The 287,697-nt window shown below is 41.3% G+C and overlaps 13 protein-coding genes across 26 annotated transcripts in view; 4 read left to right on the top strand and 9 right to left on the bottom strand.

Moving 5' to 3' along the window:
• Positions 1-4,721: 4,721 nt before the first annotated feature.
• ncf4 (neutrophil cytosolic factor 4) lies at positions 4,722-40,359 on the bottom strand. Its single transcript, XM_015943557.3, has 10 exons — positions 37,761-40,359; positions 37,487-37,571; positions 37,188-37,347; positions 30,436-30,506; positions 29,688-29,815; positions 25,451-25,502; positions 14,470-14,568; positions 10,029-10,180; positions 9,796-9,861; positions 4,722-5,945 (listed from the first exon to the last, which is right to left on the bottom strand). The coding sequence occupies exons 1-10, from the start codon at positions 37,790-37,792 to the stop codon at positions 5,738-5,740; spliced, it is 1,053 nt and encodes a 350-aa protein (XP_015799043.3). The 5' UTR covers positions 37,793-40,359; the 3' UTR covers positions 4,722-5,737.
• On the top strand, positions 14,544-58,731 carry pvalb7 (parvalbumin 7). 2 transcript variants are annotated; one of them, XM_015943558.3, is made up of 5 exons: positions 14,544-14,685; positions 57,451-57,519; positions 57,655-57,784; positions 57,861-57,970; positions 58,096-58,731. In XM_015943558.3, exons 1-5 carry the CDS (start codon positions 14,679-14,681, stop codon positions 58,119-58,121), a joined length of 342 nt encoding a protein of 113 aa, XP_015799044.1. In that variant the 5' UTR covers positions 14,544-14,678; the 3' UTR covers positions 58,122-58,731. The 2 variants fall into 2 exon arrangements, with proteins under 2 accessions (XP_015799044.1, XP_015799045.1); XM_015943559.3 differs by lacking the exon at positions 14,544-14,685 and adding an exon at positions 52,908-53,059.
• A 103-nt stretch (positions 58,732-58,834) lies between these two features.
• Positions 58,835-74,105, bottom strand: baiap2l2b (BAR/IMD domain containing adaptor protein 2 like 2b). Its single transcript, XM_015943561.3, has 14 exons — positions 74,052-74,105; positions 73,893-73,968; positions 71,110-71,196; positions 66,464-66,525; positions 66,198-66,269; positions 65,267-65,356; positions 65,062-65,193; positions 62,310-62,408; positions 61,980-62,082; positions 61,668-61,875; positions 61,424-61,483; positions 60,995-61,289; positions 60,876-60,919; positions 58,835-60,615 (listed from the first exon to the last, which is right to left on the bottom strand). The coding sequence occupies exons 1-14, from the start codon at positions 74,103-74,105 to the stop codon at positions 60,540-60,542; spliced, it is 1,458 nt and encodes a 485-aa protein (XP_015799047.1). The 3' UTR covers positions 58,835-60,539.
• A 43-nt stretch (positions 74,106-74,148) lies between these two features.
• Positions 74,149-127,940, bottom strand: LOC107375173 (extracellular serine/threonine protein kinase FAM20C). Its single transcript, XM_015943563.3, has 11 exons — positions 127,783-127,940; positions 126,998-127,507; positions 125,441-125,616; positions 120,936-121,014; positions 115,509-115,601; positions 115,279-115,394; positions 114,932-115,112; positions 114,719-114,828; positions 77,158-77,239; positions 76,971-77,030; positions 74,149-75,767 (listed from the first exon to the last, which is right to left on the bottom strand). The coding sequence occupies exons 1-11, from the start codon at positions 127,803-127,805 to the stop codon at positions 75,500-75,502; spliced, it is 1,698 nt and encodes a 565-aa protein (XP_015799049.3). The 5' UTR covers positions 127,806-127,940; the 3' UTR covers positions 74,149-75,499.
• On the bottom strand, positions 77,273-114,710 carry LOC107375035 (dynein heavy chain domain-containing protein 1). 3 transcript variants are annotated; one of them, XM_054744767.2, is made up of 44 exons: positions 112,615-114,710; positions 111,280-111,673; positions 110,868-111,056; positions 110,557-110,760; positions 110,360-110,470; positions 110,092-110,248; positions 109,644-109,895; positions 106,089-106,232; positions 105,887-105,992; positions 105,600-105,805; positions 105,243-105,486; positions 103,785-103,942; positions 101,522-101,647; positions 101,102-101,378; positions 100,834-100,961; positions 99,592-99,787; positions 99,343-99,434; positions 99,002-99,218; positions 98,739-98,864; positions 98,538-98,635; positions 93,788-96,860; positions 93,583-93,691; positions 93,310-93,469; positions 92,930-93,206; positions 91,393-92,821; positions 91,057-91,144; positions 90,263-90,377; positions 89,964-90,150; positions 88,427-88,529; positions 88,216-88,344; positions 87,530-87,721; positions 86,999-87,418; positions 86,489-86,912; positions 83,585-83,683; positions 83,316-83,504; positions 82,966-83,144; positions 81,649-82,656; positions 81,396-81,567; positions 81,194-81,268; positions 80,404-80,629; positions 80,239-80,330; positions 80,015-80,164; positions 78,063-78,682; positions 77,273-77,961 (listed from the first exon to the last, which is right to left on the bottom strand). In XM_054744767.2, the coding sequence occupies exons 2-44, from the start codon at positions 111,591-111,593 to the stop codon at positions 77,542-77,544; spliced, it is 13,281 nt and encodes a 4,426-aa protein (XP_054600742.2). In that variant the 5' UTR covers positions 111,594-111,673; positions 112,615-114,710; the 3' UTR covers positions 77,273-77,541. The 3 variants fall into 3 exon arrangements, with proteins under 3 accessions (XP_054600742.2, XP_070408679.1, XP_054600740.2); XM_070552578.1 differs by having other exon boundaries at positions 77,273-77,804; positions 77,889-77,961; positions 93,583-96,860; XM_054744765.2 differs by having other exon boundaries at positions 93,583-96,860.
• A 12,461-nt stretch (positions 127,941-140,401) lies between the features above and the next one.
• Positions 140,402-142,290, bottom strand: LOC107375175 (dynein axonemal light chain 4). Of its 3 annotated transcripts, none has more exons than XM_015943566.3 (4): positions 142,180-142,290; positions 141,663-141,765; positions 140,877-140,960; positions 140,402-140,757 (listed from the first exon to the last, which is right to left on the bottom strand). In XM_015943566.3, the coding sequence occupies exons 2-4, from the start codon at positions 141,732-141,734 to the stop codon at positions 140,593-140,595; spliced, it is 321 nt and encodes a 106-aa protein (XP_015799052.1). In that variant the 5' UTR covers positions 141,735-141,765; positions 142,180-142,290; the 3' UTR covers positions 140,402-140,592. The 3 variants fall into 3 exon arrangements, with proteins under 3 accessions (XP_015799052.1, XP_015799051.1, XP_070408924.1); XM_015943565.3 differs by having other exon boundaries at positions 141,663-141,742; positions 142,180-142,279; XM_070552823.1 differs by lacking the exon at positions 142,180-142,290 and having other exon boundaries at positions 141,586-141,721.
• Positions 142,291-154,587: 12,297 nt separating this feature from the next.
• Positions 154,588-172,781, bottom strand: nptxrb (neuronal pentraxin receptor b). Its single transcript, XM_070552579.1, has 6 exons — positions 172,644-172,781; positions 171,774-172,501; positions 163,280-163,661; positions 162,437-162,678; positions 159,014-159,193; positions 154,588-154,992 (listed from the first exon to the last, which is right to left on the bottom strand). Exons 2-6 carry the CDS (start codon positions 172,494-172,496, stop codon positions 154,747-154,749), a joined length of 1,773 nt encoding a protein of 590 aa, XP_070408680.1. The 5' UTR covers positions 172,497-172,501; positions 172,644-172,781; the 3' UTR covers positions 154,588-154,746.
• Positions 172,782-178,892: 6,111 nt separating this feature from the next.
• On the bottom strand, positions 178,893-185,965 carry cbx6a (chromobox homolog 6a). The gene is made up of 5 exons (XM_070552580.1): positions 185,763-185,965; positions 184,827-184,870; positions 184,661-184,726; positions 180,852-180,918; positions 178,893-180,314 (listed from the first exon to the last, which is right to left on the bottom strand). The coding sequence occupies exons 1-5, from the start codon at positions 185,829-185,831 to the stop codon at positions 179,067-179,069; spliced, it is 1,494 nt and encodes a 497-aa protein (XP_070408681.1). The 5' UTR covers positions 185,832-185,965; the 3' UTR covers positions 178,893-179,066.
• A 6,265-nt stretch (positions 185,966-192,230) lies between these two features.
• pla2g6 (phospholipase A2, group VI (cytosolic, calcium-independent)) lies at positions 192,231-212,061 on the top strand. 4 transcript variants are annotated; one of them, XM_054744772.2, is made up of 18 exons: positions 192,231-192,319; positions 192,913-193,136; positions 195,390-195,599; positions 197,717-197,897; positions 199,280-199,467; positions 201,910-202,006; positions 206,139-206,321; positions 206,510-206,618; positions 207,554-207,676; positions 207,995-208,085; positions 208,278-208,441; positions 208,519-208,669; positions 208,760-208,893; positions 209,602-209,756; positions 209,832-209,883; positions 209,962-210,077; positions 210,214-210,287; positions 211,218-212,061. In XM_054744772.2, the coding sequence occupies exons 2-18, from the start codon at positions 192,919-192,921 to the stop codon at positions 211,357-211,359; spliced, it is 2,388 nt and encodes a 795-aa protein (XP_054600747.2). In that variant the 5' UTR covers positions 192,231-192,319; positions 192,913-192,918; the 3' UTR covers positions 211,360-212,061. The 4 variants fall into 4 exon arrangements, with proteins under 4 accessions (XP_054600747.2, XP_054600748.2, XP_070408682.1 ...); XM_054744773.2 differs by having other exon boundaries at positions 192,244-192,319; positions 192,906-193,136; XM_070552581.1 differs by lacking the exon at positions 192,231-192,319 and having other exon boundaries at positions 192,686-193,136.
• Positions 212,062-216,125: 4,064 nt separating this feature from the next.
• LOC129164202 (sialoadhesin) lies at positions 216,126-217,034 on the bottom strand. Its single transcript, XM_070552824.1, has 2 exons — positions 216,770-217,034; positions 216,126-216,682 (listed from the first exon to the last, which is right to left on the bottom strand). Exons 1-2 carry the CDS (start codon positions 216,828-216,830, stop codon positions 216,345-216,347), a joined length of 399 nt encoding a protein of 132 aa, XP_070408925.1. The 5' UTR covers positions 216,831-217,034; the 3' UTR covers positions 216,126-216,344.
• A 2,041-nt stretch (positions 217,035-219,075) lies between these two features.
• LOC107375181 (ligand dependent nuclear receptor corepressor-like) lies at positions 219,076-246,477 on the top strand. 2 transcript variants are annotated; one of them, XM_015943571.3, is made up of 8 exons: positions 219,076-219,205; positions 219,954-220,019; positions 228,259-228,347; positions 228,439-228,565; positions 230,709-230,933; positions 233,438-233,513; positions 240,860-246,075; positions 246,158-246,477. In XM_015943571.3, exons 1-8 carry the CDS (start codon positions 219,112-219,114, stop codon positions 246,163-246,165), a joined length of 5,901 nt encoding a protein of 1,966 aa, XP_015799057.3. In that variant the 5' UTR covers positions 219,076-219,111; the 3' UTR covers positions 246,166-246,477. The 2 variants fall into 2 exon arrangements, with proteins under 2 accessions (XP_015799057.3, XP_054600743.2); XM_054744768.2 differs by lacking the exons at positions 219,076-219,205; positions 219,954-220,019; positions 228,259-228,347; ... (1 more) ...; positions 230,709-230,933; positions 233,438-233,513 and adding an exon at positions 234,548-234,832.
• A 1,770-nt stretch (positions 246,478-248,247) lies between these two features.
• ncapg (non-SMC condensin I complex, subunit G) lies at positions 248,248-268,791 on the bottom strand. The gene is made up of 22 exons (XM_054744770.2): positions 268,663-268,791; positions 268,292-268,407; positions 267,438-267,659; positions 267,036-267,264; positions 266,803-266,948; positions 266,591-266,675; positions 266,180-266,372; positions 265,949-266,098; positions 255,519-255,659; positions 255,310-255,433; positions 255,114-255,203; positions 254,444-254,632; positions 254,245-254,355; positions 252,438-252,557; positions 252,021-252,254; positions 251,110-251,291; positions 250,844-251,009; positions 249,209-249,376; positions 248,943-249,066; positions 248,824-248,871; positions 248,637-248,706; positions 248,248-248,556 (listed from the first exon to the last, which is right to left on the bottom strand). Exons 2-22 carry the CDS (start codon positions 268,397-268,399, stop codon positions 248,430-248,432), a joined length of 3,027 nt encoding a protein of 1,008 aa, XP_054600745.2. The 5' UTR covers positions 268,400-268,407; positions 268,663-268,791; the 3' UTR covers positions 248,248-248,429.
• A 4,082-nt stretch (positions 268,792-272,873) lies between these two features.
• Positions 272,874-287,697, top strand: part of fam184b (family with sequence similarity 184 member B) — a 36,790-nt gene continuing 21,966 nt past the window's right edge. For 3 of the 5 annotated variants that reach the window (XM_015943575.3, XM_015943578.3, XM_015943576.3), the window contains exons 1-2: positions 272,874-273,250; positions 279,154-279,354. In XM_015943575.3, the coding sequence (XP_015799061.3) occupies positions 273,107-273,250; positions 279,154-279,354 (345 nt within the window). In that variant the 5' untranslated portion in view covers positions 272,874-273,106. The remainder of the gene's footprint in view (positions 273,251-279,153; positions 279,355-287,697) is intronic. The other 2 variants (XM_015943577.3, XM_054744769.2) reach the window with 1 other exon arrangement.

The following is a 287,697-nucleotide window of genomic DNA, read 5'->3' on the forward strand; positions in this document are numbered from 1 at the left end:
TATTGTGCAGCCCTATCTAAACATTAAACAAGAACCAGTTTCTGAACAGAACATGTAAAAAAAAAAAGAAAAATATAACTCCTTTGATCAGTCAGTCTGATCCACTAGACAGCCCGGTTCTGGTTTTTATTTCTGCTCCGCTGCTTTGCTCCGAGTCAAGAACGAGAACGAGGCCCTCAGATGATCAGTTTGATGCAAGGATTATGGTCCAATCCCTAATAATGGGACATTCACACAGATTGGATGAAGGTTTTCCAGGATTGTATGTTTCAGAAGTTATTAAACAAATCATTTTTTGACCAAACATTTAATTTATTAGTTGCAATCTGTATACAAAGTGTACTTAAACTCCCAAGGCAGTACCGTTTTACCACACAACCGGCATGAGGACCAGGGGATCTTTACAGTAAGTAAACAAAAAAATATATATATAAAACTACAGTCAAGAGACTCTTTTATGCAATGTCAGGAATGCAGAATTGTCAAGTACACAGGTGAGATGAACGGCCAATCACACATTAGCAAGTATCAGCAGAGCCAATAGATGGGTTTATGAATGGTTCTGATAAGAAACTGCCTTCAACACAAGCGATTTGCTTGGTTTTAGTGCTCAACCAGTGACTATTTAACATGGCATCATATTGTTTTTGGATGGTAAAAAAATTAGGGGACAAAAATTTACTCTATTAAAAAGTGAAAATACGTTGATTAGATGGATCTCATGTTGTCCTGACTTTTCCTTTTTATGTGAGTCCTTTGTTTCCATGTAATTTCCATAAAATAACGTATCAAAGAAGAAAACTGGTTGTCTTTCTCAAGGGTGTCAGTTTGTTTTCAGAATTGCTGGGGACAATAACCATACACTTGAGTGGGGTTTAAAAATTGCTGGGCGCTTTCTGAGCTGCTTTCTGACCTTCCCCACCTACAAAGTTTAATTACAACAATCAAACGTGACAGAGCCTGGATTTGTATTCTGAACAGTCTAACATGTTTTAAAAAGAAACGTATGACAAAAGTGGCACCTGCTCAGTAAAACCATCAATAGGGTGAAAAATACCAAAAATTGAAGGCAGAGACGGGCTACAACTTCTGGATCCACTTTATATAAATCGTTTTATTGATTATCGTCTTATGAAAGATAACTTTGACGTACACGAGCGATCAGGCGCATTGCAAGCTTTTCAAAAGTGTGGGGGATGTTGTCTGTGCCTAAAATAAGTTCATGTTATTCATCTTGTTAGTGTAATTTCCATAATAGCGGAGCAGGTGCGAATTTTAGATGCGTCACGCACGTCTCCGCTTTAAACATGTTTAAACTGTTCAGAATACAAATCCAGGCTCTGTCTCGTTAGATTGGTGTAACTAAAGTTTGTACTGAATGAAACTTTACATTAAACCATGTTGAAGAGAAAAGGATCCGATTAAATCGTTTCCCCTCATTTACAGTCATGGAGTACAGTGCAGTGCGCACGGCTCTGGGGTTAATCAAGTTTAATTGTAACATTAATGTGTTACTGGACACGCTGGTCTGGTTGGTTAGACCAGTGTTTGAAGTGGAGAAAACACACACACACACACACACACACACACACACACACACACACACCAATTAAAATAATGCTGATAGCGTGGATTAGAAGACAGGTGATGGTTTATGTATTTAAATGATGATCAGGCTGCTGTAAAATGTAATCTTCATCCATATCCAGACACAATTATCATCTATTCTTTCTCTATTTGCTCTGCTCTTGTCTGGGCTTACATAGATGACGGAGCGCGCGGCGCGCCTAACTAGCGGCTGATGCACATTTTATGCATTTGGAGAGGTGGGCTGGATGCTTTGCTTTTACTGGACGATGGTCCACTTCACGCACGGGTGTAGACTACATATTAATGACAAATGAATGAAAATTAAATTGTGAGTTTTTACTTCATATTTTATAAATAAAAATGACGGGGAAAACATTTATGACGTCTTTTTAAACGAAATTTTCTAGTGCGACCTGCCTGCTTCACTAAGTCACTGCTTATTAAGGTCCATCCAAAATTACCGTGGCCCACCCAAAATTGAGAACCTGGCACCGCCCCTGTTATAAACCTCTGCAAATGGTTGTTCTTCACTTTATCAAACTCAGACTTTGTACAGCTAATGTCAAGATGTAAAATTATGAATTCAGTCGCGCTCTTCCGTCCCTCCCTCTCCTGCTCTCCTGGAAACCCGACATCAGCTGTCAGAAGCGGAGGTGAAGAAGGAGATGAGGCAAACAGAGTGAGTGCGACGTAAAGAAACCAGACTGGTGTGGAGGTGACCAAAACAGCTGGAAAAGTGTGGATGTTGAATCCCCCACGGGTGCGACGCCCATGCGCGACCGGTACCGGCTGCTGTCACCTGTTGTGAGCAGCTCTCTGCTGTCTGATGGTAGGCCCCGCCCACAACGCTGCGGCTGCTGCGGTGTTTTCTTTACTGTGGGAAATGGGTAATAATGGCTCTTTGATGGGAACAGGTTGCCGACCCCTGGTATAAGATCTGAGCTGGTAAAACAAAAATCATCATCAGCAGGCTTTTTTGAAAGTGGGGGGGACACAGTTGCCAATCACAAATTTTGCCAGGGATATGTCCCCGGCGTCCCCGGTTAAAATGACACCTATGGTCTTTCTCTCCAACTAGCCGTCAGCCTGACGGCTTTATTGTTTGCATGGTAAATTTTTCCCGTGGATAACAGAAGTCGCCATTGCTAAGCAATCAACTTTCCAGCTCGCGCACTCACTCTTTGTTCATATTTCTTGTAAAATAGCAGCTAAAAAGACTTTTAGAAGAACGTTCTCAGTGAAACAAGCATTAGAAATTATGCTGATTCATGCAGAGAGGAGTCGGCGGATGAAAGCTGGTCAGTAGGAAGTGACTCTGACAGCAACGTGGACGATGATCTTAAACATACCCCCGCGGAAAGAAGCTGCATCAGTGAACAGCAGTCCAGCATAGCTGGGAGATGCTCACAGGAAGCTGGAAGGGGCCTCACGCACTCACTCACTCAACGATTATGTCATTTTGTTCAAATTGGTCATTTAACTTCTGTCATCAAGTAAAACTTTGGGTGTTTTTGACCAGTCCAAGTCTCTTGAAGGCAATTCAAAAAGTCTGGTCCAAAACAGTTTTAATCATTTAAAGGTATAAAGTCAGTTTTGATGTTCTTGAGCTGCATCGCCGTTTCTATCTAGAAAAAAAATAAAATCTCAGTCACGCTTAAGTTTTTGTGTTCTCATGTTTGTTGTTAATGACATGCCATTTCATGCTAATTGTAAAGCACACTGAATGGCCCTGTGTTTGATGTGCTATACTATATAAATAAACATGCCTTGCCTTTGTGACGGTGTGAGCTTCCGGTCACTGTGACCTGACTGATCATGCGCCCTGGCTACTTGGTCAGGGGGATGTCCCTCTGCTGACTGGTTAGCGTGCATGACTCTGACCCAGGAGTCTGGGGATCGAATCCCACCCAGGTGTCACGCGAGGGTACACAGGAATAAACCCAAATGCAGGAGGCAGGATGACTCGATCCAGTTCTGAGTTCTTTTAATAACAAAAAATCACCACATAAGTGGGGAAAAAGGACTTAGGTTTTACTTGAAACAAAAACTACTAATGATCAGGGATGTGTATTGTTGAAATTCTGGCGATACGATAAATATCACGATACGGGGAGACGATACGATATATCACGATATATTGCGATACATTCAGTCAAACGTTACAAGCAATTTTTTTACTGAATTTATTGTAAGAATGTTCAATAAACAGTCCAAACTGATACGTAACATGTTTAACATGAGGTATCTGAACCATGATGGGGGGATTTACATTTCAATGGTGGAAACAAAACCGTTGCACACTGCTGCCAACTAGCGGTTGGCGATTGAATTGCACAAAACGAAAAGAAAATACACAAATGTTTGTATGTAAATTCTTTCAAAAATCAGATACACAGCTTTTGAATATCGATGTAATAATCGCAGGGAAAAAATATCACGATATATTGCCATATCAGTATTTCCGATACACGGCTTTTGAATATTGATATAATATTGCTGGAAAAAATATCACGATATATTGCCATATCGATATTTTCTTACATCCCTACTAATGATGTTCCACAGACTCGAAGCAACACTACACAACAACGCCACACCATGCACTGGGAACAGCTGCTTAAATACATGGTGTGGCAATCAGGATATTGCAGTCAGCTGTGGCACTCCCCGGTGCACCACAGAGGGGTAGGAGCTGCAGGAAGAGCCACAGCCAACGTGCACAGAGAAGAAACACAAATTAAGATCAATCAAGAGGTGTAGACCATAACACCGGGCCCTCGTTTCTCCACGTTGCCACACCTTGCTGCCTTAAGAAACCCATCAGTGATGGTGGAAGCAGAGTTAAATAAAACCAAAAAGGAATGACTTGTTTCTTCACCTTGTAGTTCTTTACTTTGATTGGAACTCACAAATAAAACGTTGAAGGTCGTGGTGTGTCCGTCTCAGAGTTGTTGGTTTTTTCTGACAGCGTGTTGCTTCTATTTTTAATTCATTCCAGATGTGTGTTAAAGCTGATCTTCATGCTGGTCCTCACAGCAACAGAACATCACAAAAACACCCATTAATGCATCATTTTCCCCTGTGTGTGGCCAGAAATCCCATTTAAGTGGTTACAAAGTAAGATTGCAAACTGATAACATTTTCCTTTAATGTGATTTATTTTTCTTTACAATTGAGCTTTTTTAACATAAAGATTTCAGAAGTAAAACACTTGCAGACGTGTTTATATTTAAGAGGAAATCTGTTTCTTCTGGTGATTTGGGCGCCTTTACCAGACAGGACAATAATGGACACATTAGGAGTGCTTATAATAAACTCAGCAAGCACAAGTAACACTTTTACTTTCCTGAGGCGAGTGTGAACGAAGACATAAACTAAATGAGACTCTAATCATAAACTGAGACGTGTCCCTGGGTTATTCCCTCAACAAATAATATTCAAAATGCATCTAGAACTTTTTTCAGAGGTTTTTTGTTTTGTTTTGTTTCCTTATTTCAGAACTTTTTTTAACACTTGAAATGTTTAATCTGAATAATATAAAATATTAGTTGATTAGATAATTAGATATAGATCTATGATTAGATAGACTGAATTTACTCTCCTGAAACTACTGAACTAAATACACGTTAGCCACATTTTAAAGAGCAAGTCACCTCCAAATCACATTTTTTTTGCTGATAAACTATATAAAGGAGTGTCTAATCATGCTACAGACACGTGTAGTCAATAATTTGGCAGTTCAGTGCATCTTGGTTAAAATTCAAATATTCTGCCTAAAACTGTCAGTGTTGCGCCGTCGTCAGGGGAAAATTCTGCACTGTATTTGAATTTAAATCTGCCACCGCTATTGGCTAAGAGGTATGCTATGATGTCATCTGGTATATTATGATGTCATAATGCCATTGTGAGCCTGTGTGTGTGTGTGTGTGTGTGTATTTGTTAGCGGCTCCGCCCTCTTGATCTGCCAAGCAACAGCATTTGTTGCATTTTTCAAACATGAAGTGGGAGTGAATTAAGTTTCTTGTAGGGGGTGACTTGCTCTTTAAATAACTTCATTTAGAATCCTAGAAGCCAAAAGCTAAGCAACACTCTTACTTCAAAATGTTCCTTTCCTTCTGAGACCGTATTTCAGCTGCTGCCTCATTTCTCAGGGCTCAGTGTTGTAAACAGAGAAGTCAGAGGACATGGTCACCTGCAGTTCCCATGGAAACTGATTGACAGGTCTATTGACTTTGCCCTGTTGACCCCTGGCCTCCTTGAGCATCAGCTGGACATCCTCGTCGTCAAGGATACGGATAAGATCACCCTCTGGGTCGCGGTAGTTCACCGCAATGTCATCCACCTTGAAGACATTTCTGAAAATAAAAATAGAAAAGTAGATCACAGGATAGAGAATTTAGAGCTGGATGGTTCGGCTGAAGAAACGTTATTTGTAATTTGTGATTAATTATGACAACAGCGTAATCAAACTTCAGTTCAACCAAAATGAAAATATTCTAAATATTTCAGATTTTTTCCAAACTTTAACCAAGATTTGACTTCTCGATCATTATGTTTTATATAATAAATACTGTATGTGTTGTAAAAATCTAAATAACAAATATTTAAGGCTGTGGGGGCTGCAGGACCCCTTGAGGGATGGAAACAGTCGAGCCTCGTCATAAAAAACAATAAAAACAGACGAGAAAGACAAATAAGTTGTAGTCTTTATCCCAATGATTCACTCTGTATTTTAGGCTTAAGCCTGATTCATGCTTCTCCGTCAGCTCCAACAGGGAGACACGCACAAACGGAGACGTTTTGCTCTCATACTCCTCCGTCTCCTGGAGAGTGTTGCAAAGCAATTCCCCACCAAGACAGCAGAGGGCGTAGCGCTGTTCTGTGGTATCCTGTCATGTGTCCGGTCCAAGATAGTGTGTTTATATTGTGTTTTTTGTATATAAGAGACTTTTTAACAGACGAATTTGTCTCTCATTCTCCTCCACCTCTTCATGAGCTCGCCACCTCTAAACCCACGTTTCCTGTCATTTCCGTCCACAAATAAAACGCTTGCTGAGCATCTTTTCACTCCTCCAGTCACGGGGGAATTAAACGTTCATGTTTTTAGTTTTTTCGCGAGGTATTCTTCAAGCTGCTCCCGTGTCTGCCGCTAGTTATCCTCGGCTCTCTTTATGTTTTTGAGGGCGCAATGGTGACGGTATAGATGACAGCGGCGTCCTGACCAATCACAAGCTTGCGTTGTCGATCTCGACTGACGGATGTTTAGAAAAGAGAGCTTGACTCCGTGCGTCCTTGCGGAGCTCTACAGCAGGCACGCAAGGACGGATAACGGCGTTGCGTGTCTCCGCACTGACGCCGACGGGGAAGCATGAATCAGGCTTAAAAGACTCAGAAACAAATGAGGTTTTCTTACAAATCCAGCAAAAAACTACCTAAAACCACCATCATCATCATGAGCTCAGAAACTAAACACCTAAGAGCTAACTACTGTTAAAGATAATTAATCTACATGTAGCTAAGCTGAGCCGCCCAGTGTCACAGATTAACTGTCCCATTCTGTTTGTAAATCTCATTTAAGGAGCGGTTCTCCATGTTCGTTTAGGTGATGGAGTTGTTGTCTGGGAACGCAGCGAAAAGTCTCAACTCTGAAGCGCGTGGGAAGAGGATCGATTCAGTTCAGAGTTGGCTCTGGACGTTTGGACCTCACCAGCGGCTCAGTCAGCCCTGTCAGCAGAGCTATTTGTTTAGTGTGTGTCACAAGCTGGTGTTAGATCATTTTCTCCAACCATCAGATTCTGTGATTCTACGTGGGAAGCATGGAGAAAGCAAAAAGACCTGATTGGACTCTTTCTTCAGCTTGACAGCATGATCTCTGACCACCGGTGTCCACCAGCGGGGTTGGGGTTGCCGACAGGCACCAACGACCCAGTGGCCATAGCTCCGGTCAGGAGACGTGGTCCACTCTGACTCAATGTCCCCCGCCTCCCCCAAGACGCGTTTGAAATTCTGTCTGAGGAGGGAACTGAAGCCGATTCTGACAGGAGACTCCACAAGACGTTCCCAGCAGACCCTCACAATACATTTAGGCATGCCAGGTCTGACCAGCATCCACGCATCTCTTCATCCAAGTATCCAAGACACACAGCCGCAGATCAGATGACATGACAACAAAGCTCATTATCGAACTGCGGCCTAAGGTCTCCTGGTGCCAGGAGCACATTTGGACACCTCCAAGACTGTTTATTTCCAAAAACATAAAACGAAATGAAAAAACGATCCCATCCGCTGAATCATCACCTTAACCTGATGGATGGGTTTGCGTGCTGCCACGATCCTGAAGGCTGGTTTGTCAGGGTGTGAGCTCCAGATGGGATCTCCTCAGGTGAGGGGTCGGACTAAGAATGACTAAAAGATGTATTTGATACATAATTGATAAATAGTAAAATTGTCTTTTTGGCACTCACACATCAATTCTGATTACTTTACAGTCGGACCAAACATGGGAAAAGGAGCCTTTTACACCAAGATCTCTCTCTTTTGGAAACTTGATTCGCTGCTGGTAGTTACTAGCCTGGCAAGCCAGACTAAATAAATGTATTATTTAGTCTGGCCACGCTCCATTGACGGCTCTCGGTTGTGGGGCGGGTTCTACCGTTGTCTTTTAAATGATCTCCGCATTCCACTGGACAATGAATGTGACATACTCTTGTTTCACTCTGTTGCATCATCCCACCCACCAGGCACATAGAGTGCCCTGATTGGCCCACAAAGCGGATAAAGCTCTGTGATTTGTTCACTAAGCAGATAGAGCACTATGATTGGCCCACCATTATGGACCAATCACAGCTCTTTATGTGTTTGAAACCCCTCTAGAGAGCTGTGATTGGCTAGCCAGAATCCTGGTAGGAGCTGCTGACGTTCCAATGGAGCATGCCTAGACCAAACTATGCAAAGCAAGAATTTGGTCTAGTTCACTAGGCTAGGTAGTTACGGCTTCTTCATTTGAAAAAGAACAAAATTGCCTGCCATCTCCTCAGTTCATCAACCACCCCTCGATCTCTATTGCCTGCTCAATCCCCCCCCCCCCCCCTCACACACACACACACACACAGACATACACACACTTTCAATTAGTGCATTGCCATATTAAAACTCACAACCAGTCTTATCCAGTTGACTGAGGCACAATAGTCCTGATCACAGAGACAATAATAAACGGAGGAAATGAGTTTATTATAGTTGTGCAACGCTCATTCAAATGAGTAAATATTGGGAGATGAAGGAAAAGTGAATGAAAACAAGAACAGATCTGGTGACAGCGCTAAAGGCAAAAAGGGATGAGGAGACAGCAGAAGATCACAGGGGAACTAATCTGGTTGATGGTTTTGGAGTTTATAGTAACTAAATCTAAAGTTCTGTCCAAACCAGCTTCACCGCTTCCTCTACAATAATTATCTCACATCAAAGAGTCACCTGAGTCACTCTCTACCTAGTCATTCATTCACCATCAAAATATTTCATCATTTGTCAGAATACCAGAGCAGCACAGCAGTCTGACATTATCTGTAACTTTTCAAATTCAGCCGTTTTAAACATGCAAAAGAACATTTGTTTCTATTATTTTAATAAGAGTAATCTGAGATTTGGTCACAGAAAACAGGTTGTTAAATAGTGTGATGCCATCAGGGAGGAATTTTTAGAAGCCAGTCTGCAAAATTCAGACTTAATTCATCTATTCATTAACATATGAAAATGCATCAAATGTACCGGATTTCTTATCTCTAGTTTCTTTCTCTCTGCCAATCTTACACATTGTTGTTGGGTGACTTTATGCCCCTCCTGCAGTGCGGTTAGCACAGCCAATAAGAAAAAGACAGACTTTTACTAAAAGCATATAAAAAGGCATGGGCGTGTGTGCGTGACATTTCCACTGTAACATTCCAGGTTTCCATCAAATATGTCATTATCACATCTTTGGAAGGTGTCATAATTTGCTCACAAGTTGTGAGGTCGCACACAACCTTTTCCCTTGTGCTCAGATAAAAAAAAATCATCAAATCTTATAGGCTTTGTTGCTTCGCATCTGGGTGTGAAGGCATTAAAACCGTGAAATCAAACACACCGTTTAATGCCTTTGCTCTGTCCCTGTAAAAATGGCACAAATGTAAAAAAAAAAAATCCAAAAACAGAAAAAAGGAAATGTACCTCATACGAAACAGCAGGTCCTTGTACGTTGGCTGGATGTTGAGGTCCTCTTGGACACACACATCCCTATAATTGAAGCATATTGATGAAATCATTGGAGATTTTCGGCCATGTTTTTATGGTTTACTTGCTTATATTTAATTCCCTTTGATATTAATCAAATAAGCGTACAGCCAGGACAAAACTTTATGTTCCATGTGACACACAGAGCAAGCCGTAAACACACATCAGACCTAGTTTCAATTCCTGAAGGGGTGAGCAGGAAGCAGCGCAGGCAGCTGTAGGTGTGGCCACCGTTTTCACCTTCTGAGTCGCTGTCTGGAAGGGGTTTAATAATCTTCACAAAGGATTCTGGGAAAATTCCCGTTTGATTGTTCACCGTACCCTGAAGAAAGCCAGACAAAAAAGAAAAAAGGATATGAAGAAGGAGGTCTCGGAGGATGGAGTGATGATATGAGTCGGAGAGGAAAGCAGCTCGGAAAAGAGACTCAGGAGAGACGTTTTCTGGTATAATTAGTCAGTTTCTAATGTGCTGCTGGAGTTGGAGGCACTCAACACAATCATACAGCCTTTTTTAACACACCCATGGTGTTTGAGAGTATGAAGCTGCGGAAACGATTCAAAAGGCTTTCACACATTTATAATAAACTCCAACAGGTTAAAGTCTACTTATATCAACACTGGTGAAACATCCAGTATAACAAGTACTGCAGGCTGGAACTGAGTCTCATTAACTTTACAAAAAAAAAAAAAAAACTAATAAACTACTGCAACTCTAAGTTATCAGCTCTCAGTCTAACAAAACATATATAATGCAGAGAAAATATTGTTTTGAAAGTTGCATCTTTGGTCCATATGAAGAAGGTTTTGGAGGCACAGGTCAGTACAAAGTTTACATATTTGCAGAGCATGTGAGAAGTCCACTGATGTCCATGAGGACTTTAGATTTTATTTCATATTTATTTACTTTAAGCTTTGGTGTTTAGTAAAGAATAGAGAATTCAAAAGGAATCCCACAAGGCTCAAATGTAGGCCATGCTTAATTTTTCACTTTTGTCAAAAACAGAGTTAGCATGTTCACAGCTAATGTATGCAGGTCACACCATACTTTATTCATTTGGCTCTACTTTGGAACCGGCTGTGGAGGAGCTTCAAACAGCAGCTCCAAGAAACACCATCCATCCATTTTCCTCCTTTTCCGTGGTCGAGTCGCGGGGCAGCAGCTTAAGCAGAGGCCCGCTTCCAACTTCCCTCTCCCTAGCCGCTTGGGTCAGCTTCTCCAGGGGAATCCCAAAGGCGTTCCCTGGCCAGCTGAATAACAAAAAGCGTGTTTCCATCGACAGAACGTCAGGGTAAATTGTGGGAGGGGGAAATTGATGGAGCTTTTGTGTCTCCATACCAATTCAGCCCTTTTAGGACTTTGCACTGTCAGCCTATCACGACTGCTTTGGCAGGGAGTGATGTCACTGATCAGCACCAAAAAGTGTCCACAGTAAAATGGTAAATGGCCTGTATTTGATATAGCGCCTTCTAGAGTCCTGGAACCCCCCAAGGCGCTTTACAACACAATCAGTCATTCACCCATTCACACACTGGTGGGGATGAGCTACGATGTAGCCACAGCTGCCCTGGGGCGCACTGACAGAGGCGAGGCTGCCGAGCACTGGCGCCACCGGTCCCTCCGACCACCACCAGCAGGCAAGGTGGGTTAAGTGTCTTGCCCAAGGACACAACGACAGCGACAGACTGAGTGGGGCTCGAACCTGCAACCTTCCGATTACGGGGCGAGAACTTAACTCCTATGCCACCATCGCCCCATAGTACCGTCAAAAGTTTTATTCTGTCAAAGTTCAGCATAATTTTATCTTTTCGGAGGAAAATGAGGTGTTCAATGACCAGAAGAAACGTAGTTTTATTACGTGTGAGACAACAAAGCCCCGTGAATTACATGATGTGGGGGGGGGGGGGGGGGTCCTCTGCGTTTTTCATTGTTAGGAGTGAACGGCAATTTTAAAGCAATCTGTGCTTATTTTCTTTTGCTTCCATTCTTCTTCACAAGCAACTCTTCTAATTTTACTAATGCTGGTTGTTCTTGAAGGAATCTGCTGATGTTGTTTCCTACTGGGTTACAACCAATCGGTTTGAGTTAAACAAAAGTTTTGCTCAGCAACTCCACCATCAGGTACTCCGAAAGTTCCTGAAAACAGTTCCTAATGGGAATAAAACCAAAGTAAGGCTATTTCCCAATAATAACCTCCAGATCAGTACAAAAGTTTCCATAAATTCTGGGTATTTGACCATTGAGCATTTCACGAAATAAGTCAAGGTTAAATGTTGCTTTAAGTGTCAAAAAAGGGCCTGTTTTAACAAATCAATCCAGTAAAAATGTTTCAGGCAACATTTTAAATGTTGTTTTGACTTTTTTGATAAATTAACTCAATCTGTGCACCATAATTTAGATTATTTTATATAAAATGTGTTAGGAGGTGCCATATAACTAACTCTAAGTGAAGAAAAAAAACTTGGAAATGTTCAGTCCTTTTTATATTTGTGGTTCTTTCAGACTTAAGATCACAGAGGACATGAATTTATTTAAATGACTAGTCTGCTATTAAATACACATTTCTGATTAAAACACCACCTTGATGCACCAGCCTGATTAGTTGCATTTCCCACCCACAGGAGCTCCCTGTCCACCAACATTACAGGAACTCAGTTAACCTTTACCAAGTATTTTACGTCTTGCATTAACCTCAGCCACCTAAAACAAAACACTCACTCCTAGAATTAATGCAGAATCACCTAAAAGATGGTGTTTCTGTTAAAAAGCGGGAGGATTAATGGACGGTTTTGTGATTTTTGGATCACTTTACAAAGCCTGGGGCAGGTGCAGAGCATCCTCCTCCTCCTCCATGTTGATTCTCATTCTCTCCCACATCAGCTTCTGCCATCTTTTTTCTCTCCCACTCACTTTTCTCAGCATCTCTCATGCACTCTCTTAAAACTTAACACGTTTTTAATAAAACACATTTTGTAACCGTATTTTACTTTTGGCTGACATGAAGCTGATTTTATTCCTTTTAAAAAGTATTTTCCAAAGTCAGAAATTCACAACAGCTTGTTTTTCTCTTTTTAGGTTGAGCAGCTAATTAAAATGTGTGATACTGGACAGCATATGCACCGATTAACCAGCTGCATTTTGTTCTTAAGCTTTTTGCAGAGTTGAAGCGCTATAAATACAATGTTGTGTTCATTTTGGAAAGACACTTGAACATTATGTTGTGGAAATGGTGGTTCCAAGAAGGCTCGCTTAGGCCTTGTTCACACCAACTACGGAGCGCATGCGGTCCAGTTTTCGTGCAGCTTCCGGACAGCCTGCCATATACTGGATACACCTTGTTAAAAAGACAATGTGTGGTTTTTACCATTAATCTCTGGAAATATCCATCGAAATGTTATTGAAAATGAATAAAAATATGTCCAGTTGTTGAAAATATTGGCAGTTTCATAACATAAAATTGGGTCTTAAATACATGGGAGCAGGTCCAAATCTCTGGGCGACACCATATTAGATGCCATGTTTCCTTCTACAGAAGCCTGTGAGGACAAAATGCATTAATGGTTAAAAAAATGTTCTCCATTCATAAACGTTGTTTTACGCATTTACCTGTTTGCTTGCTGCCAGTGATGAAAGGGAGTCTGATGTGTTTGTCATTTTGCTGGAGGTTGCACTCCCAGGGATTTTTGACCCTAATGGCCATCTGCTGGTAAGGTCTTACTTGAACACAAAAATACCGCTTGCTTGCAATAATTTAGGTATTATTGCCCCCCTATTGCCAGGGAAAATACACACAATTACTTCCTGTCTGGCTCACATAATTTCTTTAACTGATGATCCGCATGTGGCATTCAGACAAAATAAAATCCACGTAGTAACTTTCTGGAGCTCTGCGCAGCACCACCGCCAGTGTGAAGGCTCTCACTGGACTCAGTCATTTTTGGTCAAAGTTGAAGCCATACAGAAACCAGACCACATCGGTTACACACTCATAAAGGGGGCGGGAGGAGTCTTTCCTTGGGGGGGATCATGGGGTGGCCCACCATTTGCCAGAGGTGGTCATGGCCCCCTCTGGCCAGCCTTTGGGGGCGCAACTGTTCGCTATACCTAAATAATCAAGTAACTACATATTATAGAAAAAAATGGGCATCCATCATGTTTGGTCGTAATTTGAAGGTTGTTGGTATTTGTAGGTCGTTTTATAGGCATGCAGACTTGGACAGATAGCTTTCATCATTTGATTACCACTAAGCTAAGTTAGGAGAATGTTTACAAGACTGGCGCTTTAAATTTCAGCTTTGGACTCAAACATTTTTTTGGACTAGTTAGTTCCTTGCTGAATGGAGCTTCTCCCACCTGCTTCAGCCTTTCCCTATTAAAATGAAGAAATAAGCCATATTATTTCCCACTGTGTGCATTTCTATCATCACATCTGAGCGGGTTGTTCTTCCTTCTTCAGTTTTTCAGCTTCTCATCCTCATCCCCTCTGCTGTTCTACCCATCCATCCCTCTGACTTCACTCTCTCACTCCCTCTCCCTTCCTCTCCTCCTCTTCACCTTCCTCTTTTCCCCTCCTGCCTCTCTCTCACTCGTTCTGCATCCTTCTCCGTTCTTACCTCCAGCCAGTCGGCGTTGACTCTCCGCAGCAGGAAGATCACTTCTCCCCTCCTTAGGTTTAACTCTGCCTTGCCATTACCGCGAAAGTCAAACATCGCCTGAGACAACAGAGAAGAAAGAACCCAACACAAGTGAGAGAGAGAAGAAAGGAACGAGAGGAGAGAGAGAGAGAGAACGAGACAGCCGGACTAAACACAAAGAGTGAACGATGACGGGTAAGACCACAGACTTTAGTGTTGATGCAAAGTGTTTGTGCGTAAATTTAAAAGTTATTAATGCTGAAAGAAGCAAAGCTTGTGGATTAGAAAAGAAAACCTATAAAAATGAGTCTAAAATTGTAAAAGTACAGATGAATAACAGACAAAAAAGAAGAAGGGAAAAAAGGTTTGACAAAAAGATGTTATTCTAATTTTGCTGAAATTGTTTTTTTTTATGTTAAAGCTTTAGGAAATATAAAGAAGAAACACACATACACACAGATACACACACATACACACAGAGACACACACATACACACAGAGACAGACAGACAGAGACAGACAGACAGAGACAGACAGACAGAGACAGAGACAGAGACAGATAGACAGATAGATAGAGAGACAGAGAGACAGAGAGACAGATAGACAGATAGATAGCTAGATAGATAGACAGATAGACAGATAGACAGATAGACAGATAGATAGATGCATACATACAATAATGTGTAACTTAGGCTGACACAATGAATGTGCAAAATGTATTTTAGCATCAAAGAACAGTAATAAAGTTTCATTTAGAGTTTTAAAAGTCAATAACCTGAGAGGGAAAGCAAAAAGCAGGGCTTGTGTGTGTGTGTGTGCGTGTGTGTGTGTGTGTGTGTGATTCGATGCACAGCCCTCCTCGTTACATCTGTGTCCAGAATAAGAGCCAACAAGTGTGCATTTGCATTTAAAAGCAGAGCCCTCGTCTTGTTTTAGACCCATTCCTGTGCCTAGAGATTCATCTTCAGCTAAACTAGTAATCTTAATTTTTAACGCATTTACACACTCTTAACAATATTATTCATATGCATTCATCTATAGGGCCACCAGGGACGAAACAAAAAAAAAACACAATAAAAAGTGGTGTGTGAAAACACAAGTTGAGAAATTGGGGAAAGCTTTAAACCTACATGAAATCTGTGAAGAGAGACTGTGAAACTAACAAATGGTTGTAGAATCACAGTGAAACAGAAATCCAAAAAAGAACAAGGAGCGGTTAAAGCAGTGGGAAGGAGGTGAAGAAAAGGAGGAGGAGTAGGTGGGAGTGATAAGGAAAGTTAGGCAGAGGTGCAGTGCAGCATAAGGCTGCCTTCACTTTGGTCATTTCATCTCTGTATCTGTGTAAAAGATGTCAGTTGTGATCTAATGATTATTAGCATGTGAACAAACACACACACACACACACACACACACACACACACACGAATAAATGTATCAAACACCCATTTTGGAAAAAAAAAAACACAGCTTTTAAAAAAGGATAAATTATTATCTTTACATGGACTAGATTCACATCAGTAAAATGGGGGAAATACCATAGTCTTTATTACCTTCCTAGTTTAAAATCTGAGGTTTTTGTAATTTTGTAATAATCTAACCGATTTAGTCTATTAACTGCAAATTTGTGGGGAGAAAAAAAAGTTATCGCTTCTGTTAATGATTGATAATGGTCACCATGGTAACCAAACATTTAAAACTGAGCAGCAGAAGGGTTTAAATCATATGGAGCGTTGGGAAAGTTTGTTTTAAAAACAAACAAGTTTAATTCATAACCCAACCGCAGTTTTGATAACTTTAAAGTACAATTGACCTTAAAATATTAACAAAAATCATGCTTACCCATTTTTAATGAATTAGTCTCACAAAACACGACGGCAAGTCTGATCACAAAACAAGAGTCACTTCTCGCTTCCTGTTCTCAAGTCCCGCGTGATGCTGTGACTATCGCTCGACTTTCCAAGAAGCGCTCAGCGGTGTACCCTGCCAAGCTTTATGCTTTAATGTAAAATTTAAATGGTTCTTCAAAAGTTGCAGAAGAGACAAATGAACTCTGACAGAAATAAAAGAAACAATTTAAAAGACTCTTCACCCAGATTTTCTACCTGCAAAAATGAATTAGTTGGCCACCTAAAATAGCCACAAGGATAAATGCTGATAAATGTGTAAATTGACCCAAAAATGTTTTACCACTGACATGTCTGTTGGCTGTTCTGAACCAAAAGGCCAAAAAACAAATTATTCAAGTTAAATTTTAACATTTCTGTTCTTTTTGATTTGGCTCTTTTCTACGTAACAGATTTAAAGTGACAATGTGTAGTTTTTACCACTAATCTCTGGAAATATCCATCGAAATGTTGTTGTAAATTCATTAAAAGATATCCAGTTGTTGAAAAATATTGGCAGGTTCATAACATTTAACCATACAAATCTGTTCTAAAGTCAGTAAGTCTGTGGGCGACACCATGTTGGATGCCATATTTCCTTCTACGGAAGCCAGTGAGGACAAAACACATTTACTGATTTGTAACAAATGGCTAAAAACTTTCACCAGTAATAAACATTTTTGTTTTACACGTTTACCTCTTCACTCATTGCCAGTGATAAAAGGTAATCTGATGTGCTTGTCAGTTTGCTGGAGGTTGCACTCCTAGGGATTTTTGACCCTAATGGCCAGCCGTTGGTGAGGTCTTATTTGAACCCAAAAATAATGCTTGGTTGCATTGATTTAGGTATATACTGCCACCTATCACCAGGGAAAGTACACACGGTCACTTTAACTACATGTGTTCGCTTGATTGAAAGCTGAAGTCATATACAATTGTGGTGGTGCACGCACGGCCACTAGAGAGAGGGAGAGGAGCAATGCGGCGACTGTAGCTGCTGTGTGGTGCTAAGGAGTTGAATATGTGTAGGCTACACACCCGGGCTTTAAAGTAACATGAAGCAGTTTCCTGTTCCTCCATCCTACTGATTAAAAGTGGAATTACAACCCAGCAGCAGTCTGCTGTAGATAGCACTAACAGCAAGTTAGCACTTACATGAGCCAATTAATACTAAAATAAACCACAAAGTAAAAAGATCCACACTGTTGGTATTACTACTTACAAGTTCAATAGCAACAGAGACAGGTCACCATCAGTCCACTATTTTGTAGCCTCCTTCAGCTTCCTCAAACTAGTGTAGGCCGTGCCTATGTTCACTCTGGTTTTAGCTCTTTGGCCTTCAAAGACATTACTCTTTTACTTTCACTTTAAGGCTCCACCACGATGCCAAAAAAGCAAAGGAGGTGGTGTTTGCCTCACTGCCTCAGTGTTGCTCTCTCTGTCTGCCAGGTGATGCCTCCTTTAGGTGCATTTTTCAAACAGGAAGTATGCAGTAAGATCCTACCCATGGTGTGCATTGTGGGCTTGACACACGGGAGGTGACAAAGGACTGCAATCAGCGAAAAGTTTTGTTGTCATTTAGCTGACACACAGCAGGCAACATGCGGCCAGCAGCATAAGCCAGTGACACGCTTTGTTCCAGAGCAAATAGCAAGTCTTCCGTTGTTTTGATTGGCCGTCAGATCGGAGGGAATGTTTGGTTATTAAAGCAGTTCAGAGTTGAAAAAGCAGTAGATATGAAGTCTCACAAGTTTTGTTAGAGTTAAGTGAAGTCTTACTTCTGACTACTACATAAAAAAAGAAAAATACGTGAATGGGTTCATCCCAAACTGAAAAAGTAACTGTAAATATGAGACCACGTCCACAACCAACTCACCAACAATTTCCCACGCTGCTGCCTTTTTGTGAAGATCTCTATATTCTTTCTATGTTGTAAGCTCTGGGAAATCCGACACAGCAAGTATTAACTTTTCCTTCACGTTTGCCCGGAGATGTACTAAGAAGCATCCTGTCCGCTCATTGGTCAGTCGATGAAACCTCCGCTGATTGGTCCTTGTCCGAGCGACAGCGATGAAAAGTTGAACTTTTTCAACATTCTGGGATCGCGTCGCTGGCTCGCCTGTACGCAACACATGCACGACTGCAAAATTTCACATTAACGTTTTCGAGTGTCGCTTAGCAGAAGGGAGACCCATAATTATAGCTTTGTCTCATTGCATCTCCTCCTATCATTTTCAATGTCACCTCCCGTGTGCCGAGCCAATCTTTGAAGAGCGCCACGGATCTTGGAAATGTCTTTAAACAACATTTTTGGTTTATCAACCCTAGGGGGCAGCAAAAACAAGCACCCAATAAAATCTTTGAATTATGATACACAAAAATCAAATGTGACAGAAAACTGAGATGCATCATAAATTTGATTTGATGATAAAAATTTAACGATTTAAGGATTACATTTTTAAAACCATTTGTTCTATTGGTACATCTTCGAAAGTCTGTGTGTGTAAGTGTGCGTGCATGTGTGCGCACGTGTGTGTGTGTGATGCAGAAAATGAGACCCAGACCGATGGCAGATTAATGAAGTTTGGGAGAAAGGGAGCAAGCTGGATTATCAGCGCACACACACACACACACACACACACACACACACACACACACACACACACACACACACACACACACACACACACACACACACACGCACGCACACGCACACGCACACGCACGCACACACACACACACACACACAGGACTGCTATTTTTAATAAATTAGTCCACACATGGTTTTATTACAGCGTGGACCTGCAGGTTGCAGTAATTCATTGGTGATGTGAGAATGTGTTGGGGGCTGCTTTCTCTCACTCAAACACCAAATAAGATGTGACAGAACAATTGACCATCTCATGTTGCTCCTCTCATCTCTCCATCGCACTCTTTAACCTTATCATCTCCCATCTCGTTTTCCTTTTATAACATCGTTTTCTTGCATCTGTATTTCATTCTAAGATCCTTTCTTTTTTCCTTTCTCAACAAAACAAATTGTCTAAGACTTAACAAAACTCATTGCTGATTGTAAAATTGAATGGAAGAAAAGACTATAAAAATGTAAAAACAAATGTGTTTTTTCAGTGATAAATGCAAAATAAAGCTTTAAACCAACAATACATTAATATCTATCCATTGTATCAATATTTAATTTTTTTTAAATCTACTATTTGTACCGTCTTTCACTTTGAAACTCAACGTTAAACTGTGAAAATTATACACAGTAAAACCTAATTAGTTTGTTCTATGTTTTCTAAAAGGCTGACCCATTCACAGGCTTTCTTAGATTAAAAGGAAACATATGATCGACAGTTTATCAACTGAATTTGATATTGATTCAAAAGCAGTTGGATTCAATTAGATTCAAGGTAACTGGCTTTCAATAAGAACCTATCTAATTATTTTCTAAACTTGGACGAATGGCACGATGAAGAAGTATAATCAAAGATCATTAATTAATCAGCAGCCCAAACAATGAATGAGTACTCCAGCAAGACTTACAAAAAAGTTGTTTTCCAGGTCACAATCTTCTGCTTTGTGTTTGTGGATGCTGGCAGCCTGCAGCGTACCTCTTTTCCTCAGTTCTCACTAGCTTCCTTGGCTAAGAGGAGCATGTTACCTTTTGGATGCTACTTTATGAGCTATTCCAATGTATGTACAGCGCATATTAACTAGGGATGTGTATCAGTGAAATGATGGCAATAATGTAGGGGAGACGATACAATATATCACGATGTATTGCGATACATTCAGCCAGACGGTATTAGGAACTTTTTAGACTGAAATTATCAAAGGAAAATCCAAAAAACAGTCTAAACTGATACTTCCCGTGTTTAACATGAGGTGTCTGAACCATAATAGAGGGATTTACATTTCAATGGCGGAAACAGAACCCATTGCACACTGCTGCCAACTAGCAGTCGGCTTTTGAATTGCACCAAAAGAAAATAAACTACACAAATGTCTGCATGAAACTTCTTCCAAAATTTAGATACACAGCTTTTGAATATCAATATAATAATGCAGGGAAAAATATCACAATATACTGTCATATCGATATTTTCGATACATGGCTTTTGAATATCGATATAATATCGCTGCAAAAAATATCACAATATATTTTCTTCCATCCCTAGTCGTAACTTGATATAACTTTCGTTCTTTCACTTAACACTTACTCTCCATTGAGCAATACTTTCCTTTTTCGTTTCCTTTAAATGTAAGAAAAATTACTAATGCTTTGCTCAATTTCTCACCTAAAGGAGAAGTGGGCATACGTGCATGAACAACAGCAAATATGAACGCTTCATTTCTAAAGAAAAAAAATGTTGCAATATCTTACAGCCTACAAAAGGAGGTGGTAAAAGAGGAGCTGCAAAAGTCTAGTTTCCCTCAGATAATTAAAATGACTGTACACTGTGCATTACATCTTTGCTCCAAAATACACCAACATACTTTACAACCTATGTTTTATATGGATAATACACCCAACAGAGACTGGAATGAACGGCTTTGAAAGCATCAGAAAAGCATGTGAGTCGCAGAAACACGCTAACTGAGACAGTGGCAGCTCCAGAAATTTTTTTCTGCAGGTGCTATGAAGGAGCTAGTCTTTTTATTGAGGGTGCTATGAAGGAAGTGGTCATGCGTACCTATTGTTCTCTAAAACACCTTCAACACTAGCAGATACACATGCGTGCACAACACCTCAACAACACCTGAAACAATCATTAATATACAACATAAACATATGAACAATTGCTGACTTTTCCATGAAATCATGAACACATACAGCCACACAGAAAACCATCTATGGTGTTGCAAGGTTAGCTAACGTTAGTGTTAGCATTTCCAGCGGCAAAACCCTCGACTGCTGCGGTGGTTGAGGGTTGACTCTCTTCATCCAGATCCAAAGATTCATTCATTTCTGACTGAACCTGTGGAAATTTGGGCAACAAAAACCGATCCATTTTATCACTAGCTCTACCTTTCACTCGCTCGCAGGTGGAAAATGAGGTCAAAGGTTAACATAAATTTCCTGTTTTGGTTTAAGTTTTTACTATCTATATGATAATTTACCGGTCATTTTTGTTTTGTATGTTAAATATTATCACATCCACACGTTAAATTAAAATTAAATTGTATAAAAAAATCTAATATTTACTTGGGGGTGCTATGGGGGTGCAATGACTAATCCAGTGGTCGCTATAGCGCCCCCTAGCGTCCCCCTGGCGCCGCCACTGAACTGAGAGCAGCTTGTCTCACTGACCTTGTTTAAAGCTCATCGTAGCACATCTCACAACAATTACTCATGGCCCTCTTCGGAGAGAAACCTGAGCTAAAGTGTAGTTAAAGGTGGTTTTAGAGTAAACACTAGCACTAGTACAAGCTCTGCTGTCACACGCCCCTAATCCACCAGGCTCAGACCAGATCACCGTTCGGATCGAGTTTATTAACCTCTTTCCTGAGCTGAAGAAAACACACAGTGGAGTGTACTCAAACACTCAGAGCATGGCTCAATTTTTTTCAGAAGGAGCTAAAATAAATGTTGAGTAGGCTGGCAGCTTCATGAGTAGAGTACATCGGTGTTTCACTTCTGCGTGGGAGAGAGGGTAAGGAGACAAGAGAGTAGGGAGGAAAATTAAGTTTGGTGATAAAAGACCACTGAAGTGTGTACAAAAAATATGGCGGGTGTGTGTGTGTGTGTGTGTGTGTGTGTGTGTGTGTGTGTGTGTGTGTGTGTGTGTGTGTGTGTGTGTGTGTGTGTGTGTGTGTGTGTGTGTGTGTGTGCCCCACCTTTTGTGTGTAGCACAAGGTTAGGAAAGCTAAATGCTTCTGTGAGGGGATGAAGCACAGATAGTTCAAGAGCTGAAAAAGACCCTTCACATTCAGACTCCTTATGTAGGATGTAGACCAAGCAGACAAATCCACGTACACAAATCTACTGCACACACACGAACATCAGCGTACAAAAGTTTCATAAATAAAATCTATTAACTGGGCAGTGTTTCAGCCCAAGTTTCATTTAGCTCCATTTTTGTATAAGTTCTCTTCAGTTCAGTTTTCAACACAGATAATTAGTTCAGCAAAGAGCTTGTTTTGGTTGAACTCCCTTTTTCCCTTCCAAAATTTCTAAAAGTTTGTTTCAAGTGTGTTTCCATGTAACACATATCAACATCTTGCCAAGTGTAACAGGACTGATGAGCTAATGGCTAGAATGAAACAGCCAAAAACACCCAACTTCATAAAAGTTAATCTCAATGGTATAAATGTGTTTACCAGTTTAACATAAATGGTAAATGGCCTGTATTTGATATAGCGCCTTCTAGAGTCCTGGAACCCCCCAAGGCGCTTTACAACACAATCAGTCATTCACCCATTCACACACACATTCACACACTGGTGGGGATGAGCTACAATAGCTACAGCTGCCCTGGGGCGCACTGACAGAGGCGAGGCTGCCGAGCACAGGCGCCACTGGTCCCTCCAACCACCACCAGCAGGCAACGTGGGTTAAGTGTCTTGCCCAAGGACACAACGACAGCGAAAGACTGAGCGAGGCTCGAACCTGCAACCTTCCGATTACGGGGCGAGCACTTAACTCCTGTGCCACCGTCGCCCCATACATACATACATACATACATACAAACATTACACGGTTATTTACATGAAACCCTTCAATTGTTTAGAAATGTAAATATCCTCAAAGTTTTGGTGCAACTAGGGATGAAGCGTGGGGATTTCTGCTCTAGAACCCCCAGGTTTCTCAACCCTGGTCCTGGAGGGCCAGTATCCAACTGCTTTTGTGGTTTTTCTGCTCAAACACACTTGATTCAGTGGTTGAATCATCTGTGCAGCAGCTCATCAGGCTCTGCAGAAGCCTGTTTATCACCTGCTGATTGAAATCATGTGTGTTGAAACTAACACCTGCTGGATACTGGCCCTCCAGGGCCAGGATTGGGCACCCCTTCAGATGAACCAAGATGTGGCTTGTCTGAATGATCTGGATCTCAAACCAACATAGTCAGCAGAATTATACTACTGTTAGTGTTAGCATTATTTTATAATCTGTAACTCCGTTTTGCATAACAAGGTTATTTCAGAAGTAAAAATTAAAAGTGGGGGGTGGGGGATGACTCAGATACGCTTGTTTCAGGAACTAGCAGAATGCCACAGAGTTGAGCTAAACACGGCAGGATTTGGTCTTATTTTCAGATTTTTGAACATCTCACCTCGGACTGGATAACAGCAACGTGACTCTGCTACTTACTATGTTTACTCTGTGACATGGATGTTTTATCTCCACAAAACTCAAGTCTGGAGGTGTTCTGCTGTGTGGTGAGGTTGCTAATGCTAACAGTTAGCTTCTACTAGCACGAGACGTTCTCTGCTGTTTTTCTGCATGCTAAACCAACAACAGCCGTCCTCCTTACAAGCCAAGATGGGTGAATCCATCAACGTGACGGTGTGAAGTAGATCTGTCAGGATTTGAAAATCCTAGATTTTCACCATCTATTTTTTATCAGAAGCTAATGCAGGAGGTTGGTGTAGGAGACCATTTTCATGTTCATCCTGTATGAAAAACTCTGACAGACTAATTATAATCAGAAATAATTATTCAAAACTGTTTTTTCAGTATCCCACACTCTAACAGAGGCTGTTCAGGTGGCTCGCTGCAACAAGCAATATAGTGTTTATTTTGTCTGTTACACAAAAGCACACTTTTAAATTCCCAAAATGTCAACTTAAAGCAGCTTTCCGCAGTTTTCCCCTTCCAGACATTATGTATGATTTTTCAGAAATCTGTAAAAGTGATTATCTTATCATGTACGGTGATATAATGGAAGCAAAACGTCTTTTTTCTTTGCTAAGCACGCCCCCTGCCCCGCAGCACTTTGTGCAATAGAAAACGGAGCACCGACTAGAACTCACCAATGGCGTTAGAGTACCGCGTACGTGCTTCAAATTTAAGGAAGTACCTCAGCTGATGCCGAGTTGATGAACTTTTCACTGACAAGTAAGTCTCTAAAATATAAATATATGAGAACACAACATGACATGAGAATGATACTCATAAAACAACGGGTTTTAGCTCTGTTTGTCGGCTACAGAAACACATTTATAAACATGAAACATGACGTCGCCATCTTAAAAAAACAGATTGAAAGACTTTTTGTGTGATATGCTCTTCAGCCACTAGATGGTGCCATCGGATGAGAGAAATGCTCCGGAAAGACACTTTCAGTAGTTTTGTGTTTATGTATAAAGCAAAAATATTCATGGGCTTTTATGTTTCTTTTGTTTTTGTAAACTCAGGGTAGTTTAAAAAATGAATGTTTTGGATATAATTCATCATCTTCATCTATGGGCTAACTGTAAAAGAAAAGGTGAAAAGCCCTTTTTTTCTCTCTCAAGCTAATTTTTATTGGCGAGTCTACCACTCTGTTTCCCTCCAACACTAAAACCACACCAGCAAGCCAACCTCACAAACTCTCCCAGCTTCAGATTTGAGACGTTCTCTTCTCTTTTTACAACGAGACAAATAAATCCCCAAAAAGAGGAAATGGTAAAGAAGAGGAAGCAGAGAGGGCAGCTGATTGAGGCATCACAAACAAGAGAGAAAAAGGTGATAAGCTTACCGTGATGTTGAAGCTGACATGACAGCAGTGGGAGGAGTCAGTGGAAGCAGGAAGTGTCACAGGAAAGAGGAAATGGATTCAGAAATTTAAACGGGAAGTGAAGCAAGGCTGAAACACTTTGAGGCAAACAGAGACAGGAAAGCAGCTGGAGGAAAAATTATTCAAAGCAACTAATCATAATTATGAGTTTTCACATCTGCAAATATTTTCACATCAGGTCTCTTTTATGTGTTTTGTTAATTTTTATATGTGAAACACTGCAGCCGATAGGTGTGTTTTTATGAATCTCTGAACATGTGACCCTAACATGAGTCACCCTAAAAGTGCAGCTGACCATTTAATCCATGTTTTCCAGGGTTATTTGGTGCTTTTTGCGTGGTTGTAGTTAAGTACCTCGGCTCTGGGTGAAGAGAAGATGTCCTTCTTCTGTGTTATGACTGTTTTCCTAGAAAACAAAAACAAAATGCTATGTAAACATTATCTGCAGATGTGACTTGGGCATTTTTCAGCCATTTTTAGTCTTCAAAGAATGAAACAAATGATCAGCTCACTGCTGGATGTGGCTTGACAAAATCTGACTGTGCTACTTTGAATTTAAACTCTCTGTAGCCAACATCAATGTTTAAAGTCTAACAAAAACAGTTTTATACTTCTCTTTCTGGACCAAAACTCTTTTTGGATGCAAGTATGAGTACTTACACTTTTAACATGCTGTGCAACCTTATTTGTTTAACGGGGAACTAGGTCGTTTTGGCTTGCTTTTAGCACCTCTTGGTGTCCCCTTGTAGAACCAAAACCTATGTCTTCGCTGTACGTTTGTCTTTTTAACATCTTAATCTAACAGCTGGAACATCTCCCAGCCTTCCTTAGTGTCTAGAGAAGTGATTCATCACTAAATGAAGCTGTTTTCATGATCTAAAACCTGCAGGAAACGTGCTGGAAGCAGACTACAGTGCCAGGTATGTCAGCTCAATTTTTACTAAATCCCAACAGAGCGGCCCGCTACTCTGAAGTTGCAAGTGGAATATTCTGGCCACAGGGGGCGATGGGGCTGGATGGCCATTTGTTAACCCTGTAAAGGGTCATTTTAGCACAAACTAGCTCAAGAGTTTTCCCACTTCTCCCCCTTCTGGTTGAAAGTTGAATTACAACAGTTGTAAATAACCCTGCCACAGGCTTTGCAGATAAAGATGTCATGAGACAATGTGTTGTATTTTGCATGGTTTTGTTTAATAAAAAAATAATTAGGACTTTGACACGTTTTATATGGTTTGAAACTGAAACTGAGGCCTAGTCCACACGTAGCCGGGTTTTTTAAAAACGGATATCCGCCCCTCCAAAAACTTGCATCCACACCACCTCGTTTAAAAAAAAAACTGTCCACACGTACCCGGATAAATACGTTGTTAAGGACATGCCAGACCTGTAGGCGGCAGTACTTCCCCCGTTCTTAACCTCGTCCTTCGTCTGTGGTCTTCCGCAAGGAGCGGTAATTCCGCTTGCAAAAACAAACAAGCAAAAAGCGCTTGGACAATTGATAAAGCGAGCGCAGTTCTGAGGGCATCCATGCTGTCGGCTAATGTAAACACAGGTCGCACACGTGATGTCAGCATTTTTTTGTCGCGGAAAGTGACGTTGCGGACCTTAAAACTCCAGGTTTTGTCTGTCCACACGCAGACACCCAAAACGGAGAAAACGCAGATCTTGACTTTGGCCGGAGTTTCTAAAAAGATCTGTTTTCATGTGAAAAAACAGTTTTTGTGTGGATGACAGGCCAAAACGTAGAAAAATATCTACGTTTTGGCAGATCCCCGGCTACGTGTGGACAGGGCCTGAGTGTCAGCTTCACCAGTGTTCACTCTGGTTTTAGCTCTTGGCTGGCTATGCCACCTTTTCTTTTCTTTCCTCCAAAGACATCCCTCTCTTCATTTCACGTCCAGATGCCATCATGATGCCAAGAAAAAAACTTCTTCTGGTGCTAACCAAAACAAGCTACCTGCTAGCCTCTACATGAGCTAGTGGCACAGTGAAGCTGAAAGGCAAATTAGAACTAAATACTAACGGTATTTTCTGAGTACAATAAAAAAAGATGAGCTGATGAAAAAAACTGGGGAAGTAGTCAACCTTTGCATAATTTCCTTTTGAGAGGTCCTCCACCTTTTACCACATCTCCTGTAGCCTCCTGTAACCTGACCACATGAGAATGAGACAATCAGAAAGCTGAAGAACCGTTATGAACGAGGAAGTAGAATTGAAAAGGGTAATGAGTCTCCACAAATTTACCTGGCCTCGTTTCATTTGTCTATCGTTTAATAAGCTTTTCTTAGTCATGAACTGATGAAGAAATATGAGGATGCAGCCAAATCTGGGATGCCATCATTCAGGGAAGAGTTGTGTTGTTTTGACAAATATAAGATATCTTGGACCTCAGAATCACCTGGCTGTTTTCTATTTCTGCTCATGGGACATAAAAAGCATCACGAAAAGCCACAGCATAAGGCACACATCATCAAAATTGTGCAAATCGTCGTCGTAGTCGTCTTCCTCCGCTTATCCGGGTCCGGGTCGCAGGGGCAGCATCCCAACTAGGGAGCTCCAGACCGTCCTCTCCCCGACCACCTCCACCAGCTCCTCCGGCAGGACCCCAAGGCGTTTCCGAACCAGATTGGAGATGTAACCTCTCCAACGTGTCCTGGGTCGACCCGGGGGCCTCCTGCCGGCAGGACATGCCCGAAACACCTCCCCGGGGAGGCGTCCAGGAGGCATCCTGACCAGATGCCCAAACCACCTCAACTGACACCTTTCAATCCGGAGGAGCAGCGGTTCTACTCCGAGTCCCTCCCGAATGTCCGAGCTCCTCACCCTATCTCTAAGGCTGAGCCCGGCCACCCTACGGAGGAAACTCATTTTGGCCGCTTGTATCCGCGATCTCGTTCTTTCGGTCATTACCCAAAGCTCATGACCATAGGTGAGGATTGGGACGTAGATCGACCGGTAAATCGAGAGCCTAGCTTTCTGGCTCAGCTCCCTCTTCCCCACGACAGATCGGCTCAGCGTCCGCATCACTGCAAATGCTGAACCAATCCACCTGTCGATCTCCCGATCCCTCCTACCCTCACTCGTGAACAAGACCGTGAGATACTTAAACTACTCCACTTGAGGTAGGACCTCTCTCCCGACCCGGAGTTGGCAAGCCACCCTTTTCCGGTCGAGAACCATGGTCTCAGATTTGGAATTGTGCAAATCTAATACAGAACCTGGTATTTGCTGTAATTAATGACAAATTCAGACAAGACTGAAGATACTTGCTTCATGACCGGAGTTATTCCCATCATACAAACACAACTCATTAATCAGCTGTTGGGACATCAGTAGATTAAAGTAGCTTTCTGGAGTATTTCTCTTATCCGATGGCACCATCTAGTGGCTGAATAGCATATCACACAAACAGTCTCTCGATGTTTTTTAAGATGGCGGCTTCACATTTCTTGTTTATAAATGTGCTTCTGTGGCCAACAAACAGCTAAAAGACGTTGTTTTACAAGTAACATTTTCATGTCATGTGTTTTCATATATTTATATTTTAGAGACTTACTTATCTGTGAAAAAGTTGATCAACTCTGCATCATCCAGGTACTTCCTTAAATTTGAAGCATCTAAGCCAGGGGTGCCAAACTAATTTTAGTTCAGGGGCCACATTGAGGGAAATTTAGTCCCAAGTGGGCCGGATCGGTAAATAAAAAAAAACTTAAGATTGTTTTCTTTGTTTTAATTCAATCAATATAAAACGAGGCTGGAGCCTGAGGTACAACACCTGAAGTGTACTTGAAAATTTGAAAAAAAAAAAAATCAACTAATTAAAATAAACATTCCTTAGTGATTCAAAGAGCTTACAGATCACATGGCTAGATCAGTTTCATGCAGCACTTAAAGTATATTTGACTCATTTTACTTTACATCTTTTAGCTTTCACCAGCACATCAACATCAGAAGTCACATCCTGAGTGGCGGCCAACTTCAGGATGGGATTCAAGTTCTTGTGTGAGCCTTGAGCGCAGCTTTGGTTTATTTATACTCATTACAGAGAAAACTTGCTCACAATGATACGTTTATTTTCACTCTACATTGTAAAGTATGAAAATAAAGTTTACACAACCATCTCGCGGGCCGGATTTAACCCATTTGCGGGCCGGATTCGGCCCGCGGGACGCATGTTTGACACCCCTGATCTAAGCGGTAGTCTAACACTATTGGTTAGTTTTGGTTGGCGTTTAATTTCCTATTGTACGGAGCTCTGCGGGGCGGGGGTTGTGCTTAGCAAAACAAAAAAAGGCACGTTGCTTCCATTATATCACCGTACATGATTAGATAATCACTTTTACAGATTTCTGAAAAATCATACATCATTTCTGAAAGGGGAAAACTCCAGAAAGCTACTTTAACTGAAACTTTTTAAATTTGTGCTGTTTGCCGTGGTGGATTTGTAGCCTGACCTTTCTTGTTCAGCTGACATCTTCGTAGTACAACTAGAGTTTATGTTTTTCATCAGCTTCATGGGAATTTCTAAAGAGTTAATTTCGTGTAATTTCTCCTCTCTTTTACATTATTTAGCGTTAGCTGTGGGGCTTACACTTTGCGGGTTTGTGGACGGAGACGTCTGAGGGCTCGTGGTTCGTGCTGACTGTCCTGTTCTGTCTGGTAAAAAAACATCCTGAGAGTCTCATCCAGTAATATCCATGTTGGTAACCCCAGCAACCTCTAAAAGAAAGAGAGAGGATGAAGCAGAGGTACAGACATGAGTACCTACAACAAGTTTCAGTTAAAAAACATAACGGGCAAGAGATGACAGTAACATTTAGAGGGGTGAATTTTCTGTAGGAGTGATGGATGAGGGGAAGGAGAAACCAGGTAGTGGAGGAGGCAAGGTAAAGAGGTGGAAGGACAAGAAAAGACGAGATGAAGGGTTGCAAGTGTAAAGTTAAGCAAAGGCGATAGAGTGCAAGGAGAGAGAGTCATGTAGGTTGTAGGGAGGGAAAAAAAACAGAGTAATGCAGAAAAGAGAAGTGAGTGAGTGGGAGAAAGAGAACCTGATCGTGTTTTTAGTGATGGAGCAACAGAGGAACATGTCAAAAGTCCCACAACTGAAGTCAGTCAGACGTGATGTGGGCACAGGGCAGAGCAAAGAGAAGAGAGCAGCAACACCTACGTGTTGAGCTCCATCTCCAAACTATACTGCTGAAATAACCGAGTCCACCTACAGCACCGCTCAGCCCACTAGGATGTAGGCTACTGCAACGCACGCTGCAGAAAGCTGCAAACATGCCAACAAGCCTTCCCCTTTTGCTAAAAACAACATTTTGCATGAAAGAAGTGATTACCTTAATGTAGGTGTTGAGTTCAGGGATTCTGCTCTCCGCTATCTCCCTCTTGTTTCCAATGTAGATCTTTCCTGTTTTCACAATAAAAGATTAAAAATGGGTTTATTGATGAAATACAAATACAAATGTGCATCTGTAAACTGTCATTTGTCAACAGGAGTTTACCTTGACTGTGTTGGTTAGGTTTACAGTTTCCTCAGATTTGACTCAGTTTAGAGCCAAGAATGAGTTCGAAGGAAAATCAATAAATAATAAAAGTTGAAAATGTATGGTTATAAGTTTTGATGATACGATTATTTGATTTAATTCGAAATCTAATAAGGTTAAATATTTTAGAGTCTCAAGGCTAACTGCTGTTTGCACCAAATGTGGCGTTTTGTTTCCTTTTCCCTCCTTCCTGGGACCAATCTGCCTTGGGACATGTACTTGGAAATGGCCCGGTAGAGTCATTAGGCTAGACTTATGGTAAACGCATGCTGATTGGTTGTAACTGAAATTATATCAGCAGATGACACCAAACATCCGACGGTTGTACAGTTGGAAAAGTTGCCGGTGAAGCAGAATGGAAGAGAGGAATTTAAGGAGCGTCTGCGCTGCTTTGAAATCACCGTTTCAAAAACTCCCAACTGAGCTACAACCAATCAGCACGAGTCATTTCCCTAGTGCATACACGCAGGTACTCGGTTGGTCCCTCAGCGACTGTCGGCCACTGATTGGCTAGGAGGTGGAGTCGCTGGTTGTTCCAGAGTTTTCTGGCTGCAGCCACTTCCTGGTTCAGTCTGGCCCAATCCCAGTACTCACATTGTGGTCTTTGGCGACGGTGGCACAGGAGTTAAGTGCTCGCCCCGTAATCGGAAGGTTGCAGGTTCGAGCCCCGCTCAGTCTGTCGTTGTGTCCTTGGGCAAGACACTTAACCCACGTTGCCTGCTGGTGGTGGTTGGAGGGACCGGTGGTGCCAGTGCTCGGCAGCCTCGCCTCTGTCAGTGCGCCCCAGGGCAGCTGTGGCTACATTGTAGCTCATCCCCACCAGGGTGTGAATGTGTGTGTGAATGGGTGAATGACTGATTGTGTTGTAAAGCGCCTTGGGGGGTTCCAGGACTCTAGAAGGCGCCATATCAAATACAGGCAATTTACCATTTGGCAAAGTGCACTTGGAGAAATTGGCTTTGAGTGTGAAAATTGCTGAACTGAGACAGGGAGCATTGCGTATTTGATCATGATAATAATTAACAAATTTCCAACAAACAACCAATTATTTGAAATGAATTTACATTCATTGCTGCTTTGTCTAAAAGTTTCAGAACATCAACTAATCGTCCTAAAATGATCGACTTGACTCCAATTGAAAAGGCACTTGGACCTTTTCTCCTGCAGCAATGGATTGTGGGTAATACCCTTCACCCAAATCCACATCAATGCAGACTTTGGTGAAGTGTGGATCAAGGGTGCAAAAGGGAGGTTTTGCAACTTCCGAACTTGAGAATCGGGACACCCTACTCGCACCCCTGGTCGGGATAAGTGCACAAGGGTGGGAGTGCGAGGATGAGCCAGACTGAGCAGAATGTTCAACACCACGGCCGTCTTTGTGCTGTGTTGTGTTTCTGTGTAGCAAACAGATCACCTCACACTATTTTTGTCTCGAATAAACATCACACACACAAAATTACCCGAAAGTTCCAATATTAGAAAAGTGCCTTTTATGGTGTCTTTTTCTTTCTAAAATGATAAGAAGAGTCTAACCAGGAAAGAGAAGTAAACTGCACTTATCAAGAAACATTTTGGTCCTGATTCCAACCCCAACACTTACTGTAGCTACGAAAAGAAAAATCAATCAATCAAAGCTTTATTTATAAAGCGCCTTCCGCAACCCTGTCAGGAAGCCCAAAGCGCTGAACATGGTACAGTTGTAAGTAATTATACTGAATAAATCAACAATAAAAGAAATTCAAATTACAAAATAAAAAATTACAAAATACAAAATGGAAATTACAAGATAGATGAAACATTCTGGTAAAATACAAATGTGTGAAACACAATTGGATTGAGTGGATGGATTGAGTGTACCAATGAAAACTGGAATGGTACACCATATGGGGTTATATATCGCTACTCATTCATTTTATCCCCAAATTACCCTGAAAAAAGGAAACAAATGTGCACGTATCATCCTTCATGCCTGATATAAAACGAAGTTCAGTCAAAGATTATGAGGAAGACCAAATACTGCTAAGCCTGAATCTGGCAGCAGCCATTCATTCATGCCCATTAAACACTGGTGTTCAATCATATGTGGTCCTAATGACCCTCTGTTCACTCTGTGGCCTTCAGCTCATTCTCATTGAAGCCTGATAACTCACTCAGTCACACATATCCACTCATTCACTATTGATGAAACTTTTTTTTCACTCGTCTGCCTCCCCTCATGGCCTTAAGTACCTTTTGAATTTATTGTAATATTGATCATGAAGTTTCCCACTGAGCAGTAAAGGAAGGAAGAAACTAACACCAACACTGAAACTGAAATGCCACATTTAATCAGAACTGCTTCAATTGAACCAGAAAGAACCTTTCCCGTGATTCTTTTTTTGGGTTTTTTTTTTTTTTTTGCCAGTGTGTCATCGCCCGTCCCTCCCCCGCCTCCCTCCATTCTCCCCCACGTCGTTCTTGTTCCCTTTTCATCCCAATGAGATCTGGCTCTCCAATTAATCCAACAGACTCCACAGTGGCAGATGCTATATCGGAGTTTGTGGAAAAGTAGAACTTTCCCAAAAATAGCAAAAGACATCGCCGTAGGGTCGTTGAGGAACGTATCACAGTCTTCACAATAAAAGCTTCGTTTTTTCCCCACTAAATTCTTTCAAAGAACCCAATAAAGATGGTATTTAAAATGTAGGTTTTTGAGGATAGATCACAATAAAGCACAACAGTAAGGTCACAGAAAGAAATATGTTTTACTAATAAACCAAAATCAAGCCATAAAGCATTCTGACCACCTTCCTATTCTGGGGGGAAAATGTAATTTGTGCCTAAATTCATATCATGATGCTAAATTTTAGGGTTAATAGAAAACAATTAATTCTTTTGTTACAAATATTTTAGAGCCACTAGAAATCACGATAATATAACGGTAAATTGCCTGTATTTGTAAAACGCCGTCTTTCGGTTCTACAATCCCCCGAGGCGCTTTACAATGCAATCAGTCATTCACACGCCGGTGGGGATGAGCTACGATGTAGCCACAGCTGCCCTGGGATGCACTGACAGGGGCGAGGCCTGCCGAACCCCGGCCCCACCGGTCCCTCCAACCACTACCAGCAGGCAAGTTGGGTTAAGTGTCTTGCCCAAGGACACGACAGCAGCATTCTCTGGTCAAAGCCTTCCAATTACTGAACAACCCCCTCTACCTCTTGAGCTACTGCTGTCCCATATAATAAATCCAACTTGCTTTATAGAACCTTCTAATAAATGCATTAATCTCTCTAGTAGGGCTGGGCGATATGGCCTAAAATCAATATCACGATATATTGAAGATTTCACCTCAATAACGATAAATGGACGATAACTACAGGTATGCGTGGTTGTCCACTAGATGGGGCTGTCACGTGTATTACGCTGAGTCACATGTTTACGTGACTCAAGGTGGTACAGCTTCTTAAAGAGCAAGTAACTAAATTAACTTATTTTTGCTGATAACCTGTATAGATGAGTGTCCAATGGTGCTGTACACATGTAATCATTAGTGTGGCAGTTTAGTGCAACTTACTTTAAATTTAATATTTCAGCCCAAAACCATAATTATAGCTCCATCTTCAGGTTAAATCTCCGCTCCACATTTATGTAGAACCAGCTGTGGCTGGTGGCTAAACTGGGAAACGTGACGTTGTCAGCAGATTACTATGTGGCTGCACAGCGCAGGTCTCCAGGTGAGGCAGCCACACCTCCACCTGGCTCAGCCACTCACCTGCTAATATGACACGTTGGCGCTCTGAGCCATTTGCCTCCTTGAAAAAAAAAACGCCCTCCTCCCCTTTTCATCTAATGATCGCGTTTAACAGGAAATCCTCCAGAATGCTGCAGAATCTGTGTCTACCTTGCTCCCGAGTGGCACGTCTTGTCTGAGAAGTTATGTCCTTAATTCTATATTTTGCTTCAGTGGGTGTCTGTAATTCCCCTGAAGTGTTTATCGGTTCCTCATTTTATCTGATCTTCCTGGGTCATTCCCTCTCTGTCAGACTCTGCACCGTAAAGCCCTTAGAGCAGGGGTGCGCACACTTTTCAAGTTGAGGGCAAAAATCGTTAAAGGTCCTCCCAGACCACAAAAATGTGATTTTCTTTATTTGTTTATTTATTTATTTTATTTTTTACAAAATCTAATTATTTTTACTTCTCATAATAGGTTCAGACTAGACACATAAGTAAAAGTCTGAACATAGATATGATAGAAAATGTCTACCAACAGCCTGTTGCAGAGGCAAAATTAACTCATTCACTGCCATTGACGACTGAAGTCGTCATTTTAGATCCAACCGTTCACTGCCAATGACGACTAAAGTCGTCATTTGCATTTTTTTACTGTTTGAGCATTGGAACGAGCCCCCGCGCTGAGAGAACAAACATCTCAGCCCTGAAGCCGATCTTCATCCGCATACGTCACAGATCACATGATCAGGAAGCAGACCATCCATGTGTTAGGAGATCGTTTTGGGCCGTTCCTGTAAAAAAAAGTGAGGCGCGAACCGGAGAAGCATCTGCCGATCACAATTCGACAACGGATTATGAAAGAACGGATAATGCTTGAAACACACGGCTTCTTCCTGATGTAAGAGGTGAGTCTCCTCTTTGTTTTGGTTGTTTTGGCATCGACATCATGCTAGCGCGCAACGTTCTGTGACTCTTAAAAAAAACAGTAAAAACGGTGAGAAACGCTGGCAGCTAATGAGTTAATCATACCAGGAATTCAAGTGGGTGCTGCAATAACTCACCATGAAGAGACCTTGGGCTGCACTTTACGCACATCTGCCAGAGGGACTAAAACACATGGTTCTAATGCTGAATTTAAAAAAATCACTTATTTCATCCATCCTATTTCCTCCGCTCATCCGGGTTGGGATCGTGGGGCCAGCAGCCTAAGGCCCAGACTTCCCATTGGGCCGGCTTCTCCAGAGATACCCCATGGCATTCTCTGGCCAGCAGAGAAACACAGTCCCTCCAGAGTGTTTTGGGTCTTCCATCAGACGTCCTCTAGGCTGGACATACCCGAACACTTCACCATGGGGATGCCTGGGACGAATCCTAACCAGATGCCACCTCAACTGGCTCCACTAGATGTAGAGGAGCAGCAGGTCTACTCCAAGCCCCTCCCAGATGACCGAGCTTCTCACCTTCTCTAAGGGAGAGCTCAGACACCCTGCAGAGAAAACTCTTTTTGTCCACTTGTATCTGTGATCTCATTCTTTCGGTCACTACACAAAGCTCGAGATGAGGGCCCAGCTCTCTCTTCACCACGACAGATCGGTACAACGCCCGCATCACGGCAGATGGATCCCCAATCCGCCTGGCGATCTCGCGCTCCATCTTTCCCTCACTTGTGAACAAGACTCCAAGATACTTAAACGCCTCTACTTGTGGCAGGGCCTCTTGGAAACTTGGAGAAGGCATTCTACCCTTTCCCAGCTGTGATGCGTTCCTAAAACACATTTCTTTGACGATAGCAACTTTCACAAGACTTTATGGTATTTAAGCATAAAGGTAAACTCTAATTAATGTAAGAAAATGCAGCAATAGGCATCTAACATGTACCAACACTGGACTCCAGTGAAGATCAGGAGCAGTAGATGCAGATGTTTTCAAAACCATTTTCAGCTCATCCTGCTGCAGAGAGGAAGTCCAGCCAGCTGTCGCCACTAACCCAGTCTGTTCCGCTCCACATTTGAAGGTGAAACAGATGAAATCACCACAGAGGCTGAGAAAGAGCCCCGCATTTGTAAATCTAAATAAAGATAAATGTTTCTAATAAATATTACAAGTGAATTTGGTTGTTGGACGGCATGCTAGCATATAGATGCGGCTAACAGACCTTGTTATTAGCGACAGTTTACAATTTACACTTGTTCAAACATCACCGACATTGAGCACAAATATTTTCTCAAATATATATTTTCACATTCTGACTGTAAATTTGAGCGAACCGTCTCTGGCTTCCAGCTTCACATGGGTGATTAGCATACGTACGAGAGAGCAGGTGGCCTCATTACCATCTCATTACATATGTGCATGACGATATTTGAAGAAACTTCTTGTAAACCTTATTATAAAGTTTCTGTTAGTGAATTATCTATTTTTTTTTGCTTATTTTTTTTAATTATTGCTTGAAAGAATGTGATTTACAACGTTTAATCTCCACAATTTAAACAAAAATAAATGAAGAAAAATCCCTGAGAAATACAAGGTGAATACACTTTTAATTAAATATAAAATGTTCAGTTTTTCAAATGTTCTACAGTTCTTTGACTTTTATGGCTCAAATTGTAAAATCTGTATTTAGAAAACAGCCTTTTGTGGACTTTTATTGCTAAGAAGACTGTGTCTTCCTTCTCCTTGTGAGATCTGAGTCAGAGATTTCTCGCAACAATCTGTCTTCACAAGATTAAAAACCTCAGTACAGGAATTTTTGTCTCAGCTCTCTGACAGACACAAATTTTAAAAATGTGATGTCAGACACTGATGTTTATCGGTGCCACGATCACACTGACCTGGGAGAGGAGGCAGGATGCAGGTGTTGGGACTGCTTCTATCGGGGTCTTCGGGGGAGTATTTGCTCTCCAAGATTTGGTGAAGGTTGAAAAACTCTCTGTACCTCCTGTAGATCAGATACTTGCCACCTCCTTTAGTCTTCACTTCAACCACAAACCTCTGGGAGAGAAATAAAAGCCATAAATAAACTCAAACTCTTAAAACGCTGCAGAAATTTCCCAGAAAAGCTACATGTTCTAAATAAGAGACACAAATGTGTGTACTGTTGCACTGAGAGGTCCAACAGCTCAAGACTTACATAGTAGTCTATGAAGCCTTTCTTCTCTTCAATATCAGCAATGGTGGCACTGACAGGGATGTTATGTGGAAGCTGGTCAAAGTCACTAAGAATTAAAAAATCAAGTGAGACTCGCAGATTTAGGGCATGTGAGAAATGTCTCAGATTTTAACTACAACCCATGCTATTGCTGAAGCCCCAAAATGTATGCAGATATTGCCTTAAAAGAATAATCTATAGTTTAATTGTTAGGATTGTGTGTAATAAATGAGTGGATGACGCTGATTTAACTCACCTTTCGTCTCGTATCTGCTGCGGCAGCGACATTTTTACGCACAGCGTCGGCTCCAGACGCACCAGGAAATCTGATGAATTTGCCACGAGCAAATGTGCGGTTTTTGTTAGTTCTCTAAGAGAGATGCTGGTGGTGATCAAATCACCAACACGTCTCAGAATGCACTTGTTTGGAAAGTCTTTAGAGGCACAACAGCGCGGAAACAAGCAGGAAGTGAGAGCTCCGCGCCGTGCTCACGCCAGCGGTGCGTTCGGCCGCGCGGATGTTCCGCCTGTTGCTTCAGAGGGCGTGGAAATGTGGCCTACGGAAGCTGTGTTTTCTATCTGCTTTAAACAATTTGATCAACATCAAATAAAGTCAAAATGTCCCAACAATCGACTGTGTTCAGGGTTTAATCTAGAATGTTTTTATTTTATGTTTTTACTTAATTTTTTATCACTCTGGTTTTCCTCTCATCCAAGTTCGAGCGCAGTGACGTTAAAAAAGTTCAAAGATTTTTTTTGACACATATCTTTAACCTACTTAGATTGTTGGATTTCATCCACAGATGGCTTTGACAATAAGGAGTTTACAATATGACAAATATGTGTTATTTAAAGACATTACAGCTTTTAAAGGTGCATTATGTTAGCCTGGCAAGCCATTCTATAAATGTGGATATATCAGGGCTCCCAATTCTCACGCATTGAGCGTGAGACACACGCAAACCATCTTCGCACCTCAGTTTCATTCAATCTCACTAACAACCTGCCGCCAAACAGAGTGCTGTGATTAGACCGTCATCAGACAGTCTGGGGCTGTGGAGGTTCCATTGGAGCGTGGCTTGACCGACATGCAGAACAAAATCATTTTGTTTTGGCAATTCACTGAACCTCAATAGTGGCCCGCGGGCCACGTCCGGCCCGCCAGACCTTTTCAGCCAGCCTCCCAGCCCTTTGGGACACACCATCCCCCAAAAGAGGGACTTTGAATTTAGCAGCAAAATGTATTCCCCTAGTATCAATAATTGTCTAAATTCCTCAAACACGACTAAAACTACATTCAAACTGTTTGGATGGACAGCAAAACCATTTAAATATTAATAAATTAAAATATAATAATACTTGAACTTTATTTTAGAAGCGCATCTAGCCCTCACGGTATCTGCTGGAAAATACTCTGACCCTTGAGCTAATTTAGTTGAGGACCCCGGTCTAGGTTTGAGGCTAGCACAGGGGTCGGCAACCTGTTCCCATCAAAGAGCCATTATTACCTGTTTCCCACAGTAAAGAAAACACTGGGAGCCACAGCAGCCGCCGCGTTGTGGGCGGGGCCTACCCTCAGACAGCAAAGAGCTGCTTTAACCAATCACAACAAGTGACAGCAGCCAGTACTGGTCGCTCGTGTACGTCAAAATTATCTTTCATAAGACGATAATCAATAAAACGATTTATATAAAGTGGATCCAGAAGTTGTAGCCCGTCTCTGCCTACAATATTTTGATATTTTTCACCCTGTTGGTGGTTTTACTGAGCAGGTGCCACTTTTGTCATACGTTTCTTTTTAAAACATGTTTAGACTGTTCAGAATACAAATCCAGGCTTTGTCACGTTTGATTGTTGTAATTAAACTATGTAGGTGGGGAAGGTCAGAAAAGGATCCGATCAATTTGTTTTTCCCTCATTTACAGTGACGGAGATAACGGCGCAGTGTGCCTGGCTCTGGTGTTAATCAAGTTAAATTATATCTCTTTGCAACAATTTTCACAAGAAAACATAACATTTAAAAGCAGGGCTTGTGTTGTGTTGACCGGATAGTTCCCGTATTTGACCGTTTATTTTGACGGAGAAAGAATAGAAAGAATTACCCCGACGCATGCAGACGAACTGACATTTTATTCTACGCACATCGCAGATGTAGCTAAATCACTCAAGAAAAGATTCCCATCTGAACATCTGAGCTGGACACTGCTCAGCGCAGCTCACTGTCAGCGCGTACGTAAGGTCCACAGCGAGCTAAAGATGTGGAGAGGGGCTTGGAGCACATCGCAGAACCAGAGCGCATGCAGGAAGGTTCCTCCGACTGAAGCGAGACTTGTCACTTAGAAAATGTTCCCTGATTATGAAACTTTGGCTGAATAGCGCTTGTTCCTGTCTCCAATGTGGCGACACATCCAGGAGCCGTCTGAGGAGAATCCCAGAATCTCACATCCTCTTCAGCTCAGAAAGCGCCTATATGATTAAGCACAAGCGTGACCCGTCAACCTGGTCTCACAGTAAGACCGGGTTGGACCTGTTCAGGTTTACGCAGACAATCTTTACATTTAGAATTGGCATACAGACGTAAAATTAATGCAGTAAAATACAAAGCATTTTATTTAAATATCCATTCATTATTTTACAAGCACAGAGAGCCGCATCAGATGGATGGAAGAGCCGCATGCAGCTCCAGAGCCGCGGGTTGCCGACCCCCGGGCTAGCATAATGTAGTAAGAATGACACCAGTCACTTTCTCTCTAAGTTTCATGGCTGTTGCTGCAGCTACGGCTCAGCACCTGAAGATTATATGATGAGTGAAGATGAGTCATACACAGGCAGTTAAGCAGATAAATACATTTCACTGTCATATCGAGCTATTGGTAAAAATGGCTGAAAAAGCCATTTCAGACATTGGAACCGACTATTTGTTTCTAATTTACTGCTAGCATTGTTAGCTCAATGTTAACATGCAGCCTGCTTCACCCAATATTAGAGTAAAACAAAAATATGTTGTGGCTTCTTAAGGTACATGAAACAACCCCTGGGTCGCTCCTGCAGTGTTAGCTGGCACAGACTCGGCAAGCCTGTAGGCTCAGACTGTAAACAAAGACTACGCCCTTCTTTGGCCAGTCTGAAAGAAGAAAATCTGACGAACACCAATTCATTTGATTTGTGATTTCTTTTTCTGTGAAATTGTTGTTGTGTGCTGTTACTAATTTCCTTGGAGTGTCTCCGTTTAGTTCTTTCGTCTGAAGCAAAATGCAATTTTAGGAGCCTAGGGTTATGATCTAAATGAACATAATTGTGGAAAAAATCTGTTCACACTTTAAATCTGGATTCATGTGCTTCTAACACCAGATGTCAGTAAAGTTGTTCTTGTGCTGGGTTTGAATTTGCAACCAGGATTCATTACCTGATCTAAAATAGCTTCTCTAGATTGTTCTCATCACAGACCATGGTCTAGTCAAATATGTGCACTTTTAACGTAATAGAAACATAACTGTTGCCTGTTGCACAAATTATAAACCTGCTCCGCTGTGACCCGTCACCAAAGAGCCTCATAACTCCCAAAAGATCGTTTTTACCCTCCTAAACTTTATGCCTGCTTGCCTGATTTATTATTTTGCAGAGTTTAAAGTCAGTGCATTCATGCATGAGAGCTTTGTTGGAACATTAGTCAACCACACAAAGAAAAAAACAGGAGAAAGAAAGTTAGAGAACAAAAACGAACACACACACACACACAGACGTAACTATTTGCTTGAGCATTAGTGAGCATCGAGAAAAGATGGAAACAAAAAGTGCATTCAACTGCAGCAGTCCATAGACAAATGTGTGTGTGTGACTGCACCACATATTGACTCCAGATCTATTTTCAAATAGCCTGAGATGGATGCTTTGAAACGCTGCTCGTATAACAGACCATCGCCAGCCATGAATTGCAGAAACATTTTTTAAGGGTGTATTTATTTTCAAGGTCAAGCCAGCTGGTGAAGTCTGTTGTGCTTGAGCAAATGTGTGTGTGAAAGAATATGTGGGTTATGGGTGTGAGCATACAAAAGTAGGTGGTTGTGTAGTAATTCTGTACATGTGTGCGTTTTATTGTAATGTTTTGTTCGCCACCTGCACAATCATTGATATACAAGTCTAAACCAGACAGAGGAGCACTGTTATACATTTGCTGGTGAAATATAATAAGTCATTGAATTGACACACACATGCAGACAGGAATAGAAGATGCGAGAATGACAGTTTGTGTTTACCATGTTGACAGCTGGTTGCCATGGGAGACATGTAAGAGGAGCAGTGGTTATCTAAACATTTATTCTTTATGTTGTGTAGGCAGAACAATTATTAAAGGGGACATATTATGACTTTTTAAAGTTGTAATAGTTATGTGGTCGACATAACACCCTAACGCTAACAATATTTACATTTTTAGTGTAGATTTCCAGAATGAGCCGTTTCAGGGTTCTGTCTCTTTAAAAAAAACAAGCTGGAGCTGGCCAGGGCCACCCATCCCCTATTCAGGCTGCTATAAGCTGAGAAGCTCCAATATTTGGGAGGGGCTTCAGTGGAGCCACTGCTCCTCCAGCAGGTCTTTGTTGCACTGAGAGGTGGCTCTATGCTAATTTCCTCATTTGTGACATCCCAAACAGGGATGAAAGCTTTTTTCATGTTTGAGAGCGTTTACAGAAGCAGAAGAGACCTATAGCAACACAAAATGATGCAAATGATAAGTATTGCATAATATGTTCCCTTTAAAACTTTAAACTTTTTTAAAAATTGGAAATATTTAGTAATAAATGAATCCCACTGGAGCAGAAACGAATGAAATCTTTAGCTCTTTACTGTCAATTTTTTTGTTCATTTGTTTTTTTGCTTTTGGGTGAGAGGTTTGTTGCATTTGTGAGACATCAGACAGTCCACACAATCAAACGGTGATGGATTACGATCTAGAAAGGAAGGGAGAAGAGCAAAACTCAAGAAGTTTTTTTGTTGAAAAGTAAAAAAATACACAACAGTTTTTTTATTTTTTATTTTGAGGGAACAAAAATCTGTTCCCTGTTGTGATTTAGTCACTTAAGACGGTAAGTTGAATGTATTTTGATAAAAAGGAACAAAATGAAACAAGTAGCCACAACTAATTTTTAAACCGTTACCCAGAATTTCCAAAATGCAGGAAAAGTAGAGAAAATTCTAAATTTTTAATAAAGATTTAATTGTGAACGTAACTTTTTGAAGAACTAGAAATCCTGCGCCTAATCCTTCAACATTTCTGTGTTCTTTGATTTCATCTAGCTTTTAAACATAAAACCAACCTTTACTTTTGATCTATTACATTTGGGGAAATGTCCACCTCTAATGAAGGAGACGTACCTGTGTGTCGTAACTGTGAGGCACTGGAGTGAATCAGGCCAAACTGAATTGCCCAAGTGTGTAACACACAAAAGGAATTGGATTCCAGCTGTTGGTAACTCTGAAGAACAATTGTTTTTGGCTGGCATTGTGCAAATATATACAGGCAGTAAACTAGGTTAACTTCTCAGGTGATTATTGCAAAGTTCAGGTATCAAGATTATAATTCAGTCCATTGCTGTGTCATAAAAGAGGCCAGATCTAATAACAGGTCCAGGTCAGCTATTTAGAAGGATGAGGTGTGAGAAACTGTTCCTGTGGTGTCTAGTTCTGGTCTGCAGACTCTGTATCTCCTGCCCAAGAGAAGGAGCTGGAAAAGACGGTATCAAGGAAATTGTTGCAGTCCATCTCTGTCCTCTCTAATGGCCTCACCAAACCAAGAAGCACCGGTTTGAGTAGAACTGGATCAGGAGCTCCTTTCGTAGGCTGAACCTTCTCAAAGGTTGCAAAGAGTCCATCCTCTGCAGCAAATCTTTGAGGATTGATGAGATGTTGTTTGTCCACTTCAAGTGTTGAAGGTCTCCATGTGACAGCGTGTCAAAAACAAACGCTTGGTCAGCCACACCTCCGCGTCAGACCCCTGACGCCAAAAGTGCCCTTTTTCATCACTTATGTGCGAAAAGGGTTTTTTCCCTTTACTGACTGCAGATCCCAATGCAGCGTTACACTGACGCGATGGGATATCCGCTGATGCAGCACCGAACCAGCTCGTTTAACCGCATCTAAACCTTAACGTTTTACTATTTATAACCTTCCCCTCACCCTCAACCTAACCTTAACCCTCTTGCTACCTAAAACGTTACTCTCACTGTGATCAAGCGTTTGTTTCCCATGCATTCTGACTGTGAATTTTCGTATTTGCTGCCCAAGGGGAACGTTAGAACATACCATCTGGCGAGGGGGGGGTTACAAATACCCTCTACTTTTAACCTCCACCGTGGTAGTTGAAACCTCCCCCTTGCGTTGCCTCGGTCCAAACCCGACCAATGACGAGGCGGCTCCCTCCGTTCACTTCACAGAGCCGGCTTTTAGAGTGATCGACACATCACTAACGTGTTCGCTAGCAAGATGATTAAGGTTAGGATAGGGGTGAGGGGAAGGTTAAATAACAAGAGGATAAGGTTAGGGTGAGGTACAATGAGCTTGTTTGGTGCCCTGGCTGCGGACATCCCATCGCGTCAGTGTAACGCTGCATTGGGATCTGCAGTCAGAAAAGGGAAAAAAAACCTTTTCGCACATAAGTGACGAAAAAGGGCACTTTTGGCATCAGGGTTCTGACGCGGAGGGTGGCTGACCAAGCGTTTGTTTTTGAGGCGCTGGGAGTGAGAATGTGTTGCGTAAACACACGTAACACGTAAGAGGTCAGATACGCTGATGGGTCGCAATGTTGGGGGCACTCTGCAGACATCCACCTTCCTCTCCACAGTCCAGGTTGATCTATCTGCACTAAAGAGCCAGTCATTCTGCCGTCCCTTAATATGCACACTCGTCATAATCTTGGATGAGTCAGATGACCATGGTGTCATGTGGAAACTTCAAAAGGTTGACTGCTAGGTTCATGGAGATGCAGTGGATGGTGTAAAGGCACAAGAGAACTGGAGAGAGGACACACCCCTGAGGGGTGCCAGTTAAGTATCTCCTGTCTTCACCTGCTCAAAAGATGTTGCTTGATTCTCATTAATGTTTTATCTAAACCAGGGTTTCTCAACGGGGGCTGTAGCGCCCCCCAGTGGGCGTTCAGACTATATAAGGGGGCGGTGAAAGTTTTTTGCCACTGAAGGGGGCGCTGAGATGCTAATGGTGGGCGCTAGCGATACAGGACATTCATAACAGACAATGGCTCAGAATAAAAAGAAGTGTCGACAGTACAATGTGGACTACCTTCGGTATGGATTTATTCCTTCACCCACGAATCCACAAGTCCCCATGTGCCTGCTTTGTGAGCAAGTTTTTTGAAACGAAGCAATGAAACCCTCCCGGCTTAAGGAACACTTGTCCAAAATGCATCCAGACAAAGCTTCAAAGGAACTGAACTATTTTCAGGTAATTAAAGAGAGACACTCTAAAAGAGGTAGCATTAGCAGTATGTTTGCTCGAAGCTCGAATTTACTGGACCGAGGATTATTAGCTTCCTACAATATCTTGTTGCTAATAGCTAAAAACACTTTTTATGATACTTTTTTATGACATATTTGTATGAAACAGTTTCAACCTCAAGGCTGAATTGTTTATTTATTATTTTTTTTATTATGATTGTTGTGTCAAAAAACTTTCCATTTCTCTGCATGGGACATTGGTGGGCAGTAAGGGACGTCAAGCATGACTTGGGGGGGCGTTTAGCTGAAAAAGGTTCTAAACCATAATAAACACATTAAAAACACTCAGCATGACTGGGATTCTAGAAGATGTGGGATAATTTGTTGTCTCTTCTTGTGTAACCGACCAAACTCTGAAAATTTTGATTTATTCCTTTTCAGAACTATCTCCCACACACTCCCACACACACGAGTGGTCCTAATAGGACTAAATTTATCACTAATGTTAAGTTGTGCATGTTTGTAAGGCTGTCGGGCTCCCTTCTCCCACTCTTTTGTGTATTTTAGTCTGAACTCAACTCGGAAGGTTGTGAGGGCTGCTGTTTAAAAAAGAGTGAAATTCAAATTGAGCTTTATGGAATGTGTTGGAGTCTGAGGTGATGGAACCGTCCCAACTGCTCTTAAAGGCCAAGTTCTCTCATTTTGTTCTACATATTAGCAGTGGTCTCTAATACTGTATACATAAATACCTTTTGAGTCAGTCTCTGCGAGATAAAAACTCTTGTGTTCCTGTTCCAGGAAATAGAAGTGAGTAACAGTCAAGTTGAGCAGAAGACGACAGGATTAGGAGTCTTTTTCCTGATATTCTGATTTCTCACCTCTGATTGGCTAATAGGAACGTGGCTTTACCACTGACCGCTTGCTTTGCAACGTTGATGTTTTATCTCCACAAACAACACAAGCCTGAAGGAGTTCTGCCATGTTGTGGAGTTGCTAATGCTAACGGTTAGCTTCTACTAGCCAAGACGCGCTGTACTCTCTTCTGGATGCTAAACCCTATTTTCTATCAGTGGCTAATACAGGTCATAGAGGTAGAAGGTTATGTTCACGTTCATGTTAAACTCAGAGTGACCAATCGTTTTTTTAAGTGTAAACAGTCAGAGAGAACCTGAACCAAGGAACTCCTAAATCAGATGACAGTTATGTTTTTGACTCCATCAAAAAACATGCATCATCATCATCATCTGATGCATCACTGCAAAACTGCTCATCTAGAGGAATAGCGCTAAATACTTTTTGAAATACAATTGTCACTCTGAGTTCAACATGCAAGTTGAACATGAAAATAGTCTTCTATCCCTACTTCCTGCACTAGCCACTAAAAAAATAGATGAGGAAAAGCTTAGGTCAGAAAAAGACGCAGATCTACGTCACACTGTAAAATTTGAGCTCATGAACTCACCCATCTTGGCTTGCAACCGCAGAAGGCTGCAGTTGATTTAGCGTCTTGGCTAGTAGATGCTAACCATTCGCATTAGCAACTTCACAACATGGCGGAACTCAATCAGGCTTGTGTTATTTATAGAGATAACACATCAACGTAGCAGAGCGAATGGAGGCAGTGGAAAAGTCACTATACTGTTTGCCAGGCGAGATGTTGGATTGTCATGAATATTAACGAGTAAGACTCCAAATTCTTCCCCCTGCCTAACTTCTACCTCCCGAAACAGGAGCGCCAGAGCTGTTTTCCTCAGAAAACGAATAACAAGGCATTCATTCATAGAGACCAGAGCAGATACATTTAAAAAAACAGGTGCATCAATCCACTTTGGAGCTGGCCCTGCTGTGACTGGCCGTTAGCTTGTCAATCTACTCAGAACTAATCTCTGTTTTTCTAAATGAAGGTTCTCACAGAGCTGTCAACAACAGATATGCTATTACTTAATCATAACATTTTAAATATTTATTTTACATGTTGAGATTCTAAAAAAAAACACCCGACACCCGAGAAGCAGCCATCTTCACAAAATATATTTTCATGGCTCTGTCCACATGTGATTTTAAAACTGAAAGCATAAATAATCTTGAGGAATTATTTAAAAACACTTTTTGCTCACCAAGCTTATGTTTAATGATCCTCAGCTCCCCAAATCCCTCTAAGACCTCGGGTTCCCCTGTGCTTATTTTTAGCATCAATATTCCTTAATCTTTGGATCAGTAGACAAGGGATACCCCTCTAGTTACACTACCACACACACTAGTGTGTATTCACAGCTGCATACCCACAGCTAAGGCCCAGGACTCCTGCTGCCATGACCTAATGCAGCACCTGTTGCTGAATAGCACATTGGTCATTAAAACACATTTAATTCCTCTCACTCTCCTCTGTCTGCCACTGTCCCTCTCACTTTCTCTCTATTTCCAGTCCGATCTGTTCAGCCCACTGTGCATCTTCTGTCCTTACTGTATGTTATTATTGCTCCACTCGAGTTTATCTTCACTATTGGGTTTAGAATTACTTTCTCTTATTCATATCGAAATCTCTAACAAACTCTTCATTCGTTCTATTTTCAGGGTCAGACTCATTACTTCATTATCTTAGATGTCTTAAGAGTCTCTAAATGTGTTTCAATTTGGCTGATTTACTGTTCCACCCAATAAAAAAGGACCCATCTGTAGATATCTTTGGACATTGCTTGAATCTGCCCCCACAACAAATCCTTCCAGCAGGGCGTCCTCACCAGCTCACCCCTCCCATTCACATGTTCTTGCAATGCTGAAATGTGCTGAGGAGGAGTAATTCGATCGAGTAGAAACTAAGGGGCATCTCAAGACACTGACAGAACAAAAGGTCAGTGTGGGACACGGTGGGACATGGAGGGGTGATTTACTTTTTAATATCTGTAGAACTAAACAACAGAAATAATTTTTTTTATTTCACTAGAAATAGTTTGCACCGTACATTGTGTGATATCTGTAAGAAGCGAGTGGTATTGTTCTGTTTCTATATAAAAAAATTCTCATCCAAATAAACTGATTGCCCAAAATCAGCATATTTTGAAAACGCATTTAGTAACTAAAGAAATACGTATCAATGTTAAGTCATTCTGAAAATGCAAAGCTACATTGCGTGCTGCTGAACACAGTTACTGATAATAATTTAACTGTATCACAACAAAAGGCAACAGCGAGCGATCGTGTTTCTGAATGGGCTGATTTTTCTGTCCAGTTAAAGAATCTGCAAATGATTAATTTTTAAAGTTGATCAAATTTGCCTTCGCAGCTAGTTTTACCAGTTCTCTGGTTGACCAAAAAGGTTTCATGAATTTCTTTGCATAAAATCCCTCTCACATGAAGCGTTTTCAGCTGTTTTACTATTGCCACTTTCAGTACCTTCCAGAATGAGCCGTTTCAGGGCTCTGTCACTTTAAGAAAACAAGCTGGAGCTGGACATGCCCACCCCTCCGCCGCTCAGCCTGCTTTATGCTGGAGGAAGAGGTGTGATGGCGCCTGCTGTAATGGCTGCTCGTCTGCCACTCCTGTTTTTGCTTCTTATGGGCTCGACACACGGGAGGCGACAAACGACCGCGATCAGCGAAATTTGTCGCTGTCGCTTTTATTACCTGTCACACGGGAGGAAAATCTGCGGTAGCGGCCAGCGGTAAAGCCGTCTACGCGTTCTGTTCCATGGCGAAATCCAAACTTGCGTTGTTTTGCTTGGCTGTGTCAGGTTGGAGGGAATTAAGGTTATTTAAGCGGTTCAGAGTTAATAAAGTGGTAGATATGATGTTTCACAAGGTGCTGCTAGAGTTATGTGAAATCTTACTTCTGATTTTACTATATAAAACATAATAATAATCAACTTCTCCTTCATGTTTGCTCGGAGATGTGCGGAGCATCCTGTCCGCTCATTGGTCAGTGAATGAAACCTCCGTTGATTGGTCCTTGCCCGAGCGACAGCGATGAAAAGTTGAAAATGTTTCAACTTTCTGGGATCGCGTCGCTGGGTCGTCCGTGCACGACACGTGCACAAGTGCAAACTTTCACACGCACGTTTTTCGCGTTTCGCTTAGTAGGAGAGAGACCCGCGATTATCGCTTTGTCGCGCATGTCTCATTGAAAATTAATGGAGGAGAGGCGATGTCGCCTCCCGTGTGTCGAGCCCATTATTATTGTGTTTACAAACTGCTGGATTACCGAATCCAGTACTGTTATCTCATATGACCGACTTACCCTCGTCGATCTCCGGCAGACCCTCGGATCACTTCAGTTCCACAGTCGTGAGTTTGGGAGATCTTTTGGCTCGCTGTTTGCTACGGTCCCAGCATTTCTGCTCACCGCCCCGCGTCCAGTATCGTTCCGAAAGAGGCGCCACCAACGCGGCAGGCAGGGGGGATGCCGAGCGAAGCGAAGACCGTCACCAAGGTCCTCATCTTTGATATCTATCATTCCTCTGCAACTGGATCCTCAACTCTGTCACTGGCTAACTTGGCTAACCTTAGCTATCCTAAGGTGATCCATCGGCTCTGGCGTGCACTCCAAACCTGGCTCCAAGACGGCCGCTTCACTCCTCAGGATTGCTCTCATGAATGTCCGATGGATTGGGAATAAAATGACTTTTCTGAAAGACTATTTCATCAACCAGTCAATAAACCTGTTCTTTATGACTGAAACCTGGGTCCAGCCTGGTGAGTCGACCCCTCTATCAGAACTTTGTCCTCCTGAATGCCTAGTCTTAAACGAGCCCAGACCTTCTGGTCGTGGTGGGGGTTTGCTGACTTTATACAACTCCTTTCTCCCTCTGCCAACCGCTATTGAAAAAACCTGGCCTGGATCAAAATGATTATGCAAGTTTGCGTCCAATCTCCAAACTTCCTTTTTTATCAAAGGTTATTGAAAAAGTGGTACATGCTCAACTCTCACATCATTTACTGGAACATTCACTACTCGACCATTTTCAGTCTGCTTTTAGGCCAAATCATAGCACCGAGTCTGCACATATTCGTGTGTTAAATGACATTCTGACAGAAACTGATGCTGGTTCCTTTGTTCTGTTACTACTGCTAGACCGATCAGCGGCATTCAATACAGTTGACCATAACATTCTGCTAACTAGGCTGGAATCTTTTGTTGGAGTGACAGGGACTGCGCTAAGTTGGTTTCACTCCTATCTGTCTGACAGGAGCTTCAGCATCCACATAGGCAATTGCTCTTCTCCTTTTGTCCCGCTCCCCTGAGGAGTTCCCCAGGGCTCTATTCTAGGTCCACTCCTCTTTTCTATATATATTCTTCCACTGGGAAACATCATTGCTAAACGGGGCTCACCTTATCACATATACGCCGATGACTGTCAAATTTATATGGCTTTAAATCAATCAAGTTCCATTACTCAGCACTCGGAATGTCTCTCAGAAATTAAAACCTGGCTAGCTTCCAATTTTCTGAAGTTCAATGACAATAAGACTGAGGCCATTCTTTTCAAACCAAAACATAATCTGCATACTTCTGCTGCCTTTGATCTCTCCCCCTAAACCTTAATTCATGTGTGACCAGCCTTGGGGTTAAACTGGATGTTGACTTATCAATGAGTGCACATGTTAATGCCACTGTTCGATCCTGCTTCTTCCAGCTTTGTCGCCTTGCCCGACTAAAGCCCATTCTCAAGAGGCCACATTTAGAATCAGTGATTCATGCATTTATCACTTCCAGACTCGACTTTTCCAACTTAGTTCTAATTGGTGTAAATGTATCTGTCCTAAATCGTCTGCAGAAAGTCCAGAATGCTGCAGCCAGATTTCTTTCCATTGCAAATAAACACTGCCACATCACTCCCATTCTGGAGGATCTACACTGGATTCCTGTGCAATTTCAAATTCAACACAAAGTTTTAACTTTTACTTACAAAGCCCTGAATGATCTAGTCCCCTTATACCTGTCAGAGCTGCTAAACCCCCTTCTGTTTCTACTGACTTCTGTTTTTATTGGCTGTTTTAAACTTTTGTATTGATTTTAGGTGTTTCTATTTTATGACAGTTTTTATCTGTGTTTAATGTGTATGTATGTGAATTTGAATGGCTTTTTAGGTTTAACTCTGTGCAGTGCTTTGGTCAGCTGACATGCTGTTTTTAAATGTGTTATATAAATAAAATTGGATTGGACTGGATTGGATTGGATTGGTGTGACAGGGTGAGCATCCTGTCACTGTATCCCGATTGATCATGTGCCCTGGCTACCTGTCCATGGGGATGCCCCTTTAGCTGACTGGTTAATGAGCATGAGTCTCACCTGGGAGTCTGGGGATTGAATCCCACCCGGGCCCTCGTTTCTCCACCTTGCCACGCTGGGAAGCTCTGATGTGGGAGGGGCTCTGAGTAGAGCCTCTGCTCTCTCTTTCACATAAGAAGTGGTTCTATACTTTCCCAATTTGTGACATCACAAACGGGGACTTTTTGAAATGGTTTGGTTTAGCCACATAATTCCTAAAACCAACACTGACACCAAATGGATGGATTATGTTCAGGTTTAGAGTGTTTATTAGAGGAGTAGACACACATGGCAGCACAAAAAGATGCAAAAGTTGAATTTTGCATAATATGTCCCCTTTAATCTTTGCCATAAAAAGGCAAAAATGTAACAAAAGATGACCTCAGACTAAGGGTTAAACTTTAAACTTAGATTCTCAAATAAAATTTCAAAATCTAACTTCCAACTTCATGTTGCCTGCTTCCTTTTTTTCCAAAGTTTTAAACTAAAATTATCTTGGGTGTTGGTCAAATCTTAAAAATAACTTCATATGCATTCTCATACATCATTTTATAATCCTGACTAACTTTCAATACTCTACATGATCAAGCTCCTCCCTATATTACTGAACTGTTAAAGCCTTATGCTCCAACCTGATCCCTCAGGTCCACCCACCAGAACCTTCAAGAAGTTCCAAAAACCAGATATGAAAGTCGAGGTGATCGCTCCATCCAGACTGTTGCACCCCGACTCTGGAATGATCTTCCTTTATTATTACGTAGTGTTGACAGCCTGGACAAAATGCAGCCTGTTGACAGCCTTTAAAAAACAGCTAAAGACCCTTTTATTTAAAGCTGCTTTTACCTAAACATTTTATTTTCTTATTTTTAACTCAAATTTTTGTATCTTTCATCTGTTTATGAAATTTTATTGTTGTATGACTTTATTTTTTCTGATGTTATTCTAATTCTGTTTTGAGAGCATTATGATTTTATGGCTTTATGTTTTATTTTGTTTTGATCTATGTGAAGCACTTTGTGATTCTATGTCTGTGATAAGTGCTATATAAATAAAAAGTACTTACTTACTATACAAAATCACAAGAACTCTAAAATAGATGTGCATCTATTGAGTACCTCTAAGGAGTTTCATTAGGAACCAACCGGTGGTTCAACAGATATTTTTACTGATTTATACAGAACGTCACCTAACACTTCCTAACAGCAGGTAAAGGAAGGGTTTAAAACAAAATGAAGTAAAAATGTGAAAGGAAAGCCTAAAGGCGACTAATTTCAAAGGATCAAAGTTAAGACAGAATTAATGTGGTGTCTCGTGTTTTTCTGACTCGTTTTCAAACTGCTAATTGCAAAACCGTGTAAGAAACACTCCTGTATTGCTCAAATTGACCCACTTGTTACACAATGAAGGGATTTATTTTGTTTTGTTGAGGTTAGGTCCCTCTCTGAAGGTGGACACTTGGAAAGAGAAAGGGACAGATATGTTTCAGAGGAAAGAATGACCCCCCCCCCCCCCCCCCCATTGGTGAAAAGCTCCAGAGGAAGTCAGATAAAGCAATATGATGATGATTATTATTATTATTATTATTATTATTATTAGGGCAGCTGTGTTTGCGTCATGTCTTGACAAAACCTTCTTCTCAAAATAGAGACGGGGAAGAGGTCGGTGCAGGGGGGGGGGGGGGGTGTCCATGAGACAAGTGATGGGTTTGGTTACAGCTATAAAAGACTTATTGTGTCCTCTTACCCGCCTTAACTTGCTCATCTTACTTCAGTCTCCAGACCTTCTGTCTTCTCCACTCTCCCTCCATCTCCTTTCCTCCACAGTTATCCACTCATCCTCACAGGTAAGACAAACATCAGCTGGCATAGCAGAGAGTTGTACACAAACAGAAATATAGAGACTGGTGTGATTAGAGGACAAATGAACAATAACGGTCATTGTGATTAATCAGGACGAGCTGATCCTCTGCAGCTGAATTAGACGACACTCCTAGTCGGAGGAATGATGAAGGCAAAGCCAGTGATGGGATGCTTTACAGCGGTGGAGCTCTTCTGTGAATGTCTGGATGAATGTGCAGTTAGAAATAATAACAAAAAAGATTACAAATTAAAAAGAAACTAATATATTTTTAAATAGAAAACTGCTATTTTTTTTTACTTCTTAGTAAAATAAAGACCAAATCTGCTTCTGATAATACAGATCTTTTTATATCTGATGTGCCGTCTAAAACTGCATCGTATCTCCTCTTTATAATCGTTTGCCTCCGTTATCGGTTTCTACGCTCAAAGAAAGGAAATGTTGAATGTATCTAACCAGCTCATGTCATCTAGCTGCACGGTTGCTTAAATGTAAAGAGTAATATACGTTGTTATGTTAAAAATACATGTATATCACTGTATACATGTAAGCAACTAAGTTGAGTGGAACCAGTTGACATGACTTGGTTAAGTAAATTCATATTTTCTTTCTTACAGTGTACTCTGCAGCACTCAGACTCATAAGGGTAACAGTAGCAGGAGGTGTCAGCCAAATGACTCTAACAACGTCTCAAGTGTCAACAATAACAGGTGTTGATACACAGTCATACAACAGTAGCCGTGCCTTTATTACCCCAGTTCTTGTGTCAGCTAAACACTGTAAAAAATAAATATTGAATTTACTTAAAGCTGCAATGACTAATTTAGAAAACAAAGTAGCTTAAAACAATCTTTCATGCCTGTTAACAATGTTCTAACATAGAATAGCTATGTGGAGATAAAAAAATGAAACATTGTGTTGTGGTGATGTCACATTTGTCTACAAACCTTCACCAATAACATGTTTTTGGTTGTTGGTCTCGCCGAAGCACCGCACTCGTGTTTTAGAACCAGAGCACCATAAATTTAATCTTAACATATTATATATGAGAACAGTCCTTTGTCTTTATGTCTAACAGTTTTATCTTATCTTTATCTTGTATTTTTTTATCTTACCTGCTTTTCTTTGAAGTAAAGCTAACTGTCTGTTGCTGCTGCCTCTTGACCAGATCGTCGATGAGCTCTCAATCGACTCATCAGCATAAATATAGGTTAAATAAAATAAATAAATGTGAAAGGTTCTCTGCTAAGTAATATCAGAAGGTGAAACATCTGGCTGCTACCACTTCAACTTTAGGACTAACTACCCAAGTCCCAAAAAGAAAAACACCATTTGAAGTCATAGGTAACAAAAAACATATGGAGCTAGAAAATAGCAACTGGTGTTTAGCACTTTCCTGTTTCCTCCGGCATCGCGGGTTTCCAGTTCAGAAGCGTCTCAGGGAAGACACCCGAGAGGAAGGGAGTGTTCTGTGATTGTGTTTGCGTTCAAAACCTAGCTTGTTCCGTTGATTTGCTATAACAACTTTAACTAATTCAACTGGTTCCACTAGGCCAAGTTGCTTAACTGTGTACTGTTATATGTTCTGTTTAAGAGCAAGTCACCCCCGACCAGAGCCTTACTCCACTCCTACTTCCTGTTTGAAATATGGAACAAATGCTGTTGCCTGGTGGAGCGGCTAACAAATACACACACAGGCTCATAACGGCACTGTGACATCTTATGGTATCAGCTGACATCATAGGGTACCTCTTAGCCAATAGCAATGGCAGATTTAAATTCAAATGCTGTGCAGCTTTTACCTGAAGAGGGCGCAACACTGACAGTTTAAGGAAGAACATTTTTATGTTAACTAAGATGCACTAAAGTGCCAAATTGTTGAGTACACGTGTCTACAGCACGATTAGAGACTTATTTATATAGTTTATCAGCAAAATAAAGTTGATTTGGGGTGACTTGCTCTTTAAGTAAAAGTATTTTACTCTTTACTTTGAAGGAACTAGGTTTAGTGAAACCAGTTGACATAAATTGGTTGAGCAAATTCAACATTTTCTTTCTTAGAGTGTACTTTGTGTGTGTGTGGCTCTTCTATTCTTAAAATAATTTCCAATCTCCACCATGATCCAAATTAGAAAAGTGGTTATAAAGCTCGGATCACTTTACTATAAAGAAAAACACAAGTTCCCCGTCTACAGGTTATTTATAGAACCCGTACAGGCCGGAAATGGCTTTCAATCCCCAGTGAAAGTCTGTCATTTGATAAATATGGTGCTGAAACATAAAGTCACTAATCCATTGCAGAGCTCTTCTTCTTCACATGTGTGACAAACTGCAGAGTCATCCGTCTGCAGTGAAGGTAGAAGTAAAAGCGCAGTGATGATTTACACTCAGGCCTTCCCGTTACATCGGTTATCTAAAACCCTCAACGGGGAAGATGAGACAACGTTTAAAACGTGTTGTTTTCTATTTCTGGTTTAATGTAAATTTTCAGTTGTCTAGTGGCACCTCTAAACTCTAGTTGCCATATTTTAGTCAAACACACGAAGGTGACGTAGACATCCATAGGTTCTAATTTCACTTTTTGTATTTTCTGCTCTAATCCAGTTATTGTGTTCATAGCAGAACACAATCTTTTTCATCTTTCATTGTGCTTTCATTGCAAAAATGGCCTCACAGTGGAATTAATAAAGTCTTATCTGTTTCTTTTATTCTGAACATGGTTGAGTTTTAACGTGAGTTTGTGACTTCAGTAACAAACTGTGACCACTCCAGCTAACTTCAGGGTTTGTTTCAGGATGCTGGTTCTGGTCTATAGGGCCTTACATGGACAAGCACCATCATACATTGGTGATCTTCTCAGTCCCTACACCCCCAGCAGGTCCCTGAGGTCCCGTGATCAAAGCCTACTGGTTGTGCAGCGCACCAGGCTAAAGACCAAAGGTGACAGATCATTTGCTGCTGTGGCCCCCAGACTCTGGAGCTCTCTCCCCCTGAGCCTGAGATCAGTGGACTCAGTGGTCTCCTTTAAAAAGCAGCTGAAAACTCACCTGTTCAAGCTGGCGTGACCTTCGTCACCACCCTTTCCTTATTCTGCTCTTATTACGCCTTTCCTCGCGATCCACAGATTTCCCTCTTTCCTATTCGTTTTCTCTTTCCTTTTCCTTACATTATTTTTTTTATCACAGTTTGTATATTTTTTCTCTCAGTTTAAACATATTTTAATCGTTTAAAAAATCTTTTTATACTGAAATGTTTTTTGTGTGAAATAACTTGTGATTTTTAAGTTGAAAGGGGCTTTATAAAAGATAGTTTTCTTTCTTTCTTTAAATACGAATATTACTAAAATACTTTAACGGTCTTCTACTTTTTGCCTGAAGAAAAGAGTATTTTTGTTCCAGACAAGTTTTCAACTGATGATTCTGATCATTTTAGTGTTTTTTTTTTTTTACTTTTCTTCACATTGTTTTTTTTTTTTTTTTTTTTTTTTTGTCATGGGTAAAGCAGTAACTGCTTGTACTGCTGTCCAAGTATCTGTTTGAAGAAACTCCCTTTTAAACACAGAGAAGATGCAAAAAGTGTCAGTCAAACGTTCACTCAGGGTGACACTCACAAAACAAAACCTGGTGAACTGAGAGGTCTTGATCTGATGGCTTTCTATTTCCATCAAACTAACTAATAGCTGAAAAAAGCCCACCTCTAGAGATCTCCCAAAGCTCTAATTGGCGTTGGGTGCCAGAAGTCAGAGACATGATAGGTGTCAAGAAAGCTGAGAAGAAAAAATCTGTTCTTATTCTGTCTCTCTGTCCTTTGGTCATGGAGGGTAAGTTCTTCAGTTGGACTCAAGACAATGCAACTTTTAGAGGGACTATTTAGATGATCCCACATGGGGTCGTTAGGGTCCTGCAAGTGTCAGATATCATCTATAAGTGTGTGTGAGCATGCACGCTGCATATACCGGCACAAATGTGCTTGATCTCACATGGATATTCTGTTTTTATTTGAATAAAATAACAACTTAATCAAAAATGAATAAAGAAACTCCTTCAAAATAAAAAGGAGGTTCTTCAGTTCGGTTGTGACACCTAGTGGCCACTGAATGCTATTGCAATAAACAAATACTTTTTTTTTTTTTTTACAAACTTAGCTGGATTTATTAATTCTCAACATGTTCCCCTTTCTAAAGGGCACAGTGAAAAGTATTGATCCACTTATGATGTACATAAAACACAACATAATGTGGCAAATATGATGAGCATGTATTATCATCCTTTTTGCATGTTTCAGTTCACATTTGATGTCGTCGACTCAAAGATTTAGTTTGCTTGTTTCTCTCGTCTGACATTGCACATTTGAAATCCTTTCTGTCCCTCTCTGCAGCTGGCAGAATGGTAATGACAGATCTGTTGAAGGCTGAGGAGATCAAGAAAGCTCTTGATGCCTTTGCAGGTCTGTTTCTTTCTTTGTTCTCTGCAGCTCGGTTTGCCTTTCTCAGCAGGACACAAAGCAAGAAAACCTTTTCTTGTTCTGTACCTGTAGCATTACTGTAAAAGTGTCCTCTAATGTCCATTTTAACTCTTGTAGCTGCAACCTTTGAACCGAAGAAGTTCTTTGAAATGGTGGGAATGAAGGCCATGTCAGCTGACAATGTCAAGAAGGTCTTCCAGGTTCTGGATGTGGATGGTAGTGGCTTTATAGAGGAGGAGGAACTCAAGTAAGATCATGCAAAAGCAAAAACATTGACAGTAAAATAAATGCATGTAATGCTAGAATTATGCACGACTCCATAGGTTTGTACTGAAGGGGTTTTCTAAAGATGGCAGGGATCTGACTGATACGGAGACAAAAGCATTCCTCCAAGCCGCAGACAAGGACGGTGATGGCAAGATCGGCATTGATGGTGAGAGACAGGAGAGACGTCACTGTCCGACGAGACAGCTGCCGTGTTCAGGACCAAAGATAATGAAGCACCTGCAGTTTAGACTTTGTGCTCACTTTCATTTTAACTTTTCTCTTCATTTGCAGAATTTGAAGCCTTGGTGCACGAGTAAGAGCGGGGGTGAACCCCTTGTTCTTCCTCCTCTTCAACCCCACGTTCACATTTTGCAACTGCCACCTTCAAGCTCTTCCGTTTTCCTTCTGGACCCGATGATCGGAGACCGACCGGGCCTGTTCCACACGACACACTACCTAAAACGGGCCAACAGGGACGAGGAGAATCATACAGGAATAAAAGACATCAGTTTCACTTATAGTTTTTCCATTTTTTATTTATATTTACCCACACATGACGTATGGATTTCAGGATTATTGCTAATGACTAATGAGGATAGATCGTGGTCTAATAAGAGATGTACTAGAGCTTTGAACGGTGTTTCTGTTTCTCTCATCTGTTTTATGGTTTGTACAGTTGTGCATCATGTCTTTACCACATTTATCTTTGGATGTTGGCACATCAGTTCACTTTCGTTCCTCTCTTTTCCTCCTCTCTCTAACACTCATCTTCTTCTTCTCACCTCTTGACCTTCCTCCTCCTCCTCCTCCTCCTCCTCCTCACTCCCTGCCTCTGATCATGTGATGTAGTAAAAATAATTTCTAAGGAGAGCCGTGAAGAGAGAAGACATGAGTAAGAAACGATAATAAAGAAAACTTTTGAACTATTGTGTCTTTGTTTTTCACTGAGATCACAAAACACCTGAATCATCGTCGTCTTCCTCCGCTTATCCGGGTCCGGGTCGCGGGGGCATCATCCCAACTAGGGAGCTCCAGACCGTCCTCTCCCCAGGCTTCTCCACCAGCTCCTCCGGCAGGACCCCAAGGCGTTCCCGGACCAGATTGGAGATGTAACCTCTCCAACGTGTCCTGGGTCGACCAGGGGGCCTCCTGCAGCAGGACATGCCCAAAACACCTCCCCAGGGAGGCGTCCAAGAGGCATCCTGACCAGATGCCCAAACCACCTCAACTGACTCCTTTCAATCCGGAGGAGCAGCGGTTCTACTCCGAGTCCCTCCCAAATGTCCGAGCTCCTCACCCTATCTCTAAGGCTGAGCCCGGCCACCCTACGGAGGAAACTCATTTCGGCCGCTTGTATCCGCGATCTCGTTCTTCCGGTCATTACCCAAAGCTCATGACCATAGGTGAGGATTGGGACGTAGATCGACCGGTAAATCGAGAGCCTGGCTTTCCGGCTCAGCTCCCTCTTCACCACGACAGATCGGCTCAGTGTCCGCATCACTGCAGACGCCGAACCAATCTGCCTGTCGATCTCCCAATCGCTCCTACCCTCACTCGTGGACAAGACCCCGAGATACTTAAACTCCTCCACTTGAGGTAGGACCTCTCTCCCGACCCGGAGTTGGCAAGCCATCCTTTTACAGTCGAGAACCTGATCCTCATCCCAGCCGCTTCACACTCGGCCGCAAACCTACCCAGCAAGAGCTGAAGGTCAGAGTTGGATGAAGCTAGGAGGACCACATCATCCGCAAAAAGCAGAGACGAGATTCTCCTGCCACCAAACTCGACACACTCCACACCACGGCTGCGCCTAGAAATTCTGTCCATAAAGGTAATGAACAGAACCGGTGACAAGGGGCAGCTCTGGCGGAGTCCAACCCTCACCGGGAACAGGTCCGAATTACTACCGTCTATGTGAACCAAACTCACGCTCCTCTGGTAAAGGGACTGAATGGCCCTTAACAAAAGGCCACCCACCCCATACTCCTGGAGCGTCCCCCACAGGGTGCCCCTGGGGACACGGTCATAAGCCTTCTCCAGATCCACAAAACACATGTGGATTGGTTGGGCAAACTCCCATGCCCACTCCATCACCCTTGCAAGGCTATAGAGCTGGTCCACAGTTCCACGGCCAGGACGAAAACCACATTGCTCCTCCTCAATCTGAGATTCAACTATCGATCAGACCCTCCTCTCCAGTACCTTGGAGTAGACCTTTCCAGGTCTAAACCAATAACAGCCTTCCTCATCACAAGCCAAGATGGTGGGTCCATGAATGTTAAGTAATGGTGTGATGTAGATTTGTCAGACTTTTCAAATCCTAGATTTTCACCATCTGTTTTCTATGAGAAGCTAATCCAGGAGATAGGTGTAGGAGACTATTTTAATGTTTAGCCTGCATGGAAAACTCAAACTGACTGATTATAATCAGAAATAAGATTTTAAAAATGCTTTTTCAGTGTTCCACACCTTTAATGAAAGAAATGATCTTGAACATAAGATCCAAACACTCAAAAAACCTTATTTCTCTAAATATGTACAAAGGGTTTCAAAAATCAAAATTCCACTTTCATGTTTTCACTTTTTAGAGGTAATAAAGCTCACACTTTTGGATTAGGTACAAAAAGTAACCTAGCTTATTTACAAAACCTCCAGTTCTGTTCACCAGGCTAAAGGCCCTCACAGTTAAGAAAGACAAAAATAAGAGATCTCCTGCCTCCACCTCCGCCGACGGATCAATGGATCCGAGGAGCAGACCTGTCGTTAGTCGTCGTGGGGCGAAGCTTTACTGTGGCGAATGGGTTTGTGCCTCTGAAACGAGAGTATAACGGAAAATGTTACACAATACAGCACACGCTCAACACACACACACACCTGATCTAGGTTAGAAACCTGACAACACACTCTGAGGAAGGTAACATTTCACTTCAGGTGGTCAGCATGCCTCATGGTCGCTTTTTCTACAACTCAGTTTACTGTTTCAAAAAGATGAGCTCATCTTTAGTGTAAACATGGCTGGTAATATAATATATATGTAATTTAATATATAGGTAATATTTAAACAGATTCACCTGGGAAACAAAGGGTTATCGGGTGGGCCAGGCGGTGATAATGTCTAAGAAAGGAGAGGTGATGTAGAATTAGAGAAATGTTCACGTGGAAATTTTCTTCCAAATTCAAGACAAAGTACCTGGACATCTGAAACTTTGTCAGTCTGTCCTTTTGGAACTGAAGAGACTGGTCGAAAATCTGCAGATCCCCTTCTGAGATTCAAATTTTGTGAAGGAGGTGGTGGAGGAAGAAACAGAGGCTTTGTCTCCACTGCAGCTTCTGCCTTCCTCTCAGGGACCGGAGAGAATGGTCGGAAGTCTGCAGACGCTCTACGGTTGGGTGTAACCGGTGGTGGGACATCGCCATGACCCCTGGCCTCTGATGGGTCGGTATCAAGCAGATTGTTCATGCTGTGGCTTCGTACAGAACCACTACTGCAAAGGTCAGACGTTTGACAGAATGTTACAGCTTATTTTTCCGCACAGAACGATGACCTAAACGTTGCTAATATCTTTGTGAAAACATCTCTCTTCTGTAATTCTGCTAGCAGACTGACAGGAACTCCCACCTGGTTGCTATGGAGAAATTTTCAACCGGAGCCACGTATGCAGCTGGGAACCAGCCCTGACTGATGAAGATAAAACAAAACAGATTACAAAACTACAAGTTCAAAGTAACTTCCCTGGCCTCTACAGCAAAATGAATCATTTACATGAACCTAGCTCGTTGACCAACGTTTTGTGCTGAATGAATCTTTAATAAAACTGTAGCTTTACCACCTGTGCGTATGATATTACACATAATGAACCCACCGCAGGCTGGTGTCAGTGCGTCCATACAGCCAGCCGTTACGAGGCTCTTGGACCAGAACAGTGACAGTTTCTCCTCGACTGAATGGTAAAAGCTTTGGGTTGGATGAAGAGGGGTGAGACACCAGGGCTCTCATGGGTCTTCCTCCTCCCAAACCCAGAGATTCCCCCACTGAGCTGGAGCGGGAGCGGTTGGGGAGCGGGGATGGCGCTAGAGGGTCACAAAAGAAGCAGTAAGCATGAAGAGAGGAGAAAATGTTTATCATATAGTCAGCTTTTAATATACAGCTGCAAATGAGTGGATGTAGCTCTCACCTCTGGAGGGCACTCCGCCTAGCGCCAGCTGCTCCCGCCGGGCCCAGGACATATCCTCGTCTCTGGCTACGGTCTGCAGCAGAGAGCCCACTGATCCTCGAAGCTACACAGATTACAGATTATATATCATCCAGTGAAAATCATCATAGGAAATCTGAAAGTTCGTGTTTTGAAATCTTAATTGTTCTGCAGCTCTGTTCGTGCATTTTTTTAAAAAGTGTGATGGTCTTTGTTTCTTCTTAAGTCGTTTTATGTCAGCTCTGAACTTGCACCAATGCAGTAGCAGCTAAACAGTTAAGTACAGGCTGGCTAATGTGTGGGATGATATACCTGCACCTCTTGATCCAAATGATTAGGAGTTCGAGAACCTCTGGTCTCATTCACTTTCTCCTTCCACCCATCTGCCTTCTGCTGCAGGGAGGTACCAGTCTGAATGTAGATAAGAGACATGAGCAGCTAATCAGACAGAAACAAGATGAACACAAATTAAAAATGCGCATTTAGACTTCAGTTTCATAAAAATCAACATGTTCGCTCATGACTGAAGAAAAATGTCGAGAAACTTTGAATATTTTGCTAAAGGAAGATGGAAAAGGGGAGTTCTCACCTCCCCCTGCTGGTGTAAATTTGTAAATGCAAGACTATTCATAATTTAATTAAACATTATATATATATATATATATATATATATATATATATATATATATATATAGTTATTTTTATTATTATTATTATTATTATTATAAGCAAACAAATATAAGAAATGGTGTTCTTTGGAATTGCTTTTAAAATATAGCACTTCCTGGTGAATTGCCTTGTTACAAACGTTACTCACAATATGTAAATCTATTTCAGGCTGCTGAGAAGTCTTTGTGGTTTCTTCTTCATATTTTAAAGCCCAATGTGAGGTGAGAAGTAATCATTGAACTGAAATCTGAAATGCATTCCATCAAATGTTACTAAATAATCCACTCTGACCCTTATAGGTTGAGTAGTATTTTTTTTTCACCTTTTTATTTTCATTTATTGACATTAAAATAAAAATACAGAACAAAATTGCTACAAACCAAACTGAAAAAGGGGACAGAGAGAAGAAAAGCGTATGCTATCTGCCCCTTTTAACTAAAATAACATTAATTCAAATGAAACAATCATATGATTCTTAAGATATTTTAACAATATAGTTCCTGGACTGGCTGGCCGACACAACCTCAACCCATGAATTGAAAAAAGAAAGAAAACAAGTTACACGGGAGGAAGCATAAAGTTATAGACCTATATACATACATATATACACATATGAATACATAGACGTGTTTCCTTTTTTCATCCCCCCAACCCCCCTCCCCTCACGCATTTATGTAACAGATCTATATAAGTTAATCATTTCATTTTTTATCTCTTTTTTGAAAGTCAGTATTGTTTTTGCATTCTTGATTTCAGTATTTAATTTATTCCACATTTTAACTCCATATATGGACACACAATGTTCCTTTATGAGTATCCGATGTCTAGGTATGTTAAATAATTAATGTCCTTTTAAATCATATTTGCTATGTCTTTTTGTAAATCTTTTGATTAAACCTGCAGGTACGTTCCTTTTGTTTGTATTATACATAAATTTTAAAATATTGTAGTCCACCAGATCATAGAATTTTAGTGTTTTTAATTTTATAAATAATGGATTGGACGGATCTCTGTAGATGCTCCTTGTGATTATTTTTATTGCTTTTTTCTGTAAAATGTAAATGGAATTTGTGTAAGTTTTATATGTTGTTCCCCAGATTTCAGTGCAGTAGTTCAGGTATGGTATGATCAGTGAGTTATATAACAAATATAGTGAATTATTATCAAGTGACCATTTTGCTCTATGTAACAGTGCAATAGTTTTAGATATTTTAGTTTTGACACTGTTTATATGTAGTTTCCAAGATATTTTTTCATCAATGATGACTCCCAGATACTTCACTTCTTTAACTCTTTTAATATTAATCTCATCTATATTTAATAAAATTTCATCATTTGAATATGTATTACTAAACATCATAAAACATGATTTATCCCTGTTCAATGATAGTTTGTTCCCATAGTTTAATTTTTTTCATCTCTGTTTGTATCACTTCTATCATCTGCTCAACATTATCTCCTGAATAATAAAAGGTTGTGCCATCTGCAAATAAGGTGCATTTTAATATATTGGATACCTCAACAATGTCATTTGTCAAATGATAAATAGTTTAGGGCCCAGTACCGACCCTTGTGGTACACCACAAGTAATGTTATTTATATGTGATTTTGTGTTGTTTATTTGAACCAATTAATGCCTATCGGTAAGATAACTTGTTGTCCATTTTAGGGCCATCCCTGTGATGCCATATCTACTAAGTTTTTCAATAAGAATTTTATGGTCCACTGTATCGAATGCTTTTTTTAAATCAATAAAGATACTCATGAGATGAGTTTTTTTGTCAATGGCTTCCGCTATTTCGTCTGTTAATTCCATTAATGCCATGGATGTTGAATGATTTGTTCTAAAACCATACTGACTGTCATTTAATATCTCTTCTTTGATCAGGAATCGGTCCAACCTAGCAATATATAATTTATCTAATATTTTTGAGAATTGTGACAATAAAGATATTGGTCTATAGTTGGAAAAGATATGTTTGTCTCCACTTTTATGAATTGGTATGACTTTTGCAATTTTCATCCTGTTAGGAAATGTCCCTGTTGCAAAAGATAAATTACATGCGTAAGTCAATGGATGAATAATACTTTCTATTATATTTTTTATTAATGTTATGTCTAAACCATCACAGTCAGTACTTCTTTTATTGATGCATTTATTGATATTTCTTATTTCATCACTAGTTACTGGACTTAAATATATACTGTTTTTATTGCTTTTGTTTTTTGCCAAGTCAGGTCCCACATTAGTATTTTAAATTCCTGGTGCAGGATTTATTTGAAGGAAGGCACTGTGGAAAATGTCTGAAACAAAACCAGTTTAAACAAGGATATGGAGAAACAGCGAGGATAATAGAGTGGACTTGTTGTGTGGGACTAGTAGACCTGAATTTACCTTGTTTACAAGAAACAATAGAGACTGAGTGAGGCCGCAGTGCTTCTCTGCCAGGAAACGATACCTCCTCTCCTCTTCCTTCAGGATCTCCTGCTGACTCTGCCTCAGGTAAATCATGTAGTCACTGTTCTCCTAAAAGCAGGAACACATTAAACTATTTTTGCACGTACAGTGGCACAAAAGTATCACTAATCTGTGTGCGTACCAGAGAGTCTCTATAAGCTCCTCGTCTAAGTTGTTTCTCCAGAGCTTCGGCCTGGTTCCTCACCTCCAGCTCGTACACTCTGCGACTGCCCTGCAGAACATTAATTTTCAGGAATCACGACTTTGCCTGAATGTGTTTTTAAGCGGTACGCTGAGTGATGTTTGTGCAGAGGTGCTCTGCTTTACTCTTGGCCACATTTAATGCTAGCAGGGAATCATGTTGCAGGTCACCCCACTCACTCATAACCAAACCTCAAGTTCCTGCAAAAAACAGCGTGTTCTTGCTCTGGCTGTTTTACAAGGCTGGCACATCTAAAACAAATGCTGAGGGTATTTGTTTCTATTGAATGCACAACTGTAAAAAATCAGAAAGTTGCTTTTGACTGTTGATTTTATTTGTTGTGGACCAGAAAATACTGAATTTTAATCATGTGCAATCCATCTCCTGATCTTATCAGCTCTCGGACACGTGTGCATGCCTTTGATGGTGAGTTTGGTGAGTAACTAAGTTCTGTTTATAGTTGCTTGGGCTACTTTAGGATTTAACTTTTTAATAAAAAATAAATAAATACAAGATTTTACTCTGTAGCCTCAGGCAAAAATTAGGAACGGGGGACTGCTAATTCTCTGGGTTAGCCTTAATGTGTATCGTCCTGCAGCAATTAGCTGTGCAACACAAAAAATGTACGTTGACTTTCTCTAACAATGTTTTATTAGCATATCTGCTAATTAATGTAATACTATTTGCTGCTGTTGTGTAATGCTACTGTGGAGGTAAGTTGCAATAATTTAAGCCACCAAAAGGTGGCCCTGAAGTCCTATCAGCTCTAGCTGCATATTCATAATCAGTTCTGCTATATTCAATTTAAAAATTATAATATCTACTTCATATTTGCAGATCTCCAATCAACAACTTACTCATATCAGCTCACCTCAATGTACTCTTCATCTAGCTTGATATTCTTCTCCATTGCTTGCAGCACCTCAACCTGGAACCACTGAAACTGTAGCAGGAAAAAAGACACAACTTTTGTTAGGCAGCAAAAACCTTTGTGTGTTTATATTTGTTTTTCATTAGCGTTAAAATTGTAGTTATTTGAAATTTGAAATACTGCATTTAAAAATGTTTTAAACTTATTTAATCATGCTAATGCTTTGGGATGCAGTTACTTTACATTTAACAAGTAAAAATACCGACCACTCCTTCCATCTCTGCTGTGAGTCTTCTCTGAGTTTCTGATATCTGAATCAGAACATCTCCTGTTTAAAGTAGAAAGAAAATACATTGTGAGTTATTTGACTGGATCATGAAATGTCACTATAGGTTTTCTGCATCTGTATACAGTTTTTCTCAGTCGCTTTGGTGCGTTTCTCAGATCAGAATTAAAATTCTCATAACTATTAGTTCAACCTCCACAACATTTAGTCATTTGTGCACATCATAGTAGCAATTTATCCTTTCTCTGAACAAACTGCAAATGATTTTGGACATGTATCAGTTGCTTTCATACATTTCTCTGCTGTTTTCTGACATTTCCATTTGCTTATGTCATGTCAGTCAAAATGAATTATACTTATGGATGCTGAATATTCACTCTCAATAAAACTAATAGTCTTACTTTCATTGCTTGAGTCATTACACAAAATTGTTGAACTAGTTATCAAATGTCAAATATCAGTCATCTGTCAAGCAAATTCTAAACCTTTCTTTATCATTTTATTCTGGAAATGTCTCCTAAATTGAACAATTGATCACAGGTGAATTTCATCTGTCACTCATGAGGAGGTGAATCCTCCATTGGCAAGCATATATGAACTGAGCAGGAGCTAGTGTGTACCATTTCTATACTTCTGTATACTTCTCCACTCCAGGAGATACTTTCCTCGCTGCATTGCGAGGGATGACATCCATTGTGATGTAAATGAAAATATGTGGCCAGACAGACAGGAACGTCTGGATGTGCCAGAATGATTTACTGTACCTGTATGTTACAGTACTGTGCAATACTGTATGTACTGTTACATGTACTGTATATTGTTCACATTTGTGCACAGTTCTACCAAAAGGGTGATTTTTTGTTTACATGTATTCTACAGTAAACAAGTGACTGTAGCATATTTTCCTTTTGCACAATGCTGTAGAATTACAAACACTTCCATACAGTAAAAATGTAAAACGTACGTATTCAGTGTCTCAGTTACTCCCAAAACTCCCATAACATCTACAGTAACTTTACTGCACATTTCAAATGGCTGTACAAGTAGGGCATAGTGCTGTCTTGAGCATTTTCTGGTGTCACCAAATATTCTTGCAATGGAAAACACTGAAATTATAAACTGTCATAGTGAAAACATGACAAGGCCATTTGACTATCTTGTTCATAGAGATGGTGTCAAGACTTTTCATTTTGATGGCACTGACAGTTTCATTGACATGAATACTTGCTTTTGAGGAATGGATTATCAATTTTGAGCATGTGACGTGATTTTGCAGGCTATCCACTAGGTTTTGCAGTTTGCACTAATTGTTTTGAGAAATGCACTAACTGCTGTGCAAATGTTAATAGTGTTCTGAGAAACGCACCAAAGCGACTGAGAAAAACTGTAATTTAAAGGTGCATTATGTAAGAACGACATCTTGTGGTCAAACTTGGGTACTGCAGACCCTATATCAAATCTGCTCACAGCAACTGTTGCCAGTTACGGATCAGTGCCACAAGATTCTCGATGACAACCAAAGATGAGTCATACACAGTAAGTTGATAAGTATATACATACATTCCTCACCTCTCACAGGACACCTTTCACAAAACTGTCTGCTTGACCCTTACCAATCTGGGTTCAAATATGGCCACTCCATTGAAACAGGTCTGTTAGCAGTGACAGAATCCTTAAAAGATGATTGATCTATCGGCTGAATTTGACACTGTCAACCATGACTCCCTTTTGTCTATACTCTCTCTGGGCATCACAGGGAAAGCACACACTTGGCTTGAATCGTACCTGACAGGACGATCTTTCAGTGTATCTTGGCTTGGACAATCTTCTGCTGTTCACGATCTTGCCTCAGAAGTCCCCCAGGGCTCTGTACTAGGACCTCTTTTCGTTACCATATAAACCACCTCACTGGGTGAGATCATTCGATCGCATGGCTTCTCCTACCACTGCTATGCCGACGACACCCAGCTCTATCTGTCATTCCCACCGGATAACCGCACAGTCTTTGCACGAATCTCGGACAGTCTTTCTGACATATCAAGATGGATGAAATCCCACCATCTCTAACTCAACCTTTCTAAAACTAAAACTGCACCCCTTCAACTACTGCAATGCCCTCTTACCTAGTCTTCCAGCCTGTACTGTGAGACCTCTTCAAATGGTCTAGAATACAGAGGCGCGTCTGGTCTTCAATCAGCCTAATAGAGCATATGTCACCCCTCTCTTGAGCTCCAGTGGCAACCGCTAGCTGCACGCATCAAATTCAAATCCCTAGCACTACAAAGTCCTGGATGGTACGGCTCCCATCTACCCGAATCCTCTTGCAAAGGCTTACGTCACGGCTCAGCCACTCCGGTCATCAAAGGATCATTGGCTAGCAGTGCCTACCAGACTCTTTTCATGTATCATTCCACAGATGTGGAATGACCTACCAAGCACTACAAGAATAGGGGCTTCCTTGTCGATTTTCAAGAAACACCTGAAGACCTGACTCTTCAGAAAGCATCTTCTAAACTAGCACCCTCCCAGCATTCATCCCCCACTCTACTACACACTCCATGTTCACTTCTCTTGTTTGTTGTTAGCCTCAAGGGCAACCTAAGTCGCTTTGGACAAAAGCGTCTTTTAAATATATAAACATAAACATTTCATTTGTTGGTGATTGATTAAAGTAGCTTAATATATTTTTTGCGCAGAGTATTCATTTTCTGATTCATTGTTAGCATTTTTAGCTGAAGGTTAGCTCAACGTTAGCCTTTGTCAACCAATATTGGAGTAAAACAAAAATATGCCGTGGCTTCTTAAGGGTACTAGAAATAACTTCTGGGTCACTCCTTTTACTGGCTAAGATTCCTTCCACAACGCTGCTGACGTCTGGCGGCCAGTGTCGAATTACAAATGCAGTTGCAGACTTGGCAACCTCTGCGGCATCAAATTTGATTGGCTCTGGAAGCAGGAAGTACAGAGGTAGGACAGATTGTAAACAAGGCCTATGATGGAAATCTGTTTCAGAGTAACCTTCCTTCCAACATGACTGAGACTTAGGTCATTTTGTGATTATATCACTGTGAAACTCTTACTTATTGTACCGTTAAAAGGTGTGGTTCACTCGTTTAATCAATACATTTGCGGGGGTTTCTGGTAGGAATGAATGCTTGCAAGATGTACTCAGGACAAAAAAAGCCCAGAAATACTTGGATCAGCAGGGACTAGACTGCTGCAGCAGAGTGTCACAATACAACAGGTTTTGGAGTCTTATTTCCTGATATTTGGACATCTCACTTTGGATTGGATAACAGCAACGGCTTGCCTACCACGGACTTGCAATGTGGATGTTTTATCTCCGCAAACAACACAAGCCTGGAGGGTGATGTTGCTAATATTAACAGTTAGGTTCTACTTGTCAGGACGTTCTCTACTGTTTCCTGGACGTTAAAACAATAACAATATTCCCCGTCTTCAGTCAAGATGGGTGAGTCCATGAATGTTAGGTGACAGCGTGAAGTAGATCTGTCAGGCATTTCTAATCGGAGATTTTCACCATCTATTTTTTATCAGAAGCTATCGCAGGAGATAGGTGTAGGAGACTATTTTCATGTTCAGCCTGCATGAAAAACTAACAGTGACTGATTAAAAGAGGAAATAATATTTAAAAGATGTTTTTTTCATAGTTCCACACCTTTAAATAACTACCGGTTTCTAATAGAGTGTTTACATTAAAAAAGAAATAAATCTCAATTTCATAATAAAGCAACTCTTTGTGTTGATTCAAGCCTACCTCTGCTGTAGCAGTCTGGGTTATCTGATATATGACTTTCACACTATGACTCAGGTCATTAAGGCTCATTTAATCCAACCATCCAAACTGCTAAGAAGGTTGAAGGTTATCAACAACTTTACATTATGAGTGCCTCTGGGCTTATTTCTTGAGAGTAAATTAATGAACTGAGTGCAGTTAAATGACTGTCTTCATCTATAATTCAGATGTCATCACTTTAGAGGGCCTGTGGTCACGCTGTGGTTCCCTTCTCAGGCAGAACAACCTAGATTAGTATTTGTCATGTTGTTGTTGTTGAGGCTTTACACTCTTAAAAAGGAACTCAGTACCATAATGTTTACAGTTTTTAATTAAAGCTAGCACTCTTCTCAAGAGACATGGTATACATGATACTGTTAACAACAAATGTGTACCTATAAGACAGAATATAAGAGATATTCTACTTCATAATTAGTGTGTGGAGAACCACCTTGATAAAGATTGACCAAAACAAAAAAAGTATATATATATATATATATATATAAATACACATACATATATACCTATACATATATACATATATATATATATATATACATATATATATATATATATATATATATATATATGTGTGTATATATATACATACGTACATACATACGTACATACATACATACGTAGATACAGTACATACATACATACATACGTATATATATATATATATATATATATATATATATATATATATATATATATATACATGCCATTTTTTATCAGGGAAATTTATGCTTCTTTTTCTTGAATGTGAGAAATTAAGTTTAATACTTGCTGACTAACATAAACACACATTCACAGGGACACACTCTTACCAAGAGAATGAGACGAAAGTGTGTGAAGGGCCTGATCACCCATCTTAGCCACAGCACTGAAGTAGGCCTCACTGCAAACAGCTAAGGCTGCAGAACACACACACACACACACACACACACACACACACACACACACACACACACACACACACACACAGACGACATCAGGAACTGCTGTTATCACACATTTTCAAAAATGCTCTTAATTGTGTCGCTAGAAAATCCTTTTATTTAGGAAGATAAGCCCGGCAGCGCTGACAGCTGATACGTGATTCTGGTCCAGGAATAAACCTCGTGCCAGAGGGTTTAGTGTTACCACGCTGCACTGTGAGTGACGGCTTATTCGTATTTCACGAGAAAGAGTGACGCATTAATGATGCATGCTGCTCATCCCACTCACTAGTGTGATGATGACTTAGAAAATATCAATATGTTAATTTGTTGTGATTTTGCTTTCTTGTAACATGAACTCAAAATTTATTTTAGCTGAGAATTTATTGCAGTGCTGTTTTTTTAAATCTCACGTTTAACCACGCAAATTTTATTGAACACTCCAGTCTTGAAGCTCTATAGAAAACAACATTAAAAATTAAAGGGCTCACACTCCTTGAAATATTGCAATGATATATGACATGTGAACATCTATCAAATCAGGTTCGAGCTCAGTGTCTGTTAAATGTTCAGGCTTATAGCCAAGTTGGCTCCTTATACATCCAGTTATTACTTTCTGGAAGTTTATTCAAATGCATCCAGCGGTACTTGGGATACTTTACTAAAAGAGTTGGCCACAATTCTTATAAAAAATGTATTGAAAGTTATCGATAGAATTTCCCCGCGTCTTGTCCAGCTGTAAAGCAATCAGAATTTATGTTTAAGTGTCGAAGACAAGCCTGTGACAGCAGTAGCTCGGGAGGTAAAGCAGGTCGTCCAGTAATTGGAAGGTTGCAGGTTCGATCCTGGCTCTGATTGCTGCTACTGTGTCCTTAGGCAAGAGACTTAACCTGCCTTGCCTGCTGGTGGTGGCGCCAGTGTTCGACAGGCCTCGCCTCTGTCAGTGAGCCCCAGGGCAGCTGTGGCTACATTGTAGCTCATCCCCACCAGCATGTGAATGTGTGTGTGAGTAACTGATCGTGTTGCAAAGTGCCTTGGGGGGCTGTAGAACCCTAACCCTGGTTTCACACTGGAAGCATCAGCAGCGTGAAACGGCAGCAGAACGGTTTACTCGCAGACTTCAAAGCGGTCTTTTTCACACCGGGAGAGTCTTGGCAAAGGCACGGCTTCCTCTCTGTGCTCTTTGCAGGACTCACGAAATTACAAGATCCCTCGAGACTTCAGGTCACGGTTTGTTTATACAATTCACCATTAAACCCAAAAGAAGGAATTCACGTTTGATATCGCTTTTTGATGTCATATACATATATGATGTTGTTCCTCTCCAGTGCCTGGATTAAAGCCATGAAAAACACACCGCTGCACTTCTGGAATGATGTTGTAAGTAAATAATCAGCTGGGTCACACGTGAGCTTCATATATATGAAATTGCATTGCTGCAGTACTTTTATTTTGAAATTTACCAGTGATTTTACACTGAAGCTGTGTATGATTTCCTGTCAAGCTCTATGTTAACTGTGGAAATTGATGCATCCCAGAAGCGGCACGCGGCAAAAATAGACCCCGACCATATCTTTAGCGGTGTGGCGCGACATTTCTAGGACGTGCTGGTTTGAAACACTCCATAGACTATAATGGATTCCATCTGAAGCAGTGATGTTCCGCTTCTGTTCCGCACCGCCGATGCTTTCAGTGTGAAACCGGGGTAAGAAGGTGCTATACAAATACAGGCTATTTACCATTACAGTTTTACTCTCACAGGTGGAGCGTTATAGACTCAGCTATAATGCCTTGCCTGATATTAAAAATTTTATAGAAATATTTTGGTTGTTTTAAATTCCAATGGACACGGAGATGGAAATGAAAGAGAATGGGGGAGGAAAGGAAGAGGTGGGGGAGCGGATGTACAAGAATCCACTTCTAGACCTGCAGAAAGAGGGGAAAAATTGTGGCACAAAAAAATACCACAGAAACAAAATATCACTGTGCCGCCAACATGAGGATGTATAACAACAGTAACAATTTTTGCTGAAAAACACACAGTAATAATTCACAGTGTATTTAGTGCCAACCACAGCCTTAGGTAGGTGTCAAAATCACCCAAATGTGCACCTGTGTGTGTACATGTCCAACAGTGAGTGTGAGGGGCCATAGACCTGCGGAAGATGGGGGAGATCCAAGCCCCAGAGATCTAGGGGTCTACAGGGAGAGATTGCCACCGGAGCAACCCCAACCCCCTCCCAAGAGGGCCAGCGGCCTAGGAGATAATAACGGCAAGCCCACAGGCCCACCTGCAGCCGCCCACTCCAGGGCAGGCCGAGTTTGGAACTCAGTGGCCCGGGGACTGACCAGCCAGTCATTTTTCTGTTTGCTAATGTCAATTAGCTGTGGTGGCCATCTTGAAGTGGGTTGACTGTAGAATTTATTCACTTGTATTTGTCCACCCGATGAATATTTGCTGAAAGATTCATTAAATGATTCTTGAAGCAGTTTAGAAAGCTGTACTTTTGTACTTTAACCCATTTAAAAAGCTGAAATTGAATCTACAGAAGTCATTTTAAAACCTTGTATACTTCCACCTGAGTAATGAACGAAAATTCTTTTGACTCCTCTCAATATACAAAATCCACCCCGACATTAGAATGACCTTTTGTAAAGTCAGTCTTACTCACCTTGGAAAGCTTTAACGTAGCTGTTTCCAAGTGCAACAAGCTTCTCGAGACCTGGGTTGAATTGCTCCATGAGGTGCTGCAGTCACACAGTTAAAAAAAGAGTCAACGGGGGAAAGTCAGCTCCATGTAATGAACTCAAATAAAATAACTTAAGCTCACCGAGTAGACGCTTAAAGTTGATTTATGTAGATTCTCACTGCTGACTTTTGACATGGTGACCAATTTCCAAAGACAAAATTAAGTTCAGAGAAAAAAAACTGTCAGACTCAATGAAGTTTTGTTAAATTGAAGGTCTGTATTTCCATTCAAATTTATGAAAAAGTTTCTTCCAGTTGCCTTTCCTCGGTCCACAGAGAGTCCCACTCTTTCTGCTGCTGATCCAAAACCAATAACACCTTTCCCTCCCTCCCTCTTTTTTTGTTGTCCATTAACAAGCTCCTTTGCAGGCTTGTCATCACCTTTTTGTGTGGAGAGAGAGAGCAAGCATGTGCAAAGAAGAGAAAAGGGAGTAGGTGGCATTGATATGACTGGATGAATTATTGATTCATGACCTGAAAGAAAAGGAGGACAGCCAGACATCCCTATGACGTGTGGACTCACACCCGAAGAAGCATTGTAACCCAGGTGAAACCAGCAACTGTCCTAAAATCGGGCAGATGTTAAGCAATAATTTTAAATAAATTAAAAATGTATTTTCTAGTTGCAATTCTTGTTTTTTATGTACCTTTTTTAAAATTAAATTTAAGTTATCTTATGGTCAGCTAAATAAAAAATAACAACAGGGATATCATTTCGGTTTTGATTGTAGTGTATTTTTGTAAAACTGTATTTATAACATTTGTTTTTAATTACCATTTTGACCTTTAATGATTCAAGTCACAGTTTACAACTTTCAGACACAAAACAACCATTGGTAAAGAAGAATCTTTTATAAACAATAACAATTAAGCTCAATAAGATGCATAAGAAGCAGACTGGTTCAGATTTTGCTTGGTTGAGACAAAAAGACAAAAAAAAGAAAAAAGATAAATAGTGATATCCCTCTTAGGTTCTTTCCACAACCCAATTAGTGATGCACTGATATGAAATTTTTAGGCCGATATCAATATCCGATATTAAGATCATTATGGCCGATAACCGATATTTGCCAATACCGATATACTGACATTAATGCTTCTAAAACCAGCAGATTTTGTTTATAATGAAAATTATTAAAGCAGAACTTACATTATTATGTACACACAACACACACACATTTACAGATCGGAGATGATTTCATTCACTGTTCACATGACTAAACAATCCCCCCCCCCCACACACACACACACACACACACACCCCACACACACACAGAAAAGAAATGTGATCTTACCCTGAAATGTGATCGAATAATGAAAATATGCGTCTAATGCAGTCAAAATAAAAAATCTCGGTAATGTTTGTGGCTGGCATTCATGCTAAAAGTTACCTCCATTATTTTGTTTCTCAGTGATGTACTGGAAATTTCCCCCAAAACCATGTTTATGCTCTGATTGTGAGCTACTAAAAGATTTCTTGCAGGACATGTTTTATATAACAGATGATACAAGAGAGAGGTGGGATGCTGCTCACTCTTTAGTGCTCCATTTCAAATGTGCAAGGTCATCATAGATGACATTCTGGCCACTGCCATCATTTCTCCGTTGCTCCTGGCAATGACTTACAGTCTCCAGGACAGTTTTCAAACGTCTACTGAGAGCGGTGAGGTGAGGCTCAGAGAGCAGTGGGGCCACCTTGTGAAGAGGATCCTGGGACAGCGAGGCTCTCATCACGTCACTAATATGATACTGAGGCAAAGAGAGGAGCCGAAGACGCAGCCAGGTGGAGTGACGGATTCTGAGGAGACAATTAATGGAAAAAGAAAAAAGAGTGACAATGGACTAGGGTGGAGCAAAATAATGTAGCAAAGAGAAAAAAATAAGTGAAAACAATACAAATGATTGACTGCTCCCATGCAAAAGCAAAAAAAAAGTATTATTTTTAAAGAAGGCACTGCAAGAGGATCGCAAGCCTGTGATTGGTCAGCATGCCACTTCCTTTAAATTCATCAGCAGGACTGACATTCCCCCTTCAAAAAAAATAACGAGAACTAAAGATATCTAGCGGCTGAAATGGAGCAAAACGGAGAATGGTTCATGGTAAAAGTCTAATGATGTGAACATTTATACATGCGTGACTGAAGAACAATATGCAGCAAACTTTTAACTTGTGGAGGGAAACCGCATTTTTAGTTTGGTAGTGGCGACTGCATGAAGAGGTGGAGGAGAAAAAGGGGAAAATTGTCCGCATTAAAAAGTTGAATTACATAAACACAATATTAATATATATATATATATATATATATATATATATATATATATATATATATATATATATATATATATATATATACATACATACATACAATAGTTGCCGGCTCACGCTGGGCAAGCAGCACACTTGGGTAAGCAGCCAGAATCCCAGATAAGCCAGTAACGGTAAATGGCCTGTATTTGTATAGCGCCTTCTTAGGGTTCTACAACCCCCCAAGGCACTTCACAACATGATCGGTCCTCCACCCATTCATACACACATTCACACGCTGGTGGTGATGAGCTGCATTGTAGCCACAGTTGCTCTAGGGTGCACTGACCTATAAAAATAACACAAGCCTGAAGTTCTGCCATGTTGTGAAGCTGCTAATGCTAATGGTTAGCTTCCACTAGCCCAGACTCGCTCTGCTCTCTCCTGGATGCAAAAATCAATATAGCCTTCTGCAGTTTGAGCCAAATGGGTGACTCTGTTAATGCTAATTTACAGTATGATGTAGATCTGTGTGTTTTCTGACCAAAGTGTTTTTCTGTCTATTTTCTATTCGTGGCTAATGGGTTAGAAGACTTTCTTCACATTCTGCATGCATGAGAAACTTAGCAAAAAATAAACATCTGTCACTAAATCTCAATAATGCTAAAATGTTTTCTCGCTAAGTCCTTTCAAAATCACAAAAGAGGTCATAAAAAAAGAATATTTTTTCACAGATTTCATCATGCCCATTTGTACCTGCAGCACTGTGTCAGTGGGGCTAAAATAGAAGGTTCGTCTTTTGAGTGACGCCCAAATCTGCAGTGACAAAAAAAAACTCAGGCTGAGTCACAAAAAGAAGTCATAACAAATGTATAACAAAAAAATTTTGTTAGCAAAAATAATGTCTTGAACATTAAACATCAAAATCTGCTCCGATACTCACCCCCTCCCATTGTCAAGGTGCAGCAGAAAGGTATCATTGCCAAACTTCTCAAAGGTTTCATAGTGATGTCTGTCCATGTTACCTATGAAAATATATGTTTATAACTCGACTTTTCAATACTTAAATTTCTGTATGTAAACATGAGATTACGAACATGAGGTTATGAATAATGATTTTCAGTGCTTACTGAGTTTGTATGTGAAAACATGTTATTTGGGAACATTTTAAAGGAAGCTAAATTTTAAAGTATTGAAAGAAAAGAATCAAACAAAATGTATCTTCAAACAAAAACTTTATTTCACATTTTATATGAATTTGTGAGCATCAATCCTGCAATTTCTCACAGACGTCTGATGTGATGTCACATCATCCATGTCCAAACCGTCAGAGTGCACAAACTAATCTCACTCTTCTCAAGCTACACAGAACAGGACTTATCTGAGTATACAGAGGAACCTTTGTGATAATGTTAATGTCACTGAGTCCTGAGTTTCCGATCTCCTCCTCTTGGTTTACATAAAGAGGACAGTAATAGGCCGGTAAGGCTGTCTGTTGAGAGACGCTTTCAACCTGGAGATTTCCTGAATCCATTAAATAGGAACAGGAAGACAACGGCTCTGCTGCGCTGTCTCTGCTCCTGACTCCAGCTTTGACACAAAGAAGAGGCATTAAAACCGGCTGAGGAAATACAGCCTCCTGCAGGACTCCTTGCTCTGTATCCCATGATGCACCTCTGAGCTCCAGTCCACACAAATACACAGCATCAGGAGGAAGCACAGCTGGGTTTGTGTCTTTACTCAGAACCTGGAAGGGAAAGCACTTTAAACGTTATCACCGGAAATCATCCAAAGATGTTTAAGAGTGTGGCGTTAGATTTAATTGTTATATGATTTTGTCTATAATACCTGAAACTGCAGTATTATATCACTTGAATATTTGTAGTATTTATGAGCACCTTCTCTTATCAGTGCCACCAGAAAGCCTCTTGGATTCTTAAAGGCGGATAGTCGATAGGCACCGGGTGGATCTGAAGAACTGTCGCTCCAACAATAAGCACTGAGCAGCTTTGCCCTCTTCTCTAACCAAGACAAGTCACAGGAATTCAGGGGCGAGCTGAAGGACGAGGCGTACTGAACAGGACGTTGAAGTTGTAAAAGGAGCGAAGACACTAAATCAATTAGATCATTCCATTCTGCCTCAAGGAAGTTGCGAAGGGGACTGCGAGAAAGCGTTCCCACATTTCTAATTGTGCTGTCTTCCCTTAAAGAGAGATACTTCTTCAGGGCCTGCAGTCTCTCTGCTGCGTGATTGTAGTCTGGTGGTTTGACAAGCTGATTCTGCTCGGTGCTGAAACTCCTCATTGCTCCTAGAGGACTTTGTGATGCCTGCAGAAGTAGGTTCAGGTGGTGGCTGTTGATCCTGGTTATCTCAGGGGCCACATCCACACTCAAACCCAGCAATACAGGGTCAGAGACTGCTGGATCTTGAAAATGTTTCTCCAAGACCTGTAATGATCTGGATAAATCTAAAAAATAAAATAAAATGTACAAAGCATCAGAGCCAAACAGATGTACAGCAAACAGAATGTGAGATAGACTTTCAATTTTCAGCAGTGCTTAAAATAACAACACATAGTTTTTGAAATTGAAGCTAAAGCTTTAACATTGATTGCAGTGATTGTTGGGTTAGAAACTTGACCTGTTTCAGATTTGGCACCACTCTGCAGCCCTCTGCTGGCCAAAAACCTGCACTGCACAGTTTTGTGGAGCGGGTGGGCATCCTAGGGGGCGCTCTTTACCTGTTTTACGGCTGTTAGCCGTAATGCTAGCGGTTAGAATTTTCAGTTTGTCGATCATCAATAAAAAGCACAAGAAGAAGAAACAGAAGTTTGCTTTTTCTGTTAGCATTATGGTGGAGCCTGGAAGTAAAAGTAAGAGAGTAATGTCTTTGGAGGCGAAGCAAAGAGCTAAAATCAAAGTGAATATTGAGGTGGCCTACACTAGTTTAGAGAGCTAAAGGAGGCAACAAAATCACAAACTGATGGTGACCTGGCTTTGCTGCCACTGGACTACTGTAATAATATTTTGTGCAACAGTGTGGATCTTTTTTACTTCGTGGTGTATTAGTTGGCTCACGTTAGCTTGTTGTTAGCGCTAGCTACAGCAGGGTTGTTATTCCACTTTCATCCAATAACACTATAAAGTAACACTTAATAAGCCTCCCACTTCTCCCCCTATTGGGTGAAAGCAGCATCAGCATCTGTCATAAACATAAACAACACTGCAGTTGCTTGCATTGGTTTTGTAGATAACAATGTCTTGAGACAAGGTGTTGTGTTTTGCACATTTTTATGAATGCATGTCTACTGGCAGTTCAGAAACAAAATAAGGACTTTGCTTGCTACTTTTTCTGATAGTTTGAAACTGAAATCAACGAGTGTAAGCCACTCTGGTAAGTTCACTCTGGTTTTAGTTCTTTGTCTAGTCCATGAATAATTTCCTTCGCCTCCAAAAACATTGCTCTCTTCCTTTTACTTCCAAGTTCAGCCATGACGGCAACAAAGAAGAAAACTTCCTCTTCTTCTTGTGCTTGTATTGGAGGTAGACAAACTGAAAAAGCTAACTGCAAGCCTTTACATGAGCTACCTGCAAAGCCACAAAGCAGGTATAGACCTACCAATAGTCCTTTCCTCAACCCCCAAAGTTGTTTAGAGCAGTTTCCAAAGTTTCTGGCTGAAGAATCAGTGAAACCAGTTTGAAAGAAACGGCTTAAAGTATTAAAAACCCTTTAGTGTTATTTTAAGCAGCTATTTTGCGTTAAACTTTACAATACATTTTCAGAAAAGGTGTCTGGTTACCTAAACGGCCACAACTGCTGATAAGATCTGATATCATGTGTGGCCCACTTCCTGAAAGAGATGACTCTGTAGTAAATAAAGTCTTGGCGATTTTCTCCACCACCTCTGAATCTGCAGAGTCCGTAACGTAGCTACCATGCAGAAGATTTACTAGGAAAAGGAACAAAAATTATTCTCAAAGTGTGCAGTGGCTAAATCACGGTTTTATTGTTTTATGCTCTTACCTGCTATAAATTGCAAAACATTAGTTTTGTCATGGCAGAGACTGGCAATACAAATGTATGCATCTATTAAACCTAGAAGATCCTCCTGACTCCTTTAAGAGAGTGGAAAATGCCAAATTAAGAAGAAAAGAAAAGTGTTTGGGGTTGACTCATCCCTTTCCTCACCAGTGATAGATTCTTCCAAAACCTAAAGATCTATAATTCTGTCTCTGCATCAGAACAGAGTGGAAGATGGCACAGCGAACAAGCATCTCCATGTTGTCATCTGAGACACGTGGCGATGACTGAGGTTGACTGACCCAATCCACGTGCTGCAAAGAACAGCTCAGCTCTTCTCTCAGATCCCAGGGAGAGTCACATACCAGCAGCTGGGCACACATTCGCACAGCAGCTGTAAATAATGTAATAATTAGCATTAAAATCACAATTTGATAAGGTTTTCTGTAGTTTTTATTGTGAAAAAAATCACAATGATTACAACACTAAATTAAAGCAGAACTTCAGATTTATAGTCAAAGAGCACCATCCAGAGGTGGATAAATGTATTGCACCTTAAGCCCATTTCTATACTTCCGTGATTAAAGTGGGAAGCAACGCCTCTCGCACGTCAGCACTCTAGCCGTCCAACAGAGCTAACAAACATTGTTGTAGTTATTATTCCCACGTTGTGCTGTTTCTTTATGTATATTTTTCAAAGCCTTCATTTTTCATAAAAATGTTGCTAACTCTGCATCTGCCTAGGACTTCTGCAAATGTTCACACAAGGTCTGTGTTTGACATCTGTGCCTAAGCGGATGTCTAATGCTATCGGCTAATGCTGAATTATGATCAATTCAAACTCTGGATGCTGCTGTAACTGACTTGCTTTGCCAAATAGTACATTTAGCTAATTATCAGTCCATGATAAAAAAATAAGAGAGGATGATGGTGAAGCATTTTAGAACTCATGAGCTACCTGGCAAAAAGTGTGAAGCATTTTCTTGGGTTACAAACCACAACTTGAAGTCTGGATGGATCTCAGGGTTCTCCTCTGAGTACGATTAAGGAAGTAATTAAATCACAAGAAAAAGCAGCAAAATATGTCATTACTCAGATTTAAAATATCAAATTTTTCTACATTTACGTGAATTTGTTTGTTGTTGTATGACTTCCTGTACCTGTGAAGGAGATCAGCTGACTGAGGTGAGCCACCACATTATCAGTCCAATGATCCAACAAATGACAGTTGTTAAAGACCAACCAGTGGCCTTCACTGATGGCTTCATCCATCGTTGACAGAATGATCTCTGTGTCACACTGTTCTCCAAAACAAATGACTTTCACGTAAACCTAAATGGTTTAATAAAGAACAAAATACATCAAACTCAGATTTTAATCTGTCGTTCTTAAGAGTGAGATTTATGTGATCACCTCGTGTTCGTTTCCTACACAGCACGCCATTTGGTTTATTATATGGAGAGGCTGAATGCCTATCCACGTGTCTTCGTCTGGATTAGGGAATGCAAGAATGATGGGTCCCTTGTTTTTGGTTAGATATCTCGAGAGGGCTTTGAGGTTCCCACTGTGAGGTGATTCTGCGGTCTTTTCAGGCAGGCAGAGCGAGCAGACAGCAATAGCATCTGCTACTTTCTCTAAGGAGCTTGGAAGGATTGTTTTCCAGAGCAGAGCCCGCTGCAGCAAAAAGAGGTGGGAGTGAGAGCAACAGGGAACAGGTCCGGTCACCGTGGAGGAGGTGAACTGGATGTATTCCTGCCACTGGATGGGAGAGGTGTGCAGCGATGCAATCAGGCCTCGGAAAGATGGAATGTTTTCCAAGGTGAAAAGCTCAGAGTGGATGTCAGGGGGAATCCAGCTGGGAAGGTTAGAGGAAAAGGTTTGAGTTTGAACTTCAGCTACAGGCTGTTCCACGTCTCCGAGGCCCCTGAGGAAGGCTAACTTCTCCGCCTCGGAGCAAAGCTGATTGTGCTGGAGCACAGCCAGTGACACCAACAGCTTCAGAACTGCAAAGTGCTTCTTGAAGAGACAAGGTCTGTATTGCACCAACAGCTGGAGCACCATTGAGTTCATCAGCTCTGGTAACATGCTTTCTGCTGCTTTCCCAGGTTTATACGGTACTAATGGTCGGTACTTTACACTGAAGGCATCTTGCATCACATTTATGAACTCATGTAGGGAAAAGATATATCCAGGAGAAAGACGAGCCACTGCCTGCAGCGCCTGGTAGAGGGCAGCAGCCAGCTTCATTAACTGCCTCGGAGCAGCCAGCAGGGACTCGTGGTGCTTCAGCTCCTCGCTCAGGAGCTTTATCTCAGCCTGCACCTCCTTCATCTCTTCTTGACAAACAGCCACACAGGAAAGAAAATTTGAATCTTTCTGCAGCGAGGTGTCAGACTGCAGGGTGCAGTCTATCAGAGCATCCTAAGATGAACAGATAATTAATGTCCAGCAGCTATAAACACAAAATAATGTTATAGTTTACAGCCAAATTTTGTCCTGATCTACTTTAATGTCAGGGGTCAGCTTAAATTTTCATAATCAGCTGAATTTATAATCAGATTTCTGTAAAATTTAACATGAGACGTATTTAAAGGTGAAGTTCACACAAAGACTGAAATCGAGAAAATCAAGAATTAAAGTTTAGTCAGTAATATCTGAACTCTTACAATAATTAAACAAAAATAACCAAACCCTCTGAAACTGAGTGCTGCTAAAGGCCAGCTTTGTCACCTCTTTTGAGACCAGTTTCTTTTGCAGAAACTGATTGTAATTCTGGTATCGCCTGTGTTGAATCAGCAGCTCTCTATGCTCTGACTGCAGCAGCTGTGTCAGCATCAGCTCCTGGATCTCTTCTGAGCTCAGAGAGAGGTCAACCACAAACAGCTGAGCCAAGATGGACGGGTGGATCCCTGGGGAACAGGAAGAATTAACAAAACCTTTAAATACTCAGTTAGAGGTCAACTCAACAGGAGAATTCAGTTGGATTATTTTTTTATTCTATGTTAAGGTCTATAGATGACAATAAAAAAAATGCAGAATTGACTGTACCGGAATCAGGCGGGTATAATAATGACTCTCACCACTGCTGAGCAGTCTAACAGGCAGATTAGTGCTGAGGAAGAGGCAGAACTCTGGATTCACCGTCTGAGGAGAATCTGAGGAGATCTGCTGTAATCCAGGAAGCCTACAATCAACAGGGCGTGTTAATCTGGCCATGAACTCAGGACTAGGTGTTGCACGTTCCAAGTGAGTAATTAGTACTCTCCATCCTGAAAAACAAAACAAGATTTAATTAGGTATAAGGGTGAAAAATTGCCTTTAGTATTTAAATAATATTTTTCTGAATCACCTTCCTCAGACGCGTGATCCAGCTTGTCCAGCAGCTTTGAATCATCTGCACAAACCACCAGCCTGCACCTTAACTCCTCCTCGAGCGTTACCTTCACTCCTGTACAGCAGGAATGCAGCAGTTAGTGTTGTAGATAAATAAAGATTATGCAAAAGCACAGTATGCATTTTTCCCCCGTTGTACTACTGAGGATATATACAACCAGACAAATTACAATAAAGTGCGCACATCATCGTCGTCGTCGTCTTCCTCCGCTTATCCGGGTCCGGGTCGCAGGGACAGCATCCCAACTAGGGAGCTCCAGACCGTCCTCTTCCCGGCCATCTCCACCAGCTCCTCCGGCAGGACCCCAAGGCGTTCCCGGATCAGATAGGAGATGTAACCTCTCCAACGTGTCCTGGGTCGACCCGGGGGCTTCCTGCCGGCAGGACATGCCCGAAACACCTCCCCAGGGAGGCGTCCAAGAGGCATCCTGACCGGATGCCAAAACCACCTCAACTGGCTCCTTTCGATCCGGAGGAGCAGCGGTTCTACTCCGAGCCCCTCCCGAATGTCCGAGCTCCTCACCCTATCTCTAAGGCTGAGCCCGGCCACCCTACGGAGGAAACTCATTTCGGCCGCTTGTATCCGTGATCTCGTTCTTTCGGTCATTACCCAAAGCTCATGACCATAGGTGAGGATTGGGACGTAGATCGACCGGAAAATCGAGAGCCTGGCTTTCTGGCTCAGCTCCCTCTTCACCACGACAGATCGGCTCAGCGTCCACATCACTGCAGACGCTGAACCAATCCGCCTGTCGATCTCCCGATCCCTCCTACCCTCACTTGTGAACAAGACCCCGAGATACTTAAACTCCTCCACTTGAGGTAGGTCCTCTCTCCCGACCCGGAGTTGGCGAGCCACCCTTTTCCGGTCGAGAACCATGGTCTCAGATTTGGAGGTGCTGATCCTCATCCCAGCCACTTCACACTCGGCCGCAAACCTACCCAGCAAGAACTTAAAGTCAGAGCTGGATGAAGCTAGGAGGACCAGATCATCCGCAAAAAGCAGAGACGAGATTCTCCTGCCACCAAACTCGACACACTCCACACCACGGCTGCGTCTAGAAATTCTGTCCATAAAAGTGATGAACAGAACCGGTGACAAAGGGCAGCCCTGGCGGAGTCCAACCCTCACCGGGAACAGGTCCGACTTACTACCGGCTATGCGGACCAAACTCACGCTCCTCTGGTAAAGGGATTGAATGGCCCTTAACAGAAAGCCACTCAACCCATACTCCTGGAGCGTCCCCCACAGGGTGCCCCTGGGGACATGGTCATAAGCCTTCTCCAAATCCACAAAACACATGTGGATTGGTTGGGCAAACTCCCATGCCCCCTCCATCACCCTTGCAAGGGTATAGAGCTGGTCCACAGTTCCACGGCCAGGACGAAAACCACATTGCTCCTCCTCAATCTGAGATTCAACAATCGATCAGACCCTCCTCTCCAGTACCTTGGAGTAGACCTTTCCAGGGAGGCTGAGGAGTGTGATCCCCCTATAGTTGGAACACACCCTCAGGTCACCCTTCTTAAAAATGGGGACCACCACCCCGGTCTGCCACTCCCTAGGAACTGCCCCCGATGACCACACAATGTTGCAGAGACGTGTCAACCACGACAACCCTACAACATCCATAGCCTTGAGATACCCAGGACGAATCTCATCCGCCCCCGGTGCTCTGCCACTGTGTAGTTGTTTGACTACCTCAGCAACTTCTGTCCCCGAGATTGGACAGTCCACCCCCAGGACTCCTGGCTCTGGTTCCTCCTCGGAATGCGCGTAGGTGGGATTGAGGAATTGCGTACATATGTTCTTTAAATAAATGTGCTGGGGTCTCAAGCATAAATTGTGAGTAATTTTCTGTGGATAAAAAGCACTGGCACTCTTGTTTCGGCAAGTAGAAGTTATTCAGAGGAGTGGCGGTCAGAAAACAACAGAATTTGGAATCTTACTCTTTGAAAATAATATGCTAATTTCTCACCTCTGATTGGCTAACAGCAATATGACTCTTCCAGCATTTGCTTTGCTTTCTTGGGTAAAAAATGCAATGTTGATGTCTTATCTCCACAAATAACACAAGCCTGAATTTGTTCTGCTATGTTGTTGAATTGCTAATGCTAACAGTTACAGTTAATGTCTTTTGAGCCAAGACCTGCTCTGCTCTCTTCTGGCTACTAAATCAACACAGCCTTCTGTGGTTGCAACCATGATGGGTGACTCCATCCATCCATCCATCCATCCATCCATTTTCTTTACCCGCTTATCCTCGCAGGGTTGCGGGGGGGCTGGTGCCTCCTCTCCAGCTGTCTCCAGGCATTCAGGCGGGGTACACCCTGGACAGATTGCCAGTCCATCGCAGGGCAACATAGAGACACACAAGACAAACAACCAAGCACACACACACACACACACCTAAGGGCAATTTAGAGGGACCAATGAACCTAACAGTCGTGTTTTTGAACTGCGGGAGAAAGCCGGAGCACCCGGAGAGAACCCACGCATGCACAAGGAGAACATGCAAACTCCATGCAGAAAGACCCCAGGTCGGGATTTGAACCCAAGACCTTATTGCTGCAAGGCAACAGCGCTAACCACTGTGCAGCCCCATGATGGGTGACTCCACAAATGAAAATATTTTCCTGTGACATAGATCTCTGTGGCATTTTCTGACTCAAGTACTTCCTCACAATTTCTTACGACGGCTAATGCAGGAAACAAATGTAAGTTTGACAATTTTCTTGTTGAAAACAGACAATTATACTTCAAAGCCATTATATTTTTCCCAGCGAAGCTAAGATTTACATCTGTTTGTTTTACTTCATTGTTTGACAGTAATGTTGTGTTTGATGTATTAGGACATACCTGTGATGGACCAGTTGAGAGAGCTTATCTGTAAATGCTGCTCCGTATCTGCCAGCAGAGGCCAACGCTGCATACAAGCATTTGTGAGGCCCCACAGCATCAGCTTAACCATGAGCCTGGCAGGTAGAACGTCCTCAAGCTGCCAGTCGGTTATCCCTAATGTCTGATCAACAGGCAGCTGCAGCCTCTCAGTCACAGCTATGGGAAAGCCCAGAGAAGGGACAGCTGATTCAGAGTCTACAGGTGTAAACAGGGAGGTTCTGAGATCCTTTGGGTTCATGTCGATGCTTCCCGTCCAGCACAGTTCTTTCCACTTGCTCACTAGTTCTGTGCGTAAATGAGGTTCAAATGGGCCAAAGTAGGAGACAACTGCTGCAAGAAGAAGGGCGTCACCGGGTGTGTTTTGAAAACGTGTCTCTGCCACCTTAGGGGAAAAAATCAGAAGCTTTTAACACAAAAACAACTAAATCTGTGGGCCAGTTTAAATTAACAGTACTTTGTTTGCATCACCTGAAAAGCACCCCTCCAATTTTTGACATGCATCTCTAGCTTTGCAGCGCATAAAGTAGCTTCTTCTTCTTCTGCTTCGGTTTCATACAGCTGAAGCATGAGGTCCTCCAGCTCAGATTCCATGGACTGAAGCTGGAACTCAGCATGTTCTAAAAGCTGGCGGACCTCCTTTTTGTGCTTCTCGGCCGAAAGCAGTTGATTTTGAGCTTCTCTAGCCTGCACCTCCAGCTGCTGCTTGACCACCAGGTGGTGCTGCATGGAGCAGAACTCACACACAGCCTGGACCCATCTGCACAGGGACTCGCAGGCTTTACTGACCTCCTGCACCGATTCTGGCACAAACAGAGGGCTGTGAGCTATCTGTCCAAGCTGCTGCAGTTGTGCCTTTGTCAGGCTTTGGTAGTCATAAAACTCCATCTCCTGGACAAAGAAATGCATAGAGGAGAGGATTGATTCAAAAGAAGCCTGTTGTCCACTAATTTATCCTCACACTACAATATTTGCGATATTAAAGGTTTAATGCTAGAAGACCTGAAAAAAGTCAGGTTGCATGATAAGCTGCTTGGCACTTTCCCAGCCTGGTGGACGATTAAACAACAAACAGACAGCATCCATGATCTTCACCACTCCATCAGGTGGATCTCTATAGTGGCGCACCTCCTCAAAGTCAGAAGGTTTCAAACACTGAAGGATCTTCAGACCTGACAGGAGGACTGGTTTAATCTGGGGAAGTTAAAAAGGACATGTCAACATAAACATCTGCAAAGCTCTTTACATAGAATCACAGATGTTTCATCAGTAGGTGATAAACAGATTTGATTATCAAAGGCATCGCGTGCCGACAAGCAGGGATGGAAGTTGTTTTGAGCCGAACAACCTTTAACTAAGATGGGATTGCAACGGGGGTGAGGCAGTAAAAAGCTCACTTCCTGCTGGGCCCTCTCCCTCCTTCCCGACCGCTTATCCAGAGACGGCCACACACTTCCACATTGCACAGACCCCCCACCCCAATAAACAATGTTGTTTGTGTCCGCACCACAATAATCTAAATGGCTGCACACTTCCTTGTCAGCAATGGACAACAGGTCGTTTTGCTTGGGGTCCCATGAAAACCTTGCGGCTTCACTGTTGATTACATCGATCTGGCGTTCTCCATCTTTACTAAATGGTGTATTACCTCTGGGATTTTTTAAGGTGGCATTAAAACAAAACATTACCAGTTTCTGAACTTGGTGGATTTTTTCTTCCAGCTGATTTAGTTTGTTCTTCTTTGCTTCACATGTTTTTGATGCTAGTTGAAGCAGATTCTTCTTATCGTCTACAGCTTTAAGGTGCATTTTATGGAGCTGCAGAACAGAGACAAAAGGAGTGAAAACAGCTTACCTGAACATTTAAATTCAAATCTTCTGTATGTATTTGCATAAAAACCTGCTGTTTATTTTCAGTCTCCTTCTGCAACCTCAGTATTTGCTCTTTCCATTTCCCAACTTCATTGTTGAGGACATCCATGCGAGCCAACGCAGAAGAAACTCTGAAAAAAGAGAAAACTCATCAAGGTTTTTTTTTCTTTATTGGATATGATTTTTTTATTTTAATGGGACCATTCACATTAAGGAATGTGCTGTAAAGGCATTGGATTTATCAAGATGCTAGTTTCCATCTGTAGTCCTATAAAACAAACACACAAATATAAATAATGTAACTGACTGACTCTCCTGCTCTCAGACATGAAGGTGTTGGCGTGATTTTATCTTTCAAAGCTTAGCACATTGTAAATATCATAACATTGATCAAAAGAAAACAAAAGTTGAAAGTTGAACCTGTCAGAGGGGTTTTACTTCTGACTTATAGAATTGACTAACGTGACAAAAATTTGGCTTTTCAGTTGACATGGATTAGCTCTGACATGAACAGAATTTCAGGTTTATTTTAGAATAAAATATAAATAAATAGTATTGAGGGGAAAGAACATTTACATCTGTACTATTTACTGCATCTGCATGTGTTGCAGCAGTCATGTCAATACTGTTTAAAACTAGCTAGGAGAAATGTGTGGTTGCTGCTTTAATCCACATAATCACAAAAATAAAGGTATGACAGCCCAGTAAATGCCAAATAACACACACAGTAAAATACCCAGTTTAATTTTAACTCTAGGAGAGTTGTATTTAACTCTGTTTTTGGTAGCATTTGCTCCCACTCAAATTGAGTAAAATGTACTATTTAGCCAGTGTTAATTTCAATCAAACTAGTGTGAAAATTAACACTTAAATTTATTAAAGACATACTAAGCAACTTTTTCATATTTTAAATTATTTTCTTGAGCCAGTATGTGCTTAAATGACCCTTTACAGGGTTAAAGAAATGTCTCTCAGCCCCCTCCGCCCCTTGTGTGCAGGATATCCCGTTTGCAACTTCAGCCTCAGAAAAGACAAAGAAAACATTTATCTGACGAAGCTATAAAAAAAGAATGTTCAATCACAAAAGGAGTCAAACAAGAGCCAACATTGGTAGTTTTCTGACTTGTGAGAGCTCCAAGTCGTTTCCTGCATGATTTAGATCGTGAACACAACTGAATTGTTTGATTTAGTGATGAGCTGCTTCTGTAGAATCTAATGAAGGCTGAGGAGACCTCTTAACAGTTAGATTAACGTGTTAAAAATAGAAAAGCACCAAAAGGAGGACAACTTCTATTTGTCTTCTTGACAATGAACTAAAACAGACACTGGGGGGAGCTAAAAGCAAACCTAAACTGCAAGATCTCCCTTTAAAATAGTTGGATAAGTGAAAAGACCTCCTATGTTGAGTGTAAATTAACACTGCATGTCTGCAGTATTTAACGCGGACTTGACTGAGCTGGTTTACTCTTCAAATTGTTGTAAATATCTGAGTTAAAACTGCAATATTAACACTCCGTGTTTTACAGTGCATACATATTAAAGCATCAATCATGATAAACAGTTACCTGTTGTTTTTGTTAACCCATTGCTTCGGAAGTTGGTTGCAAAAGTAGCTAAAGAAGGCAATAAACTCTGTGTAGGTACGAGGGCTGAAAGGCTGCGTTTCTAAAAATATAGAAGCATACTGATGTGCAGACTGATAGATTGCTGCCATGGCCACTGACAAGCTGTCCTCAGAGCATCCTCTGAACACTTTGTAAAAATAAAATATAAAAGATCATTATTTTGTGACATTTTTAGAAATGTGCTTCAAATTAATGTTGAAAAGAAAACGTGAATAAGTAACTTCAGTCTTGTGACTCACTTTCACTGGAACAGAGTTTGAGATTTTGAACAGCTATTTCCACCCAAGACTGGTTGGACCATGGCTGGTACACCTCCACACAGCAGCTGAGTTTAACGGCCTTGGCCATTTGTGTCTGGATTATTAAAAAACAACAAGAAAACAAACAAAAACAGAACAAATCAAGCCTTGGCTCCCTTTATGTTGTCTTCTTAAAGAAATGTTTGCATGTACAGTAAACTGATCTCACAGTTGACAAGTCGATTTACAATTAGCCTGTGATACTGTAAAAAAGTTATCAGCTGGTTGCTTCTTTGAAAAAATAAAAATATATTTCTGTTACGATAAATGAGCAGCACTCGTATAGCACTTTTCAGTGTCAGAGGACTTCAAAGTGCTTGGCACTATAGTGTATCACTCAGCCATACACTGGTGCCACTGGTTCTTCTGATCACCACCAGCAGGCAAGGCTGGTTAAGTGTCTTGCCCAAGGACACAACAGCAGAATTCTCTGTCCGGAGCTGGGTTAGAGCCTGCAGCCTTCCGATTACTGGACAACCCGCTCTACCTCCTGAGATATTGCAGTAATGTGTTAGAAGGGGCCATCTAATGGAATATCCACCTTTTGAAGCTTTTTACCATGTGTGATATTGTTATTTCCTCATGAAAAGTACACAAACCCGTTTTTGGCTGCATTTGTGCATTCTCCTGTCTTAGTGTGTTCATCCACATTTACCCTGGGGCAAAGGACAGAGGAAGAGTGCTACAGGAAAAGCACAACATAAGTGATGTGAGCCCACCTTTAAATCACTTACATTGAAGCTTTGGGTGTTTTCGTCACTGGACATGTTGAAAGGCATCAACAAGAACACGTGGACATTTTTGTGGATTTGACTCAAAACCCTTTGGGGGTAAAAAACAAAAAACGACTTACATAGAGTTTATGGTTACACACACCCTACTACAATATCATATTTGTAAACATAAGACCTTATTGTGAACTGTTTTATACTACTATCAACATCCTATTTACAGGTACTGGACAGTTTAAAATGTGACACTCAATATATCTGCCAACAGTGCCAGCTGGACTCTAAATTCAGCAGATGAATCTCTTAGACTAAGTGATAACAGTCAGATTTTCCACTTACTTCTCAGATATCCATCTGCCCATATGGTATCTTTCTACACATTCCATTGCTGTCACTCTGGAAACAAGGCTGCTCAGCTCATCCTCTGTGCAATGCCCTGGGAAGACTTTCTGAGCCATTGCTATCAGTATTTCTTCTCTGACAGGTGAACTGATATCTTCATGGACCAGTATGATGACATTGACTCCATTCTTATCAGTTTGATTGCCGGCCTCTTTCAAGGTTTCATGCACCTTGTTTTCATTGTTAGAACGTACTTCCATTAGCTGACAGCCTGTGAGGTAGGCAGCTAAACGCACTGTGGTTTTACGGCCTGTTCCTCTGCCTGAGCCGATCAGTACACCGTGCCCCCCAGGTATGAGCAAAGTCCTGAAGATGTGTAACAGCTGACTCACACCCTGCCTGTGCACACTGTATCTGGTCACTGTGTTGTGAATATTATCAACATGATTTGCTTCCTCTTTGCTGTCTATTAGTCTAAGTAGCTCCGGCCATATTACATCAAGGTCTTGCTTTACATACAAACGTTTATCTTTAAAATTGTGTTCCGGATTCAGAAACATTAGGGTCTCTGAGAAGTCCGGTCCATACACAAGGCTCGTCTCTATGGCCTTGTAATGCTTTAAATGCAGAGGTGTAACAGGTTGTGGTTTAAAGTTGGTCTCTCTTGAAGAAATGTTTGTAGATTTGGTCGGTGTGTGGTCACTTTTAAACTTTTGGCTAGCTTCCTTTGCCTCTGATGTGTCAGGCTGGCTGTTATCAAGCAAGTTAAATCCAAAGTGAGCGTCTGCTGTCTCAACTAAAACTGACAGGAACGTTTTCCTTTCATCCTCGGAACAAAGCCTATCGCTGAACGTACGCATGCACTCATGTATCCAGAGGTGTACTATTTTAAGATCTGAAGCAGGAAGACCTGGCAGGACTGGAAGGGAGGGTGATGGTATACTTTTGTTTTTCTCGGTGAACGCAGTGTTTGACATGTCATCTTGCCACAGGTACATTCCAGAGAACACTTTTTGGATGTCATGATGAGAAAATGTGAGTTGAGGTCTCTCTGAAGTGGGATGGAACTGGGCGCATACAGACTCATACACGTTTTTAGTAGCAGTGATTATACGGTTAGACATTTTTTCACCACTGTGGCTTGGGGACATTTCTTTGAGCCAAATCTTCATCCATGGAGAATGAATGGACAGAAGAACATCTTTTGATAGACTAGGGAGGACAAAGATGGAAAATAAACGTGAGAGCCGTGAGGATACAGCATTTCTGACAGGATCACTCAGGGTGAAGACACAGCTTGTAGCCATGTAGCTGACAGTTTTAGAACTGAGGGCTTTAAAAAAGTAGGTGTCGAACATCCCAATCTGTTCCTGTGATATGCTCTGACGTAGAGTCTCCAATGCAGCTGACACTTTCCCAAAGACATCTTTGAAACGAAAAAAACAAAACACTCATACTAAATTTTAAAGACTTTTCACTTTCAAACGGATTTCAATGTATAAAAATATCATTTGCTATTTTTTTATGAACTTACCACGAGGGGCTTCATGCAAATCATCCACGAATAAAAGCAGGCCTGGCTCTTTTTTTACAGAACCCACATTGTTGTTCCAGTTCTTATGGCAGCAGTTCTTCAATATAATTCTAAACTCTCTGGAGCTCAGGAGTGGACTTGCTGGAAGGTTAATGTGTGGCCTTTCAAAACTTAAAGTGTTGCACAAAGTTGTTTTTCCAGAACTTGGCTCTCCAGCGAGCAGCACTGGCTGCTTTGCCTCCAACATGATGTTCAGAAGGTGCTTATACAACCCGAACTGTGTAAAGATATTTGAGACTCTTTTATCTTGAGAGTTTGAGAATCAATTAAATTGATGGCAAACATACTTTAAGCATTTTAGAAAAAACTGAGTAGAATACCTTTGGAATGATGGAATTTGTCAACTGTGAATCATTGGCATGGATCTGACTCTTGAATCCTAGAAATTGCTCAAATACACTTTCTTTATCTGGAACCAGAATTTTATACCTAGAAGAAAACAGCAGCTGGCGGACTAACAAGTCAAACTGTGGCCAGTGGCTGAAAGAAAAATAAAATTAAACGAAGAATAATACTATTATTAGTATAATGTAGTACAACAGTAAACACACACATTACATAAAACATCTAAATGTTCCATAAAGGACTTTTACCGAGAATGCAGGTGTCCACCAAATCCCCAAATGTAAGCCACCAAAAAAAGGTTTCTGGTGAGCAGGTCTTGTTTATTTTGGGAATCTAGTCCAGGACAGTTACTTCCATCTGAATGCACATAAAACATGACAAAAGGTGTTACAAATGTAATTACAATATGAGGAAAATAGATACATAACAGCTCATTAGTGATGGTTTTCATACCTCTTTTACCTTTTTGTGATGCTGTTTTGGAGTTTTCTATTTGCTTTTCAAAATGCTGCACAAGGGCTTCCAGAATCCTGACAAATGACATGATTGCTTGTAGGCCATTGTTGTTGCAAGATCCGTAAGCAGAGGTTAAATTGTATCGCCCAAGCAAAATAAAAGTGCTTGAAAAAAGGTCATCTGCCAAATTCTTCCACAAATCCAAGACTTCTTGGTCCAGTTTGTGTTCAAACAAGAGAACGTCCATTTCACTTTTCCATACAGCCTTCCACAGATCAACACCTGTGAAGTAAACAAGGCTGCAGCGAGTCACCGCAAAAGGACTTGCATCTTGCAGGTGAGTGACTTCCATTAGTAGCTTGAGATGTGATTGAGATGGTAATGTTTCACCAGACGACAAATGCAGACATGGGTGCTGAGAACTGCACAGCGTGGTTAAGTTATCTAACCAGCATGGTTGCCCTACAGGCTCCCCATCCATTATCAACCATTTCATTACCAATGCCTCTTTAATTTCATTCCTATTGTTGAAGACTTCAAAACGTCCTAAATCGCTTAGTAGGGTTGAAATGGCTCCATCTTTCCATCCTTTCTTTTCACAGAAGCAGCCGAACAGCTCGTCGTGGGACATGGAATTGGGAAATAAGACCAAAGTGTCAACAAAGCACCAGGTGGATGTGTTTTTTTTAATCGTGTTTTCATTGTCAAACACATTGTCATCTTTTATATAGGCCAGCCTATTGAGAGCTCCAGCCAGAACTGTGTGACAGGCTGATTTTCCACTACCTGGGGGGCCTATGAGAATGACTGCTGGAGAGAGCTTCAGAGCCTGGTAGAGCCTAAGAGCTTTGCTGACTATTTCCATGTCAGAGTAGAGGTGTTCTTGTTTTAGCTCTTCTGTGACTGCATGCTGAAGTTGAGTCATTTCTCTTTCTTCAATATGGTGTTGAAAATGAGGAAACTGACACACAATGGGAAATGTGTCCTTGAAAATCATATGAAACTGTGAGGTTATCTCAGGCTCCGGTACCAAAACAGTAAGAACTGCTTTGACAATGGCTGCTTCCTCCTTTAGAGACTGTATAATTGACAGTCGAGAACTACATAACTTCGGAAGATTTGTAGTTTCTTCTCTATTCTTCTCAAAATGTTTTGCAGACATATTTTGTGAAGAGGAAAGATCGGTGTGTTCTGCAGTTGAAACTTTTGTCTCATTTGAACTTTCATCTTGACTCATAGCTTGTTGTAAGAACATTTCTGAAGTAGATATGATCTTTTGCAAGACATCAAAAAAACAGCTATCGCCTGTGAAAGAATCAGGCAGACAGTTGGAATCTTTGGCTAAGCGGATCAGGGACACCAAACGATGACTTAAAGATGAGGCTTCTGAGAAACCAATGGAAGTCAGTGTTACTTCAGTGGTTATCCTGTAATCTGGATGCGTTAATCCAATAGGTCTGGTAGAAAATCGCAGACTTTCTGGAATTTTGGATTCATACTCCTTTGATGGGATGAGAACACATCCATAGCTTGGGTTTGGTAAGATGTTTTTCCCTAGAAGAACAATATTGCATTGTGGACTGGAAAAGTCTGTGACCCTTTCAGCGGATTTGTGGTCTGGCACCTCATTTGGTCTGTGAGTCTCCTTTCTTTGTATCTTGAAGAATGACTGATGTATGTCTTCTAGAAACTGCCCCAATAAAGACAGAACTCCTGGAGTTAGTAACTCAACAGATTCCAGTAGAAGCCATGCTCCTGTCTGAAGGGCACCCAACAACATCTGCTGAACAACACCAGATGCCATGCTCGAAAAACACTGTTTAACAACATACTGTCGTCCCAGAGCTTTCCCCAGCTGGGCTACAGTGTTTGTTTTTGCAGTCATGGAAGGTCCACTCACCAACCCACATCTGTATCTTGTCAGGGCTAGGACAATCCCCAGTACTGCCTTCTCTGTGGAAGGAGCATGCACCATCAGTAAGTCTTCTGGTCCATAATACTCAAAACCATATTGAAATTGGTGGCCTAAAACATCCACATAGCACGGCAGATTATCGGTTTCTGGACTCTGATTTTCTGAGTTGATATGATATTTCATCAAGCATAGCCACTCAAAGGATGACTCCAGGTCACATTGCACCTCCATGAGTTGTGACAGCTGCTGTGCATGATTCATAGTGAGTTGCACTAAAGCACGCAAACACATATTTGTGTACTTGGAAACCAGAGATTTGCTCTTTGAGCCAAAGGCTGTTTTTCTTAAGAAATTGCCTAGGTTTTTCAGTTTCAAAGAGTTGTATGTTTTAATCTTACTCAGTTGTAAAGGGCTTTTTTCCTGTAATGCACCCAGAACAACCTTGCACCAAACTGCCTCTTCAACCACCAGCAGAGACTGAAGAGGAAAATCGGAAAGCAGATCTAGCACAAGTTGTGGACCAATCATTTCAGCACAGCACAGCTGTGTGTTTCTGTCTATCGTGTCACATGCTGAATCTTGAGAGGATGGTTCCAGTTGGTTTCGCAGCACTGCACATTGTTTCATGAGCCTTATCATGGTGAGCTTCAACTGCTTCTCAAAGACACATAGCCATACCAGGGCATTGGGATTTGGTTCCAAAGGAGGCTCAAAAGCAATGTGTTCCCGGAGGTTGCCAAAAATACCTCGAACTTTCATTTGCTTGTAGTTTTCAGATGACGCACCATAACTCTCCACATTGTTTTCATCACAACGTGTTTCAAATTCCACTTCAAGCCAACTAATCCCTTTGTAGCATTTGCTTAAAACTGTCTGAAGTGCAAAGGACAGTGGTTTATAAGAGAGTAGTTGTGTCAGCTCTCTATCACTCAAGAACCACAGTCTTGGAAACTGGTCACGGAAGTTATGGAGGAGATCCATCATCTGATTGGAAATGGAGTCCATCATCGACAAACCATCTGTGAGAGTCTGATAAAGGTTGTTACCATGAAATCTTTCTGCTTCACTAGACACAAAGTTCAGCACATGAAGATCTGCTGAAATTGTGCTCATTAATTCCTTAAATGCTTCATCAACTTGCTGAAAATGCTTCAGCTACAAGAGAGAGAAAGAGAGAGAGGGGGGGGTTGAATAAGACAAGTAAAAATCAAATAATATTGTAAATAGTGTATTCTACATTGCTAAAAATAGATCAAGACATAACATTGCAATGCACTGATGTAGCCCTAGACATGGTTCTGAGTCGCTCTGCTCAACTCAAAGTTGTAGTTTTGTCTCCTAAAGATGTTCAAACACGATGGAAGTAAGCACCGCTGCTGGGGGTGATGACTCTAGATACCCAGATCGCATGTCAGAGGGGACATTTTTTTAACCACTGTCCAATTAAAACAGCTGGAAAAGGAAATGGGCCATGCTAAAGACAGAGAAAGCAAAGTGATGGCAGTGTTTATGTAAATAAGCATATTTTCAGTTATCTAGGGAGCAGTGGTGTATCTGAATCCCTCAGCCAAACAGCATCCAAACATGGACGAAAAAGAGGTGGTTGGTATGCAAAAAGTAGTGACACAAATAAAAATGTGAGAGTGAAAAAAGTAATTTAGAGAAAATGTTACTTGAGCACTGTGAGTAATGATTAACATTTGAACATGGTGTCTGTCAGGTTGTTTTTATTGATAGCGCTAGCACCCATAAGCATAGCGTACCACTGTTAATTGAATTAGAGTTTCACAAAACACGTCTGATCACGTAATAAACAATACAGTCACTTTCCGCTTCCATTTCTCAAGTCCCACGTGATGTTGTGACTATCACATGACTTTCCTAGAAGCGCTCAGCGGCGTGGCGCGGCATGTCCTATGACCACTTGACTTCTCAAAATCGCAGGCACGATGCAGCACTTCCACCTCCAGTGTGTCCCAGGTTTTATTTACTTTGTTGACTGGGTGTAAAAATGCTCAAATTCTGTGTGATCGGGGCAAAAACAAACGCTTTTTTTTATCGTATCTCGAAAGTAGTGCGCTACAAAGGACTTACTGAACGAAGACGAAATTGTGGATCATAATCTCCGGCTGCAAGATGAGCAGAAACAGAACAGAAAATGCTACAGTTTGCAGTGATCACTTCATCACAGGTAAGGGTTTATTAAAGGTTTTTTATGGCGTTTTACTGAACAGCTTAGAAACGCAGCTACAAAAACAGCAGTTAAATTGTTTCATACTGTTTTCACGTGTTCTCCACAAATAGCCTGTAGAGTGCTAATGTTTTTAGCAGTTAGCTCAGTGTTGTAACGTGGAACTGTAGAGGATGACGATTAAACAGTTGGAGGATTTTTTTTTTTACTTCAAACCAAACGGGACACGAACAGTTAAACTTTGGAGCGGTAAAGTGTCTGTTGCCTTTTGTTGTGAATCAATAACCTAATTATCACCAAGTGTTTAGAATGCGCTACGTTTGTTACCATACTTGGACTTAGTTTGAAACAATGTTTGTTGTAAATGTTCTATATGCATACATACATACAATGTTAACTGTACACTTTCAATAAAATAACCTAGTGTTGTATACGTTCAAATAGACACAAAATCTTGTCTTTATTCCTTCTACTGGTTGTTTACTTTGCTCAAATTGAAATTGAGGCCTGCCTCTAATTCTGGCCTCCTTCCAATAAAGGCCCAAGCCAGGAAGCACTTGGGTAAATAAAGGCACGGGCCTGTATTAGAGGATTTGCGGTATGCTATTTAACTAAAACCTTGAGATGATGTTGAGACATACCAGATTCACTTCTTGATCATAGAAGGATGTTTCTCCAAATGTCTTTGACAGGAATGCCCACAGTTGCTGATATGATTCAAATAACTTTAGCAGCTTTGCTTTTAACGATTTGGAAGGGAAATCAAAAATACATTTTTAGTTTTAAAGTGTTTCTCAAGTGTATTAAGCCTTCATCAAATACTTGTCTAATTATAGCTTTACCGAGTTCTTGTAGTGACTGATCACACTCCTCCAACTGCAGTCTGAACTCTACGCTTTGAGGGGACTTCAACATGATGGACAGAGTTATCAGATCATTGTCTACCTCAGCAGAAAGTGTTTCAAGACCTAAGTGAGAAGACATTCAGCAAATTGAAGCAACTTGTAAGCAGAATACCGCAGCTGTTCAATACATCAACAATACTTACAGTGACATCTAAGATCAGATCTGTGTTATTAATGTACTCAATTCAATGTATTCTTACCGGTAATAGTGAATCGAGCATCATCACAAGAGCAGTGACTGGCACATGGAAAGGTGTTTTTGTTAGGCTTCTCTTCTGTTAAACCTTTCTGTTTCTCACAGTGCTGACAAGCAGGATGAATGACTTCATCGAGCTGAAAGAGTTTGTCTTTCCATCGAAGAGAAATTCTTTGAAACCTCTGCTCCATATTCCATTCGGATTGTGCATCCCTGCAAATCTGACAACGTATAAGGTTTGTTAGTATTTGATGTTACTGCTTATATTTACAAAGAATGAATTTTTGTTTTGTTTGTATAAAATCACAGCATGTTCTGGATATAATCTCTGCGCTTCTTATCTACCTTGTCAATTAGTCTTTGGTGCGTTTCAGGGTGCTGAGACAAGACTTCAGCTACAGAAAATGTATTCTCTGGCACAAACAAAAGACCCAAACCTGTAGAGCAGAGCAGATGTGAATTAAATGAGATAGAACCAGATATATTTTACAAAGCTCGCTGATAAAGTGCTTGGCTATGTAATTTTATGTTTCTCTATAAGTAAATATGCAATTATGTGATTTTAAAAAGAAGTATACATAAATATAATCAGACCTTGAAAAATCATTTTCATGTGTTTTTCTCTGAGTGTGGTATTGGTCAGCTTTTCCATGACTTCAGCCTGATGACTTAGGCTCTCCAGGATCTTTAAAACCTCCTCCAACACTGGATCATTCATGGGTATGCCTATCAAAGACTGAGTTTGCACTTTCCACAGGACGATTTTCTCCTGAGCTTGTGAGATTACAAGCTAAAGACAAAAAGAGCAGCAGATAAACGGATGAATGAGGTTGATATATCGTCTCACATTTGACGTGGAGCTCTGAGGGTGGACACTGCTGGTATTACATGTGTTTTCCATCCATCCATTTTCTGTACCTGCTTTTCTACACATGGTCACACGGGGGCCAGTGCCTATCTCCAACACCATGGACAGGTTACCCAGTCCATCGCAGGGCAACACAGAGACACACAGGACAAACAACCAGGAATACACACACACACACACACACCTGAGGACAATTTAGAAATGCCAATAAACCTAACAGTCATGTTTTTTTGGACTGCGAGAGGAAGCCAAAGTACCCTGAGAGAACCCACGCATGCAGAGAGAACATGCAAACTCCTTCCAGAAAGACCCCATACCTGGATTTGAGCCCAGGACCTTCTTGCTGCAAGGCAACAGCGCTAACCACTGCACCACTGTGTAGCCCATGATGTGTTTTCATTAAAGAAAAACTTTTTCTTAATTTTGTAATATTACAGGTATTACAGTATTTGCAATAGTACATTTGGAAAATAAATTTGATTAAACCCTTCTTTACAGGCCTCACAACGTTTTTACATAGTTTAGCTAGAAATATATTGTGGAGATGAAAAACAAATGTATGAAATGGTTCTCTCGCATTTGTCTAAAAACCTCCACCAATAACAAAAGCAACCATTGGACCACCAGGTTGTCAGTCTCACTGAACCGTCGCACTTCTGCACTTCCCTGGGTCCTCCATTCATTACACACTCGCGTATTTAGCAACGGAACACCACTGGTGTGAGTTTTGTGGCTCAGTAATATTAGAGAAGGAGAAACAGCTGACTGCTATTACTTCAACTTTAGAACAAACTACCAAAGTCCCAAAATGAAAATCACCACTTCGGGGCAATATAAATGTTGCACGATTACCTTTTTATATCATAGAAAAGAGTTAGATAGTCAAATGTAAGCATTTTTAAATCACTTCAAAATTTTTAACTACATACCCCATCTTTAAGCAAAGAAAAGATGATTTAATTAATTACCTGACTCAGTTGTAACTGTTTCCACTCTTCCAACCAAGTAGTATATGCAGCTTTGATTCGCCACAGCTCTTTACGTTCTATGACTTTCTTAACATCTGTTTTCAAAACGGTTAAATCCAGTGGTTGTTCTACAGAACAGAATACAGACAGAACTGCAGCAATTACCTAAGATTTTTCATTTCTGATTTATTCTTATCCTTATTGATAATCTATAACTTATCATAACTCAATCCAGAAATAAGTTACATAATAAATGATAATGCCTCACCTTGCATGTTTTGACTGCTCCTGTTATATTCTTCCAACTTTGCACTGAGCGTCTGCACATGTGCACACATGTAATTTAGCTCAGAGGCCATCTGTTTGGCATCCTGGCTTGGGTCGAGGAAAGGTCCAGATGAAGCCTTCAAGACTGTATTTTTAAGGTCACAGACCAAAAATGAAACCATTGTGTTCAGCGCGTTTGTCATTGAAGGAAGACTGTTGCACACATGACTATCTGCTTGCTTCAATATGGGAATAAAACTTTCCCACAAGCACAACATCTAAATGTAAGACACAAACAGAAAGGGGAAAAAAGGGTATTTTCAATGATTACATGAAATAGCTGCAATGTTTCAAAGATATGCACATAAATAATCAGCACAGCTATAAAGTGTTTTTTATTTTCACATCTGTGTCAGCAAACCTTTTCTTTTAAAGCCAACTCCTGTTCAGTCATCTTCCTACAGTTCATGCAAATCGTGTTGTGGAGAGAGAGAATGCATTCCAAACGTTTCTGCATGTCAGCCCACATTCTCTCTGATTCCCTCACCTGCACAGGAAGGAAACATTTGCTTGTTTTTAAATATCAGGGATCAAAACAATATATACTCTGATGCTAGTTACGAGAAAGTGCTTAAAGACATTTGTCTTCTAAACCCATTTTTGCCTGAGAGGTCTCTGAGTAGCTCTAATGCTTAAAATGTGCATGAACCTCCATAGCAACCATTCTTAACGTTAGAAATAGAATGTTTACTACTAGCAACTAGTTTAGAAATCTAGACAAACTAAAGCAGTAGCAAAAGATTTTGCTCTGCAAGTTGGTCTAGCCACCCTCCTTTGTAGCATCAGCAGGTCTATATCGGCTCGGCGTAGTTTAGGCCTGGTTAATCACGGCGCTCTTTATTTGTAGAGAGGTGTTGTTTCGGCCTCTTTCACGGTGATGGCACAACTGTGACGGTGCAAAACAACAAAGATATCAGTGGCTCAGGAATGGCGCTCTTTTCAAACAGCTTTGGTATCAACTTTATACTATTTAGACTTGGACGTTTCTGTGAGCAGATAGAGGTACTTAAGTTCTTCTTCTTCTTTTAATGGTGTATGGTGAACTGTTCCATTGAATTATTTGCAGTCTCGTTGTTCGTCACTCTGATTGGTCCCAATTTCATGGGACAGTTTGAAAGACAACCATAGATTCTGCCTCTACAACTGAGCTCTTTCTATGGGTCTTTACCAGACTACATATTTACATATATAGGCCTGCCAGGCTAACCAGTTACAACACTCTAGAGTCTAGACCAGGGTTTCTCAACGGGGGCTGTAGCGCCCCCCAGTGGGCGTTCAGACTACATAAGGGGGCGGTGAAAGTTTTTTGCCACTGAAGGGGGCGCTGAGATGCTAATGGTGGGCGCTAGCAATACAGAACATTCATAACAGACAATGGCTCAGAATAAAAAGAAGTGTCGACAGTACAATGTGCACTACCTTCGGTATGGACGTATTCCTTCACCCACGAATCCACAACTCCCCATGTGCCTGCTTTGTGAAAAGTTTTTTGAAACGAAACGATGAAATCCTCCCGGCTTAAGGAGTCCAAAATGCATCCAGACAAAGCTTTAAAGGAACTGAACTATTTTCAGGTAATTAAAGAGAGACACTCTAAAAGAGGTAGCATTAGCAGTATGTTTGCTCGAAGCTCAAATTTACTGGACCGAGGATTATTAGCTTCCTACAATATCTTGTTGCTAATAGCTAAAAACACTTTTTATGATACTTTTTTATGACATATTTGTATGAAACAGTTTCAAACTCAAGGCTGAATTGTTTATTTATTTATTTTTTTATTATGATTTTTATTTAAAAAAAACTTTCCATTTCTCTGCATGGGACATTGGTAGGCAGTAAGGGATTTCAGCATGACTTGGGGGGGCGTTTAGCTGAAAAAGGTTGAGAAACCATGGTCTAGACTAAACGCAAGCCTTGGTCACAGTCACACTTATAAAGCAGGAATCAGAACCTGATTTTCTCACATTAAGCCATTTAACAAGACGCGTTTCCTTAGCGGGCAGTGTCTACCAAATAAATTACTTGGTTTATTTGTGACCAAAAGTAGCCCTAAAATAGCCAGAATATTATACCAACGTTATCCTTGAACAACAAACAAATGTCCTTTGTACGTTCGTTTTGTGTGTAACTGCATAATCCAGTAATTTGTTCTTTTTTTACACAGCTTAGTAAAAAAAAATAGTGTTTCACCTCACGTTTTGGCTGGTACCTCTAGCCATCACAAGATTTATTCGGTGTTGTTGGCATCACTTCTGATGATGGCTAGAGTTTTTAACCGAAACATGTAAGGTAATAAACTAGTTTTTTACTAAACTGTGTGAAAAAGGAACAAAGTAATGAACAATCACGTTTTCTTTCTATGTTAAGAAATATTATTGTGAAATAAGCAAAAGCCCATGTGCATGTGTACATTTTCCTTTTTTTTTTTTGTAAAACATCACAACCACAACTGATTAGTTTTTGGAATGGATCAAATTCAAAGTCATCGTCACAGCTAATTGGTAAAACTCGGCCATAAAGGGCAGCAGGTTATATTTGTTCATTCAAGACATAAAAAAACACTTATTTCCTATTTTACATTAATTAAAACTTTACCCAAGTGTAAATTTAAATTCATTTTATACCCTTAAAGCATATGCTGCGAACTCCTGCACATCCTGTGGTTCTGTTTGGAGTTCAGCAGTCATCCTCTCTAAGTCAAAAACAAGGTTTTCGGAGTTCAACCTCGTCTGCTCAACCAGCTGCTCTACAACTTGCTTCTCAATGCGGCTCAGCTGGAGTCCTAAAGGAACAGCAGCAAAGAGTGAAAGAGGATTATCATCGAGAACAGAGACTTCAAAAGCCATTTTGTTAATAAGTGGATTGGATACATGTTTTTTCAAAAGAAGTACAACTTTTGAATTGAGTTCTTTATAAAATGTAAGGATAAAAATTTGTGGAAATCTTTATAAAAATATAACTTTTTTCTACGTATATTTATATGTACATCTGAATGGCTGATATTAACATTACAATAAACAATTATATAGGTTTTTACTCTTTTAATGACACAACTTTTACCATGAACATCAAACTCTTCAGCTATACGTCTCTTCACCCGACAGATCTGCGTTCTAGTTTTAGAGGTATTTTTTGCCACAACTGGCCTTACTTAAATCATAGAACTTGTCATATTTTGCACTGATTAACGGACATCAGTAAAAAAATATATATATATGTATATACATATATATATATTCCCTACTTTTTATAGCAAAATCCAGAACCTTAATTTAAAATACAAGTTTTCTAGGTGATGGTCCTAAAGGTTTTGTTTTCTCTCAATTTTCTTTCATATTTGTTTTAATGATTTTCTCGTCACTGTGAACAGTTAGCAGAGGTGTGGACTCGAGTCACATGACTTGGACTCGAGTCAGACTTGAGTCATTATTTTAATAACTTCTGACTTGACTTGATAAAATCTATAAAGACTTACGACTTGACTCGGACTTGAATGCCAATGACTTGCAACTTGAATCAACTTGCGTCTGTTGACTTGATGATGACTTGAGCATATTTGATATTTTAGCACAAAAGTGACACAACATGGATAAAAATCATGAATCATTCTTCGTTCTGGGTTTGATCTTGTACTGCAAAATCCAGCAGCACTTTGTTTATAATCAGTTTCAGTTGTAGTTTCTACTTGTTTGAGCAAAATTTTGAAGCTTTAAGAAGCTTTATTTCTGGAATTTATTTATTATCATTGTCATTAAATTGAAGTTGGACAGATGACTTGATTATGACTTGAAAATCCAAAGTTAAGGACTTGAACTTGACTTGGACTTCCAGATCATTGACTTTGGACTCGACTTGGACTTGACTCGAGACTTGACTGAAAAGACTTGTGACTTGCAAAGCAATGACTTAGTCACACCTCTGACAGTTAGTTGGATGTTAGAATATGTAATATGAACTTTTATCTCCCAACAGTCAGTTTTTCTGTTACATCTTCTTAAGCTGTAACAGGTTTGCTAACTTACAATTAGCAGTTTAAGGTCACATTAAAAGAAAAGTTTTACCTTCACACAGTGAATACCTACGTAGAGTTTCCTTTGTGTGGGTACAGCTGATGAAGAACAGCTGATTGGAGGTATTAACTGATGAGACAATAGCGTCAACCTTTTGGGCCCAGTAGCTCAGTTTTTTGATGTTCTCCTCATACACCGAAGCAGGCTGATCCTTCATGGACTCTAAAGAACCTGGACTCCACTGGCGAACAAACGAATGGATCTCCTTCAGCCAAGCAAAGCTGTCACACACCTGCTGGATTTCTAACTCTGTATCCTGTGCAAACAGCAATGGCAATCAACAGCAACACACATAAACTGCTGATTATGTGTCATATTTCGGAATTCTGCTTCAGACTCAGATCTTATTGGACTCAGAAACAGCCTTGCCTGCATGATCTTGGCCTGCTCAGTTTCAGCTTTTCTAAAAACATCCTCAATATTGACGTGCCACTCCAGCTGTGCCTTGGAGAACGGACGGTAACAGCCTTGAACCCTGATGCCTTGAACCTTCAGAGAATTAGCTTCTGGCTGCATCATCTGGTGAGCTAACATGCATCTGAGCGACTGAAACTTCACCTCCTCTTTCTTTACTCCTAGAAATAAAAGGTAAATCAGCACTGTAAACAAATCACAATAAATCGGAAGTTATCTGAGAGTGAGACACGTCATCATACCTGTGGTTGCTGAATGTTTAACACATTTAGAGTCAGAGATTAAACCCTGATCTTCGTTACATAATTTACTGCTGATCTCCTGGAAAAATCCCAAATTTTCACACATCTGCCATTGATGAAAAAATTCATGTTATCACAAATCACATTTCCTAAGATCTGACGTGACTTGTACATTTAAGAGTGGCGCTTTAATGCAAAATACCTGAACAATGGTGTTGTCAGAAGTCAGGAGTGATTCATTTGCTGCTTTATGAAACTCGTGAACGGCTGAGTCAACAGTCGGCCGACTGTTAGCAGTGAAACACAGCTCAACGTAGAAGAGGCAGCACTGCTGCGATCGATCCCTCTGGGGGGGGGGCACATTTTATTCAGGTAAACCAAAACTTTAAGTATTGTTGCTTGTTAAATAAAAAGTAGTACTTCATACTAAATGTGGATCCAGTTCTGTGTTTACTGTCATACTTTAAAGCTGGGGTCCTTAGTGTGACGTCAACAAGAAGCAGAAGAGATTTAGAAATTTGAACATCTTTGCTCCCCCTCCTCTTCTAATAGGAGTTGAAAGCCACCCCTCATACCTTTCACATGCACATTGCCTTTTAGTGCTAACAGAGGCCCACTGAGGCTGTATGTTTTTGATATGTTCCTGCTCAGACACACACGATTCTAACTGCTGAATTTTTTTCTCAGCCCTCATCAGGTTCTGCAGGAGCAGCTAATCATCCGTTTGAATCAAATAATCAGTGTTCAAGCAGGAAAACATCTAAAACTAACAGAAATTCAGCACTAATAATACTAGCATACCCCTGCCAATGCTATAACAGGCTACACCATCAATAGTGTGGTGTAGCGTACGTTATTCACTTAGCTCCAATACACAAAAGATGAATCTCTTTGTGTTCCCCTCCCTACAGACAGCAGTAGCTCAGGAGGGAGAGCGGGTTGTCCAGTAATCAAAGGGTTGTAGGTTCAATCCCAGGTACCGGCAAAGAATCCTCCTGTTGTGTCTTTGGACAAGACACTTAACCCACCTTTCCTTCTGGTGGTGGTCGGAGGGACCGGTGTCACCTGTACATGGTAGCCTCGCCTCTGTCAGTGTGCCCCAGGGCAGCTGTGGCTACAGTGTAGCTCATCACCACCAGGGTATGAATGTGTGTGTGCATGGGTGAATGACTGTTTGTGTTGTAAAGTGGCTTGGGGGGGGGGGGGGGGGGGGGGTTCTAGGACTCTAGAAAGTGCTATATAGAATATAGGCCATTCATCATTTACATTAAGTGAACGCAGGTTGAGTTAGCATTCAAGCTAGGTTGGTGTGCTAAACTGACTAATCCCACAGTGCTAGCATTCTCTTGTGGCTAACTCTATTGGCCTAACCCTAACCCTAACCCAAAGGATCACCATGTACCCCAATCAGAAGCCTTGGATGAACCGGGATGTTTGTCTCCTACTGAAGGCCCGCATCACCGCTTTTAGGACAGGAGATGCACACGCCTACAGTACAGCCAGGGCTAATCTAAAGAAGGGCATCAAAAAAGCCAAACACCATTACAAAAAGAAGATAGAAGAACACTTCTCCAACTCCAACCCCCGGCGCATGTGGCAAGGACTCCAGACCATTACAGACTACAGGATCACCAAACCCTCCCCCGCATCCTCTGATCTTTCCTTCCTCAACGAGCTCAACAACTTTTAATGCTCGTTTTGAGCGAGGGAACCTCACAACCACAACCATAACAGACATGATGCCAGACCACCAACCTCTGACTCTCTCCCCCACCGATGTACGAGCGGTGCTGAGCAGGATCAATGTCCACAAGGCTGCAGGCCCTGATGGCATCCCTGGGCGTGTTCTCAGAGCGTGTCCTGGGGAGCTCGCAGGAGTGCTCACAGACATATTCAATCTGTCCTTGGCCCATGCTGTGGTACCGGCCTGCTTCAAATCCACCTCCATCGTCCCGATACCCAAAAACTCCAACCCATCTAGCCTCAATGATTACCGCCCGGTAGCACTCACCCCCATCATCACTAAATGCTTAGAGCAGCTGGTCTTAGCACACTTCAAATCCTGTCTCCCCCCCCACCCTGGACCCCCACCAATTTGCATACCGCCAGAACAGGAGCACAGACGATGCAGTCTCCATTGCACTGCACTCTGTCCTCTCACACCTGGACAACACCAACACCTACGCCAGAATGCTGTTTATAGACTTCAGTTCAGCATTCAATACAATCCACCCTGACCCCTCACAACTCATCAGGAAACTGACAGACCTGGGGATCAGTTCCCTCACCTGCAAATGGTTACTGGACTTCCTGACCAACCGCCCTCAACATGTCCGACTGAATAACCGCTGCTCATCAACAATCACAATGAACACTGGTGTACCACAAGGCTGTGTGATGAGCCCTTTCCTCTACTCCCTTTTCACCCACGACTGCAGACCTTCTGATGGTTCCAACACCATCATTAAGTTTGCAGATGACACCACGGTGATTGGCCTCATCAGTGACAACGATGAGACCGCCTACAGGGAGGAGGTGGACCGTCTGACTGAGTGGTGCGACACAAACAACCTGCTGCTCAACACTGAGAAGACTAAGGAGCTCTACAGGAGGAATGCTGACCCACATCCACCCATCCACATTAAGGGGACGGCAGTGGAGCGTGTGAGCGGCTTCAAGTTCCTGGGAGTCCACATCTCCGAGGATCTCACCTGGACTACCAACTGCTCCAAGCTGGTCAAGAAGGCTCACCAGCACCTCTTCTTCTTGAGGACTCTGAGGAAGAACAACCTGTCCTCAGACATCCTGGTGAACTTCTATCGCTGCACCATCGAAAGCATCCTGACCAACTGTATAACAGTCTGGTATGGGGACTGCTCCGCCTCGGACCGGAAGGCGTTGCAGAGGGTCGGGAAAACTGCCCAGCGCATCGCCGGAGCACCACTTCCTGCCATAAAGGACATCTACAGGAAGCGGTGTCTGAAAAGGGCTAGGAAAATCATCAGAGGCCACAGTCACCCATCACATGCACTGATCACCCTGCTGCCCTCTGGGAGGCGCTACAGGAGCCTCCGGACTAAGACCACCAGGTACCGGAACAGTTTCTTACCAACAGCTGTCAGACTCCTGAACTCTGCCTCCTGACATATGACCCACGTTAAACTCATGGACTGCTTGTATTAACTACAGCCTGTACATACTTATAGTCATAGAATATTCATAACATACTTCATACCGTGTACATTATAACATACATAATAGATCCATTTCTGTAATATACTTACACATCTATATTATTGCTAACATATATTGTAATACATCTATATCACGGCTAAAGCACTTTCTGGATGGATGCAAACTGCATTTCGTTGCCCTGTACCTGTACATGTGCAATGACAATAAAGTTGAATTCTATTCTATTCTATTCTATTGGTTAAGGCTCAAGGCTCATGTGAATGATTTGCTGTAGAGGCCAGGCGAGGAACTTTGGGGAGATATAAATGGTAAAAGATTGCCTATTTTATGTCCATGAATGGGGTCAGATTATTTAATTTAACCATTTTTGACGTTACTTTAAAATAATTTTAAACTGTAGTCCCCAGCTTAAAGTTCAAACTCTGTTTGAGCATACTGTCCATTTTAAGACCAAAGCCATAAAGCATCAATGATTTAAATATGTTTTCTTTAACAGAGTGGTCCTCATTAGTGTTGAAGAATCCTGCGGCATCGGTGGAGCTCATGAATGTTCTCGTAGTACCTTTAACAAACTGAGAAAGGAAACAGCATCTTGTTTGGTGATGGTGATGAGACCCTGAGTAATCATCTGATGGACAAGTGCTGCAAAATTTCCCAGTTTCCTCAGGATGACTTCAGACTGGCACAGCTCTTTCTTCAGCTGATGTCGGTACGCCAGAAGCAGGTGAATGGGTTCAGAACAGCTGGTTTGCTGTTTTGCTCGTTTTAGTTGCATCTGGAGCTCCTTGTGCCTCCTGTAGGTCTCCTCTTTCACCTTAATGTGAAACAAATTTATAAGAACTGATTGGAAAGAATACATTTCTTGGAATTAAAAAAAAGATCAATACATTTTCTGTGGAATTTTTCTAGAAATACTCTTATGAAAACGCAATGATATGACCTTAGTAGGTAAATAGTCACTGTTTGCTCTAAAGACTGAAGGACATTAATGTAAGAAAATAAATAAATACCACGTTCAGGATACCCAGATGGTACTGAGATAACTTCTTCAGTTTCAGACGGTACTCTTCATTTTTATTCATCAGCACTTTCTTGAATTCCTGAATTGTGTAGGTTTTACAGTCATCCAATGGCATCCAGTGTGTGTCCTTCAGCTCCCCGATCACTCTGTCAATGAGTTCTAGTTTTATTTGAGGCACACGTTCTCTAAAACACACTTAAAAGTAATTCTCACTCTGATTTTCTGACTCTTCCTGACTCTCGTAACCATTAACTTACCTGGTGAACAGATGAAGAGCTTCTCGGAACTGAGGGACAGCTACAAGAAGGAGATCCTGTAGATTCTTACACTTCCTCTGAAAAGAGACCATGCGCTTGTTCTCCTTCCACCTGCCACATTCACCCGCAGAGTAGAAAACATAGTCAATATTTTATTCAAGTGCTGAGCAAGACAAAAAGCAAGTAGGAGACTCTACCTGGCAAAGGCTTTCTTGATTCTGAAGTTCCTAATAAAAGGAATCTCCTGCAAAGCTGTCCACAACACGCACTCTCTGTACCACTCTGAGAGACTGAGGGTGCCACCAAAACCAGTCTCGGTCACATGAATCACCGTGTTGGGTGAGAAGATATAGTGATCAGAACCAGCCTCACTATAATGGACCACCTTCAGATCATACGGTCTGTGTACAAGAAAAAAGGTCAAATAAATAAGACTGTGCATCCATGTCTGAACTTTCAGAGTAAATTAAAAATATAACACAGGAAGAGGAGCCCTTTCCCATTCTACCTGCAGGCATCCTCATCCACTTCTTTCAGGTAGAAAAACTCTGGTTCCTCTGGGTCTCGTCTCTGACCAAACACGTGAGCAACTTCTAAGCCCGTATGGGGATATTTATCTAGTTGGGTCGCTTGTTTATAAGTTTTTCTTTTTATTCTACATGCGGAAACTTTTATTGGTTCATCTTTTTCTGCAGGACTGAAACAAAAACAACAACATAGATGAAACAAGACTTTCTTTAAGATTCTGAAGGCTTGAGAGGTAAAAGATGATGGCTAAAATTGCCAGCTTGGTTATTGCATCTGTAAAATTCTTGCTCATAGTTTTTCTCTTTTTTCTACCGAAAAGTGACAGTTTTAAGTAAATTAGAAATGATATTCATATACAAAATAATTCACATTTTCTGAGAGAATTTGTTCACCTTTCTGCTTCCAGCTGGGTGCGTCTGATGGGGATGGCGGCCCCTAAAGCTGCAGCCATTAGAGGTCCTTCTTTCTGTTTTGTCTCTGGCTCTGCCTGAGGTACAAGTTGAGGCAGTTCCAGCAGTGACAGAGTTTTATCAGATGGAGTATTTTTATGGATATATGAGCAACTCAACAGAGGCCTAACAGCAAGAGGCGGTAAAGTCACTTTAGGAGAATCCGTCTTTTTCTTGACTTTGATCTTTGTAACGTCTTTGCTGCGGGTCGGTGAAGATTCATCTGGGAATCTGTCCTCTGGAGGGGCAGCGAACATGCTGCTGACCTCTCTGGGAGTACCATCCGCTAATATGAGCGAAGTGAAACTGGCCTTGTTGGTCACTCACACTGGGATTTCTGAGGTGAAAGAGAACACACAAACACATTGTTCATAATTTAAAAATATTGAAATTACTGCAGTATTTATGTACAAAGTACCTATTAATTTCATGCAAGATGAACAATTAAAGCTATTAAAAACTATTAAATATACAATTACATAGATAACTAAGCTTCCAGCACTCATATGCACAAACAACATTCACATTATTTCTGCTTCTGGTGTTAAACTGTTTAAGTTATTTGTTAACCTCAAGCAAGGCTAGCACTGAGGAAGATTAATGCAGATTATAAAAATACGAAATTAGAGAAGTATATAGGAAGAGAGCTCTTGATTGGTGGTGTATAAATATTCTACTCATTTTTGGGAAGCCTATGTATCTATGCGTGTTCCGTATAACTGTATAAAAATGATATAAAAATATTTTCTAGGAGATAAAAACTGTTTGGCAAATGCAAAATTTCATATTATCGCCTCAGATTAAATGGATGAATGGAAGCAAAAATATATTACTGTAACTTATTTCTGACTTACAAGTGAACACCGGCCTGCTTTTAAGTAACTTTACACACAAAACAAATGGGAACATGGGGAAAATATAAGCTAGGTCAATGAAATTGCATATAAGTCATTTAAAAATGCACTGGTGTGGAGAGTTTTGATTTCAAAAGTTTTCAAGTTCCTCATAGTTTTCATAATTCCCTGCACTCTCTCAAACAAACAACAACGTGCTAAGATAAAACGAAGATGAGCACGGACGTTTAGTTAGCTAACCTCGCTAACATCTTTCACAACTGCTGACGTCTCAAAGCCAAAAAGTATTCCACTAGTTTAACTTTTAGTCATTAACCCGACGTCATGGCGTCATACAATTAAACAAGAGGCGATTCTGATTCTAAACACGGAGTTTATAAAACGCGCTATTTGATAAAAGTAGAAAAGAAACAGATTTTCTCACCTGCGAGTTTGTGAACGCAACCACGGCGACTGCTCGTCTCCATGGTAACGCAGAGCGAGACAGGGCTTTGGTCCTGGTGAAAAGTGTGAGCGACTTTTACTTTGTGCGCATTAAATCACGCAGTTAGCACTTCTGTTGCTGTAAACCAAACCACAGATGGATGATGATAGATAGATAGATAGATAGATAGATAGATAGATAGATAGATAGATAGATAGATAGATAGATAGATAGATAGATAGATAGATAGATAGATAGATAGATAGATAGATAGATAGATAGATAGATAGATAGATAGATAGATAGATAGATAGATAGATAGATAGATAGATAGATAGATGGATGGATGGATGGATGGATGGATGGATGGATGGATGGATGGATGGATGGATGGATGGATGGATGGATGGATGGATGGATGGATGGATAGATAGATAGATAGATAGATAGATAGATAGATAGATAGATAGATAGATAGATAGATAGATAGATAGATAGATAGATAGATAGATAGATAGATAGATAGATAGATAGATAGATAGATAGATAGATAGATAGACTACCTCTATTGCTTAGGATTTAAATATTTTCGAGAACATTTTGGACATAATCAGTTATGTCCACTCCAGCTTCTCAAATACGACAATCCTGCATGTTTTAGTTGTTTTCCTTCTCCAGCACACCTGATTCAGTGGTTAAATTACTTGATAATTTTAATCCATCAATAATTCAAAGCAGTTGTGATTGAGAGATGTCAAACTCCAGCCCACATCCAGCGTGTTTAAGTTGTTTATTCAGTGGCTGAATGACCTGTTCAGCCTATAAATCACCTGCTGATTAAAACCAGTTGTTTTAAACAACTAAACAGGGAAACGAGTAAAACATGCTAGTAGACATCAGGGACCGGAGTTGGTGACCCCAGATAAAAAGCATGCAGGATGGTGGCCCTTGAATACAGAGTTGGACATCAGTGGCTAATGATTGTTGTAATAGTAGACTCTTTTTTTTTTCAAGTAGCATCTGATTAGGGTTTGGGTTAGGCATAGTGGACTCACTAAAATGAATGGAAGTCAATGCAAAGTCCTAACATGGGTACAAATACAAGAATGTGTGTGTGTGTGTGTGCGTGCGTGCGTGCGTGCGTGCGTGCGTGCGTGCGTGCGTGCGTGTGTGTGTGTGTGTGTGTGTGTGTGTGTGTGTGTGTGTGTGTGTGTGTGTGTGTGTGTGTGTGTGTGTGTGTGTGTGTGTGTGTATTTGTTAGCGGCTCCGCCCTTTCGGTCTGCTAGGCAACAGCTTTGGTTGCATTTTTCAGACAGTAAGTGGGAGTGGAGTAATACTCTGGTAGGGGGTGACTTGCTCTTTAACCCTTTCTTTCCACCGGCTGAGTAAGTGGTGTTTAACAATATATAGATGTTTTATACACAAGCTCCCTTCCGACCGGAAGCAATACTGATGCTAAACGGGAGTGAAAGTGTTCCACACAGCTGATCCCATGAGGTCACAAAATGAGAATTGCAACACCACGTGTGATTTCCACACGTGGAGTTGCAATTCACACAAGCAGGGAGAAAGACAGCTGCTTGTACCCAAGGTCTGTGGTTTACTTTCTGTTCTGTTTACATCAACTACGGGGTTCACCGGAAATACATGCTGCATATAACTTTTAATTTGAATGTTTTTGGATGTTTTACACTGCCTTCATGTTTGACTTCCTGTCTGGCTCGATCTGAACTGCAGAGTTTGGCGTGTTTTGAAAGTGTAGCGCGAAAAAAGTAGACTCAAAACGTAATGATAGGATCCCTTCACTCATGGGACACGTCCAGAACGCTGCACTTAGCTACCAGTGGAAAGGACCCTGTCCGCTATAACGGAGGCTAATTGCAGCGTGGTAAGTTTCGCGGCCGTTTCACAATGCTTTCACGTCTGGAGGAAAGACGAGCTCAAAAGGGCTGCATTCTATTTTTGCACCTCTGCTTGCTGATTGTGCTCTAAAACTGCTAACAAGCAGAGCTTCTAAATAGAATGCAGCCTTCGTTAACACACCTCTGCTTTATTTAAACCCAAAGTCTGCCGTAAAGGCAACCTATTGAATTAGCAGACATACTCATCAAGAAGTCCAGTATGACCATATCCATGAAGTCCACCAGTCTTGTCCCTTTGTCATATGGTGGGGTCTTTTTTATTGTTTCACAATAATCAGGGTCTGTTTCCCAACTGAAATACAAAAATGCATTAGTGTCTTCTTAGGATTAGTGGGATTTTTGTTTTTGCTTGCTGGATGACAAATAAACACACTGGTTCTTTTCTGTGCACTAACCTTGCCAGCTTGCTGCGGCTGTAGGAGCGCCTCCACGGGGATCTCCAGCTCCTGCGGGTGGCCAGAGACAGATCTGGCAGCATAACAGCCAAGGAGGCCTCAAGGTCCCGAGGATGGCCACACACAGCATGCTCAGTGGAGCAGTAATAAGAGCACTGGCCATAGAAGCACACATTGCCCACTAGAGGGAGAAAGAGGCGCACACAGTAAGTAAAAATTACAGGAAGGAAATGAGAACAATGACAAAGTAAAAATGTCATTAGAGAGGGAGAAAGAAAGAGTATAAAGGTGTTTATGATCAGGATTTCAAAAGCATTTTAAACAGGCTGTGTGTAAGTTAAGGGTACCAGGGGAAGTAAAGAAGGTTCTGGCCAACTTGCGGTCAGTAGTGACATCTTTGATCTCCTTTATCACATTCACCAGCCTCCCGACCACGGGGGGGATCCTCCTGTAACCCAAAATCCTGCAGAAGTACAGAGAAAAAGCCACAAACAAAGGAATGAGCTTTGTGATTCATTTTCTGCTCGCCCACATTCTGTGTTTGTTGTCTCTGTTTTACTGACCCTTACTGACTCACCTGTCCAGGTGAAAAGCTGCAATTTCTGCATTGTGTCTCTCAAAGTCTGAGAAATAGTAGAGGTTATAGTTGGACTCTTCATCTCTTTCCTGCCTGTCAGAGAAAAGATAAATTCACTGATGCATTAAATTAAATTAAATTCCATATAATTATTCCATCAAATGGTCACAGAGGACTAATCCACAAAACTAGTGTTCAGTGATTCCAGCTGTAGGAGCCTGTTGCACTTCTGCTCTGTTGGATCTTTTCTTGTATTTTCATGAGTTTTCTTTTTTAATCAGTAAAATAAAATCTGTGTTTTAAAAAACGTTTATTTTGGTGTTGCACAATGTGATTTTGCTACACCATCTGAAATGTAAATTAGTGGTAGTAAAGTTTATTTATATGGCGGTTATCACCAGAGACGTTACAACATAATTAGAAGACAAAAACAGATGAATAAAGATCATTAGAAACTAAAATGTTCATAAAACAAATCACACAAAAGGTTTAAGCAAAAGTGATTTTTTTGTAGGATTTCTGCAGTCAAGGTGTTGAGGGGATTCGTTTTGGTGACCTAATGATCAGGTCTCTGCTCTTTGCAGATGATGTCCTGTTGGCTTCTGACTGTGATCTCCAGCTTTTGCTTGAGCGGTTAACAGGTGAGTGAAGAATCAGCTCCCCTAAATCCGAAACCACGGTCTTAAACTGGAAAAAGGTAGAATGCCTTCTTCAGGTCAGGGACGAGGTCCTGCCCCGAGTGGAGGACTCTAAGTGTCTCAGGGTTTTGTTCACAAGTGAGGGAAAGGCGGATCGGGAGATCGGTGTTGTGTCTGCAGTGATGCGGGCATTGTACCGGTCTGTCGTGGGGAAAAGACTGCTGAGCCAGAAGGCGAAGCTTTCTATTTACTGGTTGATCTATGGAAATTAGTTGTCTCTGCAGGGGTTCTGGGCTCTTTCTTACAGATAGGGTGATAAGTTTGATCATCTGGGAACTCAGAGTAGATCTGTTGTTCTCCAACGTCAAGAGGAGCCAGTTGAGATGGCTCAGGCATCTGAGTAGGACACCTGGACACCTCCCTGAGGTTTTCTGGGCACATCCAACTGGGAAGAGACCAAAGGGAAGGCCCAGGACACGCTGGAGGGACTTTCTTGTCTGGCCAGGGAACACCTTGAGATTCCTCTGGAGGAGCTGGCCCAAGTGGCTAAGGAGAGGGAAGTCTGGGCCTCCCTGCTTAGGTGGCTGCTTCCACGACCTGACCCTGGATTGGATGAAAATGGATGGATAAATTTTAAATATGGGGTATTTCGCTGCTCTTTAAAGGTTTACAGACTGCCAGTGCTACACAAGCCCCCACAATGTGGGTGAAAAATTTAGTCCAACGCGGAAGTGACAAAAATTGCAGTTCCACCCTCATCCGCTGGGGGCTGGTGTCAGAAGCGAGCAAATCATTGACTCCCAAGTTAAAAATACCAATTTCACAGCAGAAATAAACATGTTTACAGCCTGGTTCCAAAATATGTTTTTGGTTTAAATGATCTAGTTTACACTCATGACAACTCTGAGGGGGGTGAATGTTTTTTTCACGCTTCTGTTTAAGTATATTAAAAGCCTAAAATTCTGTATAATTAATGAGCATCAGACCCACGTGACCACAGAGCTAGCTCCGTGGAAAGGCCTCAGTAGATCATCGGTCTGGCCTGGAAACTGTTCTGGGATTTTGAGTCTCCGTGTTTGTGTATTCTTTTTTGGATATTATTTGTGCAATTGTTGGACAAAATGACTTGCTGTGGCATTAATTGCACTAATAGAGCGTCCAAGGAGTCTCCACTTCATTTTTTTTGGTAAGTAAAATTATATTTATGTATTTTAGGTCACTGCCGAGCTGAGCTTAGATTTTAACATGTACTGTTTAACCATGAAATTTAAATGTAATAGGGTAAAACCCAGTGCATTTAACATAATGTTGCACTTTAGAAAATGGGTTGAAATATAACATATTGGTGGAGCTGGGTTCCGACTATCAGCTTGTGGAGCTCTCGGGAGACCGATGTTTTCCACCCGTTCTCCCCTCCCCGCAGCTCGGCACATCTCTGTCTGATCACGGCTTCTGTCTGCTGCGCGGGCTGCCGGCTTGTGGAGCTCTGGGATGGAAACCTTTCCACCCGGTTCTCCCAGCGGCAGCTCTGCGCATCTCAGATCGCAGCAGCGCTTGTCTGCTGCGCGGCTGCCGGCTTGTGGAGCTCTCGGGAGACCTCTGTGTTCCACCCGGTTTTACCCAGCGGTCAGCCCGGCGTATCTCTGATTCAGAAGTTCTAGTGTTGTGCACAGTTAACTCCGCTTGTAGCTAGGTTGCTACCTCCGTTAGCTTAGCTCCCACCTCCGCGTTAGCTTTGGGTTAGCTTCAGGTTAGCTTGTAGCTAGTTCGACCGAGTGTCGTCAGTTGATCCCAGCCTTACAGCCCCACCCTCAGCTCCACCTCTCTTCCCTTTTGTGGAATTGTCTGGGCTTGACGGAACCTGTGACACGGTCAAAATGGTGGTGGTGGCCACCTCCCATTTTAGCTCAATAACTTATTATAGGAGACTATGGAAACCCATTGTCCAATATTTATATGTCGATGGTGCTACGTAAGAATAAAAGAAGTTCCCAGCCAAAGGTTAAACTTCTATATATAAGAACAGCTGATTGAGTTTTAGCAACGCCTAGAATAAAACTCAGTTTCATGGATGTAGGGCAGGAGCAAAAAGGGAGGGGAAGGAGGCGGAAGTTTCAATTATTTTTTCCATGGTAACCATAAGGAATATACGATCACTGGCAAATGAGTGAAGAAGATTGGCACGTTAAAGAGGAAACAGCATGTCCACTAGGGATGCAGTATTTAGTACAGATTTGTAATATAATGCAGTAATGCAGTAACACAGTAATGCAGATTTAATCATGCCTCACTCTCTGCTACATTTCCAACATTTCAACAGTTTGTCAGCTGCTCCACCAGAGAAAACAAGACATTGGATTTGTGTTATGCAAATGTAAAGAATGCAAACATGTCCAACACAAGACCTCCTCTGGAACATTCAGATCACAATCTTGTTTTTCTCTGCTCAGAACACAAACCACTTGATCACAGGCAACCTGTGACAAGAAGAACTGTGAGAAAATGGTCACAGGATGCTGAAGAAGCCCTGCAGGGTTGTTTTGAGACCACAGATTGGATGACTCTCTGCCAAGGATATGAAGAGGACATCAATGCCATGACTGGATGTGTCACTGACTATATAAACTTCTGTGTGGACAACATCATACCCACCAGAACAGTGAGATGCTTCACTAATAACAAACCCTGGATCACCAGTGAACTGAAGAAATCTGCTAAATGAGAAAAAAGAGCCTTCAAGGAGGGAGACAGGGAATTATTGAGGAGTATACAGACGCAACTGAAGATCAAGATCAGAGACAGCAAGGAGGCATACAGGAAGAAGCTTGAGAACAAACTAGAGGAACAATATCAGAGATGTCTGATCAGGGATGAAGATCACAGGCTTCAAGCAGAGGAAGGATTGCACAGATGGCAGCCTGGAAACAGCCAATGAACTGAACAAGTTCTGCAATAGGTTCAGTTCGGGAACAAACCCAGCATCCTCCTCACCTGTCCCCAGCAAATCAAACATCCCATCCTCCTCCCATCAGTAACATTGGAGCACCACAGGGGACTGTACTGCCACCATTCCTTTTCACCCTGTACACCTCAGACTTCCAGTAAAAATCAGAGACCTGTCATCTACAGAAATACTCAGATGACTCTGCAGTTGTCGGGTGTATCAGAGATGGACAGGAAGCTGAGTACAGAGAACTGGTGGAGCGCTTTGTGGCATGGTGTGGAAACAATCATCTGACATTGAACGTGATAAAACAAAGGAGATGATTTCAGACTTCAGAAGAAACAGGGTGGAGTCAAACACTGTTTCCATCATAGGAGAAGAAGTGGAGGTGGTTGAGGAATACAAATACCTTGGAGTTCACCTGAACAACAGACTGGACTGGAGAAAGGACAGCGAAGCCGTTTACAAGAAGGGACACAGCAGACTGCACTTCTTGAGGATGCTTAGGTCCTTCATGTCTGTAGCAAGATGCTGCAGATCTTCTTCAAGTCTGTTGTTGAGAGTGTAATCTCTTCAGCCATCGTCTGTTGGGGTAGCAGCATCAGAAGCAGGGACCTGAAAAGGCTCAACAGCCTAAGAAAGGCTGGTTCTGTTCTGGGGACGACTGTGGAACCACTGGAGGAGGTAATGCAAAGAAGGATTCTCCAGAGAATCAAGAAAATTATGGACAACCCTGAGCATTCTCTTCACAAGACTGTCCGACAACGGAAGAGTGTCTTCAGTCAGAGGCTTCTTCAGTTTCACTGCAACACTGACCACTACTGGAGATCCTTCCTGCCAACAGCCATTGTAATATACAATAACTCTTTGACGACTTGATGATATTATTATTATTATTATTATTATTATTATTATTATTATTATTATTATTATTAGCTACTACAGCGATCAATTTCCCTCTGGGATTAATAAAGTATTTTTGAATTGAATTGTATCACGTGCCTCATCCATCCTTGGCTCCAGGATAATTTTCCAGGTACTTAACTCAAATTCAATAACACAGAGTTGAGAATGAGGAAAGATTGTACTGCTTCTTAGCAACAAATATTAGAACACTTACATGAGCATTGTGAGTTTTTAAAGAGCAAGTCAACCCCTACCAGAGTCTAACTCCACTCCCACTTCATGTTTGAAAAATGCAACACATGCTGTTGCCTGGCAGACCGAGAGGGCGGAGCCGCTAACAAATACACACACACTCAGGCTCACGACAGCATTGTGACATCATAATGTACCAGTTTACATCATAGCATACTTCTTAGCCAATAGCGGTGGCAGATTTAAATTAGAATACAGTGCAGAGTTTTTACCTGACAACGGCACAACACTGCCAGTTTTAGGCAGAATATTTAAATTTTAACTAAGATGCACTGAAATGCCAAATTATTGACAACACGTGTCTGCAGCATGATTAGACACTCGTTTATTTAGTTTATCAGCAAAAAAAATGTTTATTTGGGGGTGACTTGCTCTTTAAACATGCTGATTACTTATTTTCCTGTTAATGCTGAATGTGATGTTGTTGCCAGGTTACCAACTTAGCAACCCAGCACATTCATAATGATCTCTAAAGATCCCAACCACATCTTTCTCTGCTGTATTACAACATCCCTGCTGTTTGTGCTGAGATTTAAATATAATTATTACAACAAATTCACTTTTTTACATTTTTCTAATAAATTTACACCGTGCTGAAACAAATTCTCTAATGATGTTGATGTTGTTTTAAGTTCTTTAATTTGAAAGTTCCTGTTAGGTGTGTTGGTAGTTCAACTTGCAGCTCACTTCTTAGGTTTGAACAAGGCTTGTCCATAGTTGGGAAATGACATCACCAGTTTCAATTGTGTCCCTCCGGATTTCTGCACTGAAAAACATTGAGAAGAATGTTACCATAGCAACAAAGCACACACACACACACACACACACACACACACACACACATCCCGCTGTGACCAAATGCCCTGGCCTTTTAATGGAGCCACATGCAAGCAAACACACCGAATCTGTGCGTCATCGTGGAGGTACAGTATGGTACGTTTCAATCAGCTCTGTGTTGACACAATGCTGAGTTCATCCCTGTTTTTCTCTCACACGTCTTTATTTGGCAGGAGTTTGCATCATATGAATCAATTCCTGTCAAAGTGGCACCCTTTCTACAGAGTGGAGTCATACATCACTCATATGAGACAAATTTATTGCAAATGTGTGTTTGAGCAATTGCTTCTGAATTGTTGTAACTTTATTTTTATATGATGAAAAGATCAATCGGTAGCCTCTGGATCGATAAACATGGTTTCCTTTAAATTTGGCCATCATTTCAGCCTACAGTGCATAATTACACGGTGTTAACTACAAGGATGTAAACAGGTTGAATACGCTTTTAGATAAAGTGGACAACTTGTCCAAGGTTGGATCAAAACTGGAAGCATCCTTCCTGAAAGATTGTAGTCATGTTTTATATGCAACACATATCCTGGTCAGAGCTGCTAAAACATATCTCCCCCCCCCCCCCCCCCCCACAAGATTTCTTTTGTCTCAGCTTTTTTCTACTCTTAAAAGTTACAGAATATAAAATAAAAGTCAGTATCAGACAATGATGACCTGGTTAAAATACTATTTAGTTTTCAAGCAATGATTTTACTTATTGAGAGAACAAACTCTCCTAACCAATTTGTGTTAAAACTTAATTAAACCTGAAACTCAATAACTGGCTGAAACACCCTCCACTGATTTCCCTCTTTCCTGTTCACTCTCTCTCTTTCTTAACATTTTTTAATCACAATTGCCTGTTTTTGCTCATTTTAATATATTTTTAAACATTTTCTAAATGCTTTTTAATATTTTTACAATTTTTGTTTTTGTGAAGCGCCTCGTGATTTTTATCTTGAGAGGCGCTATAGAAATGATATTTTCTTCTTCTTCTTCTTGGTGGGAACAACTGAAACAAAGCATATGTGAGAACTGGTGTTAAGTTTCTTATGTTGCCATGGAGGAATTTTGTCCTATTTATTTTTATTCAGCTCAATTCAGTTTATTTATACACTCACCAGCCACTTTATTCAGTAAAGCTGTCCAACTACTCGTTAAAGCAAATTACTAATCAGGCAATCACATGGTGGCAACTCAATGCTTTTAGACATGTTGACATGGTTGAGACGATCCACTGTAGTTCAAACCGAGTTTCAGAATGGGGAAGAAAGGTGATTTAAGTGACTTTGAACATGGCATGGTTGTTGGTGCCAGACAGGCTGGTCTGAGTATTTCAGAAACAGCTAAACTTCTGGGGTTGTCATGCACAAACATCTCGAGGGTTTACAGACAATGGTCTGAAAAAAGGAAAACATCCAGTGAGCGGCAGTTCTGTGGGCAAAAATGCCTTGTTGATGCCAGAGGTCAGAGGAGAATGACCAGATTGGTTCTAGCTGATAGAAAGGCAACAGTAACTCAAATAACCACTCTTTACAACCAAGCTATGCAGAAAACCATTTCCAAATGCACAACACGTCGAACCTTGAGGCAGATGGGCTACAGCAGCAGAAGACCACACCGGATGCAACTCCTGTCAGCTAAGAACAAGAAGCTGAGACTCCAATTCACACAGGCTCACCAAAATTGGACAATAGAAGATTGGAAAAATGTTATCTGGTCTGATGAGTCTCAGTTTCTGCTGCAACATCTGGATGGTAGGATCAGAATTTACCATCAACAACATGAAAGCATGGATCCATCATGCCTTGTATCAACGGATCAGGCTGCTGGTGGTGTAATGGTGTGGGGACATTTTCTTGGCACACTTTGGATTTCTTAGTACTAATCGATCATCACTGCAACGCCACAGCTTACCTGAGTATTTTTGCTGATCATGTCCATCCCTTTATGACCACAGTGTACCCATCTACTTCCAGCGGGATAATGCCCCATGTCATAAAGCTTGAATAATCTCAGACTGGTTTCTTGAACATGACAATAAGTTCATTGTACTCAAATGGCCTCCACAGTCACCAGATCTCAATCCAATAGAGCACAATTGGGATGTGGTGGAACGAGAGAGTTGCATCATGGAAGTGCGGCTGACAAATCTGCAGCAACTGGATGATGCTATCGTGTCAATATGGACCAAAATCTCTGAGAAATGTTTCCAGTACCTTGTTGAAACTGTGTCACGAAGGATTACGGCAGTTCTGAAAGCTAAAGGGGGTCCACCCCGGGTTTTGCAAGGTGTGCCCAATAAAGTGGCCAGTGAGCGTATAGCGCCAGTTCAAAACGAGCATTATTTCGAAACACTTTACTAAAGTAAATGTAAACTGAGCATTGCATTTGATTTATCAATTAATTAAAAGTGTTCTACCTAATGAAACAGCAGATTGGATCAAGTCACTGATTTGTGGTGTCAGAGACTTAACAGCAACCCTCATGCTAAACAAGCATGTGGCAACAGTGAAGAGGAAAATGCCCCTTTAACAGGAAGAAATATCCAACAGAACCTGGCCCAGTATGAGCAACTATCTGCCACGATACAAATGAAACTGATGACTTCAAATAAGATTTTATCAGAATTGTTTTATTTCAGCCATGTGGAAGAAGTTTAAAGGTATAGTTCATTTAATCAATACATTTGTAGTGGTCTCTAGTAGGAATGAATGCCTTGAAAGTCATTCTCGAGGAAAAATAATGCACTGGTGCTAGGGCTGGGCGATATGACGATTTTAGACCGTTTTACGATCTACACATCTGACGGTCTGTCATTTTTGAGAGACCGTTTTATCACGATTTACAGCTCTGACTGGTGCACCATTCCTAGGAACTAAACTAACCCGCATTAAGACGGCAGGTTTTGGAGTCTTATTTTCTGATATTTGGATGTCTCGCCTCAGATTGGATAACAACAACATGACTCTACTACTGACTTGCAATGTGGAGGTTTTATCTTTCACAAATAACACAAGCCTGAAAGAGTTCTGCCATGTGGTGAATTTGCTAATGTGAACTGTTAGCGTCTACTAGCTGAGACATTCTCTGCTGTTTCCTGGATGCTAAACCAACAACAGCCTTCCCCGTTGCAAGCCAAGTCTCCATGAATGTTAAGTGACAGTGTGACGGTCTGTCAGGCTTTTCAAATCCAGGATTTTACCGTCTATTTTCTATCTGAAGCTAATGCAGGAGATAGATGTAGGAGACTATTTTCATGTTTGGCCGGCATGAAAAACTCAGATTGACCGATTCTAATCAGACATAATTTTAAAAAAATGGCTTTTCAGTGATTTGCATCTTTCAGGTCAAAGGTCAAACCTTCTAGATTTGCAGACGGAGAGCCTAACTGATGGATTTATCAATTACAGCAAGTGTTCCAAGTGCTAAAGTTGCAAAGGAGCACCGGACCATCACACTACCACCACCGTGTCTGACTGTTTTTCTGAAATACAGTGTTTTTGTTTTACACTAGATGGAATGGTACACACACTTTTCAAAAGGTACCATAGAGAATCTACAAATATTTATCTGAAGCATTAATAACTGGAGTAATCTGGTATTTTTGTGCAAAATTTCTAGCTGATATTAACATTTTTTCGCTATTATCAAATATTTAAGTGTATTTAAGGGGACAAATACTTGTTCACAGCAGTGCATGACAAGCAGCTAATAGTTGCTGAGTCTGACTAAATAAAAATTGTGAGTGAACAAATCAACAGTATTAGGCCCACATCTCATTACAGGTAAAATTTTAGTGTGAAAAGAGTCGAAGAGAATGTCCCCAAACTTCTTAGAAACTCTCGTGATTGACTGACGCTGTGAGCATGCTGCCTGATCAGCGGTTTGTGTATTCCTGTCCATCCTCCTCTGAGCCCACTGATTCTATGGTTGAAGCTCCCAGGTCCCTTGGAGCTCGACAGCGATCTCATTACAGGAAAACTTCAAAGTAAATCTGTGTTTGAAAGTCTAGCCTCAAACCTCAGGTGTCACAGGGTTACAAGAATCATCCTCTTTGCACTGCTTTAAGTCGCTGTAGCTCACGTAGGGCTGAGAATGTTAATGCCACTGGTTATCCTTCCCTCATAAGCCTGTGTAGTTTTATGATGATAATTTTAAATTTAATGAGGCAGGCGCTCCTCTAATTAAAAACATCTTGCCTTTGCCAGTCCGACACGATGCCTGATCAGCGTGCCACTTAACAGACTCTGTGATTTGCTGAGATTACTCTGTGGAGGAGTGAAACAGCTATATAAATATGCAATGCCAGTGTTGTGTAAAAGTTTATAAGAAAAACGCAACCCAGAATTTAGGTGTCTAACCTGCACTGACAATGCGGTGGGTGGCGAGGTGCTGCACCAACAGCTCCATGTTGGGGTCCTGATGGGGGTAGAGCTCCCAGCGTGTGATTCCCAGATGGAAGCGCAGCCAAGGAGGGTGGCTCTCACTGCTTCTGTTCCATTGGATGTCCTCATATCCATCTTGGGTGTCGCTTTTCCTGTAAAACAATAAATAAATTGATGAGTCAGAGATCAAATTACGAGACAATACTCCCTTGCAAACATACTGATAGGAAAAAAAGACATAGGAAAAACGCACAATCTAATGTGATATCACAAGGTTTTGTTTGACTTTTTATTAATCTCACTCAGGGATGTAAATGACTAAGTTAAACCAAATCTTTACTTAGTATCTGTAAAATTGACCAGGCCATAGTCTTTTTGTATATGCTAACATTGATTAGCTGATGTGGCCGGTCACCTTGAATCAGTTTGAGTCCCAAAGTGAATTAGTACTGGATGAACATGCAATCGTTACTTTGAGAAAGTCTTATTAAAGCCTCCTGCGGTTCATGGGACATTTTACTACAGCTACAGAACGCATGCATCTTTGACCATTTTATAGTTTTGCTGTGTTTGCGATGGGTTCAAACAGTTGATTGTTAGACTGCTGAGCTACAGCAGACGTTGCCTGTGCACTAAACTAAAGCGAGACAACAGGAAGACATGGCAGCAGCACTACTTTCAGTATTATTCATCTAAGGCAGCAGAAAACTGTGTCGCCTCCCTGCAGTCCGACCCATCTGGGGACATTCAGCAGCTTTCTGTATTTCTTTTCTTCGAAAATTGGCTCTATATATTTCCTTGTAGAATATACCTTCTATATACCTTTTCTTGTAGAATTTGCCCTCTGTATTTATTTTCTTGTAGAATATACCCATTACATAGTTTTCATGTAGAAGATGTCCTCTATAGCTTTTCCTGTAGAATATACCTTTTCTTGTGGAATATACCCTTTGTATTTCTTTTCATGTAGAAGATATCCTCTATAATTTTTCCTGTATATACCGTCTATGTACACCTTTTCTTGTGGAATATACCCTCAATATATATTTTCTTGTAGAATTTTCCTTTTATATACCTTTTCTTGTAGAATATGCCTTCTCTGTATATTTCCTTATAGAATATACCTTCTATATACCTTTTTTGTGTAGAATATACCCACTATATAGCTTTTCTAATATAGCTTTTCCTGTAGAATATATTGTCTATATACCTTTTCTTGTAGAATATACTTTTTATGTACCTTTTCTGGTAGAATATTCCCTCACATGAAGTGTATTTTTGCAGAGATGTTTATGATTTTCTGTATTCATTTCCTTCATCTTATTTTAAAGTCTTTTTCTGGTACTTCATCAATTTAATTAGCATTTTGCAGGGATCAGTTCCCCAGTTTTTCTAGATGGTGATTTGGATAATTTCCTTTCTTGCGTGGAAATAATGAATTAGCTCATCAGAGGTTTAATCTCACACACACTTAGTCATACAAAAATAAACAAACACACACACACACCTATTGTCCAGCTGTGTTGTACTGACCACATCAGAGAGCTCTTTTCACTTGCTTTGACCTTCGGTTTCACTTTCAGAAGCCAGTCATCCTCAGGAACTGCAGGTCGGGGTGTGCTGTAAAGTGGATGGTCAAACAGCGCTTTCATCTTCAGCAGGTCAGACTCCCAAGATCCTGATCTGTCAGCTCCAGAGGGGCCTGTGCTCCCAGGCCCACTCATTTGGGTCTTTCTGCCTCCTGTTGTTGTTAAACCTTTATTATAAGGTCCTTTAACATGACTGTTTGTGTCCATTTTGCCATCTTCACTGGAAATGTGTCTTTGATGGTTTCCAGATGGATCACTTCTGATCCCCGTGGACGTGTAGTTGGTGCGAGCCAAGTCTCTGAGGACGTGTGTCCTGGGTGGATGAGGGGTGTCACAGGGCAAGTGGTGAATGGAAAGAGACACAAGCACCAGGAGGAGGTGGAGGGAAATTGTTATGAAGGCCAAGGATAAGCAGATTGTCCTGGCGCGACGGCGTGCACACCAAGTCGTCCAACTGCAAAGAAAGAAGGTCAGAGGAAATGAGAGGAAGGATTAGAAATACAAAACAAATGTGGAGAAAAGCAGTTTGAGAGTTTGTTTAGAGAAAAATGTAAGCCAAAAAAATAACAAAAGCATCAATTATGGTTGCTATTGTATGAATAAATACGCTCATAAACAATATTAGCATCAATATTCCTATTTTTCTGAATTCCCATTTGACTTTGCAACAGCTGTACTACAGTCTGTGTTTAAATCTTTTACAAATAAACCGATAAAAGTTCTACTTACAAACACAATCCTTTGTGTTGCATTTTTCCTCAGACCTTCCTGCTCTTCCTGCTGCTTTTCTGAGTGGAGAACATTCAGCATTCGAGCCGAATTTACCCAAACGCTTGTACTTTCGTCTGCTTTCCACGTAGTGTAGACATGGCGTGGTGCCAGGTTAACGTGATCAGGACTCAAATCAATATGTTTACTCACGGCTCTTTTTAAACCTGGCCTTTTGTGCAACCTGACTCATTTGGTCTCTTCCCTGCAGAAGTAAACCTTGTGGTTCAGGGCTATGCAACACATTTTTTAAAGATCTGAGGCAGACATGAAGACATATTTTACTCTGTGCTGCTGTTTAAGATGGAAACGTAGCTATTGCAGCTCCCTCTGATGCCGCTGTAAAAATGAAGACTACCGAACAAACTTGCTCAGTTATTTATGAAGCAGGAACACTTTTGTTTATGAACTGTCAGAGTTCATAAACTCTGTCGGGACAGAGATGATGAGAGACTTTTGAAATAAATCTTGATAATAGCTTCCAAATCTTTGTTTTTGTCTTCTTTCTAAGTGGCATTCAAGACAGTGGTTGGTTCGAAATAAATTTGGGTTCACTTAAACATGTTTGATTTTGGCTTAAAGGGAAAACTGAGAGAAGCAGAAGTTAAAAGAAAAACACTAATGTGTGTCTTTTTCACACATCCATGAGCTGTAATGGAGGTAGACGTTAACCAGGGAGTTTTAAAAAATAGTTTTTGCACGTGAGCTTACTCTAACACCCTGATCAGGCCTTGTGGAAGATCCCTAAGGATAGCTACTCTTTTCCTGTGTGTGTTTGTGTGTGTGTGTACGTGCGTGCATGTCCATGTTGTGTAAATATGTGCGCATGTCAATTCACACGATGTGTGTCAGATCCACGTGACAAGAAAATCACAGAAGGACTCATTTAAATCAGCTAAGCGAAGCAAACAGTGTTGAACTGTTTGTGTTTTCTCACAGGTGGTCACATTCATTCATTATTTACCAGAACTCAAAACATTTACATGTTTGGTATCAGCTTGAGCTAAATGTAAATTAGGGAGGAAATGCACCTTGCACAAACCTCTGCAAACATAGCATGAGCTCCTGCATAAAACAAAGGCTTCAGGATTTACTCTCTAACAGCTCTGATAAAAAATAAAACAATGTGCTTCTATAAACAACAGAGAAAGTGGAATTTACAACTGAAGTGAAAAGTGAGACGATGTTTGCAAAAGGGTTTTCAAAAGGTCTCAACAAGTTTGTTGCAGCATCTTGTTGTTGTGTTGCTGTGAGCATGCTTGAAAGAACTTACGGATCATCAAAGGCTCAAAAAAGTATTGTGCTTGTTTTGAATTTGTCTAGAACTAGTTTCACTTTAGTCCAAGCAAGACAAAAATGGAAGAAATGTACAACAACTTTGAGAGGAGGTGGTGACCAAATTGCACATAAAATGGCAAAATAAAGATAGTAAAAATTATTTTTTATAAAATACTAAATATGTCAGCCAAATCTTCAAGTGTTACGTAGTAAAACTACTAAAAGCACACAGAGTAATAAAATCTAAAATAAAAACACATTTAAAGCACCTTGAAAGTCCAAACATATTCAAAACAATGGAAAGCCATTGAAATGTTTTTGAGCATAAAATGTCTTTAAAAATTGATATAATTAACCCCTAAATGCTAAATGTACAATATTAGCTCCACATCTGTTCCATTAAAGGTATACTCTACTCATATTTTGTATCTGAAGTGATCTCTAGTAGGAATGAATGTCTTGTAAATTGTACTCTGGGGAAAAAAAGCTCCGGTGCAGCTGTTTGACACTGGAGAATTCACGGAGAGAATGTGGACTCTTATTTAACTGTTATTTGGGCTTCTTTCCTTAGATTGGCTAACAGCAAGCCTCATAAAATAGCACATGCCTGAATGAATTCTGCTGTCCTGTGGAGTTGCTAATGCTAACGTTTAGCTTATACCAGTCGAGACATTCTCTGCTGTTTCCTGGATGCTAAACCAACAACAACCTTCCCCGTCGTGGGTCAAGATGGGTGAGTTCATGAATGTTAGGGGACAGCATGACAGATCTGTCAGGATTTTCCAGTTCCAGAGTTTCTCTGTCTTCTATCAGAAGCTGATGCAGGAGATGGAGGCAGAAGACTATTTTCATGTTCAGCCTGCATGACAATTTCAGTGACCGATTATATGGTATTCAGAAATAATAATAAAAATTGTTTTTCAGTGAATTAGACCTTTAACTACTTCTGCCGTCTTGTGGAGATTTTAAGTACTGCAGGAGATAAGTGTCAATTATATTTTGCTATTAGTGTTGTGATATTGTCCATTGTTTTGTTGAAATTAGCTAGAAATACATTAGCCTTTAGAAAAAAAAATTTTAAATATATAATTAAGACACTATTTGACTTTGTTGTGACAAGAAAATGTGCTTGACGGTCACACGACTGTCACAGTTTGTTCACAATTATGTCACATGACCCACAATCTGAACAAAACATGGCGCCAAAGTGTACAGATACTGTTTCCCTCTTCTGCTACTGGATTAAAATTCTTTCTATTTACAGCATATTTAATCCCATCATTACCTGAAAGGCGTATGATGTAAGAATGTTATCCTGTGGTCAGATTTGGGTACTGCAGCCCATTTTCAAAACAAGTAACTTCTTCACTACCTTCTAGAGCCAGAAAGTTCTAGATGACAAGCGTGGACGACTCATACACCTATCATAAGTTGATAAGAAGATAAATACATTTTACTGGAATATCGAGTTGTTGACATTTGAAAAGTAGCTTGAGATAAGCAATTTTTAGAGCCGATTACTTGCTTCTAATTCATCGTTAGCATTGTTAGCTCAACGTTAGTCTCTAGCCTTTTGTACCCAATGTTCAGAGTAAATCTAAAGGATGTTGATGATTCTTAGGAGTACAGGAAATAACCTCTGGGTCACTCCTGTTTATTGGTTAAGAAGGATCTTTTTTTTAAAGTTGCTGCATTTTGCCGACCAGTATTACAAGTGTTGTTGCTTCAGCGTTTGCTAGAAGAGACTCTACGACCCTGCAGGCTCACAGAGGGTAAATGAAGACTACGTCCCTCTTTAGCTTTTTCAAAAGGCTAAAAACTGGCAACCCCCCAGCTAGCTGACAAAGATATCTGTTTTTAATGTTTGAGGCATTAGACCCTTACGTGATTATTTCACTTTAAAATTCTTACATATTGTATAAATAAACTATTTATTCACTTTTCTAAATGTAAGATGTTGAAACATCAAAACAAAAACTTGGAATGTTTGAAACGCATGTTGTTGTAATGGGAATTTAACAGGTTGTTTAAGTGTGTTTAATTAGAAACAAACTCATCTGTATTCAGCAGTGGAAGCCTTCATGTGTAGCATCTCATGCTTCTCTCAACTGAAATGATGTTCAAGGTCAGAGCAGCCTCTAAAATTGAAAAGCATCTAGTTTCATAGTTACATGTAAAAAAAACTTACTGATTTTTTTTTACTTGTTAATTTTGAATTGGCACAGCTAAAAGATTGCTACAGCCAAGAAGAGAATCTACCATAAAAAAGATGAAAGCATCATCAAAATGTCTTTTCCTCCAGTGTTTTACACATCTTCTGGCTCTTCTACATATTGCAGACTACTTTTTGTCTAAAGGCACTGAGACTCTCCGCATTGATGTATTATAAACAAGCTATTTCAAAGTTAATTCACACTTTCTCAGCCATCTTTTATGTCTTTCATCCCGATACTCACTTTATATTCCCACCCCTTTTCTTTTTCACAAAGCTTTTGCCGTTCTACTTTTTTTCTCTGTCTGGATTTGAGCCAGTGATGCTCACAGATTCAGCTACTGATGGTTGAAATGGGGTCTCATACACACATACACACACACACACACATTAATATTGGATTGTGTTTCCCATTTCTCAATAACAAGAAGCACACAAGAGATATTCAGATGAAAGATTCAGCCCTCCCTCTCATATCTGCTGTCGTCTGATGCCTCTCGTCTCACTCGGTTGTCTAACATGATCTTCTCTTAGTCATCCACCACCAAATTCCCTGACTCACTCTTGAAATCTTTGATTTTTTTGAGTCACAGAACTCCAAAAAGAAGCAACAACCTTAACAATTATGTATCATTTTTGACCGAATCCTGTGAGTTGTCTGTCATATTAGAACCGACCACCAACTGATTGCTTCTCTTTTTTCCCTCCTTGGTGAGTCAGTAACGCACACGTGCACACGCTCTGGGATGCTCCAAGCCTCCACTTGTCATCACAGGTGGTAAGGGGGTTGCTAAGATACAGCACTGATCTTTTTAACACTGAGAGACGCCTTTAATGAGAGCGCAGAGGATGGCTCAGAAGTCTTTGAAGTCAACCATCAACTGTTACCAAAAGGACTGCTTTAACTGTTCTGGGGAAATAAAATTAATTTCTAATGACTGATGATGTAACAATAAAGGCTCTGACAGTCTCAGATTTTTATCCTATTATGTATTCATCATTTTAAATATTTCATATATTTTTAAATGAATTGTTGCCCAGCTGCACTTTTTGGTTCAGATTTCATTAGCTTTTCTTCCAGTGTCTCCAAGTTGCTGTTTTCATTTAAAGAAGTGCAGAAGACACACATGCAGAAGCTTTACAAGGTTAGTTGGTGAATGCAGTGAGTTTTTTAGTTCATGAGGAACCAGTAATCAAAGAGAAGCTGGTGTTGAAAGAAGCCTAATGACTGTCCAAACAGCTACCAGCTAACTAATGCACTGATACGAATTTTAAATGCGCTGCCCATTTTAAATCTAAGCATTAGCTGTATTACACACATATAAACATGTAGCATTTTAATATTCTGAATTTAAATCAAAGTTATAAACATATTTGGCACAAGTATAAAAACATTAAAAGATATAGCTGATACCAATGGTAAAAAAAAGCTAATGCTAAATAGATAGAAAGGTTTTTATGCGAACATGTGCAGTAAAAACCGTAAGTACGCTGAGATTAACATATAGCAGAATAATAAAGACATTAAAAGAGAAAATAACAACCAAAAGTTCAAGAAGTCTTTATGATTTTTCTTATTACCATTAAAGGATGTTAATAAATACATAATCAAAGGAAATTCAAACCATGTTAGTGAATAATTACAGTTGACTTGAAAATGTAGTACTGTGAAGGAAAATGTGCTAAAATGCTATCACTAATATAAATTTGGAGTTTTAATGACTAATATCCACGACATGTGTACAAAACTCCAATTAAATTATTCCTGTAACTGTTGATGAGACTTCTGCATCTCTCAGCAGGTATTTTGGCCCACTCCTCATGAGCAAACTGCTTTAATTGTCTCAGGTTGAAGGACGCCTTTTCCAGACGGCATGTTTCTGCTCCTTCCAAAGATGCTCATCAGGATTGAGGTCAGGGCTCATAGAAGGCCACTTTAGAATTGTCCAATGTTAAACTCTCAGCCATTCTGGGTGTTTTTAGCTGTGTGCTCTGGGTCATTGTTCTGTTGCAAGACCCATGACTGGCGAATCCCTTGATAGTCTTGGGATTTCACCCTGCACAGATTCAAGGCACCCTGTGCCCGATGCAGCAAAGCAGCCCCAGAACATAACAGAGCCTCCTCCATGTTTCACAGTAGGAACAGTGTTCTTTTCTTGATTTACTTCATTTTTCTGTCTGTGAACATTGAGCTGATGTGCCTTGGCAAAAAGTTCCATTTTTGTCTCATCTGTCCATAGGACTTTCTCCCAGAAGCTTTGTGGCTTGTCAACATGTAGTTTGGCATGTTCCAGTCTGGCTGTTTTAGAATTAGTTTTCAACAATGGTCTCCTCTTTGGTCGTCTCCCATGTAGCCCACTTTGGCCCAAACGACAAATGGTCCGATCTGACACTGATGTTCCTTGAGCTTGAAGTTCACCTTGGATCTCATTAGAAGCTGTTCTGCACTCTTTTGTTACCATTCAGATTATCCAGCTCTTTGATTTGTCATCTAATTTCCTCCTGCGGTCACGTCCAGGAGGTTGGCTGCAGCCCCATGGATCTTAAATTTCTGAATAATTTGTGCAACTGTAGTCAGAAGCAGATCTAGCTGCTTTGAGACGGTCTTATAGATTTTACCTTGAACATGCTTATCTATACATTTATTTTTGATCTTCTGAGACAACTCTTTCCTTTGCTTTGCTTTCTCTGGTCCATGTTGAGTGTGGTACACACCTGAGATGGGAATTGTGGCATCAACAAGTATGCCGTGTTTTTGCTCTGCTCAGCAACTGAACCTGTTTCATTCACTGTGCTGATTCAAATCACCTGGTTTTGTTGCTGAGCTGAAGAAAAACATGGCATGGAAATGACTTCTTGATGCCACAATACCCATCTCTGGTACACGCCATGTCACCAAGCAACAAAGTGAGTACTTGCCCTATATATATATATATATATATATATATATATATATATATATATATATATATATATACCCACTGACTGATTACAAGATTGTAGACCTGTGATACCAATTAGTGGACAAAACTTAACATGTTATTTGGTCACATTCAATCTTTTCTAGGAGTACCATCATTTTTGTCCAGGCCTCTTCAATGAGTTTATTTTTTAAATAATTCTGTTGAAGCATGGTTGAAAAGCAATGTCTGTCTTTCATTGGATGAATTTTGTAGAATTTTTATTTATTATTACTTTTGCAAGATTCCAATTATTTCTGTGACCACTGAGAGTTTGTCATTCATTGACCAAAGGGTACCAACAAGTTTATCCACGTCTGTAAATATGGTAATGTTAGTTTTTCTCATTTATAATCAAAGCATCAACCAGAATGAAAGTTTATACATGCTTACTGGTTCTGGTGACATAAATTTAAAATCTCTTAGAAAACACACGAAGCACCATGAAAAATAAAAGAAAACCCAAAAATAAAGAGGCTCTGAGTGTCAGCAGAGGTAAAAATAGCACCGTGCAGTTTTTTCCAGAGACAGCGTAGCTGCTTGGTGGATCTTTTAAGGTTTTCCTTGACTAGAAATGTCAGTAACTTCAATAAAAAAAACCTAGAGAGCCTTTTCAGAATATGTCCTTTTTCTGACACTGAGGAAGCTTTGTAATGTTCACACTAAACAAACTAGCAGAATGTTTTGCGTGACTTTGCGTCTCCATGCATAAATATTTAACATTGTGGAGGAGACACAAGACGAGGAGGGAGATACATAAAAAGGGTCTGAGGTTAATAATGGATGAGGCAGAAGCTGGTGGCAGAAGCATGTTTACCGACATACTTTTTACAGGATTAGCTTCAGTGCTGTTACGGTATTTGCTGATTGTAAAGGCTTCTTCACATGAAATGGGTCACCCTGGTAAATCCAGGTGAAAGCTATCAGTGTATTACGCTGGCATCAGTCCCAGCACATCCAGTTGATCCCTGTCAAAACCCTCACCTGTGGATGTTTACATGCAAAATTAGGTCAGTAAATCTCAGACAACAACATTAGAAATGTGGAGAGCAGATTTGGGTTGTTTTCACGCAAAAACCTGAATAAAAACGCTTTTCACGTCTTGCACAATAACTTTAAAATCATTCTTTTGTCAGTGTTACATGCCCACCTGCTAAATTTGGACCCCAGATGTCCAAACTTCCCAAGGCAAAAGCAAAAGTTATTAAGTTAAAATTCCCCGCAAAAAAACAACCTCTAACGTTATTTTACAGTGTACTTTTTAATCAAAACACATTCCTTGTATTAGTAAAAAAAAAAATCTCTGCATAATTTTTTTTTACCATCTACAGCAACAGTCTGCTAGAGAGACAAAAATATTACTCTTAGATAATCCAATTGGGGGCTGTATGAAATCATTCCAATGGTGACAAACAGCCCCTGGGCCACACTTTTGACACGCCTGCACTAAGGGGTAATACTATGCAAAACTCACCTCATGTGTCCTTCTGTGCTGACATGTGGGTCTCTGTTGCCTCTATAAACACTCCAAATGTGTCTTTAGTCAGTGTTTGGTTTTAGTATCTTTGTGCCAAAAACGAGTCATTTCAAAAAGTCCCTGTTTGTGATGTCACAAACGGAGAAATTAGAATAGATGCTCTCATATGTAAGAGAGAGTTGCTGTTGAAGGAGCAACAACTATACTCTGAGTTGCTCTTGGATATTGGAGCTTCTCAGCTTATAGCAGCCTGAGGCCTAGTCCACACGTAGCCGGGTTTTTTTTAAACGAATATCCGCCCCTCCAAAAACTTGCATCCACACCACCTCGTTTAAAAAAAAAAAACTCTGTCCACACGTACCCGGATAAATACGTTGTTAAGGACATGCCAGACCTGTAGGTGGCAGTACTTCGCCGTTCTTAACCTCGTCCTTCGTCTGTGGTCTTCCGCAAGGAGCAGTAATTCCGCTTGCAAAAACAAACAAGCAAAAAGCGCTTGGACAATTGATAAAGCGAGCACAGCTCTGAGGGCATCCATGCTGTCGGCTAGTGTAAACACAGGTCGCAAACGTGATGTCAGCATTTTTTTGTCGCGGAACGTGACGTTGCGGACCTTAAAACTCCGGTTTTGTCTGTCCACACGCAGACACCCAAAACGGAGAAAATGCAGATCTTCACTTTGGCCGGAATTTTTAAAAAGATCCTTTTTCGTGTGAAAAAACTCCGTTTTCGTGTGGATGACAGGCCAAAATGTAGAAAAATATCTACGTTTTGGCAGATCCCCGGCTACGTGTGGACAGGGCCTGAGTGTGGGATGGGTGGACATGGCCAGATGCAGCTTGTTTTTCTTAAAGTGACCTGAAACTGCTCATTCTAGAACAGGGGTGTCAAACTCATTTTAGCTCAGGGGCCACATTGAGGGAAATCTAGTCCCAAGTGGGCCGGACCGGTAAATAAAATTAAAACAAACTTCAGATTGTTTTCTTTGTTTTAATACAATCAATATAAAACAAGGCTGGAGCCTGAGGACAGTGTAGTACAAGTACAACACCTGAAGCGTAATTGAAAATAAAATAAAAAAAATCAATAAATAAATAAAAATTCCTTAGTGATTCAAAGAGCTTACAGATCACATGGCAAGATCAGTTCCATGCAGCACTTAAAGTATATTTGACTCATTTTACTTTACATCGTTTAGCTTTCACCAGAACATCAATATCAGAAGTCACATCCTGAGTGGCGGCCAACTTCAGGATGGGATTCAAGTTCTTGTGTGAGCCTTGAGCGCAGCTTTGTTTTATTTATACTCGTTACAGAGAAAACTTGCTCACAATGATAAGTTTATTTTCACTCTACATTGTAAAGTATGAAAATAAAGTTTTCACAACCATCTGGCGGGCCGGATTCAACCCGCTTGCGGGCCGCGTATTTGACACCCCTGTTCTAGAAGGTACTGAAAGTGAAGAATCAAACAGCTGAAATTGATTTATGAGAGAGGGATTTAGTGCAAATAACTTCACAAATATATTTTATATCGACCACAGAACTATTATGTCTCAATAAAAAAAGTCCTAATATAACTCCTTTATGCTCCCCTAAAAATATTGGCTGAAATCAGTCCTGTGCAGTCCTGAATTAGTCAACCTATATGTATGTATGTATATATATATATATATATATATATATATATATATATATATATATATATATATATATGTATATATGTATTTTATTTTTCATTCACAACTAAAAACGTATTTTATTTCCATGGAAAAACGACTCCGGAGTTTTAATTTGTAACTGCGTATGGCTTATCTGGGATCAACGGATGAATAAATTAACTTTAAACTGACTGAAATTATTATTGGTGTTGCACCCAACAAAAGCAACCTGACGTATGACTTAAGGTAAACACTCGATCTATGGTATAACCATTTGCTGAATAACACTTTTTGGTTTTTTTATACGGGTAAAAATCAGGACTTATTCTGTTTTTGTACCCATGGAACAGTGTGACCTGATGTGAGGTCACTCTGTGTTTTTGATGGTCCTGCTGCTTTGTCAACACTGGCAACCTCAACTACTGGGTCACGATGAACTGTGACCTCCGAAGGGACAAGTCAATACTGTCATGTCACATTTGATCGCATTTCTGTCACCTCCTAAAAACAGATCACTTTTCAGATTTTGTTTTGCCGACACAAAGTTGAATATTAGTTCAATGTTTTCCTGATTAATACTTAAGGTTCATCAAGAATGCATTTTAGTTTTAATTTTACTAATAAACTAATGCAATTTTAAAGAGATTCTATCTATCTTCTAAAAATCCCTCAACAAAACAAGCTGAGTTCTTACCTTCAGTGAAGAACTCTACAGACGTTTGAGCTACACTGAGCGTTTAACAACAGAAGCTCATTTCCAAAATGGCCTCGGGAGGAAAAATTGCATCTAAATTGTGACTCTGCAGCTTTAAAAGCACAAAGTTCTTTTAGAAACCCAGATTTATTCACAATGACTGGCCAAACACTAAACCCCTAAACTCTTGTTATTTTTGGATGGGTTCTTTGAGTCTGCTCTCCTTTGAAAAAGCTGCTTCAAAGCAACTGTTGGTATGTAGCATCTCTGTGTGAAGCACATATTTTCACTAAAGAAAGCAAAGCAATGCCAATTAAAAGGAAGTAAGGGAAAGATATGTAAAGGGGGTGCCAAGCCAGAAAAATGGAGGTGGAGAAAGACAGAGGAATTCAAAATTTGGGCTTGTGGTTACTGACAACTGGGTGGAAAGGGACAGCCGTCAGCCACGGAAGCCCCCTCGATGGACAGTGCATTTAGGAGGGTCACCACCTTCGGGGGTGACCTTTCTTCATTTCATAGCCTAACCCTAACCCTAACCAGATATTCAAAATGAATTATTTACAATTAAATGCATTTATTCTTAAAGATGCAGCACATATTCTGTGTAAAACTGTTGTTTTTATTTAGATGAAACCTGCAGTATGTTTATGTTCACACCTGCCTCAGCTTTTTTATTCTCCAGCAACAAAATTCTGATTTCATTACCTAAATGGCCATGCTTAAAGGTGTGGATGACTGAAAAACAAATATTTTATTATTTCTAATTATAATCAGTCACTGAGTTTTTCATGCAGGCTGAACATGAAAATTGTCTCCCACACCATCCTGCATTAGCTTCTGATAGAAAATAGACGGTGGAACTCTAGGATTTGAAAATCCTGACAAATCTATATATCACTCTGTCACCAATTAACATTCATGGACTCACCCATTTTGACTAATGACGTGGAAGGCTGTTGTCGTTTTAGCGTCCAGGAAACTGCAGTGTCTCTCAGCTAGTAGAAGCTAACCGTTAGCATTAGCCACTTCACCGCAAGGCAGCTCCTCCAGGCTTGTGGAGATAAAACATGAATGTTGCAAGTCAGTGGTAGAGTCGCGTTGCTGTTATCCAGTCCAAGGCAAAATGTCCAAATATAAGGAAATAAGAGTCTACGAAGCTCCGCTGTGATGTGGCGGATTTTTTGTTCCTGGAAATGGTGATTCAGTGTTTTGCCACCCCGAGTTGACTTACAAGGTATTCAACCCTACTGGAGACCACTGCAAATGTATTGATTCAACCAGTATTCCACAGCAGTCCAGAGTATTTTCAGGAATATCGTATGCAATTTGAGTGCAGTGCCGCTCATTATTAGCAATTAGTGTTCAACATCCACTTAACTACAGAGTATACATGCTAATTTTCAGAACTACTTAGACTGATGCAGTTGACAGCATGCCTTATGAACAAGTTAGTCTTTAAAAATGTTTTTTAGCTGTTGCCTAGCTAGAGGTGCACGTTCACGAACAAGAGGCATTGCTTCCAGCCATAATCATGGAAGCTGTGAGAAAGGCTTAAAGGCACAATACATTTTTCCACTTCCAGATGGTTTCCCTCTGAGAAAAAAACTCTAGATTTCAGCTTTAAGACATAACAAATCTAACTTTGATTCTCAAGGACTAAAGAAAACCAGACTGAGTTTCAATTTCACCACATTTCAAGTTTATTTTACAATCAGGTAAGTTCCCATGGTCCAGTGCGCTGGATCATTAAAACCAGCATCAGCATGACACAATCACATTGCTATTGTCACCTATAGGGGTGATTATTACAAATACCTTTACAAGGAGAAAAGTTTTGATCAAGTTTTAGTGTTTGGCTTCTTGTAAGAAGGTGACACTGGTTTTCCTGCATCAAAATATGTACACATAAAAAACATTACAAAAGTTATTGAAAGAGTAGTGCCATTGGAGAGAGAGAAAGACACGTGTGAGATCATTTCAGATGACATGGACAGAGGAAAAAGTAGTTAAAAGGAATTCTGCTCAGAAAGGTGTGTAGGTATTAAAAAAAATGTGTGTGTCCAGCACACACAAACATGTAATCAACACACACACACACACATGCACACATGCACTACCTGAAGAGAAATGAGGATAAAGGACTTTGGAGACCCTGGCTGGCTGTCATTTTTGTAAAAGTTGAGTTTACTTCCAACAATACAAACACAAACATTCTGGAAGATGCTTAGAAGTGTGTGTGTGTGGGGGGGGGGAGGGGGGGGGGGACTTTGATTAAAATAAAACTAGAAAAATAACAACATAAAACAGATAGGTGAATTTTTCATACCACCAGACAAAGGTGACAATCCGACTTTGAAACTCTGACCAAATGACTAAATCCCTGGTGGCAAACTAAAAACGCCATGACAAAAAAACGGAACCAGCGTCTGGTTGGAAGCTGGTGTTCATTCCCAGTTTTTGAGCACATCTGAAGGGAGGTGGGGGAGGTGCTATGAGCACTTCCAAACACAGACTGCCAGGCTCCCACCAAAAAACATATAGAGTAGATTCTTCACTTCGTGTGTGACTTCAAAGCCAAAGCCCTCGCCAATCACCACGTGCCACGAGCTGCCGAACTTCTTGTCCATGGACTCCTTAATCATCTTTGCAGCACTCTGGGAAGCACGGCAAAAAATTTTGAGTACATAATGTATTTAGGTCATTTTATAACACCGTCAGTACACCGTAAGGTTTATAAGGCACACAGTAAAACAAAAAATAGCTAACTACACACCTCATTGTTGGTGGCAAACCTCTCGCAGGCTGTTACACACAGCTCCATGGTCTCCACCCTCATTTCCTCTGGCATGTCTGTGTGCTGAGGACAAATGAACAGTGAGGAACTGCATTTTCCCTCTTATGTGTTGTTTTGCATGTGGATCATCTACAATCAAAATCTAAATGCACTTGCATATTAAATGACCTTTACATGCAATTTAAAAGGGAGTAAAGCCCTTCTCTTTCTATTAATTTATGTATTTGGGAAACTTCATCCATAAAGACAGATTAAACAGAGACAAACAGATTCATTTTAATTTCTTAAACTGCAAACAGGGCCTACATTAGTTTAAAAATCCATTAATACTATATGTAGAAGACAATGATGGATTATATGAATATTAGTAGTAAACAAGTGGTTGGAAATATGTTTTAGGTTTTATAGTTATTGTGAAATGTGGCATAAAATACTAAAAAGCATCTATCCAATTTGAAGAAATATGTTATCTGGGAAAAGTTTACATTGTTTTTACACCTCTGGTTTAATGCTACAGCTTAACTGTATAATTCAATAGTTATACAATGTTGTAGGTTTCTTAAATAGTCAAAGGGTTGAATAGTTAGAGAATAACACCAAGAATATTAAGCTTTAACCTAAACTCGTAACAGTTATAATAAAGAAGCCATTACTACGTAGATTCAACGCTCATCAAACTATTATTAACCTCAGTGAGCCAGCCTTTTTTAGATGGAGTCATTCTAAAATCAGCGGTTTTTCTCTTGAAGCCTGATCCAGCCTTACTCTGATGAGGGGAAAGCTGTTAAGTCTCTTGTAGTCGGCCTCTTCTTTTTTTGCCTCGCCGGTCCCAGCCATTCCGACTCCTGCAGCACATTAAATCCCCCACCTTAGTTTATTAAACCCAGCTAGTAACAAAGTCAGAAAGAGCACAGACAGTAAAATTATGCCTACTCCAGTGTCAGTGTAGCTAGTGACCTAACTGGAGAGAGGTTAGCTTACAACACTGAGCCTCTACAGCGTGATAAAACTATAGTTTATAACAACGAGCACGTTTTAAGTTTTACATAATGTTGACACAATGGATAATTCGTATACGTGACCAAACTACTGCGAATTAGCAACACGAACAAGCGAGTCTTCACTAGCTAGCTAATTAGCTTAGCCTGTTTTAAAGCAAACAGCTGAAAGAAGCTATCCACTACAAAGACGTCATTTTTAACTCCTCCGTTGTAAAATAACGAACTGCAGTGTGTTTTCGGGAGAATACAAATGCAAAACACCACAGAGAGGTGTTACTTACGACGCGTTTGTCCAGCTAAAACTTCTGTTGTTTGACTCTGGCATCGGTTGTTAAGGAGACATGTTACATTGCTAAGTGCGCTTTCCGCAAAGTCCCTCCCCTTTGTATCCTAGTTTTGTTCTTATTGGCTAAAACAACCTGTCACTCAACTCTCGGAAAAACGTCAACCCTCTCCAGGTGCTGTAAATTTCCTTCTATGTATCTAATAAATTAGGCCAAATAAATTTAAAAAAAAATCTCAGTTTCACGAAACAAATAAAATAGCAATAGAAACATCCATACCTGTATCAAAATATTATATTATAATTTTATTTGTTATTAATGTTTTGTAGTTTTCTGTAAAATATTCTCCCATTAGTGTAGTTTATATGTCCCTCTCTGTCATGACCTTGTATCTCTTACTGCAGATTAACATAAATCTACGTAAGCGTAGAGCTGCCACCTATGTAAAAGAAAATTAGAGTGATGTCATATTACAGTGGTGTGAAAAAACTCTTTGCCCCCTTCCTGATTTCTTATTCTTTTGCATGTTTGTCACACAAAATGTTTCTGATCATCAAACACATTTAACCATTAGTCAAAGATAACACAAGTAAACACAAAATGCAGTTTTGAAATGACGGTTTTTATTATTTAGGGAGAAAAATATCCAAAACTACATTGCCCTGTGTGAAAAAGTAATTGCCCCCTAGCTAAAAAAAAATAACCTAACTGTGGTGTATCACACCTGCGTGCAATTTCTGTAGCCACGCCCAGGCCTGATTACTGCCACACCTGTTTCAATCAAGAATCACTTAAATATGAGCTGCCTGACACAAAGAAGTGGACCAAAAGCACCTCAAAAGCTAGACATCATGCCAATTCAAGAACAAATGAGAACAAAAGTAATTGAGATCTATCAGTCTGGTAAAGGTTATAAAACCATTTCTAAAGCTGTGGGACTCTAGCGAACCACAGTGAGAGCCATTATCCACAAATGGCGACAATGTGGAACAGTGGTGAACCTTCCCAGGAGTGGCCGGCCAACCAAAGTTACCCCAAGAGCGCAGAGACAACTCATCCGAGAGGTCACAAAAGACCCCAGGACAACTTCTAAAGAACTGCAGGCCTCACTTGCCTCAATTAAGGTCAGTGTTCACAACTCCACCATAAGAAAGAGACTGGGCAAAAATGGCCTGCATGACAGATTTCCAAGACGCAAACCACTGTTAAGCATAAACCACATTAGGGCTCATCTTAGTTTTGCTAAGAAACATCTCGATGATTGTCAAAACTTTTGGGAAAATACCTTATGGACTGATGAGAAAATAGTTGAACTTTTTGGAAGACAAATGTCCCGTTGCATCTGACGTAGAAGTAACACAGCATTTCAGACAAAGAACATCATACCAACAGTAAAATGTGGTGGTGGTAGTGTGATGGTCTGGGGTTGTTTTGCTGCTTCAGGACCTGGAAAGTTTGCTGTGATAAATGGAACCATGAATTCTACTGTCTACCAAAACATCCTGAAGGAGAATGTCCAGCCATCTGTTCGTCAACTAAAGCTGAAGCCGTCTTGGGTGCTGCAGCAGGACAATGACCCAAAACACACCAGCAAATCCACCTCTGAATGGCTGAAGAACAACAAAATGAAGACTCTGGAGTAGCCTAGTAAAAGTCCTGACCTGAATCCTATCGAGATGCTATGGCATGACCTTAAAAAGGCGGTTCATGCTAGAAAACCCTCAAATAAAGCTGAATTACAACAATTCTGCAAGGATGAGTGGGCCAAAATTCCTCCAGAGCGCTGTAAAAGACTCGTAGCAAGTTATTGCAAACGCTTCATTGCAGTCATTGCTGCTAAGGGAGGCCCAACCAGTTATTAGGTTCAGGGGGCAATTACTTTTACACACAGGGCAATGTAGGTTTGGATGTTTTTCCTCCCTGAATGATAAAAACCATCATTTAAAAACTGCATTTTGTGTTTACTAGTGTTATTTTTGAATAATGGTTAAATGTGTTTGATGATCAGATGAGCAGAAACATGCAAAAGAACAAGAAATCAAGAAGGGGCAAATAGTTTTTCACACCACTGTATAACATCATGACTTAATTTTTCCAACAATGTTTGTACGATATATATTATCATGTTCTTACAATATTATATTTTTTTACAATACATCTTCACGTTCGTACAATGTGCATATTAAGCACGGTTGTACAAAATATCACTTTCTATGTCGTATGAATGTGATATTATATTGTAAAAACGTGAAAATGATCTTGTTAGAACATTATGCTGTTTTGTAATAACATGCTAATATATTGTGCAACCGTGAAAAGAAACAGTAAAAAAAATTACATTGTTAGAACAGTAAAGTTAAGATGTGATATTGCTCTAATTTTGTTTTGTGTGGGTGGCAGCTCTGTAAAAATCAGAGTTAACAGAGGAAAATGATTTTTATAACAAACTAAATGCACATGAAAACTATACAAATAAATCCACAATGATAACAAACGGGGATTTTTTTCTTTCTTTTTTCATTTCTGTAAGCTTACAGGTGACAGAAGGCACATGATAAAATTTTGTATTCAATAGCTTTCACACAAAATGTAGAATATATTTATAAAATGTTTTAATGACTTCCTCTGTCCACGTATTTACAAGAGAGCCACAAACTCATCTCATCTGGTTAAATAAAAATAAATAAATAAAATTAAACTAACTCAGAATTTAAGAGAATTACAAGTTAAGAGAATTGAGATGCTTTAAGAGTTGCAGTGAAAATCAATAATTGAGAAGCTGCAGGCAGATTGAAGGCCACTGAAGAACTTTATATTAAAATGCCTCCCTCTGAAAGTGGTAATGAAGGTAGAAGTATCAATTAAAGCTGCAAGCAGCGTCGTTCGGCCCTCGCAGTGAAGCTGCTCGCCCTCCGTCCGCAACCCCCCCTCTCCATCCCCGACGCTTTCCAAACCCATCGCCCTGCGACCGGTGGCGCACGAGCGCCCATGCGCACCAGACACCCCGACGTGCATTTTTCTTTTCTTTCTTCTTCCTTTCTTTTCTTTTTTTTGGCGGGGGCATGGGTATGACGGTATGTGTATATATATATCTGTAGGTTGTGTATACTATGAAGTGTTCCTGGGGATACTGAAATTGTGAATGGGTGTGTATGTGCATGTATGTAGATGGAAACATATATGTATGTGTATATGTAGGTATATCTATTTATTACTAGATAATGGAAAAGGGGTGGGATTAAATAAGCTTATGCTTCTTCCTGCTCCTTTTTGAACATGAAGGTTATTAGTTGTGACTGCTCGTTTTCTTTTTCTGTTTGTTTTGAGGTAATTATTTGTCTCTTTGAATTCTACGTTGTTGTACTTTTTAAAAAAAAAATTGTGTTCAAAATAAAGATTTCAATCAATCAATCAACTGCGAACACTGTGAGCTGTCACCTCAATCCGACTCAGCCTCTCCTCCTAGCCTGCCAGCCGTCCCCACTAAAAATGTTTTACAGTAGCAGAATATTCCAGCTTTGAAAGAGAATCTGAAACGTAATTGGAACAAAATGGCCGACTTCCTGTGGGATATGGAGCATGGCTCCATGAGACTTCTTTGTAGGCCCAAGCACACTACATCAGTGTGCAACATTTCACAATCCTCAGTCAAAGCATGACTGGGGGCTAAGGAGTTTTAATGGTCTTAGGGGGTGCTATTTTAGAAAAAAGGCCACGCCCACCAGCTTATGACATCGATTTATATTCGGGGTCAGACTAAGATCACTCACCAGAAATCTTTTGATGATATCATGGGAATTGAGGAAATGAGAAGCAAACGTATTTCCATGGTGGGAATTTCGCCATGCTCCCAGGGCCCTGCCCTTTTTTGAAACCTGCCAGTACTAGAGACCAAGTGACCTCAACTTGTCTGCTGCTATTTGCCAGAGATTGCTGGTGATTGGGTAAAAGGAGTCCAATAGGGAGCTGTTAAAAAAAGAGTGGCGTGGCGACTGGTCAAAGTTTGAGGCTTAGCCACGCCCACACCTTTAAACTTATTTAAAATCCAACGGTTAAATATTTTACCCTTTGTCTTAAGAGTACATAACAGAAGTTTGAAGGTGATCAGTGAAAAGGGCGACAGGGCATCAATGTCCAAACAACATGTGCGAAAACCACTAAATCGAGTACTTGGACCAAAATGGCCGACCTCCTGTGCGACATTGTGCTTGGCTCCAAGAGACTTTTTTGTAGGTCCTGAGACACCACATTAGTATACCAAATTTGGTGATCCTCAGTCAAAGCATGGCTTGGGGCTGACAGTTTTAATGGTCCTAGGGGGCGCTATTTCAGAAAATAGGCCACGCCCACAAACTTCAGCTGTCTAATTCTATTGGGGGTCAGACTAGGATCCCTCACCAGAAATTTCGTGGCGATGTCACGATAATTGAAGAAATGAGAGGCAAACGTATTTCCACGGCCTGATGGCGAATTTCGCCATGCTCCCAAAGCCCCGCCTTTTTTCGAAACCTGCCAGTACTGGAGACCAAGTGACCTCAACTGATCTGCTGCTATTTGCCAGAGATTGCTGGTGATTGGGTAAAAGGAGTCCAATAGGGAGCTGTGAAAAAAAGAGTGGCGTGGCGACAGGTCAAAGTTTGAGGCTTAGCCACGCCCACACCTTTATACTTATTTAAAATCCGACGGTTGAATTTGGTAAAGTTATAAAAATGACCGATATTTTTTTTCTCACTTCATTGAAGATGCTTCACTTCCACTCCAAGGAGCAACACCCTTAAACCAAAATAGGTTCATCCAAAGGACAGGACTCAAAGAACTGAGTCTGTGAGATGTTGTCTTTGCAGTCCACACACTGATGACAACACACACACACACACACACTGAAGAGTCAACTCTTCAGGTCAAGAATCAGCAGTCCTTCTACATTTCAAAGGCAAATTACATCATTTTCAAGACAGTGATGTTCAACTGCCAAACAAAGTGAAGTGATGCTCCTAACCTGATTCCCATGGCAACAGAACTCAGCAGAAATGTTCTCAAAACATCCTGCATGTGGACGAGGAGATCAAAGAGGGAGGATTGAAGGTTTGATTTGCAAACTAGCTCACCTCAGTGAAGGGTATGCTAGATGAAAGCTTGTAAGAAGGTGCGTGGACAGATAAATTATCAATGTCTTAAAATGGGCATACATTTTTTATTTCAGTACATTTTCTGTGGTCTAAATGAATGACTTGTGAGTTGATCTCTGTGGGAAAACAAAGCTCTGGTGCTCCTGTTTCAGGAAGTAGAAGTTAGCTGGAGAAGTAGAGGTGGCAAACAGCCGGAGTTAGATTTGTACTCATTATTATTCATGATGTTTTGGATATCTCAACTCTGATTGGCTAAAAGCAATGTGACTCTTTGACTGCCTCCATTCGCTCTGCAAAATTGACATTTTATCTCCGCAAATAACACAAGCCTGAAGGAGTCCTGTCATGTTGTGGAGTTTGCTTATCTGAACCAAGACATGCTCTGCAATCACCTGAACACTACATTAACAACAGCTTTCCCCTGTGGCGAGCCAAGATGGGTGAGTCCATGAATGCAAATTTACAGTGTGATGTAGATCTGACCGGCTTTTTCTGACCTGAGCTTTCATGTCTACTTTTTATCAACGGCTAATGCAGGACACGGGGGTAGAAGGCCATTTTCACGTTTAGACTACATGTGAAACTCTGTGTGACCAATGCTATTTCAAAAATAACAAGTCATATAACTCACAGTGAATTATGAGAAACAAGATTGTGAGCACAGTATTCGATAAACCTTTTGACCTCTCAGAGATCAGAAAGACCATTAAAAGCAAACTGACCATTAGATTTGTAATTATTGCCAGTTTATCATTAATTTCTCATTATTCAAATCAGTTCTAGCACTCAAAGACATCAAGAATGAGTGGAATCTAATTAGAAAAATCATTTAAAGCTTTATCGATGAAGACTGCCAGGAGCTTAGTCTTAATTTGTCTGTTTAAAGGGATTAAAAATAATTACAAAGGGAAACTGAGGAAATCAAGCTAAAGTGATACCCATAATGCTATGAAATATTGTAGGAGGTTACACACCATCTTACAGCTCAGCTGAGACACCAAGAAATGAGGTGTGTGGGCAGACCGGCAGTCACGAATCAGCATGGTCTCAGTTAAATTTATGAGTAATATGTTATGTCTACATGAAAGATCAGCCTTTCTGGGGTGTCTTGGGTGAATATTGTCTCCACCGAGCACACGGACAGGTCCTATAACTCCGACCTGACCACAACTAAATTAAATCAAACCAAAGACGTGTGTGGGTTAATAATTACAACTGCAAAAAAAATGTCACAATGGTTTTATTAATCCATTAATTATAACAACGTAGCCTTTTAGACAATTCAAGAGGCTTTCAAAAAAAAGGACAAATAGTCGATGAGAGATAAATAGAGAAGAAAAAAAGAGGTGATGTGGAGGAAAAACATGAGAATGTCGGATATTATTAAAACATGAGAATCCTGCAGGCACACCGCAGCGGGGTGCAAAAATCACCCTGCATGGCTTGTCTAGAGGAGAAGCAATGACAGCTTTGTTACCACAGTTTTTGTTGCAGCACAGAGTTGTGATGCTTTGTCGGTCGGATCAAAGTGAGATTCAGAACCTTAATCTGCACGGTGTCAGGCTAATTCTGATTCCTGTGATGTTCACAGCGATGCGTCAGTACCCTCAAAATTGGATGTAAATGAGATCCCATAAGTACTGTGTTGAATATAGATTTTATTTACAGCTAAATATTTATAAGAGTAATTTCACTAGAAAAATATATCTAATAAAACGAGTGTGTTGTGCAGACATCAGCTAACTGAACTTCTTGTTTTCATTTTAATAACATCAGATTACGTTTGGTGGATGATAATCCAAGTTTTGCTCCCCTTTTCTGCAGCAAGTCTCAAGTAGATGCAGAACTCAGTTTGGTGGTTAGGTTTTTTTTCTCAGCTCATGGAGAGAATTTATCCCAAGTGCTTAGTATGAAACACTTAAATTTTTATCAGAACTTGTAGCAACAAAAGTCATTTTCAAAAATGGATTTGGATGTTTCGCAAAGAATCAAATAAAAGTAATTTTAACCAAATAGATGTTTATTTGTATTTGTATTTGATCAACTAATTTCCATTAAATGAGGGGAGGGTGCCAATTGTCTGAAAGCTTAAAAACTTTCCATTAAGTATTTTTGAAAACATAGCTTAAAAATTCATATAATGTCTTAAAAAGGAAACATGGATAATTTTCTTTGGAATACTTTTATTTTTTTATGAGAACTTTCAGCGACACTCAGCAAGAGGAATGCCTTTTTAATCCAGAACTACTCTCGTGACCAAAGTGTTCCACCTTGTCACTTTCAAGTGAGTTATTTAGTTAATAATGTTTTTCCTCTTAATACTAAGTGCTGTTGAAACTCTGGTTTTCCTCTGTGTGCACAATGGGAGTGAAAATGTCCAGAACAGCTACTAATAAATTGCCATACTAAATATTTAAAAGCGTCATCACTTCTGGTTCAAAATGGAGAAAATGCTACAATTTTTGTTTTATATATATATATATATATATATATATATATATATATATATTATATATATATATATTATATATGTATAGATAGATAGATAGATAGATAGATAGATAGATAGATAGATAGATAGATAGATAGAGATATATGTATGTATATTGCAAGCAAACTAAAATGTATTTTCTTCCCAAACGTAAGAATGTGTTTATTATTCTTAATGCTAATGGAAATTGAAAAAGTTTACAAGGAATACCAAAATACAAAAGTGACTTCACACTGGAGGCATCAGTGGCGCGGTACAGCAGTACCGCAGTGGAACATCGCAGGTTCAAATGGAATCCATTATAGTCAATAGGGTTGAAACTGGCTGTGGCGCATAACATTTCAGATGCATCCCACTGCGCCACCCAAGATAGGATTGGGTTCTATTGATGCAGTGAGCCGCTTCAGCTCCTGGAGCTTGTCAGTTTTTGCAGTTAACACAGACAGAAAATCACACACGGTTTTGGTGTAAAATGTTTGGTAATTTTCCAAATAAAAGACTATTTCAGTGATGTGATTTCACTTCTAGATTACATCTATCATGTGACCTCACAGCTTTATTTGCTACAATGTGTTTTTAATGGCTTTGATCCTGGCAATCCCTCATGGGTTTTGTGATCTCGCGAGTCCGATGAGGAGGATGACAGAGAAGCCTCTCCGTGGCTGAGACTCTAACCCCTTCTTTCCGCTGCACATCGAAGTGTTGCAAAACACAGTTTAGATTGAGCCCAACAGGAAGTCAAACACAAAAGCAGCATAGAACATCCGGAAACTTTCAAAATACAGGTCACGTGCAGTACACATTTCCTGTGAACTTATGTGGCCGACATGCTACGCAGACATTTTTTTGTGCATGCAGCTGTCTTTCTTCTTGTTTATTATTGTGTGTGAACGTCTGAAGTCACGTGTGGTGTTGCAATTCCCCCGTGATTTAGTGATGTCACAGGATCAGCTGTGTGGAACGCTTTCACTTCCGTTTCGCATCAGAATTGTTCCCGTTTGGGAACAAGCTTGCGGATAGAACGGCGCTATCACGCTACGTAACCGCTTTCATGGCCGGTGGAAAGCCGAGGTAACAGTATGGTGCACAGCGAAGCTCGCGAGTAATCCGTTCTGCGTCGCTAATGCCTTGGAATGAGAATGGGTTAAAAACCTGGTGTCTTGGGTCGAAGCACATAATTCAACACCTACAGAAGAAAGTCACAAATGATGATTGGTGAAAAATAGAGCGCCATTCTGTTCAATTACAACGTATAGGCTTACACTAAATATATTTTTGAGTCTTTAAGACCTAGTTCACCTTTTTTTTCCAACACATTTGCAGTGGTCTCTTGATTCTCAGTGGCCTAGTAGTATGAGTGTAAATCCTGAGATTGGGAGATCGGGGTTCAAATCCTGGTCGGGTCATATCAAAGACCTTACAAACAGGGCCCAGTGCTTCCCTGCTTGACACTCAGCTTTAAGGGGTTGGATTGGGGGGTTAAACCACCAAGTAGTTCCTGAGCGTGGCCAGGTCTGCAGCTCACCACTCCCCATGGAGATGGGTCAAATCTGGAGGACAATTTTCACCACATACCAGTGTGTTTGACAACTGATGGGTCTTTAAATGATTGCTTTGAGTCAACCTCTGTGGGGGAAAAAAACTCTTGTGCTCCTGTTTCAGGAAGTAGAGCAAAGGAGACCAGGAAAAAGCAAGCTTACTCATTGTTTTCATAATATTCTCACATCTTGCCTCTGATTGGCTAATAGCAATGTAACTTTACCACTGACTCTGTTTGCTCTGCAAAGCTGATATTTATCTCCACAAATAACACAAGCCTGAAGGAGTTCTTCCATGTTGTGGAGGTGCAGATGCTAACCGTTAGCTTCTGCTACCTGAGATGTGCTCCTCTCCATCCTGGATGCTAAATCAACAACAGCCTTTCCCGTCATGAGTCAAAGTGGGTGACTCCATGAATGACAATTTTAGATGTCATGTAGATCTGTTTTTTCTTCCCTGCCTATTTTCTATCAGCGGCTAATGCAGGAAGTAGTGTAGAAAACTAGTTAAGCCTGGACGTGAAACTCAAAGTGACTGATTGGATTTCAAACATAAAGAGTATTATCCGTTTCTCAGCAAACTTGCCCTTTAATGCTAGAACTCAAATATACAGACCAGTGAAAACACAACAAGCTTCTAGTTAAATGATTAATTTAACATGAATAACCAGCTGAGTTCAGTTTCGCTAGCCACACCCAGGCCTGATTACTGCTAGCTCTTCAGAATTAAGAATTTACTTTCGTAGAACCTGACTTATAACATGAATTAAGCTAAAAGACCTCAAAATGCAAAATGCCCCTTTCTTAAGAAAAATGAGAACAAAAGAACCCAAAATATCATTGGAATTGCATGCCTGAGTTGAAGTGCTTCAAGACCAAAACCTCTGCTGGCCAAAATAACACAAAGAGCATTTGCCAGTAAAAATCTTGTTGATTCCCAAAACTTTTGAGAAATTTCCTGTGGAAAGACGAGTCAAACGTCGAACTTATTTATTATATTGGATGGTGTCTCATTACATCTGGTGTAAAGCAGCGAAGCACCAATATGAAATTTTAGGGCCGACACCAATATTAATATCACTGTTATGGCCGATAACCGATATTTGCTGATACCGATATACTGACACTAATGCTTCTAAAATCAGCAGATTTTGAATAGAAGGAAAATTATTAAAGCTGAATTTACATTATTATGAACACACACCACATACATTTACGCTTCTGAGATGATGAAAATAATTGTCTAAACAAATACACATCACCACCCTCACCCTCTGAAACAGATAAACAAATGGAACCAAGATGGAAAAAAAATTGTTTGTTAATATTGGCCTACTTTTATTTATCGGACCGATAAAGATATGCTAAAAAATGACTAACGCCGGCCGATACCAATACTGATGCCGATGTATTGTGCCTCCTTAGGCTAACATTGCAACAGTCAGGCATGTTGGTGGTAGTGTGATGGTCTGGGGCGGCTTCAGGACCCAGATGAATTGTTGTAAAGGTTGGTTTATGCTTGATGCGTCCGCGAGGTCCGCACGGCTCCGCACAGCCAAATTGCGTCATTTTAACAACCACGCCCCTCCACCGCGACTCCGCACGACCCAAAATTTCCGCGCACCTAGGAAATTTTCTAACCACTCGGACGGTCAGACGCGGAAAAACATGGCGGACTGGCAAGAACTAGTATGGCAGAGGTTCGTAAATACAGACATTTATATGATTCAGCTCTCAAAGATCACCGTGATCAACATGTTAATAATTCTTGGAGAGAAATAGCTCGCACTGTCGGAAAAGACGAGGACGCTGTTAAAAAATGCTGGAATGCCATGTTGTAAACAGTAATTTCTACTTCTACTATGGTGTAGTGTTGGATGCATGCTGTAGAGCTCCATGCTGCCCCGTTAAGTTTGGGAGAATATTGGCTCACTTCAGAGACAAGTCGCATGAACCATAAACGCTGCAAGTTGTGAAGCGCGTTCCATCCGCGAGCCGCATCACTAAGCGGAAAGTGAATGCGTCAAGCATAAACCAAGCTTACCTCGTGGACCCATGAAGGCTGCTCTCTACCTAAAGGAGAATGCCTGACCTATGACCTTAATCAAACTGTAAACATTGATATGAAACAGTTTAGTAAACAGAAGCTATATGTTATCACACCACCGGATAGATGCAATAAAATCTTTGCTGCAGAAAACTGCGCCATCTAAATTTGGCAATGAAATTAATGGAAATCAGACGAGACGAGCTGATGTAGCATTTCAAATGCATTTTTGACATTTATTTCTTGTTTTTTTTTTTTGGATAAAACATGTTTTTTTAACCTGTTGAACGTAAATCCTCTCCATGTTCCAGCTCTAAACTGAAACAGGCCATGTGTGTGTGTGAGGTGAATGAACGCTCACCAACCCACATGTACAGCACTATCTTGAATAATTGTTTTATTTCCCACAAAGATATCTGCATGTTGCGGTGGCATCTGTGAACACTAACACTGTCAATAACAAGTTGTTTTTTTTAGTAGCAGAAAATATGGCTTTGCAGAAGACACTCGTGCAAACATACTCACATTCCATCTGGATTACATTCAAGGGTACCACGGTTTTATCAACACACATCATGATGCCAGCATCTGATTAGCAGTCAGAGAGACATGAAGTGTTTATTTCTGAAGCAAGCGCTGCATTGTAGCTAAAAACCAAACGGTTGCAGCTTTTCTGCAGCACCGTGAGGTGTGTGGCAGGATTACAGCAAGGGCAGCAGACAAGACACGAGCAACATTAGCAGGAATACATTCAGCTTTACAACATTTACAAGAAAAACTCTTCTCACTAGGTTGTGTTATGCAATAGAGAGAAATTAAAATCACACAGACGTTACTCAACAGTCAGAACAGCTAAGAAAAAACAGAACATTTTCTTTCTGATTGAATGATAAAGTCAGCACTCCCAGAAATCACATGTAGCATTTAACACAACCACGTTGACATGAGAACAACACACGTCTTTGTGTAGGCCTACGTGATTTTTTTTAAGTTGAGATGGTCCAAAGCATGAGTAATAAAGAGATATTTGATCAGATCCAATCTTTCCTCCATTATGCCACATGTCCATTAAAGCTGTTGATGCCAGAAGCTGATCTACCAAGCTGACTTCAAAGGAGTGAGTCTATGACCGAGTCACTCGCTGCAGAAGTAAACACATGAGCGTGTACACCAACACAAAGAACAAAACAGATACGCCACCCTTTACAGCTTAATCATAAATATCTCTTGGTCCTTCCCGCCTCCCAAAAGGCAACTACGCTCTAAAATCCTGTTTATTACACCTCTAAACATCTGGTCTGACTCTGAAGTTGGCTGATCAAATAGGACCATGACTGGCTGATTTCCACTGGTCACCCTTCACTGTTTGGGGCCTGAGAGGCTGGACCTCTGCGCAGCGTGGCATGGGTCCAGGGACTCCTTGGTGGCACCACCATAGACATCGACATCCTGGTCCGTCCAGGGGGCGATGTTTCCCAAAGCCGATGAGCTGCATTCGGCCAAGGCGGCCACCTCTGCAGGCTTCAGCACCCGGTCCCACAGGTTGAACTGGGATAATTCTCCAACGAGAGCCTGGGAGGCATCGAAACGCCCGCCGAGTGTATCCTGAAAAGCAAAGTGGTTTGTTGTAAAAATGTTAAGTTGATTCAAGATTTTTTATTATTCTTTCAAGACATAAAAACACAAAAATAAACAATCAATGATGAACAAGAGTCTGCTTCTAGACCTGCAGAAAGAGAAAAAAAATTTTTTTAAAGGGACACACAACAACGCAACTGGAGCGAGCTATCACTGCTTCAACTTGATGAAGAAATATAAAATCAACATTGTTTTACTGAACAATCACGATAATAAATCACAGTGCATGTAGTGCCAACAGCAGCCTTAAGACATGTTGAAAATGCCCAAGTTCATACTTATGAGAGCACCATGTGAGCACCTGTGTGTGTACACGCGCTTGTATATATAAGGTTTCTCTATAGGAGCGTCCAATGGAGAGTGTGAGGGGCCACAGATCTGCCCCCCAAAGATGTGTAGGAGATGGAGGGAGCTCCAAGTCCCAGAGATCCAGGAGCTGCCCCAGAGCGCAGGGACCCCAGGGAGACTGCAACCAGAAAAGCCCCAGCCCCTCTCGAGAGGCGCAGAGGATCGCCCCAGAGGGTCACAACCAGCAGCCGGCAGAGTCCCGGGGGATATCAGCGGCAAGCCCACAGAACCGCCCGCAGCCTCCCACCCCAAGCCGGCCGAGCCCGGAACCCAGCGATCCGGGACCCAGGGGCGGTCAGCCCCGCCGGGGACCCAACAGAGACCAGGGACTCAGATACCTCCAGGCAGCCACTGGGACCGATCAGGCAGACTCCAAAAATCTTAAACCCCCTGACCTGGGAGCACGCACATTTTCAACCAAACATTTGTTCTGATGTCTATGTATGGTGATGCACTAAAGTGAAATTCTGGAAATCCAGTGTTAAAAACAATAAATGTGCATTTCACTAAGTAGCTATATTTCCACTCTCTTTCTAACTATCTATAGATTTTATACTAATTATATTAATTATTGTGTATCAAGACACCTTCGTTATAATTTTTCACCTACAAAAAGAAAATCTTAATGCACCAAAAAGACAATTTAAAAACCTGTTACAATCCAAAAGCATATTCATTTGCATTGAAAATTATAAATTAAATCTAAATGCGCCACTGTTTAAGGGTAGGGTCGTCTCGACTAAACCAGAAAACTCTAGATAAATAGCAATAACATCTATTGGTTGATCTTATCCAATTTATGAAAGGTCAATGGTATTCAAAAAGCTGAATGTTGGTCTTTATTGATGCTAAAATATCATATCTGTGCACCAGGGCAACAATTATTTATAATACCGAAACACTGGTTTGAAACTCTGCTCTGCTTTCCTGGTTAAATAATCATGAAAATGGACCAACAGCTTACTTCACACATAAAAATACTGAGTTCTAGTGAACCTACAAAAATCAGATTAAAATGGTCTCTTCTGCATCAGAGTACCCATGGCAAGGGGATATCCTGGGATTTTCCTCTATAAAATCTCTTCAACACATCTACACAACAGCATTTCATCAGCCATCTGCAGCAGAGATTAATAAAGCCCCATCTTTTCCCTAAATCATCCATTAAATCAAGTCTTTATGTATCAGAGCATCACCTTTGTGAACTAGAGCCCCAGCTCTCTGCTCCTAATCTTCATTGTGAGGATGATGAGCTGCTGAATGAGTATGGGGTTGTTTCTTTGACAACAGGCATGAGGGATAACACAAGATTTGACCATGGTTATATAATGTAGCTGACTCACTAATGGAGAGGAGAAGAAACCCAGAGCAAAGATAAACACCATTAGGTTTCTGTGTTCATGAATGGAAGCTAATGAAATACTGAAAGAGTTCTCCTGGTCCACATCTACAGTTCATTTATCCATCGATCCATTCATCACCGCATCATCATCCATCTGCTGGTCATAAATGCTTCTATTGGCTGTTATCAATCCGCCCAGATATTTATACATTCATCTTTCATTAGTCAATCTTTCCATTAGGATGAACGTTTGTCCATCCGTCAGTCAGTGTGTACATTAACCTATCCATTAATCCATCCATCTACACAACTATCTATCAATGTGTGCATTCATCCATCCATGTATAGAACTATTTATATTTCCATCAATTGATGTGTACATCCATCCATCAAGCCATTCATCCATCTATACAACCATCCATCAATGTGTACATTCATCCATCCATCTACACAACCACCCATCAGTGTGTGCATTCATCCATCTATCCATCTAAAGAACTATTTATATTTCCATCAATGAATGTGTACATCAATCCATCCATCAATATATACAACCATCCTTCCTTTCATCAATCATTGTCCATCCATCCATCCATAAGATTTTACATCTATACATACATCTATACATACATCTATACATACATCTATACATACATCTATACATACATCTATACATACATACATATATACATACATCTATACATACATCTATACATACATCTATACATCTATACATACATCTATACATCTATACATCTATACATACATCTATACATACATACATCTATACATACATACATCTATACATACATCTATACATACATACATCTATACATACATCTATACATACATACATACATACATACATACATCTATACATACATACATCTATACATCTATACATCTATACATCTATACATACATACATACATACATACATACATACATACATCTATACATACATACATACATACATACATACATCTATACATACATACATCTATACATACATACATACATACATCTATACATACATACATCTATACATACATACATACATACATACATACATACATACATACATACATACATACATACATACATCTATACATCTATACATACATACATAAATACATACATACATACATACATACATACATACATACATACATCTATACATACATACATACATACATACATACATACATACATACATACATACATACATACATACATACATACATACATACATCTATACATCTATACATACATACATACATACATACATACATCTATACATACATACATCTATACATCTATACATACATACATACATACATACATCTATACATACATACATACATACATACATACATACATACATACATACATACATACATACATACATTTATTTTAGAGGTGGGAAAAATGATCGATTCTAAGATGCATCGCGATTCAGCCGTGCATGATTCCGCATCGATGCAGCAACGTGACATAATGAGATTTTCTCCCTATGTCTATGTTCTGGACACGTGAGGACAATAACGTTTGAGGTTGTACAACTACTTCCGGGGCCAGAGTTGCAATGACATGCGCACTGCGTTGCCCTAGCGCCAATTTAAAACCGAAATGGCGCACAGGGACACAATGCGAACATTACCAGTAATCAAAGATGTACCCGTTACATTTAAATCGGATGTTTGGGCTAATTTCGGTTTTGGGATCCTGGATGTGAAAGAATCACTTAACACAGCATTTGTTTACTATTTTTAAGTTCAGTAGTATTCTATCTTAAAGCTGTACTATAGAAAACATTATTTATTATATTATTTAAGTAATTATAGGCAGCACACTTTAAAAAATGTTGCTCACTATAGTATATGTTCTGTTTTTCAGGGATATCGAAATAAAAAAGAAATTGAAAACTATTCTACTGCTTTTATTAAGTAATGAAACATTTTGTGAAGAATCGTGATGCATTTCAGACTCAAATCGAATCTTTAGGCAGATAATCGGAATCGGATCGAATCGTGAGGCAGATAGAGATGCACACCACTAATACATTTACCCATTTTTCTATAGAACAATTCATCCTTCAATGTGTACATCCATTCATCTATCAATGTGTACTTAGCCCATCATCACCAGGGTGTGAATGGGTGAATGACTGACTGTGCTGTAAAGCGCCTTGGGGGGATCAAGGACTCTACATGGCACGACATCAAATACAGGCCATTTACCATTTAAATCCATCCATCCATCCATAAAAGTGTACATCTATCCATCCATCCATCTCACCTGTTCCTGTCCCAGTATGAGGACTCCCCCGGGTTTGATGGGATGCCAGGCAGCCAGCCCCTCCCCCCTTCCTTTCATCTTTCCTCCCTGGTAAGCCTTCCACACTCCGTCCCTCAGAGTCCAGCTGACACAGATGTGCTGCCACTCGTTCTGCGGTAGGGACAGAGGCAGCTGTGCCACCTGAAGGTAAGAGGAGAGTCTGAGTAACATCTCTATGTGACTGAACTGGAACAGACCACACGCTTGGTTTTTCTACCACAGCAAACACTCACCTGCTTGCCTCCTTGGAAAGTTGTTTTTTTAACTCATTAAAAAGAAATAGATTTTTCTGGATCTTTTTAATCTACTTTCCGTTTGTAGCTAACATTTTTCAAGTTTTATTGTGTATTTTATTTCAAGGACATCCTGCTTTATATTTTTCCTGCAGCAAATAAGCGCCTGTGAACGACCTAGACTCCATAAAAGTCTGCAGCTAATGACTGCGATTCATATCCTGCTAACAAAAATGGATGGCTGTGACATTTTCAATATCAACATTTTTTTTTTCATTTTTCCATCCAACCACTCATTTAAAAGGCAAAGGAAACTATTCCGTCACAAGATTTTTTTTCTATTCACTTTCACCACTGGATTACTTTGCAACATCAACTAGTTTCTGCTGTTAAATTAATTTATTTATAAAGCGTCAAATGACAACAAGTCATCTCAAGGCACTTTACAAAACAAACATTCCAACTGAACCTACTTGTCAGTGCACTGATTTCCGTTCATTATGCCATTTAGTTCAATGTGTCCTATGTAAGAAATCCCAGCAGATTGCAATTATCATCGATTCTTGTGTAAGTGACTTTAAAGCAATCCCTCACATTAAGCAAGCATGTAGCGACAGTGGAGAGAAAAACTCCCCTTTAGTAAAATATTAAATCAGTCCCCAAACAGCATTCTTGACAGGCTTTTGTTACTCAAACTAACATTTTAAGTGACGAAGTGTATTTTCCCTGGTGATAGAGGGCAGTCCATACCTAAATTGTTGCAAGCAAGCAGTATTTTTGCGTTCGAGTAAGACATTACCAACGGATGGCCGTTTATTTGGGGTCAGGTCGTGGGGGCAACAGCCTAAGCAGAGAGGCCCAGACTTCCCACTCTCTAGCACCTTGGGCCAGCTCCTCCGGGGGAATCCTAACCCCAAAATTCCACTACCTCCGCCCCTGCCTTTCGCAGCCGCTCGCTTCCGAACTCAATTTTTACTGGTACCCGCTCTACAACGGCTCCGCTCCGGTGCGGAGACCTGAGAAGCGTAAACAGGCATGCACGGGATTTTCGAGATCTTGTGATACAGTCCGATCAATAAACGCGGACGTTAGATCCAAACACCCGTTGTGTGGGAGAAGCATCGAAATGAACTGTTTAATCTGCCCATCATTTGTGTTGAGAGATCAGCAGTGTTTGGATCAACAAAGTGTGACTACTTTGATAGTAGAAACTGTATTTATGGCTTACTTTTGTGCATTTAAAGTTCAGCCGCCATTGATAGTTGTTAAAAGTTGTTAAACATGTGCATATGAAACAAAAAACGCCTTTTGTTTACCGATTTATTGTGAAAAACGGAAGTTGTGCTTGCTCCTTTTCCTGTTGGGCGGTTGTGATTTCTGTCCATTGACTGCGGAAGTGCTCCAGCGTCCGGCAAAAATAGAATCGATCCTATTTTTGCCAGATGGCGGAACGGCAGGCAGCGCACTGCGCCGCACGGCCACAGTAGTGGAACAGCTCAGATTGACTACAATGGGACCGATTTTGCTGCGGAGTTTGTGCCAGAGCGGAGGGGAGCGGAGCGGAGGGGAGCGGAGCGGAGGTAGTGGAATTTTGGGGTTAGGTGTTCCCTTGCCAGCCGAGAAACATAGTCCTTCCAGCGTGTCCTGGGTCTTCCTTTAGGTCTTCTCCCAGTTGGATGTGCCCAGGAAACATCACCAGGGAGGCATCCAGGAGGCATCCTAACTAGATGCCCGAGCCAAGTCAACTGGCTCCTCTCGATGTGGAGGACCAGCGGGTCTACTCCAAGCCCCTGCCAGTTGACCGAGCTTCTCACCCTATCTCTAAGGGAGAGCCCAGATACCCTGCGGAGAAAACTCATTTCAGCCGCTTGTATTTGTGATCTCATTCTTTCGGTCATATCCAAACCTCGTAACCATAGATGAGGGTTGGATCATAGATCAACTGGTAAATCAAGAGCTTTGCCTTCCTCCTCAGCTCTCTCTTCACCAAGACAGATCAGTATAACGCCCGCATCACTGCAGATGCAACACCAGTCCACCTATCAATCTCGAACTCCATCTTCCCTTTTCTTGTGAACAAGACTCCGAGATACTTAAACTCCTCCACTTGAGGCAGGACATCATCCCTGACCTGGAGAAGGCATTCTACCCTTGTTTGACTAAAGAATTTCCTTTAGGGTCAAAAATACCTGGGAGCGCAATTTTCTAATGAGTACTTTGTCAGATCGTTCAACCTCCAGCAAAATGACAAGCAAATCAGAGTCCCTTTCATGAATGGCAATGAGCAAAGCGATAAATGTGTAAAACAACGTTTGTGAATGGAGATGGTTTTGTAACCACTTGTTACAAATCAGTAAATACATTTTGACCTCTCGGGCTCCTGTAGAAGGAAACATTGCGTCTAATATGGCATTGCCCAGAGACTAAATCCTGGGGCATACCTGAGGCGGACGCGCCACTCAACGTCGCACTCGAGATTTAGAGAAGTCAAGTGGTCACACAGGATGCGCCACTGAGTGCTTCTTGGAAAGTCGCGCGACAGTCACAACATCACGCCGGATTTGAGAACAGAAAGTGGGAAGCGACTCTATTGTTTATACGTGATCAGACTCGCCGTCGTGTTTTGTGAGACTCAAATTCATAAAAAATGGGTAAGTACATTGTTTATTAGATAATTTTAAGAACAATAGTACTTTAAAGTAGTCAAAACTGTGGCTGGGTTTGTGCCGGCGGTTGAGTTTGTGCTGTAAAGCCGTTGATGTAAAGTACTCCACGATGTCGTAAACAACCGCGACGCCGCCGTGCCACTTGAGATAGAACCGGCACCTATCTTCAGAGCTTAGGTGCTCCCCGTGTGCACACTCTCATCAATTACCACCGTTATTTTAAAATGACAGCGCAGGGGCGCGTCCGCCTCCAGTGTGCAGGCTTTAGACTTGCTACCATGTATTTTAGACCCAATTCTTTTGGTTATATGTTACAAAGCCACCAATATTTTTCAACAACTAGGCATCATTTAATTCATTTTCAACAACAAGTTGATGGATATTGTCTCTTTAAAACACTAATGACCCAAGCAAAACTCATTCATTTGTACATATTTGAACACCAAACACCAGTACAGGAATCTCATGGCGGCCCCTAACTGTACCTTGTCATTGATAAGCAGCTCCACAGGATTGTGGACACCCTGCAGCAGAACCAGCTCATTGGGCTGCCCCGCCACAGAGTAGGAGAAGGGAGTCCCGATGCCCCCCTCCGTGGCCTTGAGCCATACGCAGGCAGTGAAGGCATACATCTCAGTGATCTCCTTTCTCACCAGGCCATACATGTAGCTGGTCCGCATGGGGAAGGAGAGGACGAAGCCATCGGGAAACGGAGGTTCTGTCATTGCTTTGGGCACACAGATCAGCGGGATCAAAGAAACTGTTCATCAACATTTCAGTTAACCATAAATTAAGAATCATGACAGAAAACTACATTAGTTGGGATGAATCAATATTCTTTTTTTTTTTCATCAGTCTGGCAGGGAGGGTCCATTTGCTTGGACTAATATATTACTATGTATGGAAGACACTTGGAAGATAATAACCCGTGATTTATTACTGTCCAATCATTTCTTGTCATTTTAATATTGCACATACTGATTCTGGCATCATAGGTTTTTGATAGATTGTGCAGCACAATAATAACCCAAATAAAGAGGATAGTTCAAGTTTGAAAAGCAAAATAAATCTAAATAATTCAGATATAATTAAATGTATTCTTAGCTATTCACCCCCTATCCGTGTTTGACATTTCACAACCCACAGCACTCATTAATCATCTTATTTTCATTTCCATTGTATCCTCTACTACTGCGATGACCTAGTTCACCCGCAGCGTTTCGTTTGACTTTCATTTCAGGCTTCTCTTTCCATGCTTTTATGTGTGTTAGCTCCATGATGATATTATCTTTCTCCAGTATCAGTTTACCCTCCCCCTGCAGACTCACTGTGTTCCAGCTCCGTGACTCGATGAGTGACGGTATCAATGCCCTTGTTGATCTTCTCATGTTGGCCCTGGGTCTCCTTCCTCATGGCCTGCCGTTCCATCTCCAGCATTTTTATCTTCCTCTCTAATTCCCCCTCCAGGTCCTCAACCCTCCACGTGGTCTTTCCTCGCCCAGGGGAAACCTTTGAAGACGGTCTAGGGCCAGGGGGACCTGGGGGAGCTGGACGACGGCCCCCTGAGGCACCCCCCGCCGTTGGGGAGGAAGCACCGCTTGCGGATGGAGCTGGAGCTTTGCTACCAGTTTGGCTGCTGCCACTGTTGCTACTGCTACCTGCGCCTGCGGATGTGTCGGTTAGGTTCAAAGCCCCAGGCCCAATTTCTGCCTGCAAAATAGAAGCAAGAATAAAATAAGTATAAATATGAATACGTCTGTAACAGTGCTGAGACAAGCAGGTGATTTTTAAAGGCTTACAGAGCAACAAAGACCAAGTTAATGAATCGAATCAGCAGCAATAAAAATATGAGTTGTTTCTTCATTTTTCTCCTGAATAAAACATTTTTTTCACAGGAAAGGTGTGGAGAGGAGATTTAAAGGATGATTTAGTCCATGGCTGCCCCTTATTCATCTGGTAATTTCATGGAAATTATCCAATTTGAACCCTTTGAATTTTCACACCAAAAAAGGAGATAAAAAATGTTTCCTTTTGCATTTTTTATTCAATCGGGGCTATTAAGTTGTGACTAGGGATGCACACTATATCAGCATCAATATCGGTATTGGCCGATGTTAGTCATTTTTTAACATATCGGAATTGGTCTTATAAATAAAACTGGGCCGATATTAACAACCGATATTTTTTCCATTTGGTTTCCATTTGTTTTATCTGTTGAGGGTGAGGGGGCTGACGTGGATTTGTTTCATCATGTGACAGAAATTGTAATAAACTCGTCGTCGTCTTCCTGCGCTTATCCGGGTCTGGGTCACGGGGGCAGCATCCCAACTAGGGAGCTCCAGACTGTCCTCTCCCCGGCCACCTCCACCAGCTCTTCCGGCAGGACCCCAAGGCGTTCCCGGACCAGACTGGAGATGTAACCTCTCCAAAGTGTCCTGGGTCGACCCGGGGGCCTCCTGCCGGCAGGACATGCCCAAAACACTTCCCCAGGGAAGCCTCCAGGAGGCATCCTGACCAGATGCCCAAACCACCTCAACTGACTCCTGTCGATCTGGAGGAGCAGCGGTTCTACTCCGAGTCCCTCCCGAATGTCCGAGCTCCTCACCCTATCTCTAAGGCTGAGCACGGCCACCCTACGGAGGAAACTCATTTCGGCCGCTTGTGTCCGCGATCTCGTTATTTCGGTCATTATCCAAAGCTCATGACCATAGGTGAGGATTGGGACGTAGATCGACTGGTAAATCGAGAGCCTGGCTTTCTGGCTCCACAGGAACTGCCCCCGATGACCACGCAATGTTGCACAGACGTGTCAAGCACGACAGCCCTACAACATCCATAGCCTTGAGATACCCAGGATGAATCTCATCCACCCCCGGGGCTCCGCCGCTGTGTAGTTGTTTGACTACCTCAGCAACTTCTGCCCCCGAGATTGGACAGTCCATCCCCAGGTCTCCCGGCTCTGGTTCCTCCTCGGAATGCGCGTAGGTGGGATTGAGGAGCTCCTCAAAGTATTCCTTCCACCGTCCGACTATGGCCCCAGTTGACGCCAGCAGCTCCCCATCCCCACTGTAAACAGTGTGAGCGAGTTGCTGCCTTCCTCTCCTGAGGCGCCGGACAGTTTGCCAGAACCTCTTTGGAGCCGATCAATAGTCTTTCTCCATGGCCTCACCAAACTCCTCCCACGCCCGAGATTTTACCTAGGCAACTGCCACTGCTGCACCCCGCTTGGCTATCTGGTACCTGTCTGCTGCCTCCGGAGACCCACAGACCAGCCACGCCCTGTAGGCCTCCTTCTTCAGCCTGATAGCTCCCCGAACCTCTGGTGTCCACCAGCCGGTACGGGGGTTGCCACCACGACTGGCACCAGCCACCTTGCGACCACAGCTAGCAACAGCTGCCTCAACAATCGCAGAGTGGAACAAGGCCCACTCAGAGTCAATGTCCCCCACTGCTCACGGGACGCGGTCAAAGCTCTGCCGGAGGTGGGAGTTGAAGACCGTCTTAACAGGTTCTTCTGCCAGGCGTTCCCAGCAGACCCTCACTATGCGTTTGGGTCTGCCAGGTCTACGCGGCATCTTCCCCTGCCATCTGATCCAACTCACCACCAGGTGGTGATCAGTTGACAGCTCCGCCCCTCTCTTCACTCGGATGTCCAAAACATACGGCCACAGGTCAGATGATACGACTATAAAGTCTATCATCGACCTGCGACCTAGGCTGCCCTGGTACCAAGTGTACCGATGGGCATCCTTATGTTCGAACATGGTGTTTGTTATGGCCAAACTGCGACTTGCACAGAAGTCCAATAACGAAACACCACTCGAGTTCAGATCAGGTGGGCCGTTCCTCCCAATCACACCCCTCCAGGTCATGCTGTCATTGCCCACGTGAGCACTGAAGTCCCCCAGCAGGACAATGGAGTCCCCTGATGGAGCACTATCTAGCACTCTTCCCAGGGACTCCAAAAAGGGTGGGTACTCTGAACTGATATTTGGCCCATAAGCACAAACAACAGTCAGGACCCGTTCCCTGACCCGAAGGCGCAGAGAAGCTACCCTCTCGTCCCCCGGGGTAAACCCCAGCACACAGACAGAGAGTCTTGGGGCTAACAAAAAGCCAATTCCAGCCCTCCGCCTCTCACCCGGAGCAACTCCAGCAAAGGAGAGTGTCCAACCCCTCTCAAGGACTTGGGTTCCAGAGCCAATGCAATGTGTCGAGGTGAGTCAGACTATATCTAGCCGGTACCGCTCAACCTCTGCCACAAGCTCCTGCTCCTTCCCCGCCAGCGAGGTGACGTTCCATGTCCCAAAATCCAGTTTCGTTGTCCGGGGATTGGACCGCCAAGGCTCCCGCCTCGGTCTGCCACCCGATCCACACTGCACCGGACCCTTCATGTTCCTCCTGCGGGTGGCGGGTCCACAGTTGGATGAGCCTATGTATCCGGTTCGGGCTGGGCGAAAGCCCGGCCACCAGGCGCTCGCTCACGGGCCCCAACCCCAGGCCTGGCTCCAGGGTGGGACCCCGGTAACCCTCCGGGCCGGGTACTCCGACTCTTTGTTTGCATATTCATGAAAGATCCTATGAACCGTTCTTTGTCTCACCCTTCACCTAAGACCAATTTGTCATGGGAGACCCTACCAGGGGCACAAAGTGCCCCAGACAACATAGCTCCTAGGATCATTAGGGCACTCAAACTCCTCCACCGCGATAAGGTGAGGGAGGTGGGAGTAATCAAGGAGGAGTAATAATAACTGTAATGTAATAAACTCAAAAGTGTAAATGTGTGTGATGTGTGTACATATAACATAAATTCTGCTTTAATAATTTTCATTCTATACAAAATCTTTATTTTAGAAGCATCAATGTCAGTATATCGGTATCACTAAATATCGGTTATCGGCCACAACAATGACTTTTATATCCGTATCGGCCCAAACATTTCATATCTTTGCATCACTAGTTGAGACATAATGTCAGGTAGGAAAAATGTTTTAAAAATTAATAATATTATAATCACAATAAATTAATTGAGGTTATAATTTGGGATGATCAGCTTTTTTAATAAATATCTATACTCTCTTAATTTTCTATACCAATATATGCCCCCCTAAAATAAAGATAATTTAAGGTAATGGAAGTTACAGATCTCCCATCATGCATCCTTAAACTTTAAATATTATCTGTGCAAAATTTGATCATTATTTAAGTCAGACCAAACGTGCCAAACAAACGCCAAACCTCAGATTTGTTATATTTTAACATTTTGAGTGAGATGAGGAAAAAAAAGAAAGACTTTGATGTCTAATATGTGCACGGTATGTGGATATTGTGTCATTATGAGTAAAAACCAATACAGATAAGTTCCAATATTACTCTTTAATGCTGATATCGGCCAATAATAACTGTAGGCCAATAATATCGGACATCCTTATTTAATCATTTTTCAACGTGCCCATATTTTCTTAAGATTTCTTGGGGGTTTATTAGTTGTTGTTTTTCCAGTTAAGTTCCTTTCTTCTTCTCATTTAATAAAAACTAATTACGCTTTACCAAATGAACAAATTGATATATTCCTGCCCCTGATCAAGTTTCCTAAATGGCTACAAATGTCATTTGCATAAAAGTCAAATGGTCTTTATTGGCACCTTTCGTGTGAGATGTTTTACTTTAAAATAATATATAGATTTAAAGAATTTGGAGCATCTTAAACCGTTTCTGTATTTGCATGGTTTAGCGTTTTTATGAGGCATAAATTATAAACAGACGAAAATCTTGTCAGTTTCAGAGCAAACTGACACAATCAGGACACCTCTGAATAATACGGGCCGTGCCACTGCATGTTCCCCTAAAGGCTGATGACAGTAAACACACACAGCTGTGCCTCTTTAGTTTTTGTAATGGATGTTTTGGGCAAATCGAAATAGAAACAGAAGGTTTAATTTTCTATCTTAAGCATTTATTGTAAAAACAAAACAAACAAAAAAAAAACAAGTCATCCAAAGGAAATTGTGTTTTTTCAGGTTCAAATGTTATTCAGGGATGAGGTTTAAATATCATACCAATTTATTTCTAAGGCGCATTTAAAAGCAGCATGGGAGCTGACCAACAACAACATAACATACAGATAAAGCAGATGAAACAGGCAGTCAAAGCACAGAATAAAAATGTTACAAGAAATTAAAAAAGGCTCACAATCTAAAAGCCAAATCATAGAAATGTGTCTTCAAAGGTGACTTGAAGTCACCGATGAAGGATGACCATTGAATAGTGGTTGGCAGTGCGTTGCAGAGAGGGGGAGCAACAAACAAACATGAAGGACCCCTCCGCCCTGTAATTCATAGTGAGGGTGCAAAGTAGCAGGCGGTCAGCTGACCATAGCGAGCACATAGGGTTTGAGTAGTAGGGGATGGACGATATAGAAAAAAAGTATATCGATAACAGTTTTTTTATATTGATCGTTATCGATAATAATTGGAAAAAAAAATTAAATTTGTAGAAAATATATTTTACGTGCAGCCCTGGCCATTTTGTTTTTGGTATTTTTATTTTTTCTTCACCTCCTCTCGCTGAGACTTCTTGCTGCTTCATGCTCTGTTTTGGCTTGAGAATGGGAGGGCCTGGTGAAGTAGCGTGACCGAGTCTGTAGTTTTGATTGGTTAGGAGTAAGTAGAGTCGAGTATGCTGCAACCTGATAGGTTATAATGAAAAAAGGAAACTTTTTTACTGAAGTTTTATTGACCCATTTTTTGTCTATCGATAAATATATTGAACTACTGAATTATCGTCCAGCCCTAGTGAGTAGGTCCCACAGATATGAAGGTGCCAGACTGTTCAATGCTTTATACATAAAGCAGGATTATACTCTAAAAGCCACAGGTAGCCAATGGAGATGCGCCAAAACCGGGGTCACGTGGCTACGTCTGTGTTTGTTATTTATCCTAATAAATAAATAATAAATGGCAGAGAATCATTCATCCATTCACATACCTGCGGAGTTTGGGGTCACCGAGCACAGGTGATCCACGGTCTCTCTGACCACCACCAGCAGGCAAGGAGAGTAAAGTGTCTTGCTCAAGGACACACTGACTAACATGACTGTGGAAGCCTGAGTTTGAACCTCCAACCTAAGTCCCAAAAGTCTCCAAATGTAATTATGGTCTTGTTTTTATAATTATTTTCTCTCTCTCTCATCTTAATGCCTAACCTTGGGTCAGGCTAGTAAATAACTCTTGCAGTCATCAAGAGAGTGTTAGCGTTGGCAGGTTCCCAGTCCATCACAAGGTCACACAAAGACAAACAACCAGTCACACACACACCTTAGACCAGGGGTGGGCAATCCTGGTCCTCCAGGGCCGCTATTCAGCAGGTTTTAGCTGTTTACCTGCCCCAACACACCTGATTCCTGGATGAATCACCTGTTCAGCAGCTCATCAGGCTCTGCAGCAGCCTGTTAATCACTAGTAGATTCAAACCAGGTGTGTTTAAGCAGAGAAACAAGTAAAACCTGCTAGACAGTGGCCCTCGAGGACTGGGATTGCCCACCCCTGCCTTAGACACTGCAGCCAACCAGACATGCATGTTTTTGGTCTGTGGGAGGAAACCAGAGAGCCCAGAGAAAACCCACATGTGCATGGGAAGAACAGGCTAACTCTGCACTGAAACTGCTGCCAGGATTCAAACTTCCAACCTTCATACTGCAAGAAAGCAGTGCTACCAGCTGCACCACCATGCAGCCTAAGCTGTAAATCTGTGGATATTTTTTTCCAATTCACTTTAACAGTTTAAGATATTTATCACTGTTATGAGAAGAGGCTCAGATGTCCATTGTTCTTTTATTTTGTACATTTCTGTAATGACACTTTCTCAGTATTGATTGAAGCTTTTGCACAATAATCTGCATTGACATTTTCCTGCAAACCGGATTTTTAAGACCTGACGTTCCTTGATTCAAATTTCCTGAGCAAATGTTTGTTTTAAACCACGTAAAACGGCCATTATTCTGCATGTGTGCAGAGCATTTCTTTCTTTTTAAAAAAAATTGTCCACAGCAACGGGATTTACAAAACTTAAAACCCTTTACTGTTTTCATCTTGTGTCCATGACAACTAACCTTATCATGAATTCAATTTTAATTATTTTTTTTTATTGGTATAGCTTACAGTGTCCATGTGAGCTCATGAAGGGATTCTTATGCCTTGTTGTTAGGCTGATGAAAATGATGGCCTGGTTTTTACCAAAGCCTATATTATGGTTCCTCTTATTTAACTCACTGTGGTTTGTAAATGATCTCTCTATCGATAATCACTTTGGTGGTATTATTATGCAGAGGGTAGGTTGAAGAAAAAAGGTGTATCGGAAGCAGAAGTAAACAATGGTGAAGCTGTTGGATGAGACATCTGTGAGGGTGAGATCAAATATCAAGAGGAGTTGCTGAGCCAAGTCCGCATCTGGACATCCAGGATATAAATTCACACGGATGGAGACAACCTTGTTGGCACTGACTGTGCTTATTGATATCTGACAGTGATGCAGCAGGGTGTAGACACACACACACACACACACACACACACACACACACACACACACAGAAACACAAACCTGACCACCACTCCACCACCCTCAGCAACCCTTCTTCCTGTCCAGCCAGCTTCATGTTTTATTGATGTCCCCATCCTGCTGCTGGATGCTGAAGAGGCGGCTGACATAATGGGAGGGGGGAGCGGTAGGGTTTGAGGGCTAGTAGATTTCCCCTGAGTCTGTGGGAACGTGGGCAGGACACGAGGGGCCTTTGTAGTGTGAGTTACTTTTCTGAGTGAGGGATTATGTGCAGAAAGGAAAATAAAAAAGAATATACTGCAAACAGGTTTTTTTATATACACATTTAATCCAAATCCCAGTAATAGAATTTATAAGCCCAACACTAGGAATTCTGTCAACTAAATGAACCAGAAGCTGGCCTAATTTAGACAGGAATTGGGTTGTTGTTGTTTTTTTGGTAACACTTTACAATAAGGGTCCCTTTATTAACTTAGTGCATTATTAAGCATTAATAAGCCCTTAAATAAAGTGTTAACAACTGCTTTTATGCAGTACATATTTACTAAGCATATTATTTAATGCATTATTACTCTGTTACATCTATTACTGAACCTAATGGTCCAAAATTCATTCAGTAATGATTAATTATGGTTAGGTAATTCTAGCAGCAGTCTAGATTAGAGATACAAAAGTTGTCTGATGTAAAGGCCCATTATTTACTTTTTTATATATATATCGACATCAGCCGACATACCTCTGTAGTAGAGCTGATTTAAAGTCAGGTAGCACATCCAGTCAGAAGCTGCAACCAAATTTTTGTTCAATGTATGTTGATCCTTAAAGCTCAGTAAATGCTTTAACAGGCTTTTCTTTTTGTTTACTTGTTTTGCATATTTAAGGCTTGGTCTGTTTATTGGTTTATTCCATTTTTATGTTTATTTATATGTATTATTATATTAGGTATATTATATTATTATGGTATATATAATTAAGATTTTAAATTCAGTGTTCAAAAACATATTAGGTTCAGAAATGCCTCAACTGTTCTCATTAGTGACATTTTCGACATCTAGGTATGACCAGCTTATGACGTCAACAAATCAGTATCGGCAACAGAATCATCGATATCGGTTGATTAGTCTAGGTGTTGTAGTTTTACATTAAAGCAGGTTACATATGAGAAGAATTGGTGCATTTCTCCTGTAGGGAGAACCAAGTTCCGCTTCATTTTGCATCAGAACACCAACAAGTTTGTCTCAATTTGCTTAAATACTATCGACCTACCTCCAGTTTCTCTATGCGGTCCTTGAGGTCCATGATGGCCCTGGCCAGCTCCTCCACGGCCCGCGCCGTCTGCAGCTGCGCAGCGGCGGAGGAACTCACATCGTCCCCGGCCATGACGCGGCGGTTCCCGCTCCACACTCCGACGCTCCGCGCCGGGGCGGGCCTCTCGTCTTCCAGGCCACTCTCACACTCACTCAGCTTCCCCGTCAGCTCCCGGATGGTCCTCTTGTCCATAAGGATCTGGTCGTTCTGCCGCAGGACCATCTGCCGGAGCCCCTCCGCGGTTGTCCGTAGGTCTTCGTCTCCGGTTCCATAAAGCGGGTCATCCTGCTGCTCCTGCTCCCGCTGCTGCCTCAGATCTTTGGGCTTGCAGTCTCCCACAGGCACGGGAGTGCAGATGAGTCGGCTGAAGCTGAACTGTTTCGCCGAGCCGCCACTTGTCTCCTTCCCCACGTTCAGCTCGTTCAAAGTGGGAACTTCCAAGTCGATCCCGCCGAGTCCGTTTCCTCCGTCGTGGGAGCCAGCGCCGTGGAGGGCGCCCAGCGGTCCGGCGTGAGCCACCGATGCGGGCTCCAGAGGCTGGAGCAGCGCTTCTGATGTCAGAGTGTCGTTGTCGCTGGGAAGCGCGCCGCGTTTCCGGGGGTAGACGCTGGCGATGATGCAGATAACCGCTCCGAGGAAGGCTAGAGCGCCCGCTCCCACCAGCATCACCAGGAACTTCATCGTGTCTGGAGATCAATGCAATAAATTACATTTGATAAGATACGAGCGTAACCTGCAGCGTCAGCAGAGCATCTTTACGCCGCCGTAATAAACTCAAGTAACTAACAAATACAAGAGCTGCTATCTGGGAAGAAATGTGACACTTACGTGTCTATTCACGTTTCCAATGGCGCTGCTGTCTTCTTGCCACTCTCTGAGTGGGATATCGATGGCACCGTGCTGTCTGGACCAAAGATGCTCACTCTCTCCCCCTCTGTGTTGCCAAGCTGCTCTCTCCTCCTTGCGTTACCATGGAGACCGCTTTTGGAGGAGGGGCGTGCGTAAAGTCAGAGCAGAGGTGAGCCTTCAGCAGCTGCGTCAACAAACAGGGCCGTGATGGATGGAGCTGTGTGATTGTTTCAAGAACGATGAAACCAGAAAATGTTGTCGATCATGTCCAATTCAAAACTCCTTTGACAGAAAAGTTGTTAGGTTTTGTTGAAAATTCATCAAAAACTCAAAGCTCTTGATCATTGATTTGCTTGATCTTTGATTTGATCGCATGGGAAATCCTTTTCAAAGTCTTTTTTTTTTGTGGGCAGCTTCATTGTATCCAGAATACAAGTAAAGGAGTTTTCAAAAATTAACAATCACAAGAAAAACCTTCTCTTTTAACATGACAGTTTTGTGTTAAGGATCATAGGCTTCGGCTGAAAACCTCTGGACAAAAAAAAATCACACTCTGATCAATAATCATGCACTCATAAGCACCTTGGAAAATTCCGTACAGCTAAGAACCTGATGCCCAAAGAGGAAGGTTTAATAACGGAATACATCCCTGATCTGTTTGAAAGTCCATGTTTCAGCTTGTGTTTAGTCACACACTCTAATATTTCATTGGACCACCTTTAGCATTGATTACGACATGCATTGTTGTTTCAATAAGCTTCTGTGATGTCACAGATTTATTGCCATCTATTGCTGTATTAATTTTTCACCAAGATCTTGCTTTGTTGATGGTAGAGTCTGACTGCTGCACAAAGCTTTCTCTAGCATGTCCAAAAGATTCTCAATGGGGTTAAGGTCTGGACTCTGTGGTGGCCAATCCATGTGTGAACATGATGTCTCATGCTCCTTCTATCACTTATTGAACCTGATGAATCCTGGCATCCTGGAATATGCCCATGCCGTCAGGGAAGATGGAATAACCTGGTCATTCAGTATATTCAGGTAGTCAGCTGACCTCATTCTTGGAGCACATCCTGTTGCTGAACCTAGACTTGACCAACTGCAGCAAGCCCAGATCATTGCACTGCCCCCACAGGCTTGTACAGACACACATGATGGGAGCGTCATCTTCTTACCCTGATGCACCATCACTCTGGAACAGGGTCCATCTGGACTCAGACCAGTTTTTAATAATGCATTGGACAGTTTTAGTAGCTTCTGCAACCTCCTTAGATGTTTTCTTCGTATGATGCACGCTAATGATCTGATCCTTCTCAAACAAACTAACATCTTTTCCACGACCAGCAGATGTCGTTCCACATGGTTGTTTAAGAAATGAGAAGCAACTCATTGCACCAGTTGGGGTTGAATAACTTGCTGCCAGCTGAAAGATAATCACCCATGCAGTAATTATCCAATAAGAGGCTCGTACCTATTTCCCTATAGTTAAATCCAGGTGAAGACTTTTTTTGGCAAGGCAGTGTATGCATTCAATTTTTTCTATTGTATGTGTTTAAGAAATGTGTACACAAGATGATCCAAACATCAAAAGTATCTAAAGCATTTTGTTACAGGGATGAATACACCTCTGAAGGCAGATAGACTTCTTTATTTGAGTAGCTTTCTCAATTCAAACCGAAAATGATTGAATTTCAAACTTCATTTGACCAGGGTTACCACTCCCTGCCCTGACTGGTGGAAATGTGACACTTGTGTTTACTTGACTGGAGTTTTAGCTTTTTGAGCGTTTGTAACATTTGTGGAAAACATTTAAGCGAACATTCTGCAGTGAAACATCAAATAATGAAAACGTTTTCACAAAGCAGAGCAATATTGTGTTTTTCAACATTTGCTTTGATTGCAACTGTTCACAGAAAAGGAACGGTGCATAAACAAAAAACTTGAGAAGAAACAGCACACAAACTGCGTGTGATGTTCAAATGGGCTCAAAACTAAGATAAAATCCACCACCCATAGAGGTTCAAACATCAGTAATGTGTGAGTAATAACTCAGAACCAACACAAGAACTTTGGTCTTGGAGGGGTCCAATTATTAATGTGATGCATGTTAAAACCACTTACAGCAACCCTATTCACCACAGCTGCATGACTAATTCTGAGCCCTGCTGTAAAAACGAGCGCCAACCCACAGAGAGACGTTCGGGTTCAGCGTTTTCCTTAAAAAGCTACAAAAGGTGCAGTTCACCAGATACCACAAATGTATTTGAATAAATGTGCAAACACTGAGGGATGTGAGACTCTAATCAAACTAAAATGACTATTTTGGTTTCATCTGGGTCACAGACCTGAAACAAGGCTAACACTATCTCTACAATACCGCCCATGCAAAGTCATAGAGCTGCTTGAACTATGCGTCAGAGCATCAAAACACACAGACATGATGGCCTTTGTCATGGAAAACCTTTAGAGTGATGCTGAAAACACACAGGAGGATCTGCTCTGCTATGGTGGTTCAACAGCACCTCTCTGAGGGATGCTTGGGTATTACACATGGATCAAATTTGCCTAAAAACACCGCAGATAATTCAGGAATGATTAAACTGGGACCTAAGGGGTAAACGTGTGAAAGCTTTATCCTCTTTAATATAAATTTACAACTTTCAGCACCAATTAAACTCCTGAATGATTTGAACCAGCCCCTTTGAATTTCAGTTTTATTGGGAGTTTTTCTGTCAGAGCAAAACTTTTAGGCATGGACGCATTTAAATGGATCCATCGGAGTCATCAACTCAGCTGTTTGGCATGTATCCTGATGTCAATAGTTTGAAAAATTACAAGTAAACAGAAACATGTCTAGACATTTGTGACTGAAGAAACAGTGCTTGCAACCGTATTCAAGCAAAGGTGTGACCAAGTCACTGCTTTGCAAGTCACAAGTCTTTCCAGTCAAGTCTCAAGTCAAGTCCAAGTCAAAGACTACCAAGTCCATGTCGAGTCCAAAGTCAATGATGTGGAAGTCCAAGTCAAGTCCAAGTCCTTAACTTTGAATTTTCAAGTCAACTGTCCAACTTCAATTTAACGACAATGATAATAAATTCCAGAAACAAAGAATGATTTATGATTTTTGTCCATGTCGTGCCACTTTTGTGCTAAAATATAAAATCTGCATCATCAAGTCAACAGATGCAACTCGACTCAAGTCGCAAGTCATTGGCGTTCAAATCCGAGTCAAGTCGTAAGTCTTTATAGATTTTATCAAGTCAAGTCAGAAGTCATTAGAATAATGACTCAAGTCTGACTCGAGTCCAAGCCATTTGTCTCGAGTCCACACCTCTGTATTAGAGTACAAAAGTTTAGAATGATAAAAGCTAGACAGTTCACAAAGCAGGCTAGGATCTTTTATTGATTGAAGATAATCAAAATATCCTGGGATGTTTGAAAGATGCAATACAATAAATATTCTGCAGCTGTTTAATTAGGCAAACTCTAATTAGCTGCATTGTGAAATTTTGAAATGCACCAACTTTTGTTTATTAATTTTGAAGTTTTCACTTATAAAAAGAGAATTTATGTGCACTAATTTTAAAATGTAAGGGCTGAAGCTAATAAAACAGCCGAAGAACTCCAAACCTTTCCAAGCACTTTTAATTAAAAGCCTTGTACAAGAAACACAAAACCCAACGTGACACTGAATACATTATCTGTACAGCAAGGGTTTGCAAAACATGCTTCAGAGGTTCACATACATTACAATGTCATTATCATTATTATCCCCCGTCCTGTCATCACTTTCAGTACAATGTAAATAATTCATATCATAAACCAGACAAAAACTGTTTGCTTGACACACACACAAAACATGATCAAACCCATTGAGGATTATTAAAAATGGCATTCAAATAAACTGCCTTACATTAACATATTTATGCATATTTCAAACAAGTATTAAAATACAGTACAGTGAGGAACAAAAACAATGCTTCAAAAGAACAATTCATAAATGAGCATCATTATTCCATAACAATAATCCTTCGTTTAATTAATTTGTGCCAGATAATCAGCACTTACAAATTACGCCACGTAACAAAGCAAGACAATTTCCAAAAAGGGTAATAATAAAAAGAAACACTAATCCAGTAAAAATATGAGCCCTATTTGGTTACAAGACAGGCCACTATGTTGAGTCGCGCTACCCCGAATGACGACAAAAAGCATTGATTTTCAGTCGAATACCATAAACATCCACCGACTGTTACCACCACCACCGCCTAAAGATAACAAAAACACAGAACACGAAAAGAAATCCATTCCAAATAATAATATATCCATTTTGAGAAGATATCATTTACTTCATGAAAATTTAAAAAAACAGCATGGATTAAAAAACTGAAGGTCTTTTTTAAAAAATACAACTTTCATTCAAATTTGATCTCATATGATGGATATACCATTGCTGGAATAAGTCTTTCCATGTACAAGCTGTTGGAGGAATAAAACAGTATAGTGAACAACTACGACCATCCAGAACTTAACAGGTGAGGATGTATGTCTTCCTCGTCTGTAAAGAGTTCCTTCTGAAACTTCGGCAAAACCAAACATCGGAAACAGCGAAACATTCTTACAGTAAAGAGATCCTTACAGTCGCCAAGCTAACGCCACGGCTAAGTTTATTCCTTGTTTTAGGCGCCAAGCAAAAGACCGGGGTGCACGGAGCAGATGTAAGGCAACACATGCGGAAGATTTCTTTTAATACATAAAACAGAGACAAGTCGAGGTCTGAACAGAAAAGGAAACACCAGAAAGAAAGAAATTCTGGGCGTAGACGAATGTTTCCTTCAACTACTTCAAAAGTTCACTTGGGTGAAAACGTTGATCACTCAGGATTTATTAGACTGCGATGGAAACGACTCGCTCTCACTAAGCTCAGACATGATAATGGATCGAACCACCTTGATAACAAGCAGAATTTCTAACATCTGCCCTTAAATTTACCCAAGAACTGCACCTGTGATGGCAACGGCTAGCAGACATACTTTCAAGAACTAATTAAATTGACAACGTCAAATTGTAAAACAGATATGTATTTTAGCAGCTACAGTGAGATTAAATCTAACTAAACTAGCTGTACATGTCAGAACTAGAGGTGTAAATCTCTGATATTGATATAATGGACTGCAATTATACTTGTCGATATCTCAAATTCGGTAACAAACCATTTTGATTTTTACTCAATTTAGGATCCAACTATCGATACGAAACGATCATTTTCTAGACAACTTCGATTTCTGTTTTCTCACTGCTCGTCAAGACGCTTCTATTTTCTTCCTTTAACACATCTGATGATGTGCAGTACCAGTCAGTTTGATACACTATTCTATCAATTACTGCCTTATGGACCATTGACCATATAACCAATGTATTGATGTTGACCATGTAATTAATGTATCAGTGTAGACAAGTGTACTGTTACCTGCTAGTCAGAGCTTCACGCATTCATGTCTAAAGGTCAAGATACCTTTTCTCATTTGACCGGCAGCTCCTAAACTTTCTAGACCTTTATGAGATGAGAAGTTAAATGGTGCAATTCTGGATTTTGTTTTTAATCAACTGCAGCTCAGTTCAGGATCCCAACGTACATGAAACAGTTGAAGTTGTTGTGTTTGAGAGAAGTCAAAGGTAGTAAAAATTGCAAGGCCAGAAATAAACCTAGAAATGTATTGTTTGTTTTAGCTTTTAAAGTTGTGTGCACATTCGAGGCGGAAGAGGCTTTGAAAAATTAATGAAATACACCAAACAGGTTGTTTTCGATGCAGTGCATTGGGTTTACCTTCCTGTACTGATGCAATATACTAAGAGTCCAAATGTTTTAAGTGCAAAAACACATTTCCTCATTTAACATAAACAAATTAGACTTCCACTGACACTAAGTCAGGAAACTGACCAAACACCTGAAAGGTGTTGATAGCTGCCCAATTAGCAGAGAGCAAAACTTTTTTTTTTCTCATGACGAGTGTAATTGATGAGAGCCCACACCAGATGGGCGAGGACCGCTCTGCTAGGACAACTGGTATCGCAAACAGACAAAACTCAGTTTTGTTTCAAGTGAGAGAAAACAAATATTGTTTCCTGCCAAATCTGCTTCACAGAGTCAATGTTGTGCATGTGGACAAAATATGACAATATAAATGGCAAGCGGGCCTATCAGCTGCCCCCATTTTGAATTTTTACTTTTTTTTTTTGGAAAAATATGTTCTTTTACCATTTCGTGGCAGGGCGGTGTTTAGTTATACATTTCAATGACTGCTTCACAAATCTCAACAATAGCACCAAAGTGGCAACATTGGCTTGTTATGTTTCGTTTTTTCATCTTCAATGGCAATCGAGTTCCTAATATCTGATCTCCTATGGCTTTGCAGAAGACGGCTCCTCGGGCACTGTGACAGGAGCAGGAGAAGAAGCGTTTTCCAGACCAGCTGAAGGTGAGGAGGGCCCGGAAGCGGGAGTGGGGAACTCTTTTATGGTGACCGTGACAAGGTTGGTAGTCACGTCTGTCACAACCACATCCTTGCAGCTTGGTGCCATTTCAGGGTGCCAGTCGGGGTCTCCCTCAGCAGGTACTCTTTGGGGTTCAACGGAGGTAGGGGTTTGTTCTGCTGGAGTAACGGGGGAAAGAACAGAGGGCGACTGATGTTTAGCTTTGTGTTGGCGAGGATTTTTCTTGCCAGTATCTGAGGGTGCTGAATGGTCCATGGAACTCTGTTCTTCATCTTCTAAAGAAGAAGATGGAGATGAAGGGAGGAAGGAAGATGCTAAGACTCCAGGGTTTACATCTGAGGATGAGACCCGAGCAGGTGAATTTTTCTGGGTTTCTGCGAGAGCTTTATTGGACTTGCTGAAAGGTGAGGCCTCAGCAGGGGGCGGAGACAGTTTAGCTGTGGTATTGGTGCAAGACTTTCCTTCAGAACCACTGGAGCTGGAAGGAGAAGGAGGTGCCTGGTACTGTGAGGAAGTGCTGTGGCTGTTCCTAGCTCCTGTGCTGGTGCATGACCCCATATGGGAGTAAAATGACATGGGACCTCCACACTGCAGCCCAAACGGCTTACCATACATTGGGAATCCCAACATCTTCAGAGGAGGCTGGAAGGGTCTGTAAGGTGCCTCTCCCTTCCTACCAATGATGCGATTGCGTGAAGGGATGTTTTGGCGTCCGGTTGTAATATTCTTTGCACCTGTGCTACCCCTGCTTGGCTTGATGACTTTCAGGTTGAGGATTATCCGACCCCTCTTGACTTCACGAGGTTTGACTCGACGGTTCAGGATGCGGACGGTCTCAGAAAATGGGGAGACGTGCATGCGGGAGGGGAAGCCACCCGAAGTAGAATAGGACGATGCCATGGGGTCTGAACGAGGAAGAGGGCGCCTGGACATCCGGTGGCAGCGGTGAATGTCTTTCTTCAACTTGTGCGTTGCTGCGAGAGAGTTGAGTTTAGGAGTGGGGCCCATATTTGAAGAGGAAGAAGAGGATGATGGTAAATTAGGAGCAGGGGCAGAAGAGAAAGCTGCCCTGCTAGAGGTGGACAGAGACAAACGAGGCGTGTTCTGACGGCTACTTGACGCTCGACTGCTGGTCTCTCCTTTTGGAGTTTGAGTCTGAAGGAAATAAAACATTAAAAAATCAAAATTATCCTAACACATCGTGTTTAACTAATACCAGCATGGTTTAGGTAAATGTTCTGTATGGTGGACAAACCTTTCATAGCTTTGCCAACCAACAATCTGTATCTAACAGCAGTTTTGCATGGATTTGACTGCACTGTGGCTCGTGATTTGTAAGAGAAAATGCCAGCATGAAATGGAAAGTAGGTCATTACAAACATGTTGTTGTAGCACAGCCTCATTTTGACTTGATTTAATAAAAATGGAGCACAAAGAGATATTGAAAGAGGAAGAATATGGTTTTTAAAAAGGGAGCATTGTCACAAATAAGAGATTCAGTTTCTTTGAAGGGACCGCAAAGGCAAGAAATAGTATATGGCCCAAGAGGATTCCATCAATATTTTAGGACTTTTGCAATCAGGCAGTTTTATTTTTATCTTTGCAACTCTGTCACAGTCCAATAAACACTGTTTCTGGTTCAGTAGCCGAGTCTTATGCAGAAACATAGAAGTAAAAAATGCAAAAATTTACCTTCATGGCTAGGTTTTTTGGTTTTGGACCCCGCTTTTTTGGTCCGCTCATTTCCCTTTCGCGTTCCCTTTAAAAGAGAAGATGAAATATAAGGAATGCGGTCCCAAAACATGAAAAAGACACATAAGCCAATGGGAGTAAACATAATGAGTTAAGAGAGATGATAGCTGTGTGTGAAAGTAGAGTAAAAAGCTCATCTAGCCAGCAGAGCTTCGTTGTCGTGTCCATTTCTGTTTCTTTTTGATGTGTCCGTTTGCAGTACAAATTTTTGACGGTTTGTGTTTCCTGTAAACATCTCTAAAGCAGCAAGAGCCTTTCAAGTGGCTTGGCAGGAGACAAAAAAAGAAGTTCAGTTCAGATGAGCTTCTTAGAATCAAAGATGAAGAAGGAATGTGAAGACAAACAGAATAAGAAGTCAAACACGATTCCTGGAAGTTAAAGATATATAACTTTTAAAAAATATAGTCTGAATACATGAGATAAGCATCCGTTTGATAAGTAAAATGTCACAGTGACTTTAGCAGTGATGCACTTTCACAACACCCACACGATGCACACCATGTGGCTGCTTCATCCTGCTCTGCTTTATTCAGTGTGAAGACCAAAGGTTGCAAAATCAGGATGTCTTACGAACAGAATTGTAGAGTGACTTCTGTATGATCAGAGTTCTAACTAAAATCTCGGTGCAGTGATCTCATTTTGCTTTAGGCTATGTACGTTTTTTAGGTGAAGATTTGTTCTATCATAAAGATGAACTATCTTTTGGTGTTGATTATCTTGAAAGTACATTGATGCTACGTCTGCAGTGATGCAGGCGTTGTACCAGTTTGTCGTGGTGAAGAGAGAGCTGAGCCGGAAGGCAAAGCACTCGATTTACCGTTCTATGTTTCTACCCTCCCCTATGGTCACGAGCTTTGGGTAGTAGCCGAAAGAACGAGATCACTAATACAAGCGGTCAGAATGAGTTTTTTTCACAGGGTGTCAGAGATAGATAGAGATAGGGCGAGAAGCTCGCCATCCTGGAGGGGCTTGGAGTAGATCCGCTGCACCTCAACATCAAGAGGAAACAATTGAGGTGGCTCTGGAATCTGGTTGTTTCAATTAGTGATCACAAATCAAAGCTGATCACCGTGACATGTGGGGTCCCCCAAGGCTCAGTTCTTAGACCACTGCTCATCAATCTCTACATGCTCCCCCTGAGTCAGCTCTGTCACCTAGTGACTGTGGTCCCCTTGACTCACTCAATCAGTGTATGGGGGAGGTTGCTGCTGGTTCATTACACCAACCTGCTATATGAGAGGGGTACGCCTATTGAGTACCGCTGAGATAGGCCATTGTATGTAATGTTTTGGAGGGGGAGGGTCTATTTCATTGTTTTTGGTACAGTATTTTCTAACAGAGTGAAAGTCCTTTTTTGTTTTTATTTTTTTGTTTGTTTGTTTTATTTATTTATTTAGAATTTCTGGTTCTGGAAATTCCAATGTTAAATAAAGGTATAACTGTTGCATTTTAAAGGGTGTACTTGCATTATTATGATATATTAACATTACATAAGTAGTTATTTTGGTCTCAATAATGTTGACAGTAATGTTGTTTATCGTCAATAATTTGTTGGACATCGTCCAGCAAAATTTGTTATCATCCCAGGCCTATTTACAACAGAGAAGTGGGTCCTCGTCTCCTTGAAGAATAGGCTCCAAATGGTAGGCTAATATTTCTGCTCCGACTTGCTTCTCTGCTGAGCCACTGGGATCTCCATCTCTCGCGGTTGTTTGCACAGTTTACAAATAGCCTCATCAGTGTTTACCGGCTCTATTTTATTGTTTGCCTAAAACCCAAAATACTCCCAAACTACAGAAGTTTTGTTCTTTCACCAAGTCGGTTGGAACGCGACCTGCCATCTTTCTCCCCGTCTCTCTCTCTCTCTTCTGCACTGTCATGTGATGATGACAACACGTTTGTAAACTTTATGGAACGTCTCTAAAGGTCTACTATATTAAACTATTTAAGTAAAAATAAAAATTCCACCACACATCAATTTTACACAATAAATGACTTTCATTTAATATCTAATAATTATCTCCTGCATTTTCACGACGGTACTGACACCAATATTGTGTATTTTTAAATGGTGGCTGTGTGCGGTATTATCATAATACTGCCCAAAACTAATTGGGTTCATACTACCTTGTTTTCAGCAAAAACTCCAGTGCATTATGAAGCACATTCATATGCATGCCTGAAGGTGGCAGTAGTTCCCCAAATTGTCAGCTTCTTCGCCATAAAAATCTTCCCTGGACATGGAATAGTTAGGTGGCGGGCAATAACGGTCTTAGACCTCATCCTTTCCCTGTGATCTTCTACACAGAGCAGTAATTGAGCTTGTAAAAACAAACGAGTGTAAACACAGGTAGCATTTTTGTTGCGGACAGTGACGTGAAATCTAAAATCCTGGTTATTTACTTGTACAAGTAAATGCTGACGATGGAGAATTCACAAATCTCCACCTTGGTCAGAGTTTTTGAAAGAATTGTTTGTGTGGCATTCATCTTTACTTTGGTGTGGATGACTAATATTTTTGTTGAGTGCATTACCCAGATATGTGTGCACAGGGTCTAAAATGTGGAAGAGGTCATCAAATTTGGTAAAATGGTAAATTGCCTGTGTTTGTATAGCACCTTCTTAGGGTTCTACAACCCTCCAAGGCGCTTTGCAACACAATCATCCACCCATTCACACACTTTTACACCCTGGTGGTAAATGAGCTGCAATGTAGCCACAGCTGCCCTGGAGCACAGTGACAGAGGCGAGGCCTGGCGAACACTGGCCCCACCAGTCCCTTTGACCACCACCAGCAGGCAAGGCGGGCTAAGTGTCTTGCCCAAGGACACAACAGCAGCATTCTCTGGTTGGAGCCAGGATCCAACCTGCAGCCTTCCAATTACTGGACCACCCACTCTACCTCCTGAGCCAATGCTGTCCCTAATACCTGGACATGGATGACTCATTAAAAGTTAAACAGGTCATTTACAAGAAAGGACAGAGCTGACTCTAGTTTTTGAGGTTGTTCTAGTGTTTTCTCAAGAACTCTGTTTATTTTGTAAAAGTTTTGTTGAATAATATTTACAGACTTAAAACTAAATTGCTGGTTCTGTGCTTGCAGCTTACTGAATTATGGAAAAGTGCTGCAAACACTACTTAACACTGAACAGGACTATTGGAGGCTGTTTGAGCTCTGCTGCAACAATTGGATCATCAGAAAGTCATTTCTGCCCACTGCCGTAACCTTTCACGACTGCTAAAAACGGGTTTAGACGTGAAATAAATGTGCATTTTATTTGAATGTGATGACAGATAGTTAAACTGATTGTTTTTCTTTCAAAGTAATAACCCAACAGCACAACAGCTCTTGCTCAGGGTTTAACATAGTTCGTTTTTCTACCCGTTGCAACATTTTTTATGTTTTCAATTCACATCTCTGGTCGCTTCTGTAAAGTGCCTCGCAAAATGTGATTCAAATTAATACAATTCTCTATAAACAGAATCCAGAGCTTGATTTGACTCATTTGAAAATGAATGTATTTAGGTTCAATTAATCAGAAAAGGATCTTTAGATGTTAGTAAAGTCTTGATTAAGTTCAAATGAAATGTTTTGCAAAAGCAAATAATGTAATAATGTCATAATAATGACATTTGTGTTTATTCAGTCCAGATTGGTGTATTGCATTATGACTTTTATGTAATGTCACGAATTTTGGCCGAAAAGCTGTCAAAAACCCAACGTGTATGCAAACACATGATTTACTCACTTTTGCTCAAAGCCCAAAATCAGCCTGTCATCCAGAATATTCTCCTCAGGCTCCCAAGTGCTGTGCCTAAAGAACACAGAAAATAACACAAGCACAAATTATATTTTTCAAAATTGATTTACTTTGTTTATTTATACTTTAAATCTGCTTTTGGGGTGGTACATACTTCATTGCCCATCCCTTCCAGTTCACCAGATATTCAAGTCTTCCCTGCAAGTGGAGAAAAGATGGTGGGTTTAAAAAATTAGAACATATGTGAGTTGATTGCTTTTGGGGAAAGCATCAATAAAAATCTCAATTTTGAAGGGATTTGTCTTATTCTTTACTATTTTCATATCTATGCACAAAAGGTAAATCTAACATGCTCATTTCACCCATTTTTATGTATTTACATCTCACTTTGGTAATTTCTTTGCGTGTTCTGTTTAAGTCCAGTAACAAATTTTTTTAATTAAACTCGAACAGAGATGCATTTTCAGGGAAGCAGAATTTGCTTTTAATGTAAAAAACATTTTAGGAGCTTGAGGCCTGGTGGGTCAGACAGATGGGAGCCTATAGGGAGATCTGTAGACTATAGGGGACCTTCCAGGGTGTAAAAGTCTTCAGTTTTTCTGCACTGAGGAAACTTCTAAAAGTCCTAATCATCAGTGGCTGGAAGACTCCTGATCAGATCTTAACGCGAGTGGAGCAAATGTTTTGGCACTTTAAATCAGAACCCGCTGGCAGCCTTTAATGTGGGTCATTCACTTCTTCCACTGCCAGCAAACTGTGACCATATAGCTCCAGCTAAAATTAGCTGGTGAAGAAATCATTCCCCTGTGTGCTAGAACTGCCCATATCCTCTGGCCGCCTTGTTATTTTGCCGCTAGTCGCTTCTTTGTGTCGCTGCTTTTATTGCTCTGCTATTGTCTGAACATAAAGACCGAGAGCCTAGCGTTAGCTCCTAGCTAGCACAGGCTATCAAACTATAGGCATTCGTCAACCGCAAGGCCTCCATAGCGTTGTATGGGCATAGAGCCTATGCACCGTAGCGGTGCTGACCGCGGCCAACATCTGCAGTCGGTCACACCTCTGAAGGACGGCGGCAGCGGCGTCGGCTCACCTTACGGACGCGCCGTTTCAGTATAGCTTCTGCGGCGAAAATGCGATCTCCCGCCGCCGAGAGCTCCATGTTTTACTGCTCGAGCTAAGCTGCCTTTCTCTATGTGTCTATGAAGTCGGCAAGCAGCTCCTCGGTGCGCCTCAGTCAACCACAGTTAGGCAGTGTGTGAGAAGCAACATACACACATGCAGACACGCAGCAGAAGCGGCGCCCAGGCTGTCTGCGGGTCACGTGACCGAGGTCATCTCTGGTCGCTTCTGCAAAGGGGCTGAAACCACCGCACAGCGCTCACTTTTAATTACAATTAGGGACATTATTTGATTTATGAAGACCAAGGAGCCTTGGACATTATTATTATTATTATTATTATTATTGCTGTTATTATTGTTGTTGTTGTTGTTGTTGCTGCTGTTGTTACAAGAGACAGCACCATTTGGGCAGGCACACTTCAACGGAGCTTCTGAAACGGCCCATCAGCTGAGTTTCTTCATGAACTATATGTACAAGTAATACATTACATTAAAACAAATACTGGTTTGGTTAAGTTATCTGGTATTTGTTCATTTAGCAAAAATAATGAATAAAAACACATTTGGAAATTCACTTGTGAAAAATACTTTACATAAGTCCTCCAGTGCCTATCTATCTATCTATCTATCTATCTATCTATCTATCTATCTATCTATCTATCTCAGTTCAGTTCAGTTCAGTTTTAGTTTATTTGTCATATGCAAGTTAGCACAGGGTCAACATTGCAATGAAACGTGTATGACGAGCAGCGGTCTCTCAGCAACATGATACAGGAGAAAATATAATAAAATATAATAAAAATATAATAAAATAAAGCAAAAAAATATAGTAAGGAGCAAAATATTAGAGAGACATGGTAAAAGGGAAAAGATGACTAAATATATATGTGTCAATAAAGAAAATCCTGAAAAGAAATATGACGGGAGGGCAGATGGGATATTGCACAGGAATGAGCTGCAGAAAATTACAGTATTGCACTTTAGATATAAATTACAGTATTGCAGGATATAAATTATGCAGGATATAGATTACAGTGTTGCACTTTGGATATAAATTACAATAACAATAAAGTGAAGTGACCAGTACGGATTAAATATAGTACTTGTGAAGCTGCAGGGTAGCTTCTGAGGACATTCTGAGCTATCTATCTATCCACCCCCCTCTCTCTCTCTCTCTCTCTCTCTCTATATATATATATATATATATATATATATATATATATATATATATATATATATATATATATATATCTAATGGGTAGGTTGTGAAATCCATTGAAATCATGGTGAGAAAATGCGACTCTTTAGCACCATGCAGTTCAGAGAAATTATTGCAGCTACGGTGGCCTACTCATGAGTTTGATTGTACAGAATAGTCAATTTCCAACCTGTCTCGCCTAAGCCTAACCCACACAAAGCTTAAAACAAGCTACTCAACCACTTAAAAAACCATGTATAATTATGACTGTTTATCAACCTACAGTTCTGAAGGAAGCAAGCTTGTTCTGTTTGATCTTGAAGCTGTCACGATTCACACACGGAGGAGGAGTGACGTCAGCTGGTAGGTCAGGTGTTGTGAGAAATTGTGTTCCCCTGAAAGATTCTGTCCCCCAGTGTCGGAAAGTCGCCCTTCAGGCTATTTTCACAACATTTGATAAACTTTTACAGGAAAATGATGTAATGTAATGTAATAATGTTATGCTTATGATTTTTTATCTATGTCGTCCTAAAAACAATTAAAAAGGTACAGTAAAACTTTCTTGTTCACTCTTTACAAGATTATTTATCATTTTTCTGGGCAGTGACTCGATGCAATCTGCTGGGTTCCTTATATAGGAAACTTTTTTCTGATTGGCTTAATGAACTGACCTGTATTTGAAAGTTTACCATGTGAAGTATGGGGTGCCATTTGTAAAGTCAAACAGTCATAATCTAACAGCAATATTTTTGGTTATTTAGCAAATCATAAGAGAAAAAAAATTGGGAGTTCACTTTTTTGAAGTCAAATTTTCATGATGTTATTCATACATTTATAAATGTTAAAGTTTCCAAATAAATATTTAGTTAGCAAGTTAAATATTTAATTTGTAGTTAAATATTTCTTTTGAAAACTAAATATTTAGGTATGATCTAAATATTTAGTTTGTAAAATAAATATTTTATTCACTAATTAAATATTTAATTTACTAATTAAATATTTATTTTGGAAATAAATATTTAATTTGTAAATTAAATATTTATTTTCCGAAATAAATATTTAGATACCAGCTAAATATTTATTTTGGAGCTAAACATTTAGCAAAATCAGTATTTGGGAAATACATATTTAAGTCTGACCCAAAAATATAAAATATAGTGTGGAGCTAAATAACATTGTGGAAAAAAAATATTTAGCTGGTACTTAAACATTTAGCTAATATGCAAATTCGTTTGCCAATAAGCAGAAGTTGGTTACCAAAATAAAAACTGGATCTCTCTAACTTCTTTATAAACTCTTGCTCCGAACCAGAACTTGTTTTATCCCCGGTTCTATTCTTCTGAACATGTCCGACGTGTTGGCTGAAGATCACTTGATCACTGCTGTAATCATTCATTTTATTCCAGGTTGAAAATTGTTACAGCTGCTTTAATTTTGTTACAGGTTGTTACTTTTTTTTCAGCCTTTTATGAAGGTCACTACTTCCTTTGTGGTCTTCTGTGTGTTAGAGGTTGATTCTTTGCAGCTGCGACCATTGCCTGCTATCACAGACTAGTTGTTGTTGTTTATATTGTTTTATATTGTTTCCAAGTTAGTTAGGATGAACTTCGTTTGAACAGGGGGAATTGTTGGATAAAAGCAGTATTAGATGCATGGAAAATGATTTTGTCTGGGTATCATCTGGTGTTTTTAATTCAAACGAAGGTTCATTCCTTGTTCATATTTTGTTATTTTTCTGTGGCTCCGGCAGGGAAGTTCGACCTTGTAAGTCTGAAGTTCTGTCATCACAAAAAGCTCCCTAGTGAAGTCCAGACGGAGCGTTTCTCTGTTATACCAAGAACCTGGGAAAGTTTGCTTTCTGTGAGGGGGGGGGTGTAACTTTAGTGTGCGTAAATGTGTGTGCATTTTACCATTTTGTGTGACCTTAATAAATGCTTTCTGAGGGTTCTGTCTGATGAGAGCGAATAGACTACCCACTCGTGTGTATCATTTCATCTCTACTTTGCAGTCTAAATTGTTTGTTGTTAATAAAGATTGGTATGGGTTAATCGATCAGCTTATTAATATAACCCCTGCGTGTTGAACTTTCCCTAAGGTAACCCTGGATTTTATGTCTTTTGATTTAATGGTTTATTATTCAAACTAACAAGTACAGCAACTATGTAATTATTCTTTTCAATTTCTTAGTAGAATTAGCAGACTCCATGCTTCCAGGGTACACTGCTGCCCTCTGCTGGTTCTTACAGGTTACAGTCATAGTGCAAACGCATAACGTGGAGCTCGAATGTCCCTAAACAGCTACTGTATTTTAAGATGGTGGATGACCATGGAGCATCGACCATAGTTTATTACGGTGCCCGTCTGGTGACATTAAGCGGGAAAAAAGTAACTCGAGGCCATGAGATACTTAATGCGTGGGAACGAATTGTTAACTCGTGGCCACGAAATATTAATGCGTGGCCACCATCGACATATATACTGGACAATTCATTTCCATAGGCTCCAATGACACGTTTTTGAGGGGGAATGGGAGGTGGCCACCACCGCCATTTTGACCGTGCCTCAGGTTCCGTCAAGCCCAGACAATTCCACAAAAAGAAAGAGAGGTGGAGCTGAGGGTGGGGCTGTAAGGCTGGGATCAACTGACGACACCCGGTCAAACTAGCTGCAAACTAACCTGAAGCCAACCCAAAGCTAACGCAGAGGTGGGAGCTAAGCTTTTTGCACTTTTTAAAACACTGCCCAGCAAACATTCGGACGTTTAATGACAGTTGAACGGTCACAACTGTAAAATAATATCACAGGAATTAGGAAAGATTACCATGACATCTACTCTACTTTCCTTGCCCGGACTCGAACCTGGATCTTCCAGGGAGAGAGCCACCTGCTCTCCCAGCTGAGCTATGCCAGCAACTACTGAATATCAGACTTTTTTATATAGATAGGTAGAGGGTAAAGTGCGGGGTAAACTAACCAATCAGAGGACAGAGAAGATCTGCCACAGGCCGCGCCTCCAGAGTGCCAAAACCCCTTACAACCGAGCGAGCAGGAGTCAGAAACCGAGCGCGCAGAGAGGCTGCCGAGCGCGCAGAGAGGCTGCCGCGCGCGCACGTTTTCCTCTGCCGTGTGCTCGTTGACAACGCGCGCACGCAGGTTTGTCACCTGTGCACATCCTTGTGCGCTCACAGACACAGTTTGCTCCCTCTCAGTGCACAAATGACCTCTCGCCATGTATATTTTCGCTCGCGAGTCCCGTTCACACGCGCGCTGCCATGTATATTTTCGCTCGCGAGTCCCGTTCACACGCGCGCTGTGGACCCAATCCGCGTGCACGGGTTGTGGCACGGGTCTGGCGCCATAGAAAACAGGTCTCCCGAGAGCTCCACAAGCCGATAGTCGGAACCCAGCTCCACCAACATGTTATATTTCAACCCATTTTCTAAAGTGCAGCATTATGTTAAATGCACTGGGTTTTACCCTATAACATTTAAATTTCATGGTTAAACAGTACATGGTAAAATCTAAGCTCAGCTCGGCAGTGACCTAAAATACATAAATATAATTTTACTTTCCAAAAAAAATGAAGTGGAGACTCCTTGGTTGCTCTATTAGTGCAATTAATACCACAGCCAGTCATTTTGACCAATAATTGCACAAATAATATCCAAAAAAGAATGCACAAACGCTACAACTAATGGTCTAAGTTGAGAGACTGAAAATGGCGGAAGTTTTCAGGCGAGACCGAGGCTCAGACTGAGGCCTTTCCCCGGTGCTAGCTTTGCGTCACGTGGGTCTGATGCTCATTAATTATACAGAATTTTAGGCTTTTAATACACTTAAACAGAAGAGTGAGAAAAAAATTCATCCCCCTCAGAGTTGTCATGAGTGTAAACTAGATCATTTAAACCAAAAACATGTTTTGGTACCAGGCTGTAAACATGTTTATTTCTGCTGTGAAATTGGTAATTTTAACATGGGAGTCAATGAGGATTTGCTCGCTTCTGACGCCAGCCCCCAGCGGATGAGGGTGGAACTGCAATTTATTTCACTTCCGCATTGGCCTCAATTTCTGTCCCGCATTGTGGGGGCTTGGTAGCCACGAGTAATTTTTCTTCCCTCAATGTCACCAGACAGCACCGTAGTTTATGTATTTAAAAATGTATAATTTCAAGTTGAAAGGAATATTTAGAATTGAAGTTGGTCGGAAATATTAGTGAAAAGGGACAAGTTTGTGAACTAGAAATACAGGATTTCATAGTAAACAGCAGTGGCAGCTCCAGAAATTTTTTTTCTGCAGGTGCTATGAAGGAGCTAGTCTTTTTATTGAGGGTGCTATGAAGGAAGTGGTCATGCGTACCTATTGTTCTCTAAAACACCTTCAACACTAGCAGATACACATGCGTGCACAAAACCTCAACAACACCTGAAATAATCATTAATATACATCACAAACATATGAACAATTGCTGACTTTTCCATGAAATCATGAACACATACAGCCACACAGAAAACCATCTATGGTGTTGCAAGGTTAGCTAACGTTAGTGTTAGCATTTCCAGCGGCAAAACCCTCGACTGCTGCGGTGGTTGAGGGTTGACTCTCTTCATCCAGATCCAAAGATTCATTCATTTCTGACTGAACCTGTGGAAATTTGGGCAACAAAAACCGATCCATTTTATCACTAGCTCTACCTTTCACTCGTTCGCAGGTGGAAAATGAGGTCAAAGGTTAACATAAATTTCCTGTTTTGGTTTAAGTTTTTACTATCTATATGATAATTTACCGGTCATTTTTGTTTTGTATGTTAAATATTATCACATCCACACGTTAAATTAAAATTTAATTGTAAAAAAAAATCTAATATTTACTTGGGGGTGCTATGGGGGTGCAATGACTAATCCAGGGGTCGCTATAGCGCCCCCTAGCGTCCCCCTGGCGCCGCCACTGGTTAACAGGTAATATCACACACTGGGGCTTTAAAACGATCTTTTTAAGACTCATATTATGAATTATAAGAATAGGTATTTAAATGGCTGGACATGAGGTAGGTACTGACCATTTCCAAATTGGAAATTCCAACCCAGACCCTGCGGTAAAGTGACGTTTTCTGTATGCAATTTACATGGAAACTCCCCACCCCCCACCCCGGGGGGAAAAAATGTCCCACAGCATCTTTTTTTTCCTGTTACGCCCCGCCTTCTCCACAGAGTGTGTCTGAAACGAGTGCTGTGATTGGACGAACACACGTCAATCATGATTAGCATCAGGCTTGGTTGAGGTGGTGGCTGCTGGTTGATGCAGCGGTCAGAAGTCATACAGCAGCTAGCAGGTAAACCAACCGATTCTATTCAATTTAACGCGATTAGTTCCAGTTGACAGCGATCTGATTAGAACATCTTATGTTTCTAGAAATATTTCACATCGATAAATCGAAAACATTTAAAGAGGAGAGTTCTGTACGCTATTTGTTGTAGGTTTTTAGCTTTTGTATCATTTGTGGACTTTCTGAAATTTGTGAACAGCGAGAATGAGTGCTCTTGTTCATCACCGTACCTAAACATGAAACTAAATTAACAGGTCTTGGTTGACAGCTAACAATTAACTGGGCGAGTTACGTTACTATTACAGCTTTGATAATAATTGCCTGCAAGTGCAGCTCGTTAGTACTCTTACTAAAATAGTAATTTATACCAACAAGAGTCATTACAGTTAAATAAATGTTAGAAAGTACTTGTTTCTCCTTGACTGTGACATCCTGCACTGGAGATGAAATAAATCATTCATTAATGCTGACAACAATCCCACAGGAAGTGGTAGAGGAGGTGGAGAAGTCAAAGATGCAGATCTAGACTTTATTTTGTGTGTAGATGGGCTGACGTCATCAACAGTAATGTATATTTTATTATCTCTGTGAGTTATCAGAAAACGATGCAGTTCCTGGGTCGGCTGTTGGACACCGTCTCCTCTGTGTCGACTCTCTTCTCAAACCCATATCGTGTCAGAGATGTCCCGCAGTCTGATTATGGTGGAGGAGGAGGCAAAATCATCTTAAAACAGGAAGGCCGCGTGGTCCTGTACAAAAACACACAGTGTCAGTCATGGGACTGTTTGCTACTGTTGCCCGAGACACCGGCGATGGCTCTGAGGTCAGTATTGATCTTATTGTGTGGTCAGTCTAAAACCATCAGGCATGTGGGGGTTGAAGGTTCACATCAGATGTAGATTTGGTGAGGTCTGATTGTATTTAGATCACCGCTGACTTGTGATGTTTTCATAAAAACCTGCTCAACTAAATCCATGATTGAATCAGTGTTGACTCATTCAGGCGGAGACTGATGAACCAGTTTTGAAAAAGCCGTTGTGATGTTTTTATCAAAACTGAATTCAAACAAGCCAAACCCGTTAAATAATCTGAATTGTCCAGATAATAATCTGGTCTGTGTTGTTTTTAAATGGGGTCTATAAATAAAGTTGGAGTTCAGTGTTAAGGTTTCCAAGAACTCGTGGTGTGGTACTTACAGTACCACACACTGTGCAGCAGTCATACTTGTTTATCTGATTTTCAAAGCAACATTCCTACAGGAGAGATAATCAGAAGTAGGGCTGCACGATATTAGGAAAACCTGCGATATTCGATAACAGTGCTTAATATTGCGAGATCGATATTACTCACGATAAATGAACAAATACATGCACTGCAAGTATGCAGGGTTGATGTCGTCTGGCGTGTGACGTCTGCTCTGGGCTCAAATCAAACAAAAACTAGTGCATGAATTCCATTACAACATAACATTTTTATTGCAAAAATATGCAGCTGCACCTGCTACTGTATTAGCAGCAAAACAACAAACTGCATGCATGCAGTTTCTCAGTGATTTTAAAACATCATCTCCACCATAAAGCTTTCTGATGCTCCAAATACAGAAAAACATCCCTTACCAGGGTTTTTGAATAAATAAAATCTGAAAATTACTTTAAATGTTAAATAATAGTTAACATCACTTAAATGCAACAGCAAATTCTCTCATTGCTACTGAACATTTTCTCCACTTATGTGGTTATGATATAAGGCTGTTGCTGCTATTGGAAAGTGAACTGTGCTGGGCCAAACTAGGAGAATATTAAGATTTTCTGAGGGAAAGAGAAAAACAATTGTCTACCTTTCAGAAGAGGAACTGGCAAAAAACTACATGGAAAATATGTGAAAACGTTTGTTTTTAACCCCAAATTGAACAAGTTTACCTAGATCTTAAAAAGCAGCTCAGATGATGAAACTGCAGCTATGATTCTGATAACAAGCTAACAAATTGAACTAGCTCCTCTAAGACAACCTTCTAGCAGAGCTTCTGACTGACAGTTTGTGTGCAGCAGCAAATCAACTATCCTGATTAACAAGGTTATAAAAGCTCATAAATGAAAAATCACTTTGATGTGTGGGGGAACTTTTCCAGGCCCTCTTTAGCAGGGTGGGACTGGGAGGAGAGTGCTGTGGCCTTTCAGCTGGAAGCTAACCGGAGCCTGGGGCTAACACTAGCGACATGAAGGTGGGTTGGTTCACCGGCACGTGTCAGAGTCAGCCCGGTAAAAATGATTACTGACACCGAGCAGAGCCACGTTCACGTTTGAAAGCAGCGCTGATTCCAGAAACATCAGCACAAAGTGCGTTCGTTGCTCTGAGCCAGCATGATGAACAAGGGAACGGCGCCGCAAACTCTGTTCGCGGGCCCACTGCCACATTATATAACCTTACAGTTTCTCGCGAGAGTAGGCCCTATCGATGTGATTGGGCTACTTATTGTACAGATCCAGAGTCAGTTTTTGTAGTAGACACAATAGCATAAACCTGTAAGCACTGAGGTGAAATCTGACTTCAGAACAGTTTAAAATTATGTAATAGGCATGGGAAAGTCACAGCAAAAGATAGTGTTACTAGATGCAATGTGAAATTATCGTACATTTGAGGATTTTTGAAACTATTGATCGTACATCGTACAGAGCCCAAAATTATGGTACAAATACGATAATTATCGTACATCTGACAACACTGGTTCGTGTGTTGCTTTCCAAAAGGGTCTACGTAGGGGGCGGGCGTATTACGTGAACGGAACCATCTGATTGGCCGCATATCAGAAGGACTACATTTGATTGGTCAAATAATACTTCTGCGTAAAAAACAGAGCTGGTTTACAAAAAGTTGATGTATGACACGGATGGAAATGTTTGAACCAAACATTTATTGCTGTCTTTGCCGTGTTTAGCGATGGGCCTATCGCACGTCCTGTTATCGCGATGACGATAATTTTTCGATATATTGTGCAGCCCTAATCAGAAGTTTCACTTCTGAAAGTATCACCCACAGTTACATGTTACAAATGCTAATACAACATTACTGTCTGCAGGCTGTTTCAGGTGGTGTCAGAGGAAGATGCCATGGAGTGGTTCCAGCAGTATGGCCTCAAACTTAAACCTTTCTATGAGACTCTCCCTCTGAAGGTCGAGATGGTGCAAACGATTGTTGACTGCATCCGGAGCCACCCGGACTGGAGTTCCGCTCACATTGCTGTGGAGACCGGCCTGAGAGACTGTCTCAAACATAACCTTGTCCAAAGGTGAAACCGATACAAGCAGGTTCATTTCTATGATGTCTATCAAGGTTGAATCAGAGAGCAGGTTCACATGGAGAGGATGATACTGGTATAAATGAATAAAGTATCATAGAGGTTTTATCATGCAAAACCCTTTATAATATTGTTTTAATCAAATTCATGATGTCTCTGTAATTCTGATAACAATGAGAATTTCACGGAAGAAGCCAAAACTATCAGTTAGGTAAAGGAAATGTCTCTTTGTGTTTTCTACCGTACACCATTACCTGTTTAAGAGGAAATTCCCATCCTTAATAATAGAATAGAATAGACTTAATTGATCCCACAGTGGGGAAATTCACTTGTTACAGCGCCACAAACGCTTAAGAAAGTAACCTGAAGAGAAATACTAAAAGTACATGTGTACACACAGAGGCAGTGAGCTAGGATTGTAACCTTTGACCGATATTTGCACCTTTCGATAATATTAAAATTATTTAGACTGAGGGAGTTAGACATCCTTAATTTGCAGTTTTTAGTCCATTAGTCACAAACCAATTTACTCCAGTTCAATTCCAAAATGGTCATTCTAACTCAAAATCATCCCACTAGTTTTGAAGTCAGCCTTTGTTTTTTTCTCTTTCGTTGGGAAAAGTTTTGTAAAGTCTGTTATAATCCAGCTGAACAAAGTTTTGGAGGCCTCCATGATGGTTTTCAGTCAGGCTTTAAGACACAGCGCTGAGACTGCACTGATTAAGGTATTAAATGATATTCTGGTCTATAAATACTCCGGCACAATATCTGTCCTAATGATGCTCACAACATCTTTTGATACTGTGGACCACAACATCCTTCTTGATAGGCTCCTAAACTGGGTGCGACTATCAGACACGGTTCATCGTTGCTTCAGATTACATCACAAAGACAGGGGTTATGTTGTTTCTGTTGGTGATCACAAAACAGATCACGATGACATGTGGGGTCCCCCAAGGTTAAATTCTTGGATCACTGCACTTTAATATCTACATGCTCCTCCTGGGTCAGATCATACACAATAACATTAGCTATCATAGTCATAGTGCAGATGACACCCAGATCTACCGAGCTCTATCACCTAGTGACTCTGGTGCCCTAGACTCAGTGTTTGGTGCAAATTAATGACAGGATGCAGTCAAACTTTCTTCAGTTAAACAAAGACAAGACTGAAGTTATTGTCTTCAGAAAAAAGGATAGGATGGAGGTTATTGCTCAACTTGGCTCCAGAGAAATACAAATACCCAGTTCAGAAGTCTTGGTGTTTTTGTATTGGATTCATCCCTGAGCTCCACTGGTCACAAAGGCTATAACTAGATCAGCGTTTTATTATCTTCATCAAATAGAATGACAGAGGTCTCATATCCACACAAGATCTAGAGAAACTCATTCATGGGTTTCATCTCCAGCAGGGCTATTGCAATGGTCTTTTGGCTGGTCTTCCCAAAAATACCTTGTTCAGAATGCTGCTGCTAGACTCTTAACAAGAACCAAAAGAACAAAGCACATCACTCATGTTCTTAAATCTCTACATTGGTTACCAGTAAACTACAGAATTGATTTCCAAATACTTTTACTGGTTCATAAATCACTCAGTGGCATGGGGCCAGAATACATGCCGGATCTCCTTCCTGTGCATATGCCCAGCAGGGCTCTGAGATCCTTAGTAAGCGGTCAGTTGGTAGAACCCCGTGTCAGAACCAAACGGGGTGAAGCTGCTTTTCGCTACTATGCCGCGCACAGATGGAATCCGCTTCCTTTTTATCTCAAATCTGCTTCAACCTTAGGAACTTTTACATTGAAATTAAAAACTTTCAGTTCTGCTGCTAAATCCAAGATCTGGATGACTAAAATCTTCAAAATAGTCAAACCAGGAAAGAGTTTTGTGTTTGTTTTTGCTTATTTACATCACGATACATCAAACTAGACAAACAACCCAGCTTTTATACTAATATATTCATATAACTGGAACTTTAGGACTGCCCCTAAACAATGTCTTATATCTTGATTTTTTGATGAAGCTGTTCATTGAACAAAACCAAAAAAACACTCTTATTTAAATTATTATTTTTTTTTTGATTAAAGGTTATACATATTTCTGTGTTCAGTCAGATTAATTGTCAGGATGCAACAGGCCAGACACCTCTTCACCTGGCATGTGAGAAAAGTGACTTGGCGAGTTTGAAGGCGCTCCTGGAGGAGAGCCAGGCTCGCACTGACATCAAAGACCACAACGGGGACACACCCATGCACTGTGCCTCCAAGCAGGACTCACCTGTCTTCATCCAGGTGAGACTCTTAACACCAGGCTGCAGCCATGTTGCTGTTTGTTTTCTGAGATTAAATCCAAGTTGTTACTGTCCACCTGGAGAAAATGCTAATAAAATATATGACTTTGAATTGAATTAAGTTGTTGACAAATTCTTTTCAAAGTAATCTTGAGTGATTTCTAGCCTCAAAGACACAAAATACTTGTTTACCTTCATCAGAAGAACACAAACTGTTTCATCTTGTGAGATGTTGATCTCAGACAAAACAGTTTAATTTTTTTTTATTTTTGTTTCTACATAGCAGCCATCAGCAGCCCCTTGTTGTATCTATGAAAACAAAAACCTGCAGCAGGTTGTCACATCACACCTGCCATCTTATCTCTGCACAAACATGTGCTGCTCAAGTTGCCCAAAGACAATGATTCTGAAATTACATTGCATTACTTTGGGCAGTTCCCCCCACCACTATCTTGGTCTCGTCTCGTTACTCCCGGAAAATACTGTGGCGCTGAGAGTGAGACTGAGGGTGGGGACAAATGATTGGCACCCATCAAACTCTGAGCTGATAAAGAAAGAAAACAATCTTTTATATGGCGCCTCTCACGATAAAAATCACGAGATGCTTCAAAAGAAAACAATAAATTAAAAAATATATATTTTTTAATGATTAAAAATAATAAAAATGAGAAAAATATGTTTTGAAAAATGTATGGAGAGAGAAAATAAATAGGAGGTAATCAGTGGATCCTGGGAAAGGCGGAATTGGTTGAAAGAGCTGAATAAGGAGAGAGTAATGATAAAGGTCATGCAAAAGCCAGCTTGAACAGGTGAGTTCTCAGCTCCTTTTTGAAGGAGACCACCGAGTCCACTGATCTCAGGGGGAGAGAGGTGTAGCTACCGGCTAACTGAGCTTACAGAGGTTGGCTGGCTCCGACGGTTCTGTGGGGTTTGACATGAGAGATCTTCCACTCTCGTCTGAGATAGACGCTGATCAGTGACGTCACTCACTGCCAAGCAGCTGCAGTAGGCTGATGTCTGTGCAAAGTCCTGAAAGAGCTGAATTTGAATGGAGACACAACAGCTGAGAGGACCAAGCCAAATTTCCCTCTTACACAAATTACCCTGAAGTTCCGACAATGGAAACACTTCTAATGGGAACTTGCTTCTTTCTGGAGCCAGCCCCTAGTGGATGAGGGAGGAAATACATTTTTGTCACTTCCTTGTTGGCGTCACCTCTGGCAGGTGGAGTTTGCCCCTTGGTTTGAATGCACACACAGGCCTGGAATATTTTTGTGGAAAAATAGGAAGAGGCGTGTGAAGCACAGTGTTGGATTCTTATTAACATGATCTTCCATTTCTGCTCAATTTTTCATGCTTTGCTATCACCCTCTTCTCCTATAGGCCTTGTGTTCACAGTTGTGTTCGGGGGTGAATACGCTAAATAACGGCGGGGAAACTCCGCTCCATGTAGCCTGTCGTCAGGGACGCGTGGAGTCCATCAAAGCCTTGCTGGAGGGTGGGGCGAAGTGTGACGTTGATGGAAATGCTGGTTATCCTATCCACACGGCTGTGAAGTACAGCCAGAAGGGGTGAGTGGGAGGAAGAGTGAGAACACTCACTATTGTTATCACTAAACACAGGTACAGCTGAAATTGTGTCTGAAGTTCTTTTAAGAATAAGAGATTATGTGTTACTTTAAAGAGGGGTCATTATTTATTAATTCCGTTAGTGTGAACAGCTGGGTGTGAACTCCATATGCCAGTAAAATTATTTTAATAAAAAAAAATCCTACGAAGATTAAAGTTTGCAAAAAAAAAAACTAAAAGAACCGTAAGGCTCGTAAACCACTGTAAAGTAAATGAATAATTTCTATTAAAGTTAGAAACTTCAACGTAAGGGAAATGACAAGTGCATAAAGTAAGAATGACACCTTGTGGTGAAATATGGGTACTGCAGTTCATGCATCAAAACAAACAAGTCCTCCCTGAGAAACTGTTGCCAGTTACGTATAATACGCTCATCATATTTCAATATAGATGTGTTACGAGTCTTTTACGGTTTTAGAATAGAATAGCATTGACTTTATTGATCCCACAGTGGGGAAATTCACATCTTTAATTGTGTATATATTGATTAAATCAAATATACTGTACAAGAGAGTTAGTACCTGCTAGTCACTGAAGCTGTAACTACTAAGCAGCTAACCAACCATAGATAACTGCTTTGGGTCTAAAGAAACCATTTAGATAATCCTGATAGCTACAATTAGTCAATTAGTTTATTTACATTTAAACTGGAAATTTGTCCCTGAAATAACTGCTGCTGGCTCCTGATCCAACATCTTTTTGAAAACACTGTGCTGTATTCTGATAAATTTTTGACTGAGGGAAGGCAACAAGGCACCTCCCATGTATCCTTGGTCAGTTAGCTAAACAGCAAATGTAGGATCTTGGTCATTCCTGATTATGCATCTCCTAAGCAACTGGGGTGGGATCAAGGCGAGGTACCTTGACATTGAGAAACACCCAGTAATTGGATAAGTAGATAAAAACATTTCACCGTTAACCGTGTTAACTCAGCGTTAGCCTCGAGCTATCTTTGCCCAAAATAAAACAAAAAGGATGCTATGACTAAGAGGTACAAGAAATAACTTCTGGGTTGCTCTTGTTACTGGCTTAGGTTTTTTTAAAGAACACTGCAGCCTTTTGTCCACTTGTGTGGAATTACAATTTTCTGTGTGGTGTTTGGGTTGAAGACTTGACCACCAGGCAGTCTCACATATGATTGGCTCTGCAACCAGGAAGTATGGAGGCAGGACAGATTTTAAAGAATGACTAAGGGTGTTTCTCAATGTCAAGGCGCTTGGCCTTGCTTACGAGGTCACTGTCCTTCCTTGGTCAAAGGAAACGGTTAAATGGAACAGACTTGCATCACGTGACACGAGAGATAATGTTATATTTTATACGTATTAGTTTCAATATAAATATACAACGAGCCTTTCACTTTTTTAATTGTGTATATATTTGTTAAATTGAATATATAAAAGTGAGTTACTACCCGCTAGCCAACGAAGCTGCAAGTACTAAGCAACTAACCAAACAGAGTTAACTTCTTTGGATCTAAAAAAAACTATTTTAAATTAGTTGACTTACTTTTAAACTTGAAATTTGCCCCCGAAGTAGCTGCCGGTTTCTGATCCGCCATCCTTTTGAAAATACTGCAGTGTATTCTGGGTAATTTTTGACCAAGGCCAGGCTACAAGACACCTCCCGTGTACCCTTGCTCAGCTAGCTAAACGGCTAACAAACGGAGAACACACGCCTCAGTAGAACATGAACATTGGAACATGGTGGTTCCTGATGACGTATCTCCTAGGCAACCGGGTCGGAGCAAAGACATCAAGGCAAGGTTCCTTGACATTGAGAAACATCCTATGTCCCGCTTTTGCTATTTTAAAAGGAGAAAAATTGACAACCCTCCCAGCTAGTTGAGAAGGAAAGCTATTTTTATGTAATATAATACTCTCAACATGCTTGAGACATTAAACCGGTGTGAATATTTCACTGTAAAATTCTTACATATTGCTCCTTTAAGATCTTTAATATTAGGAACTTTAATTGCCCAAAAATCAATATCATGTTGAAAGATTCTTCAGCCGCAAAACGTATGTTTCTCAACCTACTCAGGATAAGCCAAAGAAAAAAAAAACACAAATCTTTGATCATTTTATCTTTAATGTTTTGTGTTCAAAAAAATTATTGAATAATTTCTAAAAATACTAACTGGTTTGCAGCAACACACAAACAGCTGTTAAAACATCAGAATGTTTTTTAATTAATAACACAGATAATAACGATTAACTTCAGTAAATTATACGAATGAATATAATGAATGGTATAACAGTTATCATTTGTGTGTGTGTGTGTGTGTGTGTGTGTGTGTGTGTGTGTGTGTGTGTGTGTGTGTGTGTGTGTGTGTGTGTGTGTGTGTGTGTGTGTGTGTGTGTGTGTGTGTGTGTGTGTGTGTTTCAGTTGTGTAGAGGAGATTCTCAGAGCAGATCCTAGCCAGCTCCAAGCTGAAGACTCCATGCATGGAGGGACACCACTGCACTGGTCTAAGACAGCCGAGGTTAAACACACGACATGACATTTTTAGCTGTTAGACGTAAACGTTGAGCTCTCCAAAGAAGAATGTTTAGATGTTAACTAGGGATGTGTACTGGTGAAATTCTGGCGTTACGATACGCGTCACCATACAGGGGAGATGTTACAATATATCACGATCTATTGCGATACATTCAGTCAGACGATATTAGGGATTTTTTTATACTGAATTTATTGTAAGACAATGCAATAAACACTCCGAACTGATACTTAACATGTTTAAAGTTATGTATCTGAACCATAATAGAGGGATTTACATTTCATGTTGGTGCATCCCATTTGGTTAGAAGAAGAAGAAGAAGAAAGAAGAAAATATCATTTCTATAGCGCCTCTCAAGATAAAAATCACGAGGCGCTTCACAAAAACAAAAACAAAAAATATAAAAAATTGTAAAAATATAAAAAAGCACTTAGAAAATGTTTAAAAATATATTAAAATGAGCAAAAATAAGCAATTGCGGTTTAAAAGATAAAATGTTAAGAAAGAGAGAGAGTGAATAGGAAAGAGGGAAATCAGTGGATCCTGAGGAAGGTGGAATAGGTGGGGAGAGCAGAATAAAGAGAGAGTGGTGAAGAAGGTCATACAAAAGCCAGCTTGAACAAGTGAGTCTTCAGCTGCTTTTTGAAGGAGACCACTGAGTCCACTGATCTCAGGCTCAGGGAGAGAGAGTTCCAGAGTCTGGGGGCCACAGCAGCAAATGATCTGTCACCTTTGGTCTTTAGCCTGGTGCTGCACAACCAGTAGGCTTTGATCACTGGACCTCAGGGACCTGCTGGGGGTGTAGTGACTAAAAAGATCACCAATGTAAGATGGTGCTTGTCCATGTAAGGCCCTATAGACCAGAACCAGGATCTTGAAATGAACCCTGAAGTTGACTGGTAGCCAGTGAAGCTGGAGGAGAAGCGGGGTGATGTGGGTGTGTTTGGAGGACTTGGTCAGAAGCCGAGCACAGGCGTTCTGAACCACCTGTAGACGGTTCAGGGAGGTTCTGCTCAGACACGTGAAAAGAGAGTTACAGTAGTCTAAGCGTGAGGAGATGAAGGTGTAGATAACTGTCTCAAGTTCAGAGCGAGACAGAATGGGACTCAGCTTAGCAATGTTCCTGAGATGGAAGAAGGAAGAGCGAACAAGAGAACTGACATGAGAATCCAGGGTGGGAGCTGGGTCAAAGGTCATGCCAAGATTCCTGACGGAAGGTTTGGTGTGAGAAGCAAGCTGACCAAGAGAGTCTCTGACTTTGGGAACCAGCTTGTCTGGGGCACAGATGTGGATCTCAGTCTTATCTTCATTCAGCTGTAGAAAGCTCCCAGCCATCCCGGTTTTGATAGTGTCTAAGCAGGTGTGTAACATCTGCAGCTTAGACATCTCATGGGGCTTAAAGGAGATGTACAGTTGGATGTCATCTGCATAAAGATGGTAGGAGATTCCTTTGAAGGAGCTCAGGATGTGCTGAAGAGGAAGCAGATAGAGGAGGAAGAGCAGAGGCCCCAGCACAGAACCTTGTGGGACACCATGGGTAAGAGAGGTGGTGGAGGACCTAAACTTGGAGACGGCCACAGAAAAGGAGCGCTCAGAGAGATAAGAGGAGAACCACTCCAGAGCAGTTCCTGATAGGCCTACCCAGTCTCTCAGCCTCTCCAGTAGCAGGTGATGGTCAACAGTGTCAAAGGCTGCAGTCAGGTCCAGCAGGACCAGAACAGAACAGTCCCCTGCATCACTGTGAGTCAGAAGGTCATTATAGACTCTAAGAAGAGCTGTTTCAGTAGAATGAGCTCTACGAAAACCTGACTGGAAGCTATCATAGATGTTATGTTCATCAAGAGCAGCTGTGAGTTGTTTAGCCACAGCCTTTTCCAAGATCTTGGAGATGAACAGAAGTTTAGAGATGGGTCTGAAGCTGCTATGGAGAGAGGGGTCAAGACTCAGTTTTTTAAGAAGCGGGTGGATTACAGCGTTCTTAAAGTAAGCAGGGACCTGACCAGAAACCAGAGAAGCATTAATTATAGAGAGCACGCTGGGACCGATGGACAGAAAAGCACTTTTAAACAAAGATGAGGGTAAGATGTGGAGGGGGCATGCAGAGGTCTTCATAGAGTTAACTAGTTTGGTTAACTCAGGCAAAGAAACAGGAGCAAAACTATCTAGGATGATGGGCCTGGTTGGAGTCGGGAGAGGCAGCGATAAGGCTGAAGGAGAGATGCTAGATCTAACCTTATTGACTTTGTCCACAAAGAAAGACAGAAAGTTCTCACAGTCTGCAACAGAGTGGAAGGGGGCTGTAGGAGTGGCAGGGGAGACGATGCTGCTGATGGTGTTAAACAGAACCTTGGGGTTCCCTTTTCTCTGGAACACCAGGTTGGAGAAATAGGAAACCCTAGTGTCTCTGACTGCAGAGTTAAAGCATGACAGAAGATCCTTTAGGTGCAGCAGATGGACGTGGAGATGGGTTTTCTTTCACAAGTGCTCAATTTTTCTGCATTGGCGCTTCAGGCTGCGAAGGCTGTCATTAAACCAGGGAGTAGGGTTCACTGCAGGAACTGATCTGGTTCTGACAGGACAGATGTTGTCCAGAATGGAGAGGCAGTGCTCGTTAAACTGAGAAGTTAAGGAATCTGGGTCGTTATCAGAAGAACAGGGTGGATCAAAAGCAGCAGAAAAATTGCTAGCTGTGCTCTCATTAAGAAAACGAGAAGTAACCATACGGCGAGCAGGAGGTGGGGATGCAGAAACTGACAAGTTAAAGAAAATGCAATGGTGATCTGAAATATAAACGTCCTCAGGACAAACACTGTCAGCATTTAGACCCAGGCTAAAAACAAGGTCTAGAGTGGGCCCCCTGGTGTGAGTGGGGCCAGAAACATGCTGGGTAAAGCTGAAGGAGTCCATAAGGCTGGAGAAATTCATGGCAAAGTGATCAGAGGGATCATCAACGTGGATGTTAAAGTCACTCACAATAACCAGTCTAGACAGCTTCACAGTGGAGGATAGAAAGTCACTAAACTCCTGAAGGAAAGAACCGTTTGGACCAGGTGGACGATAAACCACAGCACAGTAGAACGGGTCCTTACGCCCAACTTTAATCAGCTGCAGTTCAAAGGAAGCAAAGTGACCAGAGGTTGTAGAGCAACATGAAAGATGGTCTCTGAAAACAACTGCTAGGCCTCCACCATGACCAGAACCCCGGGGCTGGCTAAGAAAAGAATAACCACTCGGGCAGTGTTCCGTCAGACCAGAATAATCAGATGTTTGCTGCCAAACTTCAGTAAGAAACAGAAAATCCAGGTTTTTAGTGAGGATTAGATCATTGAGCAGGAAGGTCTTATTGTTAACAGAGTGGGTATTTAATAGAGCCATGCTGAGTGAGGTGAAGGAATCAGAAACTACAGAAACAGCTGGAGTTAGTGGACGTAAATTAGCAGGGTTACATCCACTGTGTTTATGAAAACCTCTTATGGAAGGAACAGGAGGAGAAACCGCTGAGGAATGAGGATAAACCGACCTTAAAAAACTTGGACGGATGAACCGCGTTGCAACGCGGCCTGGCAGGAATGCGGAAGTGGCGCTCAGGTCACCAAACAAAGGACAAGAAGCTAGAAGATCGCTCCGATGTTTACTAGATAAACCACGCTTTAAGAGAAGTCTTATTCTCACCTGGATTCCTGCTCGTTTACCTCTTTTCCTCCGACGTTTTCCCGAGACCGGACAAACATAGCTGGAGGTGGGCAGTTCGGGACCGTAGGTTGGCTCCGGGCCAGTGCGCCACTCAGGTAAACAAACAGGATGGAACGTCCTTGGTGCGTCTTGGGCGATCGTGAACGAACGGAAGGACAAAATAGTCTGGCAATCATAGGAGATGGTAGCAGGGACACTACTGAAGAGGATCGCAGACAGGAGCAAGGTGGAAAAGAGGAGGTTAGTGGAGAAAAGTTTGAAAAAGTGGCCGGTGACTGCAGCTTAGCCAAGCACAGGCGCCATCTTGTTGCCAACCGGAAATGTTGATTTAAACTCCAAACTGTGTAAATCTGCAAAGTTGGACTGATAAAAAAGAGTTAACGCCAACTTAATATCTATATATTTTTTGTTGTTTCTGTGGCAGATGTGTCGGTTGCTGCTGAATCATGGCTCTGATGTGAACTATCTGAGTAGGACAGGAGAGAGCGCCCTCCACATTCTAACTGAAAGGGGGCGTTTCGAGGCAGCCATGGTGTTGCTCACCCACGGGGCACATGCTAACCTGAAGGGTCGGGATGGAAACACAGCTTTGCACTTGGCCATGAAGGTGTGTGTGAGAATAAACTCACAGCGATACTCCAGATGTCCTCGAATAAGATTTCATTTTCACAACTTGTTGGCAAAAATGAAATTACCTTTCAATAATTGCAAGCAGTAAAAGAAATAGTTAATTTTTAGGTTTTAAATTTACAGGCAATTCCCATCCAGGGAATTAATTTAACCTCTGTTCTGCAGGCGGATAACATAGAGATGATCAAAGCTCTGATTGTGTTTGGAGCTGATGTTGAGATCCATAACGATCTTGGAGAAACACCTGGACTCATTGCTGCACGCACAAGCAAAGGTACGATTTGGTTAGTGAAACAATAAAACAAAAAATGAATGTGCCTGAATAAAAAAAATAAACACAATAAATATTGGATGTTGTGGAGCGTAATTAAAAAAGCATGTGCTCCAGTGGGGGTGGCAGAGAGAGACCACTGCAAATGCATTGATTGAATGAGTGTTCAACACCTTTAAAGGGAGACTAGGCAGTTTTGGCTTGCTTTTAGCACCCCCTAGTGGAAAAAGGAAAGTGAAACCTATCTCCATGCTAACAGCTGATATGTCTCCTTAGCCTTCATTAGTGTCTACAGGAGCGGCTCATCACTAAATCAAACAAATAAGCTGTGTTCATGATCTAAAACACACAAGAAAATCCCTGGAAGCAGACTCCAGTGCTGGCATGTCAGGTCCATGTCCAAGTCCAACCGGAGGCGGCCCACCACTCTGAAGTTGCAAGTTCGGTATTCTGGCAACAGAGGCCAGTAGAGGGGGCCGGGTGACATTTCATTAACCCTGTAAAGAGTCATTTTAGTACACACTAGCTCAAGAAAATTATTTAAACATGTGAAAAAGTTGCAAAGTATCCCTTTAAAGTGACAGAGCCCTGAAACGGCTCATTCTGGAAGGTACTGAAAATGTCTAGAATGAAACAGCTGAAATTGGGAGTTTTTTTAATAGACAGACTTATTATAACTTACATAAAAAAACTTCATCATACATGTCATGCATTAAATATGAATGTAATTTTAAAATTCTCTCACTAGTAAAAGGGGTTTGCTCTTTTTTATTTCTTTCTAAAACATGTTGATTGCTCTCTGCTCGCTTTCTCTTCTTGCTGCCTTCTAGGCATCTGATCTAAACATGTCTCCTCTCTGGTCTGTTTGAGGCATGTGTGTGTTTGTGTTTGTGTGTGTGTGCATGCCTAACACGCTTGTGTTTGTATTAACATAAAAGGTCCTAATAGAAAGATACTGCTGGACATGCTGCGTAGTGTAGGAGTCCATCGCTGCCTGCCCCCCTCCCCTGGCAGTCCTCCTCCTCTTCCAATCTCCAACAAGATCAAGCCTCAAGGCATAGGTAACACCATCCTCCTCCTTGAGCTGTGCCTCCCTGTTGCTGCATCATTTTATTTTTTTCTCCAAACAGCAGTTTTGTGCATTGCATTTTGAGCATTTTGGACTTAAAGCTATTTTATGCCTTCATGCTAAAATGATGAAATTGTCTTAAACTGTTCTGTTTGAATGTTTTAAGGTTTTATTAAATAAAGGGCAACATTTAACATTATAATAATGTTAAGTGTCTTTTTTTCCAGTAGGTAAAACTCGGATAATCTTTTCCTTCCTCTTCCTTTCATGTATACATTTGATGACATGTTTACATGTGAACACCTTGCAGGGTTTGAGCATGTTATGTTTGTTGGAGCTGCAATTCGGGCCATGGATAGAGGGTCATGTGCACTCGATGGTGCCAAAAAGGATAAACAGAGGTAAGTATCAGCATGTTGTTAAAAGGAGCTCTGCTTAAATAAAGATTGGAGTTAGGATTGTGTAATACTACGTAGAAGGTAAAGTGCCTTGTTCAGGGATTGTGGATATTACCTTTGTTGATCTCTCAAGAGGAAGGTCACATCAGATGTCTGCCTTTATTTGTTAAATGTTGTACATTCTGTCCCCGTCAGGATGGACCGGCTCCTGTGTCTAGATGGTGGTGGTATCAAAGGTCTAGTGCTGATCCAGATGCTGATTGCTCTGGAGAGAGAAGCAGGAAGACCCATCAGAGAGCTCTTTGACTGGATTGCTGGCACGAGCACAGGGGGCATCCTTGCCCTTGCTATAATTCATGGTGTGTCTTTTTTTTTTACTTTCTATATTGTAATGCGCTATCAGAGCTGTAATAGTTTTTTTTATGTCCCTGGGCAGGTAAGAATATGGAGTACTTGCGCTGCCTGTACTTCCGGATGAAGGAGCAGGTATTTAAAGGGTCCAGACCCTACGAATCGGCACCGCTGGAGGAATTCCTGAAGACGGAATTTGGAGAAAACACCAAGATGACAGATGTTCAGTATCCCAGGTAACCGCACATGTCAGGGTGTAACATTAGACCTAGTACCTACAATAAAAATACTCGTTTCCCTCTCCAACTTTTGCCTTCTTTACTCAGGGTCATGGTCACCAGCGTTTTAGCTGACAGACATCCAGGTGAGCTGCATATCTTCAGGAACTATGACCTCCCAGATCCAAGAGAGCCTCCATATGCCTCCACTGCCACATTCCAGCCTCTAATCACACCACAAGGTACAAAAATACCCAGTTAAGTGGATGGCCTACTGCACTAGTAGTGTCATTTGTGCACCACTAGATGGCACCAAAGTGCTCGACTTTTCTCCCATATGATGGCTAACCCTACTATGTTCTCAAATCTCTGGTGAACAGAGCAAACAGGGATGCCCTGAGTGAACCTAAACAGACTGATGGAGATGTCCTGTTGCTCTGTGCAGTTTGAGTGTCAGCCATGTTGTTGCAGGATGGGAGGATGAGGATGTGTTGATAGTAGGATACACTGAGGAGCCACCCAGAAAGCGTAGGAAGGTGGCAGACGAAGGTGTGTGTGTGTGTGTGTGTTTGTGTGTGTGTGTGTGTGTGTGTGTGTGTGTGTGTGTGTGTGTGTGTGTGTGTGTGTGTGTGTGTGTGTGTGTGTGTGTGTGTGTGTGTGTGTGTGTGTGTGCGTGTGTGCTTGTGTGCGTGCGTGCGTGCGTGGGGCCAGGTGAAAGTCATAAAGTCAGTTTTTGCCTTAAACACCCTGAACATTTTACAGTCTTTAATGTTTTCTTATGATGCATCCAGTTTAGTACCAGACGCCTCTAAGATAATTATATTTTTAACCTTTTTTTAAATCTGTAAACAAATATTTTAACAATAAAACTTTATTGTTCACTGGGATAAAATCTAACCCTATGAATGCAAATGAAAAATAATAACTGTAGAGCTTTGTGTTTCCATCAGAACAGCTCGTGTGGAGAGCGGCTCGCTGCAGTGGTGCCGCTCCCACCTATTTCCGACCAATGGGGCGTTTTCTGGATGGTGGGCTGCTGGCTAACAACCCCACACTGGACGCCATTACAGAAATCCATCAACACAACAAGACTCTGAATGCCAAGGTGGGCACTTCTTCTCACAGTATTCAGCTGCGAGCACGACAGTATCTTTAAAACAAGTTTTCTTGTTTTTCTCAGGGCCTCCAGCAGGATGTGAAGAAGCTGGGTGTAGTTGTGTCTTTAGGGACAGGTTAGCCATTCGTGTCTTTAACAAAACTAATGGTTTATCTGAAGGATCGGTATTTAGATACTGGTGATGTGTCTCCAGGTAAACCGCCCCAGGAAGTGGTTACTTCTGTGGATGTTTTCCGGCCCACCAATCCTCTGCAGCTGGCCAAGACTTTTGTTGGGGTGAAGGAGCTGGGCAAGATGCTGGTGGACTGTGTGAGTTCCCCAGTTTAATATCAGGAAATTCTCAAGTCGAGAGTTGTTGTTCTTCCTTTATTTTATGGTCCTCATGATTAAATCTAAACATTCTAACAAATATTTGTCTTTCTGGGTCTGATGTCTTTTTGAACAGTGTACAGACTCTGATGGCTGTACAGTGGACCGAGCCAGGGCCTGGTGTGAAATGGTCGACACCATCTATCACAGGTTGCTCACTGGTTCCCTCTTATCTCTTTTCTTCATTCTTTCTAAGTGTTACTTTAATTGGGCTGTAGAATTTAAAACCACATTTACCTTGTTGTTGAATATAGGCAGCTTGGGGTGTCTAATGTAGACAAAACGTCTGCGCTGTCTCCAACCTGCTTTCCTATGTAAATTAGCAATACTGTAAGTTTGTAATGGTTGCTGGGAGGAGTGGTTCACTCATGGAAAAGTTAGTTTAACACATGATAAGCTTAGACACGGCAGCTTACATTAGCATGTCTCAACCCTCTTCAACGTTAGCAATGCATCAGTCACGGTAATGCTAACCGTAGACCAATGCTAGCCCAAGCTACTGCTAATATCAGCCTCAGTTACTGCTAATGAGGTTTCATATACTATAGAGCAGTGGTTCTCAATAGGCGGCCCGCGAGCTGGACCCGGACCATCAGTACACACACACACACACACACGCGTATGCTGGAGCGGCCAACATCATAGGAACTTTTTAAACGTTTTAGTAACCCTGCTGTAGACGCTCAAAGGACATTTTCCAGTTATAAATAAACCTTTTCTACTGACACTTTAAACCATTAAACAATGTGAAATATCTGCTGTTGTGGTTAATTTTAGAAGTGATTTCTTCCTTCATGATGCTCCCAACTGTTTACTATAAAAAAAACTGTATTGCATTTCAGCTATGTTGGAAGCTAAAATCTAAAAGATTCAGGAGCTAAAGTATGAATTTAAAAATAACTTTTCTGCTCCATGTGATCTAGAAAACAGCTTTTTTTTTAGTATTTGTAAATACTGTAAAACTGTGTGTGTGTGTGTGTGTGTGTGTGTGTGTGTGTGTGTGTGTGTGTGTGTGTGTGTGTGTGTGTGTGTGTGTGTGTGTGTGTGTGTGTGTGTGTGTGTGTGTGTGTGTGTGTACAGACTGAGTCCACAGCTGTCTCAAGAGGTGATGCTGGATGAGGTGAGCGACACGGTCCTCGTCAACATGCTGTGGGAAACTCAGATGTACCTGTTTCAGAAGAGGGACATCCTCCAGTCTCTGGCACAGCTTTTGCTACAATAACAGAGAGAGGACATCACAAGCAGAGGCTACCAGAAATCAGGGGCGCTAAGAACACCAAGTTACTGACTAATGTGAAAAATGACTTATTTTTTCAGCTGAAGTATTTCAAAGATGTATGAAATATAAATAACCAGAAAGTAATAATATATTATTGGTAGAAGAGTTATGTAGCATTATGGGACCTTACCACTGCTGTTAATCAGGTTTAATGTTTTTATACAAACCAAAGAAGAATTGATAGTCCTTCCCTCCTTGTGTGAATCAACAAGCCCACCCTCTCAATGTTGCTGCTAAACCTGTTATTTTTAACTATAAGCATCTTCTAAACCAATCAAGTGATTATTTTGTTTATGTAATATGATCAAAGGGACCACTAGTTATTATAAAAACCTTTTGAAAAAAGTGATGATGGTACTGATTCTGATGTTTTCTTACCACTTTCCACAGTCATCAGGCTTTTATATCGGTCATTCACACCAACCTTTGAGGCACTGTTTATCTTTTGACTAATAACTTTCACACTTGAGTCGTTCAAATGTTGTTTTGAGCTCACATTTTAACTAGAAGTGAAGTGAAAACTGCAGCAAGTTGTCAGCTATCTGAAAACGTGCTGCTATAATAAACAGGAAGCAACTAATTGCTTGTTTTTCTATAATTTACAGGAGTGTAAAAAATGAGGTAATAAATCATATTACTGTTGAACTTGTGTATGAGTGATTGAATACCTTTGTACTTAATTCAGGAGAAACTAGACACACACAAAGCACGTTATGGATGAACCATTTCCAGGGATTAAAATATTTGACTTTGATAATAAGATAAACCAGTCATGCTTTACATGACAGAAGTCTACTCCCAGTCCCTCTTACAACAGCTTTGACACGTCAAACCCTCTAATCTTCAGTGCCACCTTAAAGTGGTGTGGGTCAAGGCTTCTGTGAAAGCTGCCTCTTCTCTCATATGGTCAGCATTAAAGGTGCATCATGTAAGAATTAGTTAGAATGGCACCATGTGGTCAGATTTGGGTACTGCAGCCCATTTTCCAAACTCATTTTGTGACTCAAGGCTGTTATCAGCTACAGATTCGCGCCAGAAGAATAGATGACAAGACGAGTCGGACACGGTAAGTTGAAAAGTAGATAAATACACCTCATTGTAAAATTAAGTTGTTGGTTATTGGAAAAAATAGCTTGAGACATTTTTAGAGCCAACCATTTGTTTCTAATTCACCGTTAGCAATGGAGTAAAACAGCATGACCGCCCGGGGTGATGCTTCGTCCAGAGTCACTGGGGGAAACAACGAGATTTTGGGTATTGTTTTATATTTTAATGATGGACTCATTTGATCTGCAATAATACAAGTCTTAAACGTTACGAGTCTCCTCTGCACGGTCAGTGTCTCCCTCCTCTATGCACGCTTGCCGGTCCGAATATTGCTGAGACCCAAACGGCGAGCGGTGGGAGATCAGAAGTGCCATACACTCTGGCGGTGGCAATTGGACTGACTCTGATGGAATGGGCGGGGCTGACTCTGGTGGAGCCCCACCTTCTGGTGCAGCTCCGCCTTTGTGGTTCTGCAGCGAGCACCACTTGTTTTTTTTTTTTTTTTGCCTCCAACTTCAGATTGGACCGTTTTTTTTTTTTACATTCGCCACAGATATCTCTGAAGAACTCACAGCAATCACGGCTTCAGCAATGCTGTGCCACTCCAAGGGTTTTTCTCTCTTTTTTTTGCAAAAGCACTTCCTTTCATTTTTCCGCCTCACCCACAAGTACCTCAATTTCTGCTTCGGTGAAATTTTGCTTCCTTGATCCGCGGTCAACATCGTTAATGGTGGAATGCTGCAATGAGCCAGCTTATGTATATGCATGAGATCCACAAGGCACTTTGCATTGACCATTTATGGCAGAAAGTGGGCGTGTTGAGGCCGGAATGTGATTCAGAAACACCTGAGAACAGTCCTAGATAGTTTGTGATTTATAAAGCGGAGATGACGTGAAGCTGTGCATACTCCATGTTTTATAGGTCACAAAACTACTTGGCGTAAGTACATTTATTTTTGCTGAGCTTAAAGCTTCTTTCTGGAGTATTTGTCTTATCTAATGGCACCATCTAGTGGCTGAAAAGCGTATCACACAAAAAAGCTGTTCCTTTGTTTTTTTAAGATGGCGACTTCACGTTTCTGTTTATAAATGTTTATGTTTATTTATTTGGCAGATGCTTTTATCCAAAGCGACTTACAATTTATAACCTATAGGGCATGTTGTGATGTGCTTCTGTAGCCGACAAACAGAGCTAAAACACGTTTTACGAGTATTATTCTCATGTCATGTTGTGTTCTCATATATTTATATTTTAGAGACTTTCTTGTCCGTGAAAAGTTCATCAACTCTACATCAGCCGAGGCATTCCTTAAATTTGAAGCGTCTAAGTGGCAGTCTAATGTTATTGGTTTGTTCTGGTCGGCGCTCAGTTTTCTATTGCCATGCAGGGGGCATGCTTAGCAAAAAAAAAAAAAGAAAAAAAAAGACGTATTGCTTATATTATATCACAGGACATGATAAGATAATCACTTTTACAGATTTCTGACAAGTCACACATTATTTCTGAAAGAGGAAAGCTCCGGAAAGCAGCTTTAAGTACGATTTTAGTAAGGATTCTACGCAAATTTTCTTAAATGAGACCCCAGGTTTTTAGACCTGAAAAAGGATTGAACATTTCATTTTTAGTTTCCTGCAGCAAAGTTAAGCTTCTTTTCTTTTACAGGGACGGTGCGTTTTGTGTGAAAGTGTGAAAAACACATCTCCACCCAGCAGTTTTCATGGCCGAGGCTATATAAAAACATGTTAGTTTAAAATTATCAATGCAAACATAAAGGAATGCAATGAGGGTTTTAGAAATGAAAAACTTTACCACAGATGACACAGGACATTTATTTGTCTATTTTATTTATTACAAACTAAAAAAATTACAATTCGCTAACTAAAAGGGCTGTAGAGGTGGTTAACTATGTCCAAAAAGGTAATTTAAGAATAAATGAGAAACTTTGTCGAACCACCAAACAAGACCTGAACATGGACGTAATTTTGGGGGGGGACAGGGGGGACATGTCCCCCCCACATTTTCCAAGGTCAAGTTTTGACCCCTGCACTTTTTACCATCCAAAAACAATATTACACTATATTAAATTGACACTGGTTGAGCTCTAGGACCAAGCAGAAAACAACCGTTTGTGTTGAAGCCGGTTTCCCATTAGAACATACTGTAAAGATACCCCCCCACCCCCGTGTCCCCCCCCCCCCCCCCCCACTTCTAAAGTGAAAATTATGTCCTGAACCTCTCATGTATCTTCTTGGGAATTGGAATATTTATCACCGGACATTTTTTTTCTTTCTCATTAAAAGGCACACTTGGCAGTTTTGCTTGCTTTTAGCACCCCCTAGTGTCTGTTATTAATTCTCTGTGGTCAAACTGAAAGTGAAATCCATCTCCTCGCTTTACGTTTGTCTTTTTATCACCTTAATCTAACAGCTTAAATCTCCCCAGCCTTCATTAGCTTCTAGATGAGCGATTCATCACTAAATTAAACAAATCAGCTGCATTCATTATCTAAAACATCAAGTTTGGTTTCACCTAATTCAGATTATTTTGGTTTCACACGTCTAAGCACACAAAATAAAAAGCCCCCCTCCCCATAAGTGGGTATTTGATTCAAATGATGGTAAAGATATTTGGTTTTGTGACTCACAGTAAACTAGAACCCTACTGTGTGCTTCCCTTCTGCAAGCTTATGTGGTTCATATAAATTCAAAACTAACTGAAATGCCAAATTCTCTACAAAATGATGTCTTATGTTTTCAAAGCCGTATGGATTTAATATTATACACTGTGTAGTGCCTGGTCATTGTGGCTGAATATCAAAAATGTTTTTTTAATGTTTGTAATTGCTTTTTATCTGAAGTCTCTTAAACATGCTGAACAAAGTTTATAATAAATCACCCACACAGAAAATCCCTCATTAGTTGGATCATTTGTTTACTCTAAAGCCGTTTTTGTTCTAAATTGAACTTCAGCGTAGTGAATTTCTTCTTCTTCCTGGTGCTGGAGTTGTTCCCTGTCTTTGAGACCGTTTGTTTTCCTTCCCATCACCTGGTTGTAAATAAGCCCCCCCTCTGCTGGTTGAGCCGGTGTCTCGTCATGCATGGAGCCAGAGTCAAACTGAAGAAAACAAAACTAATTTAGTCATTTTTAATATTTTAACTCTGCAAAAGTACCAGATATTTGTGAATGACTTTCATACCTGCTCTTGGGTGTTCACCATTGCATTTCCAGACCTTTGCCTAAAAATCATGTTTTTTCTGTTTAAGAATGAAAGAAAATATAAAATAAAGTCATCGTCGTCGTCTTCCTCCGCTTATCCGGGTCCGGGTCGCGGGGACAGCATCCCAACTAGGGAGCTCCAGACCGTCCTCTCCCCGGCCTTGTCCACCAGCTCCTCCGGCAGGACCCCAAGGCGTTCCCGGACCAGATTGGAGATGTAACCTCTCCAACGTGTCCTGGGTCGACCCGGGGGCCTTCTGCCGGCAGGACATGCCCGAAACACCTCCCCGGGGAGGCGTCCAGGAGGCATCCTGACCAGATGCCCAAACCACCTCAACTGGCTCCTTTCGATCCGGAGGAGCAGCGGTTCTACTCCGAGTCCCTCCCGAATGTCCGAGCTCCTCACCCTATCTCTAAGGCTGAGCCCGGCCACCCTACGGAGGAGACTCATTTCGGCCGCTTGTATCCGCAATCTCGTTCTTTCGGTCATTACCCAAAGCTCATGACCATAGGTGAGGATTGGGACGTAGATCGACCGGTAAATCGAGAGCCTGGCTTTCTGGCTCAGCTCCCTCTTCCCCACGACAGATCGGCTCAGCGTCCGATAAAGTCAATTATCTAATTCAGGTTCACAGTCAGGTTACTGATCAGGAACAGATTTGCGTTACCTTAGCAGGAAGAAAATGACAATTAAAACAACCAACAGAACAGCAGAAACTCCTCCAGCTACGAGTCTCCATGGTTTTCTGTAGACAGTCAGAGTCTTCTGAGCTGAGATGGTTTCCTCTGCTCCAGCAGCACAGGAGTAGCTTCCTGCATCCTGACTGCTAACTGCATCTAGAACCAGCTGTTTGTTTTGTGGTTCTGTTTGCTTCAGAGGCCGACTGTTCAAGAACCAAATGTAGTTTGTGTTTTCAGGGAGAGGACCGCTGCTTCTGCAGGTTAATGTGACTCTCTGACCATCAGTCACCTCTGCTGCAGGAACAACCTCCACCCTGACCCCTGCAGGAAGAACACGTTGGTCAGGAGATGTTCAAGAGACATTTATGATGTAGTTCTCACAGATCCATGTTAGAAGCAGATGTTTACCTGTAACAATCAGAGTAACTCCAGGAGAAGCAGACTGGATCTGCTCATCAGCTGTTGTCATGGTGAACCTGCTCTGCTGTGTCCTCCATCTTCAGGTTGTTTAATCTAACCATGTGTTGGTTCTTCATGTCATCAAACTCCACATTTCCTCCAGTTGTAACCAGTGTTCATCTTCTCCTTTAGCTTCTGCTTTTATTGTATACCAAAGTTTAGACTTTGGCCGCTGGTGTTCAGGATGTGAGTATTTACTGGAGATGTTCACTGATGAACCTTTAACGGCACACACTCCCCTCCTGACATAATTTATGCTCCAGCAGCTGTTTCTGTCAACACCTGGAATGGGATAAATAGACATTTTGAAAGTGTCAGCACATTGAAACAGATGTTCCAGATGTTTTCAGACCATGAACTGGTTCATACTCACAGACTTCATTAGATCGAAGATTATCAGGATCTTTTACAGAACAATAGAAATGGTCTGAACTGGAAACAGCAATCTGTAGTTTGTTTTTAGATCTGCCTACTATTCTGTTTTTGTACCACTTGATGTTGTTCAGGTCAGTCACAGAACAGCTGGAGCTACAGGTCAGACTGACTATTAAAACTTTCTTCTCATCTTTAAGTTCTGTTGGGGGAAAAAAGAACATTTTTAGTTTTGTATTCAAATTTCATATGTTAGATACAAAAAGGCTCAACAATAAAACTGTTTAAAAACCAGAAAATCAGCTGATTTGAGTTAAATCATCACCTGTGGGAAGAGTGATGGAGCAGGTCTGCTTCACTGAAGTTTGATGGTTAGAACACGTTTCCTCCAGCGTAGGTCACTCTGATGCAGGTCGATGAGACTGAATCTGAACAGGACCAGAACATTTCTGCTTTAACCCGTTTAGCCCCACTGGCAACTATTGTTGCCAAAGTGTATCACTGCCATTTTTGACTCACAATAAAAAATTACAATGTTACTAATCCAACATTTTCCACTTATTTGCTAGTCAACAACTTAGACGAAAGTTTTGTTTAAATAAATTTTGCTTCCAAGTGCTTCCTATCGTATGACATCATCTGCTTCCTTCTCCTTCCCGCTGAAGACATGGTGACTGCAAATCATCCTGGAAACAGGTAATTTTTAGACATTTCTGATGAATTGCCCCAAAATATATTTGTAATAATTTACTCATTCAAGTCTCTAGAGTAACCCTCCATCCAAAAGTTATACCAAAGATAAATATTTTTTTCTTAAGAAGCTTATTTCTGTGAGTGGCAACAATAGTTGCCAGTGGGCACAAAGCATGTCGCTAACTAAAGGAAAACTCTGCAGGATCGCTCCTAGTTGACTTATTTAAAATATTAGAATGATGTACAGAGAGGTATCTGCGAGTATTCAGATCCAAGTATCGGTATCGTATCGGTTTGGAAAAAAAGTGGTATCGTTGCATCCCTAGTAAATCTGTAAGGCTTGTCACCAGCATTCAGACATCAATTCTGTTTGCTTCACAGCCAGACAGGTCACGGAAAAAGAAAAAAGAAAAAAAGAATGACATTTTAGTTTGGTTTATTATGTAGTTCTCATTGGTCCATGTTAGAAGCAGATGTTAACCTGTGACTAGAGTAACTCCAGCTGTGCACACCTGAAAGGTTAAGAGAAAAAAACTAATGATTTCTAAAATAATCCAGACATAGCAATCTGTCAAAATGACTGACAGCCTTCAGATTTTTCTGTCACCGCTAAAAAAAAGGTAAAATATAAAAAAGTCAGGTTAACGCAACCACTGAAACACACATACAAATTATTATTTTTGAAAAGGTACACATTTTTGTGTTAAACAGGAAAAGTATTCATGTGTTCAGATTTCACAATGAACATATAAACGACTGAAATAATTAAAAATTAAACCAAATACAACAAAAGCTAAATCTCTTCCATATGCTTTGACAGAAGCATAGTATATTCAGGAGATGACAGAGGAAGAGGAGGAGAAGAGGGAACTACATTTATGAAGTATATATATATATATATATATATATATGTGTGTGTGTGTGTGTGTGTGTGTGTGTGTGTGTGTGTGTGTGTGTGTGTGTGTGTGTGTGTGTGTGTGTTTGTGTGTGTGTGTGTGTGTACAAAGAAACTAATTATATATAAACTTTATTGAATATTACAAAGAAACAAATTTTATACAAAATTGGATAACAACATGCCAAGGGGTGCGAGACTGATGGATTTCAATAGGCCAAACAAGGGTAACGAGCTCCCCCTGGTGTTGTGCTGTGGAATAACATCATTAAGCTGTTAGCCTCTGAGGGGTGAGAGAAGGTGGTGGAGAGAGAGGGGGGAAGGAGTAAGAATGGCGGCCGTGCAGTGCACCAGATGCACGGCAGAAAGGAAAGGGTTTCGGCGGGAACTTGATACTTGGCGGCACCGCTTGATACACTGCGTTGGTATGAACCATTTGCAGCTTCACATTTCATTTGAATAAAACAGCTAACTAGACAGGTTTGATCGGAGAGCAGAGATCGCTGTCCCGAGCTAGCTAGCTAGTAGCTAGCTGGTAGCCCACAGCGCCGTAGGAGGTTATCTAGCTACTAGCCGGCGACTCCCGTTTCTTTGTCCCCTCTGGGCAAACTATCGCTTCATCGGTGTTCGCTTATTACACGTTTCTTTGTTGCTCAGACTTTGTTGGTCTGTCCCTAATCTGTATCACGTTATTTCTAAGGTGTTATTTCGACAATAACTGAATGTTTATTGACAGGGCTCTTTTTTGGTCATGCTAAAACTATGCTATGCTAAGGTAAAATAAATATTTAGGTGAGGGGACTGTTGATGTTGACAATGCTAATGTCTGTATTTCGATAATAACAGTAATTGTAGCGTTCTCTGTTGACGCTTTTGTGCAAAATTTGTTGTTCAACATTATTCTACAGAAAAAACAGGCACGTTTAAATATGTCTTGCTCAATTTAAGTGAACTGTAAGTAAAGATGGATCATACCAATATTTATAATTAAAATGCCTTCAGTCCACTCATCTAGGCATTCATGACTAGATTATTTCGGTATAGAGTGATATGTGTTGCCTTTTTGAAGATTGCAGTAAACTAATATATGTTTCTATATACAGTTGTAGTAAACTGGAGCATGGATGAAGCAGTATATAAGTATAAATACTGACATGTCATTTTATCTTGCAGGGTTAGAAAGTATCCTAGAGGGAATCTATGGCCCGCTGCTGTTGAGAGACCTCCATTTATTTAATGGTGAGATATTGATTGCCTTCATTTATTATAGTGGTCATTTAGTTTTATAGATTTAGTCCAGTCTTACATTATCCAGTCTCTAAGTCCCTGTTACCTTTTTATAAAGCTTTTACCTAACATCTTAATTCTCACCAGGGAAAGTGTCATTTTAGATAATTGTCGCACTAACATGTTTGGCAGAGAAATGGAGTCTTTAGCAGTTTTCATGATGCAATTGCATCTCATTGTTACAGATGATTTAGTATTTTCTGTTCAAGGCATGCACTGGAATGGAATGCATATCAATATTTAAATCTGGATTTATAAACAACTCTTCTTCGTGGCTATTTTAAGTTGATCAGCTGTCCTTTTGGTGGAATTCATTCAAGCTGAATTAAGTTGGGGTAAAAGCAGTTGATTTGTCTTAACACCAGACCTCTTGACTTGCTGATGCATGAAAAGCAAATGTGTTTTAAAGAATCAGTTAAGAATTGACTGGAAACCAGCGAAGAACAGCAGAAAATGGCACAAAACCAAATCTGTTTACCATGATTGTGAAGAAGAAGAAGAAGAAAATATCATTTCTATAGCGCCTCTCGAGATAAAAATCACGAGGCGCTTCACAAAAACAAAAAATGTAAAAATATAAAAAATAATTTAGAAAATGGTTAAAAATATATTTAAAATGAGCAAAAAATAGACAATTGTGATTAAAAAATGTTAAGAAAGAGAGAGAGTGACTAGGGAAGAGGGAAATCAGTGGATCCTGAGGAAGGTGGAATAGGTGGGGAGAGCAGAATAAAGAGAGTGGTGAAGAAGGTCATACAAAAGCCAGCTTGAACAAGTGAGTTTTCAGCTGTTTTTTAAAAGGAGACCACTGAGTCCACTGATCTCAGGCTCAGGGGGAGAGAGTTCCAGAGTCTGGTGGCCACAGCAGCAAATGATCTGTCACCTTTGGTCTTTAGCCTGGTGCTGCCCAACCAGTAGGCTTTGGTCACTGGACCTCAGGGACCTGCTGGGGGTGTAGGGACTAAGAAGATCACCAATGTAAGATGGTGCTTGTCCATGTAAGGCCCTAAAGACCAGAACCAGGATCTTGAAATGAACCCTGAAGTTGACTGGCAGCCAATGAAGCTGGAGGAGAAGCGGGGTGATGTGGGTGTGTTTGGAGGACTTGGTCAGAAGCCGAGCACAGGCATTCTGAACCACCTGTAGACGGTTCAGGGAGGTTCTGCTCAGACACGTGAAAAGAGAGTTACAGTAGTCTAAGCGTGAGGAGATGAAGGTGTGGAGAACTGTCTCAAGTTCAGAGCGGGACAGAATGGGACTCAGCTTTGCAATGATCCTGAGATGGAAGAAGGAAGAGTGAACAAGAGAACTGACATGAGAATCCAGGGTGAGAGCTGGGTCAAAGGTCATGCCAAGATTCCTGACGGAAGGTTTGGTGTGAGAAGCAAGCTGACTAAGAGAGTCTCTGACTTTGGGAACCAGCTTGTCTGGGGCACAGAGGAGGATCTCAGTCTTATCTTCATTCAGCTGTAGAAAGCTCCCAGCCATCCAAGTTTTGATAGTCTAAGCAGGTGTGTAACAGCTGCAGCTTAGACATCTCATGGGGCTTAAAGGAGATGTACAGCTGGATGTCATCTGCATAAAGATGGTAGGAGATTCCTTTGAAGGAGCTCAGGATGTGCTGAAGAGGAAGCAGATAGAGGAGGAAGAGCAGAGGCCACATCACAGAACCTTGTGGGACACCATGGGTAAGAGAGGTGGTGGAGGACCTAAACTTGGAGACGGCCACAGAAAAGGAGCGCTCAGAGAGATAAGAGGAGAACCACTCCAGAGCAGTTCCTGATAGGCCTACCCAGTCTCTCAGCCTCTCCAGTAGCAGGTGATGGTCAACAGTGTTAAAGGCTGCAGTCAGGTCCAGCAGGACCAGAACAGAACAATCCCCTGCATCACTGTGAGTCAGAAGGTCATTAGAGACCCTAAGAAGAGCTGTTTCAGTAGAATGAGCTCTACGAAGACCTGACTGGAAGCAACCATAGATGTTATTAGGGCTGCAGCTATCGAATATTTTTGTAATCGAGTACTCTATCGAATCTTTTATCGATGAATCGAGTAATCGGCCCAAACAGCACCAGAACCGCTCACGGTGCATGCGCAAACATGGCTCGCCAGCCATTTCCCTATTAAGACATATCCGTTTTAATTTCTACACTTTTTTTTTCACATGCAATTACAAGGATTGTCAAGAAAGCATGTTTGCCGTGGTTATGTCAAATTATACTGATCACAAAACATTTATTTACTTTCTTTCATTTTCCTCCGCCACTCTCATAAATACCTGTGTCCTGCAACAATCCCGGGGGACAACAGACATCAATAACAACACAACAAAAAGTCCAACGCGTTGTGTAAAAACTGCTATTTTTAGCACACTTTTAGGTAAGACGTGTTGCTACCAGACGCACAGTGTGAGCTGAAACTGAGTGCTACAAATGAAAAAGTCGCACAGTGTCCGCAGAATATTTAGCTGACCTCCGAGTCCGCTTGCAGGAGTGACATTGACATGTGGATGTTTCCTGGTCAGATGCTGCAGCATCGAGGATGTGGTGTTGTGGTAGGCTAAATCCATTTTACAGTATTTACACTGGACTACGTTTTCCACCTTACAGAGTGAAAAATGGTCCCACACCTTTGACATTTTCTGTCTTTTTCGCACTCCACCGGTGTCCACGTTGTCCGCCATGGCTTCAGAGAAAGTTAAGTTATATTCGCTACTGGCGTGTGCATTCAGTGCAGTGTGTATGTGCGTCACTTATTTCAGTCCGGGTGAAACGTGACCCCGGGCGATTGCAAAGCCATGAATTAATTAAACATGAATTAAACAAAGCCTCGAGACAGAGAATTTGACTCGAGGCTTTTTTGTACTCGAATTATTCGAGGTACTCGAGGAATCGTTTCAGCCCTAGATGTTATGTTCATCAAGAGCAGCTGTGAGTTGTTTAGCCACAACCTTTTCCAAGATCTTGGAGATGAACGGAAGTTTAGAGATGGGTCTGAAGCTGCTTTGGAGAGAGGGGTCGAGACTCGGTTTTTTAAGAAGCGGGTGGATTACAGCGTTCTTAAAGTAAGCAGGGACCTGACCAGAAACCAGAGAAGCATTAATTATAGAGAGCACGCTGGGAACGATGGACTGAAAAACACTTTCAAAGACGAGGGTAAGATGTCGAGGGGGCATGCAGAGGTCTTCATAGAGTTAACTAGTTTGGTTAACTCAGGCAAAGAAACAGGAGCAAAGCTATCTAGGATGACGGGCCTGGTTGGAGTCGGGAGAGGCAGCGATAAGGCTGAAGGAGAGATGCTAGATCTAACCTTATTGACTTTGTCCACAAAGAAAAGACAGAAAGTTCTCACAGTCTGCAACAGAGTGGAAGGGGGCTGTAGGAGAGGCAGGAGAGACGATGCTGCTGATGGTGTTAAACAGCACCTTGGGGTTCGCTTTGCTCTGGGACACCAGGTTGGAAAAATAGGAAACCCTAGTGTCTCTGACTGCAGAGTTAAAGGATGACAGAATATTCTTTAGGTGCAGCAGATGGACGTGGAGATGGGTTTTCTTTCACAAGCGCTCAATTTTTCTGCATTGGCGCTTCAGGCTGCAAAGGCAGTCTGTAAACCAGGGAGTAGGGTTCACTGCAGGAACTGATCTGGTTCTGACAGGACAGATGTTGTCCAGATTGGAGAGACAGTGCTCGTTAAACTGAGAAGTTAAGGAATCTGGGTCGTTATCAGAAGAACAGGGTGGATCAAAAGCAGCAGAAAAATTGTTAGCTGTGCTCTCATTAAGAAAACGAGAACTAACCACACAGCGAGCAGGAGGTGGGGACGCAGAAACTGACAAGTTAAAGAAAATGCAATGGTGATCTGAAATATAAACTTCCTCAGGACTAACACTGTCAGCATTTTAGACTCAGGCTAAAAACAAGGTCCAGAGTGTGCCCCCTGGTGTGTGTGGGGCCAGAAACATGCTGGGTAAAGCTGAACCAGAACCCCGGGGCTGGCTAAGAAAAGAATAACCACTCGGGCAGTGTTCAATCGTGTTTCTGTGTCTGTTTGCTTTCTGGTTTTGACAGGTTAAAGGGAGTAATCTGATCATTTTTGTTAAGATTTAGGGTCACTGGGCCTCATATTAATAAGTCATAGTAATGGTTTAGTTTTGTGCAAAATACTACACATTTTCACCTGAAGGTCCTTGTCACTGGGGCATCATTGTGCTGCAAAAACAGTCAATTCCATATGTAAACTCAGGCACGACAAGGATATGATCAACTCCAAACTACCAACATTTTCAATCTTCAACTCTAGAACTGGTAAAATGAATGTTTCTACATCTTGTTATCTAACCCTTACTACCTAAATGCTTCCACCACTAAAGAAAATACTCCACTGCAGTGTTGTTTTTGGCGATCATCTTAGTCTTAGTCTTAGTCTTGACGACAAAATGCATTTTGATCTTGGTCAGTTTTAGCCTACTAAAATTCAAAAAGGTTTTAGTCGACAAAGATTTTTGTTTTAAATTTTACTCAACATTAAACAAAGTACTATTCTCAAATTAATTTATAGGTCAGACATGTATTCTGAGCTACTGGAGTGAGTTTCATACCAACAAGATTTATTTTACGGCTATGGGACAAAATCTCAGCTGCCCCAAATTTTGTAAAACAATAATCCCCAGACTGGTATCTTTTTTATTTTTTATTTTTACCTTATTGTTAATCACTAATGATGTATGTAATTTATTGATGTAGATATTTGCATCATTTTGTAGATTTCCACTAAAGAAAGTTATGATTTTCTTTCCTTAACAGAATGGACTTTAAGGAATTATACAGAGTATTCTACACAATATTTATACAGAAATAAAGAAATATGTTTGTTTAATTTATTATTGGAGTTATTAGACCTCCATCTTGAATGCATATTGTGAAGTCCACCTACTTAAATGCAGTCATGTTTTTCCACAGACTGCAGTGTTGTGAACTTTCACAGAATTAATATAAGTAACCCAGTTCTGCTCTTGAGCATCAGCAGAGATGCTCATAAACATTTAGATGGGCTTAAACTGTTATGCTGTTGGGTTAAAAAGCAGGAATGTGACCCGTTATTAGGAACCAGTGAGCAGAGACAATAATCCTGACACATTGACGTTAAAAACCTTAAACCTGTTCAGATCAAACCTGTTAAAAACTGTTGTTGTTTTTTTTTCTTCATTTATCTGCCCAAAAGCATGACAATTTCAGGAAGCACACTGATAAGAAACGTGTTAATACTACGGAAATGTTTTAAAGTAGCAACGTCGTCGCTCATAGTAGCGTCAATGAGCGGCTAAGCGCTGTGCATTCCCGCAGCAGGGAAGCACTGAGCCGAACTGAAGTTGGCGTTCAACCACATCAGAAATCCACGCAAATAGAGTGGTTAGTGCTTTCTGATCTGAGTGGGGAGCCAGCTTCACTCAAAACTGCTGGGGCTCAGTGAGCAAAGTTTTCGTCTAGTCTCGGCTCGTTAACGAAAAGTCCTGTTCGGCTCGTCCTGTTTTAGTCACCAAAGAGCTATTTTTAGCTCGTCAGCGTCTCGTTTCTGTTATGAAAAAAAAGGGCGTCAACGAAATCAATTCGTCATCGTTTTCGTTAACAAAAACAACATTGCTCCACCGAGTTGGATGTGCTCTTGGTGTTTACGTATCCATTTAATTTCACCAGTGACGGCACGTTAGTTTTTCCTGCTGTCACTAGTTAAGTTGATGCAGAAGCTTATTCTTTATAAATTTACATGTTTGTAAATCACCATTTGCATTGGATTTTAGAAAACGGCAACATTTGCGAGTATCCTGTAGAATATGAAGGAAGTTCGACTGTAACTTGAACAGATAATGTTGTAGAGATCTGGCAGTCGTGAGTAATTTCTCAGACAAAATACAGTTTTAGAGATAGATTTATATGCCCCTTATCTAGTCATTTGCTTGTTTCCCCAACAGCTGGTTTACAGTCCTCTGTACCTCAAGTCATTTTAATTTAAAGTATCACATCAGATCCTAACTTCTCCCTCTGGTGTTTAATAATTAATTAACTTTTTAAAACGTGCAGATCCATCAAAAGAGATGGCTTATATATCTTTAGTTAGAATACCTAACAGACGAGTAAGGCAAGTAAGCAAGGCCGCTTTATTTTTATAGCACATTTCATACACAGAGGCAATTCAGTGTGCTTCCCTGTAGTGAGAATAGCGCAAACTTTAAATTAATGTGACAGCACCATTAAAATACACAAATTAAATTCAGATTTAAGAATCAGATACAAGACGAAGTTAAACAGTGAGCAATTACAGTGCAAAAAGTGCAGCATAAGAAACATTCATTCAAAGGCTGATGAACACATGAAAGTTTTAATTTTGATTTAAAAGTTACTAGAGTCAGGGCAGACTTGAAGTCATAGGGAAGCTGATTCCATCTGTGGGCAGCAAATTAGCTAAAAGCAGCTGGCAACCAGTGTAGAGATTTAAGAGCAGGAGTGATGTGCTCGGTTCTCTTGGTTCTTGTTAAGACTCTAGCAGCAGCATTCTGAATAAGCTGCAGTTGCTGATATTTTATATGCTTTTACTTTGTAATTTTCACTACATTGGTTTTATTTGTTTAATTTTATTGCTGTACAGCACCTTGGTGGCATGCTTGTGCCTGTAAGGTGCTTTATTAATAAAGGTTGACTTGAGGTTTTGGGAAGACCAGACAGAAGACCATTGCAATAATCCAGCCTGCTGTAATGACCATTTTAATCTCGTCGTGTGTACAGAACAGAACTTTGATGTTATTGTAGGGCCGCTCAATTAATCGAATTTTAATCCCAATTACGGTCTGAGTTTTGAATGATTATAAAAACAAAACAAGCCGATTATTTGCTCCTCCCACTTGCGCTGCCCTGAGTTACAAATGAAGCGCTCCTCCCACAGTGTTGCCAACTTTGCGACTTTGACGCTATTTCTAACAGCTTTTCAGACCCCCTTCTTGACTTTTGAAATCGTAAAAGTACCTAGCGAACACCTCAGAAACATCTCTGGTAGCCCTTAGCTACTTTCTGGATAACTGTCGACATTTCCTGCAGGTTAGCTAAACACTCCGCCTGCGCTCCGGACGTTCTTCAGAACATTAGGAAAGGGAATGATGTAGTGATGTGTCAGTCGCTAAAGAAACGGCTCTCAGAGCCGGCTCCATGTTGGAGTAACCAGAGTGAGTGACACACACCGTAACTGTGGGCTCCTGAGCCGCTAAAAACAGCTAAATGTGCGCGTGCTAAACACGTACAGCTTGCCCATGATTGCTGTGAAACCGGGTTGGGGGTGCAGCTGTGGTTGGGACAATTATTACATTAACTGATGGACTTGTAAATAAATAGTTTATAAATAAGGTAAAAAGTTCCTCACGCTGATAAATAACTAATCTCTCTGAGGACATGGTGCTAGTGTACTCTCCTACAGCACCTTGACATGACTAAATAAATGTAATACAACATTTTATGAACATCAATTTAGTAGCATTTATTTGTTATGAATGCCACTGTATAATTCTTGCTGTCAGTATTTGCAAGATATTGGTATTTTTGTCTGTACTGGTTAGACTTAAATGAGTTAAACCAAGGTCTGTAGCCCTTAGGTCATAAACTATGAACTATAAGTATATTGGTCTTTTTATACTGGGAATCAGGAGTTATTTTAGTGATCATCTTGTTTCTTATTTAATTTTGTCCTGATTGTGCCCTGAGCAGTTTTATGACTGAATAAAAACAAATAAAATCAACATAAATTGAAAAATCGTCTTAAATAATCGAGATCTCAATTTCAGTCACCATAATTGTGATTATTATTTTTGCCATAATCGAGCAGCCCTATGTTATAGTAAAACTAAAACAAAGCTAAAACATAAAAATATGTTAGAAGTGATTGCTCAGGATGTGGAAATAGATTTTGTCAGTCATTCACAATGTAGTGGGGATCCATCCACACCGTGGGATCAGTTTTGTACTCAGTCTAGATGAGGCGTACGGGTGAGCCAGCATAGCAATACTGATTGCTAACTGAATGTATGGAGAAATAGGTGTTATGATGTAGTTTAACTATTGTTTGTATTTATCATACTTTAGCTCATGAGAGAGCTCCTGCTGTGGACCCTTTGATCATCGATTACCTGAATTATTGATTTCCTTTGTTTCAGACTGTGAACCTGAAGAGGTGGACGACTGGTCCCCAGAATCAAGCCGCTCCTTTTGTTCGTTCTGTAATCTTTCACTGGACAAACTTACTGTAAGGATGAACGAGTTCTTAAGAGCTAACTGTAATTTTTTGTAAAAGACATTTTTGGAGAAACTGATTTTTAAATAATTTTTTCATGTAGGATCAAGCACCTGCCGCCACGTCGCCTCTCTCCTCCCCCTCCGATTACTCTCCATGTCAGACCTCAACCATCTCTGAGAGCAACCAGTCAGCGCACAAATTCCTTCAAGCTGTCTTTCACAAGAAAGGTCAGACAGTTGAGAGATCCTTTCTGCTTTAACCATGAGATGATTTCAGAAACTGGTTACAGTGTAGATGGTGAACATTTTTGCCTATTTGCCTTGAAGACATGAAGAGTTGAAGCTTACAACTCGGTGGTAGATGAAGGTATTCTCAAGGCAACACTAAACCTTAATGCTACGTGAATGCAACAACATAACTTCAAAGATGAGTCATGTTCCTTGTGTTTAGGACAAGGTTAATTTAAACTCTTATTTTTGTGTCTTGTGGGTGTTTAAGGAGTTGGGACACTTAAACATGGCTGAGGGAGAGAAAAATGCTGTTTACCCAAACAACAGTAAAATTAATTATTTGAAGTTGGACTGTTTCGTCCATATACAGGTGCTGGCCAGTAAATTAGAATATCATCAAAAGGTTGAAAATATTTCAGTAATTCCATTCAAAACGTGAAACTTGTACATTATATTCATGCAATGCACACAGACCAATGTATTTCCGATGTTTATTACGTTTAATTTTGATATTTATAGGTGACAACCAATGAAAACATCAAATCTGGTATCTCAGAAAATTAGAATATTCTAAAGGCCAATGAAAAAATGTTTGTTTCTCTAATGTTGGCCAACTGAAAAGAATGAACATGAAAAGAATGTGCATGTATAGCACTCAATACTTAGTCGGGGCTCCTTTTGCCTCAATAACTGCAGTAATGCGGCGTGGCATGGACTCGATCAGTCTGTGGCACTGCTCAGGTGTTATGAGAGCCCAGGTTGCTCTGATAGTCGTCTTCAGCTCCTCTGCATTGTTGGGTCTAGCGTATTGCATCCTCCGCTTCACAATACCCCATAGATTTTCTATGGGGTTAAGGTCAGGCGAGTTTGCTGGCCAATCAAGGACAGGGATACCATGGTCCTTGAACCAGGTGCTGGTGGTTTTGGCACTGTGTGCAGGTGCCAAGTCCTGTTGAAAGGTGAAGTCTGCATCCCCATAAAGTTGGTCAGCAGCAGGAAGCATGAAGTGCTCTAAAACTTCCTGGTAGACGGCTGCATTGACCCTGGACCTCAGGAAACAGAGTGGGCCAACACCGGCAGATGACATGGCACCCCACACCATCACTGACGGTGGAAACTTTACACTGGACCTCATGCAACGTGGATTCTGTGCTTCTCCGCTCTTCCTCCAGACTCTGGGTCCTTGATTTCCAAAGGAAATGCAGAACTTGCTTTCATCAGAAAACATAACTTTGGACCACTCAGCATCAGTCCAGTCCTTTTTGTCCTTGGCCCAGGCGAGACGCTTCTTGCGCTGTTTCTTGTTCAAGAGTGGCTTGACACACGGAATGCGACACCTGAATCCCATGTCTTTCATGAGTCTCCTCGTGGTGGTTCTTGAAGCGCTGACTCCAGCTGCAGTCCACTCTTTGTGGATCTCCCCCACATTTTTGAATGGGTTTGTCGTCACAATTCTCTGCAGGGTGCGGTTATCCCTAGAGCTTGTACACTTTTTTCTACCACATTTTTTCCGTCCCTTCGCCTGTCTGTTAATGTGCTTGGACACAGAGCTCTGCGAACAGCCAGCTTCTTTAGCAATCACCTTTTGTGTCTTGCCCTCCTTGTGCAAGGTGTCAATGATTGTCTTTTGGACAGCTGTTAAGTCAGAAGTCTTCCCCATGATTGTGGTGCCTTCAAAACAAGACTGAGGGACCTTTTAAAGGCCTTTGCAGGTGTTTTGAGTAAATCAGCTGATTAGAGTGGCAGCAGGTGTCTTATATTCAGCCTTTTCAGAATATTCTAATTTTTTGAGATACCAAATTTGGAGTTTTCATTAGTTGTCACTTATGAATATCAAATTTAAATGTAATGAACATTGGAAATACATTGGTCTGTGTGCATTGCATGAATATAATGTACAAGTTTCACGTTTTGAATGGAATTACTGAAATATTTTCAACCTTTTGATGATATTCTAATTTACTGGCCAGCACCTGTAAATGTTTACTCACAACCTGCTGACGTGTGTTTGTAGGCCATTGGCTCATCAGTTAAATCCAATTCCCTTCAAGGTTTAGCTGAGCGACATCTTAATTAAAACTAGAGTCATTGATGAAGATTATGTAATTTAATCTGCACCTACCTTCTTTCTGGTTTTCAGATGTGACCCTGGACTGTGATTCGAACATCCCTCTGGTTGCTCAGGAGCTGATGAAGAAGATGATACGTCAATTTGCTGTGGAGTATGCGTCCAAGTGCCTACTCCGCACCGGCACAAATGGTACAAACGGTGTCACAAGCCCCTCATCGCCAGTTTCTGAGACATCCGATGGCCCTTTGGACCTCACAGTGAGCCGAGCGGTGGAGGAGATACAATCTGAACCAGGTAGGAAAAGCTAGCAATTCAAAACCTTCACAGAGGTGCTTCAAGTTTACAGATTTTTTTTTCTAACAGCAGCAAAGACAGGCCTTAAAGGCATAATAAGTAAGAATTGTACATTGAAGGAAAGTCACAAAATGGTCTATGATATAATAAAGATTTTTCATATATTATCCATCCATCCATTGTCTGGTGCCTATCTCCAGCAGTCTATGGGTTATCAGGCGGGGTACACCCTGGACAGAGAGCCAGTCCATCGCAGGGCAACACAGAGACACACACGACAAACAATCACACACACACACTTAAGGACAATTTAGACAGACCAATCAACCTTTGAACTGTGGGAGGAAGCCGGAGTACCCGGAGAGAATCCACGCATGAACAGGGAGAACATGCAAACTCCATGCAGAAAGATCCCAGGCCGGGAAGCGAACCCAGGACCTTCTCGCTGCAAGGCAACAGCTCTAACCACTGCGCAGCCCTATGTTAATTATATTATATTATGTTTCAGTTATTCATTGTTTAGTAAATCTGCATGCATTTCAAAAATTCTGTTTCTGTCAATATGCGGTGCTATGTGTACATTAATGAGGGGGAAAATTTTTTAATTGGTTTTAGCCAATAGCTGCAATATAATGGATGAAAAGTTGACAGGGGCCTGAATGCTTTCTGTACCCACTGTATTTGAGTAAGGGTGCAAAGTCTTCAATGCAACGCTGCACTGGCATTTGTAATTCGACACTGGCTGGAAAACAGTTGTGGAAAGTATGTTGGCCAGTAAAAGGAGCAGCCCAGGAGTTATTGTACCCCTAAGAAGCCATGGCATCCTTTTGTTTTACTCTATCGGGAAAAGAAAGCTAGAGGCTAATGTTGAGCTAGCAATGCTAATGCGGTGAATTAAAGAAAAAACCTCAAGCTACTTTTTCAATTACCAGTAACTCAAGATTATTGTGGAATGTTTTAATTACTAATCAATTTACTGTGAATGACTCATCATCTGGAATCTCCTGGCGCTGATCCGGTGTCGGTACAGGATCTGCTCGGGTGCAAGATCGGCTCGGGGTCCTTCGACTGCCGATGACGTCGAAGTACGGCAAACCGACTTGGACAAAATACACTACACCTCTATACTGTTGGAAAGAATTTAGCACTTTCGTTATTAAAATAACGTTTCTTAATTTGTGTTTATAATGGTATTAGTAAAATAAAACACTATATCTTATTCATAATGTTGAACTCCTCTTTGAGCACATCCCTTGAAGAATCATAGGTATTAGCAACACCTGTGAAATTGTATTTGCAGGAAAGAAGTGTGTCCCGTTTATTTAAGTATTTTGTGTTTAGAGTTTTTGACGTCTTGTCATAGACTGTAGCTGCTAGCCAAAACTCTGGAGTTAAAAGTTTTCTGGCTTTACTAAAAAACCTGTCTGTATTTATTTGATTGATGGTATTTTTACTTTCTATTAGACTCCAAATGTAATCATTTGGCACGTTTGTAATTCATTATTTGCAATAATGTAATCGGCGATATTAGCAATAGCATTCCTATGGGTTTTTCCATGTATATTAGCATTGCGCTAACCACTCGCTGCCAAATTGCAGCCTTTGAGATTAGAACATCTCCTGGCTTTAGTAAAATACCTGTCTGTACTTATTTGATTGATGGTATTTTTACTTTCTATTAGACTCCAAATGTAATCATTTGGCACGTTTGTAATTCATTATTTGCAATAATGTAATCGGCGATATTAGCATTAGCATTCCTATGGGTTTTTCCATGTATATTAGCATTGCGCTAACCACTCGCTGCCAAATTGCAGCCTTTGAGATTAGAAAATCTCCTGGCTTTACTAAAATACCTGTCTGTACTTATTTGATTGATGGTATTTTTACTTTCTATAAGACTCCAAATGTAATCATTTGGCACGTTTCTAAATCATAATTTGTAATAATGTAATCGGCGATATTAGCATTAGCATTCCTATGGGTTTTTCCATGTATATTAGCATTGCGCTAACCACTCGCTGCCAAATTGAAGCCTTTGAGATTAGAAAATCTCCTTTTGTCACATCGCAATTTAATTGCACATGCAGTTAATCGTTCAGCCCTAATATACATGCAGCTCTATGCTACAAGTGTATTTTCAAAGAGGTAATGATGGATTTCTTTGTAAAAGTTGTCCATCTTTCCAATAGAAAGATTTGCCTGGACCAACGTAACATGATAACAACGTAACGTGATTACGTAATTCCGTAAGGTTCATATTCAGCCAATCAACTACTTAGACGTCATCGGCAGTCGACGGACCCCGAGCCGATCTTGCACCCGAGCAGATCCTGTACCGACACCGTAACTGGCAACAGTTGCTCAGAGTGGACTCATTTGTTTTGATACATGGACTGCAGTATCCAAATTTGACCACTGGATGTCATTCTTACTTGATGCACCTTTAAAGTAAGTGAGTATCAGTGTCTATATTCTAACTGTAGTTTTGTTTTTTGTAACAGATGGCGTACTGGATCTCTCAAACCGTAACTCTTCAAGCTCCTCAACTTTATCATCCTCCAGTCAGAAAGCTACAGGGTAAGAGTTTTTTTTATTATTTAACTTGTAGGCTTTCAGATCAGCCAAATTGCAGATGGGAAATAAAAGTACCATTACTTTGTGAGTTTAAAATAAATTAATGGTTTGATTTGTTTGGCAAAGATTTCTCGGGACTGAAACCTTATGTTAGGAGTTTTTATTTACAAATTATCACTGCTGACAAAGATACTCTGACTAGCATCAGCACAGCTGTTTTTACTGGTACTGCTGGATTTAACCAGCTGGTATCTCTTCTGGGGAATGAAACTCCTACTGCTGTTTTTCTTGCTTTAGTAACCGTATGAAACTTCATGGAGCTATTTTTTGTCTGATGCTTTGGTTATATGGGGTTGACTCTTTTATCTCTTGAGCGGTAACGTCACAGCAAAGGTTGAATTCAATTTACCAACAGCTCAGGACTGTACGATGAGGACAACATTGTACTATCTCACCTTTTTACTGATCTCTTTATGATGAGCTTGATTATTCAGCCGTGTTGTATGTGAGCTTCAAAGTAACTCCAGCCATTCACAGACTGTCCCACCTGGACGTGAAGAGGCTTTGCCACACACAGTGAGTGAGTGAGTGAGTGAGTGAGTGAGTGTGCGCGTGTGTGTGTGAGAGGGAGAGAGACAGATTGTAGCAGTGTGTGTTTGAAGGTCTGAGAACATACAGACATGAAACTAACAGAGGCAGTGATGTTACCAACACAAGGCATAAAGGAGTGGACCCCTCAGTCTTCACCCCTCCCCTATGCCAAAATAAAAACCACCATCACCTCCATCCTGACCCTGCTCTTTGGTCCTCCCATTCCTAGGAGGCAGCACAGGCAGAAGGAGTACATTGAGAGGAGCTTGGAGCTGTCAGAGTGGTTACTGTCCAAGGCTTTGAAGGATATTCGTTCAGGGAGACTTCAAGAGCAACGGGCTGCGTTGCTCTATGGGATACCGCTGCAAACCTTGCGGCAAGGTTTGGATGGCCTGGCTGAAGGAAGGCTGGGGGTGCTGCATCAGTTTACACGGGGAAGCAGAGATACCAGGGATGAAGTGACCTCTTACAGCGTGACATCGTTGACATTAGGCGGCAAAGCTCGTCTCGTTCTGCAGAAGGTGGCGGCGTGGGCGGAGCAAGCAGAAATTGGTGAAGGTGCCAAGGAGAATGGAGACTTGAGTTTCCCATCTTCTGGTCTTGCCTTCAGTCCACCAAGTGACCAACAGAAGACCCTCCCTCACTGTATCCCCCAGCTCAGGGATGCTCTCCAGCGCCCACCAAGCCCAGCCTCCAGTTTGGGATCATCCACAATTCTGCGCATTCCTCAGGTTCGTTTCATGACTGACCACAACAAGTTAATTTCAGCTAAAAATTGCAAAATGGCCGAAAATCCTCATCACCGTTACTCGTTAAATAAGAGTACTGCCAGTTTATCCACAGCAACTGCCAGACCTTTATCCTTCTTGAAACTCAGACCTCCATTCTTGGCACACGGCTGTTCAGGCGGTACCAACCAGTTACCTCATCACCTGGGACCACGCGGATCCTCGCTGGATGGATCAGAAGAAGGGCTTGGTTGTCGGGATAAAGACAAGCAACCTAGGAAAAAACGTGGGCGATATCGCCAGTACGACCATGAACTGATGGAGGAAGCAATCACTATGGTGATGGCTGGTCGCATGAGTGTTTCCAAGGCTCAAGGGGTGTATGGGGTTCCTCATAGCACACTGGAATACAAAGTCAAAGAACGCACGGGAACACTAAAGAACCCTCCCAAAAAAAGGTCTACTACCTTTTACTCATCGAGTTCCAACTCTGGATCTGGTACCATGACCAGTTCGACTAACTCAGGAAGTCTTGCCTCAGCTGCAGATGTGAAGAGGTCCTAGACCACAGAATGCCTCAAAGTCCTCAACACTTGAAAACGTCACCTCCTAAAAAGATGAATATTTTCTGGAGAATTTGTGAACTTCAACCCAGGCCTTTATGGAAAACACAAATAATATTCAGGTTTTTAATTGTGTGTAATGTGATAGTCACACTTTGAGCTGTATTTTTCTAGTGAGGTCCTTGGCTGTGCTTAAAGCATTTTTTCAGTGATGCTCAGTATGTTTTTGTTCACCGTTGCTTCTAAACTCAGCAAACCCTTTATTGCTTTTAGCATTGATGCTAAAACAAGCATGTGGCTCGCCTTATTTTATCAGTTTACTTTGTCTACAAATTTCAAACACTTGAAAAGGAACAGATTCAGACTAGGACCTTGTATAAGACTGAAAACGTTTAACATTTCAAATTTGTCATTTGTACATTATTAGTCGTTTTTGCAAATTTATTTATATATATTATATATCTCATAATTTCCTCTTGTGAAAGCAAATTATGACATGGTTTTATTTTTATTTTCAGAGTTATTTTGTCTGTAAAAATGTTAAAACGCAGTCGTTGTCGACCTGTGTTAGACTGGTCTCCATACTGCTTTTATCCTTAAGATTTCTTTTAATGGCGCACCTGGCTATATATGGTTGGAAGGAATGCCGAGGAACAACTATGAAATACAGTCCTAGACCTCTTAAAATCTATAAAACAAAGTGTGACTCTAATTTTAATAATTTTTGTATAATAAGTTATTCAGGTTTGAATCGGTTCTTGAAACTCCACGATAATGGAGTATTAATGATTGTTATTTGCAGCTTTCTATCTCTAGGTTTTACCTGGGCTATTGAAGTGACTTAGAGCCATTATAACAAATTAAGAACTTGTTTCTATCTAAACCTCTTTAAACGGACAATTTGTATAGTAACAAGTGCTGTGGTGGCTACATCTTAACATTTTTGTTGAAGAGATTGGTTTGAAGCCATCTTGTATTTGTATTGTTTCCCTCTTGTTTTGTGCAAGCTAGTCAGAACAATGTATTGCGTGTAGTTGGAATGCAAATGTGCAGCATGTTTCAAAATGTGCACTGATACGCTTGAGAACTGTCTGTTGTTGTGTATGTGTACTGCTTGTTCTTTATTGCATATTTATTACGAACTCTGCTACTGTAGCTGTATTACTGCTAACCTCATACACGACTGCTGCTTAACTTCACTGGACTGTTCCCTTGACAAACTGTCGTGTAGCTTTGTCAAAACCTCATCTATAGAGTCAAAGATGCAGTAACATGCATGAGCCTAAAAGACAGATTAGCGCTTGTTGCATGTTGGGGGTTCATTGTTGTTGATGGTTGATCGTGTCAGTTTCTGAAGGCTGCAGTGGTTTAAGGTTTCTGTGAAAACTAGTCGTGTTTTCGTGTGATCGTTACGCTATTTAGTGCAAGGCTTGCCGACTGCTTCTTTTGCGTTTTTTGAAAGTACTAGATGTTGCGTCTACACTCATGTCTGCCTCTCGGATGGGCCTCTTTATTTATAGTGCTATTACCAAAGCAGCATTTCAGGGTTAGCCACATAAAGCTGCTTCTGCTGGTTTTGCTGCTATGCCAGCCCATCTAGTTCTCGTGCTCTTACACTCTCTAACCTCATTGTCACATATACCTCTGAACTTTATTTGCCCAGTGTCTGGTCACACACCAAGTTCTCATTCTTAGTAAACAATCTGCTCATGTAAGAGCTCTTAAGATTTTTGTTTGTCAAGGATCAGCACCCAAGTGTAAATTAATAGCCATCAGCAACACTTAAACTCCTAAACTATTAGTATAAAATAAGCCATTTATTGGAGGATTTAGATTTTTTTTTATTTTTTAATGTTTCCCTCAGTGGTCTTTGATAATTTGAGGGTGATTTTTAAGCTGTTGTATTTTCAGCTTTCTTCAGTCACAGGATTATGTGACTTTTCAATCTCTTTGTAACTGTGGGAGCTCTACGGACACACCTGAATGTCTCTGTTTATACAGGTGCATGGTTCCTGTGTCTCAGGCAGCAGCTTAGTGCATTGATATTTCTACTCTGGGAGATATTGCCATGTGTCTCATACGCCCTTTTCACACATCACATTCATAACACGAATGGTTTATTAATCTTTTAAAATGACGACATTCCCTCAGTTATTACTTTTCCACGAGTGTTTTATGCGAAACACATTGGAAGTGAAAGAGTGAAATCTAATAGTTTATAATCATCTGTCATAGTCTCGGTCTTTTTACAACTTGATGCCATAATAAATCATAATGACTTGTCAGTTGTTCAATGAAAGCAGAGATTGCTCATTCTACCAGGTAAAAGCCATCGAGATTAGCATCTCTTACTCGGACAGGAAGTGGATCTGAGCAGTTTAAAATACTGATTTATGGTGGCACATAAGATCAAGCCAAAGATTTGCTATCTTAGCTTGGAAATCTAGACAGACCTTAGAAGTAGCAGATGTTTTTGTCTGCAGGTCATTCTAGTCGCTCTCCATTGTAGCTTCAGCGGGTCCACCATCGGCCTGAGCAATTTTAGGTCAGACCAATCACAGCTCTCTGTTTGTAGCGAGACATAGGGTGGGGTTAGCACCAGGGCTGCGACAGGGAAAAACTACAAAGATGGCGTCAGCTCAGGAAGGACATTCATTTGAAATAGTTTTGGCATCAACTTTAGACTATTTAGACTTAGGTTATTCTTTGAGACATGAGCAGATGGAGGTACTTGAGTCCCTTATTTCAAAAAGAGGATGTATTTGCTTCTAGTTTAACGGTGTATGGTAGACTGCCCCACTGACTGAGTTCTGTAGCGAGAAAGACGGTTTGAAAGCCAACCTTCGAATCCGCCCCCACAACTGAGCTCTGTCCATGGGTCTTGGCTGGACGTATGCTGACATTCATCGCATGGCTTGCAGGCTATAGTTTTCTTGTTTTTCATCTGAAAACTGCCTGCACTACTGCTAAATTTCAGGCAAAATCCTGGCTGGAGCTCTTTAATTCACGTAAAACTGCTAACAGAAACGACAGTTACCTTACTGCTGGTCTTATTAACCGGCCAAATTTGACCTAATCATGTTTCTGTCACAAAGAGCTACCAGATTTTATTTATTTATTTATTTATTTATTTTGCTGATTGAACGATAAGTGCATGTGTGAAAAGGGCTAACAGGTTCAGTTGTAAATATGCCAAATACCCCTTGGGATATAGCACCAGATTACTGTTTTATTGAATAAGCTTAGTTACAATATGTTCTGGTAACATACCTAGGCTTTCAGTTCCTGATTTTGTTTTCTCGTTGTTTATTTTTTAGTAGGCAGACTGAACTGCAGGCAAATCAGTTGAGCAGCTTAATATAAATCTTATATTTATGCATAAATCGATTATTGCACTATGATTTCCTTTTTAAATGTAGATCTCCATTTTGTGTTGTTAATGCATACCTATTTATTGACTGTGAAACAGGACCATAATTTTAGTTTCATCCTAGTGATTTATTTATTATTTATTGGAGCACTTTGATTCAATGTGATGTGTATTTGCTACAATTGCATGAATGCTTTATTATTGTTTATTTAATTTTAGTCCAGAAATGACACTTCTGACTGTTGTGCTTACGTTTCTATGAAATTATTTAAACAATATTTGTAACTCAAACATGATACTTCAGAATGTAAAGTTACATTCAAGCAAGTTTAAAATATCCAATGTTACACACTTTGGTTGTTTTTAATGCTGTAAACTGACTTTATTGCAAACTACTATAATTTATTGGCTGTTGAATATTAAGGGGTGTTTTTTGAACTGTTACTTTGTTGGCAAACTGTCGCCGTACAATGTGGCAGTGCCTTCGAGCGTTTCTGCAATCATACCTCCTGCTTTCAGCAGAATGTCATTTGTTTTCAGCAGCTTGTCAATAAACAGTTCCCTGATTTCATCAGTTGCCTGGTCTGTTTTGACTTTGCTGACAAAGATGTTTTCTGAACGTGTGTCGAGAAGAATAGAGCAGGAGCGCACTGGTTAGTGCACGATTTTAACCAATGGAAGTGGAAAAAATTAGCACTGACCACTGGGCTCCATCGCCATTCTTCTCTACACAGTTTCACGTCCCTCAGCTGGGTAGCACCTCTCCTCGGAGTGCCTTTACTTTAGTAATACGTTTCCTGAATGGTCTTGCACAATAGTACTTTGAACAGTTGTGCTTTTAACTGTTGCCATTTTCAAGAAGCTGCTGATTGATGCTGGCATTTCAAGAAAATCGTAAAAGTAGGTGGCCTTCTTTATCAAAGAAAACTTTAGTGTTTGGTTCAAGTTTCTCTCTGATCTCCAGAGTTTCTTTGCTTAAGTCAGCTTGATTTTGTATTCTACAGCTTTTGGAAATTAATGTGATTAAAAAAATGTACTTGTAAAAATAGTTGAGTCCAAAACATTAGTATGGTAAGAATTGTTCATGGTAAGGTAGGAATGTGCCACTTTATTGTGTTTAGCTCTAAGAATTAGTAATGATTTCACACACAGTTTTCATTAATAGGTGCTATCAAGCCAGCCTGAAGGATCTGTACCTTGGAAATGGCAACAAACAACTGTTCTTGTCAAAAGTTACTCAGTTTTACTTCATTACAATTTTATTTACAAACTGAACATGTGTTGAAACAAAATAGTGAACCCTAACTTGTCTTTTGTATGATTTAAGCTCCTGGTAAATACACTTTTACAGTCAGACAGGCGGGTTCTTAAATGTCTGAACATTGTTACGTTTATTTCTTAAAAAGATTTCATATTTTCCTCCTGCAACATTTTTGAATGAGTCCATTATGTGGAATTGGAATTGTTACACATCAATACACCACTGAAATGCCATTTTGAGGGTTAAAACAAAGGTGAATATGGTAGTTTTTAGCTGTCCTTGTGCAGACATGAACTTTAAAACATATACCATTATAAACCTTTGTTGTCCAGTAATTTTGCCCTCTACATTCTAGTCCATTTTTATTGCTGTTTTGCAGAAAAAACAAGAAAGTTTTCAGTGTTTGATTTCAGCTGTATGTGGATTTCTCTGGGTCCTCTGTATTTTTCAGTGACAGTATACAATGGATGGTGAATTTCCATAATTCTTTTAATTGTTTTTATTTTGTGTGTTTCTTAATCGAAGTTTTGTCCTACCTTGCCATACACTTTCAGTTATCTGGGAGGGAATATTGAGTAATGTTTTCAGTTTTTATATTGGATTATGAATGCAGTAAAGGTGGTTAGGTGCAGTTAGTTCTCTATGTATTTTAGTTTATAAGACTGGTGAAACTGAGAGGAAGTAGGTATAATTGAAACATCAGGATTACTAGAAGCTAATATGTCTAAGACATTGTTAAAATTGTATTGTTACTGGAGTTGTTTATCCTCTCTTTTTAGCAATTGGCTAAGTTTTGAGTAAACTCCTTAATCCCAATTTTGCATTTTTATCTTTAGTTTCAGGCTGCCATTGGTTACAGAAGAACAAGGAGGAGTAGGACAGCGAGGGACTAAGACTTCTGCATTGGATGCTGTTCTACATTCTCTTTGTCCAGCACACCGATCTTTACTCTACCAAATTCTGAAACTTGCCCAACAGGAAAACTTGCTTTTGTTTCTCAATCGTAAGCCTGTTGATTCGACAGAATCCCTCTGCAGTCACTGTAGTGCAAACTCACAGGAACACATTACATGCCATTCAGTCCTTTTTGTTGAATGTAAGGCCCATAACCGCAGTATCTGCTGCCCTTCAGCTGACTGTAATCATCGAAGCCATTGCAATCTCAGTTATCATCCGGTGGACTCAAATTCTAGCTGTAGCATCCAGCAACGACCTTTCAAAGACTCTAACATTGATGATCAACGAGGCCCAAATTGCGGCTGTGTGGAGAGTTGCAGGTTGGACACTTGTTCTCCTCTATGCTCCAAGAGGCTACACTGCAATGCCTGCCAGAATCTGGCAGCAGGATGCATAAATAACACAGTGAGTTCATTTAAATCCTGTCCTATGTTCTCACAGACTTCACTATGTCCTTCCTCTTCTAGATTGTGCTCTGTGTGTTATGAGAAAACCAGCTCTGGCTCCTGTTGTTCGCAACATGCATATTCAACACAAGTCGGAAATATTGGAGATGAGGATCATTTTACCACACAGAACAGGGGGCTGAGTCCTTCTCCTCCTCGACTTTCTCCTATACCGTCAGATATCGGCAAGAAACCCAATGAAAAGCCACCGTCTCTGTTTCACCACAGACATGGAGAGGAAACTGACCTAGGAAATAAAAATAGACTTGTGAGTTCAAATCACGCGACAGCAGGTGTGGATACAGAAAATAAGCTCCCGTGTAAGATGCCAGACACCAAAATGGAACAGAACACAAATGGGACTTTACTGCAAGACGTTATGAGTCGTTTCAGTCAGAAATTGGATAACATCACACCTGTGGAAAATGACCCTACTCTGGTTTCAACCGCTATCTATGTTTCTGAGAAGGAACAACAATTTCCCTCCACCAGTCAGAACCTGCCGTTTCATGCCGACTCCCATTTGACTGAAATCATCACTACAGTGCTCCACACAGGCAACGCTAGTGACTACAATCTTAGTGAGCTGTTTACACGCCATGATGACAGAGAGCCTAAGTCACCTAATACCCGTGCCCGGTGTCGCCAAAAAATTCAGATTGCTATAGCAACCCCCACTGACAATGCTTCTGCCAGAAGGCATACCTTGGAAATAAAACGGAAGCTTGCCATGCTCGATCCATCCTACAAAAGGAGAAAGGTGCCTCAAGCGAAGAAAGCAAGACTGAAAGATGGAGGGAGTTCTATAACTGCATCAGGAACTTCAACAGATCCAAATATAACTAAAGAGATGTCTAAAAAAGAGGCACAAGTAGTCTTAGAACCTGCAGAGGATATGATCACGGAAGTAATATTAAGTACGCTCTCCGCAGAAAGTCAAAGGGAAGGTGATCAGGAAAAGGTAGAGGCGGTTGTAGTTACAGAAGAGTTACTTGTAAATGGGGAGCAGGGGGGACTATCGCATAAGCATAACAATGTTGCTAATGTTCAGCACACATCTGAGCAGCAAAAAACAACTAGAAAGCGAGGTCCAAAAGGAGACTATGTTGAACTAGAAATGGCTGCCTGTTCTGCCAAGACAGCCCCAGGTCCCTGTAAAGAGGGTTGTACGGGTAACAGTGTGTCAACTAATGGGAGTCATGGAGCATCCCCATTAGGTCAAAACTCTGGCACAGAAAACATACCAGAAAAGGCGTCCCTTAGTACTGTTAAAGATGGCTGTAGATATCAGTCTAACCAGTCCATTGAAAAAAGGAGATCAATGAGAAATATAGTCCCTCCGCAGCGGTTTAACTCCTATGTCACGTGGCATGCACCAATACTTAATGTCTTCAATAAAGATGGAGACACTGATGACACTCAATCTGAATGTGAACCTGCAGGAAAACTTGCCTTTCAAATAACACAAAGAGAACCATCTAACACAGAACCTAAAGATCAGACACATTCCTTTGTTCCAACTATGGTTACGAAAGACGAGAGTTCTGATGAGCACCGTAAAAAAATAGGTACAAATGGTAGTGACAGTGGTACACATAGAAGGTTACGATCAACAACAACAAAACTACAGGAGTCAGAATTTTCCCAAAGCCCATTAAATAATGGCACCAAAATTCAACCTGCCTATCCTGCTAGCTTTCCAGCCCCCCAAGGTGAATACATTAGTCCAATCAAGCTGATGTTTGTATCACAAGTGAAGGACAAAGAAGGAGTTAAATATAGTCTAAAGTCCGCAAGGTCTGGGTTTAGTACAGCAGAAGTATCTTTTGACCCCTGTGAAGAGTCTTCATGGTCGGGAATGCCTCAGAAACATAAAAACCGGAGAAAAGAGGGTGCAGTATCACTAGTAAAGCCAGTTCTAACATCTTTAAAATATGTTGGCTCATCTACATTGCCTTCTTCATCGCCTCCAAAATCTGCATCCTTATCCACAAAACCTCTAAAGTCTACATCTTCAAAGTCAGCAACTTCACATTCTAAGTCTGCATCTCCATTGGCATCTTCATCAAGAAAGTCTGCATGTTCACCTGCAAAGTCCACATCTCCATCATCAAAATCCGCATCTTCATCGAAAAAGTCCATATCTTCACCTTCAGAGTCTGCATCTCCACTGGCATCTTCATCAAGAAAGTCCACTTGGTCACCTGCAAAGTGCACATCTCCATCACCAAAATCCGCATCTTCATCAAAGTCCATTTCTTCACCTGCAAAGTCAGCATCTTCACCGAGGTCGGTCTCTTTGTCACCTAAAAATAGCTCAAGAAGATCAAGCATCAGTACTCCAACAAAGCGCTTATCTGAACCCGAAAGCCATCGATCACCTGGTGACTTGCCATGTGAAACAACCCCTCCAAAAAGACGCCCAGGTCGACCTAAGAAGTTGGGACCTCAGCCAGAGCAAAAAGTGAAGAGGCCCATTGGTCGTCCACCTAAACAGAAAACTGAAGGAGCTGTAGGAGAGTCCAAGTCACTGAATGGAAATGGGATTCCTGAACAAAATGACGACAGTATTGTCAAGAATCTCAAAATAACAGTTTTGTATGGCCGTTCCAGGAAAAACAAAAGAGTGGTGTCAGAAGGGTGCAACCTGATTTCCACCAATTTTGGTGGTGATTGCCATGCAGTGGAAGTCAGAAGGAACTTGGCCACTTTATTACATAGTTCTAGTCAAATTAAAACAGCCTTAGAAGAATTAAATTTTGTTGGCCCTGCTAAAGAGTTTGCGTCTCAGTCTGGCAGCAACATCAAATGTCAGAAGAAGGCTAAAGCTGCACCCATGAGAAAACCAGGAAGACCTGCAAAAGTTAAAATCTCTGGGATCTCAGTCACTGTTAAAACAGCATCACCTTGGCAACGCAAAATTATGATGAATAAAGATACTACTCCACACTCGTCTGAAACGCAGCTTTCTAAGAAATCACTTCTACCAGATTTCAAATCTTCTGGAGAGCCTTGTACCATCAGCTATCAGACAACAACCAGAAGTAATCAAACTAAGGAGGTAATGGAAACGACGACTAACAATAGAAGTGAACTACCTAGTCAGCCAATTGCAGTGCGACACTCAATAAGGGACAGAAAACCCTCAGTACACTTTCTCCATGCTGTTGCCACCTCCAGTTCTAGATCATATAGTTGCAGTAGCGCTTTGCTACGGCGCTCCAAAAAGCTTCTGCTGAATAAGGCGAGCAGTGAACGGAAACAGGAACAACTAGGTAGTGTTGGGATTTTAGGGGAGAAAAGACAGCTTTGTGGACAAAAAAAAGAAAGTGTCGCTCAAGATTTGAGCCGAGTAGCAAAGGTATCGTTAGATTCAATATTTCACCCAAAAGAAACTGTACGTTGGTGGATATCATCAGCTGAAGAGGAGACTGTGAACCAGGAGCTTGCCAGGAGAATCCGAGTCATCTCTGACACCTGGGTCTCAGACATGGCCAACAACCAAGGCAAAGAAACTTCCTTTAGCAAGAAAATCGATACTAAAGGGAACAACTCTCTAACCAGAAAAGCAAAACAATCATCTGCTGTCCAAACATTGTTTGAATGTTCGCCTAATAAACCAAGGTCTTGTAGCATGCAGCAGATATGCTCCTGGTTCATGCAGACCACGGAGACACAATCTCTGGCTATTGTCAAAAAGGCGAGCTCCCGTAATCCCTACGAAGTTATGCACTTCTCTCGTTCTGCCATTAAACAAAGCATTGGCTACAGTCCTCAGGCAGAGCGACTTCGCAAACACATGAAGAAGTTTGCCAAGACTGTGCCAAAAAGTCCTCTGCAGCATCGGCAGGCTCAGATGCGGCTGAGGAAGAAAAATGCTTGTAAGGTTAGGCGACACCTTTTTGTTTCTAGATTTTCAGTGAGAAGGCGCAATCACCGAGTCATGTGGTGGAGGTGCACCTTGTCGGGTAGATTTTGGGCCACCCTGATTAGAGCAAGAACACGATTCCTAACCAGGAAACAAAGGGAGAGTCGGCAAAAGAAGCAGAAACTCAAGATCAACAACAGAGGACACAAAGGTTACTCAAATTGGCCTTTAGCAACTGGATTAAAATCAAACCGTAAAGCATTGCACAGATCAGCAAAGGCTCCGTTTTCAAACTGTGTTAGTAACTTTCCCAGCACTCCTGGCAACCAAACTCAGGAGCACGGGGATGAACAGAAAGAGCAGAACCTCTGTTCCAAAGCTTGGAGTCCTGAGACCCTGAAGGAATGCCGCGTGTTTCTCAGGAAGATTAACTCTCCAAGCAACAAGTTGACTGGGGAATGGGACTCCTGTACTGTGACACTGGATGATGGGTTGCGTTCTACATGCCTCTTTGCTGGAGAAAAGAGGGAACTGGAAGGAGTTGTTAAAGCTGTGAAAAGAAAAAGAAGTATGAACAAAAAGACTGCTGCAAGAGTGCCGTCAAGTCCTGGACCTAAATCAGCCCACAACCAGAATGTGGCTGAAGTGGAGAGGCAGAGGCGTAAACACAAACACCCTGGAGTTGTGTCCCCTGAGTTACCACAAGAACCACCAGCAAAAATGTTGAGACAATCGCGAATGAGGGGCCTGAGTGGGCCGAGGTGGCGCGACTTTGTGTTTGGTACGTACCGTGGCTCACTCACTTAATTCTGGATAACATTTTTAAATGCTTAAAACATGTATATTTTTATTTTTTCCTGCAGATAACTGAATCAAATGACCTCCTCTCCATTGGTAAGGGACTGTGGTTTAATGTGGGGCCTTTGGATATTAAGCTTACCACACAGGCGGACCGTCCCACAGCGGTCCAGTCTAACACTCAGCAGTTATGTAGCAGTCTAATTTAAGAGCTTGATGTTGCACTATTTTTACCCATGTTCTTTGTTTTAGTCATCTTGCCTTTTTTTGTCTTTCTATGAATAGAGAAACAATTCATTACGTCAAGGAGTTTTGTTAAAATTTCCACATTAGAAGGAAAGATGAAGCATTAATACTTTTTCCATCTCTCCCAGAAAACACCTCCTTCAGCACGTCTGAAAAAGAAAACTATCTGTAAATTTGACTATTTGAGATCCCTCCTGCTCCACACCTAACGTAGATTTTATATTTATCTCATTTTAGCACTCTTTATTTCGTAATTTATTTATATTAAAGTTAATGTTAGGAACTCTGAAATTGTTTTTAGGCCTTCGCCCAAACGGACCCCTTTAGTTTTCGTTCATTGCTACCAAGCTGCCAAAAACACATTTTAATGAAGGAATCAAGTATATCTCTGCCACCTTAACTCAAATTTATCACCCTAGTTTTGCCAGTGTGTCTTAACGGCAGTGATTTTACAGCTTTTTTGGTTTGGATTTAAATATAAACATTTATCAATTCTTAAAGCCAAATTCCATGTTTTTATCCAGCACCCCAAATGAGAGGGTTGTAATGTAAAGTGACAAAGTATTGTGTTGTAGAGGATAGATTTTGTTGTTCGTTTGAGGGAATCTGTTAGGTTTTCCATGTGAATGTTTCATTCTCGCACACAGAATTAACGTTGCCGCTTTCAGATGCTTCTTGCACTATTCCATGTGAGATTATTACCCCACTACAGATTACCCCTCCAGTATTTGCACATCCCATGTCCCACTACTTCTCCTGGTGCAATACAAACTCTGATGATTTACCATTACGTAGACATTATTTTATTGACTGACAAATGGATGTACCAGTGGCCTTGGATGTTGCTTTGCCTGTTTCCATCCCTATGCTGGGATTTTAATCCATTAAGACCCAAGCGCACTCTTGTATTCCATCAACGGACTGAAGCAACACTTCTCAAAGAAACATAAATAATCCCAACTTAATCATAGCATTAGTATTGTTTTTTATTCCATTAGCATTATTTACATCACACACACACAGGTGGGCGACATGTTGCAGTTTTTATTTTATATATACATATATAAGTTGCAGCAAAATACCTACCTCCACCAGGAATCCGCTAAGCTTACTGCTGATCATCAGCTTATCTGCCATGGACCAGGCCAGAGTTAATCCAATAAACACTAATCTTTCATCGGTAGGTTTTCATTTTGTTTGTACAAGCAGATTCAATTCATGATTCTTTAGGTCAAACTAGTGTTTGTTACATATTCATGTTCGGAGATGGAAAGTTCAAACTTGTGTTAAACATCCATCAACCCCGTTTGTTGAAGAACTTTATGCTCTGTTGGATAGTTTTTTTTTTAATGGTGTTTTTATACTGTCCATTACAGAACCAACAAACCCATGTCTGTACCTGGATCAATAAAATCTTTTCAAATAACTTGAGTGTTTGCTTTCAACTATTAAATAAGGATTTTGAATAATTAACATGGAAAAATGACTGTTGGTCTTGTGCTTCTTTGTGTAGTGGTCACATTTAATAATAACCTTCTCAGTGGTCTAGTGGTGTCCGCTCTGAAACTGGGAGATCATGATTCAAGTCTGTCGGGTCGTATCAAAAACTTAAAAAATGGGACCCAATGCCTCCCTGCTTGACATTCAGGCATTGGATTGGGGGGTTAAACAACCAAATAGTGGCTTCAGGAGGGTCAAGGTGTTTTATTTGTATTATTTTCAGTTTTTTCTATATAAACAAATTTAAAATCTACCTACTGAATAAGTCTTTTTTGAGAGTACCAGGATCTGTGTTACTCATCTTCCTTTCCTAGAAGTAAAAAACCAGTCAGGAAGGTCCGACAGCTGGAGATGGTCCAGACAGGAAAGGAGCTTTTAGGACCATAACAATAACGTGACCAAGTACATCTGAACAATTAAATCAAGTTTATTTTAATTGATATGAACACATTTTGTACATACATCTCACTTTACTGCTTTAAAGACGCTTGGTATTAAAAACGGAACAAAACAAACATGACAGTTAATGAGTAAACAAGTTCTGAAAAAAGTTTTTTTTTTTTTTACATATGAAACTTTCTGACCAGACATTTATGACACATTGGCCTCCTGATTGATAAGAGGGTTGAGGTCTAGTTTAGTTTTCTCCAAAGCTGCAGTCTTGGCTCTCCGTGATGGACGAACCACAGAAACGGTCTCTGGAACGTTTTCTCCATCACTGCAGCCAAAACAGAAGTATCAATATATTAATAAAACATCTAAATCTAATTATTTGTAGTCAAACACTCCTGAGCTCACCTCTCCTCTGACGACTCGGCCTTCCTGCTCGGTTTTCTGCCTCCCTTGGCAGTGGAGGCTTTTCTTTGACCTGTGCAGACAAACACTCCGGTTACCTCCCAGTGCCGAGTCATTTCCACTCAGCCATCTGAGAGAGCTCGAAAAGTTAATCTGCTCTTAATAACCGAATGTATAGAACCTGCTTTACCTCTTTTGGCTCTTTTGACAGACTTTGATAGATCATCTGCTGCAGCTTCTGAAAAACACGGTACACAACTCTTACATTGACAAACACCAACTATGGAGAAGCCAGGAGTAGTTTTGTACCATCAGCATTGACATCCAGTGGTTGTGGTGGACTCGCACTGAGGAGCTCAGTCTGTTCTTTGGAGTCCGTCAGCTGTTGCAGCATCTTCTCCAGAGCTCGAAGGCAAATGTGATCCTTCACCACCTGGTAGACAGACAAAAGAGCCATTAAAGCAGATATGAATCCTTTTTCGGTAACACTGGTTTGTCTTTGAAGTAGTTCAGCTTATTGTTTTAAGTAGGACACCAACAGAGCTACTAAATGCTTGTGTCCTTGTGCATCGTACCTGCACCAGCTGCTGCAGCAGCGACTGCAGGTCCTCCTTGACGGCATCGTCCCTGCTGAACTCCAGGTTGCTAAGAGCCTTGGCATAGAGACGAACTTCAGGGGCTGTGGGGTCTTTGAGCATTTCCCCACACATACGCACTGCCAGGAAGTCGTGCACACTTGTCTCCTGAGGATACAACCAGTGACAAAAACGTTATTCATCATTATTTACTTAAGCAGGGTTCATACACTTTTTTTAGCTATGGTTTTCCATAACTTTTCTATGACTTTTCCATAACCATTCACTGAATTTCCAAGACCAAAAATGAACACATTTCAGCCGGACCATCGTAGTCGGTGCCTCTAAATCAAACCCACAGTCTAACATGAATGTCCATTTGTTTCGACTGCAAATGTTTGTCGACTTTCATCGAATAAAACAACATATGCCGTTTGTTGAGACATGTCCTTCAGTATCAGCTTCTTAAAATACGGGGCTAGTCCATATGTGCACACATAGCTGCAGTTTTTGCAAATCTAGCAATCTGACAGTCAGGAAACATTGCCTGGAAAAGAGGAGCTACGTCTTCTGATGATTTGTAAGAGTAGTGAGAGTTCATTACTTTTAATGCCCACAATACTTCAGCTTTGAGTACTTCTGTTGTTGTAGATGCATCCATGACTGTCTGCCTTGCCGTGGAAATCGCAGCCGCTGCATCAACAACCGCCTGTGTCGGTGCGGAGGAAACTGCACTAACACCATCTTTGCCTGTTTTAAAAAACTCGCCGACTGATGGGCTTCTGCAGCGTTCGACAGCTGCAGTGTGTTTTTCCCTTTCATGTGGCTTACCAGCCCCGCCTCTCCCATGCCGCTTATATCGAAGGACTTGGAGCAAAGTCTGCATTTTGCGCGTTTCTTGTCAGGGTCTTTCAGTACCCACAGTTGATACTTCTCCATGAAAAGCCAATCGTTAAAACTGCCCCGGCATTTCGTAGCATTTTAAAATCCACGTGGGATAACAAGTTGAGACACCGACAAACAGTGAACCAATGAACACTCGGCCTACTTTACGGTAACGTAAAACTCATCATCATAGGCCATCAGGTGAACCCCATTTTCGTTTCATCTCCTTCCGTGCTCTTGTGGCCACCTGCCATTTGCTTCATAAAAGTACATTCATACGTTTTTCAAAAGTAAACTCCTCCTTTTGGTAAAGCCGTTTGATTACGATCGTTGTTTTAATTTGGGACTAGTTTGTTTTGAGAGTAATGATACATTGGTAAAGTGGCGCACACGCGCTCGTTTTATCCGCACGCATTTAGTAAACAGAAATCGAACGTGGCGGTGCACACCGAGTCGGACAGTAGCAGCGAGAGCGTCACGTTGCACTTCTGTGGCAATGTAAATTTTAATCATAGTACGCCATTGTATTTTTTAGATTTTACACATCCAAAATATTATCCAAACAATATTTCAATGACTTTTCCAAAACTTTACAGAGGATATTATTTTTCATGAACTTTTCAAGGACCTAGAAATTGCATTTTCCATTTCTATAACTTTTCCAGGTTTTTCATGACCGTACGAACCCTGCTTCAGCTGTAAGCTCAATAATGTCACTCCAGCAAAAGAACAAAATGGCTGCATTCTTACCTCTATGTTGGTAGAAGGTTTAATGAGTGCACTTGGGCGGGTCAACTCAACAAGAAGTTCGACAACGTTGTTGACGTCCACCTCAGCCAGAGGAGAGGTGGCTGGAGCTTCCAGTAGAGTCCGAATGGTCGGCAGGAAGCTCTCCTCCACAACCTCCTGGTGAGATCTGAAACAGGCAGACGAAATGTCAAAGCACATAAACATTAACATGATCCGGGCAAGTGCCGTCACTAAAGCTAGAGCTGTTCTAACAAAACATGGCAGACCTGCTCTCACGCGCGTAGAGCTGAAAGAAGACACCGAGGCAGTGCCGCAGGTGTGTGTCATCCTCTGTGATGGGATTGTACCACAGCAGCACCAGACGTGAAAGCATCTTGGCACTGGAAATACGGCCCGTGTACATTAGCTTGGCCAGGCCCTCTGCTGTCTCCGTCCGCAGGTCAGACACCTAAAGATGTTTCACACGAAGATGTTTACTGTTTTCTCAACCCGTTCTGACAGTTGAAGCAGACAAAGTGTTGTCTCTGGACAGAACAAGTGTAAGCCCACCACCACACCCCCAAGTGACCAAGAGGAAAAGCCACGGTGGTAGAGCAGTTTCCCATCTGGGCCAGCTCGTCTGGGCTGGGTGGCGTCGGTCCTGCTCCAGCACCGGTAGGGTTTCTTCACACACACTTCTCAGGAACGGGGAAATCTCCGAGCACATGGGCAGGCCAAAGGATGCGTGAAAACGTTTGTGGTGCCTCCCTTAAACAAAGGCAGCCATGTGCGTCTGTGTGCTCCTCACAGCAGTGAGAAAGAGACAGAGAGCTGCCGTAGCTTCAGTCAGAGGCGACGTTTACGTCTCAGCATCCAGAATGATAATGAATTGTGCATGTGGGAAGCTCCTGCTGGTTAATTTTATCCGCCTAACGGTAGGCGTGTATTTGAGCCGGCCAATCAGTCGTAGCGGGCGTGTTGGCCCGGACCACCAGAGGATAATAGGCTGAAAAACCGCCTGGTAGGCCACCCAGGGATGAACTCAATATATGCAATGTGGATGTGAAGCCCCTAGTAGACAGTTCCAGATATCTCAATTTAACCTGAGGCTGGACTGAGACCCCACACCCCCTCCCCGTGTATCAAAATTCCTTTTTTTTTTTATACAGTTCAGAAACACAAACATGATCAGCCTCACCTCACTGTCCAGGAACTCTGAAAGCATCACCAGAATACTCTGGGCGGTATCTTCTGGGACATCTCCCTTGTCCTCAGCCGCTGCGTCGTCCTCCTGCCTCTCAGGTGATTGGTTGGGTTGGGCTGTCGGACTGGAAGCAGTTTCTGAGAGCAGCTGGAAGCCAAACAGCAGCAGCAGGTCGATGATGGACCGCAGAGCGCTGATGCGGATCTTTACCTCATCCAGCTGGGCAATCTGGACAAACAACCACAGAGTTTACCACCGACACTACAAGCCTCTAGCCACAACTACCGCATCACCCATGATGTACCGTGTGTTAACAGGTGAAACAAGTATAATAGCATAATCCAGGCCAATAACTTCTGTACACACACACGCGAGCATTAGTGTATGATATGGCTGGTTGTGTGAACCCACCTGCAGCAGAAGAACCATGTGAGTTTTGGCCAGCTCCTTACTGTGAAGAGTACATGTTCCCAAGCACACCACAGCCATGTTGCGGACGGCAGGATAAGGATTAGCTATGCTCGGCAGAATCTAACAAAAAGAGAGACACTTTAAGTTTAGTTTTGATTCAATTTAAACACGTTGTTGATTTGGTATTAATGTCTAAAGTCTGATCCAAATTAAAACACCAATGTAAATAAAGGATGAGAAACATTTGTCAACACAGACGTTGTTGAAGTTGAATTTTTAATGAAGTTTTCAAGCTAAAAACACTTTTCTAGCTGATGTTTTTCAGCTTTCTGCTGCTTCGTAGGTAAGGATGTTCCGATTCAACGTTTTCACTTCCGATACGATACCGATATTGCCGCCTTCAGCATTGACCGATACAGATATCAATCCGATACGATATCAGTACAATCATACATACTTTTACTTATTTTGTAGGGATGCAACGATACCACTTTTTTTCCTAACCGATACGATACAGATACTTGGATCTGAGTGCTCGTCGATACCGATACAGATACTTCTACCACACAAAAAAATGCAATGAATTGGAATACAGGTTTTATTTTCTTCTGTTTTCAATAGGAAAAGACTGTGAGGTAGATAAAAAGTAATATAAGTGATCACAAAACTAAAATATTAGGTGAACAGAAATGACAACTTACAGTGAAGTCACTTTCAAGCAACTGCATTGGTATCAGTTACTGGTATCTGTTAACTTTTACCGATGCCGATACCGGTATCAGTATCTGTATCGGCACCGATACCAATACCAGTATTGTATCGGTGCATCCCTGTTATTTTGTAGTGTGGAATGTATGAAAGGCTTGATCAAGTGATATTACTCAATCGGAGAACAAGAGCAGATAACAGTAAGTATGAAAAAAATTACAATATATATATTTTTTTTAACCATTGGTTGTAAAATGTGAACCTTAGCTTTTATCTGAGATTTTTGAAGCAGTCCAATATAATCTGATACAGTGTTTTTGGGCCGATATCAAATTACTTCCGTTATCGATATCGGAACGTGACATCCCTAGTTGTAGGCATCGATATCAGATCTTGTTCTGAGTTTAGAGGAGCCTGTGATGGTTAAAGCAGGGTTAGACTTTAGCATCAGTGAACATTTGCTGGAAAGGTCTGTTATCAAAGGAGAGGTCAAACCAATGCCCATCATCGATTTGAGGTCGTATTGGATGACTTCAGTGATTATTGCCATTTTCCTCTTTGCCTCCATCTGACCACTTTTATGTTTTTATTTTATGTCTGCAGTGATCGCTCTGCGGCTCAACACCTCACTGCTGCAACAACTTGGTGCTGCTCAAAAGCAACAAAACTATTTTTTGTGCCTCTACCTCACTCACCTTGATTTCAATCAGTGAAACCAAATTTCCTAGACCACTCTGTTGCCATGGCAGTGAAATGCCACCGATCATCCGGTTTATTTATATGCAGAGTATTAAGTGCTTTGCACTCGCCGTTTATGGCAGAAAGTTCGTGTGTTGAGGTAGGGGTGTGATTTTAAAGTGATTTATAGAGCAGAAACTGCGTGCAGCTGTGTGTAAGCAGTGTTTTATAGGTCGGAAAATGATTTTGCTATATGCATAGATACAGAATTTTTGTAAGGATTCTATACAGTCTTAATAATGAGGCCCCCGCTCATAACTCAGATGTGAACTTGTGGCCATTTTAAATGTGAGTTACTTCTTTTTCTCTAGACGTCCTACATAAAGCGTTAACAAAATTAGCAAAAATTCAACTTTTATACCAGCGAGGACATCAAGGCACTGATGGTTGGACCGATCGGAGTCTTGATGTTCATCTTCTTCAGCAACTCCGCACACATGGTCAGACACCTCAGAAGAGTCTCTGGGTCATTCTGGAAAAAACAATTAATGACAAGAATTCATTTAGCCGCTAGCAGCAAATTATATTACAAAGGCGGAGCTTCCCGTGTCGCTATGTACCTTCTCGGTTCGGACCTCCTTGATGACCGGCTGGTTGCTCTCAGAGATTTCCTGCAGGATTTGGTTCCTGCTGTCCTCAAGTTTGGTGATGGATTCTTTCAGTTCTGCTGCTTGACTGAAGTCCTGGGCAGCGATGCAGTTCTCTAAAGCTTCTTTAGCCTCCATGATGCGGACCTTCACCTCCGCTAACTGGATAGAAATCAAAAAAGGTGAAATAGAGACAAAAGAAGAGTTGGTCTTTTATTGGATAATGCTGGACCAGATTAAACGCTGAGACAGGAATCTGTGACTACAGCAGCCGAGACCCTGGAGACTCGCTTGTGGGTTTTGGACTCACATGGATTTAAACACCTGTGCAAAAGACCAACTTGTTTAGTAGTTACAGCCTCCCAAATCACTGCAGCTGTCTATGAAATCCAAAACTTATAATCTACAAGTTAAAAACCTCCTCTCAACTAGTTGGAATGTGCGCCATCTACAAATATAAAGCATTAGGCTGGAGGAAGAGCAAAATCACTGAAATTTTGTAGATAGAAGGAAATATAACTAATGGAGAGATTAGAAGGAGCAAAACGAAGTCTCAGCTAAAAATTAAGTAAAATAAATAAGATATTGTATCCAGATCTTTTTCTGGATGCTTGAGGAGATCACGTTGTCCAGCGTTACCCACCTGGACCTGCTGTCGGCGGCTCTTGTTCTCATCCACTGGCTGGCTGACCTCCGTGATGGGCTCCATCACATCTGAAATTATCTCTGCCACCTGTTGACAACATGTGCCTCTGTGAAAAACTGGGAGTTGTGTGTTTTCTGACATTTCTACCCTATTAGCAGAGTCCATGAAAATGGAAGTTAAAGGAGAAACTAACAGTTTGGACCCGTCTTTGGTCATCGAGGATGATGAGGAGGAGTTTCTCAGTGAGCAGGCAGACCAGGGATGAGGGCGTCTGAGGGAGAGTCAACATCTCCTGCAGAACAGCCAGAACTCGCTTCCTGAAAACACAAAACATTTGATCCAGATCAACACGACGTTCATACCATCACTTTTTTTTCCCCTCTGCATCTCTCTCCATCTCACCTGCCACCTTCCTCGTTGGTGTCGAGACTTTCGATGAGATGAATGAGCTGCTGCGAGATGAATTCTTTGGTCATGCCCATCTCCAGCTGGGTATAGTCGGCCCTCTGCTCCTCAGACATATCAGTAACCGTTTTCAGGTAGCTAGAATAGAGTAAAGAGTCAGAACGGCCCAGTCCACCAAGATAAACCACATATTTATGTTAGGTGCACACAGGTTTTAGAATGCTGCAGGTAAGAACATAAAACCATAAATGCAATGGTAGGCAGCAAGACACAAACACTTTTCGTCTGTCCACAAGCCAACAGGCAGCAACTCGGCTTCTGTAAAGCTTTTTTTTTTTTTTTTGCTTGGCAGCAGTTAAACTCTCGTCGTCTCGTCTCTCGTCTTCCTCCGCTTATCCGGGTCCGGGTCGCGGGGGCAGCATCCCAACTAGGGAGCTCCAGGCCGTCCTCTCCCCGGCCTTGTCCACCAGCTCCTCCGGCAGGACCCCAAGGCGTTCCCGGACCAGATTGGAGATGTAACTTCTCCAACGTGTCCTGGGTCGACCCGGGGGCCTTCTGCCGGCAGGACATGCCCGAAACACCTCCCCAGGGAGGCGTCCAGGAGGCATCCTGACCAGATGCCCAAACCACCTCAACTGGCTCCTTTCGATCCGGAGGAGCAGCGGTTCTACTCCGAGTCCCTCCCGAATGTCCGAGCTCCTCACCCTATCTCTAAGGCTGAGCCCGGCCACCCTACGGAGGAAACTCATTTCGGCCGCTTGTATCCGCGATCTCGTTCTTTCGGTCATTACCCAAAGCTCATGACCATAGGTGAGGATTGGGACGTAGATCGACCGGTAAATCGAGAGCCTGGCTTTCTGGCTCAGCTCCCTCTTCCCCACGACCGATCGGCTCAGCGTCCGCATCACTGCAGACGCCGAACCAATCCGCCTGTCGATCTCCCGATCCCTCCTACCCTCACTCGTGAACAAGACCCCGAGATACTTAAACTCCTCCACTTGAGGTAGGACCTCTCCCCCGACCCGGAGGTGGCAAGCCACCCTTTTCCGGTCGAGAACCATGGTCTCAGATTTGGAGGTGCTGATCCTCATCCCAGCCGCTTCACATTCGGCCGCGAACCTACCCAGCAAGAGCTGAAGGTCAGAGCTGGATGAAGCTAGGAGGACCACATCATCTGCAAAAAGCAGAGACGAGATTCTCCTGCCACCAAACTCGACACACTCCACACCACGGCTGCGTCTAGAAATTCTGTCCATAAATGTGATGAACAGAACCGGTGACAAAGGGCAGCCCTGGCGGAGTCCAACCCTCACTGGGAACAGGTCCGACTTACTACCGGCTATGCGGACCAAACTCACGCTCCTCTGGTAAAGGGACTGAATGGCCCTTAACAGAAAGCCACCCACCCCATACTCCTGGAGCGTCCCCCACAGGGTGCCCCTGGGGACACGGTCATAAGCCTTCTCCAAATCCACAAAGCACATGTGGATTGGTTGGGCAAACTCCCATGCCCCCTCCATCACCCTTGCAAGGGTATAGAGCTGGTCCACAGTTCCACGGCCAGGACGAAAACCACATTGCTCCTCCTCTATCTGAGATTCAACTATCGATCGGACCCTCCTCTCCAGTACCTTGGAGTAGACCTTTCCAGGGAGGCTGAGGATTGTGATCCCCCTATAGTTGGAACACACCCTCAGGTCACCCTTCTTAAAGATGGGGACCACCACCCCGGTCTGCCACTCCCTAGGAACTGCCCCCGATGACCACGCAATGTTGTAGAGACGTGTCAACCATGACAGCCCTACAACATCCATAGCCTTGAGATACCCAGGACGAACCTCATCCGCCCCCGGGGCTCCGCCGCTGTGTAGTTGTTTGACTACCTCAGCAACTTCTGCCCCCGAGATCGGACAGTCCATCCCCAGGCCTCCCAGCTCTGGTTCCTCCTCGGAATGCGCATTGGTGGGATTGAGGAGCTCCTCAAAGTATTCCTTCCACCGTCCGACTATAGCCTCAGTTGACGTCAGCAGCTCCCCATCCCCACTGTAAACAGTGTGAGCGAGTTGCTGCCTTCCTCTCCTGAGGCGCCGGACAGTTTGCCAGAACCTCTTTGGAGCCGATCGATAGTCTTTCTCCATGGCCTCACCAAACTCCTCCCACGCCCGAGATTTTGCCTCGGCAACTGCCACTGCTGCACCCCGCTTGGCTATCCGGTACCTGTCTGCTGCCTCCGGAGACCCACAGACCAGCCACGCCCTGTAGGCCTCCTTCTTCAGCCTGACGGCTCCCCGAACCTCTGGTGTCCACCAGCGGGTACGGGGGTTGCCACCACGACTGGCACCGGCCACCTTACGACCACAGCTAGCAACAGCCGCCTCGACAATCGCAGAGTGGAACAAGGCCCACTCGGACTCAATGTCCCCCACTGCTCTCGGGACGTGGTCAAAGCTCTGCCGGAGGTGGGAGTTGAAGACCGTCTTGACAGGTTCTTCTGCCAGGCGTTCCCAGCAGACCCTCACTATGCGTTTGGGTCTGCCAGGTCTACGCGGCATGTTCCCTTGCCATCTGATCCAACTCACCACCAGGTGGTGATCAGTTGACAGCTCCGCCCCTCTCTTCACTCGGGTGTCCAAAACATACGGTCGCAGGTCAGATGATACGACTACAAAATCTATCATCGACCTGTGACCTAGGCTGCCCTGGTACCAAGTGTACCGGTGGGCATCCTTATGTTCGAACATGGTGTTCGTTATGGCCAAACTGCGGCTTGCACAGAAGTCCAATAACAAAACACCGCTCGAGTTCTGATCAGGTGGGCCGTTCCTCCCAATCACACCCCTCCAGGTCAAGCTGTCATTGCCCACGTGAGCATTGAAGTCCCCCAGCAGGACAATGGAGTCCCCTGATGGAGCACTATCTAGCACTCGTCCCAGGGACTCCAAAAAGGGTGGGTACTCTGAACAGATATTTGGCCCATACGCACAAACAACAGTCAGGACCCGTTCCCCGACCCGAAGGCGCAAGGAAGCTACCCTCTTGTCCCCCGGGGTAAACCCCAACACACAGGCAGAGAGTCTCGGGGCTAACAAAAAGCCAACCCCAGCCCTCCGCCTCTCACCCGGAGCAACTCCAGCAAAGTAGAGTGTCCAACCCCTCTCCAGGTCTCGGGTTCCAGAGCCAATGCAATGTGTCGAGGTGAGTCCGACTATATCTAGCCGGTACCGCTCAACCTCTGCCAACCTCAGTTAAACTGTTAAATGTAAAGTGCCAGGTTACTCAAAGCAGTTATATAATAAGGGTTTACTCTCCACACAGTTACATACAGAAAAAGTTCTTCTGAAAACTCTGGAGCTGCTTTCAGATGCCTAAAAAGCAACAAGATGCCGTTACGGAAACCCTGGTAAACAGGTTATTACAAAATAACAAATAATAAATGTGAAGAGTGGTAAAAATGTGTGGGGGATGACTTGTGTTAGCAATGCTAAGCTAGCAAACTTGATACAGTTAACTGAGAGTTTAGCCTGTTAGCCCAACAAGCTACAAATGATGGTTTATGCTAGTTAGGCCCGAATGTGTCCACAGGGTTTCTGCAGAAATCAGCTAAACAAATTTAATGCTTTTTAATGCCATTTTTAACCTTTTTAATGCCATAAACAAACACACGTGAGAATCCACAGATATATATGTACATAAAAAAATCCTCTGAGAACTCAATGTATTATAATGTACCCTGAGATAAACAAAAAAAAAAAAAAAAAAAAAAAAACGTATGCCTGGAACATAGCACATACATAGTTGCATGGAATGTTACATGTTATTGAACATGCTACAGCATTTTTTTTCACACACAACAGGATTAATGCATGTGCCTTAGCTCACTAGTTTTTGATTCCAGCTGACTCAACATCTGTCAGTTCACTGCATTTGTCCCTGTATCTCTTCCTTAGAGTATTAGATTTTGTTATCATTTGAGCCATGAGCGTGCTCGGTTTGTTTTCTGCCTGTTCAGCTAGTTGATCAGCATCTTTCTGAAGGCTGACACACACCACCCTTAATATCTCCTTTTTCTTTTTCAGCTGTTCTAGCTCATCTTCTAATGCTTTTCTCTTAAGTCCACGCCTGGCACCCTCTCTCTTTAACATACTCTCTTTAAGTTTTGGCCATACTTCAATAGCTCTCTCTCCAACAGGAAGATTTTCCACCCATTTGTGTCCACAGAATGGGAGTGGAAAAAGAGATGAGCCTGTAAGTTTTGTAAAATCTTCTCTTCTTGCAGGGACATTGTGAAAAAGAAAGTGCATTGCTCTTAACAGTTTCTCAATATTCCATGTGGAGAAGCCAGTCTTGAATGAATTGTGCAGAGTGTGCAGTCCACAGCTTCCAACATTAATTAATTGGCGGCCTCCATGTAGTTCAGCATGCTCTTGCTGGAAATCATTTAAAAACTTCAAGTTCACATTTGGCCCATCCATACTGATGGAAAGGAGGTTCCTCATGTCTAGCAGACACACACAATCCTATGAATACAATACAATAAATTTTATTATTTGATATGAAAAAGAAAACCTGAAAACATTACACCAACATATTTGATTTGAAATGTGCTTATAGAAATTTCAAAATAAGCTTATTAAAATTATCTAAAAGCAAAAAACCTCAACAAAATGAACACATCTTGTCTCTTTAATTCACTGGAATACCACTTCATAAACAAAAAGTACAAATATACTCACTTTGAAATGGTGCAGCAAATCTTTAGCCTTTGAATGGCCCACAAACTGTGATCCAAGATAACGTGACTGGACAGCACCAGCCTCCCAAAATCGAATATGGACGTCTAGTTGTTTATTTTTTGTGGACTGGTTGAAGCTTTCATCAAACATCAGCACAAATGGTCCAGCGTTGTTAGCTGCAGAAATCAGTTCTTTTTTTATATGTGGGGCGAGTCCAAACTTTAAAACGTAGCTTGTCTTGTCCTTTCCACAGGTGAAAGATTTAGCCATTTCAGAATCCGAAAACATTGCCTGGAACAACTCCGAAACACCTTCATTGGATGCATAGGAGTGGTGCTGCACGGCAGTGTACAGACACCAGAGCACCTCTGCCTGAAGCGCCGCAGGTGATCCAAACAATTTTTGAAGCGTGCTTGATGTTCCGACGGCAGGGTTCGCAGCTGCAGTTGTGCTGCTTGTTGTGGTCGTGGTAGTTGCAGAAGATGTCGCGTTGCTAGTTACAGAAAAGTAACTAGTCACGGTTAGCTGCTGTCTGCCTTTGTGGTTGTCCGACTGCATGTGCGATTTCACAGCGTTCACACCCATTGTACCAAGTTTAATACAACCAGCTCAGTGGCCTAGTGGTAGAGTGTTCGTCCTGAGACTGGGAGATTAGGGTTCGATTCCTGGTCGGGTCATACCAAAGACTTTGAAAAAATGGGACCCAATGCCTCCCTGCTTGACACTCAGCATTAAGGGGTTGGATTGGGGGGTTAAACCACCAAAAACCCGAGCGCGGCTGTGTCTGCAGCTCACCGCTCCCCCAGGGGATGGGTCAAATGCGGAGAACAAATTTCGCACACACATCAGTATGTGTGACAACTAATGGAACTTTAACTTTAAATTTTTTTTCTCTTACAAACAGTACAAAATCCTTCTCCATCTTGACCATTAACGGGCTGCAGCCATACCTTGAATTTATCGTTTTCCAACCACTTTTGCTGGAATTTGCATTTCCCTATTTTCCAAACGTTTACTCCTCACGATCCAGCTTCTTGTCGAACATCCGGTTTTACGACAATTCAACAAGAAACCGGTCGGAACAGAAGTAATAATCGAAATGGTTCTGCCAGCGTATTGACTCAAACATACGTTTCATACAATTTCACAACAAATCACAATAAAGACAAAAAAATTAAAATTATTTAAGAATATTTCTTGAAAAAATTTAATGCCACTGACAATCTAATTTAATGCTTTTTAATGCCATTTAAGGCCTTAATTTTAGAAAATTTCATTGAATGACTTTTAATGCTTTTTAATGCCCCGCATAAACCCTGGTCCAGTGAGTTATGCTCAAAGAGCTTCTGCACTGCCTGATTTCTAGATGTAATTACCGTAAATCCTCTAATATTGGCGTGTATTCAATTAACGGCCGGGTATCATATTTTGGCCGGTGTCTGAGTCGGCGGAGGTGAATAATGGCCGGTATTTTATTGTGGTCGGGTGGAATGTGGTAACAAGCAAGTACCACAGGGGAGTGGTTGTGTCATCCGTCTCACTTTTGATTTGCCAGTGACAGACCGTGATTTGGCAGGTGCGGAGACGAAGAGGAGGCGAAAATTTAATATCAAGTTCAAAGAGAACGTGCTGATTATGCTGCAGAACACTCTGGGGAGCAGTAGCAGGGGTTGTATGAACTAGTCAACTTCACTATAGTGACTTTTTATGACTGTCATCGACTAGTCGCTGTCACGGGATAATGAGCGGCAAGATGCAGTCCACGGAAAAGACAGCAGCCTGCTGTCAGCAGGTGACAAGCTCCTGCGCGTCGGGAGGCTACGCGCTGTGCCAGAGCGTCGGTACTGACACCCGCCGTAAAACGGGCATTTAACCAAATTGTGACGTTTACCCTCTTGCAATTTAACATTCCCCTCACCCCATCCTAACATTAACCAGCTTGCACATGCAAAGCTCTGATTGTTGACGCGCTCCAGACATCTGCGTCCTGAGCACGGCCACAGTAACATTATCAAATCAGGTGTCGCCACCTCAAAAACTAATTTAACACACGATCGTTCATGTCGGCTCATTTCCTTTTATGTTTTCTGTCTTTTATTCTTTTATTTGCGCCTGATGCGTTTCGCTGCTGCGGAGCGGGGCGCACCACCTGTTTTGTCCTCTGGTGACGCACCGATCACTGATGCGGCCGCCAAGCAGTAAGCACTTCACTGTTTTTGCAGTCGGTAGATCTTTTAGAACTGCAGTTCAAAGGTAACTCATGAGGTGAATATATATGAACCCAGGTAGCAGTTTCTCTTTAGGATTGAGAGGAGATGCAGGAAGATAATAAACAGACAGGGCAGAAAAATAGTCAAATAAAAACAAGTTAGTTTTTGTACCTGCTGGTTGCAACAAACAAACACCACTGAGGGTAATCAGAAGTGAGGAACAGAAAATGAAATAATTATTTTAATGTTTAGAGCAGCAGAAACTCAGAGGCTGCAGGCGCATCAGTGAGTTTGCGGCTGCTGCGCAGGGGGAGGGGGGAGAGGGCTGAAGCAGAAACTACCGTCGTTAAAAGAAATGTGTTTAACTTTGAAAATGTGGGTGCAATTTTAATTGTCAAAAACTCCAGCGAACCATTAGTTCATTTAGCTCAAATAGAAATAGAAGCCTGCCTCTAATTCTGGCCCTCCTTCCAATAAAGGCCTGTAGCTTGATGAGCTTGAGTCAAATACAGGCCTGGGGCTGTATTAGAGGATTTACGGTAAGTATATGTGCTTATTGTTGGAACATGGGACGCTCCGATCTGATCATGTGATTTTCAAGCCATCAGAATCCGGTGGAAAAGACCTGATTTAACTCAATATAAAACAAGCATGACCTTTAAAAGTCACCCTGAGAGATTTTCAAACGTAACAAGTTTTAATTTCACCACGTTCCACTACATCAATATTCATTGCTTCATAGGCAACACCCTAACATCACACAATTTACAGCAGGCAGGAACTCAGACACAACATGTAGCTGCTATCTAGCATGCTAAAGCAGAACTAACGTGTTTGGATATATTTTAAACCGGGCTGAGAAGTTACTGGGTATTTTACATGGTGGAAAAGAGAGCTGTATTCAACACTACGACTCTGCTACCGCCTGAAATTTTTATTTCCGCCTAAAAAAAAAAAGTCTTTCTTTTTTGGCTTTTCCCCTTCAGGGATTGCCACAGTAAATCTCCCGTCTCCAATTAGTTTGTGTCAGCTACCTTGAAAACAGACACCCTGCAGCAACTCGGACAGAAACACAGAGCCAGCCGACACTTAAGGACACGCTAAAGAAAACGTGCTGACAGACGGTAAAAAGGTCACAGCCAAGAGAGCAGTATATCTATCACACTAGAGGACTGTCTGCGGTTGCCAACATCAGATTTAGTGGCCTCCTGGAGCCAAGGTATAAGCTTCCTTTTTTGTCACGCAGCTGTACACAAGCCTGTCGGACACGACGTACCCACCCTGTCTCAGAAGCACGGCCATTACAATCACAAGATGTTTAAACCTGCAGTGTCCAAACTTGTCAAGACAAGGGCCAGAATCACCAAGTTGATGATTGTGGTCGGGCCACAAATATGTGTTTACTTTAAAAAATGCAAAAACTCTTGCATGGTCAATATTTTATTTGTACTCCTCAGAATAAGCCTAAAGTGTGAAAATAAGCTAAAACCTGAACATAACATGTAACAGAATCAGAATGGTTTTAATGCCACATGTGTGAGAAACACGCAACATTACAAAATCACTGTGATACCTGCGGTGCAAGGAAAAATAAATGATAAGCAAAAAATAGAATTAATTAATAAACACAATGAAATAATAATACTATAGCTAATACTATAATAACAAATTGCTTTGATCGGGAGCAAAAAAGTAGTATCAAATACTTACAGGAAATGAGCGTTTACATGGACCATACGTACGCTTGTATATTGTTAAAATGCAACGAATCAACTGATTGGCTTACGGAGAAAAAAACCCACCAAAGTTACCAATGTGACATTAGGATGTAAAGGTGTGTGTGTTCTCTTAACTCCCACAATATCCACCATACTTTTAACAAATAATAACTTTTTTTTTTTTACTTGTCCCATTCTCAGATGTGTTGACAACCCTTTTAGTCGATTATATTTTTTGCAGGAGACTTACAGAATAAATGCTAAATAAGACATTAGAGAAGATCTAATCAAATTTATCCTTTCATTTAAGTAACTCCAACATTCTCAGATATTCTTCCGGCTCTTGGAGAGTACAGACGCTTTTTTCCTCCTCTCCTCCCTATCTTATCCCCAAGGCACTTTGTCTGTCTTTGGGTGTACGAAGCTTCTACATTTTTTCTGGAAACTGGAAATTATTAAAAATGGACCTGGTCAGCTGGTCACTCAACGCGACTGATAAAATTTTCTCAACGATGAGAATGGGAGAAGGGGCTCCCGGGTGCCCCTCTGGGACAGATCCAGTTGGGCATATCATGGACTCCTGGAAACAGTGGAACCTGATTTGACTCTCTCAGATGTCTGTAGAGGATACTCAAGATGTCTGGATATTTGTGGTGTTGGCGTCAGGTTTCCTGCTCTTTGGCCTTGGAGGTTACCTGACTTACCGGAAAATTAACGAGCTGTTGAGGAATATTGGCTCACTGCCGGAGTTCAGAGATGGATTGCACCGTGCTGTGAATTCACATACTCATGTAATTGTCGAGATGAGGCGTAAGCTTGGAACTTTGGCTGAGATTCATGCGTTGGCAAAAAAGATGGATGCCATCAAGGAGCGAGTGGACGAATCAGCACGGATTGGGATAAATTAATTTACGCCATTATTGGATTTTGAGAGGTTGAGGACCAACGGAACTTTTAGACAGAGAAGAAATTATCTCCGTCTGGCTCCAAAACAATTTCTTATCTGAATCTGGTGCCCTTGAGCCTGTGAGGCTGAAACGAATACCCCCTCTGAAGAAATGTGGAATGCTGCGGTCGCCATGGCAACTCTGTCTCCCTATCCCGGCCTGGACGGGACTGCAAGCTGTGAAGGCCGCCGAATCGTTCCAGGAGTCACTGTGCTCTGTAAACCCAACGACCTCCCACCCCTTTCCAGACTGAGGTGAAGAGCGCTGCTTATCGTGGCTGCATTCATTGACGTGTGGAGAGTCCCAAACCCTACCACCCCACCTAGTGGACACTTATGTTGTGTTATGTCTGAAGTCTGTTGCATTTCTGTTTGAGGTGTTTTTTGCATAGCAAAGCTGCCCTCCCTGTGGAGGGTAACTCTGAAGTGCCTTTTTTTCCTCCACCTGAACCAATCCTCATGTAACCCCTCTGATCTCTATTAAGGTAGCGCGACTCAGGTTGCGAATGACCACAGTCACCAATTCTTGTCATGTGTCTATGCCCATGTATGTCTGATCTCTGAATTGTGTGTACTGAAACTCTAATTTCCCTCTGGGATTAATAAAGTATCTTTGATTTGAATTGAATGTGGATCAACTACTGGAATTTATGATTTTCCAATTGATGATTATTTTACATATCGGGATTTGTTTGAATTTTACTGGCATCCATATTTGTTTTAAATTGAAAACATAAGTGCAGAGCAGGAATTGATTTTAAATACTCCTTTTAGAAATCTAATTATTGCTAATAAGTAGCCTGACCAAAAACTTTCTTACCTACGAAGGTACTCAGCATACGTCGCAGCATCCGGTAACACTTGCTCCAGCATTTCATCACCATCGTTTCCTTTCCCCTTGATGAACTCACACAGAACTCTCCAATAAACAACATTTTCACAAGTCAGAGAGTCCACTGGAATCAGCTTCCTGTTGAGAAACACACACTTATTCTCCAACTTTAGAATTTTTTATTGGTCACATGTGAAGAGGAGAGGTGCGAGAGTAGACCTGTTGTCAAGCTGCGCTCTGTTCTGCAGCAGCTCTTCAGTAGACATGCCTTTGAAGAGAGCTTTGAGAGTTTCCATGGCAGTTTCTGCACAGTTCTCCACATCCAGACGGTGAAGCAGCTCAATGATGTTCCCATCCAGCAGCAGCAGCCAGGCTGGTAACAGACGACTACAGACCACCTCTCTGATGGCTTCTACCAACGGGAGAAACAAAGCTTTAACACAAACCAATGTTCTTCAGTGTGAGGACGGATCTCTTTTTCTCTAAAAATATCTGGTTTAATCAAACAAATCTGACAAAAACTGCTTAAACAGGCAGTAGAAATAATATTTAGACTTTCAAACAGCATTTTCATATGTTTTAAGCTTCAAATGTATCATGGGAATAATTCCTGTTTCCTTTGAACATTACCTGAAGTGTCATGAAGACCATGTTGCAGTAGTCCAACTCTCTGAGCAATGGTTAGCGCCTTGATGTGAACCTTATCAGCTAGAACCTTAAACATAGAACACAAATGTTAAAAAAAAACTATCAACTTGTTTATTGTGCTAACAAATAAGAGCTGTTACATATTTTAGCCTCTACTTGCATTTCTAGAATAATTAATTTTGTTTCATGGCTACCTGATAAGCTAGTTTGCGAACGTTTTCTTTGATGTCTCGAGTGCGTTTGAACACTTTAGGAAGGGTCTGAGGCGACATCGCAATGCAGGACAGAACAGCACGTCGCACCTCCGCGTTTGTATCATTTTCCAGAATTAATATATAAGCTGGAAAGAGGAAAAAGGCAAAGCGTGAGAGAAGTCGGGCCAATAAAAAAAAAAACAAGCTTGTTTGTAAAATCAAAGAAAACAAACCACTGATGGTGGGACAGTCTGGGTCGCTTGGCTGCTGAAGGCGAGCCATGGCCAGAGCCGCCTGAATCCTCACGTTGGGGAACTTATCAGTGACACGAACCAGCATGGCTTGATGAATCCGATCAAAGAGATCATCATCGATCTGGGCGTTCTCTGCCATGCTGCCCAGCAACTTGTTGATCAGCTGGCACACCCGGAAACGCACGGCATGACTGTTAGCTTTATGAGACTAAAAAGACAAAAGGAGCAAAATCTAAATGGGTTGTGATCTGGAACAGAAGATGTATTAATAAAAAATGTGCAGAACTACTCGATTAAAAGAAACTTGCCACGACTTTCAAGCATCAACATAAGTTGATATTTTGTCTAAATGGTCACAAAGACAACAATAGATGTTTATACCTCTAACAGGAAGTTGAAGATGAAGCTCAGAAATGGGTGATCGTCCTCATCATCTTCTTCCTCCTCCTCTTCCTCCTCTGTTTTAGGTGGAGACTGGAAACTTGTGGAAAACTTTGCAACAAACTCAATCACATTTTCCACAGCTGGCTCACGTTTGTAGACAATCATGGCATACTTCAGGTAGTGGACAAACTCCTCGTGGAACATCGTCTTGTCCTCAAGCTGCAAGAGTATGGGATTAGTGATGGATGGTGAAATTAGAGGTATACACTGCCTGACCTACTGCCACAGCTCCAGATCATAAATCCAGGTGACATTTTTTTATTTCCCTACAGGAGCCAGCATTGTCTGATTCTCCTGAATTTAGTTCATGCTTGGTTCACATCCACACTTGAGCTCACAAACCTAAATTTAATAGAGTTAAAGTGGCATTTCCTATTGTTTCTGTCCAGACTGAAAAGCATGACGGAACTTCTTTGGGTTTCAGGTTCTCGTGGAAGAATTAGAAAGGTTTTCTTCTAGTGTGCCTTTAAAGGTAAAAATTACAAGGTGCTTCACAAGCTCAGTGAAAATGTTCAAAATGAGAAAAATAATAAAATGGGAAATAAATTAAAATAAACAATGTGAATAAAAAAACAGAACAAAGAATGCATGAAATGCAGTAAATTTGATTCACATTTTCTTCATAGAGCTCTTTTGCATCATGTTTATGAAATAGCTTAACATAAAATAGTCATTTGTAGAAGTAATGCTATTTACAAATATATAACAGCTGCGGTTTTAATCATTTGCGCAATAAATACGACAAGAAGTGTCTAAGGAACATTGCAGAAGGAAAGTAGCTGCATATTAACCTTGTTGTAGCGGCTCTTCAGACTCGCCACTAGCTTAGCCTTGTTGTTGTGGCTCTTCTGAGCGCGCTGAAACGCCTCCTTAATGCTCATTTCGTTGTCCGCAGTCATCTTAAACTCTTAAAAAAGGAACAAACACAAAATATTCCAACATAAGTCAGTTGCGTTGTCCAGACTTTTTTCAGCATAAACAGTGTCTCCAGTGGCTCGTGAGCTAAACAACTCTCTCCCATCGGAATAAGCAAAGAAAGAAAACTACGTGGATAATCACTCACAACTGGACATTTTTATGTTTTAACTTACACTCTACATAATTTAAAACCGAAAGTTGTTTTCATCTTGTTTTAAATTATCCAGTTTGTTGTTAAATGTACCTTTTCATAAGTTTCCAAACCCAAAGAAGCTGCCGCCTGTTTTTAAATTTAACGGCAAACAGCAATTTCTTCTTCTGTGGATTCTTTTTGCGTCCGACAAGCAGCTCCTTAAATAATCATCGCCCCCTGTTGGAAAGAGAAATGAACAGTAGATGGGAAATACACAACTGGTATCTTTTAGTAATTTTTCTTTTCTTTTCTTTTCTTTTCTTTTCACTACTTAAATGCATTTCTGACTAATCATCATTATTTTGTTTTTGTATACACTTTTGGTTTTGCCATTGCTAGTTAAATCTCTCCAGGTTCAGATTTTTGCTTCAACTGTATAAAACGTTTGTTATCAGATTTCCCCCCCAACAACTCCTTGGTAACTGCACAATGATTTCCCAGGAATAAAAAAGCAATATCACACTCGAGGTCGTGCATTGTTGCTGAATATCAGCACTGGTGTGATTATCTATGGCACTTGGCCTGCGGCCTTGTGCCCACGACTGAATCACACCAGTGCTGATATTCAGCAGAGAGAATTTCTATTTTTATTTTTGTTGTTGGCCTCTGAAGAAAGATTTAACCTCCTTTAAAACAGGAACTGGAAAGATTACAGTGTGTGTGTGTGTGTGTGTGTGTGTGTGTGTGTGTGTGTGTGTGTGTGTGTGTGTGTGTGTGTGTGTGTGTGTGTGTGTGTGTGTGTGTGTGTGTGTGTGTGTGTTCTGACCATACGTGTGTCTGTGTGTGTGTTCTGACCATGTGTGTGTGTGTGTGTGTGTGTTTTCTGACCATGTGTGTGTGTGTGTGTTTTCTGACCATGTGTGTGTGTGTGTGTTTTCTGACCATGTATGTGTGTGTGTGTGTGTGCGTGTGTGTGTTTTCTGACGGTGTGTGTGTGTGTGTGTGTGTGTGTGTGTGTGTGTGTGTGTGTGTGTGTGTGTGTGTGTGTTCTGATCGTGTGTGTTCCCCAAGGCTGGAGACTGAACAGTGAGGGCTAGCCTCTAGAGAAGACCACAGCAAGCTCCTTGAGCAGAACCCAGCATCCATCACTGTCGTAGGCATCCAACAAAGAGCCTCAGGTCTGAAGGACTGGACAGCTCCAGGACCTGACATGATCCACACCTACTGGCTTAAGAAGCTCACTGCACTCCATGAGTGTCTGGCAGCACAAATGAAGCAGCTAAGGATGGGACTCACCCTGAATGGCTAAATGACTTGGCTAATACCAATGTGGCAGTGTGAGCGTCTTGTCACAGTGTCCCGATTGATCATGTACCCTGGCTACTTGGCTGACTGGGTAGTGTGTGGGACTCTCACCCAGGAGACTGGGTATCAAATCCCGCCCGGGCCCTCGTTTCTCCACCTTGCCATACCAAGGAGACGCCCTGTCCCCACCGCTGTTCTGCAGAGGTCAGATCCTCGTCTACCAGATAATCAACAAGACTGGCCATGGATAGAGCCTCCTCTACATGGAAGACCTTGATCTCGCCATCCATATAGAGGCGGTCTAATCTTTAGGTGTTTGAATCGTGCTTAGTCCGACCGCCTACCTGAGACCATGTTGTCATGGAGACCCTAACAGGGGCTAATGAACCAGACTACACAGCTTCCAGGAATATGGAGGTCCTCAAACCCTCCCACCACAATAAGGTGGCAATTCTGGGGGAGGGGTGGGTTTTTTTGGCCTTTTTTGTGTAATTTTATTGGTTTTTTTGTGTGTGTGTGTATTTCATATTTTTTATTCTATTTTATTTGATAGAAAAACATAAATTTTACAAAAACATTTTTTTGTTGTTGTTCTTCTATTTTTTCTACTTGCTTGTGAAATCTAAACAGCTCGGTTCTAAGTCACCAAGTGGGCCTGAACTTATAGACGTATAGAATATGTGTACATCTATTTTCTACTAGAGGTTTTATCGTTTTTACTTCCTAAGTGAAAAAAAGTTCATTTTTTTCTTAGCTATGGCAGTGCTCCAAGGCTGCATCTCAAAGCACAATACTCAGCTCTACCAGCAGGTGGCACTAACAGAGGGCATAAAAGGAGAACAAATAAACACATTTTACGGCAACAGTTACAGGTATGAGTTCAGCTCACGTGTGTGTGTGTGTGTGTGTGTGTGTGTGTGTGTGTGTGTGTGTGTGTGTGTGTGTGTGAAGGGGAGGAACCATTAGATTTAGCAAAAGTTAGTCTGGCATAGAGAAAACAAAACAAAGTTTAAAAAGCACAGTGTTATTAATTATGAGCAAAACAATTTAAATAGACAAAATGTGGAAAACATTTATTTTTCATGTACTTAAATTTTACATTCATTTTCACTGCAGAGCTGTCACATTGTCACATTATTGCTAACAGCATACAGGTGGCCAATAAAGAAAATATATTTTGCCATTAAATTCAGGGTTAAATACAGTCCTTATTTATGTTAGACTGCTCTAACAAATATATGTGATCTATTGGGAGGTCACTAAAGCTTTATTGTGAATAAGAGTGATATGGAAATGTGTTTCTTCTACATTCATTTGTTTTTTTAAATATAGTTTTAAAATTTCCTTGTCTTCATTTTTGCCATTTACACCATATAATTATAATATAATGCAAATAATAAACATTTCTCATTTATCTGATGAAACAAGTTTCTCAAATTAAGTCGGCTGCTGTGATCAAACATTTTACAGTTTCTCATTAGCTTTTTTGCCAACTATTTTTTATTTGGATTTTATTTCTGTTTTGAGTAGTTTATACATTCATTGTGAAATCCAAACACAATAATGCTTTTCCTTTTTAAAACTAAATATTGAGCATTTTTAATTCTATCAGTGTCAATATTGTGTGTTTATTAGATTCAGTTGGATATATATTGGTCTTGAACTAATAACTAACAGTTTTATAACTGACATATGCTGATAAAAATTTGTAACCAAATATATTTATTTTATATTACTTATCAATTACTTAATTACATTTATTAAGAGTAAAATCTCAAAATTGGCCGCGGATTTTTAGTTTCACCCTGTGGCCGCCAGAGGGCGTATGATCTGATGTGCTTGTAGTTGTTGCTAACTGCTGGCTGCCAGCACATCTTATTAGAACTTTCATTATGGTTAGTGTCACAATCCACAGTGTCCTGGGTTAGTTTAACATGTGCCAGACAATTATCTGAAGGTTCTGAATCCCTGCAGATTCTTATTAAACATGCATAAAATAGCCTATTTCATACGATATGCAGTCAGTCAACACATTTTTATAACGCTTACATTTTTTAACAGACAAGAGATGCCACCAAATTATGGATTGGCATAAACGGTGAATTGCATAGTTTGCTAAATCTGCAGGTGAAACTACTGTAATATATGAGATAGACTCTCTACGTGAAGGGAAGATATTTAAAGCCTTTATTTGTTAAATTTGTGATGATTATGGTTTGCATCTTATGAAAACCCCTAATTCAGAATCTCAGAAATTTGTATTTTACGTGAAATCAACCAAAGATTTTAAATAGAGAGATATCAGACCTATGAAAAGGTATAATTGTGCATATTGGTTTGGGCCCATTTTACTTCACTGAAATACACTAACTTATGCACAGTATTCTATTTTTAGTGTAACCTGCATATATTTTATATGCAGGTTACACTAATATATATATATATATATATGTATATATTATATATATATACATATACACACATATATATATATATATATATATATATATATATATATATATATATATATATATATATATATATATATAATATTTATATGTGAATAATCTTGTAATGGGGTTTTTGTTGCATCATTTTTCCTGCTTTTAGTGTGTTTTCCTCTCCTCTCGGTTCCTTTGTGGATTTCTAATGTATCTGATAGATAATCCGCTCCGGCGTTCCTGCCCGGTACCGGATCCCCGGACCCCTCCCCTGCGCCGCGCGGCGCTCTGCCGCCAGGGGCGGGGCAGCACTGCAGCAGTGCGCCTCTCCAGCTGTCTCTCTCCAGTAATGGTCCACAGATATGCACGCCTCTCTCCGCCCCTGCCGCCAGACAGGTGGTCGGAATATCTGCGTTCATCCTCCAGCGCTCCGACCGCGTTAGAACAGGAAAATAAATAAATATCTGTTGACAGCAGGAGCGGCTTGGCTGGCGCAAGCGCGTCCCCGATGGACTTCCAGCGTTTGACATCCGCGATCACCGGGCGGACAGCGGGAGAGGGGGGCAGCAACCGGAACGCACCAGGAGAGGAGCCCCGCCGATCTTTGCAGCGAATTCCTCCAGATGTCGCTCAGCGGAGCGGGAGAGGGTCTGCCCACCGAGGGGTGTGATGCTCGAGTGAAAAATTAACGCGATTGAGGTGGGAATCTTCATCTGTGCGGCGAAAGGATAATCTGTGACGGTCCTCCGATCTTCGGGAAGTTCCCCTGGGAAGGAAGCAGGGAAAAGGGGAAAAAGAGGGATTCCATCATGGCTTCAGGCGCCGGTAAGGCTGCACAGTCCCCTGGCTCCACCGTGAACGGGACTGCGGCAGAGTTCACCAACATCGAGCAGGAGCTGTATGATTACCAGATGCACAGCAAGATGTGCAAGAAGATTGCCCAGCTGACTAAGGTAAGCTGCCCATCCATCAGCTGGGCTGCCAGGGGAGGGAGGAGGGGGTCTGATCTGATGGCTGCATCAGTGTGGAGATTAAAAAATACAACATATGATTTGGATCTGAAATAAAATGCAAAGTGATCACTATATCAGCTGGAAGGTGTCAGTAGATGGACATGTTGGGTCGCATTATCTGGTGGGGAAATGATTAGTTGGATCAGGTCTTCGTGACTGACGGTGATCTGACAGGAGAGCTGTAGGTGAAGGCTGCAGATATCCAGCCAGCTGCACGGAGACTGATGTGATAATCAGTTCGTTTATAGATTATCCTCATGCACTTGCGCAGATTCATGCAGGCTTGGCCCCTCTTATAGCCAAAATGTATGAAAAACGAAATCTGTGATTCTAAAATAAATGGATTTATTACATGTGTCAGTGTGCAGCAGGAAGGCTATCAGCTCTAAATCTGCAGCAGGAGAACATATGTGTTGGTTTCTTCTCCAGAAATACTCCTATGTGGGGATTCTCCCTCCCTGCACCTCACAGTAATGCTTATAGAGGCAGTGCATGACCCACTGCTTGTTAAGCGATGACAATTACTGATGACTGTGCACTTTGCTTACTGGTGCACCTCTGCGTGTGTTTGCAGAGCGTCTTCCACACACACGCAAGCAAAGATGACACCGACGATAGGTCAGCACTTGTGTCTTTGCCTGTTAAAAGCATTTATTGTTGTCCCCATTTTTCCTTCATCGTAACCTTCCTGCTCAGAACATGTTCGCCTTGCAACTTTATGCACACCGCACCAAGCCCACTTTAGCTCCAAAGGCCCCCCGTGGATAAACCCGAAACCAGCCGAGCACTGCTGAAATCTAAGAATCATCAAATCCGATATTTGATGGCGAGCGTTTCCTCGGAGCTCCAGGACGCGTGCCATGTGACACGTGGTTTATTTGAGTGTTTTGGGGTGCTGAGTGGAGAAAAAAGCAGGAAGTGGTAACTTTATATGTTTAATAACCTCTGTTCTGTGCAAGATCACGGAGGGAGAAAACACAGCTCCTCCCCAACACCCACCTTACCCTCTCCTTCTCCCAACTCCATCCCTGGCCTCCTTCTTGCGGCCCGCCTGAATGAGCGCTGCTAAACATAAACCATTCGGAGTGTGTTTACGTGGCGGCATGAGGAGAAAGCTGAAGCTGACCGTGACGGACCAGCTGTTGGGAATGTTCACACAACTTTGCATGTGCAACGGCGCACACACACAGAAACAAAAAGCGGAGCCGTTTCCCTGACATGGCTCCCAGAGATCAACAGCAGAGTGTTGAAGTGTGTACACACCCTCGGGTTTGACTGGCAGCTTTAAATCTATCTTTGGATTTCCTGTTCTCATTGTCAGTGTTCTCTGCTTTGTAATCCTGCACAACCAGTGCCCTCTTTGATATGTGACGAGGTGTGTGAGCATGTTTGCTTGTCTTCTTCCTCTCCTGCAGAATCTCAGCGCTCCTTCTTTACCCTGAAGACAATATTTTTTAGTCCATGTCTTGCTGACTATGAAGTTATTGTGAAAAAGCAAGGGCACTGCCGGTTGTGAGGCTACATGAATAACAGCATCGACTGGCGAGATCGATATGAGGTTCTAGAGTGTGGCGTTACAGTGGAGGGAGGGCAGAGCTGCAGTGCCCAGAACCTTCGTGGTTTCACTTAAACTAGATGAATAAAGGAAAACTTTATTTAAAGCAGAAATCAGGAGTTTTGTCTCAGAGGGCACCATCTACTCCGTCTACTTCCACGATTACAGCTGGAAGCAACTCCTCTTGTTCGTGATTGTGAGGTAAAACACGCTAGCTAAATCAAACACACACACATATTTATATACATAAATATCCGTCCGTCCATTTTCTATACCTGCTTGTCCATGCAGGGTCGTGGGGGGCTGGTGCCTGTCTCCAGCAATCTCTGGGTAAGCAAGCGGGGCAGACCCTGGACAGGTTGCAAGTCCATCGCAGGGCGACGCAGAGACACATAAGACAAACAACCAAGCGCGCACACACACACACACACACCTAAGGACAATTTTAGAGAAAACAACCAGTCAGCCGTTGTGATTGATGGCAACATCAGGAAAACGGAACACGAGAAACTAGAGAAGTACCAGAGCCTCAAAGAAGAACTTGACAATACCTGGAGAGTGAAGACATCGGTGGTGCTCGTGGTCATCGGGGCATTCTGGGCAGTAACCCCCAGACTGGAGGAGTGGCTAAAGCAAATCCCAGAAAAAACGTCAGACATCTCAGTCCAGAAAAGTGCAGTTCTAGGAACAGCTAAGATACTGCGTTGAACCCTCAAGCTCCCAGGCCTCTGGAAGCGGACCCGAGCTTGGAAGGATGAGACCATCTGCAGAGGGTGAAATGGGAATTTAAAATTATATATATGTACATATATATATATATATATATATATATATATATATATATATATATATATATATATATATATATATATATTTCACCAATTTCTGTCTTGTTCCAGTAGCCCACTTTTCATCAGGGTGCTCTGGTTTCCCAGCACCTGACTCAGACCCTGTTTGGCCGGGAGCACCAAGGGTCTTGCCAAACCAGAGGAACACCAGGGGCTCAAAGAAGAAATTGAGCAGACGACTGAACCAGTTATATAAGGGATGCTTAATTCAAATTCCATGGAGCTGTTTGGGATGGGGTTTGGGCTTAGCAAAGAAATTGATGTATTGCCTACATCACCCTGCTGACATAAACAGCATAGACCAGCAAAAGGTCTTACCTGCATATGTTGTGTTTTGGTGCTTGCATGCTGGTCCAGCATGTTTTAGTTTTGGTTCAGCAGCTCATCAGGCTCTGCAGATGCATGTTAATCACCAGCTGGTTAAAATCTGGTGTGTTGAAGCAGGGAAAACATTAAAACATGCTGGACACCGGCCCTCGGGAGAAGGGAGTTGATCACCTTCATTATACCACAATACAGGGTAAGACTATCACTTTTACAGATTCAAATGAAAACGACATGAAAAAAATTGTCTTTAATCTGTTTAAATGACTTGTTATGTCTGAATACTTTGATTATTAGCATTACGTAGCCTTTTTAACCAATTCCTCTGAAGATGCTCAGCTACTACACTGAAAATAAAAAAAAAAGTATCCAAACCCCAAAGATAAACTATGGAAGATTAATTAAAAGCTAGTTAAAATATTAAATAATCAAAGAAACTTTAGAAGCTAGACCAAATTAGTTTTGTGTGCAGAAGTCTTTATCTGAAAGGTGTGGTTTAAAACATTTTGGAGTTCATCCTTCCACAGTGAGATTATTCACAAGTCAGAAACATTCAAAGCATCTTGGCAGGAGTTGGATTATGAAATGACAATAAAAAAAACCCACAACCAACTACATGGATGTAATTTGGGGGGGGGGGGGGGGGGGGGGGACATGTCCCCCCACTTTTTCCAAAGTCAAGTTTTGACCCCTGCATTTTTTACCATCCAAAAACAATATTACGCTATATTAAATTGACACTGGTTGAGCTCTAGGACCAAGCAGAAAACAACCATTTGTGTTGAAGCCTGTTTCCCATTAGAGCATACTGTAAAGATCCCCCCCCCGTGCCCCCCCCCCCCACTTCTAAAGTGAAATTACGTCCATGACCAACTCAAAATCAGGGTACAAAGTAGTCTTTAGAAGATTCTCACGCCTTTCAAATGATAATGGCAGGATCTAGCACATCTGCGTAGTCTAAGCATCATCCGGCACCTTCAGGACTAGTTATTGTGGCAGACTGTGAGCCAGCCTCCATCAGTGCCTGAACTCACTGATGCGTTTGCAGCTGAATAAGAAGAAAAACATGTGGAGGCTGTTTGAGCAGCAGAATTGGACTGACATGATCAGCAATCACGGATGATGTTTCCATTCCTACATCAGAATTCATTGGTTCACATCGTTAGGGAGTCTTACAATAAACTTTATTAAACAGCCTTGAATTTCAAACCAGAGGTCGACCATAACCAACACACAAACTCCCTGAAAGCCTGTCCTTGTCTCAGAGCGCTCCTAATTCCTATGACTCACAGTTTGAAGCTAAGTTCATTCTCTGTGGTGTTGTGGAAAAGACAGTGTGTCGAACTGTACTTGGGCTTGACTGACATGATTGTAAGTGACAATCCAAATCAAGAGAGGGATGATGGAACTCGTTTATGTGTTGGATTGTGTGTGTGTGTGTGTGTGTGTGTGTGTGTGTGTGTGTATTGGAGAAGGTAGTGGCATTTCGTCCCTCACACACAGAGGGAATGTCCAGCAGTGCTGCCCAAGCTGCATGCTGCAGACAGAGAGGCGTCTGGTTAAAATATGAGCCTGTGTGTCTCTTGCATACACCCGTGCGTGTGCGCACAAGCATACACACACACCCCTATGTAAGTGTGTAAGTGAGACGTCAGGGTCACCGAGAGACTATGATGACACTGTCGGCATGGCGTGGAGGTTAAAGCGAAGGGTGTGTGGGGGCATAAGTCATTCTGTACGTTGGTCATGTTCTATATAGGGAAATGGGAGAGAGACACCGTGCATGTGTCAGTTTATACAACTGGACTGTATCTGTGGTTAGATGATACATGGTTTGTCAGGGTGACTTTAGTTTTTTTTAATATCATAAAACCACCTGCTAAAGACTTTCATGATTGTGGTTCAACCGGAGAGTAAAACAGCGTAAACCAGCAGGGTAGAATCAGAGCAACGACTAGAGAAGAAAAGACCGGCCAAGAGGACATGTTAAACCAAGGTGTGTCCAATGATTGGCATCACCTGTCTCAGATATCGTAAGTCTGCCTTTTTAAAGGGGTAGTCACAGTGCTGTTTGGTATCAGGGTGTGTACTTCAGCACTTTGTGATTTATATCTGTGAAAGGCGCTATATAAATAAACTTTTCCTTACTTACTTACTTATTTACTTACTTACTTACTTACTTACTTACTTACTTACTTACTTACTTACTTACTTACATGAACATGGACCACAGGACGATCAGGACAGAGTTGTCTGAGATGATTAGAAAGACAAGCATGGTAAAGGTTAGGGTTAAGGGCATGCACACACAGCTGGGTTTTTGTAAAACCAAATATCCTTCCCCATCCATCCATCCATCCATCCATCCATCCATCCATCCATCCATCCATCCATCCATCCATCCGTCCGTCCGTCCGTCGTCCAACACCTCGTATTCAGAAAAGACATCCTGTGCCTTGTGAAGCACATTCATAGGCATGCCAAGCCTGTAGGTGGCAGTAGTTCCTCAAATATTTGCTGTCTTTGTCCAAAAACATTTCTTGGATGTAGACTAACTAGGCAAAACCGTCCTTAACGTCGTCCTTCGCCTGTGGTCCTCTCTATACTGAGAAGTAATTGAGCTCGTGAAAAAGTGAGCGTAAACTCCGGTTGTACATGTGACATCAAAGCATCTTTGTCCCCAGCAGTGATTTTGCGAAAACTGAACCTCCAGTGATTTTATGTCCACAAGCAAATTCTGACAAAGGAGAATTTGCAAATCTCCACTTTGGTTGGAGTTTTCGAAATAATTAGTTGTGGTGCCATTTATCTTCCGATGTGTGTGGATGACAGACCAAACCATAGAAAAATACCTTCATTTTGTGGGATACCATGCTACGTGTGTGCAGGGTACACACTAGGGATCCTTTTTGTCCAGTCCAGCTTCATATATTAGTTTGTTTAAACGATACTGCTGAATTACAATACAAAAGCAACATTTGATTAAAGCTCATTTCAGTGACCACTGTGTGTACTAGCAATTTTTCCAGTAACTATAAACTTAAACGTCTGAACACTGAACAAGGAGAGTACACCACAAGGTAATACGCCATGTTTGTTTCGCCCTGATTTTTCAGGTGATTTACTCCTTGAACATGAGGAACGAGGAGCAAGAAGCAGCCCTACAGGCCCTAAGCCACGCCCACCACGAGGAGCTGCATCGCATCCTGATGGAGATGTGCCACGAAGGGGAGGGGTCAGCGCTGAGGACACGCCTCCTCGAACTCCAGGAGTCTTTGGATGAGCAGCAGCGAGTTGGGGCCCAGGTGTGTGCATTTGTGAGTCTGCTGTTTAATTTAAATTTTCATTTAAGATGTCTTTAAAATGACTAGATGTATATAACATATTAGCATAATAACACATCACACATGCATCTACATGTAAAAGGACACCAAGTGTACGTACGTGACCCAGCATGCTTAGGGTGGCTCAAGTCTCTTGGTCATGTTGCTGCCACAGTGACATGATGAGTTTTGGTGTAATTTAATAAGTAAACTCAGCTGGAGCAACAAATCAAAACCGCCTCAAACATGACAGCTAACCTATTTTAGATCGCTAGTATTTATACTCCACCAATGTCATGCAGCGTACTTGGGAGCCACAACAAAAATATACACGAGTTTTGTGTGGTTTAACAAGTTTTGAGCTCAGTTCTTGTGGGGCAGGGGGTGTGCATGACTGTAGGGAGAAGCTTTGCTAAAGGTTAGGATTAAAAGGTTAAACATGTTTAAAGTGCAGCAAGCGGGTCATTGACAGCCTTCGGAGTGAATTTGAGTTGGTAGAACAATGAATTTTGTCTCCCGTAGGCTGCTAGTCATACTGTGCAACTATTTTATTTTTTAAAATAATTTTCCTGAGCCAGTATGTGCTAAATGACCTTTTACAGGGTTAATAAAATGTCACTCAGATGCCCACCGCCGTCTGTGGCCAGATCATCGCACTTGCAGCTTCAGAGTGCCGGTGTCGGTACAGGATCGGCTCGGGGGTCTGTCGACTGCCGATGACGTCACATTACTGCAAATCTACTCGGCTTTCACACACACGTTTTGGAAAGACATCAGCAGTTTTGTTAATAAATTCTTGTTTGTTAACACCTAAATGTTTTCTTTATAATCGTAATTTGTTAATAATTCACCATATTATCTTTGTTTTGTAAAGAATGTGGAACTGCATAAAACCAACATTGGACTGACAAAAAAGAGAACAGTTCTTATATGTGAAGCCACATCTGTTTGTATTAATGTGGAGTTCGTCTGTATATTTCCTTAGTTGTTATCTAAATACATTCTTTGACTCAAAGTATTGCTTGGTGTCTTTCAGTAAAGTTCTTATATTTTATTTTGCCCCATTTCATCAACATCAAGAGCTTTTGAGGGTCAGTGTTTATCATTTCCTTATATTTTACATTTCCTTTAGAAATTCAAACATATTTTCTCCAAAAAGTGTTGATTTTTGGACTACAGGACTACAACTGCTAAGACTACGACCGCAAATTTGTTCTGACCAATCAAAATCATAACGTGATAACGTCACTTCCGTAAGCTTCACGTTCAACAAATCAACTACTTTGACGTCATCGGCAGTCGAAGGACCCCGAGCAATCCTGTACCGACACCGGTCCTGTCCCTGTTGGACTTAGTGAGGTGGAGCTGACACGCCTGGTGTTGCAGTCTGCTGCCAGCACGTTTCCTGCATGTTTTAAATCATGAAAACAGCTGATTTGTTTGATTTAGTGATGAACTGCTACTGTAGGAGACCTGTTAGATTAAGGTGTTGAAAAAACAAACGCATAGCGAGGAAACGTTTCACTTTTGGTTCTACTAAACGGCCATTAGGGGGTGCTAAAAGCAAGCTCAAACTGCCTGGTATCCCTTTAAAGTAGGCCAACACTTTCTAACATTTTTCATATAAATATTTTAATAATATTTCTATTTTGAACCTAAATTAAAGAAAAAAAAGGATAAAACAATTTTAGCATTTAATTTCACATATTTGTGGCCTATGAGGACTATTAAAGCAGCAACGTGGAGTTTTCCATAACAGTGATAGTCTTACCCTGTTCTAGTAAAACATCATTTTTTTGCCACGCCCGTCCCCCATCCCATAGAGCATCATGCAATTTAAACTGAGCGCCGTTCAGCATTAGCCAATAGCATTAGACGTCCACTTTTTTCAATGTCAATCACAGAGTGTGTGAGAGCGTTTGCAGAAGAAACTAGGCGTTCTTTTTTCTTGTGGACAGTTAAGTCTTTAATCTTTTCATGCATCACCACAGTGGACAGCTACTCCAAATAGTTTTTTTTTTTTTTTTTTTTTGCTATTAAGCACATCGGTTGAAAAGCGGTTGAATTCTTGTAAGTCTTTCGTGTTCAGAACGCACAATGTCCACTGAAGTGGTAATAAACTAATTTGTAAATTAAATGTTTTTTAAAATATGTTGAAATTTGTTTCATTCATATCGAAAGGTGAATGAAAAATATTGTTAAAACAATCATGGTTGAAGATTTCTAAATTCATGCATGAAAGGGTTAAAATATAAAAATATGAATTGTAACGGCATGAAGGTTCTCTGATTTGTGCCAAAGGTCACATTTGCCCAGCTGGGTCAAGCTGGGTCAAACAGTACTTTGAATCCACAGATTAAACCCAAGGAGCCACAATGTCTAGCCAAGATCATAACATCATCTGCTGTTCCGTCCCAGAAGAAGGACACTTCAAGCTACGATGAGAATAATTAAATAATAATTAATAAACTTAAGATTTTATCACTGTTTAAATAATCATTACAACATAATCACTTGGTTCAGATATAAAGGTATTTTAATTACATGAAATGGATTATTATACTTTATAATGATAAATATTATAATGATTAAAGGTGTGTTCAGCCAACACAGAGTTCAGATAAACAATAACTGCAGCACATGTTTTTGACGCATGACCAAGCTTTCTTCCGGAGAGAGAGGGAGGGGTTCTGAGAGAGTTTGGTAAAAACTAACCATCACAGGTTTCATGTCCAGTTCTGAACAAGACATCATCCTGAGGAGTCAGGGACGGCTGCCTTGACCCTCTGCCTGCTGTTCTGTCACGCCGACAAGAATGGCTAAAGAACAAACGAAACTAATGAGCTAACGCAAGACTCTCCCAGAGTCATTGATTTCTGAAGTTAAGTAAAGACGATAAGGTGCATCTGCCAAACGCTTCGTACAGCCGTGTACCCGGCTACCACTCTGGACCAGAGCATCGGACACTCGCGTCTTCCTGCCAGCCCCGAGTCTCATCTTGGATGAACCCATCCTCCGATCTCCGGATCCACAAGAGGGTCAGCCCTGTTTGGGTGAGGTAGAACACGACGGATGACGTTTGATGCTGTTTTCTCTCAAAATAACTCAGTTATCCGCAAAACATCATTTTCACCAGAACGCTTCCATTCCCTCTGAAAGAAACCTTCTGAGAACTTCATTCACGCGTTCCAAAACTCACCATTCTCATTTTTAGTTCCATCCAACACAGGTTTGCTTTTAAACAAGTTTAAAGAGCAAGTCACCCTTTACAAGAAGCGTACTTCACTCCCACTTCATGTTTGAAAAATGCAACAAATGCTGTTGCCTAGCAGACCGAGAGGGTGGAGCCACTAACAAATACACACACTCACGGCATTGTGACATCATAATGTACCAGTTTACATCATAGCATACCTCTTAGCCAATAGCGGTGGCAGATTTAAATTCAAATGCAGTGAAGAGTTTTTACCTGACAACGGCACAACACTGACAGTTTCAGGCAGAAAATTTAAATTTTAACTAAAATGCACTAAAGTGCAAAACTATTGACTACACATGTCTGCAGCACGATTAGACACGCATTTATATAGTTTATCAGAAAAAAATAGTTGATTTGGGGGTGACTTGCTCTTTAATATCAAAGCTGTTGAGAATTGTCATTAAAATTGCCATCCATGAATTGTCATTTTTATAATTGTCGTTTCAAATTTTCTGTTTAAAAATTGTTAGGAATAAAACTTATTCATTTTTAAACTTACCTCATTATTGAAACGAAACACAGAAAAGGGTTGCATTTCCAGTTTATCAAATGAAAAGAATCTTACTGAATCTTCTGTTTAATAAATAAACTTTTGCTATTAATTCAAGTATCTTAAATTAATGTTCACACCATTACAGAATCAACAGGATAATATGAGAACAATTGTAAAACGTGTTTTAGCTCCTTTGCTTGGTTAGGGGTGTGCGTTCACAAACAAGAGGCGTTGCTTCCAGCCAAAGTTTGAATTATGGGGGAGATAGGGGGGACCTGGCTCCCGTGTAAGGGTGATGGGCTCCCCTGGAAGCACTCAAATGAAACACCCATGAGGAGCCCGAACAGTGATCCAGTTTCAACCTAGATTACATTATTTGTACTCAGACTAGCTGTTAGCTGTTAGCCACCAGTCCTCTAGGAATGAAAATCGTTCTCCAAAAGAAGATTAAGGAAGCTATCTCCAGTTGGCAACAAGACAGTAATTATTTTTAGCTTTTGCGCTGAGACACACTTCAAACTGCCTGAAAAATCCCTTTAATGTGAGGTTTCTTAGGTGGAAGCTGATTTAGTTCTAGAAAATATGTAACTGCTTCTACAAACGTAGGGCTTCAGCTCTAAGGCTGTAAGGAGTGCTGCTCCTTCACAGCAGTGGAAATATTTTACAAACATTTGCTGTATCAGCAAATCCCAAGCAACATATAAATCAGGAGTCGTACAATCCACATTTAAATAGTTTGTTTCAAATCTGAAGAAGTGTCTCAAATAAACAGATGTAATAATTTCTCAGATAATAAATACATATTTAGTTATTTCTTTTTGAAGTTTTTTTCTCAGAGGGCAAAAAAATGCACTGCACCTTCAGCCCCTCTCCCTACTTCTGCGGCTAAAAATGGAAGCAGCAAATTCTCACATTATGCTGTTTAATCACACACACACACACACACACACACACACACACACACACACACACACACACACACACACACACACACACACACACACACACACACGTTGCAGACTGACATGTCCATAAGAATTGTTGCCAACTCTGCATCTGTGTAGGTATTTCTCCAAACGCTCTGCGACTGACATCTGAATGTAACCGGATCACTAACGTTATTGTCTAATGCTGGGCTCGATTCAAATTGCATGGGCCATACGGGACGGGAAGTGGGTTAGCAAAATAAAATGATGCATTGCGTACGTTATAACTCAGAACAGGGTGAGACTGTCTCTTTTCAGATCTCTGAAAAGTTCCTGGAAGGTGTAAAACTTTGGAATGTGCTTTAATGCGACTAAAAAACCCTTACTTTGTTGGGCATCAGTAGCTCAACAGGTTGAGCGGGTTGTCCGGTAATCGGAAGGTTGCAGGTTCGATCCTGACTCCGGACAGAGAATTCTGCTGTTGTGTCCTTGGGCAAGACACTAAACCCACCTTGCCTGCTGATGGTGGTCGGAGGGACCGGTGGCGCCTGTGCTCGGTAGCCTCGCCTCTGTCAGTGTGCCCCAGGGCAGCTGTGGCTACATCGTAGCTCATCACCATCAGTGTGTGAATGTGTGTGTGAATGGATGAATGATACACTGCAGTGTAAAGCGCTTTGGAGTCCTTACTCTGAGAGGCCGCTATACAAGTGCGGGTCATTTATCATTTTCTCCAGAGCATTTTATTGCACATTATAGCATCTTCGTTGTTCCTGGAGACTGTGGAGGCTAAAAAAGGCAGAATTTTGAAATAGAAATGATATAACGTGTGGCTCCTGCCTGACTGATCTCAGCAGTGCAAGAAGATAATGATGCTCTGCCTCTTTCCCAGGGCCGTTTGAATGTCACTACATTGCAACTAATTGGCCTGTTTGGCAGCAGTTTGGTCCTCTTTTTCAAAGCTGTTAGACCCATGCAGAGTTCTCAGATCCTAAACTTTTTTGAGACAAAATTGAACAGTTGATTTATTATTTTTTTTACGTTTTCATTTCAGAAATATAAAATTATTTGGTATTTTATACTGTTTTAACAAAATGCCTTAAATTAGTCTGTAATGTTGTAGCGGTGAGGATTTACTACGTATTTGTTAAGTGATCAATTAGATGTGATATTCCATGTGAACATGAAATATGAATCTGATTGGTCTTTGAATATTTGAATTAATAGAACTCTAGGTTCTTGAACTATTCAGGGAACACTCGCACAGAACCGGGCAAAAGGGCTTTCGTTCACTCTGCTCCTTCTGCATGGAATAGGCTGCAGGAAAACTGGAAATTGACCAAGTTTATCTCATTGAATACATTTAAATCCAGACTAAAAACCCTTCAGATGGATTCCCTGTGTTGTAACTGCCTTCTGTAATTTTGTGCACAAATAAATAAATATTTAGTCTGTGGAGCTGATAAATTTGTAACTGTAACTTTTGCTGCCTCTTGGCCAGGACTCCCTTGAAAATTAGTTTTAATCTCAACGGGACCTTCCTGGTTAAATAAAGGATAAAAAAAACCACATATGAATTCAGACAAAGTATATAGTTCTAAAATTAATTTAATTCTATTTTCTTAACTGATTATACATGACAAGGTATGAATGAGATGATGGTTGTACAGGATAACAGATAAAATGGTGGAATGTAAGCTAGATAGAAAGACCTTGTAAGTATCTGAGAGATCTTGTGCTGTCTAGGTTGTGAAATCAGTTTGGCCATATGGTTTAATAAGCTAGAGATTATTCATAAAACCATCCGACACAATCTGTCATGTTTGGGGGAAGGCGCCTAACCCAAGACATGCAGAACACAACACAGACCAAAAGATGGAGGAAAAAATAATTTGTTTATTTACTAAATAAAGGAACTGAAGGTGCACCGAGTGTCAGTGGCTGGTTTCAGACACGGAAGCTCTGCGTCTGGAGGAGGGAGAACACTGGTGAGTATTTGCATGTAGTTCCTGAGGTCCATTTATGTCCAAGGTAGGTTTGAGGGGCTTACGGTCAGGTAAGAGTAGCTGGCTGGAGGAGGGAGCAGGTCGAGAGCCGGGGGAAGCACAGGAGAGGGAGCACAGGTGGAGGTGAGCAGGGAGTCCTGGTGGATGGGAGACACTGAGCTGAAATGTCTGGTGAGTAGTTATGGAGAGCGGTGAGTGTGTCCTGGAGGATCTGAGTTTCCAAACCCAGGAGTCCTGAGGTGAGAATCCAAAAGCTCAGCGACCAGAGGGAAAACACTGGAATCCTGGAGGGGAGAGAAATCCTGAGTCAGCTCCTGGAGGTTAGTAAAAATCCAAAAGTCTAAAGCCTAGAGCAAAAACACTACTAGCAAAAATGATCCTAGAGATCCTAGAGAACATGCGGGGCTGGGTACTACCAAGCTGTGGCAATCTTCCGGCATCGAATTGTGTCCTCCATCCACCTTATGTAGGAAGCACCCCGCTGATTGCTGATCAGGAACAGCTGGTGGCACTCCCTCTCCTGGCAAGAGACTCAGAGATGTTAAGTGAAAAAAGAAGTACTCACCCCGGCTCATGACACAATTGAGCAGTCCGGGGAGGACGCAACCCGAGAGGTGAGTTCACAGGACGTCGTGGCTACAGGAATCTCAAAGAGCAGTATAGATCCCTTTGAATTCAGATCACCGGCCAGAAGATACTACTAGGGCCTGCACTTTAGACGTTCCACGGCCGAGGTGTTGTAGAGTCTGATATCACTAGCAAGCGTTGCAGAGAGGCTTTGACCTTGGGGTCAAAAGAGAGGATGGTTCCAAATGCTTGCTCACCGGTCGGCCAAACCAGGAGGCAGCTGGAGAACTGAGGAATAAGGAAGTGATTCCTGCATATCAACTTTATTGTTGATAAATTTAGACTAATCAGAATTTGACAAGTTTAAAGGCGTTACCAAAGACCTCAGAGATCCCTCTTTCCCTCAGATACTTAGAGGTTTTGTCTTAGTGTGAGGTGAAAATGTTATAACAGTTATGTGGTGCAAAAATGTTAAACATTAGTAATAATATTATGATATTATTGTGTTCATACTTATAGATTAAATTACTAATCAACAGTTACTTATCTGGTGTAATGTAAGATCTGAAATGAATCATTACAGGAAAAATAGTCACTTCAAGCCATCATTGATTATGGTACACACATTATTAAAACACTTTGGATTTAAATATATTGTCAGAGGTGTGACCAAGTCACTGCTTTGCAAGTCACAAGTAAGTCACAAGTCTCTCGAGTCAAGTCCAAGTCATAGACAATCAAGGCCAAGTTGAGTCCAAAGTCAATGATGTGGAAGTCCAATTCCTTAACTTTGAATTTTCAAGTCATAATCAAGTCATCTGTCCAACTTCAATTTAATGACAATGATAATAAAGAAATTCCAGAAATAAAGCTTCTTAAAGCTTCATTTATTTTTTCAAACAAGCAGGAAGTGCAACAGAATCTGATTATGAACACAGTGCTGCTGCATTTTGCCGTACAAGATCAAACCCAGATTCTTGTCCATGTCGTGCCACTTGTGTGCTAAAATATCAAATATGCTCAAGTCATCATTAAGTCAACAGATGCAAGTTGATTCAAGTCGCACGTCATTGGCTTTCAAGTCTGAGT

The sequence above is a fragment of the Nothobranchius furzeri genome, chromosome 6 (genome assembly GCF_043380555.1).
Source record: "Nothobranchius furzeri strain GRZ-AD chromosome 6, NfurGRZ-RIMD1, whole genome shotgun sequence".
Lineage (NCBI taxonomy): Eukaryota > Metazoa > Chordata > Actinopteri > Cyprinodontiformes > Nothobranchiidae > Nothobranchius > Nothobranchius furzeri.

Coding starts and splice junctions, on each gene's coding strand:
- pvalb7 (XM_015943558.3), top strand. Junction 57,520..57,654: donor AGCTCTTGATGCCTTTGCAG/GTCTGTTTCTTT, acceptor TAACTCTTGTAG/CTGCAACCTTTGAACCGAAG. Junction 57,785..57,860: donor ATAGAGGAGGAGGAACTCAA/GTAAGATCATGC, acceptor ACGACTCCATAG/GTTTGTACTGAAGGGGTTTT.
- ncf4 (XM_015943557.3), bottom strand. CDS start 37,792: ATGTCGCTGCCGCAGCAGATACGAGACGAAAG. Junction 37,348..37,486: donor AAGGCTTCATAGACTACTAT/GTAAGTCTTGAG, acceptor TTTCTCTCCCAG/AGGTTTGTGGTTGAAGTGAA. Junction 25,503..29,687: donor CGTCCACAAACCCGCAAAGT/GTAAGCCCCACA, acceptor TTTGTTTTCTAG/GAAAACAGTCATAACACAGA.
- baiap2l2b (XM_015943561.3), bottom strand. CDS start 74,105: ATGTCAAAAGTCAGCAGTGAGAATCTACATAAATCAACTTTAAGCGTC. Junction 71,197..73,892: donor CTACGTTAAAGCTTTCCAAG/GTGAGTAAGACT, acceptor TGTGTTCTGCAG/CCTTAGCTGTTTGCAGTGAG. Junction 60,920..60,994: donor ACAAAGTTTCAGATGTCCAG/GTACTTTGTCTT, acceptor CTCCTTTCTTAG/ACATTATCACCGCCTGGCCC.
- LOC107375035 (XM_054744765.2), bottom strand. CDS start 111,593: ATGTTCGCTGCCCCTCCAGAGGACAGATTCCCAGATGAATCTTCACCG. Junction 99,219..99,342: donor ACCAAAGACTAATTGACAAG/GTAGATAAGAAG, acceptor ATACGTTGTCAG/ATTTGCAGGGATGCACAATC. Junction 80,331..80,403: donor TTTGGAAGAATCTATCACTG/GTGAGGAAAGGG, acceptor ACTCTCTTAAAG/GAGTCAGGAGGATCTTCTAG.
- LOC107375173 (XM_015943563.3), bottom strand. CDS start 127,805: ATGCAACACAAAGGATTGTGTTT. Junction 115,602..120,935: donor GCCTTGTTCAAACCTAAGAA/GTGAGCTGCAAG, acceptor TTTCTCTGACAG/GCAGGAAAGAGATGAAGAGT. Junction 77,031..77,157: donor CACCTTGACAATGGGAGGGG/GTGAGTATCGGA, acceptor TTGTCACTGCAG/ATTTGGGCGTCACTCAAAAG.
- LOC107375175 (XM_015943566.3), bottom strand. CDS start 141,734: ATGGCTGGGACCGGCGAGGCAAAAAAAGAAGAGGCCGACTACAAGAGA. Junction 140,961..141,662: donor ACAGCTTTCCCCTCATCAGA/GTAAGGCTGGAT, acceptor ATTTGTCCTCAG/CACACAGACATGCCAGAGGA. Junction 140,758..140,876: donor GGTTTGCCACCAACAATGAG/GTGTGTAGTTAG, acceptor CGTGCTTCCCAG/AGTGCTGCAAAGATGATTAA.
- nptxrb (XM_070552579.1), bottom strand. CDS start 172,496: ATGAAGTTCCTGGTGATGCTGGTGGGAGCGGGCGCTCTAGCCTTCCTC. Junction 162,679..163,279: donor AGTCACGGAGCTGGAACACA/GTGAGTCTGCAG, acceptor GTGTGCCCAAAG/CAATGACAGAACCTCCGTTT. Junction 159,194..162,436: donor AGCTGCTTATCAATGACAAG/GTACAGTTAGGG, acceptor TCTTACCTTCAG/GTGGCACAGCTGCCTCTGTC.
- cbx6a (XM_070552580.1), bottom strand. CDS start 185,831: ATGGAGCTCTCGGCGGCGGGAGATCGCATTTTCGCCGCAGAAGCTATA. Junction 180,919..184,660: donor ATTTTGGGCTTTGAGCAAAA/GTGAGTAAATCA, acceptor TCTCTTTTAAAG/GGAACGCGAAAGGGAAATGA. Junction 180,315..180,851: donor CAAAAAACCTAGCCATGAAG/GTAAATTTTTGC, acceptor TATTTCCTTCAG/ACTCAAACTCCAAAAGGAGA.
- pla2g6 (XM_054744772.2), top strand. CDS start 192,919: ATGCAGTTCCTGGGTCGGCTGTTGGACACCGTCTCCTCTGTGTCGACT. Junction 206,619..207,553: donor TGCTGCACGCACAAGCAAAG/GTACGATTTGGT, acceptor TTAACATAAAAG/GTCCTAATAGAAAGATACTG. Junction 210,078..210,213: donor GCAAGATGCTGGTGGACTGT/GTGAGTTCCCCA, acceptor CTTTTTGAACAG/TGTACAGACTCTGATGGCTG.
- LOC129164202 (XM_070552824.1), bottom strand. CDS start 216,830: ATGACAACAGCTGATGAGCAGATCCAGTCTGCTTCTCCTGGAGTTACT. Junction 216,683..216,769: donor AGTTACTCTGATTGTTACAG/GTAAACATCTGC, acceptor TTCTTCCTGCAG/GGGTCAGGGTGGAGGTTGTT.
- LOC107375181 (XM_015943571.3), top strand. CDS start 219,112: ATGGCGGCCGTGCAGTGCACCAGATGCACGGCAGAAAGGAAAGGGTTT. Junction 228,348..228,438: donor TTTCACTGGACAAACTTACT/GTAAGGATGAAC, acceptor TTTTTCATGTAG/GATCAAGCACCTGCCGCCAC. Junction 228,566..230,708: donor AGCTGTCTTTCACAAGAAAG/GTCAGACAGTTG, acceptor TCTGGTTTTCAG/ATGTGACCCTGGACTGTGAT.
- ncapg (XM_054744770.2), bottom strand. CDS start 268,399: ATGACTGCGGACAACGAAATGAGCATTAAGGAGGCGTTTCAGCGCGCT. Junction 267,265..267,437: donor TCTTCAACTTCCTGTTAGAG/GTATAAACATCT, acceptor TTGTCTTTTTAG/TCTCATAAAGCTAACAGTCA. Junction 254,356..254,443: donor AGGAGGTCCGAACCGAGAAG/GTACATAGCGAC, acceptor TGTTTTTTCCAG/AATGACCCAGAGACTCTTCT.